At 43.2% G+C, this 288,358-nt stretch overlaps 1 protein-coding gene and 2 non-coding genes across 4 annotated transcripts; 2 read left to right on the forward strand and 1 right to left on the reverse strand.

Annotated features, from left to right (window-relative positions):
• Positions 1-39,610: 39,610 nt before the first annotated feature.
• LOC126458545 (G-protein coupled receptor Mth2-like) lies at positions 39,611-170,628 on the reverse strand. 2 transcript variants are annotated; one of them, XM_050095673.1, is made up of 7 exons: positions 170,314-170,628; positions 94,625-94,839; positions 86,598-86,783; positions 69,459-69,537; positions 60,061-60,251; positions 50,596-50,731; positions 39,611-41,203 (listed from the first exon to the last, which is right to left on the reverse strand). In XM_050095673.1, the coding sequence occupies exons 1-7, from the start codon at positions 170,616-170,618 to the stop codon at positions 40,936-40,938; spliced, it is 1,380 nt and encodes a 459-aa protein (XP_049951630.1). In that variant the 5' UTR covers positions 170,619-170,628; the 3' UTR covers positions 39,611-40,935. The 2 variants fall into 2 exon arrangements, with proteins under 2 accessions (XP_049951630.1, XP_049951622.1); XM_050095665.1 differs by having other exon boundaries at positions 94,613-94,839.
• Trnas-cga (transfer RNA serine (anticodon CGA)) lies at positions 59,506-59,580 on the forward strand. Its single transcript has one exon. It is a non-coding gene; the product is annotated as a tRNA-Ser (tRNA).
• A 114,123-nt stretch (positions 170,629-284,751) lies between the features above and the next one.
• Positions 284,752-284,825, forward strand: Trnat-ugu (transfer RNA threonine (anticodon UGU)). The gene has a single exon. It is a non-coding gene; the product is annotated as a tRNA-Thr (tRNA).
• Positions 284,826-288,358: the final 3,533 nt, after the last annotated feature.

A 288,358-nucleotide genomic window follows, 5' to 3' on the forward strand; every position in this document is an offset into this window, starting at 1 on the left:
GCTATTAACTTATATTTGCCTTTTTTTTCACTCTATCTTTTACGAAAAGTCAAAGGATAAGTACTGCCTCGTGTGTTCAGACATTTCACATTTTGTTCAATTTCGTTTGTGTAGCCCTTACACCCTTCCCCTCTACAATTCCGTCCACCTTCCACCCTTCTCTTCTTCATTTAGATTTTGCTAGCCGTCTGAGCTCTTGATAGTAACACGGCTGTTTCTTTTTGCTCTAAAGAAGTTTTTAGTTTTAATTTTCTGTATGTGGCACCCATCTTTTCCATGCATGGTTTTACAGCTTTGCATTTTTCCTCTAGCCATTCTCAGTTTACATTTTGCACCTTCTGTTAATCTCAATTTTTAGGCGTTTACTATTTCCTTTAGCTAATTCATTTGCTGCTTTTTTATGCTGATAATGATCAGCAAACTCTTGGTCTTAACTTATCTGGGTCTCATCTCATTAATTTGCTACCTTGTTGCTATCTGTTTAGCTGGAATCTGCTGTTCATAACCAATAAATTATCAGAATGAATCTTCCAGGAAGTTTTAATAAATTATCATCAGTCTGGATCTCCACCTGGAAATGTGTTACAATTTAAAATCTAGTTTCGAGAACTCTGTCTCACCATTGAATAATTAATCTAAATCCTAACATTGTCTCCAGGTCTATTTCACATGCGCAGCTTTCTTTCAAGCATTGATTAAATTATGTTCTGTGCAAAATTCTACCTGGTTGCTGTCTGTTTCTCACCAGGGAGCCCATGTTCTCCTACTATTTTCTCTCCTCTTTCTTTTGATAGCGCTGTATTCCAGTCCCTCATCACATTTAAATTATTATCTCCCCTAACTATCTGAAAAATTTCCTTAATGTCATCGTACTGTCTTTCAAACATGTGATTATCCTTGGTTAGGAGGCATGTAAACTTGTATCACTGTGGTGGCTCTTGGCTTGATGTTTATCTTGGCTATGAAAATAGTAATGGCACTTTAAAAGATGGATTTGAGTATTGTGGTATTACTTCACTTTGCTTTACTTTTGCTTACGCCATAGTCTCGCAGCGATCGCAGGGTCGGCGTAGTTAGAACGGATTTGGCAAGGTTAGTTTTAGGGGTGGTCAGATGCCCTTCCTGCCACCACCATACCCCCCAGGGATGGAATCAGTGTACCCCAGCTGTCTGCATCTAGCGTAAATCGTGAAACAGTTCGAACGTGTCTCAGTCTGCGACGTGAGTAACTGAGGCGGAACGTGGGGACCAGCCCGGTATTCACCTAGCGGGATGTGGAAAACCGCATAAAACCCAATTCCAGGCTGGCTGGCACACCGGCCCTCGTCGTTAATCCGCAGGGCGGATTCGATCCGGGGCCGGCGCGCCTACCCGAGTCCAAGAAGCAGCGCGTTAGCGCTCTCGGCTACCCTGGCGGGTCATTGTGGTACTAGTTCACTGACTGTGTTTAAAGCATGTGATCTTAATGTATCATATTCTGAAGATCTACTGTCAGGCATTTTCAGTTATAAATAAATGCCTACCACATAACAGACAGCGTACTATCATTATAGAAAATTGTAGTTAGGTACTGCAAATTTCAGTACTGAAGGCTGCTATGGGATCCATAGCAGGTTTTTGTTTTGGGGCGATCGGTTTTCTGAATATTGTTGATTACATAATGAAATAGTGAACAGTCGTGAATGGTAATTCACAGCTTTGTTTATGGTGAAATAAGGAAACATGAATAATGAAATATGTGGAAGATGGCTTTTATACTGATTAAAGGTATAATTAATTAAATGCGTCACATACTTCATGGGTCCCCACCCATACCTCAATGTCAACCCTCATTGGCTACCGCTAGCATCTGTCACTTGCAGGTGTGAACGCCAATCCTGCGAGCCGCCATGTCACCACAGAAAAGGCTTGCCACTGGCGTTACTGCATGCTTTGCTGCCACATTCTAGTGAGAAACGGCCGTAACCCTCCTTTAGGTTTATGTTGGATGCTGACTTTGTCATCTGGAGAACTTCCCTGGTGTTTCTTTTAGCGGTAAGCTGCTGCACACACTTGTTTAAATTGTGTGAACCACCAGACTTGTCAATATCTCTGATTTCATATGCTGAACATCCTGAGTATACCGCTTGTACTTCACAGTAAGTCTGTTGATACGGCGTTGCGAATGGTCAGTAAAGACCAGTCCACTATCACAGTTTAGTTCGTATACTATTGGCATGTGGAGCTTATCTACGACGTCTTTAAAGAAACCCGGATGGTTTCTCCTTTTTATTTTTTTGTTGCTATAATAAATTATATTGGTTTGAATCCTCATCGTTGGAGAAACGTATCTAGGCGATCACTAACGCCTCGTAAATATGGTAGAGGGGGGGGGGGGGGATTTTCTGTGGCTGTTCTTTATGGTCGCTCGACCTCGCCTATTGTTCCTATACCTTTCTTCATACCATTTGCCTTGCAAGTGGTTCACAACTTGCGAAGTTCGACCCCTCCGCTATCAGTATCATTGATCTGGTGCTACCTCAAGATAAATATATTAATCACTGACTTCTTCTGATTTAGGTAGTGATAAGACATTGCGTTCAGGTAACTGCCCCTACTTGTCGGCTTTCCGAATACACTACGTACAACCTCCCCACCATCAATCCTAAAAATTTCCATGTCCAGAAAAATACGCAATCTTTTGCGCTTTCCACCATGAAAAGTTTTTTGTGCTGGTGCTGGTTTAGGCGAAGATAAAAACGGTGAAATTCGTTTTCTGCATATGATAAAATGACGAATGTGTCGTCTACATACTGGAATCAGTATTTAGGGTATATCGGAGCGGACAGCAGCACCATCTCTTTAATAGTTTCCGTAAGAAACAAATATTCCTAGCAATAACACTTGATACTCCTGCCCCTTGACCTGTTGTCCTGTCAACGTCAGGATGCTCAGCCACTTTAACTGGAGGGATAGCAAAACAATAGTAAATATATAACAGCAACGATTACCAAGTAGCTACTCTGATAACAGCTACCTGCAATAAGAGCCGAAACATCTTAAGTTTTATCAAATCAAGACGCGACCACATAGCTAGAAGAATCTTACTGAAACTGACTCATGTATTCTGTACCTTTCAGTGGTTTGTCAACACACGCTAAGGTATACCACATAGCAGTTGTTGCGCCCCGTATGACAATGTCTGGAGCGTTCCCTGTATCTCGCTAACTGAGATACTTTATTGGTGGATTCAGCTTTAATCGATTTTAACATTGCCACTGATAAAGACACAGGACATGATCTCATAACTATACATAACTTGCCGCCTATTCCTCTTTTGAATAGCTTGTTATGTTACACCATTGGATGTGGGCTGTCCGCTAGTGTGCCAGCAGTTACGAATCAGTGCTTCACTGCCGAAGCCATCTAAAACCGTAGCTAAAGGAATGCGGTGTGACGTAGAACAAACATACCGCAGAGAACCCGATATCAGTGCAGCAAGTGTATAAGTCTGCAGATCACCATTTAATCTTATCAGTTCTTGATTCTAGGTGTAAGTTACTAACGCCGGGTCCTCTGAACCTATGTTTATCTTGTATCTTTCACCGAAACCACAACTTCTTTGAAGACCGCCACTTCACGTAACTTAAAATACGATCAAATTCCATTACTCTGACGTCATGAGTATCCAATGACGCCAATAAGGCAGGATGGACAGCAGAGCCATCTCTATAACAACAGTATACTGATACGGACAGACTTCTGGTTCACAGAATTCTCAGAATCTGCTGGTGACCTTGTCTGCTGAACATGATATATTACAAGATAAATAATTCCGTGAATGTAAACATATTAAAAATATATTCGGAAAGTAAGGAAAGTTCCTTTTACTCAGAAGTGGTGGGAGAATGTGACGGGGCGGAGGCGGAGAGGTTGACTTCCATTTATATCCATGTTGCTTTCTTCCCACATTACGGTAATATCACAAAATTCAGCGACTGTCTTCACGGAACCACGCTTTACATCTAAACTAATTAATTGAATCACATTCCTGCGAGAGTATTTAGAAAAACATATTTTGTGTTTAGTTCTCCTTGGGAAAGAGATAAAATTACATGCTCGCTTGTGTGTTTTGAAACTTCGCCCATCAGTGATCAAAGCCCTTAAATACAAACATAGCTATTATCAATGTCTTATTTAAGTCTGTGCTTTCTATTTTCTCACATTTTCTATAGCCGGCCGTGGTGGCCGAGCGGTTCTAGGCGCTTCAGTACGGAACCGCGCGACTGCTACGGTCGCAGGTTCGAATCCTGCTCGGGCATGGATGTGTGTGGTGTCCTTAGGTTAGTTAGGTTTAAGTAACTTCCTGGCAGATTAAAACTGTGTGCCCGACCGTGACTCGAACTCGGGACCTTTGCCTTTAGCGGGCAAGTGCTCTACCATCTGAGCTACCGAAGCACGACTCACGCCCGGTCCTCACAGCTTTACTTCTGCCAGTATCTCGTCTCCTACCTTCCAAACTTTACAGAAGCTCTCTGTAAAGTTTGGAAGGTACGAGACGAGATACTGGCAGAAGTAAAGCTGTGAAGACCGGGCGTGAGTCGTGCTTCGGAAGCTCAGATGGTAGAGCACTTGCCCGCGAAAGGCAAAAGTCCCGAGTTCGAGGCTCGGTCGGGCACACAGTTTTAATCTGCCAGGAAGTTTCATATCAGCGCACACTCCGCTTCAGAGTGAAAATCTCATTCTAGGTTTAAGTAGTTCTAAGTTCTAGGGGACTGACGACCTCAGATGTTAAGTCCCATAGTGCTAGAGCCATTTGAACCATCTGCTATATTCAACTGCTAATACAGTTACAAGAGCGCAGACGAATGTTGCAGTTCAACTGTTGTCGAAATATCTTGTCAGGTTGTTCCAACAGTCAAGATGCACAACCAGAGATGTACGCATGGTTGATGTGATCTCCACAAACAAGCTTTCAGTGGTTGTCATAGGACTTTTCTTAGTGATTTGGGTAATGGAAACCATGGCCTGCGAAGGATTATTCCCAAAGCAAGAAGAGTAAAAGATAAAATCCAGTCCTTCACTCACTGTTTTAGGTTTTCCGTGATTTCCCTAAATCGTTCCAGGCTAATGCCGGGATGGTTCCTTTGAAAGGGCACGGCCGAATTCCTTTCCTGTCCTTCCCCAATCCGCTGAGACTGATACCTCGCTGTTTGGTCTCCTCCAAACAATATGAATTGTGCGCCATGTTCAGAAGTATTCGATTATTTATAGAAAATACTAGGGTCAGTCAATAAATAAGTAGCAAACCGGGAGAGACACGTCAGAGCCGCTTGCACAAGGCTGAAATTTATTTTCCTTTTCAGCTCACTCCACTTGTTAACTTACCCATCGTCTGATAAGGCGTTAAAAGCCTATAGCATAGAATTCTTGTGACAGTGACCTCTTGGGATGTAAAAAGTTTGATTTCTGGAATTGTTGAAATTCACAGGACTGATGTGTTCTTGAGGGAGGAGGGTGAGTAGCGAAATATCCCTAGACGTGGAAACAATGTGCCATCACTGGGGAGGCCAGGACGGCCCATGTTTGTCACTTATTTGTCCCTTGCTGAATTAGTGTACCCAGTTGAATACAAACTTCCATGAAATACAGTTATAACCATATATTTGACGAATTTAGCTTCTGATGTGGTCCTGGACAGTCCCTCTGCTCACAAACATCGTGTTACTGTAGTCGGGTGAATCATCATAGCACACTTGTCACCTTGTCTGACTGTAGATTGTTAATTATTGGCCGTGGAATACTGTGCATCGGCTTCCTTCTGCGTGCTGCCACCTTCTGGATATGTATAGACGCGAAATTTAAAACAATATGTGGTATTCTGGCGTTTGCGACTTAGTTATTGACTCACCTTCGTACTTAAAGATGATGACAGTTTTGGTGTAACTTGGCGCTACTCTACATCTGTGTCAGCATGACTACTCTGCAAGTCATACTTAAGTGACTAGACAAGAGTGTATCGAACCACCTTTAGACTATTTATCTACCATTCTGTTCTAGAATAGCGTGCGGGAAAAACGAACACTTAAATATTTTCGTGCGACCTCTGTATTCTCTTACTTTAGTATTATGATCATTCCTCCCTATGAAGGTGGTCATGAACAAAATATTTTCGCATTCGAAGGAGAAAGTTGTTGATTGAAATTTCGTGAAAAGATCTCGCCCCAACTAGCGTATCATACCCAACGCACTCTCTCCCATACTTCACTACAATACAAAACGAGCTTTCCTCCTTTGAACTTTTTCGATGTCCTCCATAAATCCTACCTGGTTAGGACGCTTTGCTGTCCAACTCCAGAAGAGTATGGACAAGCGTAATGTAGGCAGTCGCTTTAGTGGGTCTGTTGCTCCTTCTAAGTGTTTTACCAATGAAACACTGTCTTTGGTTCGCTTTCCCCACAACATTTTCTATGTTATAGGTCGAATTTAAGTTGTTTTTAATTGTAATCCTATTTAATTTAATTGGCAGCCTTCAGATTTGTGTGGTTTATCGTGTAACCAAATGTAAGTACTCACATGGATGACCTTACATTTCCATTACTGACAGCCAGCTGTAACTTTTTGCACCATTGAGATATTTTGTCTAAAACATTTTGCAATTGGTTTTAATCTTCTAATGAGTTTATTAGGAAGTAATTGTCAGCGTCATGTTCAATCTGCATCTACTCTAATTTATAGGTTAAGCAGTAGTTGTCACGAGCTTAGTGCTATCTCTTGATGAAGGCAGAATGGTCCTAATTATTTCCGCATCCAAATAGTCTGTATTACGTATTCTGAAAAATACGTAAGTACACACACATACACATGCTAGCTTTCACATAGAATTACCCCATGTAAATAACTTTTTACATTTAGTTCTCTATGGTTGCTGTTCAAAGTAAAAGAACTATAACTCAAAATGTGTCCGCTACCAAATTCGTAAATACATTTTCCTAAAAACTGAAATTTTTATGTTACAGATAGTGAAGAGCAATTTTCTTGTTATTCAGTAGAAAGAAAATAAAATACCACTGGTGACGCTGTGACTTCAGTGAAACATTTCTGGGTAGAAAGAAGAAAAAGATACATCTGCTCAAGGCAGAATCTATCTGTAAACAAAAGTGTTCCCAGAACTAAATTGTTCTATAACTGTACAAAACACACGCGCTCGGCTAAACCAACAAGCTCAGTAGGCAGTTGGCATTTCATCCTACGTCTAAATGAGACTATGCTAAAAACCATACGCAACCAAGCACTATTTTACGGGAAATAAGATAACATCCAGTTTTTTATGTCAAGTGTCATAATGATATTCGCACATCTGACCTCACCCCCAGAACACGATTGTGGACTCTCAAAGTAAATCCCACAAAGATATTCCATGTCTAAAACGGTAATATTTACCAAAATATATGACGATAATCGCAAAAAATGGTTCAAATGGCTCTAAGCACTATGGGACTTAACATCTGAGGTCATCAGTCCCCTAGACTTAGATCTACTTAAACATCACATCACACACATCCATGCCCGAGGCAGGATTCGTTCCTGCGACCGTAGCAGCAGCGTGGTTGAGCACTGAAGCGAAGACAATGACACTGCAATCTTATGTCTGCATAAACCTATATTACTAGTGGCACAAAGATCAAATTTCATTAACTGATGATTTTAGAAGATTATCAGTAATGCTTCACCTGACAAGCCGGCCGCTGTGGCTGAGCGGTTCTAGGAGCTTCAGTCTGGAACCGCGCGACCGCTATGGTCGCAGGTTCGAATCCTGCCTCGGGCAGCATAGTCAGGTTTAAGTAGTTCTAAGTCTAGGGGACTGATGACCTCAGATGTTAGGTCCCATAGTGCTCAAAGCCATTTGAACCATTTCACCTCACATAGCACCATTTTATAGGGGAAGAAATTAGTGCAACGTGCTCTACACTGGAAAAATGTAATGGGTGTTTTTGAGTGGCTAATACAGTGTCTTTGCTACTTTTGATCTTGGAAATACCTGTGGTAGCATGTTTATCCTCCGAAATTACATTTTTCTGACAGCTTAGCACAACAAATTACACTAAAAGTGACGCGTTTTGACGTGATCGTTAATGCATTGTATCACTCAAGCTGCATATTTTCGTAATATGCGATTGTCAAGGACTGACTTATGCTTTTACACAGTGGAAACTACATGACACTTTGATGAAATGACGTAGTGAACAGTAGTGGGTTGCTATGTTTTGAACTACCCAAGTTGATTTAGTTTCCCAAGTCACCCAAATGTTATAGCGACTCCATGCGAGGGTTTTAACTTCATCTTGGAGTACAAAATGTTTGTCCTCTTCTACTGAGAATGTTAGCTTATGCAACAGCACAGAGAAGGCCACATGGCACTTCGCCCCACACAGTACCATTTTACAGCAGAATTGTAACAAATTTCCCCGTAAATCGACAGGTAACAATAACATTAAGCAAAACTGCACCATACTTCGCCAAGGTTCAGCGAAATTGTAACAGATTGTCCCAAACATAGATATGTTACATCAAAATTGTAACTAATTATCCCGTACATTGCTACAAAACAGAAAAATTGTAACGTAATCTCAAACATCACCATCGTTATGTAGAATTGTAGCAGATTACCCCATATGTCACCACGTTACAGCAGGGCAGTGATCGTAAGGTGATATGATGACTGTCGTTATGTCAGTGATGGTGACTACCACTACTAGTACATGTACCATAACCTGACAGCGAGTGTCAGCTACTAGGTCGAGGTAGTGCACTGACAATGTATACGTCATAACTTGGCCGTGAGTGTTAGCTACTGAACTTCCCATATTTGATATTTGGTTGCAGAAAGGCATCAAAGAAAACTGTAACAAGCTGGCACATATAACGTCACGTTACTGAAAATTTTAACTAACTGAACCTTATATCGTCAGTGGGTGGCAACTATTGGATCTCAAATAGTATACCAAGCATACAGAAAAATTTCAATACATCACCCTACATATCACCGCTGCTACACAATATTGTAACAAATATGCGCATTTGTCATCGACTAAACGAGTTGAGACTTGTCCTGGGAAGTTGTGTTCCGCTCCAAGAAGCAAAATGCTTAATTAGATTTGTGATGTCTTGAACAGGTCAGAACCCTACGCATGCATCACATTCCACACCCCTTTCACTACGACATCATCAAACTATCACACGTGAATGCTGACTTTGACCTCTAAGATTGTGGAATCCATGACGTCGCAATGGCATTAAACTAGACATTAAATCGAAACAGATGATCACTGCACTGTATTCAATCAGCCATTAAAATGGAAGAGCCACGCAGCATGTAGCCACCATCTTTGATTGTGACGTCATGTGGTTAACGTCTATGACCACACATCACGTTATGAAGACAGCATAGTAAAAGAGGCACATCTCGCGACGTCGTGTTACAATTCCATGTAACAGTGATGACGTATGAGGGAATTTGTTACAACTACGTTTGATGTTTGTGACGCTATTTGAGATCCAATAGCCGACACGCATTGACGGTGTATGGGGCAATTTGTAAAATTTTGTTTTCATGGCGCGGCCCTCTTCTCTGTAGCCTAGTGGTGTGCATATGTGTGGGTGAGGCACAGTTTTCATACCAGAGGACGTGTTTGGTGGTACGCAAACTGCAACTTCACCACTCCAAGGCTTGCTAAGTCGGCACTTCAGAGCGGATGCAGAATGCAGAATGGAAAAAACAGCATCATCTGGAGGCCAGCACCACGGCAAGTCTGTGGTGCTTTGCTGTAGTCCAGGCATTGATGCAACAACCGAAGTTCTCTCTATTACTTGTCTGACCCTGGGCGTGCTGGTCAGCCCCTCACAGTAGAATGGAGAAAGGGAGTTTGTTGAGAGTCAGCAAATGAGCAAGGACTAGAGATAGACTAGAACATGAGCAATATTGAACCAGGCAGCATGTTTGCACAATCGAAATGGTCGATGCGGAAGAGTAAATGCTACCTTTTGCGAGTGTCCAGAAGAAGATGACAGCCCACAACCAGGGATACGGAACGTTGGTGAGATTAGTTACTGAGGAATTATGCAGACCATTAAGTATTGTGTTAATGTGTCCACATGCATTCGTGGGGGTGGGGGAGTGGGTTAATGGGTTTTAGCATAGTGAGTTATCATGTGGCAGGTTCCGAAAATGGTGACTGAGCTGTGTAAGATGTTGCTTTATGTAGTTGTGTAGTTGTGCTCTTCGTAGTAGTTGTTGGGTAGTCGGTGGAGGTCGATGCTAGTAGAATGTGTAATCTTACCCTCCCACTCATCACTATCAAAATTCTCTGTCTCTGCACAGGTTTTGAAAGCTTCGTGAGGCGTAAGACGTACAAAACAAAAACTTTTTACATATCTTCATTACCTCTTGTCGTTGGCTCCAAGTCTGGCATCTAGGGGTACATTCTTGCGGCTGAAATTTTCATTTAGCGTTGTGGGTTCCTGATGACTAAATAACTGATGAAGATTTGCCTGTATACTCGTATTTTTTGAATTTTATTCTTTGTCATATTATTAAATATCACACCGCTCTTATAATTTTCACTTAATATTGCAAATTACATTGTTAGTGTCGATCATATAAATACGTCTGTGTCCATCAGAGGCATGCTCACTACTACTACTTTCTGCGGTACTCACAAAATTTCAAAGAGTTTACAAAGGAACTTAGTTTACAAACAATCTTGACAAAGGAAGAATCATCACCAAGTTATATCATTATTTTGTAAATGAATCGAGAAACAAATTTAACAACCAGCTCCAGATTGTGCAATTAATAATATATATTTTAAATAGCCACATATTTCATAATTTCAAATATCTCTAAAAGAAGAGTAATTTTAACTGTACGTACAGAGGACTAAGAAATTAATTTCTTTTTATACATTTTAGCCTGAAATTAATATATCATATACAAAATCAAATGAAATCCTTTCAGTGAAACAGCCGAGAATGTTCACCTATACCAAGATTCGGGATTAATCCGCTACTTCTATAAAAAAAGGTTATGTTGGAAAAGGGTGTCCCACTGCAAAAGTACTTCTTGTCTGTGGCAGTTTCTCATTTTGGTTATACAATGTTATTTCTAAAGTTAATACACGCTGATATTGTGATATCTTTTTCTTGGTTTGTGACCACTTGGTTGTCATTTGGGCAGAGTAAGATTATTGTTTAAAAATATTTAAATCTATGAAGGATTAGTTTATGCATTGTTATTATCTTGTTGTGCCAATTTTAAGCGTTCTTGCGCAGAAAATTATTTAGTTTAATGTTAAATTGTGGAGGACAATTTATTGATGTAATTTGAACTTGCATGTTGGAATATGTGGTTGATAATTAATTTCAAAAGAAGCCCACGGTCACACATCCACCAGACGAAACACCACTCTGCCCAAACCATGCACTACAAATTGTAGCAGAGCATAGTTGTGCGTTGTGCGTTTGTAGTGCCCATAGTATTACCATTAGCTCGTTTGAAAACTGTGACTTGCTTTGTTTTGACGTGTTGTAGATGTGGCCACTATGGATGTGCCAAGAGCCATGTGTTTGCACAAGCAAGATTTGACGTCTGAAGCGTCCATTTGAAAGCAAGTCCTGGATCGCAATGTGACAGAGTTGTCCCAACAACTTCGAAGGTGAAGGGCGAGCAGCGCAGTTAATACTTGGGGAGTAGGCAGACGTAAGTAAGGGCTTTCAAAACATCTAGTTGGCCTTCATGGCGGTACCATTGATCCTTACGTTTTTTGGAAGTGAGACATCCTCATATGTGCAGTTACACAGATTACAACACGAGTAAATTGATTGTTTGGAGTTAAGGAGGGAGAAGGTAGGGAGGCATTAAATAAATTACAGGACAGGGCAATTAGGTAGAAGTTCGTAGTAAATTATTGTCTGCATCATCCTTGCAGGGTAACAGGATGGATTTGAATGACGGACCAGAGGAGGAGACTAAGCAAGCACAAGCAGAGCAGGTAGAGGTGTCAGAACTCTAAGGTAGAATGCGAAAAATCCAATTCACTAGGTTACCTCAGCTGTAACAGGAATATTGAGTAATCGTATGTTTTCTGCAGTTTCCGTACCGGATACTGTAAAATGTTCATACTACGCAGTGTCGCTAAGCGCGCAGAGAGTTTTTTGGGTGTGGAATGTGGATTTTTTTGTGGTTTTCCTAGTTGACACGGGCAAGCTGTACTAAGTGTAGCGAATGCTTTAGATGGGAAGGTTACTGACACGAGATTTCTTGTGTTGTCGCTGTGTTTACCTGCTTACTTGTCAGATCCTGTTGTTTATGTTGTATGGGCGCGGGGCAGGGCTGTTTAAACGGTTACAGCCATAGACGACTTATCTTAGGGGAATGTTATTTCCACTGGTTTATATTAGTGACTCGGTGGCAGGGACAGTTTTAGTTCTTGTTGAGTTTTTGAATTTGTTTTATTATAATTGCAGTGAATCTTCGATAGTGCTCACTTCCTCTTGTGCAGAGGGGGGGGGGGGGGGGGGGGTGGCGGCGACGATTTTCCGGGAAGAGGGGGGAGCATGTGCTGTGAAAGCGGAAATTCGTGGCACAGCTCTCTTCTCACTAGCCCAAACACTATTCTAAGCGAACGATGATTCACTCCGTTGTCAGTGATCACTCTGTTGTAACCACAGGTATGCTGTGATTGGTGAAACAGGAAAGGGGCGAACTGAGAGATCGAGCGGTGCTGCTTGTGAGTTATACTTTGTCTTCGTGGGACTTATTAATCTGATGCAGAAGACGCCATTGAGCGCTCTTTTTCGTGCTTTGTTTATTTCTATTTTGTTGTATACATCAATGGAACTCACAGAAGAAAACGTTGTTAATTAGTACACAATCATTCTGTGTTGTTTAGAACTAATAATTCCCAGTGCATAAAACCAAAATGAAGCAAAAAATTTGGACTAAAATGTCAAAGAAACTTGATTTCTGTAATATTTCGTGCCATAGTCGGAATAAGAATACAACACAAAGTTCAAACCTACGTTCTTCCACAACGTATTCGCACAAGTAAGTGCATAACTTCGTAAAAATGCAGCACAAGGCATCCAACTAACATGCGTGGAGAACTGTGCCTTTTTTTCATTTTACGTAACAGTTGTAATACCCGTATTACTGATTTTACAGGTAACTGGTGCAAAAGTGGTGTTGGGTGTCAACTTATAGGTCAGTTACTTCTTACACGTTTTGACACTGTGTGAAATGACAAATGCTTGGTTATTTTGGAAGTCGTCCTGAGACATCGAATAGTAGTTAATTTGGTGATTTAGGAACGTAAATATGCGTGTGTGTGTGTGTGTGTGTGTGTGTGTGTGTGTGTGTGTATGAGAGAAAGAGAGAGAGAGAGAGAGAGAGATGAGGAGGAGAGTGGGGATGGAGAAGGAAGGAGTGGAGCGGAAAGAGTGGAATTTTAGAGGCTTAAAGACAGTATGGAAGTTGCATTAGTTACGCAGCGATGAAAACACTTGCACGGGACAGACTAGCGTAGTAGGAACGAAGGAAGATTTGGTTATAACGTTCCGTCGACAACAAAGTCATTAGAAAGGGAGCACAAGCTCGGACTAGTTACGGTTGTGAAAGGAAACCAGCCACGCTCTTCCATATGACCATCTAAGCATTTGCTTTAAGTGATTTAGGGAAATCATGAGAACTTAAATCTGAGTGGCAAGACGAGACTAGCGTATAGAGATGCATGAAACTTTCTTCGGGACCGAAGTGAGGTGGCGCAGTGGTTAGGTTTTCCGTGATTTCGCTAAACTGCTTCAGGCAAATGCCTGGATGGTTCCTCTGAAAGGGCACGGCCGACTTCCTTACCCATCCTTCCCTAATCCGATGGGACCGATGATCTCGCTGTTTGGTTTGTTGTTGTTGTTGTGGTCTTCAGTCCTGAGACTGGTTTGATGCAGCTCTCCATGCTACTCTATCCTGTGCAAGCTTTTTCATCTCCCAGTACCTACTGCAACCTACATCCTTCTGAATCTGCTTAGTGTATTCATCTCTTGGTCTCCCTCTACGATTTTTACCCTCCACGCTGCCCTCCAATACTAAATTGGTGATCCCTTGATGCCTCAGAACATGTCCTACCAACCGATCCCTTCTTCTGGTCAAGTTGTGCCACAAACTTCTCTTCTCCCCAATCCTATTCAATACTTCCTCATTAGTTATGTGATCTACCCATCTAATCTTCAGCATTCTTCTGTAGCACCACATTTCGAAAGCTTCTATTCTCTTCTTGTCCAAACTATTTATCGTCCATGTTTCACTTCCATACATGGCTACACTCCATACGAATACTTTCAGAAATGACTTCCTGACACTTAAATCAATACTGGATGTTAACAAATTTCTCTTCTTCAGAAACGCTTTCCTTGCCATTGTCAGCCTACATTTTATATCCTCTCTACTTCGACCATCATCAGTTATTTTGCTCCCCAAATAGCAAAACTCCTTTACTACTTTAAGTGCCTCATTTCCTAATCTAATTCCCTCAGCATCACCCGACTTAATTAGACTACATTCCATTATCCTTGTTTTGCTTTTGTTGATGTTCATCTTATATCCTCCTTTCAAGACACTGTCCATTCCATTCAACTGCTCTTCCAAGTCCTTTGCTGTCTCTGACAGAATTACAATGTCATCTGCAAACCTCAAAGTTTTTATTTCTTCTCCATGAATTTTAACACCTACTCCGAATTTTTCTTTTGTTTCCTTTACTGCTTGCTCAATATACAGATTGAACAACATCGGGGAGAGGCTACAACCCTGTCTTACTCCCTTCCCAACCACTGCTTCCCTTTCATGTCCCTCGACTCTTATAACTGCCATCTGGTTTCTGTACAAATTGTAAATAGCCTTTCGCTCCCTGTATTTTACCCCTGCCACCTTTAGAATTTTAAAGAGAGTATTCCAGTCAACATTGTCAAAAGCTTTCTCTAAGTCTACAAATGCTAGAAACGTAGGTTTGCCTTTCCTTAATCTTTCTTCTAAGATAAGTCGTAATGTCAGTATTGCCTCACGTGTTCCAGTGTTTCTACGGAATCCAAACTGATCTTCCCCGAGGTTGGCTTCTACTAGTTTTTCCATTCGTCTGTAAAGAATTCGTGTTAGTATTTTGCAGCTGTGACTTATTAAGCTGATAGTTCGGTAATTTTCACATCTGTCAACACCTGCTTTCTTTGGGATTGGAATTATTATATTCTTCTTGAAGTCTGAGGGTATTTCGCCTGTTTCATACATCTTGCTCACCAGATGGTAGAGTTTTGTCAGGACTGGCTCTCCCACAGCCGTCAGTAGTTCCAATGGAATATTGTCTACTCCGGAGGCCTTGTTTCGACTCAGGTCTTTCAGTGCTCTGTCAAACTCTTCACGCAGTATCATATCTCCCATTTCATCTTCATCTACATCCTCTTCCATTTCCATAATATTGTCCTCAAGTACATCGCCCTTGTATAGACCCTCTATATACTCCTTCCACCTTTCTGCTTTCCCTTCTTTGCTTAGAACTGGGTTTCCATCTGAGCTCTTGATATTCATACAAGTCGTTCTCTTATCTCCAAAGGTCTCTTTAATTTTCCTATAGGCGGTATCTATCTTACCCCTAGTGAGATAGGCCTCTACATCCTTACATTTGTCCTCTAGCCATCCCTGCTTAGCCATTTTGCACTTCCTGTCGATCTCATTTTTGAGACGTTTGTATTCCTTTTTGCCTGTTTCACTTACTGCATTTTTATATTTTCTCCTTTCATCAAGTAAATTCAATATTTCTTCTGTTACCCAAGGATTTCTACTAGCCCTCGTCTTTTTACCTACTTGATCCTCTGCTGCCTTCACTACTTCATCCCTCAAAGCTACCCATTCTTCTTCTACTGTATTTATTTCCCCCATCCCCGTCAATTGCTCCCTTATGCTCTCCCTGAATCTCTGTACAACCTCTGGTTCTTTTAGTTTATCCAGGTCCCATCTCCTTAAATTCCCACCTTTTTGCAGTTTCTTCAGTTTTAACCTACAGTTCATAACCAATAGATTGTGGTCAGAGTCCACATCTGCCCCTGGAAATGTCTTACAATTTAAAACCTGGTTCCTAAATCTCTGTCTTACCATTATATAATCTATCTGATACCTTTTAGTATCTCCAGGGTTCTTCCATGTATACAACCTTCTTTCATGATTCTTAAACCAAGTGTTAGTTATGATTATGTTATGCTCTGTGCAAAATTCGACCAGGCGGCTTCCTCTTTCATTTCTGTCCCCCAATCCATATTCACCTACTATGTTTCCTTCTCTCCCATTTCCTACACTCGAATTCCAGTCACCCATGACTATTAAATTTTCGTCTCCCTTCACAATCTGAATAATTTCTTTTATTTCATCATACATTTCTTCAATTTCTTCGTCATCTGCAGAGCTAGTTGGCATATAAACTTGTACTACTGTAGTAGGCGTGGGCTTCGTATCTATCTTGGCCACAATAATGCGTTCACTATGCTGTTTGTAGTAGCTTACCCGCATTCCTATTTTCCTATTCATTATTAAACCTACTCCTGCATTACCCCTATTTGATTTTGTTTGGTTCCCTCCCCCAAATTAGAAATCCAGTCTTCGGACAGGAGATAATACTAACAACACGACACGAGGAATACAGGAGATAATACTAACAACACGACGCGAGGAGGACAGGAGAAAAGAAAAAGAAAAACTGAAGCACAGTGCAGAATGTAATATCGAACAAATTTTGGCCGTGAAAGAATGAGATCAGCTGCGAATTTCGAGATTTCCCAGGTGATATGGACTGACGATAGTCTCGTTAGCAACCGCCGCTTGAGGTGAGAAACACGAGTAATGTCTGCAGAGTTACTCTCCTCTCATCTCATTTCTAGAGAGGTATTTCTGTAGGTAGGTGTCGTCCACATGTTACACGGAATGTCTCCTCCACACAACAGAGACCGCTTTATATCTGTTGCAGCTCATATCTGAACACTAAATCCCTTGCTATTGTTATCGACATTAATTAAATCAGTCCCCAAAGTCATATTTTTGGAGGTCACAGAACATATACAGTTTTTACTCATCACTTCCGGAATTATTTCCTTAGCCTGCTTTTAATGCGATGTTCAGCTAGTCCGTCTTCTTCAATTCTGGAAGTATGAATTAAAAAACGCTTTCAGTCACAACTTTTCGTGTTTTATTAAGTACGCGATGCATTTCGGACTCTGTGGGTCCATAATCAGGTGTAATTTGTCTTACTACATGCTTTATTGTTTCTCTTGAATGAGGTGACATGCATATTCGTATCACGAAAAGATTTGATGTTAGGTTATGAATTTCGTAAGTCAAATGCGGAAAATATGGGCGAAATAGTGGAAAAGGAGAACATTGTTAACTATCCACATAATCCAAGAAAAGCGTTGTTAACGTTTTAGCACCATCATACATTCTCTTCTCCATCCTGTTCGTACATATCACTTCACTCAAGAGGCATATTTGCATACACATGTTTGTAAACATTTCACAGATGTTTTTGCACATAGTTCGATCAAAGATGAATTTATTCGTAGCGCTAGAGATCTAATTATAGAGCAATTGACATACGCACGGAATAACTTTAGAATCGGTCTTTAAAATTACTGAAATAACTGTGGCTTGCGAAATAGATTAACGTAGATTTTGGTTTTTTGATTTTGTGGAGGTATATCTCCAGTTGTTATAACGGGTTTAGGGTCTTCTCATTGGCTTCATTATGTAGTACTACAGCATTGTTTTGTAGACCGTTGACATGTTTTGTTTCCAACATATGTTGTCCAATAACTGATTTTTCGAAGTGGTTGAGCTTGAAAGCATTTACATGTTCCTGAATACGGATTTTGAAGTTTCTGCCTGTTTTCCCTACATAGTAGGCAGGACAACTGGGGTACGATACTTCGTACACTCCACTGTTGTTGTATGTTCGTGTATTTGATTTATGCTATGGACGAGTAAGTTTCCTAACTTATTATTAGTTGAGAATGCAACTGTTACATTTGTTTTTTGAGAGGTTAGCGACTTTTTGTGATATGGGGCCCAGGTATGGGATATTGGCAAATATTTTCTCTTCTTCCACACTGTGGCCATTCGTTGTCTGTCTAAATTGACAATTGTTTTGGATGTGCAGCCATTGCTTATGGTAATGCTCTTTATTGTACCCATCTCATTCTTTAGGGTGTTTACTTCTAAATCGACAGAGTGTATTCTGTGTAGTATGGACCTAAATGACGCATGTTTCTAAGTGGCAGGATGCCATGATGAGTTATGTCTGTGTATGTGTACTTTCTGTGTATACTGAATTTACGTTTTTGTTCGTGTTGGTGATTTTAAGATCCAGGAAATTAATGCTTTTGTTGTCCTCATGTTCTATTTTGCATTATACGTTTTTGTGGAAATAATTCAATACTGTTAGTAGTTCTTCAATCTTCTCTTTTGTTCGATCAAATAGCGGCAAGGCCTCACCAACATATCTCCAGTAACATATCATTTTACTTTTGGGTCTATTGTTTTCATTAAAGAACTTACTTTCCAGATGATTGAGAAATATATCTGCCAGAAAACGTGATATGCTACCATCCAAGGCAGGACCTTCTTCCTGTTGATAAACTTTCCCATTAAATGTAAAGGAATTGTGAAAGAATATTAGCTGCAACATGTTCTTAAATTTTGATATTTCTGCAATTGACAATTTTTTATGTTTTACTAAATTTTCTAAGATTATATCTATTGTTTCTTCAGTTGATACGTTTACATCAAAAGAGGCAAACCTGGCACCAGCAGAAATAATTATATCTTTAATTTTAGTTGCTAATTCATTTGCGTTCTTAACTGAGTATGATTTATCAAACATATTGTCCTGCAGTTAAGTGCCTTTCTGTGTAAAGCATGATAAATGTTCGAATCTCACAGTCTTGTGCTACTGTAATCTTGTTTCATAGTAAAAAATTTAACTGTCTCATTTTGAGCACATCCTTACCTTACGATTTAATTTTCTGTACAGGCTCCTCTACGCTTCAAAGCCAACCGAGACTATCAATATGACATCTAAGCGATGTGCTCAAAGTAGTAGCTCCATTTTGCTGTTGGTATGTGCCATTAATTTAGTTCGCCTGCGCTGTGATCACCGTACAGGCTTAACGGATCTTCTACAGAAACTACTTAAACAGGTTGTAAGCTGTGTACTGTGTTATGATTGGTCTACTATCCATGAATAGTGAGAATAAGCTCTCACTGATAGAAGCTATGCTCTGTTATCTGAATATTCATGACCCACTATTCAACTCAACTCTGAAACACTATGTAACTTTGAATTAACCACAACAAGCTAACACAGTAGCACACACTTACAGGAAATATATGCGAAGGAAAATTGATATGAGTAGCGTGGATAACTGAACATCAAAATGTTTCTGAACACACTTAAAAACCTCCCAAAATTACGGAGTGTAATTTGGTTAACCTGTAGCTAAATGTGGTGCTATGGGAAGATATCTCTCTGCGAGGTGTCGGTTGAGCTGTTTAGCGTGGACGATGCTATGGTGACCTACAGGGAAAGTAAACTTCTCAAAGATCATGAAGTTGTATGAGGAACTGTCTCCTAGTGCGAGAATGTGAATTAGCTGAAGCCATGAGAACGAAGCGCCCGTATAGCAGCGTAATGCGAGACATCTTGTTCACAGGTAATGAATTTTCGAGACTATAAGCGCTGTTGCTTTATTATTTAGAAGTACAGAAGTATAGAAAAATAATACATGTACATGGAACGTTTATGTGATGGTCAGTTGCTAAACCCCATCACTGAAAGTGATGTACTGTTAAGGTGAGGAAAGAAATAGTAATTCAGGCAGCAGCAACCGGCCGAGACACAAGCAGCAACAAGGCGGTAACCGATTTTGTGACATCTTACGAGTTCCTAACCAGGAGGGTTCATTTGTGTGATTTGGTACACTATGTGGATCCGGACATCCCCCATATTTCATATTATGTCCATTTTGCTGCCACCTACTGGAAGGTACTCCATATCAGTGACCTCAGTCGTCATTAGACATCGTGAGAGAGCAGAATGGGATGCTCAGCGGAACTCACGGACTTCGCAAGTAGTCAGGTGATCGGGTTTCACTTGTGTCATGCGTCTGTACGCGAGATTTCCACACTCCTAAACATCCCTAGGTCCACTGTTTCCTATGTGATAGTGAAGTGGAAACATGAAGGGACATGTACAGCACAAAAGCGCATAGGCCGACCTCGTCTGTTGACTGGGAAAGACCGCCGACTGTTGAAGAGGGTCGTAATGTGTAATAGGCAGACATCTATCCAGACCATTACACAGGAATTACAAACTGCATCAGGATCCACTGTAAGCACTATGACAATGAACAGTAGAAAAACGTTGTGTGGAGTGACGAATCACGGTACACAATGCGGCGATCCGATGGCAGAATGTGGGTATGGCGAAAGCCCGGTGAACGTCATCTGCCAACGTGTGTAGTGCCAACAGTAAAATTCGGAGGCGGTAGTGTTATGGTGTGGTCGTGTTTTTCACGGAAGGAGCTTGCACCCCTAGTTGTTTTGTGTGGCACTATCTCGGCATAGGCCCACATTGATGTTTTAAGCACATTCTTGCTTCCAACTGTTGAAGAGCAATTCGGGGATGGCGACTGTATTTTTCATCACAACTGAGCACCTGTTCATAATGAATGGCCATTGGCGGAGTGGTTACACGACTATAACGTCCCTGTCTGAATCGTATAGAACACCTTCGGGATGTTTTGGAACGCCGACTTCGTGCCAGGCCTCACCGACCGACATCGATACATCTCCTCAGTGCAGCACTCCGTGAAGAATAGACTGCCATTCCCCAAGAAACCTTCCAGCACCTGACTGAAAGTAAGGCTGCGAGAGTGGAAGCTGTCGCCAAGGCTAAGGGTGGGCCAACACCATACTGAATTCCAGCACTATCGATGGAGGGCGCCATTAACTTTTAAGTCATTTTCAGCCAGGTGTCCGGAAACTTTTGTTCACATAGCGTAGTTTAGCTTCTTAAGTTTCTGCATGTTAATTTAATATTTAATAGACACAGTTCTCATGCTCTCGTTTGCGTCGGAAAGTAAACCGGTTTTGTGACACATTACAAGTTCCTAATCATCAGAGAATTGTTTGGTCTTACCTGAGTGCATTGATAGCTCAGTTTTTCAATCTCTGCTTGTTAAACTAATTTATTCGACACAGTTCTTGCGTTTTCCTCAGTGTCTACTGTAGAGTTCCGTAGCGCGTGTCGATTGTCCTTGTTTGTCTATGGAGTGTAGTTTTCTACGGTCCCTAGTGTGGGTAGGGATTGTGATTGCTGTATGCGGATGCGAGCCGACTTGGTGACACTTCGCTCACAGCTCCAGGCTGTGATTGGTTCGGTTATACAGCTTGAAGCTACAGTGTATGGGCATCACTGTTGTGGGCCGGCCGTGGTGATCCAAAGGACGTCCAGTCCGTCTGAGTCCACCGATCGATCCGCAGCTCAGTTCCTGCTCGCACTGAGGTTGACCACTCACCCGTGGTCGAGTGGGACGTCACTTTGGGGCGTAGCAGGCGGACGCAGGGTGGCCGTACGTAAGTCCTCCCCAGTTAGTCTGACAAACAGGTCCAGGTGCTTTATATGGCTGACACTGTCCCTCAGCCAGATGCAATCACTTTTCCGGTTTCAGAGGAAACCTCTCAACCTGTAAGATCTTGTCAATCGCAGACGATGGGATTATTGGTAGTTGGTAACTCCAATGTTAGGCGCGTTGTAGGGTCTCTTAGGAACGTGAGCTGCCAAGGAGGAGAAGAAAGCCAATGTGCACTTCGTTTGCATTCCTGGTGGAGTCACTCCGGACGTGGAACGAGTCCTTCCAGATGCCTTGAAGAGCACAGGCGCAGTCAATTGCAGGTGGTGGCATATGTCGGTATCGATGACGTGTGTCGTTTTGGATCGGACGAGATTCTCTCTGGTTTCGAGCGGCTAACAGAAGTGGTAAAGGCTGCCAGTCCTTCCTAGCGAGATGACTGTAGAACTCACCATCTGCAGCATAGTCGCCAGGACCGATTGTGGACCCCTGGTACAGCGCCGAGTGGAGGGTCTGAATCAGAGGTTCAGACGGTTCTGCGAGCGTGTAGGCTGCAGATTTCGCCACTTGTGCCATTGTGTGGTTGGGTTTCGGTTTCCGCTGAACAGGTCAGAGGTCCATTACACCCAGGAGGCGGCTATACGGGTAGCAGGGGCTGTGTGGCGTGGACTGGGTGGTTTTTGAGGTTAGGGGGTCTCGGGGAAACACAAAAAGGGCTTCAGTCTCAAAAGCTGCAGGTCGAACACAGTAAGAACGTAGTTCCAGGAACTATCGGTAGTAAGTTGTCGTAGCTGTGTTGCGAAAATACCAGAGTTCCAAGCACTAATAGAAAGCACTGATGGTCAAATCATTATAGGCACTGAAAGATGGCTAAAACCGGAGATAAGTTCAGCCGAAACTTTTGCAAAAAAACTAACGGTGTTCCGAAAGGATGGGCTAAACATAGTTGGTGGTGGCGTGTTTATTACTGTTAGAAGTAGTTTATCTTGTGAAACTAAAGTAGATAGTTCTTGTGAATTAGTATGGGCAGAGGTCATTCTTGGCAACCGGAATAAAAGGATAATTGGATCCTTTTATCGACCTCCCAACTCAGATGACACAATTGCTGAAATGTTCAAATAAAACTTGAGTGTAGTTTCAGACGTGTACCCGACTCATACAATTATAGTGCGTGGTGACTAACTTACCCCTGATATGTTGGCGAAAATACATGTTTGAATATGAAGGTTCTGTAACACCGAAAATGCAGTATGCATGGCACCTGTTACCAATATATAATTATTTAAAATTATATGTAAATATTTGTAATCTAAATGCTCATCTAACTATGGCTTACGAGTAGAATTGTTTGAAGAGGTAGGAGAAGGAGAAAATAAAGAACGCAGAACAGTCGCGTTCGCAAGCCGAAAGTTGACGAAATGTGAGCGAAGCTATACGATTTCTGAGAAAGAATGTCTCGCTTTCGTATGGGGTTTCAGAAAATTTAAAGGTTATTTGTGGGACCGAAAGGTGATAATTCACACGGCTCACAAGGCGCTCACTTATCTGAAGGATTGTCGTTTACTGCATGAAAGATTGACACGGTGGTCTCCTTTCTTGCAGCACTTTCATTATGAAGCCGATCATTGGCTTGTGGAGGACGAGTCTGAAGACGTACTGAAATTGTACTGCTTTCAAGATGTAGAACGTCGTTAAAGAGTAGAGAGCATCTGTAAGAACATGAAACGTCCCCTTAGAAAAATTAATGAATGACTGTCCTGATAAACCCCCTTACGTTATTTGATTTTCAAACAGCTGAGCAAAACTGAATGTACTCAGATATTTCTCTCTTTACTTATTCTGATCGTCAGTAAACTGACACACAATATTTTTAGCGCAACGCAATCTGACTTTCAATAATCCCTACAAAAGAATGACCCTGACTAACAATAACCTGTACCTTTCATGAATCACTTACCTCACAAAAATCTTCATTACTCGAACTGCTGCAATACAGCGAGCGCCACTACTGCCAGCTAAATAAAAGATTCTAACTACTGAAGGCACTAACTACTGATAGGCATAGTTAGCAAATGAAAAATTTTCATAGATAACAAACAATGTATTTACCCTAATAGTGTTCAAAATTCATTATATATATATATCAGTTCATGATATCCAGTATTACAAATTTACTGTCTCAAAACTCCACCATCTCCCTCCCCACATCCACCACTGCTGGCGGCTCACCTCCAACTGCGCAACGCTATGCGCTGTTCACATCCAACTGCCCAACACTACAATAGCGACTATTCCAACAATGACACCCAGCCACAGACTGCACACAGCACAGCCAGGGATTTTCATACACAGCGCTATGTGGCGTTACCGATATAAAAACCTAGACAGCCTACTTACATAGCCCCCATCCTCCTCACAAAAAATTTTACAAATTGTTTTGGGCAGTGGCCAATACAAATTTGAAGAAATTTTTCATAATTACAATAACAAAGAAATCAAATGCACACACTTATTTATACAATGTTGGTCAAAAGCTAAAATTTTCTCACAGTCCATAAAGACAGTCCTGATCATTCATCACAGTAAAATTGCAGTGTTTTTTTTCCTCAAAGTCTGAGCAGTAAAAGAAAACGCACACAGAAGTAGTGAATTTCCATGCAATCTTCAAGAAACAGTGTTGTCCTTCCAATGGAAAGACAATGCTGACTTTTGACATGCAGACAGGTAATGGCCACAACAGAGCAAACCCACAGTAGAGTCAGTCGAACTTTTGAAGAATATTGGTAGGTAGGTCATCACAGAGCAGACCCACTGTAGTCCTGGTAGAGATTATGGTAATGGTGGGCCATCAAAGATGCAGACCCACTGGAGTCCTTGTAGAAATAATGGTATTGGTGAGTCATCAAAGGTGTAGACCCACTTTAGTCCTTGTAGAGATGGCCAGCAGCCATCTGTTGCGACTGTGCGGGTGCACAGTCACCATTAAAGAGTCTTGCAGACAATATAGCAAGTCCATAAACCTCCACTTGTGCACTCACAAACTGTTTGTTATGTCCTTAGAACCAGCAGTGCTGTTCACCAGTCCCTTGCTGAATTATCAACACATGTGCAAACACTAACTGTCCTAACTTCTCATCTATTGTGCATATACTATGACCAACAGAAATGTGTGCAGTGAAATGTAAATTTATTTGAAGAACTGGTGTCTATACAATTATAAATTTACAACATAAGAATACAATTACAAAGGTACCAAATACGTCATTAAAGAACATAAGAATACAGATAACATTTGTAGTAATATGGGCTTTACAAAGGAATAGAAATAAACATATACATCAGTGTTACAGGAATTATGACATAAGTGAATACATAAAATAATGAGAATAGTTTTCGCAACATTAATTTCACACATGAGCATTGAAACAGAACAGAATTAATAATGTCTAAACAACTTTATAAAGTAAATAACACACTATTAGAAAAATTCTACGACATAAATCTTATCAGATAAACACATAACGACAGGAAAAACACAAATACATAAAGGTACACAAACACATAGCAGAATAACACAAAAGGAAAGGACAGGGTTCGTTTTCAATGTAACCTTTGGTACTGCAGTCCAACCCAAAACTTCATTCCATAGATCTTTCCTTTTATTTCAACATTTGCTCCTAAAAAAAAAAACCTATCTGACCCTGTTGTCCCTAAACCCTACTGTTTTGTTCATATCCTCTTTTAAAATAAATATTTCGCATTGTACAATACTCATTTTTGCCCAAATATTTTTCATATAATTTCTCAATGCATTCTTTCCCTATTCTTCATAGTTAGTTTCTTATATAGAATCCCCCCTCTTAAGCTAACTTAAATCTACTGAGCCCAGATACATAAACTAATGGACGAGGCAATTTAGCAACACATAACAAATTAACACGAATAGCAATGACAAAAAAATGCAAATTGGCAAAGCAAGGAGCAGTAAATCTAAATTAGCGAAGCAATTGCAACATTACAACTAATATGAGCCAATGTGCAGCAACAAGAAAAATAAATCAGTAGTAAAACTGGCTTAACAGAGTAATACAAAGTGAAATTCAGTAGCACTATGCCTGGCAAACAGCAGCAGCAAATGCAATAACTTATACCTAAATATATCATAGCTCAAGCAGAAAAAGTAGTACACTAAAGACAACAATGCAGATAAGGGAAACGTCTATTCACATCTTAGTGTCTATGTCATTAAAGTGGTGCACCACAACAACTTATTCTATCAAAAAATTACCAAGTAGTTGAAAAAAAAATTATGTATGCAGTTGCTGTTATCAGTCTCTTGTTATTGGTCTTTCCTTTCCAAGTGTTCCCTTTTTGAAGAATGTGGATCATAAAATTATTATTTAATAGATCTGTAGACAGAAAGTGTTCACATTAGCAAATGCATTTAATTTTTATTTTATAAAACTAATGCTGCAACACAGCTGGAGACCAGATATCAAATGAAATAAGCAACTATGTAAAACAAAGCATAAAAACATTCATTCAACAGCCATGTGGCATTTCATAAGTCAATAGAAATTCTCTCAACATTGTCATAACCAGGTGTGCAGATGTAAGAATATTTCCCATCAATTCATAAGCATTTCAGTAAGTAGCACAAAGTACGTGCTCCACAGTATAATCATATGTTTCCAAATAATAGCGTGTCATATTTGCGATGCTTTCTACAAAGGAATGTCAATAGTGAGGTTAATAGCCTCTTTTTTTTTCCACCTAATGGCTTTTTCTCCAGGTGACTGGCACAGCTGGGTGCCCACAATGCATTACGTCAAGGTCCAACTGCCCAACACTACAATAGCGACAATTCGAACAATGCCACCCAGCCACAGACTGCACACAGCACAGCCAGTGATTTTCATATAGAGCGCTAGGTGACGTTACCAATATAAAAACCTAAACAGCCTACTTACAAACATGCGTCGTCATTAAAACGAGGACGACTATCTTACAATTGTTAAGAAGAAGTATGACGAAGAGTAGAGAAGGGGAGAAACTGAGAAAGTATTACAAAATATATAACCATATCTTGTACATACGTAAAGTTGAAGATAGCAATAACTGGCGAGTGTGTTGGCCAGCCAATACGTCACAGAGGTAATTGACCACTATCATTTAGCTTATGGTCATTGTGGACCAAAGAAGTGTGCTGATAAGCTAGCGGAAGTTGCAGATTTTAATAATATGCAAAAAAGAGTTGCTGAAAGAATAAATACATGTGATAAGTGCCAGAGGGTGAAGGTAACGATTTGCACGAACCGTGGCCATATGCAGAGCATAAGACCTAACGATGTGCTGGATTTGGTTTGTACCGACCTTATGGTCCACTGCCCAAGACTTCAGGGAATCTCACGTACATATTAGTGGTGCTAGAAACATTTTCTAAGTTCATCAGTCCGCAGCTCGTGGTCGTGCGGTAGCGTTCTCGCTTCTCGCGCCCGGGTTACCGGGTTCGATTCCCGGCGGGGTCAGGGATTTTCTCTGCCTCGTGATGACTGGGTGTTGTGTGCTGTCCTTAGGTTAGTTAGGTTTAAGTAGTTCTAAGTTCTAGGGGACTGATGACCATAGATGTTAAGTCCCATAGTGCTCAGAGCCTTTTTTTTTTAAGTTCATCAAGTTATATCCGATAAGAAAGGCAACAGATAGAGCTGTGTATAACAGATTTGTTAACGATTTCTTTGTGCACGTCGGCAAACCAAAAGCGGTTTTATTCGATAACGGAGCGCAAAAACTTCCAAATTATGGAATGAAAAGTAATGGAATTGAGGTAATACACATTTCGGCCTATCGCCCAAGCGGGAATCCCGCGGAACGGCACATGCGTGAATTAGGTCGGCTTTGCCGCACCTATTGTCACCACAATCACAGATCGTGGGGCAATTACGTCGGTGATTTCCAGAAAATAATGAACGCCTTGACGTATGAATCCACGGACTACACTCCGGAAGAAATACTATTAGACCATAAGTCTAAAAGTTTAGTGGAAGAAATGATTGATTTCCCTCCGAGAGTTGATATCAACCTTGAAGTAAAGAAAGAACACCTACGAGAAATGGTGGAAAAGAAAGCTGAAGCGCGAATACGGCGTCATGACGCTAAAGCGCGGTTTGCCAAATTTGCTATTGGCAACCTTGTACTTGTTAAAGCACACGAAAGTCAAGCGAAATCGACCATGAAATTTCAAAATTTAAATTCATATTGAAATTATCAACGTACCTCACACTACCGCTTACTGTTTAACTTCTCCTAAATCAGGCAAGCTGTTAGCTGTGCGTAATATTGTCGATTTAAAATTGTACCAGTCAAGGACTAATTAGTCCGAAATGAGAAAAGAGAAACCAAGCCATTACGTGCTATTCTAGTATTAGTTAGTTTGTGAACTTTGTATGTCTATGTATTGTGTTAAAATTTTATTGTAATCTGTATGATGTGAGTTATTACCGATGTACTTAGACGAACTGTAAGTTTCAGGTCTGTGTACACGTGCGTATTAACGGACAGTGTTGAGTTAACCACAGTGATGGAGTTAAAAAGAGGACTCCTTGAGATTACTCGGGAGTGAGTAACAACAATTTGAGGCAGGTGGACGTTTTGGTATGTTCCGCTTGAACTGAGTCATTGCCGGCTCTTGTAGCGCTGTGTCGCTCTTTGTGAATGTGCGTGTGCAACGCGAATTGGTTTTCTTTCTGCGCCAGTTGTTAAAGGTTTTGATCTAAATGTTTATGTTTGGTATCGACGTTATTTAGAACACACTCACTCGCGCGATGCGAGAGTTGTTGTGGTCTTCAGTCCTGAGACTGGTTTGATGCAGCTCTTCATGCTACCCTATCCTGTGCAAGTTTCTTCATCTCCCAGTACCTGCTGCAGCCTACATCCTTCTGAATCTGCTTAGTGTAGTCATCTCTTGGTCTCCCTCAACGATTTTTACCCTCGACGCTACCCTCCAATACCAAATGGGTGATCCCTTGATGCCTCAGAACATGTCCTACCAACCGGTCCCTTCTTCTCGTCAAGTTGTGCCACAAACTCCTCTTCTCCCCAATTCTGTTCAATACCTCCTCATTAGTTATGTGATCTACCCATCTAATCTTCAGCATTCTTCTGTAGTACCACATTTCGAAAGCTTCTATTCTCTTCCAGTCCAAATTATTTATTGTCCATGTTTCACTTCCATACATGGCTACACTCCATACAAATACTTTCAGAAACGACTTCCTGACACTTAAATCTATACTCGATGTTAACAAATTTCTCTTCTTCAGAAACGCTTTCCTTGCCATTGCCAGTCTACATTTGATATCTTCTCTACTTCGACCATCATCAGTTATTTTGCTCCCCAGATAGCAAAACTCCTTTACTACTTTAAATGTCTCATTTCCTAATGTAATTCCCTCAGCATCACCAGACTTAATTCGACTACATTCCATTATCCTCGTTTTGCTTTTGTTGATGTTCATCTTATATCCTCCATTCAAGACACTATCCATTCCGTTCAACTGCTCTTCCAAGTCCTTTGCTGTCTCTGACAGAATTACAATGTCATTGGCGAACCTCAAAGTTTTTATTTCTTCTCCATGGAATTTAATACCTACTCCGAATTTTTCTTTTGTTTCCTTTACTGCTTGCTCAATATACGGATTGAATAACATTGGGGAGAGGCTACAACCCTTTCTCACTCCCTTCCCAACGACTGCTTCCCTTTCATGTCCCTCGACTCTCATAACTGCCATCTGGTTTCTGTACAAATTGTAAATAGCCTTTCGCTCCCTGTATTTTACCCCTGCCACCTTCAGAATTTGATAGAGAGTATTCCAGTCAACATTGTCAAAAGCTTTCTCTAAGTCTACAAATGCTAGAAATGTAGGTTTGTCTTTCCTTAATCTTTCTTCTAAGATAAGTTGTAAGGTCAGTATTGCCTGACGTGTTCCAATATTTCTACGGAATTCAAACTGATCTTCCCCGAGGTCGGCTTCTACCAGTTTTTCCATTCGTCTGTAAGGAATTCGCGTTAGTATTTTGCAGCTGTGACTTATTAAACTGATAGTTGGGTAATTTTCACGTCTGTCAACACCTGCTTTCTTTGGGATTGGAATTATTATATTTTTCTTGAAGTCTGAGGGTACTTCGCCTGCCTCATACATCTTGCTCACCAGATTGTAGAGTTGTGTCAGGACTGGCTCTCCCAAGGCCGTCAGTAGTTCTAATGGAATGTTGTCTACTCCCGGGGCCTTGTTTCGGCTCAGGTCTTTCAGTGCTCTGTCAAACTCTTCACGCAGTTTCGTATCTTCCATTTCATTTTCATCTACATTCTCTTCCATTTCCATAATATTGTCCTCAAGTACATCGCCCTTGTATAGACCCTCTATATACTCCTTCCACCTTCCTGCTTTCCCCTCTTTGGTTAGGACTGGGTTTCCTTCTGAGCTCTTGATATTCATACAAGTGGTTCTCTTTTCTCCAAAGGTCTCTTTAATTTTCCTGTAGGCAGTATCTATCTTACCCATAGTGAGATAAGCCTCTACATCCTTACATTTGTCCTCTAGCCATCCCTGCTTAGCCATTTTGCACTTCCTGTCGATCTCATTTTTGAGACGTTTGTATTCCTTTTTGCCTGCTTCATTTACTGCGGTTTTATGTTTCCTCCTTTCATCAATTAAATTCAGTATTTCTTCTGTTACCCAAGGATTTCTACTAGCCCTCGTCTTTTTACCTAGTTGATCCTCTGTTGCCTTCACTACTTCATCCCTCAGAGTTACCCATTCTTCTTCTACTGTACTTCTTTCCCCCACTGCTGTCAATTGTTCCCTTATGCTCTCCCTGAAACTCTGCACAACCTCTGGTTTAGTCAGTTTATACAGGTCCCATCTCCTTAAATTCCCACCTTTTTGTAGTTTCTTCAATTTTAATCTGCAGTTCATAACCAATAGATTGTGGTCAGAGTCCACATCTGCCCCTGAAAATGTCTTACAATTTAAAACCTGGTTCCTAAATCTCTGTCTTACCATTATATAATCTATCTGATACCTTTTAGTGTCTCCGGGATTCTTCCATGTATACAACCTTCTTTTAAAGGTTTTGATCTAAATGCTTATGTTTGGTATCGACGTTATTTAGAACACACTAACTCGCGCGATGCGAGACGACACTTGAAAAAAAATTATGTTCATTATACACATTTGTGTAATGAATATTGTAATTACTATTTCTTATGCTGTTCTGAAAGTTATTTTTACTGTTCTCTATGTACCTTTAAATGATGCTTGAATTTTTCTGTGCCTATATTGAGTATGTTTTTCATAATATTTCTAGTAATTTTAAAATTACTGATTTCTTGAAGGAAGTGTTTGTTTTTAAGATGTGTTGTCATACTATAAAGTTTTGAGTAATAATGACACAGGGTCGGCATGTAAATATCGTGCCCCCTACATAACTGCAATAATTATTTAAATTGATAACCCAGCGATTATTGGATTTTATGCAGACAAAATTGTTTAACTGTATGCACCTGCATTTCCGTTTGTTTAAATTTTAGGACACTCCCTGAATTTGTTTCCCTCCGGAAAAAAAGGTCATGAAATGTGGGGCACGTGTAACACCGAAAATGCAGCATGCATCGCCCCTGCTACCGATATATAACTTTTTAAATTGTATGTAAATATTTGTAATTTAAATGCTGTCTTTTAATAAGTAAGGACATTGCTTCACTGTATGTGTACGTTTAGGTAGAAGTCTTTTGACGTTTCATACTATTTATCTGTGTTTTACTGTGAAACTTATAAGCTCTGGGAAAAAGGCAAAGGAATTGTTATTTGCATGAACTAGCAACGATAATAGCAGTGCTTGTGCGTAGTAAAATATTTGGGTAGGGGGTTGTTGCGCGGAGAGAGCAGGAGACGGGTTCCAGCGCTTGTAGTGTGCGGAAGTGTGGTGTTAACGCTCTCGCAGTAGAGAGTACCATTTCGGCGGCATCATGTACACGCGCCGGCCAGATGACTAGTAGCAGGAGGGAGGACAGTGGACGGGTGGAAGAGGCTTATCAGTTACGACTGCCCGTTCCTGTAATTAGCCGTGGCCCCACAAGATGCTACCATCTTCAACAACAGCAGCAGTTCTAACAACACAGGTTCGTCGTCGGCTCCGAGTTTCGTCGCACGCACAGCACCGAAGTATGACTGTTCATTGGTAGGAAGTATTAACGGCTAACCCTGCAGCACAACTGAATGTGATTTGATTAATGAACTCTATTTAAATAATAATCATTTAAATTCAGGGCGATTGTGTCCTCATTGCCCCTAGACATTGTTACCAAGCAGGGTCCTTGTTCCTTTTTTCCTTATATGCAACCGAAGTTTGAGAATCTATCACTGGAAAAAAATCCAAATCTAAAGAAAATGCACAAATTAAGAGTGCGGAAGTTTTATTTATTTTACATATAGCTTGGAGCACATGGCTGTTTGGTTTGGTACGTATTCTAATATTTACTTCTGTTCACGTCAGTAAAAAAGGTTCAGTTGTTCAGACAATAATATGAAATCCAATTTGAAAATTAAGTAACTGCAAAGTAAAAAGTGCTTGCCTTTCTCTAAATTTCTTTGATGGCGTTATGTTGAGGTCTCTGAAAGTCATTGTTCACGTAACGAAGTTCAGTACTAACATACAGTTTAAGTGGATATTTTCAAATCATTACTCGATTGCCTTTTTCAAAATTTAATGACAAACTTAACGTAAAAGGGACTTCTCAGTTTTCTTTTTCATTACATACTCACTTAAAATTGGTATCAGTATTTAATAAGAAATGTTTTTCTTTCCCATCATCTTGTACAGGATTTTGGATGTAAATCGCCCTTATGGGCTGGCGACCGTAATTATTTCCTTTTCGTTCATTAGTGTAATTTTTGGATTCATGATCAGTGGTACCCCTTCTCTGTCCAGTGTTGAGTTAATGCACAAAATAACTTTCATTTTTCCAAATTGTAGCCCTGTGCAGTTTAATTATTTTTTTTTAGTAGACTTTTCTATCAGAAAGATCTGTTGTACACTTAACCCACCCTACTTATCGGTATTACTTCTTCGGGAAAGATAGCCTCATGCAATTAGAAAAATTCCATTAGGTATACACGCGATCCACGGTCATATTTTATATTCCAAGCATGATAGGCCGATTAGTAAGAGGGAGGTTACAATACACATAAAACGTCACCCGAAATTGTGCTAAATGCATTTTCTGACAATTATTTCGAGCAGTTAGATCGTGAGCCCACGCGAGAAGTAAAAGGTTGTGAAAACACACTTGACCTCTTAGAAACAAATAATCCCAAACTAATAACAAACATCAAAAGGTTTGAAGGGATTGGTGAACACATGGTTATAGTAGCCAGACTGAATACTGTAACCTCCAGAACCTCCAAAAACGAACAAAGAATGTATCTATTCAAAAAAGCAGATGTAAATATACTTCACGCCTTCCTGAGAGACAATCTTCACTCATTCCAGATCAACAATTTAAAAGTAGACCAGATGTGGCTTGAATTCAAAGTAGTAGTGTCGACAGCGATTGAGAGATTTATACCAAATAAATTAACAAACGACGGAGCTGATCCCCCTTGGTACACAAAACAGGTCAGAACACTGTTGCAGACACAACGAAAAAGTATGCCAAATTTAAACGAACGCAAAATCTCCAAGATTGACGATATTTTACAGAAACTCGAAATTTAGCACGGGCAACCTCGAAACGTGGCAGAAAATCCAATGAGATTATGGTCGTAAGTAAAGTACGCTAACGGCAAGACACAATCAATGCCTTCTCTGCGCGATAGCAATGGAAATACTACCGACGACAGCGCTGCCAAAGGAGAATTGGTAAACACAGCCTTCCAAAATTGCTTCACCAAAGAAGACGAAGTAAATATTCCAGAATTCGAATTACGAACAGCTACCACCATGAGTAAGTTAGAAGTAGATATCCTAGGAGTAGTAAAGCAACTTAAATCACGTAATAAAATCAAGTCTTACGGTCCAGACCGTATACCTGTTAGGTTCCGTTCAGAGTATGCTGATGCAATAGGTCCATACTTAATAATCATACGCAATCGCTCGCTCGACGAAAGATCCACACCCAAGGACTACAACGAGCATCAAAACGGATACAGGGACTAGTGAACACAAGGTTGTCGTAACGAGATTGAGTACTGTAACCTCAAAATCTTCCAAAAATGAACGAAAGTTGCACTGGTCACACCGGTATTCAAGAATCGTAGTAGAAGTAATCCACTAAATTACAGACCCATATCAATAACGCCGATATGCAGCAAAATTTTTTGTTGGAACATTATGAGTTACCTGAGAAGAGAACGGTGTACTGACACACGGTCAACAGGGATTTAAAAAACACCGTTCTTGTGAAACACACCTAGGTCTTTATTCACACTAAGGTATTTCAATTTTATTCGGCATTTGTAGATTTGCGGAAGGTTTTTGATACTGTACCACGGAAGTGGCTTGCAGTTATGGTTATGTGAATGGATTCGTGATTTCCTATCAGACAGGTCATAGTGCGTAATAACTGACGGGAAGCCGTCGAGCGAAATAGGACTGTTTTGTGGCGTTTCCCAAAGCAGTGTTATGGGCCTAATGCTTTTCCGTATCTACATAAACGATTTGGGAGACAGTCTGAGAAGCCGTCTTGCAGATCATGGTGTCGTTTATAGTGTAGTAAACTCATCAGATCAAAACAAATTGAAAAATGATTTACAAACCTTACAACCTACTTGTTTTCATCAGATTTCTCCCACATCTGTCAAATATAGTACAGTGACTTTTTGAGCTATTTTTATTTTTTACTGATACGTTGATAGTAAATTTTGCCGACTATGATTGTCCTTACGAACTGTTCGGTGTAACTGATTTTCGGCTCTTGAAGTAGTCATTCGCATTTGTTATATTTTATGTTTGCGACAATAATCATGGAAAGTTAAGTGTGTCAGTGAAATAATATCTGCTTGAAATTTGTTACGACAGCCGAACACAGTTTTACTAATTTGTGTTGAGCCTGTGACGTTTGACGAAATACATGTTCCTAACTTGCAACAGCTACTTGAGCATACAAAAAATGTTGCTGCTCTGCATCGTGACGATGATAAACTTGACATTAAGCGTAAAATGTATCAGTAGCTATATTTCGACTGATCCTCGTGTTTGGAATACTCAGCCTGCTTCAAATTAAGAGTTAACAGTAATTATAGTAACTTATTTATCAAGGCAACTGAACAACTTTAAGACACAAATAGGAGTGGATTAAACGGATCTCTCCTCTTTGTGCGGGACCTTTTAACAAAGCGTCCATAAATCCAGCGACCAGGTAACCATAAAATCGCCTACCATTGTTATTTTCGCAGTAACTACTGAAACCACGGTCACCGGCAGCATTTACGGCACCCTTCGTGACGTTCAAACTGCTGCAAGTGCGAGCAGATATCAGAAGAGCAAACGCTGTAGAGTGCCAGCAAAGCCCAGTCTGCGGGCTGTTTTGCAGGCTGTGTGCCACTACCGGCATTATTGCCTGAAGCGATACCGGGCATAAACGAGGTTAACCTCACAGGTATCAAATGTTTGGCGCTGTTTCTGTCAATGTAAAGTGCTAGCGTGACCGTTCTTCGCCCGGCCACAGCATCAATTATGAGGAAGAGTTATAGACGTGAGCGCTCGCACCGAAAGCCATGCGTGTATCTTTGTATCGAATTGTGCGAATTGCGGAAGCTCTTTGGTCAGTGTGAGATAGCCTGAAAATACATGGAGGATAGGGAAGCAAGGCATGTGTAGCGCCTGCAATTATTTCACAGTTCTCTTTCACTACCTTGTCATGCTTCACACTTGGGGTACTACAGATTCTTTGGGACGGGCTGCGGCTACAGCAGTGGTTCCCAACCATTCTATAGCCATTATCCCCGAGTGCATTCATCTACATCCATAATCCACAAGCTACCAAACGGTGTGTGGCGGAGGGTACTTTGAGTACCTCCATCTGTTCTCCCTTCTATTCCAGTCTCGTATTGTTCGTGGAAAGAAAGATTGTCGTATGCCTCTGTGTGGGCTCTAATCTCTCTGATTTTATCCTCATGGACTCTTCGCGAGATATACGTAGGAGGGAGCAATATACTGCTCGACTCCTCGGCGAAGGTATGCTCTCGAAACTTCAACAAAAGCCCGTACCGAGCAACTGAGCGTCTCTCCTGCAGAGTTCTCCACTGGAGTTTATCATCTCCGTAACACTTTCGCGATTACTAAATGATCCTGTGACGAAGCGCCCTGCTCTCCGTTGGATCTTCTCTATTTCTTCTATCAACTCTATCTGGTACGGATCTCACACCGGTGAGCAGTATTCAAGTAGTGGGCGACCAAGTGTACTGTAACCTATTTCCTTTGTTTTCGGATTGCACTTCCTTACGATTCTTCCAATGAGTCTCAGTCTGGCATCTGCTTTACCGACGATTAATTATATATGGTCATTCCATTTTAAATCACTCCTAATGCCTACTCTCAGGTAGTTTCTGGAATTAATTGCTTCTAGTTGCCGACCTGCTATATTGTAGCTAAATGATAAAGGATCTTTCTTCCTATGTATTCGCAGCACATTACACCTGTCTACATTGAGATTCAAATGCCATTCCCTGCACCAAGCGTCAATTCATTGCAGATCCTCCTGCATTTCAGTACAATTTTCCATTGTTACAACCTCTCGATATACTACAGCATCATCCGCAAAAAAGCCTCAGTGAACTTCCGATGTTATCCACAAGGTCATTTATGTATATTGTGAATAGCAACGGTCCGACGACACTCCCCTGCGGCACACCTGATATCACTTCGGAAGACTTCACTCCATTGAGAATGACATGCTGCGTTCTGTTATCTAGGAACTCTACAATCCAATCACACAATTGGTCTGATAGTCCATATGCTCTTACTTTGTTCATTTGAAACGTCCCCTTTTGAACAATTATACATGACTGTGCTTAAACTGACACACAATATTTTTGTTAGCGCAACGCAATCTGACTTTCAAAATTCCCTACAAAAGAATGGCCCTGACTAACATTAAACTATACCTTTCACAAATCACTTACCTCACAAAAATCTTCGCTGCTCAAGCTACTGCAATACAGCGAGCGCCACTACTGCCAGCTAAATAAAAGATTCAAACTATGGAAGGCACTAACTACTGATAGGGATAGTTAGCAAATGAAAGATATTAATAGAGAACAAACAATGTATTTACCTTGATATCATATATAAATATAGCAGTTCATGACAAATTTCAAAACTCCGCCATCTCTCTCCCCACATCCACCACTGCTGGCGGCTCACCTCCAACTGCGCAACGCTACGCGCTGTTCAGATCCAGCTGCCGCTGCCCAACACTACAATGGCAGACAACAATGCAAACTAGCCACAGATTGCACACAGCACAGCCAGTGATTTTCATACAGAGGTGGCGTTACCAATAAAAAAACCTAAACAGCCTACTTACATAGAGAAAACATAAACAGCCTACTTACACATTAAACGACTGTGGAGAACTATATCGAACGCCTTACGGAAGTCAAGAAACACGGCATCTACCTGGGAACACGTGTCTATGGCTATCTGAGTCACGTGGACGAATAGCGCGAGCTGGGTTTCACACGATCGTCTTTTTCGAAACCCATGCTGATTCCTACAGAGTAGATTTCTAGTCCCGAGGAAAGTCATTATCCTGGAACATAATACGTGTTCCAAAATTCTACAACTGATCGACGTTAGAGATATACGTCTATAGTTCTGCACATCTTTGGAAGTGTTTTGGAATATATTTTGTTTATAAAATGTACATTGTAACAAATTTGAGTTAACTGTATGAAATATTTACAAAAAGGAACTAACTCCAGCGGTAACAACTGTAGAGAATGTCGTAGCGAATAGGATTCCTTTTGGAGTTTTTTCAGTGCGTCATCACCCCCCTCAGCACCACCCTCATCATCCACCAACAATAGCGCCTAACTAAACTTTAGAATGAAAATTTTCTTTGAAGACTGTTTATAATGGAAAAAATATGAAAGTTATTTAGTTTTTGTATGTGTTTTATTAATCCACAAATTAAAGAGTCCATGACAACTGGTACTGCTTCTCTAACTTATTTATAGTATGATTAAGCAATTCTCAGTGCATTGCGAGTGTTACCTGCTACTCCCGAGGAAGGAAAGCTAACTACGAGTACCTAAAGTGAGGGACAAAAGTAGACCCTCTGCTGTTCCTAGCGATACTTGTTTCATCCACATTCTGCACGCCCATTTAAAATCAACGAAGTTAAAATGCATAACATATACTTCCTGTCTGTAAATCAATTTGTTGCTAGACTCCTTACCTATGAACTGGTAGAAATTTTAAGCCTTCAGCCTGATCCAAAATTTTCGTGCATTTCCAAATATAGAAGTCAGATAACGTTTCCACTTGAAAAATAGCCAATTTACACACTGTAGGAGAAGTTACACGACGCATGGGAAACCACGGAAGTCTTGTTGATACTCACATGAAATCTAACACACCATGGGGTAGAAGAGAATCTGCACTGTGAGAAAATGACAAGTTTTGACGACTGGAAACAGCTTACATAATTGGTGAATGACTTTCCTGATGGCTAATGGCACAAAACGAGAGGACTGATGTCCCAAAATGTTCGTAAGATAACAAACAAATGGGCTACACACGTAAGTGAAGAACTGTGATGATCATCGCTGATCCTGTGATTTGTTCATTTCACAGGAATCCGACATGGCTGCCTGCATCTTCGTCCACTGAGTCATTCGTTGGCAGACTCCTCTACAACGAGATGCCAAGCAGCCGACCACAACAATGAAACTATTTGCTGACGACAGGTGAGAGTGTCTAGCTTTTCCGGGGTACGGAGGAGGAGGAGGAGGGGGGGGGGGGGGGGGCGACATCTCACTCAGCTGCTCTACGAACATTTTTAATGTATCATACATTAAGTAACTAAATGTACGAGTGTAATCGGACGTACGTGAAACTGGTACATGTGTAGCTTAATAAAACGCTTATTTCCCTATTACCCACATTCTTTTGTTTAATGTTTCATGTTTCATGTTTCATAGCCTGTAAATCTTATTGTTAGTTTACCTTCAGCAGTCTGGCACTTAGCAGTAATTAAAATAGCTCTTAGGACATGGGGGGGGGGGGGTGATGACATAAATCGCATCCATTTCAATTTATGAATCTGAACGTCTTGTCTGTTTGCAAAAATTAACAATTTATTTCTTCGCTTCAGTCAGCTTTTGAGTATATTAAAATAGATGCTACTTATTTGACTTGAAGACAGACCCATTAACGTCTTATATTTGTATTTCGTACGCTTCGGAACCTGAACTGACTCTGCAGCATTCTTTCACCATTTTCAGCTATTTGCATGGAATGGGTTACGAAGTTTCTTAAGAAGTGGTATCCGGCGACTCATAAAATTTGAACCTCATTCTCCCCGCAAAAGTCTATTCTACGCTTATTACTTACCTCTAATGTCATGTTTGAGACTAATTAAATCTTATCGTCACGGCATAGCGCTGAGTTTGTTGATATGTTTTCCACATTTATTTCTTCTGCAGCTTGTGGATAATGTAACAGCTGTGCTCTTTTTTTTCCAGCGGACAAACGTAGGAACGACGTAGGAGAAATAACGTTGAGAGGATTCTTTTGGAAGTGTTTTGGAATATATCTTGTTTATAAAATGTACATTGTAACAAATTTGAGTTAACTGTATAAAATATTTACAAAAAGGAACTAACTCCTGCAGTAACATATGTAGATAGTGGCTTAGCAAATATGATTCAGTTTTGGAATTGTTTCACTAAATGTTTGTAAATTTTAGAAAGTAATATGATACGTACCACTAACTTGTAGACACATACAAACAAATAATTTACAAAAGTATTTTAACTTCATGAGAAGTCTGATTTGGCATTCTGCTTTATTTTCTATAAATTACATATGTATATACTCAGTCATGTGTGAGAATAGTGTCAAGATGTTATGGCTCACAAATCGTGGAAACCTGTTTTAGACACGTACATTACAAGTAACTTAAGTCTAGCGAAGCAACGTACAATGCTCTCTTCACTGGGGTGTGATTTGTATTGAAGAGAAAACCTAGCAATAATTGTATTTATGCTGTTGACACATAGTAACTGGTGCGCACATCATCATAGATTTCGTACCACCGGTGCATTTAAGGAAGGACTTCCTGAGACAAGACCAGTTTTATGCTACGTGCTTCTGGTATTTGTATTCTCACGGTTGCAGTAACGTGGAACGACAGGTACAGAGAAACAACCACCACACTGTTCTACACCAGACACGAGGCATGACCTTCGAACATTTATTGAAAAATAAATTAATAAATCCTAGACACACACACACACACACACACACACACACACACACACACACACACACACACACACACACACACACACACACACACACACGCGCGCGCGCGCGCGCGCGCAAACACACACTAACTACAATCTGAAAGTGTGTGTGTGTGTATTTTATAGCACAATATCATTTCAGAAATGCATTCTTGTTGTCACTAGCAAATATAGCTTCCAAATAATTGGAGACTTCTTTGGCAACGTAACCCTAGGTGAATAGCACTGTCTTGAAGACAGTAATCTGTTCTACGCACTTCAGGTTCTCGAACTTAAAGCCCACTACACATATTCCGAAGGAAGTGCAAAACCCTGTCAAAATTTGAAACATAAATGACTTGTTCCTGTGGCCGCTCTGTTTATATACGTACACTTCTAGAATAGTTAGAAAGTAGGTCTAACTTCCTACGCCTTGAAATGGAACTTCAAAATAACACGGAACAGAATGGAACACCAGTTTGTCGAAGTGAATATGATCTCCTTGAAACCGTCTCTTGAAGATAAATGTGACTACATGAGATGAATACTTTTGCAAGGTAACAGTTTGTAGATCGAGCTATCGATGTAGCTGTCCTAGCAGCGCAGATGAAACCACACGAAGCTCTTCCAGCTGGAAATGGGAACAGGTAGTCCACCAGCCAACCACGACGGTCGTCGTGTCGTGGAGAGGGGAGAGTAGAGTAGAATAGGCGGCTGCCCACGGGGATTCCCCTCAGACGGGCTGCAGCCGCGACGAGTCTAGCGAGCGAGGCACGAGCGGCCGGCCGTTGGAGACGTCGCCGCCGGCGCCGGCGCCAGCGAAGACGATCTGCTTGACGCTGGGCTCCAGCACGAAGATGACGAAGAGGATGACTCCCTGCAGGATGTTTATGAGGTCCGGCAGCGCCCACGCGTACACGGGGCCGCCCAGCGCCCACGACACCAGCTCCATCGTCCAGCTGATGCCCATCGACACGAACAGCGTCAAGATCATGCGCACCCTGCCACAGATACGTCCTCCAAAATTGAAGCAACAAAAGGAAATTTTGCAACGGTGCGCTTATTTTGCCACAAAACAGTATAAACAGGCGATAGTAAAGTGGAAAAAATGTGAAGGATATACAGGGTGAGAAGTATTTAAACCGACAAACTCTGGGAGGTTGTAGGGGACATCAAAACAAATATTTTTCCCTAATGTCATTTTTTCCTCTGAGGATTATTTAAACCGGTGGAGCCCGTATTACGCTCTTCAGTTGTAGGCAACTGCTGTCCACGAGTGTACTAGTGCATTCTCTCTCTTTACTAATGGAGCGATACACCTGGAGTGAGTACACTGATATGGTTGGTTCGTACTACGTAGCGCACCACAATGGACGAGCTGCACAGCGAGTTTATCAACAACAGTATCCTAATCGCCGTATCCCGCATCATACGACCTTTGTTGCTGTGTACTAACGTCTGCGTGGGACTGGGTCATTTAGCAGATTACCTGGACAGGAACGCCGTCACGCGGCAAGAAAGCTGCAATTTGAGGAAGCTATCTTGCAGCATGTGGAGCGGGATCCTTCAATCAGCATTCGTGCAATGGCACATAACATGGGGACAAATCAGACGAATGTAAGAACAGTCTTTCGAGAGCAATTGTTACGTCCATTTCACTTACAGTGTGTACACAACCTGGAACCAGTTAATTATCCACCCAGAGCACAGTTTTCACAGTGGCACCTGGAACAGTGTGAAATGCATCCTACATTTCCATCCTCTGTGTTTACCGATGAAGCAACGTTCGGGCGTGATGGAGTCTTCAACATGCACAATTCGCATGTTTGGAGTGAGGATAACCCATATGCCACAGTTACTAGCGCTCATCAAGTGCGGTTCTTCGTTAATGTGTGGGTCGGTGTTGTTGTGGACTATTTAATTGCGCCGTATCTGCTACCTAGGCCATTAAATGGCAGGCACTACTACAATTTTCTCGCCAGAGCATTGCCAGAATTGCTGGAAGATGTCCCACTCCCTACAAGACAACGTATGTGGTTGCAACATGACGGAGCACCGGCACATTTTAGTCGTCGTGTACGTTGATTGCTGGACCGACGCTTCCCAGAAACGTGGATTGTCAGAGGTGGTCCAGTACAATGGCCTGCTTGATCCCCAGAATCGTCCTCTACCGGTTTTAATACTCCTCACAGGAAAAAATGATACTTGGGAAAAATATTTGTTTTGATGTCCCCTACTACCTCCCAGAGTTTGTCGGTTTAAATACTTTTCACCCAGTAGAACGTAATCAACTGCCACATGCATAACACTAGACACTGTTTTTCCAACAACAGATTTTCACGCACATTCTGACAACTGGTTAATGTACTCAGTATTGAGTGTGAGCACCTCTGGCACCATTACAAGCCTGAGAACGACGGCACATGCTGTGAATGATGTCATCAATCTCACGTTGCGGCAATAACTCCCATTCCTCCTGCAGAGCTGCTCACAAGTCTTTGAGAGTTGTTGGTGGAGGCTAAGGTGATTCAACCTGTCTCCCTAGTGCATCCCAGACATGCTCTACGGGATTCAAATCGGGAGAGCGAGCAGGCCACGCCATGAGTGCAATATCTTCCGTTTCCAAAAAAACAACCACCTATACTCTATGAGGTCGAGCATTAGCTTCCATCAATAAGAAGTCTGGACTTGCAGCATCTCCCAACAACCGCGCATGAGATCGTAGGATCCCCTCATGGTACCTGACAACAGTTAAATCTTGCTGATTCACCCGTACAATTTCATGGAGACGTGCTCGAAGTGGTCAATATAATCCCTGTCCACACCATTAGGGATACTCCTCGATTCGGTCTCTTTCCACAACGTTTGGGTCCCGAAATCGTGTTCCACGTGCCCTCCAGATGCGAATCCGTCGAGAATCACTGTCCAGACTAAATCGGGACTCATCTATAAAAACAACATTTGCCCACCGTTCGACCGCCCAGGTGGCATGTTGACAGCTCCACGCTAGACGTCCCCTTCTGTGAATACACGCCAGAGGCAAACATACAGCAGGTTTCCAACAATAAAGGGCACTCTGTTGAATCATTCTGTACACCGTTTTCCCCGATGCAACACGTCCAGGAGATGCTGCGAGATCAGATGCCAATTGCAGTGCAGTACTAAGCCGGTACTGTCGTGCACTTACAACCAAATAACGGTGGTCGGCCGTGTCCTGGTCTCCGGAATACAGTTTCGGTCTCTCTAAACTGTCTCCTCACACGAGAAACAACAGGTCGATTCACATTAAGCCCTCGGTCGACATCAGTTTGGGACTCTCCTGCTTCCATTCTTTCTATGGCCCTCCACAGCAGAGTGTGTAGTGGTCTTCTCTGTGCCACACTGCACCGTCTGTGACTGTACACAGTGGATGTGGGACTACTCTGCAAACACTACCCCGCTTGATAGGTGCCCTGACGTCATTGCTGACGGCCGTCCGTTTATCGGAAAGCCGTCTTCCGTGCAGAACACGACCGTAACGGCACCACTTTACGGTTTGTGTGATTATATCGTGAATTAGACACAGGACGGGGAAATAGTTTGTTGCTTTAATTTTGGACACCAGTGTGGCTTTACACACATGCTGGCCTCCTGTTCAGTGTTACTTTATCTATGTCGCCATTATTCCCAATAGTAAGTCCACGAATAAATCCCTTGCATTTATAGTGAATCTCTCGACCAACGCAAACTCACAAGGGACTGGAAGAAAGAGCAGGGTAATATCAGTAACTTCTGTTTTTGCGGAATCCTTTAACAATTCTCATTCCGAATATAATAAATTTTCTTGAGGTCGAAAAGCTTATGTCCACGAATCGGGATGTTTTTAGAAAGCATCGCCTGTGTAAAACTCAGCTCGTACTTCTCTCACGTAATATACTGCGAACTATGACTGAAGGACAACGGGTAGATGCCATATTTCTAGATTTCGGGAAAGCATTTGACACTGCCCCATTGCAGGCTGTTTAAGAAGGTACGAACTATGGAATAGGTTAACAGATATCTGAGTGGCTCGAAGGTTAAGGAATAGAACCCAGTATGTTGTCCCCGACAGGGACTGTCCATCAAAGACAGGGATATCGTCAGCAGTGCCGTAGGGTAGTGTGACAGAACCGCTGTTTTTCTGTTCATACATAAATGATTTAGCGGACAGGGTGGGCAACAGTCTGCTGTTATTTGCTGATGATGCCGTGGTGTACGGTAAGGCGTGGCAAATGGTTCAAATGGCTCTGAGCACTATGGGACTTAACTGCTGTGGTCATCAATCCCCTAGAACTTAGAACTACTTAAACCTAACTAACCTAAGGACATCACACACATCCATGCCCGAGGCAGGATTCGAACCTGCGACCGTAGCGGTCACGCGGCTCCAGACTGTAGCGCCTAGAACCGCACGGCCACTCCGGCCGGCCGGTAAGGCGTCCAAGTTGAGTGACCGTAGGAAGATACAAGTCGACTTACTCACAACATTTCTAGTTCGTGTGATGAATGGCAGCTAGCTCTAAATATAGAAAAATGTGGGTTAATGCGGATGAATAGGAACAACAAACCCGTATTGTTCTGATACAGCGTTAGTAGCGCCCTGCTTGAACAGTCACGTCGTTTAAATGTCTGGGCATAGCGTTGCAAAGCTATAAGGAATAGAACGAGTATGTGAGAACTGTGGTAGAGAAGGCAATAGTCGACTTCAGTTTATTGAGAGAGTTCTAGGAAAGTGTTACTCATCTGTAAAGAATACCACAAATAGGATGATATTGTGATCTATTCTTGAGTACTGCTCGGGTGTTTCGGATCCGGGACAGGTCGGATTGGAGGAGGGCATCTACATTTATGTGATTACTCTGCTATCCACAATAAAGTGCCTGACAGAGGGTTCAATGAACCACCTTCAACATGTGTCTCTACCGTTCCACTCTCGAACGGCACGCGGGAAAAACGAGCACTTAAATTTTTCTGTGCGAGTCCTGACTTCTCTCATTTTATCGTGATGATCATTTCTCCCTGTGTAGGTGGGTGGAAACAGAATGTTTTCGCAATAGGAAGAGAAAACCGGTGATTGAAATTTCATGAGAAGATCCCGCCGCAACGAAAAACACCTTTGTTTTAATGATTGCCACTCCAATTCACGCATCATGTCTGTGGCACTGTCTCCCCTATTTCGCGATAATACAAAACGAGCTGCCCTTCTTTGTACTTTTCGATGTCATCCGTCAGTCCCACCTGATACGGATCCCACACCGCACAGCAGTACTCCAGAATAGGGCGGATAAGCGTGGTGTAAGCAGTCTTTAGTAGACCAGTTGCACCTTCTAAGTGTTCTGCCAATGAATCGCAGTCTTTGGTTCGCTCTTCCCACAATATTATCTATGTGATCGTTCCAATTTAGGTTATTTGTAATTGTAATCCCTAAGTATTTAGCTGAATGTACAGCCTTCAGATTTGTGACTTATCGCGTAATCGAAATTTAGCTGATTTCTTTTAGTACTCATGTGAATAACCTCACACTTTTCTTTATTCAAGGTCAATTGCCACTTTTCGCACCATATAGATATCTAAATAATTTTGCAAGTCGTTTTGATCATCTCATGACTTTGCAAGACGGTAAATGACAACATCATCTGCAAACAATCTAAGACGGCTACTCATATTGTCTCCTATGTCGTTAATATGGATCAGGAACAACAGAGGGCCTATAACACTTCCTTGGGGAACGCCGGATATTAATTTTATTTTACTCGATGACTTTCCGTCTATTACTACGAACTGTGACCATTCTGACAGGAAATCACGAATCCAGTCGCACAACTGAGGCGATACTCCGTAGGCACGCAGTTTGGTTAGAAGACGCTTGTGAGGAACGGTCTCGAAAGCCTTCTGGAAATCTAAAAAATTAGAGGCGGGCTGCTAGATTTTTTACTGGTAGGTCCGAACAACACGTAGGTGTTGCGGAAATGCTTCAGCAACTAAAATGGGAATCTTTGGAGCGAACGCGATGTTCCTTTCGAGGAACACTACTGAGAAAATTTTAGAAACTGGCTTTTTAAGCTGACTGTCGAGCGATTCTACAGCCGTCAAGATACACCACGCCTAAGAACCACGAAGATAAGATGTGAGAAATTAGGGCTCATACAGACGCATATACCGAGTTGTTTTTCAAAAATGGCTGTGAGCACTATGTGACTTAACTACTGAGGTCATGAGTCCCCTAGAACTTAGAACTACTTAAACCTAACTAACCTAAGGACATCACACACATCCATGCCCGAGGCAGGATTCGAATCTACGACCGTAGCGGTCGCGCGGTTCCAGACTGTAGCGCCTAGAACCGCTCGGCCACACCAGCCGGCAGTTGTTTTTTCCCTCGCTCTGTTTGTGAGTGGAACGGGAAAGGTACAGGGTATGCTCCGCCACGCGCCGCACTGTGGCTTGCGGAGTATGTAAGTAGATCTTGAATATGTCAATTAGAGAGTAATTTTGTCCCAGAGCTACCAAGTTATATGAAACTGACAAATGATATTCAGTTTCGCTTGATAGGTCAAAGTTACAGTACGAACTACTACGATTCATTTATTTCACTTCAAGTTACAATTAGCAGAACCGCATGGGGTAGCCGCACGGTCAAGGGCATCCTCTCACGGTTCGCGTTGCCCTCAAGTTTTCATTCAGCACGGCTCGGTTTTGTCTAGGGATTTGCTTCCCGGCAGTATTACCTGTGCGTTGGCGGTGACACACAGCACTACCTTGTATAGGTTTACTGATTATGCGTTGGCCGATATGTACCGCCTGTGTTGGTTCATTGAATGCTATGGAAGAGAGAGGACGATTATGTTGAGCTGTTGCCGCACTTAACGACAACCACGTCACAGTAATTTTGCATCTGCTGGACGGTTGTTGCATTACTGTGTGTCTGGTGTTACGTTCTGGTGATTGCGTATTACGGCCTTTTTCTCTGTTGTGAAGATATTTTCACAGAAACAAGGGTGATTGCGATAACAATCCGAATAAATCGTAATTATATTATTACTCTGCAACGATTCGTCGGAGAGTGGGGGACAGCTATACCAAAATACCCTCTGAAAGTTCCTGAGTTCTGGTAAAAAATGCGATTTTATAAACATACAGGGTGTTTCAAAAATGACCGGTATATTTGAAACGGCAATAAAAACTAAACGAGCAGCGATAGAAATACACCGTTTGTTGCAATATGCTTGGGACAACAGTACATTTTCAGGCAGACAAACTTTCGAAATTACAGTAGTTACAATTTTCAACAACAGATGGCGCTGCGGTCTGGGAAACTCTATAGTACGATATTTTCCACATATCCACCATGCGTAGCAATAATATGGCGTAGTCTCTGAATGAAATTACCCGAAACCTTTGACAACGTGTCTGGCGGAATGGCTTCACATGCAGATGAGATGTACTGCTTCAGCTGTTCAATTGTTTCTGGATTCTGGCGGTACAACTGGTCTTTCAAGTGTCCCCACAGAAAGAAGTCACAGGGGTTCATGTCTGGCGAATAGGGAGGCCAATCCACGCCGCCTCCTGTATGTTTCGGATAGCCCAAAGCAATCACACGATCATCGAAATATTCATTCAGGAAATTAAAGACGTCGGCCGTGCGATGTGGCCGGGCACCATCTTGCATAAACCACGAGGTATTCGCAGTGTCGTCTAAGGCAGTTTGTACAGCCACAAATTCACGAAGAATGTCCAGATAGCGTGATGCAGTAATCGTTTCGGATCTGAAAAATGGGCCAATGATTCCTTTGGAAGAAATGGCGGCCGAGACCAGTACTTTTTGAGGATGCAGGGACGATGGGACTGCAACATGGGGCTTTTCAGTTCCCCATATGCGCCAGTTCTGTTTATTGACGAAGCCGTCCAGGTAAAAATAAGCTTCGTCAGTAAACCAAATGCTGCCCACATGCATATCGCCGTCATCAATCCTGTGCACTATATCGTTAGCGAATGTCTCTCGTGCAGCAATGGTAGCGGCGCTGAGGGGTTGCCGCGTTTGAATTTTGTATGGATAGAGGTGTAAACTCTGGCGCATGAGACGATACGTGGACGTTGGCGTCATTTGGACCGCAGCTGCAACACGGCGAACGGAAACCCGAGGCCGCTGTTGGATCACCTGCTGCACTAGCTGCGCTTTGCCCTCTGTGGTTGCCGTACGCGGTCGCCCTACCTTTCCAGCACGTTCATCCGTCACGTTCCCAGTCCGTTGAAATTTTTCAAACAGATCCTTTATTGTATCGCTTTTCGGTCCTTTGGTTACATTAAACCTCCGTTGAAAACTTCGTCTTGTTGCAACAACACTGTGTTCTAGGCGGTGGAATTCCAACACCAGAAAAATCCTCTGTTCTAAGGAATAAATCATGTTGGCTACAGCACACTTGCACGTTGTGAACAGCACACGCTTACAGCAGAAAGACTACGTACAGAATGGCGCACCCACAGACTGCGTTGTCTTCTATATCTTCCACATCACTTGCAGCGCCATCTGTTGTTGAAAATTGTAACTACTGTAATTTCGAAAGTTTGTCCGCCTGAAAATGTACTGTTGTCCCAAGCTTATTGCAACAAACGGTGTATTTCTATCGCTGCTCGTTTAGTTTTTATTGCCGTTTCAAATATACCGGTCATTTTTGAAACACCCTGTATATTAGACCTACTGAAAAATTTATGTATTAATGAGCTATTTTTTTATATGGAATTCTGACAAAGTCAGTTTGTCGTGGTGACTGATTTAGTTCACAAATTGCAACACATTCTAAAATCTTCACTCTAATCAAGGCTTCTAAAGCACGGTTTTTGCGAATATACTTCTGACTAAAAAGCAATCCTGGTATCTGCAGTCCAAAGTTTTCGTTAATGACACCTTTTGCGTTACTGTGATGCTATTTCCGTAGATTCATACACTATGGATTTAACATTCTTTAAATGCTGCCGAATATTTACCTAAAGTTTTCATCCCGTATTTCATCCCCTTGGGAGCTCAATTTCCGAAACAGAGAAAAACTTTTTTTATTTGTAACAGATGCCAAATAAAAATTTTCGAATATTTAATTTTAAAAAAGTTTTCATGATGAATAATTTCATAAAACTTTTCATCCCCTGTTTAACTCCTTTAGGGGGTTGAATTTCCAAAAACTTAGACGCATTTTTTTTATTTATGACCGAGAAGTCAAATACTAATTTCCAATTTCCATAGATGTAGCTTTAAAAATGCCGTAGTAAGTCTTTAATAATTATTTGTTTCCAAAAACCTTTCCCGCACTATTTTACCCTCTTAGTAGGAGGGGGGAGGGAGAGCGAAATATTCTGTCTCCCCTCTGTGCAGAATACATTATGCGCCGTCTCCTTACTTGCAGATCACTGTTGTAATTGACATTTGAGCGAACAGGTCATGGGATCCGACTACAATTCTCCCGCCAGTGTGTCTAACTGAGTCTCAACCGCTAACAATATCCTTATGCTGATACCGAATGTATGGTTCATCCTGCAAGCCCACTAATGAAACGCTGTAGGAAGCAATGTTTCTGCTGGCTCGGTTTGTAGCCCGCTCTGCACCTTTTTCTTTAGCACCCTTATGTGCAAATATCAACTGTGCCATTCACTTCCTATGGAGCTTTCCTACACAATCTCTGTCACTATAGCATATCGCTGTGTGTACTTTTGACGTACAGCTCCATAGAAATCCCACTCTATACTGACGCTGTTTTTACGGTACTGAACTGGTGCACCATATTCCTTGTGCGAACATGCCAAGTGATATATTCAACTAAATGCTTCGCTCCTAAATTTATGAATTACTTTGTAATGAGGATCAATCTTAGGATATATTGTTTGTATTTCAAAACAGAGACTTTACGAATCCAGACCGCTAAATACGAGTAAAACCTGTTATTGAACCAGTGGTCGCGACTGTTGGCGACAAAGTCTGGAGTCCTGTTCTTGCACTTTTGTGTTCAGCAGAGGTGGTATGCCAAAGACACTCTGCTATTATGACACTCGACACAATAGCTGTACATAACTATGGTCATACAAGACAGTAGCGAATATTACAGATCTTATTCTTTGCATATTGAAATATTAATTTGATAGCAGTCATTACCATACAGAACGTTAACACAACTGACGCAGATGTCTGCGTTATTCTGTAATGCTTCCGCGTTAGCTGCATATAGATGTCATACTACAACAGAAAAAACCTCAAAGCCATACGATTAACTCATAGAAGCAAGATCCAAAAACGAGGTATATATACGAGGGAGTTCAAACTATGTATCCAGTCTAGCTGCATTCACGACAAATATTTAAAATGTGGATGCCTCTGAAAGATACTCACCTCTCTGTGGGCGACCTGTTTCTGAAGACTGGTGGGTACGTGCATATCCTGTATATGCTCAGCGCGAACATGCCGATGTTCATCATGAACAGGAAGCCGATTGGTCCGTAGAAATAGTTCAGCTCTGCGTCCTTACCTGGAACATTGAACAGAAATATCGTCTGAAACGTTGCCTATACGGGTTTTATGTAAGTATCCCATTTCCTCTTACTAGCATGGAAAAGTAAGCCCACTTTCGTAATAGCGCACGTCCTAGTCACGTTGGCACTGTGTACTGACGACGCTCTGATAGGTATTGGGGAGAAAAGAAATCTTGCAAGGAGCTTTTACGTGGAAGCTATATGTGCCTGAATTTGCTTTCACGTTGAAAATATTAACACGCATTGTCTGAGCCGAAGTTGTATCCTCAGGCATATGGTTGACGTATCATTTAGTCAGATTGATTTTGGCGTAATTCTGCGAGGTGGAACGGTTTCTTAAAATTCTGATCACTGCAGCAAATTACCAGAACTGGTGTCACTACAGCGGAGCTGAGAACCAAGAAGTATGAAACAACTGAATGGCCAGCTTGTCACTTGTGTATCTTTCGATACACGACGTGGAGTGACCTACATTTTCCACCAGTGTGTCTGTACATCACCGTTTTTCCTTTTTATTATGTTCTCCACTCTTCTGATTATTTTAGAAAGGAGAAGTTAGCTATGCAATATCTTCTCTAAAAAGCGGGTCTAAGTCCTGCTCAACCTATTTTTTTGTTTTGGCTACTGGTTAGGAAATGTCTTATTAAAAATAATGGACGTGTTTCTTTTACGTCACAAGATTACTAAACACATGAACACGCGGACATATCCACTTCATGATGCTCCTTTCAGAAACAGTATTGCATTTAACTTAATTATGCATTTGAACTAACTGACACTGAAATGGAAGAAAACGTAAAGAATTCTCAACAGATGAGAAGACTATGTGAAGGATTGTCACGGAACGGGAAGGATAAAGAGAGAAACCGGAAACGAATTGCGCGAGAGGGATGATAAAGCATGCATGCATTTGTGTTAGTCTGTTACAGTACTGAATGTTTCTTGTTTAATTTGTTTCGGCTCTGATTTGGGAAGAGACCTGAGTGGTCTTCAGTCCTGCTTTTCGTTGTGGTTATGATTGAAACGTCAGCGAGTGTTATCATCGTTGTTAAGGCAACAACATACTGCTAGTTAAAGCACCGACTTTGTTCCTACTGCACTGCTTGACACAGAAGTGAAGCACCCAGAACGGGAGGAGGAAACGAAATGAAACTTCACGGGTTGAGAGGGTGTGTGATATTTTAGCGAGTTCAAAATCGTATCAAATTTACAAAGAACTTGGCACTATGAGCCCACGTATCAGTATGTTGTCGCACCCGCTGTGGCCTGGATGCAGGCACTGAGGTGGCTGGGAAGGATGTCGAAGTCGTCGTATCCTCTCTGGAAACAAGCTAACCCATAAATGTTGTAACTGGTGTTTGATATCTCGGATACTGACACTGGAACGAGATTGACGGTAGAGCTGGTTCCAAACTTGTTCAGTTGGCGACAGTTCTGGGGATCTTGCTGTGAGTACCACATCATCATACACAGAGTTATTAGAGACACGTGGCATATGTGGACGAACACTGTTCTGTTGAAACATTACACCATGATACTGTTGCATGAGGGGTAACATGGGGACGCAGGATGTCCGTGATGCACTGTGAGCTGTCCGAATTCCTTCAGTCGCTACCAGCCGAGACCTGAAGTCATTCCCGATGACTCCCCCTCCCAGATGTGGCTCTCCAAAACAATTAAAGATCTCATCCAAAGCTACGGCCACACAGGATAGGGCAAATGAAAGTGTACCAGATGAGTGGATACGACTTGGGGCAGAATTAACGGAGGAGCAAACGACCTACAGTTACTTCCAACACGATGTAGCAAGTGCTCATACAGCTGACCGATCCTCACACAATCTTTCCGCCTGACAGAGTTGTCAGCAGAAGTCAGTCTGGTTGCAACCTAGCTGACCACCGGGTCTGTAGGTGTGCCATTACTTTGTGTGGGGATCCCTCAAGTCTAAGGAGCATCGCAACAAACTTCAGTCTTCAAGAACTGCAGCAGACCATTTCGGATGACACTGCAGCAATTCCAGCATTCCAGCTTCGATCTGCAATCAGCAACTTTCTGACTGGCGCCGAAAGTGCCAAGAGACGAATGGTGGTCACTTTCAACATCTGCTATAGTCAGGTTAGTACTGTATTTCTTTTCCTCTGCTGTGTTTCTTTTTACCCTGGAACACTGTTCTCCGGGCCACTTATTTTCGCCCCCCCCCCCCCACCACCATCACCACATGGGGTCGCCGACTGTGGACATCGGGGATAGTGCATATCCGCGTTTCATCGCCGAATGCAATACGACGCCATTAATCAACAGTCCATGCTTTCCGATCACAGAATCACTCTAAACACAGCCGTTTGTCTTGTGTCAACGCCTCCCTACACACACCCTTAGGCTCAGACCACTGGTACAGAGTGACACTGATTGAAGGCTCAGATGTACAAGGGTTACGACGTGCTTGGCGCAAAATGACACAAACCTCCCTTCTGATGATAGTCCAACGTGGTCGACCAGAACCTTGAAGACGAGTATGCCTTCCTTCAAGTTACCATGCGCGCCAGCGTCTCGTCAGAAAAAAATGGTTCAAATGGCTCACGTCTACTGTCATCAGTCCCCTAGAACTTAGAACTACTTAAACCTAACTAACCTAAGGACAGCACACAACACCCAGTCATCACGAGGCAGAGAAAATCCCTGACCCCGCCGGGAATCGAACCCGGGAACCCGGGCGTGTGAAGCGAGAACGCTACCGCACGACCACGAGCTGCGGACGTCTCGTCAGAGTAACAGCTCTACGCATCATGATATTGCAGTATGTGACTAGCTGACCAAATTGAGACCCACAAGAAGGCCTTTTCAAACTGGTATGTGCTAATAACGCTGTCTCACACTAGTATGCAGCACCTTTGTAGCCTTCAAAACTTAGCGCTGGTCACGTTCTTTTTACACTCTACCAGGACTTAACTACTTTAAACACCGTTAATGCCATCTGGCGGACGTTTTACGTGTCACGGAGAATTGCAGCTTATAATCATTTACATACGCGACGATGATATGTACTTGTACGACGTTACATTGACATCCGACAGTGTCCTCCGTGTTCTTCACTTTTTTTTTTTTAATCTTATGGGACTTAACTTCTAAGGTCATCAGTCCCTCAGCTTACACGCTACTTAACCTAAATTAACCTAAGGGCCAACACACACACCCATGCCCGAGGGAGGACTCGAACCTCCGCCGGGACCAGCCGTCACTTTTATTGTCAGGTAGTGGTTCAAATGGTTCTGAGCACTATGGGATTTAACATCTGAGGTCATCAGTCGCCTAGAACTTAGAACTACTTAAACCTAACCCAAGGACATCATCACACACATCCATGCCCGAGACGGGATTCGAACCTGCGACCGTAGCGGTCACGCGGTTCCAGACTGAAGCGCCTAGAACCGCCCGGCCACACTGGCCGGCTGTCAGATTGTCTTCTTGATGAATCTTTGTTTCTTAATTTAATATAAATACAATTATATACACTATTTCTGTTCATTAATTCTGACTCGAAGGCTTGATCTATGGAATAAAGATTTCTTTTGAAGCAGGATGTAGATTGAGTTCAAGTAATTTTTGAAAGAGACTTGTGATTACAGCAGCAGAAGGTTCCATCCGATAAAGAAGTTCCTTAACTGGTTACAGTTCAGATAGCTGGACGGCTATCTTTAATGATGGCGACTACGCATGAGAAGTTCTTTGCATGATTTGCTGGAAGCTCTTCGTTCAGCCTATCAAGCCGCGGGAGTTAGCAGCCCTTTCTGGAGCCGAGTTATCTCTACAAGGCTGAATACACAGCTGAAGTAGTGTTCAAACACCGATAACATGCAGGTAGGCCATCCATAGCGGTGTTATCACCGATGACAAAGTACAGAGGGGATTAGCGGTCGTAGGAAATCCGACCTGGCTGTGTTCTAGATATTACACTGCCCGACAAAAAATTAAGAGTGCGGAAGACATGGTTGCCTGCCGAAGTAAATCCGTACACGTACACACCATTGGCGGGTATGGAAATGACTGAAGTTGCAATTCATTACGACACGTAAAACGGCCACCAGTGTGTTTTAGGTTTGTTACCTGGCCCTTAGAGTAGACAAGGGGTCGTGAACAGCATGAGATGTCGAGTGATCACTGAGAGACACAGACGCCGCCTACTGGTATGAGACACCGCTATCAATACTGACAGTTTGAAGGGTACTTGATCGTGGGTCTCCATTTGGCTGGCCCGTCGAATCGTGTTGTATTCAGATAGGTGGAGCATTCGGATGTGACAATGGTTTAAGGTTTGACTGTATGGGAACGTGAAGGCAGGCACAGTCGTCGTCGTCGTCGGGGTCGGGGTCGGGGTCGTCAAGGGTTCCAGTCGACCACGTCTCAAGGGAGGATCTCCGTATTGTGCAAAAGAAGCACATTGTAACCCCTTCCCATCTGCGCTTGTCATCCCAGAACAAGTAATACACTACCGCCAGCGTTCTGTGTCATTCCTGACAATGAGTCTGAGGCTAACAGCAGCCGGACTAGTGTGTCAGTTGGTAGTTGGTTGCAGATGCAACATAACTGTTGAAAACCAGTTCATAGATGTTGACCACTGATGGGATCATGTATATGATTGGTGTTCACTCCCTCAGCGAAAGTTAAGGTCTGAAGATGGTGTACTGAATCACCGAAACTGGTAGCTATATACACTGAAGCGCCACAGAAACTGGTATAGACTTGCGTATTGAAATACAGAGATATGAAAACAGGCAGAATGCGGCGCTGCGGTCGGTAACACCTATATAAGACAACAAGAGTCTGGGACAGTCCTTAGATCGGTTACTGCTGCTACAATGGCAGGTTACCATCTCCGAAGTAGCGATGAAGTGGGGATTTCCCGTACGACCATTTCACGAGTGTACAGTGAGTATCAGGAATCCGGTAAAACATCAAGTCTCCGAAATCGCTGCGGCCAGAAAAAGATCCTGCAAGAGCGGAACCAACGACGACTTAAGAGAATCTTCCAATGTGACAGAAGTGCAACACTTCCGAAAATTGCTGGAGATTTCAATGCTGGGCCATCAACAAGTGTCAGCGTGCGAACCATTCAACGGAACATCGATAAGAGTTTTCGGAGCCGAAGGCCCACTCGTGTACCCTTGATTATTGCAAGACACAAAGCTTACTCCTCGCCTGGGCCTGTCTACACCGACATTGGACTGTTGATGACGAAACATGTTGTCTGGTCGGACGAATCTAGTTTCAAATTGTATCGAGTGGGTGGAAGTGTACGGGTATAGAGAGAACCCCATGAATCCATGGACCCTGAATATCAAGCAAGGCACTGTTCAAGCTGATGGAGGCTCTGTAATGGTGTGGAGTGTGCTGTTGGAGTGATATGGAATTCTTGATACATCTAGATTGACAGGTGACACGTACGTAAACATCCTGTCTGATCACCTGCATCCATTTATGTACACTGTACATGCCGACGGACTTTGGCAATTCCAGCACGACAATGTGACATCCCCTACGTCCAGAATTGTAGAGTGGCTCCAGGAACACACTTCTGAGTTTGAACACTTCCAATGGCCACCAGTCTCCCCAGACATGAACATTATTCAGCATATCTGGGATGCCTTGCAACGTGGTGTTCGGAAGAGATCTCCACTCCTCTTACTCTCTAAGGATTTGTAGGCAGCCCTGCAGGATTCTTTGTGTCATTTCCCTCCAGCACTACTTCAGACATTAGTCGAGTCCATGCCACGTGGTGCTTCGGAACTTCTGCATGCTCGCGGGGGCCCTACACGATATTAGGCAGGTGTACCAGATTCTTTGGCTCTTCACTGTAATAACACCGAATGGGTGAATGAAGGTTGTTCCATTTTCTTACATAAGTGAACAGCCGAAGTCCTTCAAACTTCAGTCAGAAGGATAAACGTACAGAAACTAGTGAATTAGCGTCCCACAGATGGGTTGCCAGTAACGCCAGAACAGAAAGGGCTACATTTGAAGTGGTTCCGTTATCGCGAAGCAGGGACTGTTGACGAATGGCGTCATACTGTGTTCAGCGATGAAGCGCAGTTCTGCACTGTCGTTGGTGACCATCTTCGGAGAATATGGCGGCGACCTGGTAAGAGGTCTCATACTTTATAATGTTTTGGAGAAGCATAGCTGTGTTACTGCTGGTGTCATGGCGTGGGGAACCATCAGGTATGACCTCAGATCAAGGTTGGTAGGGAATGGGGAAACTTCGAAGGCACAATGATGCGTCACGGACATCGTGCGTCCTCATGTGACAGGAAAGTTTTTGCCACTTTTTAACAGAACAATGGTGGTCCACACGTGGCACGTTTCTGTATCATGTGGTTTTCCTGTGGGCAGAAAGATCGCCAGATCTGCCTCCGATAGAACGTGGATGGGACCAGCTTGGATGTAAACCCTGTCGCAATGCCAGTGTCCAGTATATCAAGGAGCAATCAGAACAGTTGTGGGCTAGCCTGCCTCATGAGTGGAGGCAACGGCTTTGAAACCCCTTCCAACTGGGCAAGTGGGCTTCTACTGCCTAGTCGTTTGTAAAAGAGACTCGAGATTGCGATCACTGGAATATCACATACGCTCTCGACCCGGGAAGGTTTCTTTAGTTTCTTCCTCTGTATGCTTTAGATGTCTACCAGGCAGTGTATTTGGCCATGTTAGTTTAAATGGGATTGGACGATCTTTTGCTGTTTACTTCGTCTGTAAAGGATTTTGTCGTCATCACCTCTCCTCGTTAGTGTATCATTTGCAAGTCTTCATGAAACGATGCCTTTTTACCTTGTATTCAGCACGATATAACACACACACACACACACACACACACACACACACACACACACACACACACACTTTTGTAATTCTTCTATAATGGGAAAGCATAATACTAGTGTAACGTGATGTTTACTATTGAATTCCCTTTACAAGTGATAGTATATTGAGCAGTGTATTAGGTTATTTTGGATGAAATTATCCGCACTGGGTGTAAAGTATTTTTATTCAAAGTCACAACTGGTTTTGCTTTAGGTGAAGACAACCGTAAGTGATCTGTACAAAAATCAACGGGAAAAAAGTATTTTGCAAAGAATTATCAACAATGGACTGAAGAATAAAGGGGTACTGAAAAATAATATGGTATAGCAATACCCGAGAAATATTCACAGAGATTCTAATTAACAACTCATAGCGAAGAGGGAACTGCCTTACAGCCACTCCCCATCGTTCACGTCAAGTTGTAACCATAGCGCACCAAAGGCGGTAGTCCAGAATTAAAATGAAGGTGATCGCGTAGAGCCTAAAGAAATAAAACCTGGATACAGACCATGCAGACAAAAAAGCTATCGGCTAGTAACACGCCTAAACAAGATCAATTTCAACTATGGACGATCACTTATTGTGCTATGTTTTTGTAGCTTTACGTGAATGATTGGAGTGGCTCTAAGGCATTATCTTTCCGCATGAACTGTGGAATAGAACCTCTGACTACTTTTCGAGCATTACTATTTCGAAATATTCTTCAGACCACTGTCAATAAAGAAAAAAAATTTTACGAAAAATTCTTAAGTTTTTTACAGATCACCTGAGGATGTGTCTTCAACTGATGCGCAAATGGTCGTGACTTTGAATTAAAGCCTTATTGGCACTGCCTGTCATTTCATTCAAAATGTGAAAATTTAGCTGTGCTTGCCCACAGATCAAAATAACGTATCGCACGCCGGCAAAGAAAGTGACAAGAGTAGGAAATTGCAATTTTTACTTTTTGTCACTGAAAAATACGTTTCAAGTGCCCCAGTGTGAACAAAAAAGTCCCATCTCTATCTCCAAAATTGTCCACTTCAGCGCAGTTGTGTCAGTTTTGTCGCATCGTACATCACGCTTCGCCGCGGTAAAACAGCGTCACTTATTTTTGGCAGGTGTGCATGGAACACTCAATAAGAGCGACACATTCTAAGTTGTCAAACCTTTCATGTGTGGGATAAGTTGAATGTAATTTTTAATATAATTGATGACAATGTCAATGTTTATACAGTGTATCTTACATTGCAGCATCCAATGGCTCTGAGCACTATGGACCTAACTGCTGAGGTTATCAGTCCCCTAGAACTCAGAACTAGTACTTAAACCTAACTAACGTAAGGACAACACACACATCCATTCCCGAGGCAGGATTCGAACCTGCGACCGTAGCGGTCGCGTGGTTCCAAACTGTAGCGCCTAGAACCACTCGGCTACTCTGGCCGGCCATTGCAGCATCCTTCAGACATGTATGCGTAGTTGTCTGAAGGAACAGGCACCGTTTTGACGATTACAGCTGCTGTAAATATTACGAAATTTCGTAAGCTGCAACATACAAGAAAATAAATGGAAATTTCTGTTATAAAGGACGTTCACATTGAGTCCCTTTATCGACGAAAAACTTATTCCTACGTTATAGAAGCCCATTTATGATTCCGTTTTCGTAAACTGTGTCCCTTAAATTTTACCTAATTGATATTCCTTATTAAATTGTATAAATTTTTATATGTTACAATTTGGCCTTTCGTATTTTCTAATATAACAATTTCGCATTGGCAGATTAAAACTGTGTGCCGGACCGAGACTCGAACTCCTCGGGACCTTTGCCTTTCGCGGGCAAGTGCTCTACCAACTGAGCTACCCAAGCACGACTCACGCCCCGTCCTCAAAACTTTACTTCCGCCAGTAATGCTGTGCGGACGGGGGCGTGAGTCGTGCTTGGGTAGCTCAGTTGGTAGAGCACTTGCCCGCGAAAGGCAAAGGTCCCGAGTTCGAGTCTCGGTCCGGGACACAATTTTAATCTGCCAGGAAGTTTCATATCAGCGCACACTCCGCTGCAGAGTGAAAATCTCATTCTGGAAATTTCGTATTGGTTTTCATTGTTTGTAACTGAAGTACTTAGTTTTACGTGGAGGGGATTCGAATGTCATATTACAGTAAGTAAAAAAAAATTATTTAGTGTGAAAAAGTGGCAGAAGTGTTACACTAAAGATCGTAATAAACAAAATAGTTTAGAAAAATCAGGAACAGTAACAACTCAAAGAATTAATAATTACCTGGTAACATTCGACATTCTACGAGAGGAGAACTACATGTCCATTTTACTGTTTTATAGGTTACAAGGGAAACTGCTTACTTGAAATTCAAAGGACGCCTATACTTCTTCAATGTAAGTTTTGTGAAAATCTTTAGATTTTTGTCATGTATGGCATTTTTGAGTTGTCATTGTTATTGCCTGGGTGAGATAGGTTAGCGTATGTGGTATACTCACTGCTGAACCAGCAGCTGCTGGTGCCGAGGTTGGGCTTCAGGAAAGATGGCGGTACGCTGGGCCGGATGTTTGCGAGCAGTGTGATGACGAGGCACAGCAGTGGGAAGAACCACGCGAACACCGAGTAGCCGACGAAGACGCGCCGCTGGTCCGCGTCCTCTCGCGGGTACTGCCGGCTGTTCTTCACGCTCCTGCACAAGAAGGCAAGGCTGAAGGTTCACACAATCGCTCCAGCTCGCAGTTAAACTTCTCTGCGTACTCGCAACATGACACTGCTTCTTCTATAGTCTTCTTACAGAGTTCGATCCCAGTGATTGCATTCTTTCAGTGCTACAGCCAGAGACAAAGCCATTGTGCAGAGTGAGTGAAAGATGTCGTGGTCTCCTGACCTTCATTGTTTACATATTCCGCCCTCACAAACATATTCCGCACATCAAGACGCTTCATTCGAACCCGAACCCGATAAGATAAAGTCAATGTTGTCTGAATTCATGTAAACGATACGCAAATAAAAAGTGCGCACCGGGGTTGAAATACTCGAGGCTGGCGTACACACATACATTCCAGACACGACGGTCACAGGAGCTTTTAGTTCGAGAGAGGCAGACCACACACTGGGAGGCCGGTCCCTTGAGAGGACGAGTCAACCTCGGCCGCCTGTGGAGCAGACAGCGCGTGCCCGAGTGAAAGGGGGACTGACCCCATGTTCGGCTTAAAAGCAAATTCAGCTACATTGTGTGGGAGCGTCCAACCTATGCATTCTTTACACATAGCACACAGTTTCAGAGATTTTCACAGGGAGACAGCAAACGCCAATACTACAGATTTCCAGATTGGTCGCCTTAAACGAAACGTCATTCTCCCGTTTTAGAAGAGCAATGCTGATTGGCAGACGATATTTCTGACGCCTTGAGCTGAAGGAGTAATGGAAGAGACCAAAAGATATACCCCTTCACGTCTGGCGTGGAGAGGCGCCTTTCCGTTGTCGCTCTTGGAGCGAGGAACAAGTCTCTCCTCAGTACTTCACTGGGATTGTCTTCTTTCAGCGCTACAGCCAGAAACAAAGCCATTGTGCAGGGTGAGTACCCAGGAAGTTACGTTCAAGAGCTACTGCAGTTCTCCATACTAATCCTTCAGCTTTAGGGTACAAAATGCTGGTACTCACATAATGAAATCATATAGTTCTCTGAAGTTGAAGTTCATGCAACACTTCACTTCTTACAGGGGAAATTCCCATCGCAGCCCCCTCAGATTTAGTAGTAAAATGGCCAATTATATAGCCCGTCAATAAAGCAACACGGACCAAGCAAGGAAACAGGAAGGTGGTGTACTGAACTGTGTAAAACGAAGCAAAATAGAAACAGTGAACGGTCGAAGCTCAAAATGTGCAACACTGAGTATAGTTGAACTGCCATGGCGTCATGGTTGTGTTATAACAATGTTGGAGTGCAAAGCGAGAGATCCATGTTCAAACCTTCCTCGTACCGATACATATTAATTATTTTTACAAAAATTTATGAACTTTCCATCCAGTCATTGACGCATCTGTTCTGTAGTATTGGCAGTTGTCATATTATAAATTTCTTACAGAATATGGGTCATTCGGTAAGAAAATATTACCGTCGCAAGCAAATATGATAGTGAGAGCAGGTAACATGCTGCGTAGTCCTCTCACAGAAATGAAAACAAATAAGCGGGTCTGAACTATGTTACAACAAAGGAATTCTAGGGAGAATTTCCAAAACGGGACTCAAGAGTCATTAAATGTGGTACCTGTGTACAACAAGTAGGAGTTTCGTACGTCTGGAGGTCCCTTTCCTACACCTCGGTGTTGCAAACGGACGTTACACCACGACATAGACACAAACTTGAATATAGCGAACAGACACGTCAATGAGCGGAAGGAATTCGTTAAACATCGGTTACACGATAAATCAGTTTAATCAAAAAGCCATAAATTCAACTAAATACCTAGGTATTATGAACAACTTAAATTGGAAGGAGCACATACAAAACGTTGTGGGGAAGGCTAACAAAGACTGCGTTTTATTGGCAGGAGATTTAGAAAATGTTAACAGACCTACTAAGGAGACTGCCTACACTACGCTTGTCCGTCCTCTTTTAGAATACTGCTGCGCGGTGTGGGATCCTTACCAGATTGAACTGACGGAGTACATCGAAAAAGTTCAAAGAAGGGCAGCACGTTTTTTATTATTGCGAAATATGGGAGCGAGTGTCACAGAAATGATACAGGATTTAGGCTGGATATCATTAAAAGAAAGGCGTTTTTCGTTAAGACGGAATCTTCTCACGAAATTCCAATCACCGACTTTCTCCTCCAAATGCGAAAATATTTTGTTGACACCGACCTACATAGGGAGGAACGATGTCCAAGATAAAATAAGGGAAATCAGAGCTCGTACGGAAAGATATAGATGTTCGTTCTTTCCGCGCGCTATACGAGATTGGAATAATAGAGAATTGTGAAGGTGGTTAGATGAACCCTCTGCCAGGAACTTAAACGTGATTCTCAGAGTATCAGTGTAGATGTAGACAGCTCATAATTTCGTGAAACAAAAAACAAAAAATGGGGGACGAGAGAGATTTTACATGGATCTCCCTCCCGCCCATCAATCCGACACCGTGACCACATAACCATGTCGCCGAGGCTATTAAACTTCTGTCGATGTTGCACATCTTGAGCTTGGGCCGTTCACCGTTTCCATTTTGCTTATTTTTTCACAGTTCAGTTCACCACATGCCTGTTTTCATGCGTAAACTGAGTTCAGTTTTTAACGGGCTATCCACTGGCCCATCTTACCAATAAATCTGAAAGGGTTGCAATGGGGAGTTTCCCTTGTTAGAAGAGCACACTGGTCAGTCTGGAGCCCTTCAGATGATGCATAAATGGTACGAGGCGCTCACGTGCCCCACCAGCGCTGCTACAATTTACAGCGCGAGTGCTGATGCCAGTCGATTATATGAAATCGGTACAGTAAGGCGATCGACGTGGAAACTCGGTAGGAAAGAGCTACCGCATTTGGACGTATCTAGAAAGAATGGTGTGCCGTCCGCAGTGTAAGAACAGTAGGAGAGAAGTGTTGCACCCGCCTCTACATCAATTCTCTGCGAACCGATGCAGTGCATTGTACAGTGTACGTCGCACAGTACCAGTTATTACGGTCTTTTGCCCTTCCACTCACGTACGGAGAGTTAGTTTGAATACCCCTGTGTGTTGTAATTAATCTTATGCTCGCGATCCTATTGGAGCGATATGTAGGGTGTTTTTGTATATTCCTAGAGTCATCATTTAAAGCCGGTTCTTGGAACACTGTAAGTAGGACAGTTTCTGTCTATCTTCAGGAGTCTGACACTTCAGTTTCATCATCACCATCACCACCACCACAACCACAACACACACCCACGGGTCAAACAAACCTGTGACCCCACGATTTTAAACATGACTGACAGCAACAACCATAAATAAATTTTCAAAATATGAAGTTTATAGCCTACTGGTTGCTTAAGTTTAATATGAAAACCTTAACCAGATTCCTATACCATTAAGGGTAATTTCTTCAGAAGGAAGTCACTTATAGTAAAAAAATTGAATTTGTGGTTTCCGATGTTTTGCGAGTTATTTTGGTATAACCACCTAGATCCACGCATTGATGTTGCCGTGAACGTGAACCAGGACGTTATTTCAATCTCTCGGTGACATCATCTTTACGTATGTGATGTGTCGTGTTGGCCTCCCGTCTCGCGTGACAACAGCAGTGTCCACAGAGCCGCGCGCCCACTTTCCTGCTCTGACGATCACTCATGCACTTTATTGCACCTGGACTGACCCGCTGAATCGACCGATGTTAATCCAGTAGACATTGTCTGGGACGATGTGGAACTCCGGTTAAAAGCTAACAATCAGCATCCCCGCAATTTGGCATCTCTATGGGATCTAGTCATCAAAGATTGGCTTCAGCTGAATGTAGTGTATTTATACAAAGTTGTGGAATCTCTTCCTCGCCGAAATAAAGTCACTGCAATATTACACGATATTAGGGCGGTGTCTACTGGAGGTGATTAGTTTTTTGTCCGATGTAGTTATTCAGTAAGACTGCATCCCCATTTATAGGTCGGAAGTCCCAATACACGGTTACGTGTGCATACCACATACACACCACTGCCATTTAGCGGGCCAGTCCAGGTGGAATAGGTTGCAAGAATAGTCGTCAAAACGGGAAAGTAAGCGGGTGGCTTTGTGGACGCTCATGCACACCACGAAGGTGTAGGAAAAGGTCAGAACTTGATCAGGAGGTGGAGCAGATGATAAAAAAACAATGTGTGGGAACCTAAGGTAAAGAAGTGACGCTTTCATCGATTCGAAGATTGATTTCAACAGCACACTGCTGGGTAGTGGTGGTGGTGGTGGTGGGAGGGAGGGGGGGGGGGGGGGAAACACTCGGCATTTGCGGCATTTGTCGCATCAACCAACATTGCCAGAGGTGAAAGAACTCAAGTGACTGAGGAAAACAAGCGTGACGTGAAGTCGCGTCAGAGGTATGCGTCGATTTTTACGTAATTTGAAGGCTGTATGCGAGCTATTTCGCATTGTCTTATGGGTAAAATACATTACTCCATACCTATGTTGGCGTCATCTTAGACTTCAGAAATTTGATGATGTACCATCGAAACACAAAGAAAATCACCACACAACTCTGACTTCCATTATTGTTGTTGTGGTCTTCAGTCCTGAGACTGGTTTGATGCAGCTCTCCATGCTACTCTATCCTGTGCAAGTCTCTTCATCTCCCAGTACCTACTGCATCCTACATCCTTCTGAATCTGCTTAGTGTATTCATCTCTTGGTCTCCCTCTACGATTTTTACCCTCCATACTGCCCTCCAGTACTAAATTGGTGATACCTTGATGCCTCAGAACATGTCCTACCAACCGATCCTTTCTTCTAGTCAACTTGTGCCACAAACTCCTCTTCTCCCCAATTCTATTCAATACCTCCTCATTAGTTATGTGATCTACCCATCTAATCTTCAGCATTCTTCTGTAGCACCACATTTCGAAAGCTTCTATTCTCTTCTTGTCCAAACTATTTATCGTCCATCTTTCACTTCCATACTAATACTTTCAGTAACGACTTCTTGACACTTAAATCTATACTCGATGTTAACAGATTTCTCTTCTTCAGAAACGCTTTCCTTGCCTTCCTTTCATGTGCGTCGACTCGTATAACTGCCATCTGGTTTCTGCACAAATTGCAAATAGCCTTTCGCTCCCTGTATTTTACCCCTGCCACCTTCAGAATTTGATAGAGAGTATTCCAGTCAACATTGTCAAAAGCTTTCTCTTAGTCTAGAAATGCTAGAAACACAGGTTTGCCTTTCCTTAATCTTTCTTCTAAGATAAGTCGTAGTGTAAGTATTGCCTCATGTGTTCCAACATTTCTACGGAATCCAAACTGATCTTCCCCGAGGTCGGCTTCTACCAGTTTTCCATTCGTCTGTAAAGAATTCGCGTTAGTATTTTGCAGCTGTGACTTATTAAACTGATAGTTCGGTAATTTTCACGTCTGTCAACACCTCCTTTCTTTGGAATTGGAATTATTATATTCTTCTTGAAGTCTGAGGGAATTTCGCCTGTCTCATACATTTTGCTCACCAGATGGTAGAGTTTTGTCAGGACTGGCTCTCCCAAGACCGTCAGTAGTTCTAATGGAATGTTATCTACTCCCGGGGCCTTGTTTCGACTCAGGTCTTTCACTGCTCTGTCAAACTCTTCACGCAGTATCGTATCTCCCATTTCATCTTCATCTACCTCCTCTTCCATTTCCATAATATTGTCCTCAAGAACATCGCCCCTGTAAAGACCCTCTATATACTCCTTCCACCTTTCTGCTTTTCATTCTTTGCTTAGAACTGGGTTTCTGTCTGAGCTCTTGGTATTCATGCAAGTGGTTCTCTTTTCTCCAAAGGTCTCTTTAATCTTCCTGTAGGCATTATCTATCTTACCCCTCATGAGGTAATCAAAAGCATCTACATCCTTACATTTGTCCTCTAGCCATCCCTGCTTAGCCATTTTGCACTTCCTGTCGATCTCATTTTTGAGACGTTTGTATTTCTTTTTGCCTGCTTCACTTGCTGAATTTTTGTATTTTCTCCTTTCATCAATTAAATTCAGTATTTCTTCTGTTACCCAAGGATTTCTACTAGCCCTCGTCTTTTTACCTACTTGATCCTCTGCTGCCTTCACTATTTCATTCCTCAAAGCTACCCATTCTTCTTCTATTGTATTTCTTTCCCCCTGACTTCCATGAATTTTTTTATATCGCTCTTTATAGCACTGATACAACATTCAGATGACTGATGAAACCACTAGAGCTGTCAACAACATACACAGCTCATGATACCGATCATAAACTATAAAACAGCAAGGTAACTGGGAACAAAAACTATTTTAGATTAATGGAGAAAAAGAAAGAACAGCACACCTGTAAATAGATTAGGTACGAAACAAAATTGCTACTTAATCTTCTGATTGAAATATGGCTTCTATACGATAGAGAAATTAAACAGTAAGTGGATGCAGTGCTATCACCTGACAGACAGATCACCCGATGGTACGACAACCCTCAGAGGCAATGTCCTGTTCTAATAATTGTCACCTCAGAAAAATTAAGAGACGTAACAGATCTCCTTTATAGTTCTTGAGAACATTTCAGGTGAAGAACTGTGGTTAACTGAAATTATTTTAAAAATTAATTAAGAAACTGTTTCGACCGCGAAAAACCTTTATTTACAGCAGTTAACGGTTTCAGTCAGGTGTTGTTACTCTAAGAACGTAAACTGCAGCTGATTATGCGGAGTAATAACACCAGCTCCGTTCACCGCCACCGCTTACCATCGTGGTGCAAATAGTCTGAAGATGGTCACATTCAGACCGAAGCCGATAACCACTGTAAATGTTTTATTGTGATCGAGACCTCTCAAACCTTTATATTTTTTGTTGCAGGTCCACGTCTGTGTGAAACCCGGTGCTACAGTGCCCTGGCACGCCGCTAGACTAACCAAAAGAAAATGGCGCAGCCCACGGATAAAGTGAAGTATCGTGTTGTAGTTCGTTTCGGCAGCAACGAAAACTAAAATCCTGGTCACGCGTTCAGTATTTTTTTTAAAGTTATTAAGCATGCCGGTTACGTCCTACTCATTGCTTATTCCATAAATAAACGTAGCGCACTATACTGTACCTTAACCTGAAGCCTTTTACAGCTGTCTGTGGAAACAGCTGCCGGAAAGCAGAAAAAAGCGCTGACTGCTCACCTTTTTGTAGCTTGTTGTTTGCTACCTCTGTTGCTTTGTCACGCGTGTTAGTCTCCCAGAATTACAAAATAACCGCGTGCAAACAGCCTTGTAACGTCAGCGACTAGACTCCCAACGATGTAAGATTAGATGCGAATCAAACTGCTCAGTTTTCCCTCTAGACAGCACTACAGCTGCTACTCTCCAAGATGCTGCATCGCATTGTATGTAGACATACTTTCTTAATTATGTTACGACTGACGTAGAACAATTCTCCGTTCGTCTGCAGCGAATATTTCTTCTGAGAGAATTAGATAAAACCAAAATTATACCTAATTTCAATCGTAAATCAGAAGTGGTTTAGCGAGTGTGGGTAATTTAGTCAGCTCATTAACAGATGAAGCCTACAATTAAAAAACAAATTTCAAGGCAGAAGCCTAAAAAAAATTATTATAGTAATTACAGAAAGCTTGCTAAAGTTATTCTAAGAAAACGTGATGGAAAGCAAAAGCCATTTGTGCACGTAGCAAATAATTGTATGTCTCATTTGCCTATTTTAATAACGCGCCCCGATTTATGTTGACGTATAGAGCATATATTTTAAGAAGTTAATCTCCGTTATCTGAGAGTTTTGTCAACAGAATTTTTCATGTATTTTTAATTTATTTGTTTCGGCTACGCAATCACTCAGCCTGCACAACCTTTTTTTCGTATTTGATAATCAACTCATTTACAGTCAAGTGGCTACGTGGTACTGTTTGAGCAATTAAAGGCACATTTTAACGGCACATTCATTCAAGCTCGCTGACTGACCAGTACAAGACCCTCTTGGCAATAATTATTATTAATTCACTAATGTCACGGTGCCATATGTACTTCTTACAGGCGGGTTATCCTCTGTACTGTCGGACAATTTTAATTACACAAAATTTCTGGAAGTGCGCTGATCGTTATCACTCGCACCCTACTCGACACCTACAACTCTAGTGAATATTTTAAAAGCGTTAAAATCCTTTGTGATAAATGAAATGAAAATATTTCAAAAACTCAATTCGATATATTCCAGTATACTCTAGATCATTACAATCCTTTTGTAAATATCTGGACTCTTGGAAAACAAACAGAAGAGAACTGAAGCATTTGAGATGATGTGCTACAGAAGCACGTTGAAAATTAGATGTAATGATAATCGGAGAGGGGGATGGGACAGGATGATAGGACATTTGTTAAGACATATGGGAATAACTTCCGTGGTACTCGAGGGAGTTTTACAGGATAAAATCTGTAGAGGAATGCAGATTGTAATACATTCAGCAAACAACTCAGGATGTAGGTCGCAAGTGCACTTTGAGGTGAAAATGTTGGCAGAAGAGAGGAATTCGTAGCGGGCCGCATCAAACCAGTGACAAGCCTGATGAATCATAACAAATCTCTGATATGAAAAACTAAAGTTATATTAAAATTATATTATATCATAATTACTGAGCATGCCAAATGTATTAGACTTTTTTCTCTTAGCAAAATCCTGACTGATCTGTATTTTTCAGGCTTCATCTAAGCTGTCATTGATTCCTCTAGTGTATTACCTTTGAAAGACTGCTGACTGCCGGTGTAGCTACACATTTGCGGTGCTTCAATTGATCATGAAAATTAATGGAAGGGAGCAGAGGAAATCCGGCAGCGACACACATTCGACGGATACATCTGCTTCCAAAATGCTCCAGTGGCTGGTGATTAGGAAAACAAATCATCTCTCTTCCTCATTTGGATTAAATGCTGGTTGTGATTATTTTATTCCACCTACAGAACTCGAGCCGTTTGCCTCAGAGTTGAACGCCAATGGACTAAGGTGCTTTAACCACCTATCTAGGTTGCGGTCAAAGGAAAGACTTTCATTTGCAGAGACCAAAACCCAAAAGTGCTGGCAAAACAGACTGACACGAGAAAGGGGCTTTCCGTGGACAAACTGACGCCAGGCTCGTAAGGCTGGCTCAAGCTTTCACCATAAGTGAAACGTTTACTTCTAATAATTGTGGTTATGTACGAGATGCATGTGTGTATTATGTACTTTTTAGAGCAGATACTTACATCACGTGCCACGTGGTGTCTAAGGCGAGGATGGTGAGCCAACTGAAGCTGGCCAGAAACGAGAACTGGATCAGGAACGCTACAAAAATCAGAGAGGAAACAGAATTAGTAAGGTTGTCGTAACAATGAGGTACTTTTAATTTCAAAGGTAAATTGTAGTTAATGTATTATAGAGTTTCTTTTAGTCACAGGTAGGCCTTTGATTCATCAAATTCAGCCCATTAGCTCGTTTCAGTATCTTGTAACGCAGCTTCCCAAGTATTTTTGGAATGTGGAAATCAGTCCTCTCTAGTATTGATTTGCATAGTATGTTGTGCACTGAATAGGACACTTATGAAATATATTCGTTTAATTTATCCATCAAAGAGATTTTAAATGACACGTCCAACACACACACACACACACACACACACACACACACACACACACACGATTATCTTGCCGCAGATTATTACACCCATTTTTGTCTGACTGCGTCAACACACACGATCGTCAGCTCGTGGGAACAAAGGTCAGGAAACTGCTGCGTCGGCATCGCCAGCACCTGGCGCCCCGTCCTTTGATTTTTGTCTGTGAAGAACGTCTCGTACGTAATGTCAGTCAGATGACCTCATACAGGAATATATGCAACACAAATCTCCAATATTTGAAAGTGTTCGATAATTGTTGCTATCACTGTGTAACGAACACTCTGCACGCTTCGTACCAACTCTGTGAACTGCTCAGAACGGTACTTAGAGAATGAACACACAATTTTATTTTACCATCTTAGGCTACATTTTCATGTTGGATGGCACCAGAAAGTAAATATTGCTGACCGAAGTTACCTTTGCTCTGAAATTGCAAGAACAGAAACACTTTCAGAAACTGCTGGACAGGCGTGACTCTAATCTGGCACATTATAAGCCAAACTTTTTTAACAGAGCTTTTCGTAGGTGATTGTCTACCGTAGTTAAATAATATGGAAAAAGCATTTGTTACAGTCATCTTCGAAGAGGGAAACATTGTACATCAATGGATCAACCATACGTTTCCTCCATATATGAGACACACAAAAGTAGAACATATGCAGTTAACACAGCGCACATAAACAAGCTATGCCCTGGCACAGTTAATGAAGTGCACATCTGGTGATTACTCCATACTTAATAACTGATACACGTCATTGAAAATCGAAACCGGTAGAGAATAAACGTGAACTTGTGTAGCTGATGGCACAAATATGCTTTGTCCAAAATAAATTTCGCTACCCTTGATATAGTTACAAAAGGCCAACACGATACTTTAGAAGACACGGATCACTGTACTGAAGTCAAATGATCTGCAAGAAACCTATCATTTCTCGGTTTTTGTCGCTGGGGCCTCTAATAGTTGCAGAACCAGATTTTGTTGACTCCGTCCCATTTTTGTTTGTTTGTGTGTGACCTGCTGTAGTAGATTCTCTTTGCAGTTCTCTCACGCTATTCGCAGAAACGATTGGGGTTGGGGAGAGCGGGCGTGGATGCGCTTATCTTTGACTCTAGAGATAAGGGTCATCAGATGTTCATGTTCTCACAGTGGTAATCCTGGCCACGCTCCAACAGAGGGGCCAACGTGGATGGAAGAGGCTGTGTGTCACCAAACCTGTTCTCGGGGAGAGTATACAGGTGATATCATTGAAATGCCATTACACGCTGTCTGTATAAAATGAGGAGAAACAAATGTGGTAGTTCATTTAGCGAGGGCTTAATCGGATGGCGCGTTTTAATTCAGTAAATATAAGCCTTCGGTTGAAGGCCAATGGGGAAACCTGCTATAGAGATGGCAGCCGCACCTCCGCCGCAGGGACAATAGTATCTACCGTGCTATTGGTCGCCAAGGATAGAGCGAGTGTGACTTGTGTGTATCGTGGAGCGGTATTGTGAAACGGGAAGGCAGAATTACCCACGCGCTAATGTACGAGTACAACAGTCTAGGGAAAGCCACGCACAGCAAAGGTAAGCCATCCACGGTAATGTTAACGATGGATCCTATGCGATGCCTGGAGTAGTTACGGGGCCTTGACGGCTCCTGAAACTCAGGGTGTTTGTGAAGTGCTGAAAAACGCTCCTGTCTGAGCACAGAAAGGTGAATGTGTTTCTCTTTGTAGCACTGGCAGAGAAATGGGGAACCAGTTGCCTCAATCCTCATTTCGCCTTCCTCACCAAAGATTTTTGGCATGTGAACATATTCACTCTCTTAACACAGAACGTTCTAAACAGTTTTCCCCAGTCTAGTGAAGCTTGCATACTCAGCATATCCCTCTCCCTGCATTGTCTATAAGTGTTTCTACTGTCTCCTTTTTCTCCCATTGCATTTTCTCGTGTGTTTCTCCCGTTGTCTTTATCACTTTCTCTCGCTCTTCCTTACCAAAGTCTCTTCCTCTGCCACTTTCACTGTGTGTCTCAATGGCATTGTTTTATCTCTTTGTTTCTCTCTCCCATTCCACTGTCTATCTCGCTTACATTCTGCTGCCTCTCTCTTTAGCCTCTCCACACATGTCTTCGCGGATACTCTGCTAGTGTTTTTGACCTCTAGACCGGGAAACTTCAGCACATTGTCATAGGGATGGGGAAAGTGGGCAGATTTTTTCGTGCTAAAGTTCGCAAGTCTATGGGGCCCAGCGCCCCCCCCCCCCCCCCCCCTCACTCTCCTCATGCCAATGTACGTTCACTCGCATCTCATTCATTTCCACTGTCTCCTCTCTGTCTTGCTCCCACTGCTACTATCGCCATCTCTCCCCCCCCCCCCTCCGTCTCTCTCTCTCTCTCTCTCTCTCTCTCTCTCTCTCTCTCTCTCTCTCTCTCTCTCTCTCTGGTGGTGTGGGCGGCGAGTGGAGAGTGCGGCGAGACTCTATAGAGACACTGAGTAATCAGCACGAAGAGAAAGGCTGGGTGCTCTCCCTGGGGTAATGGAAAGCGAATTCTACGTAGCGGAAGGTGAGGTGTCAGTGGCATTCTCTGTAGTCATTTTGAGTGAAGGTGTAGAGCCGGATATTTTTTAAATTTATACTGGTGTGTCCCGTTTAATAATTGGTCTTTTCTGTTTATGTTATTCACTCATTTTGTGTAGTCGCAGTATTCTCGAGCGCGCGCCGTACGCTTTGTACCGAGTAGAATTAAAGTAACACTTTCCTGCCCACTTACATTTATACTAACTAGATTAGCACCCGCTGTTTCACTCTTAGACTGTATGGGCTGCGGTGATTTTTGTTTTTATTTAATGTAATTTTTATGTTGTTCACGAATTGGAACACCTAAGTGTTTCACGCTAACCCATGTAAGCAAGGACTTTTTCGAATGTGCTTCTGACCAAAAAGCGATTCTGGTAGCTGAAGTCCAAAGTTTTTGTTAATCATGCCTGTTGCGTTCTTGTGGAGTCATTTCCATAGCAACTTTCATCCCCTGGCAAATATCTCTTTATATCTAACTGAGGAGAGAAATCTAATCTTCCGAAATTTAGTTTTAAAGTTTTTTAATGTAACAATACTTTCTTAAAAATTTTCATACCCTATTGCACTCCCTTAGGGGCTGAATTTCCAGAAACATGTACTTTTTTAAAATTTCTAACCGAGAAGTCAAATACCAGTTGTCATAGATGTAGACTTAAAAATCATTTAGTAGATTTTAGTAATTATTTTCAAAAAAGCTTTCACCCACTATTTAGCCCCATAGGACTAAATTTTCAAAAATGCTTAGTCACTTATTTCTTTATTTCTGACCGATAAACAGAATACCAATTCGTAGGTCTAGCTTCAAAATTGCCTGAATAGCAACAGTTTTTCGAAACAATGCCTCATCCCCCATTTCACCCCCTTAGGGTTGGAATTTTGAAAAATTCCTTCTTAAAAGACGCCTACAGTGCTGGAGATTACTGTACCAACAGCACATTAATGCGCACTATCGACTGAACGGTCTTTTTCTCGAACGAAGACGTCTTGTCTAGAACCACAGTTTGTCTTAGATTCGTCTAGACACGTGGCAATGCAGTGGAAGTCAGCAGCACAGTGGAGTCTTCGAGTGGTCCTCTGTAACGTCTAGCAGGAGACACTTGCCGTCTGCCTCCTCTACTTCAAGTAGGTAACCGTTGTGAGCCCGTCATGAGTGTGTTGTTTGCTCAGCATAAGGGCGAGGAATGGAAGTGAACGGAAACTAGAATTTAATAGCTCCCGGTACACAGTCTATGCCCCTAAAATAGGACTACAGAAGAAGTCAGGCTTCCCTTTCCCGTCTGACCGATTACCACCCACCACCTATACTCAGCTCAATTTGCAGAACAGACAAAGAAACACAAGAAAAACAGCTGAAGTAATGCCTACCTCTACCCTAACTGAGGAATTAAAGTCTCATCGGAGCACACAGCAAGGTACTCGGGAACCATAGAAACCGCTTTTCATCCCGGCGCCCTCATGCAACTTATTACTAACAAGGAAAGGCCTAACATGAATCCAGTTAAGTTGGTAAGATCAGGATAAAAATTAGGCCAACACACGACAGCTATCTACCCTTACAACAGCACGTCACTATATGTGAGTGAAACACAGTACCCGGACCACTTCGAACTGAAACCACTACCACCCCCCCCCCCTCCGGCTACAAAAAAGGGAAAACTTCCCAACAATTGTGAGGCCAATATCGCTAAATAATAAGAAACGCACCATCAAATTTTCATCTGCAGCGGAGCCTAGGTCATTTATAGACGAGGGTTGGAACTTAAATAGTGGCAACTATTTATTCACCACCGATACAAAAGAGGTGCATGTTTGCATCTATTACTGTCCTTCAAAGTAGTCACCAGCGTTGTGTAGAACCTGATGCCAGCGATGTGGAAGGCGTAGTATACCGTTAGTAGAGCCTGTTCTGTTGCTGGTGCGAATCGAGCGGTCTAACGTTATGGTGATTCTCCTGCACGACTGTGATGGTGTTATCCTAACGCATTTCGTTCCTCCAAGGCAGACTGTCAATGCACAGTATTACTGTTCGTTTTTGGAGCATCACCTGCAACAGCTTTGCGAAAGAAGCGGCGACACTTTCTGCGCAACCCGCCCATCATTTTGCACGACAATGCGCGGGCGCATACAGCGCAAGCTGTGGCTGCTCTGTTCGGTCGATGTGTGTGATGTCCTTAGGTTAGTTAGGTTTAAGTAGTTCTAAGTTCTAGGGGACTGATGACCTCGGGTGTTAAGTCCCATAGTACTCAGAGCCATTTTTTTCGGTCGATGGGACTGGGAAGTACTGTATCATCCACCATACTCCCCGGACTTAAGTCCTTGCGACTTTGATTTGATTCTTAAGATGAAGGAACCACTTCGTGCCACTCGCTTCAGAACTATCCCAGAGATTCGACAGGAAGTAGACCGCTCCATTCGCACCATCAACAGAACAAACTCTGCTAACGGTATACTACGCCTACCACATCGCAGGCAACGGATTGTATACAACACTGGTGACTACTTTGAAGGACATTAACATATGCAACATTTAACTCTTTTGTATCAGTTGTGAATAAATAGTTGCCACTATTTAAGTTACAACCCTCTTACACTGTGAAAAGTAATGGTCGTGTAATATTCCCCACGCACACCCCCGACGTTGTTTTTGCGTCTGAATACTTTTCTCCGTTCAGAATGATTTTCTATGTTCTGCTTGCTAGAAACTCTTCAATCACAAAATGTGTTCCGATATTGGGTTCGCTCGCAATTTGTTCATTATGCGGCAGCGCGGAACGGTATCTAATGTCTCCCGGAGGACAAGGAACACAGCATCTATCTGGGTGCCAGTATGTGTTGCTTTCCAGACCACTCTGACGAAAAGAGCGGTTTGGGTTTCCACGAGCGTTGTTTTCGGAACCCCTGTGGGTTCCTAATGAGATTTTCGGCCTCCAGAGATGTCGTAATACATGAGTATAAAATATGTTACAGAATTATACATTAGACCGACATCAGATATTTAGGTCTATAGTTTTGTTCGACGACCCTTCTCGGAAACAGGGGTGAACTTCGCTTTTTTTCCAATCAGGAACACTTCGCTCCCTCAAGGACCTATGGTACAATGCTGCTAGAAGAGAGGCTAGTTCTTCCGCGTACTCTGCAGCACATAAGTGGTATCTCGTGAGGTCCACCCGCCTTCCATTTGTTGAGCGATTTCAGCTGCTTTCTTATCCTATGATCAACTATTTGGATGTCACTTGTTTTGTCATTGGTGCGACGATTTAAAGGAGGTACTTCAATGCAATCTGGTTCTGGAAAAATACGTTTACTGTTTTGGCCTTTTCTGTGTCGTCCTCCGTTTCACTGCCATTACGATCCGTGTCTGGATAGATGGCTTCGATCCGCTTATTGATTTAACGTAAGATGAAAACTTCTTTGCATTTTCTATCAAGTCAGTAGACAGAATTTTACCTTTAATTTATTTAACGCTTCACTCATGGCTCTCCCTACGCCAATTTTGAATTCGTTTAACTTCTGTTTGGTTATGAGGCTTTAGCTGTTTTCGAAAAAGTTTCCTAACATGGCTGTCTAACCACGGCGGCTTTTTCCAGCCCTCACAATTTTGGTCGGCAGATACCTATCTAAATCGTATTGTACAATGATCTTTAACTTTGTTCATTGATACTCAACGTTTGTAGTGCTGGAGATGAAATTTTCGCGCTGTCCGCTCATGTAATCTGGAATTGTTTCTTGTCGCTCTTGCTAAGCAGAAACATCTACCTGCCTTTCTTTGTGTTACTGTTTACAACCGTATTCAGTGATGCTGTAGCGGCCTTGTGATCGCTGATTCCCTGTCCAACGTCAACTGAGACGGAAGTTGGAGTTTGTCACTAGCAAGTTTAAGCTGTTGTCCTCACGAATCCATTCCGTAATTAAGTGCTGAAGATAATTTTCAGATAAAGCACTTAGAACAATATCTGCTGATTCTCTGTCCCTACCACTCTTCAATAGCTGATACGATAACATCTCCACCTAAAACTAACATTACAAGGAAATTTACGCGAAATGTTCTCCCAGTTTCCGCTAAACTGTTCCGCCACTACTGTTGCTGAGGCAGAGTGTCTATAACAGCCTCCGGTGAGATGTTTGATCCGTCTTGAACACTTTTTTTCACCCATTCGAAAGCTGTACCAATCTCACTAATATGCTATCTTATTTTTTATGCCTATAAACACGCCACCACCAGCATTCAACCTGTGTTTGCGATATATTTTCCAGTGGGAATTTAGAATTTCACTGCTACTGACATGTACTTTCAGCCAGCTTTCCGTCTCTAGTACTTACCGTTTGTAAGCGAGATTAGCTCCGGTACCTTTACACAGACGCTTCTGTAGTAAATTAATACTATGTTAATATTTTCTTCCTTCGATCTGCTGTGATGAATGCTACTGTGGACTCGGAGGGCATCTTTTCGGACCTGTGGAGGTATTTCTCTATCCGAAAAAACTCAGACGTGCACGCCTCACGTAATATGCTACTAGGATGTCTTCCTGCGTGTAGTGCACACCTGGCTTATTAATGGGAACCCTAAAATTTACGTCCGATACCGTCGCAGAATCGTCTGAGCGTCTAGTTTAGACTTGTCACTGCTCGAAACCAGATGACCACGGTCGGTTCTGGGAACGATGCTGCAAAACGATAGCTCTGCTTCCACCATGTGAGTGTAACTGCCTTCACCAAATCAGTCAGCCGCCTGTAGGGATCAGGAAGGGCCTCTGAACCCAGGCGGCAGGCGTCATTCGTGCCTACATGAGCCACGATTTGCAGCCAAGTGCACCTAGTGCACTCAATCGCTGCCGGCAGAGTCATCTCCACATCTCGGACGAGACCCCCTTGCAAGCAGAGTAGATACTGGGTTCCTTTACCGATCTTCCCGTGTTTTACTGAGAAGCTCCATTGTTCGCCTAACACTGAAGCTCCGAATGACAAGCTGTCCCACCCTCTGCGGTTGTCCGAACCTCTCTCACGAAGATCGGTCGCAGCCCCATCGGCTGAGGCGTCCTATAATGGCTCAGACATACTTTCAGCAGCGGGGAATACCTCTGACCTGTTTGTAAGACTTAAGGGGACAGGTGTGGGCCGGTACCTACTTTCGCCTTGAAATTCGCAATCTACCATAGTTCGTCAGTCACCATCGGGTAAGTGTCGGCTGGTCCGGATGTGTCAATCTGAAGACGCAACAGCATCGAGGAACCAAGGCGGCTCTATAAGCTCCTGGGGTGCCACTGCATTCGCCACGGCTGCCCCAACGCCACTGTAGCCCAGGTCGCCAGTCTGAAGCCAACACAGCTTCCAGCTGTTTACGGACGTTGGCCAATTTCCCCTACATCCGCACACAACGGACGCAGTCGCTCTTCACCTTTAATCAGTTACTGTTTGAACCACGGGAAATGTAACCCTACCCCAGGAAAATTAACTCACTTAGCGCAAATCAACGAAAAATACGTTAATTCTTAAAGCAAAAATAAATAGCACTATTAAAAAGAGCTAAATTATCAGATGCATTTACTTCTACTCGAATACCTCTAAACTAAACAATGTTCAAAATCGGAGTACAACGGATAAGCTGCCACTGGCTTCGATTTGCTAGGAGGCTGAATAGCCCAGCCTCATGTGTAAATAATTACATATGTATACATATGTTAATATCGAAGTCTGATATCTCAGGAAAGTCGAAGTTAGTCAGCTTTACAGCTCACTGTATAGTGAACGTAAATTAGCGTACTGCTATGTAACTTCAGCACATCATCGAATTCCCTTTCAAGGTAGGTAGGTTACGCTTCAGTTACGCTTGGGTGGCAGACTCATCGACATTAGACTCTGAAAGTTGTTGGTAGTGAGTATTCACTGATGTGAAGCGGAAACAGTATCTTTTGGTGCCATGGTCAGCCGAAACAAAAAGATTTAGATTAGATTTGAGAGGCATGACAATTGTCAGCAAAAGCGGGTCTATTGCGTAGCGCACATCTAGGTCGCTACACAACAATCCGTCACAAGACACTTCTCTCCTGCTACTGAAAGGAGTTTGTGACAGATAGTACGTGCTTTTATCTGTTGTTCGTGATGTCTCTAAGCGGCAAGGAGCGAAAAAAATATTCTCAAAGTTAACTGATATAAAAAAAAAACATCTGGAGTCCAGCACTCTCCGTCACGATTTTGGCTGCAATTCAACAAGAGAAGTAAGGAGACGCAGTAGTTAGTACTGTCAACCGGTATTGGACTGGAGTGGCGTTCAGATCTGTCCATTCTACGGAAACATCAGCAAAAACTAGGTAATGTAAATTACCCACTGGCAAATACCACGATTCCCCAAAGAAAGCATTGAACCAGCGCATCGTGTCTAATGAATGGTCTCTACGCCAAAGAAGAAAAGTGTAGACTTCTATCTTCTTTCTGGAAACTCTGCATTACTTCAGCTGAAGATCTTTCTGGGTTCCGATTAAAATGAGCAAAGACAGCACATGAATAATCGGGAGATCCTGCATTTTTGAACTGTCATTCAATATTGTTTATTAGGTTTAAAAAGAACGCTCATAACATAGTAACAGCAAACACTGTTTACCTAAAAATATCAATACGTAACAAGACAAACACTAAAAACAGCTATTAAGTAGTCCAGGATTTGATCGTCACGGAAGCAACACTGAAAGCAACGGATGAAATTTAGTTGACAATCTTCCTTAAACTTGTGGTTTTTCTTTAGGTGAACCAGGTCATTAGAACCAAAACACTAACAAATGGATAAAGGGAAGAAATGGACTGACGTCATTGGAAGACCGATTGACTGGTCTACGCTTTCTTAGAAAAATATTACTCGAGATTTCAGCGAAGGATGGAAAGCTATTGACTTTTCATACCGACACACTACAGTGTGGCTTTAAGGACAATGCAGAATCCCCAGCAACGTATGAACTTTGCCAAAAAGTAAGATGTTAGTGGATGTTATTTAGTGTTACGTCCATTGGATCCAAAGATCATGGGTTCCACAGCTATGAATGGTGGCTTGAACAGTGTAGCCTATTTTTATGGATGAGTGTAGAATGAGATGGAAAGGACAAATTCTGGGTAGATATGTGACTTTATTCTCTGTAACACAACTGAGGAGACAGTCGATCTTGAAACCGCCTACCCAATGTATTGCGACCAGTATCATCTGCAGTATCTCTTCTACACACTGAGAAGAGGTATTAAATTTAGCTCAGGACTTTGGCGAAAACTGATAACTATGAACTACTTCACTTTCTTGTTTTCATTTGCTGACAAAATTACTAATAAATTGTTACACCGCCACATTTCAGAAGAAAGGCAGGACACATAGAAGATGCAACAAGTCCACTAAAGAGACAGCGTACACTACACTCGTTCGTCCTCTGTTAGAATATTGCTGCGCAGTGTGGGATCCTTACCAGGTGGGATTGACGGAGGACATCGAAAGGGTGCAAGAAAGGGCAGCTCGTTTTGTATTATCACGTAATATGGGGGAGAGTGTGGCAGGTATGATACGCGAGTTGGAATGGAAGTCATTAAAGCAAAGACGTTTTTCGTCGCGGCGAGATCTATTTACGAAATTTCAGTCACCAACTTCCTCTTCCGAATGCGAAAATATTTTGTTGAGGCCAACCTACATAGGTAGGAATGATCATCAAAATAAAATAAGAGAAATCAGAGCTCGAACAGAAAGGTTTAGGTGTTTGTTTTTCCCGCGCACTGTTCGGGAGTGGAATGGTAGAGAGATAGTATGATTGTGGTTCGATGAACCCTCTGCCAAGCACTTAAATGTGAATTGCAGAGTAATCATGTAAGCGTAAGCACAAGCCACTTACCATGAGGCTCAGCTGACTCATTGCTTGAAAGATGCTATGAATTTTCCATATGCTTCTTGAATATAATAGAAATTCCTACTAGACCTAATAGAATCCAGTGTCGTTCAAAACATGTGCTGCAATCAAGATTTATTTTAAATTTCTTCATTCAGTGCAGGAACAGGTTTGTCCTCCAAGCCCTCTCCTTCCACTAAGGTTTAACTAAAATAAAATCATCACAGGGCTTCTTAACTCTGTGGTAATTGACAGTTTAAGATTTTTGGCTTCCATATCCTTATTCTGGTAAAAAATTTGTTCCGTCACTTTGCTGTTTTAAATCTTAGCCTACTTCTTTGAGACATCTACGTTTACCTCTGAGCTCCCTACGATATGATTACCTTTCTGTATCCAAATAACGAGAGATAATCATATTATTGGAACACAGATGTGTTTGGGAGTCGTTGGTCCCAAATCTAGGCGTAGCTACAGACGCGGATTAACCATGGTAGTAAGCTGGGTCAGAGATAACGGCACAGGTAGTTAACTTGTCCAACATGACCTTAAATGAGCTTCCCTGAGACGCCCACTTCTCACCTTGGCAAATTATTTTCTTTTTTTGTTAGACCATTCGACTGTTATTCTGGTTTGGGCAGAAGAGAGAGTGCTAACGTCTAACAGAAACGACCGCAAATAATGTATCAAGTATGTCCTCTGTCCAGTGCTGCTTTTAACCAAGGAATGGTGTAAAAATCTGGCAGAAAGGTAGCACACGTCTGAATGATGCCCATCATTCAGATTTAATGGAAAACAACAGTTTAAGAAGATGACAGTATGAGTAAGAAAGGAAATTTATAAGAGACTTCAAAGTAACAGGGTAGAATTTATGCAGTACTCTTTTCCCCTTGCATAAGAGCGGGAGCAGTATAGATATGACATACGCCGAGAGAACAATGGCAAATAAACTTAGACGTGACCTTCTGAAAAAAAGTCATAAAGTGTGTTTCATAAGCACCAACGTCTTTTAAGTGTTTAGACCGAGCGACTGTACTACTGTACTACTACTGTACTACTGTAAGCAGTAATTTCTTCACGATAAATTTAAGTCCAGAGCATTAAGGGATTGAAAGCAACTTTATCGATTTAATAGCGATCTATAGATCGAAGCCCTTCAAGGAAAACCAATACCGCGATTTCGAGTTCGTTATTTAATTATGACGAAATTTCGCCTCAGGTATACTTTTAATTTACATTTGTATGTGTTATATCCTTAACTGGTTCAAAAATAACCTTTCAGTTTACTCAGTTAAGATCACCATCACTGTCCAGCTAGCTAACGTGCTAAGTATGTCTTCGTTAGAGCCTAATAACCATGAGAGCGTAGCCTACTTGGAATACAAGAGTGGGAAAAAACGGAAAATCTGATCAGTTTCCGTTAGAGATTATGGGCTGGACTTATTTCCAACTGCCCCTATAAAATATTTTGTGGATACTACGTAAATCATTTGCCATTGACACCGCAAAAGGAAAGGTAGACAAAAGAAACTAAAGATTACGGTTTCACATCCTGTGAGGAATGAAGTCGACACTCGCTCGGATTGGGGAATGATGAGAAGAAAATCTGCAATGTCTTTCACACCTGAGGAAAAATTTAAATTGGGATGGCTACACCAGGACTGAACTGACGTCTTCTCAACTAACAGTCTAATGCCTTATCATTGCGCCACCTCACTTTGTTGACACTAAAGTTTGCCTTTCTGACACCCTCCTGCTACTTCTAGGATCTATTAGTTGGTACCCTACTTTTTACTATTTATTCGCAGTGTTAGGCTACTAAGTGTGATCTACCAGGGTAGCTGAGAGCGTTCACGCGCTGCTTCCTGGACTCGGGTAGGCGCGCCAGCCCCAGATCGAATCCTGGCGGATTAACGACGAGCGCCGGCATGCCGGCCAGCCTGGATGTGGTTTTAGGCGGTTTTCCACATCCCACTAAGTGAATACCAGACTGGTCCGCACGTTCCGTCTCAGTTACACAGCTCGCGGACATCTGAACATATTCGCACGATTCCATGGAATACACTAGATGCAGACAGTTGGGGTACACTAATTCCTTCCCAGGGGGTATGGGGTAGTGACAGAAAGGGCATCTGGCCACTCCTTAACATTACATGCCACATCCGATTAACCAGCAGACCCAAGTCGGGACTGGTGCTTGGAAAGAGAAATTAGTCTACTAAGTTTCCTCATTTTATTAAATAGAAGTTTTCACACAATATGAGGTCATCACATATGAAGTGAAGTGTCCGTGATGGACACTGTTCAGTTTATGTATTTATGTTCCAGATTATTGGGGAGACATTTTGTACTGGCGTCGTGGAAAGTAAATAATGAATAAAATGTTTTCGGTCTTCAATTCGGCCCAATTCGTAGATACATTACATGGTCTTAATTATCCAGGCACCTATTAGTGGACGCTAATGTAACGTGTGACTGACCGCTCTTCGCTTTTATGATGGCCGCGGCGGGACCATGGATTGGATTCATTGAAAAGCAATCGCCATACGCATTAAGACGTTTATCCCACTGAGAGACATGACAAATTCCTGTTCCGCAGAAAACGGTCGGCCATTGGCAGATCCACAACCGCTTCCACTCTTGCACCTCCTCGTCCGACTGAAACCGACGTCCGTGCCTGTTTTTCTTCAGGACGCCAAATTGCTGAAGTGTAGCTTTCGTCTGAGTGGCAGCATGGGGGAGTGGGTTATCGTGCAGCAGGACGATTCCGTCCGACAGCACCCCGACAGCCCAAGGGCAGAGGGCAAAGGGCAAAGCCAACGGTTAAAACTTATCACATTTCCCCCACCAAAGAAATCGAGAGCTGTTCGCAGAAGTTCCGGTAAGGTCATGATGAACTCCTTCGACTGCAGGGTCCTCTATTCGTCGAGTTCTTCGGCTGTGGAATGCGCAGCGCTATGAAGACACTTTGCAGTATCTGCGACTCTCCATAAAGTCAAAATGCCAAGGAATGCTGTTTGACGGAAACTTCCTCGTGCAGGAGTCTATTAGTGAAAACTCTATCAAAATCCGTACAGCAGTTCCTGAGATTGGCCTTCACATACATACAGGAAAGCGGCAGGGGCTTCTAACAAATCGTATGTATATACAAGGCTTGGATAAAAAGCAGTGGGAACACCGCCGTAATATGAAGGATGTACGTCACACAACACTCTTGCTGTCTGCGACGGCCGTATTTGAGTCAGCTGCTGTGTGTAGTGTCAAAGTGCGCAAACCAGTTCAAGCGCACTACCAGTATGTTTAAGATACACAACTTGCGTGGATGAAGTTTGAAGTGGCATGTGGTCAGAGCGCACAACAGTGTTTCTCTTTCGCACTACATCCCATCATCCTTCATGACAATGCACGATGCCACACGGCGAAACACGTGCAGGAATTCCTGCGTACGCGGGGATGAGAGATACCGGAACATCCACCGTATTCATCCGATATGAGTCCGTGCGATAAGGACCTGTTCGCCAAAATGGAGGCACCTCTTCGTGGCACCAGCTACAACACAAGAGAAGACGACTGTGCTACAGGGCAGTCCTTCCAAGACATCGACAGAGACGGATGCGCTGACGGTGTACGACACCTTTCATCTCTGTGGAGGGAGGTGATCGATATATAGGATGACTATTACGCTGAGGGCAAGTTATACAGTGAGCGTCTGTGAGTGACGTCTGGTATGAATTATAGCTTTGTTGCCAATACTTGTTATCCATCTCATGTATAATCGTCATATTTAACCGTTGTGTGCGTAGCGGCAATGCTGCGAGTCCTCTTTTACAATCGCAAACTCTTATACTATATAGATCTTCTGTTCCCGTTGATATACAGGGTGAAAAGTGTTTAAACCGACAAACTCTGGGAGGCTGTAGGGGACATCAAAACAAATATTTTTCCCTAATGTCATTTTTTCCTACGAGGAGTATTTAAACCGGTAGAGGAAGAGTTCTCTGGCGACAAATTAATTAAACCAACAAAAAAGTCCAGAGGGGACGTATCTGGGGATCGAGCAGGCCATGGTACAGGACCACCTCTGCCAGTCCACGTTTCTGGGAACTGTCGGTCCAGGAATCTAAGCACACGACGACTGAAATGTGCCGGCGCCCCGTCATGTTGGAACCACATGCGTTGTCTTGTAGGGAGCAGGACGTTTTCCAGCAATTCTGGCAATGCTCTGGCGAGAAAATTGTAATAGTGCCTGCCATTTAACGGCCTAGGTAGCAGATACGGCCCAATTAAACAGTCCCCAACAACACCGAACCACACATTAACGAAGAACCGCACTTTATGAGCGCTAGTAACTGTGGCATGTGGGTTATCCTCACTCCAAACATGCGAATTGTGGATGTTGAAGACTCCATCACGCCCGAACGTTGCTTCATCGGTAAACAACACAGAGGATGGAAATGTATGATGGATTTCACAGTGTCCCAGCTACCACTGCGAAAACTGTGCTCTGGATGGATAATCAACTGGTTCCAGGTTGTGGACACGCTGTAAGTGAAGTGGACGTAACAACTGCTCTCGAAGGACTGTTTTTACATTCGTCTGATTCGTCCCCATGTTACGTGCAGTTGCACGAGTGCTGATTGAAGGATCCCGCTCCACATGCTGCAAGACAGCTTCCCCAAATTGCAACGTTCTTACCGTGCGACAGCGTCCGTATCCAAGTAATCTGTTAAATGACTCTGTATCTCGCAGACGTTGGTACACAGCAGCAAAGGTCGCATGATGCGGGATATGGCGATTAAACCCGCTGTGCAGTTCGACCGTTGTGGTGCGCTACGTACAGTGTGTAAACTTTTAGATGGCAGACCTCTCCCTAGTCCTGAATCGGTGGAAGTCGGTAAACGTCGGGAGGCTTCGGAAGGCACGCAGTTTCGACTGCTGCCAACATTACGTAGCTGACTGTGTTATGCAAGGTAGCCATTGTCGTCTGCTTAGTTATTGTTTTGCGCTGTACTGTTCTGTGTGTTTTTATTGTGCAGTTGTGCTAAACATTATCAAAATGAGTGAAGAGGCAGTTGCTGGCCCATCTCGGGAGTCGCCAACAACCCCTACCGGTAGGCCTACGGTTAGAAGGAAACCAGTATTACGTAGCGATGCTCGCAAAATTATATTGCGTGTGATTGAATGCTGCGAAAGGGAAAGGGAGCAGAAAAAAATTGCTTCATCCCATTTACAAATCTTCAGTGAGAGATGCTACATACACAGGACAAAGCATGCGTAGCATTGGAAGATTCAAACAGTTTTCCAATAATCACCCTGGCGTATCACCACAAACGCCTGGCAAGAAAAGGTGAGTTTCCATTTCAGATATTTTGTTCGCGATCACTTTGAAGGAGCCCCCTATTTCGTCCGAATTACCTTATATTTAATTTTTCCTTGCAACCGTATTGCTTTGTATGGAAACACCACTGGTTACTGTATTATTTCGAAACATTCATATTACAGTACATTCCCAAATGGTTTGTGAGTGCATAGTAGACAAACATATATACATTGATTTTTATATATATAGATTTTAATGTACATGACGATTTCAGTTTCGTTTACGAACAACATTTGAAGTGAGTTTTACTTCCAAGCCTTTCGTCTGCTTTCGTGTAAGCATGACGCGCAATTTGTAGTGCTAGCACTGCAATTGGTAGGCGTGCCTTGTCTCTCCCCCCCCCCCCCCCCCCAACGGCTCCACACCCCTCGCCAGCCAATGCTTGCTTCCTCCTCTCCCTGCACTCCCCTCAACATGGCCGTCTTACAGTTAACACATTATAGTACGCACCAAACATGTCAGTATACTCACTCCAGGTGTATCGCTCCATTGGTAAACAGAGACCATGCACTACTACACTGGTGGACAGGAGTTGCCTACAACTGAAGAGCGTAATACGGCCTCCACCGGTTCAAATAATCCTCATAGGAAAAAATGACATTATGGAAAAATATTTGTTTTTATGTCCCGTACAACCTCCCAGAGTTTGTCGGTTTAAATACTTTTCACCCTGTATATCACTTGTACCCGACAACAGACGTAAGCAACGAGTTTTCCGTTCAATGGGCAGCGACAGAGACTGGCGAGTCGAGTACCTCCGAGACTATGGAGGTGGTGAGTTGAGAGATGAACTCACGGGACCGTCTGGCAAATTTAAAGCGACTCTACGGTGCTCATTTCTGATCTCTGGCGGCCAGAGATCAGTCTGGTTGTTAACGGCTGTTTGAAGAAGCTGCCTGGTCTCGGTACAAAGGCGCTGAGGCGAGCAGAGGACTCACCGAAAGCGATGCAGGCGCCGCTGACGATGCGGTCTCCGGCCAGCTGCGTGATGGACAGTGCGACGTAGGCGACGGCCAGGCAGAGCGCGTGGCTGGCCAGCGACTTGCCGTGCAGGTCGCGCAGCTCCGGGAACCACAGGTACACCCACGCCGTCGCCACCAGGAACGGCACCGACACCAGCAGGCCTGCGGCAGAAGGGACCACGTTCCTTCAGGAGCCGAGTCAGAATTCGAATCAAGAACAGCTGCCAAAAATGTCACGTACAAGTAGATATCCTCGAAGTAGTGAAGCAACTTAAATCACTCGACAAAAGCAAGTCTTCCGGTCCAAACTATATACCATTTAGGTTCCTTTCAGAGTGTTGATACAATAACTCCATACTTAATCATATACAACCGTTCGCTTGACGGAAGATGCGTACCCAAATACATGAAAGTTGCACACGTCACACCGATATTCAAGAAAGGTACTAGGAGTGATCCTCCATATTAAAAGCTCATATCATTAACTTCAATATGCACCAGGATTTTGGAACATATACTGCGCTAGAACATTATGAGCTACCGCGAACAAAACTGTCTATTGACACACACTCTACACAGATTTAGAAAACATCGTACATGTTAAACGCAGCTAGCTTTTCACTCACACGAAGTGTTGAGTGCTATTGACAAGGGATTTCAAATTGATTCCTTATTTCTAGACTTCCACAAGGCTTTCGACACTGTACCACACAGGCGGCTTGTAGTGAAATTGCGTGCTTATGGAATATAGCTTCAATTATGCGACTGGGTTCGCGATTTCCTGTCAGCGGGGTCACAGTTCATAGTAACTGACGGAAACTCATCGAGTAAGACTGAAGTGATTTCTGGTGTTCCTCAAGGTAGTGTTATAGGCCCTCCGCTGATCCTCACCTATATAAACGATTTAGAAGACAATGTGAGAAGCCGTATTAGGTTGTTTGCAGATGCGCTGTCGTTTATCGACTAGAAAACTCATCAGAAGATCAAAACAAATTGCGAAACTATTTAGAAAAGATATCTGTATAGTGCGAAAATTGGCAATTCACCATAAATAACGAAAAGTCTGACGTCATCCACATGAGTGCTAAAAGGAATCCATTAAACTTCGGTTACACGATAAGTCAACTCTAAAGGCCGCATATTCAACTAAATACTTAGGAATTATAGTTACGAACAACTTAAGTTGAAAGGAACACACAGTAAATGTTATGGGGAAGGCTAACCAAAGACGGCGATTTATTGGCAGGACATTTAGAAAATGTAACAGATCTACTAGAGAGACTACCTCACTACGTTTGTCCGTCCTCTTTCAGAATACAACTGCGCTGTGTGGGATCCTCACCAGATAGGATTGACGGAGTACATCGAGAAAGTTCAAAGGAGGTCAGCACGTTTCGTATTATCGCGAAATAGTGGGGAGAGTGTCACTGACATTATACAGGATTTGGGGTGGACATCATTAAAACAAAGGCGTTTTTCTTCGCGGCGGAATCTTCTCACTTAGTTTCTGTCACCAACTTTCTCCACAGAATGCGAAAATATTTTGTTGACGCCGACCTACATAGGGAGAAACGATCGCCGTAACAAAATAAGCGAAATCAGAGCTCGCACTGAAAGATATAGGTATTCGTTTTTTCTGCGCGCTGTAAGAGATTGGAATAGAGAATTATTGTGAAGGTGGTCCTGCTGGCCGAAGTGGCCGAGCGGTTCTGGGCGCTTCAGTCCGGAACCGGGCGACTGCTACGGTCGCAGGTTCGAATCCTGCCTCGGGCATGGATGTGTGTTATGTCCTTAGGTTAGTTAGTTTTAGGTAGTTCTAAGTTCTAGGGGACTGATGACCTCAGATGTTAAGTCCCATAGTGCTCAGAGCCATTTTTTTGAAGGTGGTCCGATGAACCCTCTGCGAGGCACTTAAATGTGATTTGCAGAGTATCCATGTAGATTTAGCCTTCTGAGATACCCACAACTACGGTCATTAACGGACAACTGCACAAAGAGTTTAGAAAAGAGCTCTGAGCTTCGACTGCTTTACCTCTTGCTAGTAGTTAGGAAGCAAGTATGGCCTTCCTTACCCCACTCTCCTATAGAGTATTTCAAAAAATCATCTTTACAGTGAATAACTTTGAAATTATAATATATATTAACAATTAGTATTCAACATTTGATGAGAAATGTTTTTCTTACGATCCAGGTCACGTAATTTTGACGCAAAATTTAAGTTGAAAATCTGATAAAATACGGAGGCCACAGGATGGTTCAAATGGCTCTGAGCACTATGGGACTTAACATCTGAGGTCATTAGTCCCCTAGAACTTAGAACTACTTAAACCTAACTAACCTAAGGACATCACACACATCCATGCCCGAGGCAGGATTCGAACCTGCGACCGTAGCGGTCACGAGGTTCCAGGCTGAAGAGCCTAGAACCGCACGGTCACACCAGCCGGCGGAGGCCACAGGAGAAAACTTCGGTCCACACAGCTATTCGGGCTTGGCATACGTCATTTATGGAAACAGGTAGTGTTCTCCATAAAGACGGTGCGGGTCGCTCATCTGTTTCGGACGCCAACGTGGATAAGGGGTGGCAAGCGTTTGCAACGAGTCCGACAAAATCTGTGCGCAGCGCGCCGAGAGAGTTAGAAATGAGACCGTCAACAGTGCACAGTTCCCTGCGTAAGACGCTACGGCTACATCCCTACAACGATCATCTGCTTAAGGCATTAAAGCTCTTTGACATACCTCAGCGCGAACTGTTAGCAGTGTATATGCTAGGCAAGATTGACGCAAACAATAACTTTTCGGAAAAGATTTATTTCACCGATGAGGCAACGTTTCATGAGTCCGGCAAACAATAGTCATGAAGTTCTTATATGGTGTTCGCAGCATTCTCAGTTCACACGTGAAATGGAAAGAGAGAGTCCCAAGGTCAATATTTGGTGCGCACTGATGCGCAATTGTGTCATTGATCCATTATTTTTCATCGAGACTACCGTCGACGGTGATGTTTACCTGGACATCTTACAAGAGTTTGCTGTGCCACAATTGGAACTCCTATCTCTAATCATATTGCAGTAAGATGGGGCACTACCCCCACAGGTCCCTAAATGTCCGTCAGTTTCTAGATGAAATGTTTCCGAACAGATGGATTGGACGAGACAGTCCAATTCGATGGCCGCCACAATCCCCTGACCTCACAGCACTAGACTTCTTCCTGTGGTGGTTTGCAAAGAATCTTGTGTACAGAACTAAGGTTAGAGACAGGGCTTCGGAAACGTACACATTCTCAATTTATTTGAACATGTCACCTTGGAGATCTTGAATAGTACGTGGAGAAAAATGGAATTCCGAGTAGACATTGTCCATACCACTGTAGGTGCATACACTGATGCGTATATGAGGAAACAAAACTGAGTTACACATGTTAAAAACCATTCGTTAATATCTAGTATAATTTCGAAAGTATAAAATCTGAAGTTATGAAGATAATTTATGGACGCATTGTACTATGTGGTCAGGAGTGTCCTGACACCTATTGTTAGACACTAATATCAGGATTTCCACCATTCGCTTTTTTATGACGAGAAACCTGCAGGGGACATTTTCAACGAGGTATGTCTGGAGGAACAGCAGCCCATACTTCAAGTGTCGATACCAGTGAAAGCAGTGATACTCAACGATGGGGTTTGGAGAAATGTTTACGTTGTAACGCAACCCAAAGGTTTTCAACTCGGTTCATGTCGGGACTCTGGGTATGCCAGTTTATTTCAGGATCCTCCACAAACCATTCCTTCACAGATGATACTTTATGACAGTGTACTGCCATGGCGATACATGCAAATCATCATCTCCGAACTACTACTTTGCTTTATGTAGTGCACAATGATGTAATGTGCTTTAATTTCCTCCTACATTTAGTGAATTCTCAAGCACAACAAGGGGAGCACCCTCTAATACGAGAGGAACCCCCATACCGCGAATAACCTGCTCCACACATACGTTAGCCAGACATTCTCCAAGACCAAACCTATAGGAACTCTTCTAAAATATCGTTGTGTATAGTACTGGGATCAGTGTTTTAACTAAGTGGGACAGTTTGAAATTCGTATTGACTGTTTTTTCTTAATGCCTTCTGTGTTAATTACCGTATAATAACGTACAATTTCGGCGAATGGTCTCAGTAAATAAGAGTAAAAAGAGTTACAAACTAAATACGTTTACTGGGCTTCGAAATAATCACTATTACCTACATCGTGGCCGCGCATTGTTGGGTATCCTCAACATGTGCGAACGTTCGTTAACAATAGTTCTTACACTGTTTATCTTCAACCTTCTGTTCTTTTAGAAGACAGATGCCAATCAACAGCTTTGTTTTCTATCTGCCACTGCAACAAATCTAAATCATCATCATATTATTTTACTTATTTATCATTTACTTCAATTTGTGAATCTACTTGACAAAATCTTTAGTCTGTTAAACATTTATATACTATTATTGCAGTAGAAGATATACCAATTATACCAGAGACAAATATTGATTTAGAACAAGTTTCAATGTAGAATGTAGACATGTTTACAGTACTTACAAATGAAATGAAATCACAATTGAAGAGATTAGTGTTAAATACTGTGGGTTAAACAGTTATTCATAACATAAATTTATTGATTACTATTTAATAACTTCTGTTATCCCTGAAAAATTACTATTTTCTGTTACAACTAATCAATTACTAAAATATGTTAGTACAAGCTGAGATTGGAACCTCTTTAAATACTGGAGGTAAGAGCTGTTTTACACAGTGTTCACCTTTCAATATTTACTTACTTAAACTTTGAATATTTCAAAGATAAAATATGTATAGAATTAGATTTATATTTTCATCATACCGGCGGCCGTTTTGTATCATATATTATAGAAGTGTGGTATTAAGAGGTTGCAACACGGAGCCCCTGCACTCTGTTTCAAAATTTTGGCTTTTGAAGACACCAGATGTAATTAAAGTGCAGCTTCTCACGGAGGTCCAGTGTTGGCTGTATGGCAGGGAACCTTCGTAGATATGGTAAAGCTTTAATGTGGAGACGATTTACACCGGAAAAAATAGTTCCAATTTTTGCCACCAGGTGCAAACCTGGCGCTGTACAGCATCTTGTCGATGTCTTCGGTGCTCATATTGGACAGACCCTGTGAGTGGCAGTTAATAATAAAACCAACATTACGCCTTTCTCACTTTGACCTTTTGTGCCTACGTCCTGTTCTTAAACCTCAACTCATCACAACGAGACTGCCACACCAGAAGAACAATGATGACCGCAGGATTTACGGAAACACTATGTAACATCAGTGTGACCTTATTGTAAAGTTGTTTTTGTAATGCCATTTAGCCTGAAGATGAGGTATTCCGTTTAAGCATGTCGCTAAATAAAGAAGTAGTACAATAGTTGACAAAGTTTGTCACTGGTAGCGATAATTTAAAAAAACCTTTACATAGGTTTAAGTAGTTCTAAGTCTAGGGGACTGATGACCTCAGTCCCACAGTGCTTAGAGCCATTTGAATTACATGTCTTTCTTGCATTCACAGCGTCCGGTTTGTACCTGGTGGCCAAAATTAGAACTAACTTTTTCCCGTGTAAATATGTTTCGCATTAACGCATTAGAGTATCTACGAAGTTTATTTGCTAACACTGGAATTCTAGGAGTAGCTGCACTTTAATTATAACCACCTGATACCTGTGATTTTCGAACTATGGTTGGGCACTTTAGGGGAAATAAATAACAATTATATTTATTGTATTTTGACGTTTTAGGTTAGGCTCGCAAGTTTATAGACACTCCTCAGGTTTGAGGGCCAAGATGTCGGTCGAACGGAAGGAAACAGTTTTTGACCAATGTATACTGCTAGTAATAGCTTATGGCTATGGACATTGACATTTAATGAGTTGACTCTCAGGAAACTAGTAGTAGCCTTCGACCATAAATATAATAGACTGGCCCTGACGTCATTTTCGAGACGCCAACATCTCTGGGATAAAGTCACGTGAATGTTGGCAAAACATGGTTGTTTCGTGTTGCGCTTATGCCTGTACTCAGCGTTTTGTCGGGGGAAATGGCATTACATTTCACATATAAGTGTTTCTATTATAGTGCAGATGCGTTTATTGAAATCTGCTGAAGTGACTTTTATATGTTTTTTACACTTGAAATAGAGTATGACGTAAATTAAAGTGTTGAAAGTGATGCCTGTAAACTCAGACTCATATTACATTTTGGAAAGTATCTGTGATAATTCGGTTACAGAAGTAAATATAACCGTTTCTCGTTCCTACTCATAGGCTCCCTAAGGATGAAAACCGAAGGTAGCTTTGGATACAGGCCCTGAAACGGAAAAACTTTAGGCCATCTGGACATATGCGCCTTTTTGTATATACAAGTGAGATTACAATAAGGTAAGGGCACCTATAGTCGACACATGAAGAGAATTTTTTCTACCTTCTAATACTATTAAATAAATGTAGGCTCCAAAATTATTTTCTGAAGCTTCAAAGTCTCACATTTCATCTAAAATATATTTTTTTTAAATTGATAGTTTAAACTTTTGTAAAAATAGTAGGAACTGAACCTTTGAAGCGCACCTAAAATTGATACTCTAAAATGGATCTGCTCCTAAAGTCTACAATTTTGGTACCTATAGTTGACATAATTCCCATATCCCATTTTCTTTTATAAGTGACTAGAGCTCAAAACGCGGCGAATCCAATGTTTAAAGTTTTGACACGAGCCCACTCTTACTGTTTAAAAGAATTTTAACGACATTTTACTTTAATTGATAGTTTATAGTAATTTCGTTCCGCTGCCCACCAGAGGGGCGTTCGATGTATTTGTTAGATTTTATAAATGGTATTGTGAACAAATCCAGGTCAAATGTAGTTCTGACAATTTTTCGCAAATAAAAAAGTAATTTTTGTAGAAAGCGTTTGGCAGTCAATTGAGAAATGTGGGTAAAATACGATACAAACATAGGATGGGAGACCGCTGATTTGAAATCCCGCCACGTTTTGCCAACAGTCACGTTGTTTATGTTTGAGCCACACCAGCCCTATAGCTTCTGCACAGCAAGGCCAGTCTACTAGTATGTATGGTCGAAGGTAGTAGCCCAAAGAGGATGGAAAGAACGGTGTTGGGCTGCGCAAAGAAAGAAAGAAAGAAAGAAAGGACAAAAAGAAAGTAGTCGATATCAGGCAGACAACGAAGGTCAGTGAATTTCATTATTAGAAAGAGTGAATACCTTGAAGTGGCAGTCGGCTGGCATAGCATGGTATGGTATGGCATGGCACTCTGAGAAGAGATAGGAGGTGATCAAAAAAACTACTTGACTGGAGACCAGTTTACCAAAAAAGACCAAGGAGAAGACTACCAGCCAGATTGGACACAGACTTAAAGAAGACAGCTGGACTGAACTGGCAACGGGAAGCTCAAGATCCGAAGAAATAGTAGAACTTGCAGGGACCATATGTTGCACGGAGACTGAATGAGGCCGTATCACCAAGTTGTCGAACTGGTTTAAGATTATGAATTTAACAGGATATTCTGAGAAAGTTAGACATTTTTTATTGATGATAGTAAGTATTTAGTAACGTTTATAAGTGTATTGTGAGTTCAGTTTTATGACATAGTAAATATTAGCAGTGAAGGAGAAAAAGTACAGTCACAAGCAGCTGAAAATATGAAAAATTGAAAAGTAAGGTGTTTAAAACTGATGTAAATTTTTGAAGTGGTTAAGATCTTTGACAAAGGAAAGAAAGACGTCGGAACAGAAGTGAAAGTGTTCGGAAAGAAGTGAGACAGCGAAATCCCCTAGAGAGACGGCGAAGTCTCGCCTCTACTCACCGACCAGCTAGTCTAGTCTAGCCACTAGGGCGCCGGCACTAGTCAGCAGCAGGAGAGACGCAGCCCTAGGAAGCGGCCGCCAGCCCGCGCCACAGTACCTGAGACCGACCTGCGCTCTTACCGATAGGGTACAGCACGTAGCGGACGGTGTGCTCGCCCGCGCTCACGTCGTCCTCGGAGCTGAAGCAGATGAGCGGCAGCGCCACGGCGAGCCCGCGCTCCGGCGACCAGTAGGCGTCCACGCAGAAGTCGTCCGGGCCCAGGCGCTCGCCGTTCCACAGCTGCAGGGTGCCGTTCGCGAACAGCCGGTAGTCCTCGTCCACGTCCAGCACGAACCTGCAACCGCCAGCGTCACGTCACTCAGTCGCTGAGCAGATCGACTCTAAGAAGCGAGCCAGTAGCTGTAAGTACACTACCGTTCATTAAAATTGTTACACGAAGAAGAAATGCAGATGGTAAACGGGAATTCATTGGACAAATATATTATAACTAGAACTGACATGTGATTACATTTTCACGCAATTGGGGTGCATAGGTCCTGAGAAATCAGTACCCACAACAACCACCTCTGGCCGTAATAACGGCCTTCATACGCCTGGGCATTGAGTCAAACAGACCTTGGATGGCGTGTACAGGTACATCTGCCCATGCAGCTCCAACACAATACCACAGTTCATCAAGAGTAGTGGCTCGCGTATTGTGACGAGCTAGTTGCTCGGCCACCATTGACGAGACGTTTTCAATTGGTGAGAGATCTGGAGAATGTGCCGGCCAGGGCAGCAGTCTAACATTTTCTGTATCCAGAAAGGCCCGTACAAGACCTGCAACATGTGGTCGTGCATTATCCTGCTGAAATGTAGGGTTTCGCAGGGTTCGAATGGAGGGTAGAGCCACAGGTCGTAACACACTTTAAATGTAACGTCCACTGTTACAAGTGACGTCAAGCGAACAAAAGGTGACCGAGACGTGAAACCAATGGTATTGTAGGGAAGCAGCCTACTCACGCTGTAGTAAATTCACATCAGTTTCCATTGTGTGCCAGCCAGTCTGCTGTAACTAGCTCTGACGTCATAAATGTTGCGCAATACCTTAAAAATCAAGCAAATGACCTAAAACTTTTCTAGCATCTCAAGAATAATACTAAATTAATGTGTGTTAAATATCAGTTCGATAACTTCAGCCATTTTCGAAATTTGGACGTTTTTCTGAAAAAAATCATTGGCGCAACAGAAAAGAGCTAGAGACTTCAAAATTTATATTTAGATTCATCTTTCATAATGATTTAATAAAAACAGTACTTTGGATTTCACAAATTAAGATTTTAGTGGAAATTCATGATTTTGTGGTTTTCGTCTCAAAACTGAAGGAAGCAAGATAGATTAAGTAGGCTAATAAATAAGGCTAGGATGTTTAGATTTAAATAGGTTGGAGGTCCGCTATGACTATGAAGATGTGAAAAGTTTCTTTTGAATACTTATAAAATTATAGCGATAGCGGATCTCAAAAGGGCCAGTTCAGAGCTCATCTACTGCGTGCAGTGTAATTTAATTAATTCTCTCGCCCAAAATATTTAACTTAGCCACGTCAAAATTTTATTATCAATACTTACCTGCGTGCTGAATGCACGTTTAAATTAAGAGCTTCATCGGCCATCAGCAAAAGAAGCTATAAATTATTATGTAACTTTAAGTGGGCGTTACTAGCCCAGCGGCTAGTCGGGAGAGCCGATTTGATCAGGCGTTCCCTTAGCCGTCCGCACCGCGGCTTTATATATAAGAACGTTGCGCGAGGAAGCAAGGCCCAGTTCTCTCCAGACGCTGAATGACACGCCATCTGTGTCGGGAGTCGAGTCGCATCGGTATCACTGCTACAAACAGCCTCGGGTGCCGTATTAAGTTACTAGAGATACGCGGAACCCTGAAAACATTTCAAGTGAAGTGTTAATTCTGGGATGATTTTCATTATCTAGCTTCAGTTTGCGTATTGTCGTATTTTCACGTGCCGTCGCGGAACAGACATTCTACCAATTATTTAGCGTGGCGTTTGATGAAATGATCTCATCAAATTATGGCGAGCATTCTTTTTAACATTTAATTCGGACATTTATAGTTGCATCAGCGCATTAGACTCTGAACTGCTCTGTTGGTTAGGTTGTGGGGATACTTGTGTTTTTTATCAGTGAATTTCAGAATATACTTAACTATTTTGGAAAACTGTTTTTGATTAGAAATCCCAGACAATCTCCTAATTCCTCAGAGCTATAAGCTGCAGCTCTAATGGTATTCTCAGATGAAGTGGGCACTAGGATCTCTAATTACTGGCTCCACGTTTTGTTAAATCACTTTCTGGGTGCTAAAAAGTAAATAGAGAGCCAGTGTTGAGAACGGCGAAAGACAGCATTAACAACATTCTAAAAGCCAGAAACTGATTCAACATGCAAGCATTTATACAGCAATTAATTATTATTACAAATTATTCGCCGCCCCACAGTATCCCATACCATCACGCCGGGTGACAAGCCAGTATGGCGATGACGAATACAAGCTTCCAATGTGCGTTCACCGGCATGTCGCCAAACACGGATGCGACCATCATGATGCTGTAAACAGAACCTGGATTCATCCGAAAAAATGACGTTTTGCCATTCGTGCACCCAGGTTCGTCGTTGAGTACACTATCGCAGGCGCTCCTGTGTGTGATGCAGCGTCTAGGGTAGCCGGAGCCACGGTCTTCGAGCTGATAGTCCATGATGCTGCAAACGTCGTCGAACTGTTCGTGCAGATGGTTGTTGTCTTGCAAACGTCCCCATCTGTTGACTCAGGGATCGAGACGTGGCTGCACGATCCGTTACAGCCATGCGGATAGGATGCCTGTCATCTCGACTGTTAGTGATACGAGGCCGTTGGGATCCAGCACGGCGTTCCCTATTACCCTACTGAACCCACCGATTCCATATTCTGCTAACAGTCATTGGATCTCGACCAATGCGAGCAGCAATGTCACGATACGATAAACCGCAATCGCGATAGGCTACAATCCGACCTTTATCAAAATCAGAAACGTGATGGTACGCATTTCTCCTCCTTACACGAGGCATCACAACAACGTTTCACCAGGCAACGCCGGTCAACTGATGTTTGTGTATGAGAAATCGGTTGGAAACTTTCCTCATGTCAGCACGTTGTAGGTGTCGCCACCGGCGCCAACCTTGTGTGAAGGCTCTGAAAAGCTAATCATTTGCAAATCACAGGATCTGCTTCCTGTCGGCTAAATTTCGCGTCTGTAGCACGTCATCGTCGTGGTGCAGCAATTTTAATGGCCAGTAGTGTACTTCAACATTCAACAGCCTAGATAGCATGGAATACTTGCTCATTTAAGACAACGTGTTTCGACTGATTTTGCTGCTATCTTCAGATCTGTAAGAAAGTGCACATACGTGGAATATGTCTTATTACATGAGTTAAGACGTAATATCTGAGATAAAAATTTTAGTTTGGCATTACAAAACCGGAAGTGGAACTGTGATGCCAAATTAAAACTTTTCTCGTCTACATCTACGTGATTACTCTGCTATTTACTATGAAGTGCCTGGCAGAGGGTTCAATGAACCACCTTCAACCTGTCTCTCTACCGTTTCACTCTCGAACGGCACGCGGGAAAAATGAGCAGTTAAATTTTTCTGTGCGAGCCTTGACTTCTTTCTTTTTATCGTGATGATCATTTCTCCCTATGTAGGTGGGTGGCAACAGAATGTTTTCGCAATAGGAAGAGAAAACCGGTGACTGAAATTTTATGGGAAGATCCTGCCGCAACGAAAAACGCCTTTGTTTTAATGATTGCCACTCCAATTCACGTATCTTGTCTGTGACACTATCTCGTCTATTTCGCGATAATACAAAAGGACCTGCCCTTCTTTGTAATTTTTCGATGTCATCCGTCAGTCCCACCTGATGTGGATTCCACACCACACAGCAATACTCCAGAATAGGGCGAACAAGCGTGGTGTAAGCAGTCTCTTTAGTAGACCTGTTGCACCTTCTAAGTGTTCTGCCAATGAATCACAGTCTTTGGTTTGCTCTACCCATAATATTATCTATGTGATCGTTCCAATTTAGTTTATTTGTAATTGTAATCCCTAAGTATTTAGCTGAATTTACAGCCTCCAGATTTGTTTGACTTATCGCGTAATCGAAATTTAGCTGATTTCTTGTAGTACTCATGTGAATAACTTCCCACTTTTCCTTACTCAGCGTCAATTACCACTTTTCGCACCATACAGATATCTTACCTAAATCATTTTTGCAAGTCGTTTTGATCATCTGATGACTTTACAAGATGGTAAATGACAGCATCATCTGCAAACAATCTAAGACGGCTTCTCAGATTGTCTACTACGTCATAATATAGACCAGGAACCGTAGAGGGCCTGTAACACTTCCTTGGGGAACGCCGGATATTACTTCTGTTTTACTCGATGACTTTCCGTCTATTACTACGAACCGTGACCTTTCTGACAGGAAATCATTAATTCAGTCGCACAACTGAGGCGATACTCTGTAGGTACGCAGTTTGGTTAGAAGACGCTTGTGAGGAACGGTTTCTGAAGGCTTCTGGAAATCTAAAAATATGGAATCAATTTGACATCTCCTGTAGACAGCACTTATTACTTCACGAGTATAAAGAGCTAGTTGTGTTTCACAAGAACGTACTGACTATGTGTCAATAAACCGTTTTCTTCGAGGTACTTCATAATGTTCGAATACAGTATGTGTTCCAAAACCCTACTGCAAATCCACGTTAGTGATATAGGCCTGTAATTTAGAGGATTGATCCTACTTCCCCTTTTGGGTATTGGTGTGACTTGAGCAATTTTCCAGTCTTTAGGTACGGATCTTTTTGTGAGCGAGTGGTTGTATGTAAGTGCTAAATATGGCGCTATTTTATCAGCGTACTCTTATAGGAACCTGACTGGTACACAATCTGGACCGGAGGCCTTGCCTGTATTAAGTGATTTAAGCTGCTTTGTTACACCGAGGATATCTACTTCTATGTTTCTCATCTTGGCAGTTGTTCTTGATTGGAATTCAGGAATATTTAGTTCGTCTTCTTTGTTGAAGGAGTTTCGGAAAACCGTGTTTAATAACTCTGTTTTAGTGGCACTGTTTTACTTCTTAACTCGTGTAATGGGGCACATTCAATGTGTATGTACTGCGTTACAGACCTGAAGATCGCAGTCAGTCTGTCGAAACCGGTTGTCTTAAAGAAATATTTCATGTGATCTAAGCTGTTGATCGTTTTTTAGCAAATAAAGCAGATCGCTCCTTCAGTACTCTCAAAATCAGAAATTTCATGCTGTAAATAGGGATGGGAAAAACCGACCGGCTAAAATCGATATCTGTATTTTAGTTCTGAATAAGTAAGCGATATTTTCTGTATTGGTTTGGTCTTTATTATATCAGGTGTTATTTATTTTTACTAATAACAGAGTAACACACCTAATCATCAGTTAGCTATAGCAGCAAGCTGAAATTGTTTTTTAAAAACTTTTTTTAAAAAAGCGTGATTTTTATCCGCAATATTTCCGGTCCTTCGAAATATTGCATTATTACAGAAAATTGGAAACGCTATCTGAGCTGTTTTAACAACAATACCGACAGAAACGAGCAAACACATGGCATAGCAATATATACAGCAGTGTTGAGACGATAAAGAACCTGTTTCCATGTGGCATGGTCTGTCGGATGGCGTGAGTGTACTTGCAGCGTGTGAAGCTTGCCGCCATCTGGCGTGTGTGATAGTTTTATGCTGCCGTCGTCCGGCGTTAGTTGTGTTACAGAATGGCACCATCCTTGATCTGGAAGTATCTTACGAAGTACGCTGCAAGTACAGTTGTCCATTTCCTTGTAAAGATTGAGAGTGGGAGGAGACAACAAAGCTGCGACGTCATATAAGAAGAAAACTTAACTTTTTCATTCATAGTTTACAGTAAAAACTGGAAGTAGCTGATCTATTGCCTGCGTCTACATAACATGCCTTTATCTGTTTATAGCCCTTGGAAACAGACGAATTAACAAGAAAAACAGTTCTTCAATTGCAGTTTTCATCTTTTAGCGTTCACTATTCCTAATGCCCAAATGGTGTATGATGCTCGGTTACCAGATGGTTTTTGAGAAGAGTTTCGAAAAATTGTAATCAACAGGAGAATACTGCTGACTTTTTGCAGTGTTCAACCACTTACTTCTTTCGTGAAAAGCAGCGAAAGGTGGAGGACTAAGTTGCCTTTTATTTGCCTATTTAATTTACTATTTAGATTTTATGTACGTTGAACGTGAGGGACTCAAAACTTTTCAATCTTTGTTCGATTTCTACGTCTATTACAGGAAATAATTGGAAGAAAGAACTGCAAATACGTTATTTCAGAAACCGTTTTTCTTAGCAGTTTTAGCACAGGTTAAAATGAAAAAACCGATATAAACTAAAACCTGTTGTTTCAGTGATAACCGCCAATTCTAGCAGAATATTGATAGGCCGGTTCCCAGTTGGAACGTCGCCCTGAACAACCCAAGGAAATGCAGGAAGACGTGACAACATTTCGGGTTTGTCCGCTGCATGGCAGTCCTATAAATGAGCCTAACTGAAGGTAGTCACTAACAGAGAGTGTTCAGATTAAAAGATTTGAAGTTACCATCGGAAGCATGTCAAGTCATTTAATTACAAGGTTATGGTGGTTGCAGACGGAGGAATGCGTCAAAGCTGTATCACAGTTTCAAACAATGGATGACGTGAGCGGTGCAGTTATTTTACTTCACTCTAGGGAGAGAGTCTGAAGAGTGCGTCCCCGACCTGAACTGAACAACCAACTGCAAATATTGCAATCCGGTGCACGTAGCATTGTGAGCAGAATTGGACGATATAGCACAGTGATACGACGCGCTTCACACACACACTTCAAATATAAACAATACAGTGAGGTGACAGAAGTCATGGGATACCTCCTAATATCGTGACGGACATCCGATTGCCCGGCGTAGTACAGCTCAACTCGACTTGGCAAGGACTCAGGTCGTTGGAAGTCCTCTGCAGGAATACTGACCCATGCTGCCGCTGCAGCCGTCCATAATTGCAAAAGTATTGCCGGTGCGCGATTTTTTGCTCGAACAGACTTCCAGATTATGTTCCACAAATGTTCGAGTGGATTCATGTCAGGCGATCTGGGTGGCCAAATTGTGAACTCTAATCGTCCAGAACGATCTTCAAACGCGAACAACTGTGGCCCAGTAACATGGCATCATTGTTTCGGAACATTGGGTGGCTGCAAATGGTCTCTAAGTAGGCGGAAATAACCATTTCCAGTCAATGATACGTTCAGTTGGACCAGGGAGCCAGTCCATTCTATGTAAAAGCGCCCATTCCATTATGGAGCCACCACAAACTAGCACAGTGCCTTGTTGACAACCTGGGTCCATGGCTTCGTTGGGTCTGTGCCACACTGGAACTCTACCATCAGCTCTTGCCAACTGAAATCTGGACTCCTCTGACCAGGTCACTGTTTTCCAGTCGTCTATGGGTCCAACCGACATGGTCACGAGATCAGGAGAGGAGCAGCATGCAGTGTCAGGCTGTTAGCAAAGGCAGTCGCGTCGGTCGTATGGTGCTATAGCCCATTAACGCCAGATTTCGCCGCAGTGTTCTAACGGATACGTTCGTCATACGTCCCACACAGATTTCTGCGGTTATTTCACGTTGCTTGTCTTTCAGCACTGACAACTCTACGCAAACGCAGCTGCTCTCCTTCGTTAAGGCTGTCGGCCACTGCGTTGTCCATGGTGAGAGGTTATGCCTGAAATTTGGTACTCTCAGCGCACTGAACACGCTGCAGATCTCGCAATATTGAATTTCCTAACGATTTACGAAGTGAAATGTCCTACGCGTCTAGATCCAACTTCCATTCCGCATTGAGAGTCTTTATTCCCGTCGTGAGGCCATAATCGCTTAGGAAACCGTTTCACATGAATCCCCTGAATTCAAATGACAGGTCCGTCACAGCACTGCCTTTTTCTACCTCGTGTGTACGTTACTGCCGCCATCTCTGTATGTGCATATAGTTATCCCACGACTTGTCACATCAGTGTATGAACAATTTTCATTATGTGCATTATTCGCTTATGAGGATACGGACGTCATTTGTGTCTGTACATGTGAGATCCATAATTCGACCTGCGACACAGCAGCATGCTATTCACATCCTGTAGCTTCATCCTTAAAGTTATTTACTGCCTTCTTATGTAACAATGAATTGTAGTCTAGGTCTATCATGGATGATCCTCATCACTGATACGAATTTTGGTTTGTATATGACCCACTAACCTTTATTATCGAATTTGTTGGTAAATGCTCTTCTAACGCTGTCAACCGTTTGATCGTTCTTACAGCGTCCACCTTACATCTATTACTAGTGTCGCACGTTATCTACAGAAATTTTGTTCCAGGTGTACCGGGACATGGGGATCAGGCATGTAGGCTGAAGAGTGGCATGGTGTGACACACTGCAGGACCCTTACATTGTATGTTTTGTTGGAAAGAGATCACACCTATTAGAAAACTATTGCATATTGCTCTTATTTCTTTGGACAATCCTATTTTTATCTTAGCTTCATGGAACGGAATACCTATATTGTGAGAATTTGAACAGTCAGTTTGAATTTGAAGCTGCAGTAGAAGTATCCAAGAGTGTCTTGTTACTTGATAGGCGTCTGCATTAATGGTTGAATGAACTGCAGTATTTTTTTAGTCATAATTTTTTCAGTACTGTAACTTGATGGTTCCTCGTGTAAACAACGAAGTAAACTCTTTGAATCAATAATACATTTGACCTCATCGCCTAAGCTTCACTTTTTTGATAATCTCAGTCTAAAAAAAATGAACTGGACCGCATTGGATTCAACACTGTTCTGTAGTTTCTTATAATTGGCTGCATGAGATTATTCTCAGGTCAGAGACACGCAAATGTAGAATAGGAACATTCCAAACAGAGCAATGTGGTGTTCGAAAATCAACCTTCGCATTGATGAGTGCTTCTCTTACCTCGTTGCTTTATCATTTACTCTTAGTTCGACGAAATCCGTGCTCAAGCGGCTAGAGGCGAGGCATGCTAAACGGGACAGTGTGATGCGCAAGGCAATCTAAATACAAGCCGACATGCGGTTACTTGTATCGTAGCTATCTACACACTTATTTCCGCGATGTTGCTCTTGTGGGTGTCAACAATAGTTCTTGTTCCTTTTCATATATCTATATATTTTAAAAGAATATTTGATACAATACCAAATATTTAAGTTTATAATGTAATCAATACGTTAGTTGAAATTATAATCATCTTGGGTGTTTTCAGGCGTGACTTCTTTAGAACCAACGTACGAGAAATAAATCGACACCTGAAAGCAAATATTATAAAAATGTTTAACTGCAAGAAGAAACGGTCTCCTTGAACGAACTTGTCATAGGTGAGTGCCGACAACCCTAAATGTTGGTAGTACTGCTTGGCACGGAAGTTTCGCAAGTATTATTGTGGATGTAAAGCCACAAACACTGCAAATCTTTCTCTTGGGCGTCGGATCGATATGTTTTGGAAATAGGCCCAATATTGCGCTTTGAGTGTAATAAGTGTTTCACTCAGTGAAGGTCTTCCACGTTTTTTGTAGTCCGGTAATTTGACATTTCTTAAAATCATCGTTGCTTTATTCGGTAATCAAAATGTTCCCTTTCTTTGACCGTGTATTGATGTATGAATGATGTACGTATTGGACGGAGCCGTATTCCACATACAATAAAATTTTTGGTATCTTTTGAGGAACTGATCATTGTTTCTCTGAACTGTGTGTTCAGCCATCTCTACACTAGTGTTTCGTTAATATCATACACACGCCACGAATGTCTCAGAACAAATAAGTGTAACTTTTCCAACATTCTCCTTTTTTTAAATTTATATTTGAATATTTTGCCAATTGCTCTGTACTGTCCAGATAACATTTGTGATTTGTTTGTGTAATTTAAAAGAGGTTGGGGAAAAGAGTATCACTTGTCAAGAAACGAAGTAAATCTAACATCAGTTTTGTCTTGGCCAGGATGTAATTGGAGCCAGTACAAAAACCGGAACTTACCTCTCATAATTTGTAAATTTTTAATCCGTATCTCGCTCTTTTCGATGGATTTAACTGTTTACATGCTAAACGTCCTTTGATTTCGTTAAGGATTGGCCAAGATCGCATTTTCATCGTGAGTGTAAATTTCTTTAAATTTCTCATTCCAAGTTGACAACACGTCTCATACTTCGAAGTCGGTCAGTACTGCCAGCAGTTTCATCATAGCAAAAAATGTAAAATCTCCAAATTTCTTTGAACCTTTTAGAAGGGATTACCTTTTTTAATACTGGAGTTTTTACTACTGGTCTTTTAGAATAATACATTTGGATATTTGGTTTTCTGACTTGAACCATCAAGACGCGCAGTAGGCCTTCATTTTGTCGAAAGTAACAAGGTACCAAGTGTCGTCCACTTTCCGATTTTTTGCATTCGTTGTCTTATCTGACGCTTGAATAGATTTGTTTCCGTAACAAGTATTTTCCAAACTTCGTCAACATAACAGAAAATAATTCTAATAATCCTAGATGTTCACTCAAATGATTTGAAAAAGTTGCTTTTATGCCACGAGTCACAGAATACTTCAAAATGACTTATGTTTTTTGCTTCCTGTCAGATCCTTGATGCTGGTGATTTAGGTATTTAATTTTCCTCTTCATTGACGTCTTGTATAATTAAAAGTTTTGCACCCTTGCTATTTTATACAATCACGTTGCTATCACAGGACTCTTCGTCACTACGTCCATGTAAATATTCCCTCCCTTAATATTATGTAAGGTTTTATTAAATTTTTCTTCACAAACCGAAGTACAAAACCACTCTAGCACACTTGCTTTGCAACGTAGATTTAACGAATTGCAAAGAATTCTCGCGGTCTAATGGGAAGAGCTAAACTGTGGTTTTATCTGAGAAGTGTCTCATGAGATGGACTCGCGATGTTTACGTTTGGCCCGACTTCCGTTCTCTCTAGTGTATTTCGCGATGCTGAAGTTTGACCTGCATTTGTTTGAACGGATCTGACTCGATATACTCGTTTCTGGTACAAAATTGTCGTAACGAGTCAGTCTCATCAAAGTAAGGTTAAAGTGTTAATAGGCGTTTGTGACATTCTTACCGGCTATGAATGCTTCGTGATTTAACAACTCGACAGCCACTCCTACTTAATGAGATTGATCTGCGGAGAGCCGTAGCTTACAAGGCAGGGAATTGAGTCATACCGGTATCGAACCCACGTATCGCATGAACATCCATTAGTGCAGTAGACTAGTCGGAATGAGCTTCGGCAGGTGTTTTTCCCAACTGTTTATGTAAGTACCAACCAGATTAGCAACAAATACGTAAACTCACAGAACAGAGTTTACGCAACTGGCAGAGACATACCGCGTGTAGCAGTATTTCCATCATATTAAGATTATAATGTGACGCTAGAAAGGAAATAGAGAACGCTGAGCAAGAACTGATTAGATGCCGATACTGTGAAGAGGTAAAGAAGTGTACAACCAACCCATGGGAGCATGTATCAGGTGGGCCGGGGATGGGCAGGGGGAAGTCTGGAATATTTGTTCTTGCTCGGAGTGACACTTCTATGGAGTCAGTGCTCCTGCCCTGATAATCGGCTTTTTGCACGTAGTCTAAGTTCGTGAAACCAACGAATGTGAAAGCAAAATACTTGGTTGTCGTGACAAACTGATCTGCAGCTTAGCCAGGGTTATGGGTTAGGCTGGAACGAGGCAATTCGTTTGTGAGCTGGCAAAGCCAACAACTATTAACGCAATTAACTACATGAAGTCCTCTTGGCTCCACATTAATGTCAACATATTTCACCTACGCACGATTCTCGCTCCACCCACCTGTTACAAACGCCAAGTTTATCATCATTCTATTGTATAAAAGCTCCAGCTGCGAATTCGCATAGACGCTGCAGAGGGACATGTAAGGAGCAATTCTCTGAATGACGCCGTTCCAAAGAAAGGAGGGATATTCCTTTTGCAAGGAAAGATCGGAGCGACAGTTGGCTGGTTTAGCAGGGTATTTTTGACCAGTTATCACATTAGCCTATAAGCATTCGAATGCTCTAATTAATGCCGCTGGAGCATAAGGCGTGAAGATGAATCACAAACAGGTTTTGCGGCTCCATGGTTTTTCCTCAATACAAAACTGAGAGGCGTGACGCAGCGAGGTTTATCTACGATTGCGCAGCGAGAGTAGTAAAGCCGCGATAAGAATGGAACCAGACGGCACGCCCTTCTGCGGCGTTTAGCCTGGAGCCGCAGGCGTGTTTATCGCGCCGGCGTACAAACAGCTGTTAAGTGTATGGACCCTGGCGGCTCAAATTAACGGCGAGCTGGCGTCCCGCCAAGGCCGGACCAGGACCACACCGCGCCGCGATTCGTCCAGCGCCCAGCCTCTGCACCAGAGGCACAGCGTGCCCTCGAGGGCGCACTGTACACTGCGATGATTTCAGCATCTTCAGATGGAAGACCAAATACAAAAACTATTTATTCCCTAAAATTTAGATTTATATGAACGTACTCAACCATAGCCCAAATACGAGGGTGAGTCAAATGAAAACCTTAAACCTGTAATAACAAATCGAAATTTCGCGCCGTTATCCTCTAAGTTGGTAAGCGTGCTACAAACAGCGTGCAGAATGGCCTGTAGGTGGCAGCAGAGTGCAGATGCACACGTACCTTCGCAGTATCACTATAAAGATGGCATCCCCACTTGCGACTTGCACCAGGGAAGAACAGAGTTCTGTTATTCGGCTTTGCGTAGTGAAGGTGTGAACCCTATTGAAATTCATCGACGAATGAAGGTTCAGTACGGTGATGCATGTTTGTCACAGCAACGAGTCTACGAATGGAGTAGGAAGTTCGCAAATGGTGTGACTTCAGTGGAAGATGCTCCTCGTCCAGGTCAGGCACAACGAATTGTGACTCCACAGAACATTGCAGCAGTTGAAGCCATAGTGAAGGAAAACCACCTTGCAGCATATTTACAGATTAGTCATGGATCAGCACACCACATTGTGCATGATGTGCTCCAGTTTCACGAAGTATCTGCAAGATGGGTGCCACGGCAGCTGACTCCTGAAATGAGAGAACGACGTGTTGATGCTTGTGAAGAACTTTTTCGGCGCTTTGAACGGGAAAGTGATGGCTTCCTTGCAAGAATCGTTACTGGGGACGAAATCTGGGTTAACTTCCACCAACCGGAAACAGAGAGCGAACAAGGAATGGCGCCATTCCTCATCACCAAAACCAAAGAATTTTCTAACAGAACCACCAGCAGGGAAGGTTATGCTGACACTCTTTTGGGACGGCCTGCAATCAAATCAAAGCAACGTGGATTGCTGTCAGCAGGTGTCCTTTTCCAACATGACAATGCAAGGCCCCACACTGCCCGTACAACAGTTGCAACAATCACGGACCTGCATTTTGAGTTCCTTCCTCATCCATCATATTCACCAGACCTTGCACCGAGTGATTTCCATATGTTTGGAGCACTCAAAGACGCTATGGGAGGAAAGAAGTTCCGTTCTGATGAAGAGGTACGCCACGCGGTGCGTGAGTGCTAGCGCGAACTATCAAAATAATTTTTTTCTAAAGGAATTTATATACTTTGTAAGCGCTGGAAGACTTGAGCGGGGGGGAGGGGGGGGGGGGAGATTATGTTGAAAAGTTATACAGCTTTGTACCACTTCTGCACAATAATATATAAAAAAAGTATTTAAGGTTTTCATTTGACTCACCCTCGTGAACGGCCAAAAATTCTAATCTTACCGTTATATTTCTTCCGTTGACGTTCAGTCACCAGTGGAATACAGGTATCACCGACAGTTGTCAGGGTTTTTTCTTAAACCTACTTAATGCAGCAATGTTTAATAATTCTTTGGTCCACACTCTTTACTACAGCAGTCATCTTAACAGCATACCGTGATGTTTAACCCTTTCGCTGCCGAATTCGCTCCGCGGTGCGCTTGCTCTGTGCGACGGGGACGACGCTTACGCCATTCCCGGCTATGCCCGCCAATTATTTCCTTTCACTCACTGAATATTTTCCACTGATTGGAGGGGAAAACACTATCTTCAGCCTCGCCTTGGACGCAGTTAAAAATGTCTCTCCTGGAAGGCGTATGAACTCACTGGCTACTTTCTGACAAGTGAAGCAACTGCGTGTTCACTGTGGCAACCTGTATAGATTGGGGAAGTGCACAACCTACAATAATTGTGGCTCGATTACATCGAAGGATCAGTTATGTGCTGCTGCCTTTTCACCCAAATAATTATGCGTCGATGTGGCTCAGTATACTGATCAGCGAAATTCGATAGAAGTGGGCAAAAAGTTTTCAAATGCATTACAGCAAAACTGTTGCAAATTAAGTGAGGTGTATTATCCCGAAGGATAATAAGATACGAACTTTTAACTTTACTTGCAAGTAAAGAATCGGAGGAAACAAGTGCAAAAAGGTGGCCATACGTTTCTAAGTACGGAACTGACAATGTCAGAGACTTTACTGGTCTCATGTATATAGACTGAAGCGGCGAGCTAAAATTTGTACCAAGGCCGGGGATCGAATCCGGGTCTCCTGGTTACTATGCAGGTACGTTAGCCACTAAGCCACCTTGGCACAGCTGCACGTATTACCCTGGCACGCCTTGGTACAAATTTTCACTCGCCACTTCTGTCTATATTCATAAAATTTGTAAGTAAACCTGCAGTGGATAAATAAATAAATGTATAGTCCAGAGCAAAGTAAGCAGAGCATCGAATGAAATTTCCGAACACTAACGAATGTCGGAGTTTGTACGACATGTAAAACTTTCAACATTTTGCAAGGTTTTCGAAGTTCCGCTGATACTCGTTTAAAAGGACTTCCGCTGTTCCAACGCTCGAGCAGGAGCCCATCTTCACTCCCCAAACCAACGACACCCCTTACTCCAAAACTAATGTCTATACTTTGCCCTTTAAATTTATAATTTTACTTCTGTTTCGAAAGAAAATCCCAGACGCTAGTGAAATACATATCCATATTCTACTCGTTGCTGTGGAAGTAGCAGACTCAAAGCTCATGTCTTAATTTTTTTCGAACATGACAAATCATATTCACATAATTATTACATCTTAAGCCCTACTGCAATGTCAACATGCTGACAATGTGTGTGTGGGCGCGCGCTCGTCGAATTCTATTTTATCACAGTTTGATCACAATTGTAAATGATTTATCGGTTTGTTTTTTTGCATATTGCACAGCAAGCTAGTTCATCATGTAATTGATGTTATGACACATTTGGTGGTGTATCGTTCGTGTTTACATGTCTGCGAATGGTTACATGCATCGTAAACATTTAAACTTTAATGATTCCTAAACAACACTATATATAAATACGTTAATAATTTGTTTGGAGCTTCTGATACTTCCAGGAACGTCCTTATATTTGCTGTAGTTCAACAGAGGGCAGTCTTGGCAGTTTTAGTAGATATACGATATTATTAATTTGACACTCAGTTGCCAGGCTATGTTGCTCGAAAGATCGCCCAAGTCGCTCGTTTTGTTTCAGACAATATTAGTTAAACATGTAGAAGGATTTTCTTGGTTCTCACCGGTTGAGACAACGGAGTTGACAGTACCTATAATGTCCTCAACCGACAGAATAGACATTAAATTTATCCCGCTATCACTACTCATATTTAACCATTCTACTTCGCATTTGCTAATCCGCACTTTCAAATCTTCGAAAAGCTTTGTAACATCCCCTACACTGTAAACCCTCCAATATGAACGAAAGACGACTAATAATGTTACTTCTGCCCTTCGTAAACAATATGACGTTAGCTTTTAGTACGAGTTACAACTAAATGAAGTCTTTTAGATCACGCTGTGTATTCACGTTGCTTCAGAACATCTGAACATGGAAGCGCTCCTGGCGCTGTTGACTCCTGCCGCATACATACGTCTTAGCCCAGACCGCGCCCAATTTTATATATGAGTATTAACATGTGTCTCAATATTCGCCTTTATGACGGCTAGAACAGTGCTGGGGGCATTTCAATGAGGGTCCTGTATCTCTGAAGGAATGACAGCCCATTCTTCCTCAAGAGCCGAAACCGAAAAGGTAGCTATGTTGGCTGCTGGTGTCTACGTTTTAACTAATTCTAAAGGTGCTCACTTGGGTTCAGGCCCGGACTGTGGACAGGCCCGTTCAGGACAGTTATTGTCCTGAAATAACTGCCTCACAGCTGCTGCATTATGATACGTTGCATTGTCCGGACACAGTCATCGTCTTCTAACTCTTCCTGTACTGTACTGTACTAGAACAGTACCGTAAAATTTATCTTTTAAGCTCATTAATGGCTACTCCCTGAGCACGAAAAACACTTCCGAAATTCCGGCCTCTGTGGCCGAGAGGTTCTAGACACTTCAGTCTGGAACCGCGCGACCGCTACGGTCGCGGGTTCGAATCCTGCCTCGGGCATGGGTGTGTGTGACGTCCTTAGGTTAGTTAGGTTTAAATAGTTCTAAGTTCTAGGACACTGATGACCTCAGATGTGAAGTCCCATAGTGCGCAGAGCCATTTGAACCTCCGTAATGTAACATTATAGTTCACTACTGGCGCTACACACGAAGGCAAGTAACGTTCTCGAGGCATCTACCAAACCACTCATCGGATTGTCATTGGGTGCAGTGTGATTTATCGCTCCAGTTCATTCGTTTACAGTCGCGCACTGTGCAATGGCTTCGCTCTTCACACCAACTGAAGCGTAGCTTAGCGTAGATTGCAGGAATATGTGGCTTAGGAGAAACTGGTCGACTATTGTACGTCATTGACGCCCCAGACAGTGTCTTTGGGCTATAGATTGTTGGAACTCTCAAATGATTCCTCCCGCTGATTTATTGTGATTTTTTACAACCAATGTCCGCAATGCTAGACATTCTCCACCAGTCAGTACGTAATCTGTTGTTTCTTCACGTTTCCACTTCACAGTAACAGTAACAGTCGACCTGGGCAGCCTTAGAAATGTTGATATGGCCCTAATGGACTTGTTACCCAGGAGACATCCACTGTGTAGTCCACGTTCGAAGTCAATGAGCACTCCTGACGGACCCCTTCTGTTTTTACTGCTTCTCCACTGACGACACAATAAGCTCTTTTTTATACTGGCGGGTCCACCTCTCTTGACATCTAGTGGTCAGTTCTGCATTACATATGGGTATCCGGATACTTGTGGTTAGACAGTGTACGTCGCAAGGGTTCAACGTTGATATAGGAGTTTTGCAAATCAACTACTGTTTCGCAACGGTGTTCCTCGAAGCAGATTTTTAGAGAACCTGACTGTGACTCAGTGGTACACACTATGACGCTGATGGCTGGCAGGAAGGAAGGAAATGAGGGCTGATACATTTCGCGTGCGTACACGATTAGTAAGCGAAGGCCTGTTAAGTCCGACACGATAGTATTGCCCGGAGTGCTACACTAATCCTCTCCACATCTATTTCTCCAATCGGCCAACCATACGTGCTTCTTCAGCAGCGTATTAGGAAACGCGTAACGCCCTGCTGTGTTCTTAAGCACCGCGTCTCCGCGCTTAATGACTCGGCACAGTTCTCAGACAGTAGCACCTGGCTCTTGGCCGGACGTTGGCAAACTGCCAGGAATTTTAATGGAGCTGTAACTCACCGTGGAAGGCAATCAACATCGTCCGTAACTGCAGGGGATCGTAAATAATTAGAAGAATGAGCAAAGTGCACCTGGTACGCAACTCAAATAGATCTTGATGAACAGAATTCTTTTAGAATTTGCGAATACACAGCCAAGAGCAGCCATCACTGACCAGTCAAACACACACACACACACACACACACACACACACACACACACACACACACAGAATAATCAACGAATGCAGGAATCAACATACATAATTATCGAAGAATTCCAGAGATCACTGCCGCTCGGGGTAGCCGTGCGGTGTGAGGTGCCTTGGAACGGTTCGCACGGCTCCCCCTCGTCGGAGTCCTCCCTCGGGCATGGGTGTATGTGTTGTCCTTAGCGTAAGTTAGTTTAATTAGTGTGTAAGCCCAGGGACCAATGATCTCAGCAGTTTGATCCCTTGGAACCTTGCCACAAATTTCCAATTTTCAGAGATCTCTGGAGTGCACGGGGGAATTAAATTCCCGTGATAATCCCAAAAAGTGACATATGGCTGAACCTATGACGTAGCGATAGAGGTGACGAAAGGGGGGTGGTTGCGGTAACAGCTGGCCACATGATGGAGGATGTCGTCTCGCAGATAAAGATAGATATATTCACGCTCGACGAATATAAACGGTGGCGCCTTTATGCGATCGCCATTCCTACCTCCTGTCCAAGGCAGTAGGGAGACAAACATTTATGACTCATCGTGATTAATGCCCTGAGTATATCGTGTGCTTGTTGGAGTAGTCTTGCTGCAACCGTTGATAAGACAGACTGACGGACAGACTGGGAAGCTGCACTCTGAAGTTTCATGGGATTCTGAAGGTCCGCACACGGGTGTGCTTCCGACTCCACAGAACAAGGCTAGTACCAAGAGCTGGGAGGGGCAGTGGTCAAGGGCTGCCTTCTGGGACTTAACAACAGACACTGTTTCATCCACCCAGCTGTCCCATCCTGCCTTCGCTCCAACCCTCTAAATACAGCCCTTCCTATAGCACTGTGCCGCCTCTAGGGGTAAGGGCCGTTTGAACTTGTGTACGAATTTAATTGTTCCCGCAGTCTTCAGCAAATAATCAAATCCTCTCAAAATGACCGCACCCGAATTCAGATTCCAGCACATCGTGCCTAAGTTTGACAAATGTATTAGTCTGTTGTCTCAATTTTTAATCGGGGTAAATTTGCACTTCAAGTTTCGGGAACTTCGAAATAAAGCTGACGACGTTTTAAGTTCATCAGAAGTCAGCCGTTGAAAATAGGTCCAGACTGTACAATAATGCAGGTTTGTTTTTAATTCTCAGGTTTTTATATACATCTCCAACTTTTGTAGTCCTGTCGTCCGCAGTTGCGTATAATATTACGGTATGTTGATAATTTTTACTTTTGCATCCTCTGATAACAACCACATGAAACAATTTTGGTGCCATACACGTTTCGCCTTTACTCTTTCCAAGCAATCTTCAGTGCCGGGTTACGTCGATGTTCTACATCTTCAGTTTTGAAAATCAGGTGTTTAGTTCATAGTGCTGTGAACTTTGAAAAAAAAAAGTTATAGAGATCGGTTATAAAAAGAGTAAGTGCGCTGGAATGGGACAAAAACAATATGTAGATTAACATGCACGAAACCTGTCGCTGAAGATGTCTTGCGAAGAATAAAGGTGAAACGCGCATGGCACCAAAATTGTGTTTCATCTGGCTGTAATTAGAAGTCCAAAAGTAAAAATTATCAATACACCGTAAGGGTTTGAGCAAGCAGTAATGGAAACAAATGAAAAATTTGGGATAGGAATTAAAATCCATGGAGAAGAAATAAAAACTGAGCTTCGCCGATAACATTCTAATTCTGTCAGAGACAGCAAAGGACCTGGAAGAGCAGCTGAACGGAATGGACAGTGTCTTGAAAGGAGGATATAAGATGATCAACAAAAGCAAAACGAGGATAATAGAATGTAGTCGAATTAAATCGAGTGATGCTGCGGGAATTAGATTAGGAAATGAGACCTTTAAAGTAGTAAATGAGTTTTGCTATTTGGGGAGCAAAATAAATGACGATGGTCGAAGTAGAGAGGATGTAAAATGAAGACTAGCAATGGCAAGGAAAACGTTTCTGAAGAAGAGAAATTTGTTAACATCGATATAGATTTAAGTGTCAGGAACTCGTTTCTGAAAGTATTTGTATGGAGTGTAGCCATGTATGGAAATGAAACGTGGACGATAAATGGTTTGGACAAGAAGAGAAGCTTTCGAAATGTGGTGCTACAGAAGAATACTTAAGATTAGATGGGTAGATCACATAACTAATGAGGAGGTATTTAATACAATTGGAGAGAAGAGAAATTTGTGGCGCAACTTGACTAGAAGAAGGGATCAGTTGGTAGGGCATATTCTGAGGCATCAAGGGATCATCAATTTAGTACTGGAGGGCAGTGTGGAGGGTAGAAATCTTAGTGTATTCATCTTTTGGTCAACCTCTAAGTAGATTCAGAAGGATGTAGGTTGCAGTAGGTACTGGTAGATGAAGCTCGTACAGGATAGAGTATCATGGAGAGCTGTATCAAACCAGTCTCTGGACTGAAGACCACAACAAACAACAACAACCGTAAGGTTTTTATTTCTCCGTTTATAGTCTGTCCGTGACACACACGTGCTCGTCCCGAGGCGTGACTAGCCTTCCCAGTGTTACGGCGTTACGAGCTGACTGTACGTCTACATCGATACTCCGCAAAACCGTACCGTGGTGGAGGGTACCCGGTGGCACTGCTAGTTTTTTTACTTTCCAGTTCCACTTCCAAAGAGCGAAGGTAAAGCGACTGTACGTCTGTCTCCGTATGAGTCCCTAATTTCTCGTAAGATCTTTGTGGTCCTCACGCGAAATGTACGTTGTGGCAGTAGAATCATTCTGCGGTCGGTTCTCAAAAGTTCCTTAGTTGTGTTCCCTCCATGGCTTTCCATACGAGTTCCCGAAGCACCTCCATAATAACTGGACGTTGTAAGAACCTGTTAATAACAAATCTAGCAGCCCACCTCTGAACTGCTTTGATGTCGTCCTTTAATGTGATCTGGTGCGGACCCCAAACACTCGGGCAGTACTTAGAATATGTTACACTAACGTCTTATATGCGGTCTCGTTTACGGATGAACCATACTTTCTTAAAATTATCCCAATTCGGCTTCCCTACCACAATCCTCACATACTCCATTTCAAATCGCTTTGCAATGTCACACCCAGATATTTAAGCGCCCTGACTACGTCAAGCAGGACACTACTAATACTGTATCCGAATATTACGGGTTTGTTTTTTTTACTCTTCTGCATTAACTTAACAGTTTTCCACACTTAGAGCTAGCTGCCATTCCTCACAACTAGAAATTTTCTGTAGGTCATCTTGTATCCTACAGTCATTCAACCTCGCCGCCGCATCAGCAGCAGACAATCAATGATTGTGGGCCATTCTGTCCGCCAGATAATTTACGTACATAGAAAATAATAGCGATCCTATCACACTGTAAATGATCTACGTGACAAGCATTAATAACAGATCACAAAATGTAGCAATTGTTTATTGTTGGAATTGTCCGTTGGCCTTGCCCGAACTCTTTTTAAGGACAATATCGCCATCATCAGTCAGGTTTCTTATTTATTCTTAAACATACAGAAAAGCATTGTTATAAACATTGTAAAACATTATTAAATGTGCTTTGGTTCCAAATATAGTGTTTTATTGATTAAGTAAAGTCCCGTACAAGACACAAATTTCTCCACACAAACCGCAAACGCGGCGTGAATAATTAAACTGAACATATTATCCAAATGTGTGCAGTTTCATTCCGGTAATATCGAAACAAGTGCCTAATCACTTTTGCATCTCTAGGTAACTCACAAACCATTGTCAGCAGGGCAAATATTATATTTTATTCAAAATGGTTCAGATGGCTCTAAGCACTATGGGACTCAACATCTGAAGTCGTCAGTCCCCTAGACTTAGAACTACTTAAACCTAACTAACCTAAGGACATCACACACATCCATGCCCGAGGCAGGATTCGAACCCGCCACTGTAGTGGTCGTGCGGTTCCAGACTATAGCGCCTAGAACCGCTCGGCCACTTCGGCCAGCGCGGCGTATTTACTGTAGCTGTGTTCGTTGTTCAGTATAGTGATTGGATCTATCTTTGTTGAGTGCTGTCATATTGCTACACAGCATTTATCATTAGTAATGGAGTAGTGATAAATTTGATCCTGTCACACGGGTCATTGCAGGATCACACGGGTCATTCCAGGACTGGCAGCCGTTATCAGGGAAGCTGTATAAATGTAGCAGTGCCGAGAATTATCTCGGATTCGTAGATAAACGTTTCCTAGCTAGTCCGTGGTGCCGTAGTCGCTTAATTCATAGCTAGCCAGAGTGGCCGAGCGGTTCTAGGCGCTTCAGTCTGGAACCGCGCGACCGCTACGGTCGCAGGTTCGAATCCTGCCTCGGGCATGTATATGTGTGATGTCCTTAGCTTAGTTAGGTTTAAGTAGTTCTAAGTTCTAGGGGACTGATGACCTCAGATGTTAAGCCCCGTAGTGCTCAGAGAGCTTAATTCATCTGGCGCGCCACTCAATGCCACGCGCGCTCGGATTTCGGCGGGTTTAAGCTGGATAATAAATAACCGTCGTCATGATTATTTTGAGCGTGCCAGCTCATAAGACTAGTTTAGTTAAACTTAGTGCAGTTATTCAACAAAGACGTAGACTATCGTTTCAAAGGGTTGTAAAAACCCAAAAACGTTTGTGACTCCGTATCATCTATTCGCCTTTCATCTCTGAGTTATTCGACACAAATGAGCTGTGGTGCATGGAAGCACTAGATGCAGTCAAGAAGAATACTTGAGATTTTCGACGTCAGAAAACGACGTTGACTGGGGTCGATTTCTCAGTTCTCTCTTTCCAAATGCGGCAGCATCCAGTGTGTCCAGCTGGAAATTTCTGGGTTAACGTGAGTGACAGAGGAATTCCCATGACTTCAGTAGATTTAAGGACGTTAAGATTTAGAAGATCTACCAGAGGGCAACTAACTGCAGTACGCATAACAGGCAGAACAAGTAGCAGTGTAACTACGAAGTTTTCTGCAAATCCTCTCGCCCCTGAGAAACTGCGCTTCGTAGTTCACGGTCCAGTTACAACATGACCATATGCAAAAAGCCTGAACAAACATCTTTCGCAGCTCCGGCACGCAGGACGAGTGCCAGTGAGTTTCTGGAAGGTACCGAGAGGGACGTGGACCCTTGCAGACTCCAGTGCTGTGGCCAGCAGCGCTAGGTTTCACAGTTGGGAGTCCATGGCGCAAACAGCCCGACTGATGTGGTCCCACAAATTCTCGACTGGGCTTAAATCTGGAAGGGTCTGGCGGCCAGAAGATGACGACTTGAGTTGAGGGGGCGTTCTACATCACGGTCATCAGCGCCCTGACGAAAAATCAGCAGGAAATCTCATGGGTGGGGACGAAGGCTGTCCCCATATGCAGAGCAGTTTATAACGCAGTAAAGTGAGCTGCCGGCCATAAGAGTTCAGTAAACTTATCTTGGTACTCTTCGAGCCATGGACGTACACTGAGCTGCGTGACACATTGCATTGTCCTGCTGGTAGATGCCAATATGCTGAGGAAAAATAACTGCTTGTAGGAGTGTGCATGGCCCCCAATGATAAATTCGTACTAGTATTATCCACTGTGCCTCCCAGAATGGCGAGACCACTCAGGGAATGCCTTGAAACCATTCCCCAGACCATAACACTGTAACACCCCACCCGTCACTTATCTGGTTTTGGCGTCTGTTCACCCCAGCTAATTGACTAACAGATCAACAGAGAGAGCAAAACTGCCGCAATATCGGATAACGCAAAGAAAGTAGTAAGGCCCTGTGACTCCTGATTGAACTGCGGTGGCAGTGTTGACATTAATTGATTCAAAATTTATCACTTTTAATTAAAAGGGGTGCACATTGATGTTATATTCAGCTATTGAACACCAGATGCAACTGTTGAACATAAAATTAATTAAGAAAATGACTTGGGATTTCAACTACTAGATTGAAAACAGATGCAGTCGATTAGCACAAATTTATTTTAACTCACGACCTTCAATCATCACATGACTCTCCTAACAGGGAGTGGTAATAAATTGCGTTTACGTGGAGTAAAGCGTGGTAAATCAAAATTGATTCCCATCGACTGACCCAAGTGTGATGTGAAGTGCGAGAAGAATTCCCCAATACACGGCCCATGAAACCCCCGTGGAAACTTTTCCGACGTGATCCATCAAATTAATCAGTTGTCTAATTCAAGCCGGAGCGGGCGCAGTATCACCAAATTCAGCATGGCGGGGGCGTCGTCATTATGAGGACGGCCGGCCTCATGGTGGTGCTGCAAGGCTGCGCTCGTCTATTCACTCCTAGCTATCTTGCTCAGTACATAGCGGAACCAAAACTTTCTATCTCCAAGCTCAATCGTTCCATTTGCTAAGTCCTAAACTGCAGAGATGCTCACACTCTCAGGCAAGCTGAGTAAAGAACGCCACGTCCGCACTCTAGGCAAGCTGGGAACGGAAGACACTACGAAGACTTCTCCCAGTCCGCTCTTTGCCTGTGTTTCCCCTCCAGCAAAATCACTTACGCCAATTGCAGCGCAAGTCGCGTTAATTATGCGTCACTTCCCAGTGCCGACCAATGCCTGCTCTGGGAAGTGAACAAATTCCCACGAAATTTCCCTTCCTCTCAGCTTCTGCTATTTAGCTCCTCCCAGGCCACCCATCAAGGTTAGCGTCTGCACGAAACACCAATTTTTCAGGAATTCTGACTCCCAGGAGAGTACTTCAAATTCTTTGGTCCTATGTTCCCATCAGAGGCCGGCGTAGTTCGTTCTGTTGCTCTTCACCTGATTTACTTCAGACCCTGCGGACCGTGAATTCAGCGTGAAGTTGCTATAGTCACGAACATGCATCTTTTGGCCTCTGTTGACCGCTCCACCGTAGCTTTGCGCGGCTTTCTCGCATGTTTCACTGAAAACGGGATGACGGACATTTATCAACAGGCGTACAAGTTCTCTGTCTGCTTCCCGGTACACCAGCATGGGGTCGGGGTCAACCACCCACTCCCTGTCACTCATCTTAAGGCAACTGTAGGCCGCGCCCCGTTACCGCTTTCTCAGAGCTTGAGCCGCCCTAAGCTGCCTATTGTCACTTCCGCTCGCCGCTCCCCAGCTGGCCACAGTCAACTCTGAATACTTCCCTGGGATAAACTAGCCTCCAGTAAATCGATGCATTTCCACAAAGTTTTCATATCGTGTGAATTACTTTAAAACCATCAATTGACATTACTTATTCCAATACGTCCATACTATACCCTCTACATGATGTATTGTGCCTTGTCAGTCATTTTTGTTCAGTCCTACTGTTCGCTGAATGTTAGGTGATCTTTAATGACTTCATGTAAGGGGCAGTTCTTGCCATCTTACAACGCTCTCTCCTCCGTTCTGGGTCCTTCTGACAATTGTTGCAGGGCTGTATACAACACCCATCTCTCCGATTGAGCGTAAAGCGTGATTCATCTGAAAAGGACACCTTATCGCCACTCAGTGGACGTCCATTTGCGGCACTGGCGTGCAAATTCGAGCCTTCGTAGCCGATGAACCACAATCAGCATTCGTGCATGGACCAGGCACCTGCCGCAGAGGCCTGTACACAGCAACGTTAGCTGGACGGTGTTTGAGGACACATTGTTGGTAGCCCCTTTGTTCATGTGGGTGGTAAGTTGCTCAGCACTTTCACATTTATTCGCCCGAACACGTCTCCGCAGCCATCCTTCATCACTATCACCTACGGTCCGTGGTTCTCCACAGTTGCCTCAGCTCCTGTTTTGGATAGCGCCATTGTGCCATGTACAGTACACTTTAACCTCGACGGCACGCGAATATATACCTCCACTCCTAGAGCTGCCACCTGCCATCTGCGAGTGGTTATTGCACGTTGACGCCTAAGCCTTGGTCACAATGTTACTGGACCGTGTAATAGGTGTGTAGATCTAAGAATGACCTGTACACGAGTGGAAACCGGTTATCGAAATAAAACGTATCAAGCGATCCTGACACTGCGTACCATCATCAGAATAATTAAGCGTTGTAAAATCACGAATAAATATAAAAAACATTAAACTTTAAGTTTGTACGTCGTAATTTACCTTACTCTAAATTTTCAAATAGTAATTAGAGTAAAGATCATCTCATGATATTCAACTGCCAAACCATGTCTGCCTGAAAGTTATCTGGATCGTGCAGATTTTGTAGAAACAAACATCAAATTTAGCACTACTGTTACAAAAACGGTTGTTAGATAACAACATAGACGAAAAGACGATGACACTCAGTACGGTAAATGTAAAACTAAGCATAAAGGCCTGTAGATAGATGAGAAATGAAACGCGTCTGCTTGTGAAAAGCTCTCGACTGTTGTAGCTGGAGCCAGTACAGAGGAAAGGAAACAGTAGCTGAATCTACAAAGACCTCAGCGAGCCGTTGGTTGACAGCTGCAAATCTAATATCAAGCGATGGAATATTCGCGATCCTGGTCTCATATTTGGGAGAAACTTTGTTCATATTCCCGGTCGACCGTCCAAATTAAGGTTTTCCGCGATCCTCGACACATCTGAATGCCACAATGGTTCCGTTTAACACTCAGCGGATGAATTGCTTCCCCGCCCTTGTTCAATATAAGCCTGTGTCTGTCTAATGATTACGCTGTCTACGAGACCAAACACTACACGGTTACCGTTTGTTCCAGATTTAAAGTTTGGGAGTTTATTAGCTTTTTGTTGATGTAAGAGACTATGGTACTTAGCGCAGTTTTCACATATCTTTTCTTGGAAATATCTACACTGTTCGGGATTTCAGAAGTCCAATCACCAACAAAAGAAAATTCATTTAGTCTGAATGTAGAAATGTGGTTAAAAGCTGTTTAGTTAAGAAATTGAGTATGTTTAAGACAATGTGATGGAATCGCACCTACAAGCTATATGCAAGTGTTACACAAATTAGCGTTCTGGCGGCGTATCTATCCAGTAACATCTTCCAGGAAGAATCTGTGGAAACAGCTGTAAATAGAGCAAAACGGCTGCTAACGACTACAGTTGTGTAGGTGTTATGTTCGTGATGTGACTACATCGTAGTCAAACGCGACAAATTTCTTGGCCGCTTGAATAACATTCATAGAAACATCCACACACGGTGGAATTTGAAAGGAACAACCCACTCCCGTTTCTGGATGTCCACGTGCAGAAGAATCCTGACGGAAGTCTGGGACGCGGGGTACACAGAAAACCCATTCATACGGTGCAGACTAACAGCGATCACCTGGGACAGCTACTTTCTTGTCTGACGTCGCTGGTACACAGGCCGAAGGCTACACGCAAAGAGGACAGCTTACCGGTAGAGCTGGATCGTTTGTGAGGAAAAAAAAAATCTTCCTGTGGCTACAGTACGGCATATATAAAGAAAGCGTTGAGTGCACCGAGACGTACAAACAATCGCAAACAAAGATCACAGAATCTAGTTTCCACCTTAAGAATCGGTCGAGCTCTGAACAAAGAAGCCCACCTCCATACTTCAGTGGCCAGAGTATCTTACTGCTCTGCTGAGGACCCGGATACGATTCCCCTCTCCTGGCAGGGACATTTCCCTGGTGGGGTTCACTGAACGGCGTGCACTCAGCCTCACGATGCCAAATGAGCAGCTATTTAAATGAGAAGTAGCGGCTGCAAAATCCGTGAAGATGACTAGTACGGGGAGACCACATGCCCCTCCCTAGTCGTGCGAATGACGCCATTGGCAGAGGATGACATGGTGGTCTGTCGGTGCTGACTGGTTTGACAGGACCCGTAGACAGACCTGTAAACAAAAAAGAAATCGCGCCTCTTCTGACATTTTACAAAAACAAAACTTCGAACATCTCGAGTTTATCTAACGTCTTGCGAATACGGCAAGTCATACGTTGGGCGGACAGAGTGCTCCGTCTTCATACGCCGCACCGAATATATACACAACAGTCTCAGCCACGAAGGAACATGTAGTGGCTGAGTACAGCTTAACTGACGGCCACTTGAGATTTTGAAAAGATGTCTCCTCCGCACAGCGAGTGGTTTCTGGAGAAGTATTAAAAGACAAACCCACTTAAGGGATCGACTTCACTACACCTGTCCGTCCTGTACTGGAGTATTGCTGGGCGGTATGGGATCCTTGCTAGGTAGGATCGACGGGGTATACACACTACTGGCCACTAAAATTGCTACACCAAGAAGAAATGCAAATGATAAACGGGTATTCATTGGGCAAATATATTACACTAGAACTAACATGTGATTACATTTTCTCGCAATTTGGCTGCAAAGAAATCAGTACCCAGAACAACCACCTCTGGCCGTAATAACGGCCTTCATACGCCTGGGCATTGAGTCAAACAGAGCTTCGATGGCGTGTACAGGTACAGCTGCCCATGCAGCTTCAACACGATATCACAGTTCATCAAGAGTATTGACTGGCGTATTGTGACGAGCCAGTTGCTCGGTCACCATTGACCAGACGTTTTCAATTGGTGAGAGATCTAGAGAATGTGCTGGCCAGGGCAGCAGTCGAACATTTTCTGTATCCAGAAAGGCCCGTACAGGACCTGTAACATGCGGTCGTGCATTATCCTGCTAAACTGTAGGGTTTCGCAGGGATCGAATGAAGGGTAGAGCCACGGGTCATAACACATCTGAAATGTAACGTCCATTGTTCAAAGTTTTGTCAATGCGAACAAGAGGTGACCGAGACGTGTAACCAATGGCACCCCATACCATCACGCCGGATGATACGCCAGTATGGCGATGACGAATACCCGCTTCCAATGTGTGTTCACCGCGATGTAGCCAAACACGGATGCGACCATCATGATGCTGTAAACAGAACCTGGATTCATCCGAAAAAATGACGTTTTGCCATTCGTGCACCCAGATTCGTCGTTGAGTACACCATCGCAGGCGCTCCTGTCTGTGATGCAGCGTCAAGGGTAACCGCAGCCATGGTCTCCGAGCTGATAGTCCATGCTGCTGCAAACGCCGTCGAACTGTTCGTGCAGATGGTTGTTGTCTCGCAAACGTCCCCGTCTGTTGCCTCAGGGATCGAGACGTGGCTGCACTATCCGTTACAGCCGTGCGGATAAGATGCCTGTCATCTCGACTGCTAGTGACACGAGGCCGTTGGGATCCAGCACGGCGTTCCCTATTACCCTCCTGAACCCACCCATTCCATATTCTGCTAACCGTCATTGGATCTCGACAAACGCGAGCAGCAATATCGCGATACGATAAACCGCACTCGCGATAGGCTACAATCCGACCTTTATCAAAGTCGAAATCGTGATGGTACGCATTTCTCCTCCTTACACGAGGCATCACAACAACGTTTCACCAGGCAACGCCGGTCAACTTATGCTTGTGTATGAGAAATCGGTTGGAAACTTTCCTCATGTCAGCACGTTGTAGGTGTCGCCACCGGCGCCAACCTTGTGTGAAGGCTCTGAAAAGCTAATCATTTGCAAATCACAGGATCCGCTTCCTGTCGGCTAAATTTTGCGTCTGTAGCACGTCATCGTCGTGGTGCAGCAATTTTAATGGCCAGTAGTGTAGGAGTTCAAAGTGCAGCAGCTCGTTTTGTATCTCCTGAAATAGGGGAGAGAATGCCGCGGATATTATGCGTGAAGTGGGGTGGCAATCATTGAAAGAAAGGTGTTTTTCGTTACCTCGAGACCTTTCTCGAAATTTCACTCAACGACTTTCTCCTCCGAATGCGAGAATATTTTGTTGACGACAATCTATACACAGAGAAATGATAATCTTAACAAAATAATAATATATATCGGAGCTCGCAACGAAAGATTTTAGTGTTCGTTTTTACCGCGCGCTGTCAGAGTGGAGCTGTAGAGAAATACTGTGAAAGCGGTTCGATGAACCCTCTGCTAGTCATGTAAGTGTTAATTATAGGGTATTCATGATGATGCAGCCATTAAGTAGAATTGTAACGTATCTCAGTCGGGTTGCAATTTTGTGCTTGGCAACCTTGACTGGAATAGCTGAGACGGAAGCGACAACATTCTTCTTTTCGTGAGGCTGCAGAGGACATGGAGTGCGAGCTACTAACCGCGAGAACTCGGGGCGGCGGCTGAATGATTACAGAGTGGCAGTTGCGGGGATTGAAATGTTCTCCGTCGCAGATGATTCCAGCACTTCGATAGAAGTTGGAAAGAGAGAACGTGCCTTCCTGACGTCGCCGACAATTTCCATACTGATGCGCCAGGAAGCCGAGAAGATTTTATTTAATATCCCAGTGCTTGCGTTGTACTGATTGCCCACATACATTTAAAACTAGCATTCACTCCTGAGAAATCACTCACGACGCCACCACACCCCTTTTACTTTCACGCGTGCAAGAGATTAGTACAGGGAATTCCATTTGCTAAGCAACGTTTCCAAAACTCATCGTGAAATGATTGTGAGAACAACAGCATTCTAAATCAATGACCCAGATGCTGTGAGACGAAGAGACCTTACGCCGCGGTCTGGTAATCACGGCTGTCAGTTTGCTTACAGTCTAACTGGCAGACAGCGTGAGCAATGCGGATTTTTCCCGCCCACACAGTGACCCACTTTCCAGTTTACACAATGTTTCACTTTCGTTCTCCAGGAACATCGTCTGGCGTTTTGCTTAGTTTCCAATATTATTTTCGCATCCACAACAGCAGACTTTTTTAAATGCTGGAACGAAGTAGAGTAGTAACTAATGACCTGCAAACTCAAGTCCTAAAGCAACTTCAGCGTACTGCTATATGCAGGAAAGGCATGGAACAGAGCGTAAAAATGGCTCTAGGCACTATGAGACTTAACATCTAAGGTCATCAGTCCCCTAGACTTGGAACTACTAAATCCTAACCAACCTAAGGACATCACGCACATCCATGCCCGAGACATGAGTCGAACCTGCGACCGTAGCAGCAGCACGATTCCGGACTAAGGCGTCTAGAACAGCTCAGCCACAGCGGCCGGCTCAGAGCGTGCACAGACGACCGTCTTGTTGTTCAAGAATAGCAGAACAAGCCTTTCGTACAAAAGCAAACATGGTGTACGGGGTGTGGCTATGAAGTAACGGGATTGATGCTATCACAGAGTAAGTACGCAGGCGCCGAAGATGAACGTGCAACAGCTGAAGCGTGAACCCTTTTCAGTTGAATGCGCCTTCTCTGGTGTCTGTAGACACATCGGTCTGGACGTGTCTCGTTTGTGTAAGAGCTGTTATTTTGTTTCACCTGAAAAAATGATAGGTGTAATAATAGGGGGTCGTTAAGTTTCACATTAAAACTTCGAAAAACTACCATTGAAATCTTTCACAAAAAAAAGAAAAAATGTGTGGCGAAGACTGTATCACGTACGCGAGGTTTTGGTTAAACCGTTTCCAGGGTGGTTAAGATGTTTATGACTCTCGCCCGGGACGCCTTTCAACATCAAAAACGGATGAAAATATGGAAAAAGTAGGTAACTGATTCGATCTGACTGTCAGTTAAGTATTATATCGATTGCTAAAACATTAAGAATTAACGAAGAATATATGGCAAATTTTATACGAGAGGATTGTGTGCCAAACTGATGCCGAAAATTCTCATGATCGAACAAAAAGGAGCTCCTGAAAATGTTTGTACTGACACTATAAATACCACTGAAAATAATCGTAATTTCATGGTAGGAGTGATAACATGTGACAATCTTTTTTCACTTACGATCCAGAAACTAAGAGCCGATCAATGCATTGGAAGGTACCAACTTCACTGAGAACTAAGGAAGCTCGAACGAACAAATCAAGATTTAAAGCGATGATAATTTTTTTCGATATTCATGGAATTGTGTATCTTCGCTGTGTTCCTGAAATTTTGGAAATTTGTCCTAAGGTCTCATGGGACCTAACTGCTGAGGACATCGGTCCCTAAGCCTACACACTACTTAATCTAGCTTTAACTTAAGCTATGGACAACGCACGCATACCCATGCCCGAGGGACCGAGGGAGGGATAACCTCCGACGGGGAAGCCGCATGGACCGTGAGAAGGCGCCTCAGAACGCACGGCTGTGTCCCTGGAGTCAGCATTACTCTCTTTAGACTCCTGCTCAACTCCATGAGAAAATAAGTTAAGAACAACCCAAAGTGTGGAAGAACAAGTCATGGGGGAGGGTGGGGGGGGGGGAGTTCTGGATGAAGACACGGCACTAGCTCATACCGTCTTGTCTGTTAAGAGGTCTCTAGCGATGTGCGGCGTCCTAATGCTCGACCACCCACCATATTCACCTGACATATCACCGCGTGACTGATCTATTCCCCGAGCGTAAATCTTCATTAAAAGGTCTGAAAGAAAAAGCAGCACATGTCATCAAAGGGCTCACAGAGCAAGATTTCCAGCACTTTTTCTATGATTGGAAAATTTGCATGGAACGTTATAGGGATAGAGGGGAGTATTTGACGATGACAACTAAATACAAATGTTTTTGAAATAAAATATTTTACAGCAATAGTCCCGTTAGTTTATAGCCACAAGTCGTATATCGTATTTATGACAACTCTGGAAATTTATGACTGTATACAAAGATAGGAGAGAACCCCTTTCAACCAGACATTATTTCCTCAAACCAGTGGTTTGATTTCCTGTCACCAGTGTGGGCTGCCCAGGTGGCAGCTTTCATTTCTTGTGGGAACTTTCCCTATAACGAAGTAGCTATTTTATAATACTGGCTCATTTATGGATTAAATTAACTAAAATGTCACAACACTCAAACCTACAGAAAATACGGTGTCTCAAAAAAGTATCTGAAGAATTTTAACTAGTGAAACATACCATGAATAGAGTGATTCCGTCTATATCCGTAATACGTTTAAAAAGTTAAAGTAATTCGCTGGGTAAATTCTGTGTCCTGTGAAAACGATCTCACACAGTAGTTTATCTCCGAGTTACAGTAAATAACATTCTCTCCATCTTCCGCAGCCTCTGCAAGGAGTGAAGCCTCGTTAAATGATTTTAGGTCTACTGTATTCTGTTTGTTGAGCAACTGGAATAGCTAGTGGTTCCTGCAACACTCTCATGCATAGTTTTGAATGGGGATTTTCGCCTAGTTTACCTTTTCTGGCAAGATTTAATGGGATTGCATATAATCACAGTTTTCTCATTATGAGGAACTTTCCCTGCACCTATGGCTTGTGAAGACTGCTGTACCATGCTATGAAGTGGAAATACAGCAAGAAGAAAGATCGAAGCGCACAGATCAGCAGGTGACAGTCAATTTAGGCGGCCGCGCATTCAGAATAATGAGATGGAATCACCAGCGTTCTGCACGGAAATGTGTTTCCCCTAGTATCAGTCTAGTGCGCGCGAGATCTGCGTCACACGAAGAAACTTTTAAATCAGTTACAGGCAGAAATTTGCCCTGTTCATAGCCTTTTCGTCCGAAAAATGCTTTCGTTTTAATAACGGGTGCCTGCAATACTGTCTGCCCGTCGCATTTCTTTTACAACGGAGGATATTAGTGTTTAATCTCTTCCTGTGTTGTGGTCAAGCTCGAACTAGAGGTCAGTAATTAGCTCTTTATGCTTACTTTTAACTCGCCATCTAGTCCTATAACATTTCCGAACTCTCAGTCTCCGTATACTCTGAGACCCGACTCGCCAGTCTCCGACACCGGCCATTTAACCATAAACTCGTCGTGTAAGTCTTGTCGAGAACGAGTAGGCTCTACCGAGTGTAAAAAAGCGAGCGAGTACATGAGTTTGCAAGTGGAACTGAGAACTCATGGCACTGCCATTACATTAGCAACCTTTGGACGCGATAGTTATTTTATATCAGTACATTGATCGGTTAGCGGTGAATATCGTACTGATTATATACAGGGTGTCCCATAAATGTTGCGACAAACGGCCGATGCGTTGTAGAGGGTGCCTTGAGGAGCAAATCGTGGATAGGAACCAGTGTTTGGAACAGTCATCCAAAATGCTACATAGCGTCGAAGTTTTAGGCATCGGGGCCTGCTACTAGGTCTCCCTCCGGTAGCGAACGTGACTCTGTACTCTGACGGACCGTAGGCAGAACGTCCCGCTATTTTATTTGTTACTCAGAGATCGCGACCGATTGCCAAGATCGCCAGTGGAGAAGATGCAGATAGCTGCGGCTTCGACAGGCCCTGTCTCCCATGAATGCGATGCTCTGTTGCCTTAGTGGATGACTGTTTTGGACACGGGTTCCTATCCTCTGTTTGTCCCTAAAGACACCATCTACAACACCTCTAAGTTTGCTGCAACAGTCCTGGGACACCCTACCTAGATATTTTCGAACATTGCACTAAACTTTAATATTTACTCTCTATTCGGAGAAGTCTAACAATTGCCAATTGCACTGACTGACACACACACACACACACACACACACACACACACACACACACACACACACACACTCACTCACTCACTCTCTACAGAGTCTGTAACGACAGTACAAAAAGGCAGGAATTAGGATGAAATATATTCTCTAAACGGCGATTAATTACTAAAATGAATTTTCATGAGTCTTCGAAAAAGCTACAGAAACGAATGTTAAGTTGCACAACTCGATAGTAGCTAAAATCCAAGGGACAGAACAATAACATTGATCCCTACACCCTTTATCCAACTGACGGAGCACATACGTTCTCTCATAGAGGTGGAATGAACAAGACTACAACCATTTTGTTTGCATTGCACGTATTTTGTATGTTGTTCGTCTGGAAAGCGGACTACAGCAACGAACCTTTTCTAGACATCAAGCTTCCTGCAATGGAGCGTATTTGCAGTTTTAAGCACTGCATCATTTAATTTTTGCCTTACACCCTCCTAGTATCACAAAACACAGCTTCGTTAGAGGCAATGTCATCCCGACAATCGGTCACTTTACCCCGCCAGTGTTGACTTGCAGTAACAACGTGCAGTCAGGTTCCGCACAAAGTCACGACTTGCCTTACGACACTGCACGCTTCGGTAAGGGAGAACGAGTCTACGAGTATGAAGCGATCGCAGCGTCACTCTCCTCAGACTCGTCATACGCCTGAACTACAGAAGGAAGAAAGAAAGCAATACAGCACTGATTTAACACCGGCGCCTTGATTTCTAAGGTATGCAACCCGCAACATTACTCTCGTACTCGCCCTGTTTCTCATCTACTGTCGACACACGAGCGATCGATGACGTAGCCGGCGCGCTGTGACAGGCAGCTGATTGCAGGTTACGGTAATGTAAGACTACAGCTGCCGCGCCAGCCATCCGAGTTGAGTAATGAATGAATGAGCGAGTGTGTGTGTGTGTGTGTGTGTGTGTGTGTGTGTGTGCGCGAGCGCGCCTTGCCACGCTGTCAAGGCCGCTGGTAGTGACCTCCGCTGCCCGGTCTGCGTGACGTAGCTGCACTCTCGCGGCGGCCAGCCAACAGTCGTGCCACGGAGCGGCGAGCACCATTCCGTTTCATTTCTCCGTACTCCGGGTTGCGTGTGGCGCGCCCGAATGTTTTCTCGTGCAGGTCGCTTTCACCTCCATCCCAGCTTGAGGGCACCATGTGCTCACGCGTCCGAGCAGCTATTTTACTGTTTTCGTGGGGATATGTGCGGAATATTTCGTGCAACGACTAAATCACGCGATATGCCAGCTGCAGAATGTTTTTGCGAGGTGAATATCACAAAATGACTGCCTCCTACGTTGGGAGGACCTGCTAGAATGCAAATCAGTGGCGCGCCAGTTGCGCAGCGTAGGGCAGGAGGTATCCCAAACTTTTAAGGTTAATGAGAAAAAAACACTGTAGAACAAAATTATATTTGTCTTCATCTTCATTTATACTCCGCAAGCCACCCAACGGTGTGTGGCGGAGGGCACTTTACGTACCACTGTCATTACCTCCCTTTCCTGTTTCAGTCGCGTATTGTTCGCGGGAAGAACGACTGCCGGAAAGCCTCCGTGCGCGCTCTAATCTCTCTAATTTTACATTCGTGATCTCCTTGGGAGGTATAAGTAGGGGGAATCAATATATTCGATACCTCATCCAGAAACGCACCCTCTCGAAACCTGGACAGCAAGCTACACCGCGATGCAGAGCGCCTCTCTTGCAGCGTCTGCCACTTGAGTTTACTGAACATCTCCGAAACGCTATCACGCGTACCAAATAACCCTGTGATGAAACGCGCCGCTCTTCTTTGGATCTTTATCTCCTCTGTCAACACGACCTGGTACGGATCCCACACTGATGAGCAATACTCAAGTATAGGTCGAACGAGTTTTGCAAGCCACCTCCATTGTTGATGGGCTACATTTTCTAAGGACTCTCCCAATGAATCTCACCCTGGTACTCGCCTTACCAACAATTAATTTTATATGATCACTCCACTTCAAATCGTTCCGCACGCATACCCCCAGATATTTTACAGAAGTAACTGCTACCAGTGTTTGTTCCGCTATCATATAATCATACAATAAAGGATCCTTCTTTCTATGTATTCGCAATACATTACATTTGTCTATGTTAAGGGTCAGTTGCCACTCCCTGCACCAAGTGCCTATCCGCTGCAGATCTTCCTGCATTTCGCTACAATTTTCTAATGCTGCAACTTCTCTGTATGCTACAGCATCATCCGCGAAAAGCCGCATGGAACTTCGGACACTATCTACTAGGTCATTTATATATATTGTGAAAAGCAATGGTCCCATAACACTCCCTGTGGCACGCCAGAGGTTACTTTAACGTCTGTAGACGTCTCTCCAATGAGAACAACATGCTGTGTTCTGTTTGCTAAAAAACTCTTCACTAGGGCACAACTAGGAGCTAATTTCATGAGGTTTTGAAGAACAGGTCTTGTAAGTGATATCTGTCATTGGTAAAGGACTGCTGCAGTCTGTTTCTCGAGTTCGGCGTAACTTTGCTAATAATCGGTTTCTGATGGTGGCCTACTTCAACGAGTATTGCATGCTCCAAGCCCACAGGGACCTGGGTCAATGTTTATACAAATCGCAGATCAATAGGCAGACCAATAGAAAGTAATCGCACGGAGTTAAACCCGGCGAGCGCGCGGGCTATAGAATGTCGCCGCACCGGGAGATTAAACACCCAGGAAAGATTTCCCTTCAAACAATAATGGAATTTCTAGCAGTTTGGGCCGTGGCTACATCCTGCTGAAACACTCTAGTCCCAGATACATTTGTTGAAGTTGTGGTTCAAAAAAGCTGTTTCATCATGTTTACATATTACTCAGAATTGATGGTTCTAACTTTCTATGATGCCTACACAACTGATTGCATACCAGCATGACAATTTTTCATCGTGCAGAGGCCTCTCGTGAATTATCAGAGGGTTATCACCATTCCAATAACGCATATTCTGCTTGTTAACACATCTGGATATCTAAGTGCGAGTTGTCACTCAACAAAACACGTGCTTCTTGAGGCAAATTTTGAATCGACGTTCCATATGGCTGCAATCGATTTTGCCAATTCCGTTGTGGCAGTTCTTGAACTGTGACCAGCTTGTATGGATAGGAGTCCAAGGTCGGTGGAGAATCTGACACACACTCAGGTTAGAATGCACTAGGGCGGACGCATGCTTTGGGACGAGAACACTCTGACTGCCAAATCGCCTTTCTTAACCGCTCGATATTTTCTGTGCTCTTGCTCACTTTTGCCCAACACTGCCCCACGCATGGAATTTCTCCACCCATGACAAAATCTATTTCCGGTCAGCAGTAACGTTACTAGGAGGTATACTATACGATGGTGTATCTCACACTGCACTGTAACGATGGACCCGTTTTAGGAAAATTACCTTTCGACGGCGAAAGCGCGTTGCTCGTTGGACCAAGCAATATTTACGACCGACAATGGCACTAACCGACACTTCCACTGCTACTGAGTAATTGGAGTCCACCCAACCCTTTCAGCGCCTCCACTCTCCATCCTGTATTATAGTTCCTTCCACGATTTTGCTTGCTGAAGTACTCTATGCGTGCACATTTATCCAGTTTCTTCCCAATGCAAAATTATGTTGGTCTGAACGTCAATACTGATCACGTGTCGATCGGCCGCAGTTGTGCAACTGTGGGACATCAAATGCCGGGCGATCTGACCGATGCCACTGACATCCGGCAGTTCACCAGGAATTTAATGGGACTGTCTATATTCCGCGAAATTTTTAATTTCACGTCTGTGGAACAGCTTGCTTCAAAGGGCATAAGAACTGTATGAACCCTTTTGTCGAGAGCACAAGCACATACACTCTGAAGTCTAGTGGTGTTAGAATGCACACAATTTACATTGTCTGTGTGGTCTGATTACACGCTCAGTCCATAGTTTGAGTTTATTTCCAATCCTTGAGGCATCTTACATGTTTGATTACGAGTGAACTGCCGAAGTTCACCACAATATTCAGCCATAGGCGAGAAATAACTTACCAAAGGTACTGCAACTAGTTTTTAGAAGCAACAAAATTGTGGCGCTACGTAGTCTGTATTGTAAATAGAAGAGTGGACCATATCTGTCTGTCTGTCATGACGCGATGTCTTGCCGCTTGATATGACGATTCTGATAGCGAGTTATGCAACGACGCTTCAGTGACGACCTTGGGCGTTAACCAACGATTCTGTTTCTGAGATTCACGTATGAACTTTTGAGTCCAAGCACGAAAGCTGTAAGAATTTGATCAGCTCTGTTATCGCCGTCGTCTTCCCTTCCGAGGAACTGTGCGGCGCGGTGGCGGTCCAGTTGGGAACAACACAGCGGCAGCGGCGCCGACTGCAGTGCCGGCAGAAGGTTGCCGGTCGGTCTGTTTCGTGGTGCCTCCAGATAATGCTGGGTCAGTGCCTGTGCGCTGTACTCTGGGATTTCTGCTTTAACCGCCAGGTGAAACACTGCTCTGCATTACTGAAGTTCAGTTTAGTTGTCTGATTGCGTCATCCTACAGTGCACATGGAATGTTATATACCTTAATGCACTTATTCCAGTATATAGGCAGTGTAATGTCGGTTTCCTGTTCATATTACTCAACACATTACTTCCATTTGTCTTTCTTTTTAAATATTTCTTTGCTTGAAATTTTACTTGAGCACACACCTTACTCTTACGGTTTTGTTCTTGTACACCGTGTGGAATCCTGTGCCTTCGCCTGTATGTGTATGTGACAATTATTGAACACCACACACCACACCTTCTCCCCCTCTGTGCCCACCTATTCCTCCCACTGTTCACATCATCCCACCTCTGTCTCCTCCTTCCATTATCTTTCTCTTCATCTCTTTCCCCCCCTCTTTGGTCATTACCTCCACCTCTTCCCTCTAATCGTATCTTCTTCCCCTCTCCACCTGACCATACCCTCCTCCTGTGCTACCTTTCCATCTCCACCTCCCCTCTTCCTTATCCACCTGCCCACTACCCCTCTACATCTCTAGATTTCCCACCAGTCTCCATTTCCCCCTCCTCCCCTGTCCATCCCCACCTATCTGTCTCAACCTATTCCCAGCTATGCTCAATGCTCATCAGCATGTGTGGCCCCTGCAGTACAGTTCAATAAAGCAGGCCAATACTACCACATCAATTCACCTGTCATGCAGGTCAGCCTACATGTTGGGACCCAGATAACCGTTTTCTGCCCCAGACATTCGGCTGCCCTGCAAAGCAATTTGACTGGGCAGGCCAATGCTGTTACCAGACAATATGCTTGTATGCAGGGCAGCCTATGTGTAAGGAACTGTCAAAAAAAATGTTTTGCACGTAACTCAGCTCCTATTGGAGTTAGATTATAAACCCTACAGTGCTGATGCTATTAATGCATCCAAGGATTTGGGAGTAGATGCTAAACATGCACCCCCCCCCCCCCCCCACACACACACACCCCTTTATATGTGTAACTGATTGTTTCTTAATACTAGGCATCTTTCATCTATCTTAATACTAGGTATTTGTTAATTATTGTCTGGTGTACTGAAATTGTTACCTACATATCTACATATATTTGACATCTATCCAGATAGCTGCATGCATCAATACTCCCATTTGTAGGATGTGTGGAAGCTCGTTGACCCCAGATCGAATCCGCCTAGTGAATTAACAGGGGCCAGTGTGCTGCCCAGCCTGGATGTGGTGTCTAGGCAGTCTCCCCATATCTGACTGGACGGATACCAGGCTTGTTCCCATGTCCTGCCTCAGTTACACAGTCCACAAACATTTACGAAACGTTTGCGCAATTTCACAAGAGATCACAGGATACACAAGTTCTGTCCAGGAGGTTTGGGTGGACAGGAGGCTACAGGAAAGACATCAAGTCACCTTATACCACTAACACTGCCAAATCCATTAAGTGACATGACGACCCCATGAAGATGCAGGATCAAGACCAGGAAAAAGGAATGTGTACACATTTTCAGACCCACGACTTCCAGCCTCTTCCACTACACAGCCTATGCTGCTGCTGTTCATTCCACATTGTCATAGCTCTCCATAGTGTTCTATCATTGCAAGCCTCTTCAACTCTGCGTAACTATTGCAACCTGCATCCATTTAAACTCTCTGTATTCAACCCTTTATCTCGCTCTTATTGTACGAACTTTGAAAAAACTGCTTGATTGATCAAAATCTTCACACTTCTCCTTTCGGTAACCATATAATACTGACATCTCTCCTGCAGTGATTTGAACGAATCTTGGAAAAGCCTGGAACGAGCAGCAGCATCCACCATCCATTGTTTTCGTGCACTTGAGTTTGTGGCATTAATTTTTTTCTAACGCTAATTTTCGTTACTAACGTCTTTATCAAATTGTTCTACCATTTTTGGTTGTTCTGCAATATTCCACAGTACAGCAAAAACTTGTGCAAATCACAGTGTGCACATCTCAGCTTCGTCAGTCGTTCTGGGAGTGTTGCTTAAAATATTTTAGATGGCTCATGGTCACACGACTTTTGACTGCCCATGGCACAATCCTTCCCGATTAAATATGTAAAATCGACGAAGCCTCCAAACTTCTGAGAACTTTCTCAATTTCTTTCCTAAATCCTTCTGTATCGTCTATTATTTTAGATGCGTTTGGTGTCTTACACGTCTGTGTTAAATGTGGAATATACAGTGCATGGGTTGGTTGCAAGTTTAGCATTACTCTGTGTGCAACACGTATTGGAATGAAGTTCTGCCTACATGTTAGCCAAGCAAGTAGCAACTTTTAGGCGATTTTACTCATCGCTGTTACATAGATAAGTCCCGCATTATCTGCCACAGGCATGTTTTAGAAGAACGAAATATCTGCACGATAAATTATAACATAAGTTACATCGGTCACCAACTTGTGATAACGGTCTACAGACAGTTTTAAAACCTTTTTATCACTCTTATTCAAATAAAATGAATTCTGATTAATGACCTACGGAAATTGATACATTTCACTGGAGGGGAAACTCACCATATAACTTGCAAGTTTCGTGTTACCGGGAAACGGGAAGTAAATTTGATGTTCGTCCACTAGTTGATCTGAAAGAATTTAAGCTACTGTATTTCGAAATAAATGACCAAAATTGTTCTATGTCCATGTCTCATTTCTCCGGCGAGAAAGTGAAACGGGAGGCGTTGAATCACACTGTCACTGTCGTTTGGTTGTTAGTCAACCCTAACATTTCTTTGACGCCGCCTGCACCATCGATGTGCCCTAGATACTCTTGACTAGGACCGCTGCTGCGATTTTTTCCTTCCACTGTGAGTGACGGCGGTCACGAAATACTAATGAAGGCACTGAGGCTGCTACAGTTTGTGAGGTTCGTCTTCTTTAACTTCTGAATCGACGTCTTGCCGAAATTCTGTGCACTGCAATCTTGGTTGAGTCCACAATTCGCCCGGAGGCACCGTGGGCTCTTCTGAGCTCACGCAACGACCGAATATGCAGATGTGACACACATCTCTTCCACACAATGGCTTCCCAATCGCCCGGATTACAGGAGTACGCCACCATTTCGGTTTGTCTCTCATGGTCTGCGCGTCGGTGGCATGTTTAACTCTCTTTCCTCCACATCGATCTTTATTTATGCAAGTAGCTTCTCGGTTTGGCTACACGATGCTTAATGGATGTCCTTCCCCAGATTGGCACCTCTGATCGAATCTGTTACTTGTATCCAAGACACTTGTCTTTAGACCATATTATTCTCTGAAGTAGACGTATGAAAATATTCCTTACTGTGTGCCACACAATCTGGGTGTTTAAAAAACCAGGAGAAAACACTGTAGGCTTCGTTAGAATTCATGGTAGATGAACAGCCACGAACCTCTTAGATTAATTATTAAAACTGTGTATATCCAGAACGTGAGTTTTCTATATCAGAAGATAACGAACTATGCATTATGGAAAGGGAGTACACATGCATGAGAGATGCAGTATGAGATACCATACACTGACACTTGCAAAGAGCTTCGAGTTTCTTTGTTTTAGTTGCTGAGAAGGGTTGCCAAGACTTTCTTCGCCGACAAGTGCCAGTTTATATGATATGAAGATGGTACCTGTTCTTTCTTGCAGCTCTCAAAGAATGACATTACGATGAAATCAGACCTTTAGCTGCTTAGAGGCGTTGATAAATATCAACGGGGACACTTGAAAATGTGTGCCCCAACCGGGACTCTAACTCGGGATCTCCTGCTTACTTGGCAGACGCTCTATCCGTCTGAGCCACGGAGGACACAGAAGGTAGTGCGACTGCAGTGACTTCTCCCCGTAAGACCCACATTCACAACTTACTGTCCACAAACTATATTTTTAGTGCCCCTGCCCCACTATACTCATTACTCGCGGCAGTCAATCTACCGAGTCCCGTAAGATGCACATCTCTGAAAGAGCAGATACCATTTTCATATAGATAAGGCCTACTGGCCAATGATCTTCAGTGCGGATGCACTCACACTGCTCGAACTCTTACGTGGCTTGGTAGATTGACTGCCGCGAGTAATGAGTACAGTGGGCGGGGGGACTACAAATATAGTGTGTAGACAGCATGTTGGGAAAGTGGGTATTACGGGGAGCGGGCCAGAAGTACGTCCCTGCAGTCGCACTATCCTCTGTGTCCTCGGTGGCTCAGACGGATAGAGCATATGCCATGTAAGCAGGAGATCCCGGGTTCGAGTCCCGGTCGGGGCACACATTTTCAACTGTCCCCGTTGATATTTGTCAACGCCTGTAAGCAGCTAAAGGTTTGATTTCATTGTAATTTCAGTTCCAGTTTAGCTTCGTGCTAGAAGTCAAGTTGCATATAAAGCGCCAAAAGAACTCTTACTCAGGTCTGCCTACTGCATATGCCAGGCGTAATGAAGCACTTTCCACCTCGTAGTTGAAGTAGTGTGGCAGTAAGTTGCCAACAGACGTCGAATTAGAATTTTGGAAATCAGCAGCCATTTATTTAAGTAATCTCTAACACGAATCTGAGGAATATGAAGCCGACCAACAAGAATGTGAGGTGCAGGATGCTCAGAGCGACATTTACCAATTTTGGTCAACACATTCTCACTAATGGGGAAACACTAGAGTGCTTTGTGGAATGTGGCAGACAAAATCTACTACAATTAGTTATAGCGTATACTAATGACATAAAATGAAAACAGGTTATTGTGTAGCATTCATTAATAGTAGAAATAATTATGGTGATCTGAAGCACTGTTAGGTGTAATAGTGATTTTTTTAATTAGTTGCCATTGTATACAGAAAAATGAGTTTTTTATAAATATAATTTGACTTGGGATGAATGTAAAATGTAAAGTACGGTTAACAGGCTACAATGTAATAAGATAAAGAACGTGAGGTGGAAGCAGATGCATCACACTTGTTTCATTATCAGTCGTTTGTGAAACAGGAAACCAAAGATGGTAGCAACGCAATTATGATCAACAGCGGTGAATTCTTTGACAGCTCAACAACAGGTATTTTTATTAAATGTATTCAGACAATTTTTTTTTCTAATGGGATGAGAATTTTACTTTGTGCCTAAATTTAGCAATTAAATGAGCAAGTTCGCCTGTCGGTCATAATTGTATGGAATGTATATCATGTTGAAGTTTTGACATCGTTTCTGGACTCCGTCTGTTTGATAATTTCGATGGTTATGGTGCACGCCAGAGAAAGGTTTTATGCAGTCTGGAAGTAATCAGCTGGGTCTTTCCCTACTCCCCTTGAATGAGTGGGGGTCTGAACACATGAGACCAGCTCCAGGTCGATGTATCTCCCCATGACTGCCGATACTTTGCAAGGTTGCAGAGAAACAGAGTGCTTGCAGGAGATAGTACTTTATAGAACTGTTGGAAGCAGCAGCAGCAGCAGCAGCAGCAGCAGCAGCAGCAGCAGCAGTAGTAGTAGTAGTAGTAGTAGCAGCAGCATGAGCAGGAAATGACCAATAATGTCTACATGCTCCTCCTGATTCGCTGGAAGGCCTGTATGCTGAAGTAACATTGTGGAGCGGTCAGAAGTTCGGGAAATGGAGGAATTGGCCGGAAGCCCTCGTAGGTTGAAGCAGCCTCTGAAGCGAAGTTTTTGTTTGTGTTTTAAAATGATGGTCATACTGGAGTTCTAAAGTTAATGATCCTTTGCGACCCACGAGATTATTTTTCTGGCAAGGAAAACCCACGAAGTAATCGAAAGTGCGTTACCATGCATGGGCCTCAAATTCTGCTTAGGTATTTCGCTGTTAGTCAGCACGAATTTCTTAGGTCAAAAGAAGCCTCAACAAAACGCGTGAAGTCATTACGAAGCTGGGGGTGGTGGCAAATCAGTGGTAGCCAAGACTTCGGCTCGTGAGCCATGGCCTGGCACGACTGCCATAGCGCTCAGCCTCGCTGCACACTTCCCCCACCACGGCACTCTGACCATGATCGCAAGCACGCCACGTTTAAATGGCAGTGCAGTCGTACAGTGTACGCCTGCTTCACATTCCTCATTTCGTAACTGCATAGATCACAAACAAAGCAAACTTTCAGTATCTTCTTATTTTTTGCATGCTGAAGACATAATTATTATCTGGTACAAACTGTCGACATATGGACGGAGGCTGACAGTTTCACAGGTTTTCGCACTCAGGTTACCATGTAATTATGACAGTTTCGTAATCGAAAGAAGATTTTTCATACAAATATGTCGATCGAAGCATTGTAGCACTTTTCCAATCTCATTATGGAGACATGGGAACACTACCTGAGCAAAGTAATGCAGATGTCTACATCTACATTTATACTCCGCAAGTCACACAACGGTGTGTGGTGGAGGGCACTTTACGTGCCACTGTCATTACCTCCTTTTCCTGTTCCAGTCGCGTATGGTTCGCGGGAAGAACGACTGCCGGAAAGCCTCCGTGCGCGCTCGAATCTCTCTAATTTTACATTCGTGATCTCCTCGGGAGGTATAAGTAGGGGGAAGCAATATATTCGATACCTCATCCAGAAACACACCCTCTCGAAACATGGACAGCAAGCTACACCGCGATGCAGAGCGCCTCTCTTGCAGAGTCTGCCACTTGATTTTACTGAACATCTCCGTAACGCTATCACGCTTACCAAATAACCCTGTGACGAAACGCGCCGCTGCTCTTTGGATCTTCTCTATCTCCTCCGTCAACCCGATCTGGTACGGATCCCACACTGATGAGCAATACTCAAGTATAGGTCGAACGAGTGTTTTGTAAGCCACCTCCTTTGTTGATGGACCACATTTTCTAAGGACTCTCCCAATGAATCTCAACCTAGCAACCGCCTTACCAACAATTAATAATTTTATATGATAGCTCCACTTCAAATCGTTCCGTACGCATTCTCCCAGATATTTCACAGAAGTAACTGCTACCAGTGTTTGTTCTGCTATTATAATCATACAATAAAGGATCTTTCTATTGTCCTGGACAATTTTAAAGTGGGAACATTTTCCCTTAAAACTGGAATTATCTTGCTGTTTAGTTTGTTCTGCACTTAGATGAGGGCACTTTCAACTTAAACGGCTAAAGGTCTCGAAAAAGATGTAAGAATGACATTGCCCTTAAAACGTGTAGGAAACTGCCTTTAAAAGTCTTAAGGCCACAGTGATATCTTCAGACTTCACATTTTCTTTGACGTCAATGAGCGTAGGGAACTGTTCTGTGTTTCAGAATGTCTTTTCCTTAATACGATTTTCTTTTTAAATGCATCAACATAAACTAAAAAAAAAGTTTGCTTCCCACCTTGCAGTGGCTTACTGTGGCCAGTGTGCAGTCAAACCCACTTGAAATGGGAGCTCTGCTATCAATTGCGGATGTTCTGAATGTCGTTCTACTTTTTCCTTCATAAATTCAACAGCGAGTGTTAAATCACAGTCGTTCCAGGCATGCTGCTTGTTCTAACGAATGTACTTTGTAGTAATACATAAAGTCTCAATACTCTTCATTCAATTTCATCGAAAACTGTTGCAACTGCCAGTGGAATAATGTGTGCGTATTTAGAAATTTTGCTGTTCATACCACCAATTTCTTCGCGTTGGCATGTCTGCAAATTTAGCCCAAAGTGCTTCTTGATGTACAGAATAACGAAACCTCTCTGTCGATCTTTGCGATTTTTTGCACTTTCGTTGTCAGTTACCTGTAAGTTCTTTTTGCATGATATTTTAATACCGTTTCCACAGTCAATTTGCAGTACCCGTCCCTTGTGTGACTGCAAAATGTATAACGAGAATTCTCATCCCTCCCTTCTGTCATTACGATTCGTTTTTAAAGGCTTGTGACGACAGATCGCTAGACTCCCTCTTTTTCATACAGCCACTTTACTTGTGGACGTCCACATACCACGAATGAAGGAACAGTGGAGGGTAAGCAGTGCTGACACCACGATTCTGCCGAACTGAAGAGATGTAGGCTATCTAAAAATGCCAAACCGCAATACTAAATGAAAATGCAGAGAGAGGCCGAGCCTTAGCCCGCACACCCGTTCCGCGTGAAGTTTGGTACTCTGTCGCTGTTAAATGAAAGTGCCGGCCTTGGTTAGGGTTAGTTCACGCCAATAAATTTCGTTTGTTCCAATGTATGTGATTTTTTCCCTATTATCTTTAAACAGTGTTCCTGTTTTTTTTTTTGTTATTGTGATTGCGAATGTGAATTACTGGAAGTCGATTGAAGGTGGTGTACTGAACCATTAGCGAAGGTCGCCTCTCAGAACCTCTCCTAAAAATCGTTAGATAGCTCCAGGGCTGTTTAATTTTTGGTTTTTGAGTTGTGACGCTTAAGGGGGGTTGGAAGTCAAACGGGCCGTCTTGGAGCAGAAGAGACACCACAGGACATTTTAAATTCCACTGTCTATACTTTTACGAATAAATTCATAAAACTTTGTCAGCATGACCAGGAAGGATTAAGGATTCACAATCGTAGCAGTCGAAGTTCAAAAAATAACAAATTTTTTTACATGTGAAATTTCATTTTTTCACTTCTATTGGCTGCGTTTTTTGCTATAGGTACACGTTTCTTCATAAGTAAGAGAGATTCTTCGATGAATTTTGTACAGCATACAAACCATACTTACAGGTGTATGAAACTCTAGAAATTAATTTATGGAAAAATGAATGTGCTGTTACATTTTAAACTTTATGTTTAGAAAAAACTCAAATTTTATAGGTAGTAATCTCAATATTTAGCACAGTTTTTAATAAATTTGGAATATTCTAGAGTTTCATACACCTGTACGTATGGTTTGTATGCCGTGCAAAATTCATCGAAGAATCTCCCTTACTTATGAAGAAAAGTGTACCTATAGCAACAAATGCAGCCAATGGCAAGTGAAAAAAAGGTGAAATACAAATGTAAAAAAATAAATTATTTTCTTATATTTTTGAATTTCCACCACTAAGTAAATCCTGAATCCTTTCTGGTCATTCTGACAAAGTTTTATGAATTTATTTTTAAAAGTATAGACAGTGGAAATTAAAAATTCCTGTTGTGTCTCTCCTGCTCCAAGTCGTCCCGTTTGACGTCCTACCCCCCTTAATCCGTCTTGCGAGTGAAAGTTAATCTGGCGCCTCTTATTTGTATGGATTTTGTGATCTAGCATTGCAGACAAACATTCTGCGTCCGCCAATAAACGTTCCCAATTACCAGGCAGTACATCCCAAAATTCGTCTTGCACGCCGCAAACCGTGGTTGTGACGTCACGCGGAGCTGCGGAAGCTCAGAAGATCCTGCGAATGGAACTTCTCCGAGTAAGTCTGATAAGAATGCACTTTAATCATTTAAGATGACACGCTGTCACGTTTCACATGACATCTGCTATGCATAGAAACCAGAGAAACGTTTCTGTCATCGCAATAGGGGCACGTGTCGCCGTTTGTGGGCCATTGAGTGTCAATCACTGTGCGCCGTGACGGGCGGTCCCGGGCGCCGGTGGATTACGACTGCCTGCCTGACTGCTGATCCTGGAGACGAGACAGGCGGCGGCCCTTGCGCAACGCGTCGCTAAGGAGTGCCGCGACAGATAACGGCCGTAGCTGCGTTCCGCGGAGAACTTATCGCCAATCGCAGCTTCCGTGGAACGGCAGCTTCTTCCTAAGAAGTGTGGGTGCTAAGCAGACAGCGGCTGCTGCCAGAACTGGGTTATCGCTCTCGATATTACAGGCGCGATACTGCGAACGTCTGCTACGGGTGTGTTACAGAAATACAACGACTTATCATAATTACGCAGAATATACACTGATCAGCCAGAACATTATGACCACCGACCTAGTATCGATATAAACTCGTCCAGGCGATAGCATCGTTACCTGACGACGGGGGCAATGGGACACACGGACCCTGCAACGAACTTGTGACGTCACAGTACTAGGCTTGTCCGCCACACTTCGCGAACGCTCGGCTCCGTGCAGGGTCCACAGAAAATCAATATTTAATTGAAAGGTACCCACTAAAGATCTCAATTTTGTCGAGAACTTACTTGCATTTAAACGCGCACTTAATAATCATTAAACTCGTCTGAAACAGTTACTCGTTCCCAGCCAGACACTGCTGCTGGCACTCTAAAGACCTGCTGTGTCACGTGCTGTGACGTACGCGCCATGGCCTGTCTTTCTCGTGGGCCTCTCCTGACGAGGAATGACTGCTAGCCAGACATATGCATGGCGCATGTAGTATCAGTGAACCTGCTATCGGCGTGCAGATGGCGGAAGGCACACGATCTGAGTTTGACCGAGCGCATATTGTGATGACCTGGAGTCTCGGCACGAGTATTTCGGAAACTGCACCACTTGTTGGGTGTTCGAGGAGTGCTGCGGTGAGAGTTTTCAACACATGGCGAAACCAAGGTGAAATAACATCCAGACTTCCTGTGGTTGGGTGGTCATTTGTCATTACAGACGTCTGACGACGTAGGCTGGGCAGAGAAGTAAAACAGACAGCGAACTGTGGCATAACTGACATCAGACTTTAAGGCTGGACTTAGTACAAGTGTATCTGAACACACAGTGCATTGAACACTCCTAATGATGGGCATCGCCAACTAGGGCATCGCCAACTAGGGCATCGCCAACTAGGGCATCGCCAACTAGGGCATCGCCAACTACGGCATCGCCAACTACGGCATCGCCAACTACGGCATCGCCAACTACGGCATCGCCAACTACGGCATCGCCAACTACGGCATCGCCAACTACGGCATCGCCAACTACGGCATCGCCAACTACGGCATCGCCAACTAGGGCATCGCCAACTACGGCATCGCCAACTACGGCATCGCCAACTACGGCATCGCCAACTACGGCATCGCCAACTACGGCATCGCCAACTACGGCATCGCCAACTACGGCATCGCCAACTACGGCATCGCCAACTACGGCATCGCCAACTACGGCATCGCCAACTACGGCAAATGGGCATGTGACAATCGGCATCAGACGTTGGCACGTTGACAGAGCATCGCATGATTTGATAAATGCCGTTACCTCCTCCTCCTTGCTGATGGGAGGGCACGAACCCGTCGCCTTCCACGGTAACAGCTCCTTCACACCTGTATGGCAGGATGGACACAAGCTGGCAGCAGTTCCATTATGCTCTGGGGAACATTCACGGGGGCATCCCTGGGTCCAGTGGAGCTGGTGCAAGGCACCAAGGAGTTGCAGACCGTGTACACCCCTTCACGAAAATCGTGTCTCCTGACAGCAGTGGCATTTTTCAACAAGATAATGCGCCTTGTAGTAAGACCAGGAGTGTGATGGAGTGGTTCAAAGAACACAGTGGCAAGTACTAAGATGTGCTGGGCCACCAACTCGTCAAATTTGAACCCGATCGAACACATTTCAGGTGGGATTGGAAGTGGCGTCAGAGCTCATCGCTCCCCTCCCAGGAATTTACGGGAATTAGGTAATTTGTGTGTGCAGATGTGGTGCCAACTCCCAGTAGTGACCTACCAAGGCCTCACTGCTTCCATTCCACGACACGTCGTCGCTATTATCCGCGCCAAAGGTGGATATACCGGCTATTATGTAGGTGGTCATAATTTTCTGGCTGATCAGAATATATTTTAAGGCCTACATTGTAATTCAGGAATGTCATTAACTAAAGTAAAGCAATTTCAGGAGCATCTCAACTGTTAAACACTAAGGTGACAATAATCATGGGATAACGATATGCTCATACACAGATGGCGGTAGGAATTGACGGAAAGTGATCAAGTAAAACGAAAGTAATAGCTGGTGTTTCTGAAGGAAGTGTTTTAGGCCCTCTGCTGTTCCTGCTCTATGTAAACGATTTAGGGGACAATCTGAGCCGCAGTCTGTTCTGAAATAACGGCGAGATTGTGTTATGAGAAGCAGTATTACGATAATATATGACGGTAGTATCTGTTCCCGAAAGAACAGTTACCGTGGATGACCATGCAGCTTTGCTAGAAATGAAATGATAATTAAATAGACACCCTAGCTGCAAGCAGGCGTTGATACACTTCATTGGGGGCACACATTTTCAACTTGTCCCCAATGAAGTGTATCAACGCCTGCTTGCAGCTAGGGTGTCTATTTAATTATCATTTCAGTATTACGATAAATAGAAGAGGGGACAAGGACTCAAATGAACTTAACACTGTTTGCCACCCACCGCCACGCAGCATCCGAACCAAATGCATCCTTTTATATCTTTTCTAACGCTATCTGCTCAGGGATGACACTTGTCTGTCTGCTTCTGAACGAAGTCTTTTGAGACACTGTGTAAATGTTGTGTTGACCGTCTATGGAGGGGGCAAACTCTTCGACGGCCAACAGTACCATCCGATTCTGGTCCTCTGTGTGAGAAATTGTCACCTCACAAATCATATAGATCGCACGTCAACGTCAGTTATGAGGGTTTTCTGTCTAAGTTTATTTGCACACTGTGGGGTGGAAATGGGATAATCGGGTAAGTCTGCAGTTCAATGTGATCATCTTCTACATGCTAAGATTTTCAGTTGGTAGTACACAAACACACACAAACACACACAAACACACACAAACACACACAAACACACACAAACACACACAAACACACACAAACACACACAAACACACACAAACACACACAAACACACACAAACACACACAAACACACACAAACACACACAAACACACACAAACACACACAAACACACACAAACACACACAAACACACACAAACACACACAAACACACACAAACACACACAAACACACACAAACACACACAAACACACACAAACACACACAAACACACACAAACACACACAAACACACACAAACACACACAAACACACACAAACACACACAAACACACACAAACACACACAAACACACACAAACACTTTCTACGGGTCTGTCACCCAATATCCCTTCTCCTTGGCCAAAACAGCAAGGCATGAGTTCCCAGCAAAATTACAGATACTCCCACATATTATCAGTTCACACACTTTTTGTGAAGTCCTTGACATTTAATTGCTCATTTCCTTAGTAAGACACTAAATATTTGACACTGGAGCAGACCCTTGCTAACAACTGCACGACAGCCTTGTTTGTTGCAAGACCCACCAGGCTTACATTCAGAGTGGCATTTACCACCTCTTACGATCTTTTAACATTTGTAAGGTTATCCGGTTTAGCAACCACTTGTTAATATGTTATGAGAACGGCGTAGAGCAGCTAATAAAACTTCTTGAGGCAAAAACTGTAGATGAACACATATGCTTATACAGCAGTAATTTTAACAATACTTTTAAAACATAATGCGGATAACAGTAAACCAAAGTGGATACGCAAATTTTTGCTTATCAAGCAAATTACCAAGTTTTGTTTCAAAAATTTTGGACTTGTTAGACTGCAAACTGTAGAAATAAATGAGTTTTAATGACTTCTTATGCTTACGTGCTCTGAACGTACTCCATCCTGAAGCACGACTTTGTAGTGTGTTAAGGTACTTACAGTAAGATCCATACAACTTTGTGTAATATCAATGCAGTACAGAACTATAAAATATTCGACTAGTACCGTTTGGCTAAAAAGATTTCTGCACCAACTAGCTATCGGTTTATCAAAGATTCGAGGCCTAAAGAGAAGCTGAAACAGCTCCAGTTCTTACAGTAAGTTTTTCTATCGCTAATGATAATTTCACTTTTTTGTGACAGAGTTCTTTAACATCTTTATAGGATCGGTAGAGAATGGTTAACTGTTGCTTTTTCCCCCTAAATTGCGATTTCTGGTGCATCTGCGAATCAGCAGCACCTTAACTGAAGTAGTGATTCGCGCAGGTAATGATAAAATGGGAACAATGGGATGACCTCTACAGCTAACTCCGTATAAGACCTCGTAGTGGAGACGAGTTCACACTTTAGAAATGATCACAGGAGAAGCAAGCATATGCTCGTCCACTAAAAACATGTGTCGAGAAAAGCGCGTCTGAGCACAGTTAGACCAGTGCCCAACACTTGTACGAGCGCTTCCACACTTCCAATAGTTTTAAGTGTTTTGAGATCTGTCTGCTAGATAGACTCCACGATTACTCACCTATTGAAGAATCCGTTACGCATTGTTAATCTGCTTTCGGGTCCAATAACGAATACGTTGTTGCAACATTTTATGTGAGCAGTTACAAAGCATTGTGGAAAATCCGTATTCAGCAAGCTATTTTTTGCAGCTTTTTTTCACTTGCTAAAATTGAACGATACGTTTATTGTTCTAAAAGACGCTAATTATTGCGAAATTGTTTCTCGCTGCTTTCATACGGAAGATAATGAATTTTCTGAACCTTCTCGATTCGCCCTTCAGCGAATGCGAGGTACTTGTGATCCTCTCCAAGATGCTGGATTTTTGTTTGTCTTTTTGACTGCTGTAATGAATTCACGGCAGGTATAACAGGCGTCACATCCCGTGGAACCGGTTTCTCGACACGGCGTGACCTCTGGGGAGTCTAACAGGACGTCTTTCACGGAGAGCAGACTGACTGCATTCTCTATGCATCCTAGTAATGAACCGACTGCTTTACCTACGATTGAACGTATGTGACCTTCCCATTATGTATCCCTGCAAACTGTTACCCAGGTATTTGTATGAGTTGAGTCATTGCAGTTCTCTCATTGACAGCCAAGGGTGTGTTTTTTTCGTTTTGTGAGGTGCACAATCACACATTTGTGAACATTTTAGGCACGTACCCAATTTGAATTGTATCAAGATCTTGCAGAAAATTTGTTCAGCTCCTTTCAGACAAGCGGAAAATTGCTCTCGGCGATGCACAAGGAAGGCGAATGTGCTCCTCTTTATTAGAAGACAGACAGGGACACCAGCTGGCTCATTTTATACTCCTCAACAACTTTAAAAATTTTCCCAATAATTTCGGTATGTGAACATATTTGTGTTCTTTAACAAGCAACTCACCTCTCACTCCCGCAGACACTCTTAACCTAACTCGCTCACACTACTAGTCCATGGCTCTAAGTCGCTCATACCCATCTACTCCCACTTGCGCATTCTCTCTCATTCATTCATTCATCCCTGCTAATTGTCATTATCTCTTTCTGTTTCAGTCGCTGTCCTCCGCCTCACAGCCACATTCTCCTTCGTTCTGTCTACTACTAGTTTCTCGTTTCACTATCTTCGGTTTTCGCTGTCTTGCTCCTACCTAATTCATTTCTTCTCACTGTCACTATCCCTCTCTTCCTCGTTGTCATTGTCACAGAATGTCTCTCAATAACTGGCTTTTACCAACTTCCACTTCCTCCCCCTCTTTATTCCTCTCCTATTGGAAGTGTCCTTTATTCACTCTTTCCCTGGCACTGTTTTGCCACTTAACTATGTTCCACGGCCACTGCCCCCCTTCCCCCATACTACAATTGACTCCTTTGCTCTTTCTATACCGCAACCACAGTCTACTATATTCCATTATTTGTTATTTTTCCAACTCTTCCCCACTGCAACTGTCTTCTCTTGCAGCATAAAAGGCGCAAATACGTTCGCATCCCAAAAATTTTGGGGAATTTTTAAAGATGCTGAGGAGGCACCTGGTACCTCACTTTTTACTGGGTGTCTTAATAAACAGGTGCATGTTCACCTTTTTTGTGCTCCCAGAGGAGCATTTTCCGCTAGTTTGCAAATTTTCCCTGTTACAACAGGGCATGTCACTCCTATGAAAAGAAATTCATCGGCTAGTGAAATTTTGATAATTTACTTAAGTAAAACTGAAGGAACGCTAAACTATCAAGTTTTTACATCTCAGACTGAATTTTAAGTGCACAAAATTTCTGTATGTTCATCAGGACTACTACAAAGGGGTTCCGAGAACCCTATTTGAACGTCCGTCCCTCCCTCCCCCCTCTCTCTCCCCCTCCCCCTTCTCACCCTCCCTGTAATAAAAAAAAACTGAGTTACTGCATCATCAATGAACTTTAACGGGTATCATGGGATACTGCGAACATATGCAACGAACAATATCGAACAACATGAGATTAAAAAAATAAAAAAGCAGAGCTGGTGGGATAGTGGCCAGCGTCGCTGCATCTCCGTTTTGCGTCCCGTGTTCGAAACCCGATAATGGTTTTAATTTTATTCTTGTCATTTACCTACCCATGCCCATATAAGGTTACTACACGAATGCTTTTTACCAAGGTATGTGGTACGAGGGCGTCATATCAACGATCAAATTACAACTGCGTTTGACAATAAGTGTCCTACATCGTATGTTTTATGGTATTTTCAGGGATTACAATCTCTTAATTCTCATCTTATATTTCATTCTAGTATCAGTTCCTGATTCTTAAAATGGCTCTGAGCACTATGGGACTTAACTACTGTGGTCATCAGTCCCCTAGAACTTAGAACTACTTAAACCTAACTAACCTAAGGACATCACACACATCCATGCCCGAGGCAGGATTCGAACCCGCGACCGTAGCAGTCGTGCGGTTCCGGACTGCGCGCCTAGAACCGCTAGACCACCGCGGCCGGCGTCCAGATTCTTATATTTTATTCTTATGTTTATTCTTCGGGAAGATTTGGTGCATTCTCTTGCGTGATACCGTTCGTAGAAACATTCGAAAATAAATATATATACATATATACATATATATACACATATATACACACACATACACATATATACACACACATACACATATATACACACACATACACATATATACACACACATACACATATATACATATACATATATACATATATATATATATATACATATATACACATACACATACATACACATACATACACATACACATACACACACATACACACACATACACACACATACACATACACACACATACACATACACACACATACACACACATACACACACATACACACACATACATATACATACATATACATATATACATACATATACATATATACATACATATACATACATATATACATATACATATACACACATATACATATACACACATATACATATACACACATATACATATACACACATATACATATATATATATATATATATATATATATATATATATATATATATATATATATATCTATCTCCGAACACCACGAGCATTGCGAGAAGGCTGGTTTTCCACAGTGGCATTTCTTTCTACGAAACTCACTCGGGAAAGGAACGTCGTTAACATTACTGAAGGTATCACGCGTTGGTAAGTGATCATGTTTCCGAAAACTGGCACTTGCAATTGATTATGAGCCAAAATACACAACAGGAATTTGACTGAAAAGAATTTAAAATAAATTTTCCGATCATTTATTTTGTTAAATTCACTCACCAGACATACAATTAGTAGGCGAATAAGGCCAACGGTATTTCAATATAAATTGTAAAACATTTGCGTAGTAGTAATCTTCCACCGATATGGGTAGATAAATGATAACCAAAAACTAAAACAGTAGAGCGTTTCGACCAAGAGACGCGGGAGTGTGACGCCGTGACGCCAGCAACCGTGCCACCGTTTCGGTTGAACTAGCCATTCGCTAAAAGGCACATGAAGTGCCTCAAAAACTGACCGTCGTTTTCTCAGAAAGGGACGAAAATCTACGGATAAGCCGCGACACGTGTTCGCTTATTTTGACCGCTCTTCCACTGACAAGTTTCTGGGAAGTCGGGTTATGGCACTTCCCGTGTTCTCCTCTTAAGCCACACCAACACATCACACAAAACATCACTCAGGCGGCTCGCCAGCGCTGCGGAGGACACTGTTGACTCCAGCGACCGCATAATTATCAGGGACTATTGTACCCCTGACGCCGTTATCACTGTGCCAGTACGACTCGGGACTATTCTCAACGAGAGTGACGCAGTCGCTAAATGCAGACGTAACGCCTCCTTGTGCAACGGCCGGATTCGAGCCAAAGAACACGGTCACTGCCACCTACTAGCTGCACTCTTCTTTATTCCTACTACAGACAGCTCTCTTTAACATACTCGTTCGGGAGGTAAGGTATGAAACTTTTGGCGCACTTCAGCCCATGATAGTCTATCTGCACTTACATTGCCACTTTAATTTGAAGATTATTTGCAGTTTCCTCTAACGTCTCAAATTTTTCTTAGTTCACACACGGTCACAGTGCTTCGGTGACTACAACCCAACATTGAAGATCGAGTGAGTCCTAAGCCACAAAATGTCCAGACACTCTGTGACCAAAATGGTACTGAAACAGAGGATGACAGACTAAAGGCCGAAATACTAAATGTCTTTTTCCAAAGCTGTTTCACAGAGGAAGACTTCATTGTAGTTCCTTCTCTAGATTGTCGCATAGATAACAAAATGGTAGATATCGAAATAGATGACAGTGATAGAAAAACAATTAAAATCTCTCAAAAGAGGAAAGACCGTTGAACCTGATGAGATACCAGTTGGATTTTACACAGAATACGAGAAGGAACTTGCCCCCTTCTTGCAGCGGTGTACCGTAGGTCTCTAGAAGAGCGCAGTGTTCCAAAGGATTGGAAAAGGGCACAGGTGATCCCCGTTTTCAAGAAGGGACGTCGAACAGATGTGCAGAACTATAGACCTGGAATAAAAGGGAGAACCGACAGAGTACTCGAGGTACCCTCCGCCACACACCGCCAGGTGGCTTGTGGAGTATGGATGTAGATGTAGGGATGGACGTGGAGGAGCCAGATTGTACTGGCCAGAAAATCGTGCTTATGCCCAGCAGCCGCGCTAAGTTCCACAAAAAGCTGTGAAAGTAGTTGTCTTGCTGGTACAAAGCGTTAATTTTCCCTTTTGAGAAAGATTTCTAAGGTTCGTCTAACTCTTAACAGTTTTTATGATTAGGCTTTCTTTCTGTTAATTCATCATAAACGAATACTTATTTTTTTATCTTTCCCACACGATTCATTGTTTTCTGTAGCTAGAGGACAGATCCAGAGTAATACATGTCTAACACGCACTAATACAGGAATTAGAACTAACCACCGACCTCCGCTATATCTGACAGCGTGGCTACTTGAGACCAAAGTGACCGGCTAGAATGGCTTCAGCAATATTCTACATGGGGTCATCGACGACAAGTTTTGTCTCTAGAAACAGAGGACTATACTTGTAGCATAACAGACCCAGACCCACAGCTGGGCCAGTATATCATCGCCGAATGGACTCTGGGAGAACGGTCTTTGTACAACTGTGTGCTACAGCCATTTCGTCCCAAGACGGTTTAACCTGAGGTGTACAGTTAGATCTCTGTAGCGGAAAGAATGTTGGTCGCCGTAATTGTACCGGTAAGTCGAAAAGAGCAAGTGACATTTAGGTGTGGTGGACACGGCACTAATGTGTTTGGATCCCAACTTCTCAATAGCGTATCCGCTGCAAGGCCCAGCTAATAAAGTTAAAATTTGGCTTGGAGAGATCACATTTATAAAATCGAAAATAACGGTGAGGCACAAACTCTCTGCTGTCACTAAATGCCAATGTTACTCATTTCTACTAGCTGCAGATCTCAATTTTTCAGTACACTGTTTCACGCATTTATTCATCTCGTCTGCTCCTTCCACTTATTCCTTAAGATTCAGCCTCGCCCATAACCCGTCTGGAGAGAAAGTATGTGTACAGTTGGGTGAAGAACTTCAGCTGTAGCTACAAATCAAATATTATAGAAGAATCCTGAATATCCTAGCAGTCAATTCCATGCAGGTTTACCATGAAACTATACGCTGCAAGAGAGCGATTTATTTAATTTTAAATACATGTGATACCAAGTGAATTATGGAGCCCAGTATCACACTTCTGTCAACACACTGGAGTGTCAGATAAAGTTCGACGAAATTATGTAAGCTAAGTTCTTCGCGAAATCACGAACAATGCAGAAGCAAACTTATAACAAGAAAATACGTTTATTTCACAGAACTCTACCGCATTTAGATAACATTCTTCTAGAGGAGGAGGATATCAAATTTGTAAGAAGCCATCTATCATATCTCCGCACTGAGGAATCAGAGGTCACCTATCTGCCGCCTTTCACAGCTGCTGGACTCTCCAGTTGTATCTTTTTCGTCGTCGTTTTTGGCGCAGATGACGTGACGGTGCAGTAGCGCGACATTGATAAACGAGCTGTTTGACTCATCACTATCAGGCCAGTCTTCACAGAACAGCTTCAGTTAATATACTGAAAGGTCACAGTCTCTTACGCTATATTGAACAGCAGAGGAGCGTGTTATGTCATCACATTAGAATGCGAACTGCAAGCTAGCTTATAGTCCAGAGCACACTAGTGCATCGCACAGATGCACTAGCATCAGTAACTGACAGTTTGTATACTCTTCAAGTGATGAGACCAAAGTGTGCCAGAAAATTACGTTGTCCCGAATGCGATAGCGTCGGCGCCATCTACGAGGGTCACTCCAAAAGAAATGCACACTATTTTTATTAATCTTTTATTCTACGTGTTTGAAAGTTTTACAGTGTGTAGATACATCCTTTAGGAACAATATTTTCATTACTCCACATAATTTCCATCCCTCTCAACTGCCTTACGCCATCTTTGAACCAGCGCCTGTATACCCACACAGTAAAATTCTGGACCAACCTGTTGGAGCCCTGTTTGGCAGCGTGTACAAGGGAGGCATCTTCAAACCTTGTACCACGAAGAGTCTTTCAGTTTCCCAAAGAGATGATAGTCACATGGAGCCAGGTCAGGACTGTAAGGCGGGTGGTTCAGTGTTGTGTATCCGAGTTTTGTGATCGCTTCCATGGTTTTTTTGACTGACATGTGGCCGTGCATTGTCATGCAACAGAAAAACATCCTGCTTTTGCCGATGTGGTCGAACACGACTCAGTCGAGCTAGAAGTTTCCTCCGTGTCGTCACCTATGCATCAGAATTTATAGTGGTTCCACCTGGCATGATGTCCACAAACAAGAGTCCTTCGGAATCGAAAAACACCGTAGCCATAACTTTTCCAGCAGAAGGTGTGGTTTTGAATTCTTTTTTCTTGGGTGAATTTGCATGATGCCACGCCATTGACTGCCTCTTCGTCTCTGGTGAGAAATGATGGAGCTATGTTTCATCACCTGTCACAATTCTTCCAAGAAATTTATCTCCACCATTCTGGTACTGTTCCAAAAGTGCGCTTCATACCGTTTTTCTTGTTTCTTTGTGAGCCACTGTCAACATCCTCGGAACCCACCTGGCACAAACCATTTTTAACGCCAACACTTTCAGTATTCTGCAAGCTCTTCCTTCCCTTATCCCAACGTAGCGCGACAATTCATTCACTGTGATGCGTTTGTCAGCAGTCACCAATTCGTCAACTTTCTGAACATTGTCTGGAGTGTGTGCAGTACGAGGCCTGCCGCTGCGAGGACAATCCTCAATATTGCCGTGCCCGCTTTCATCGCGTAACCTGCTTTTTTTTGTTATGGTTTTAGGGCGCAAAACTGCTATGGTCATTAGCGCCCGGTCTGTGATTTAGGAAAAGACGTAACCTGCTTGCCCACTGAGTAACTGTATTGCGATCGACAGCAGCATCTCCATACGCCTTTTTCAACCTCTTGTGGAGGTTGCCCCACTGTCTAGTTTTCACAGCACAGGACTTCTATGACAGCACGTTGCTTCTGACGAACGTCAAGTGTAGCAGCCATCTTTAAGACATGCTGTGACGGCGCCACTCACGGGAACAGGTTGAACTAAGTTTGAAAACAAGCGGGAAGGATGTATCTACACACTGTAAAACTTTCACACATGCAGAATGAAAACTATTTTTGCAAAGATAGTGTGCATTTCTTTTGGAGTGACCCTCGTATCTCCGCGGTGCCACCTGTCTCCTCAGTTTCAGCAGATATACGCACACCGACATTCGAACAATATGCTAACGAAGGTCCTCGCGGTGTGTCATTGGAATAAAATTTTCTCGAGTTTTTTGCCGCGTGAATCCGCAGTGTACCCGCGACGTTTCGGAAGGCATACATTAGCTTTTCTCATCTGCTGATGAAGACAGTCTTGCAGGCCGTCTCCGAACATTCGAATACCTTCGTGTCTTCGTGCAAGGACCTACGAAGAAGAACATGTGGACACCAGAAAATGGGAATATTAAACATAGATGTTATGTAACCGCGGCCGATTTGGTACCAGACGCCACATTAAACCTGTTACTGTAACATATTTTTAACAGATAGCGGAAGTTAGAATAAGTGTAATCATACTATAAAAACATCAAGAGACAATACGTAGCATCCACGCCGTAATCTTTCATCACAAAGTATACTGGCACACTGTAGAATGGATAACCTAGTGTGGCAGGTTATTGTACAAGGCACCACGGCAAACTTGTCAAACGCGAACCCTAGAATTAAGTAGGCTAGCACATCAACATGCCTTAGTAAGTAATCTTGGAAGGCACTGCACAGAGATGCCAGGTTGGAGGTTATATTCCGAAACCACCACCCTGGCAGCGAAGGTGAAGTGATCTCTACTACTCAGTCTATCTTATCCTCTTACCTCTTTTCTTATTTCAGAACTTCCTTATACGATTTCCTATTCCCAATATGACGTATTACACAAACAATTCTGTCTGAGGAATATCCGTAACTGAGCATTATACCAGAGGTTGAAAACACCGCTACAGTTGTAATGTTCTTTTATTTAAGACACGGCCGGTTTCTGGCTCTTACACGCCCATCTTCAGGTGTCGTAACTTGGTGCTGTGACCACGAGCGCCGCGATGGGTGAGTACAAGACGTGGTGTGCTACCGACGAGCGCTCAGCACCAAGTTTTGTGTATTACAGCCCTGTTGGTGAATTCCGGAAACGCGTTGTGGATGGTTGTCAGTGCATTCGGTACACACCTCTGATTGTTGAACGTGTACGGGCATCGATGAAGAGTCGTGCTGATACCTGCGTTCACGTAACCTGTGGACGCGTGGAACGCTTGTTGCAGCGTGGTTTTCCTGAAATGCATGCCTGCTGTTTGGATCTTCGGAGGGTCTGTTACAAGGTTTTCAGATGCTGAGCCGCAATACGCCGTACTGGGGAAACGACTAGTTTGAGATCTACGTTTAATAAGATTATTTTCTTCTTTCTTTGTTCTATAACTCGCCACTTTATTTTGTACCTACAACTCTCAACATCCATGTTTGGTTGAATTCTACGGAGAGTATATTAATAGCACAAGTCACGTCTTTATCAGCCCTTGCTGATAAACAGGAAAGAAGATGTGTATCGCATTCAATTGTGGTATTTGTTTTGCAGAAAACAAGAACCATTCTTATGCGAAAGTTGTTCTAAGGAAAGCAAGACTTCAGACCTACGAGTAGTGGAACCTCCCACTAACGCACTGTGAGGTATTCACGGCGGGAAATCCAACTGTATGCCCACAGAGTTCCTTATTGTTGCAAATACGACTGCTAGTCGACGAGAAGACCTCTGTTGGTTTGAAGGCTGTATTGTGAGATGAAAGCGTCAACCAGGACACCTGCACAAAGAATCCTCCGGTATTAGTGTACTTAACCGGGTTATAGCTTTGCACCTAGTCGAAACAAGTCTGCTACCATTTCGAAAACTCGTACGCTGAAAGAACGGCATTCGTTAACCTGTGGTCCAATTTATATGCTGCTGTTGGTCACTGAAAACACTCTCCCGTGGTTTGCAGTTAGCGATATAAGTGTGGTTGTTCGCCTCAGAGAAACTGCCGTCACGAAGCCTCCGGCATACAGCACTATGAACCACTCTCCCGATGGTCGTAGCAGGGGCACACCGTCGTGGGAATGTAAATGCTGTCTTGTTCCCAGTGCCTGACAAGACTATTTTGGCGTGAGTGTGTTTATATGAAGATAAAAATTTCATCAGAATACAATTCAGTCAGTTGCAAATATATATTATTGCGCCTTACCGGTTACGACGAATTAGTCACCTACAAAATTTAGAGATATTATAAATCTTTAGATCTTAGCTATACATTTATGCTATGTATAAGAAGTGTATTTCAGAAACTTAGTGTTACTTTAGCAGATGTCAGTATCTTCTTCATAGAAGCATAATGCCATCGCATGTCCAAAAATGTACATATTGTACGTGATTATCGTCCATAAAGGAAGTGAAAGGGTACAGTACCGCCCGACATTGAAAATAGGTACTACATACTTCATTATTTTTGTCAGAACAACACATTTTTTTCTAATAATAACTCAATTTCAATTAATACAGTGAAGCCGGATACCAGTGTGGGAAAGAATGACAATTTATTTATTTAATTGATCACATGTGCACTCCCACAAAATAAATCCCTACATCCAGTTTGGTGAGATCTGTGAAATGAATGAATGTATGGTCGTCTGCTAACCGCAGATAGTGAATGTGAATATATGATCATCTTTGAGGCGATCCTTTGACCACCTTTGGTGGGACCAAAGAGATGAAAGTTACCAGAGCTTTGAGCGTCTGAAATGTGGCTGACCAATACCATAGCAAGGTGCTTCCCCCACCTCGACACAGGTGCGAGAGGACCTAGAGAACGGCCATGTTTCGACACTCTGCCGCTGGATCTTGTGCTGTTAAGACCTGTTTTAGTTGAGCTCCGTAATGACGAAAGAGTGGAGACATGGTATGCATGTGGAATATTTAAGAGTAGTTTGAAATATTAATTTCTCTATTTCAGGAACTTTTGTGGGGAGAATTAAATGTCAGGCAGGTAATATTAATGGGGTTGTAGTAATCTTCGGAAGTGACCAACGGTCACAATGAAACCACGTGTAGCAATAACTTGAAATACTTCCGTGTGCTTAAGTTAAGCTGAATTACTAGCGTGTGTACAATAAGTTGAAATATTTAAGAAATAGCATGTGTACCATAAGTTGAAATATTTAAGGAATGGCGTGTGCAGGACTTGAAATTAGAGACGAGTACTTCCACGTGGTGAGTACTGTGTGAGTCTCAATCTGTGTATGAGACAAAAGATAAAGAGACGTACTCGTCCATGGTATCAGTTGAGGACTCGCGTGTGTGATGAATACGTTCTTAATATTACTTTGCGTGATATGTTTCCGTGTGACGCTAGATTCAAACTCAGAGAGAAGCAAGGTGAGTCGGCCGTCTATCCAGCAACGCCACTTGGCTTGCATTGCACAGGAAGACTTGCATATATCTCCAGAGTTCGTAGTAGGAAAGTAGAATTACGAAGTGGGGCAGTGTCGTGTGAAACTGGGATGAATATTAATTGAAGCGGGAAAGCTGAAAGTGATAATGTTGTGACTATTCCCTGTGTAGTATTTCATATTGTAGTGCGGTGAATGTCATGTAATTTGGGTATGTGTGGTTTGCATGGGAGAGTAGAGAGGTAGTTTCAAAAGATTAGTGGGTTATGCTTGTTCCTTCGGTACCGCTCGGTCTGGAGGAAAGTTTCGTGATGATGGGTGTGAGAGTCGAAGTGTGAGGTATAATAAAAGATCCACCATCGTATCCAGAAAGTGCACTGTAGCGTTAAATAATTACGAGACCATGAGGTAGAGAATCACCAATGTTAAGCCATGCCCACTGGGCGGAATTTCTCATGTGTTATTATTGTAGGTTATAGAATTTGTGTGTTTAGGTTATAGAATTTATCGGAATAAATAAGTTAGTGAAAAGAAAAAGATTGGTGGACTTTTCCTTCGAATTGTATGTTGTCATGATGGCTCTGAGCACTATGGGACTCAACTGCTGTGGTCATAAGTCCCCTAGAACTTAGAACTACTTAAACCTAACTAACCTAAGGACAGCACACAACACCCAGCCATCACGAGGCAGAGAAAATCCCTGACCCCGCCGGGAATCGAACCCGGGAACCCGGGCGTGGGAAGCGAGAACGCTACCGCACGACCACGAGATGCGGGCTATGTTGTCATGATGTCCCGAATTTATAATGTGTGCGCCATTGATATTCAGTGCGGTGACCACGTGTTGATAAAAGCCTTAAATAAAAGACAAAAATAAAATGTGGTATTGCCAGTGCGTAGTGAACAGTCAGTTCTGTAAATTACTGATAGTCAGATGCGTGTTTCCGTTGCGTATTATTCATACAGGAGGATAATTTGTAACTTAATTTTGAGTACGAGAGTTCATGTTACTCGATAAATAAGAATGAATCCACTCGCTTGGCAGACCACTCATCTTGCAGGCCTGACTGCTTGATGCCACAGTATGAGCAAGGCATGTGGGTGCCTCTCAGAAGTATTGACATCTGCTAAACCAATACTAAGTACGTTCCTGTAATACACTTGTTATACTTCACATAAATGTGGAGCCGAGGTTTAAAGAGTTATAACATCTCTATATTTTGTAGACTTCTGAAGGTGATTCGTTTTGTCGAAAACGGTAAGGCGCAATAAAAATACGCTGAAGCGCCAAAGAAACTGGCATAGGCATGCGTATTCAAATAGAGATATGTAAACAGGCAGAATACGGCCTGCGGACGGCAACGCCTATGTGAGACAATTGTCTGGCGCCGTTGTTACATCGGTTACTGCTCCTACAATGGCAGATTATCAAGATTTAAGTGCGTTCGAAAGTGGTGGTATAGTCGGCGCACTAGCGATGGGACACAGCATCTCCGAGGTAGCGATGAAGTGGGGATTTTACCGTATGACCATTTCACGAGTGTACAGTGAATATCACGAATCCGGTGCAACATTAAATCTCCGACATAACTGCGGCCGGAGAAAGGTCCTGCAAGAACGGGACCAACGACGACTGAAGAAAATCGTTCAACGTGACAGAAGTGCAACACTTCCGCAAATTGCTGCAGATTTCAATGCTGGGCCATCGACAAGTGTCAGCGTGCGAACCGTTCAACGAAACATCATCGATATGGGCTTTCGGAGCCGAAGGCCCACCCACTCATGTGCCCCTGATTACTGCACGACACAGGGCTTTACGCCCGCCTGGGCCCATTAACACCGACACTCGCCTGTCGATGAATGGAAACATGTTGTATGGTCCGACGAGTCTTTTCAAATTGTGTCGAGCAGATAGATTTGTAAGAGTATGGAGACAACCTCATGAATCCATGGATTCTGCGTATCAGCAGGGGACTGTTTAAGGTGGTGGAGGCTCTGTAATGGTGTGAGGTGCGTGCACTTGGATTGACGTAGGACCCCCGATACGTCTTGATACGACTCGACAGGTGACACGTACGTGATCATCCTGTGATCACCTGCAACCATTCATGCCTATTGTGCGTTCCGATGGAGTTCGGCAATTCCAACAGGGCAGTGCGACATTCCACACTTGCTGAATTGCTACAGAGTGGCTCCAGGAACATCGAGTAAGCACTTTCGCTGGTCATCAAAGTCTTCAGACATGAACATTATTGAGCATATCTGGGATGCCTTTCAACGCGCTGTTCAGAAGAGATCTCCAACCCCTCGCGCTCTCACGGATTTGTGGACAGCTCTGCACGATTCATGGTGTCAATTCCGTCCACCTCTAGTTCACACATTAGTAGAGTCCATCCCACGTCGTGTTGCGGCACTCTTGCGTGCTTGCGGGAGCCCTACACTAGGGTTGCTGAATTTGCATCTATGAAGAAAATTAAGATATTTGAAGTAGTCCTTCATTAAAAGATTGTGGTAGGGCTGTTTGGTACAGATCTACCACACAGTAAATTCATATTGAAATGAAAGAAAATGGCAGATTTGAAAGCTACTACATCCCCTCTGTTTTACCCTCAGAGTGTATACAAGAAGTCGCTTTTATGCTTATAAGCTGTTTCAGACGTTGAGATTACTGAATGTCAGTAATTTATCGATTGTTTTTGATATTGAAATGTCGGGGAAGTAACAGCATTTGTCGTCAGCAAAGAGTCCGTACCCAACTTTCCCGAATGTGAGGCAGCGGTTTGCCTGTATCACCGCCCTGTCCCCTGCCCACGGCTGACCTTTAAACAGTCGGCCCTTAAAAGCCGCGTAACCCGAGCCGAGAGCATCCAGAGGACGCGTGACACGTCACGGCGCTCACAGGTCCGGACGTCAGTGACGTCACAGGGCGCCGTTATCCGCTGCAGCGTGGGATCGCCGACAAGCTGCTCCGCCTCTGGGAACTCCCGGCTCTGTTTGCCTCCTCACTGCACTCGCGACGGACACACTATTTATCGGCAGCAACGAATATATGGATAAAATTTAAGAGAAAATCTCATGTTAGCAATGCACCGTGAAATAACTGACTGCAGTCGCTCAGCTTATCTCTGCGTCATTGGCTATTGGTTTGCTTCCACGTGTTCAGTCGAGTTGCTTCCATTTTGTGCACAAGATCTCGACGACTGGCTCAGCAGTCTTCTCCAGGTGCTGCGAGTTGCCCTACTGTGTGTACTCACTGCCTGGACTCCAACCAGATAACTATTGGTGGTTTCATGCAGCTATATAGGCCAGTATTTTAGTATCAAATTTCCTTTGGCAAGGAAATTTGGTCGAATATTCATCATATTTTCTTTAACAAAGGTATTTGACGTGGTGCAAATAGGGGTACCACATTGCACCAAATTTTCTTTAACGGAGGCTATGCGCTCTGCAATTACGTGCACAACAACTGCATTGTCTTTACATTCGGAAGAGGAGCAGAAGATAAGAAAAAGGGGACGTACTTGGTTGAAGCTGCGATGTTTGATGGCGAGATGCTAAAAGTGTGCAACAAAATCTGTTCCAGGAGCCGTAAGCCGAGGAAGTAAAGTCGCATGAAAGTTACTTGCGAATGGACAAGAGTAATACATTTCCGTACGTCCTCAAGAAAGTGGTTGCTTGTATTAAGAGGCACAACACTCACCTCAGGAATGCTATTTCGCAAAACACAGACTTACCGGAACTCTGCAATTTCTCGCAAACAGGAGGAAACTACTCTAGTTTACAGTATAGCACTAATAGCGCAGTGCACATTGTGTGAAATAGTTATCAGAAGCGTGTGATGCTATTTATGAAGCACTGAAGGAGGAGTATCTGACAGCAAATAACTCTTTAGTACATGCTATAGTCATTAATAAAAAAAAATTTATTTCTACAAGAGTTTTAGATTTTCTCCCCTATATCCTCGGGGATACACCCTTGCCGCACTTCACCGCTAATGCCCTCTGCAATTTTTTTTTATGGCTCCAGCTCTATTTTTGTATTCCGGATGAATGAAGTCGTACAGTAGTCCACTTGCCTCGTACGTTTCTATCAGTTTCGTTGTAGATGCGACGCATGTGAGTTTCGAAGCCATATTGATAGACATTAGATGTCAGACAGCTGCAGCGGTGCTAGCGCTCCATATATAATCGTATAATATACCACCACCACCACCACCACCACCACCACCAATCCTTTCCGTAGAAAGGTGACTCGTTGTAGTGATGCGAGCACCTGATAGAAGATTAGGAAAAAGATAAAAGTGGTAAGAATAACGCAATACGGGCGAAATTCTTGTCTGCCACCTTAGGCGTTGCGCTAAAGCCATTTCTGGATGGCTAGCACTCTCGTACGGCATTCCACAGGCTCGTAAAACTTTTAATCTCGCGAATTGACTTGAGAAGTGCATCGTATCAGAGCATCGTTTGTTACAGTAAAGTATGTGCCACAACTGTGCTGAAGATTAACAAACGATGACCTGTAGGTGGTATGCTCTCTTACGTCACATCAACATCGACCATCTAAGTGCTTGTGTAATATCAGAGTATGTGATGGCCCGAAAATTGTAGAAAATAAAGATCGCTATGCCTTTCTCAGATGGAAGACAACCAAATTACGTCCGACGTACCACAGGTAAGTTAATTTTCCTTTGTACATCACAATGTGGTCACAAACACGGAAATGTTACTGTACGTAGATAGATTCTAAGCACTATAAGGAATAATAATAAAGCAGCGAAAACTTCCTAGGATGGTTACGTCAATCTCCCTACGTGCCTGTAGCTGTTACGACACTGTCAAATATTTTCGACTGTAACCATTAGGTTTGTGTGAATTTTTTGGTTAAGGTTAAAGGTTCTTATTTAAGCTTCACAATTGAGGACTTTTTCATTAACTTGTTTCAGTGACCCGTGCACAATTAGAGTGAAGTATCAACTCAAGTCGCTTTGCGAATTTTGAGCCACAGCAGATTAGGTACGCTGTAAATTTAACTGATCCACGCATGCCAAATTAAAAAAAAAAACCGACAATGTTATTAGCATTGCACCCAGTAAGTCCTCACCGGTATCATGTTATTACATCACAGTTACTAGATAATACTTTTGTGTTGCCAGTTTATCCAGTTAACATTGCAAACTCCTCTACTCATGGCTTCCGTGGTACATTTTATTCGAATACCGGAGCGCTTTTTTCCATAGTAAATCAAGTTGCGTCTATGAATAAACACTGGATAATAAGATTTCGTTGTGAGAAGTCTGCCCCTTAATTCCTTCAGTAAATAGAATGGTAGCCATCGACTACAGACTAGCTAGAAACAAAGGTAACTAGCTGTATAGAATGGCTACACGGCGCGTGTGTTGCGAGATAGCTGTACGTACTTCGCGTGGCCCTGCGGTACTCGTCTGCCGCTATCTGATCCGTTTGTCGGACACACTGATAAAGGCCACGGCGGCCCGTGGTGGTCTGTTTGCGACCGGGGGCAGATGCTTCATCACGCGCCAGTCTCGCGTCAACTGTACACATCTTTAAGACCACGTATATTAAGTCCTTAACTCCGCCAGTTGATCGTACGTAAGTAGCTGAAGGAATGTTTTATTATTGCAGTCTTTACTAAGAAATTTAGTTTACAGTTTAATTTACCAACAGCAGCTACTCTCCAAATTCTTAAGAATTTTCCACAGCAATTAAAATTCTATCAAAACGGGATGAACACGTAATCTGTGGCAAAAAACCTTTCAATGGATACGGAAATATATTAAATATACTGTACGAAATTTGCCACGTACGTCATTGGTGAAAATGGACAATTCTATGAAAATGTAAAGGACGACACTAAACCCTTTATGCTCAATTACTGTGAAAAGGCCATTCAAGGACCAATATCAAAAACATGGATTACTGGGACAAACTGAACCATAGCCTATTAAAGGAAAAAAAAACCAGAGGGAGAGACGGGACCTGTGCTCGTATGCAGGCTATTTGCTCCGAGAAGATGAGACGTGTGGCAAGGTGAACATGCTCACATGATCGAAGCATCAGTGATGTTATACGTTCTAACTGTTTGAACCACTACTGAGGTCCTTGAGATATATATATATATGTGTGCGCGTGTACTCTTATGGGACTTAACTGCTAAGGTCATCAGTCCCTAAGCTCACACACTACTTAACCTAAATTATCCTAAGGACAAACACACACAATCATGCCCGAGGGAGGACTCTAACCTCCGCCCGTCTGTGATTTAATCCTAGATATGGGTACAAGGTTTCGATGATTGACTAAACGCCACTACATCTTCTCGTTACTTATTAATCATTGTAATTTTTAGGATTCCATACTTCTATCACTAAAAAGGAACCCTTATAGGACCACTCGGTTTGTCCATCTCTCTCTCTCTCTCTCTCTCTCTCTCTCTCTCTCGCGCGCGCGCTAGTGTCTGGTAGTCCCCTGGCGGTGTAAAAAATTTAAGGTTCACTCAAGGGCCGGCCATGTATGTCCTATTTTGATATTCGCAAACTCACTCATCAAAACCTATAGGGAACTTGCTGTTGGCCTGGACTCAAGAAATTTGGCAAGAAACAAGGTTGCACATTACAAGTAAAGGAGAAATCCTATAATTGTTAATTTGTAGTTATATCACACGAAAATAATATTTTTCTTTGCATTTGTTATCCGACTGTGTCCGCTCGATATCGATAGGGGACAAAAATCGTCGATGTTCTGGACTCCCAGGATGAATGAACTGTCTGCATACATAATAATGTTTGTTCTTAACCCTCCGAGCAAGAGTCCTATTCACACTTTTTTATTTATTTAACTAAACTCTTACGTCCTGGGTCTTGCACCATAGCACTAGCGACAATGACCAAAGAGTCATTTTGTAGTTAAAAAATAGGCTACCTTACGAAGAATCTATGGATTGTTGTCAACGACGGGTGCTGAACATCGTATCTGAGCTGGGACGTGCACATCAAGCTGTATAAGGAGTGACGCAGTGCAAGCGTAAGGGAACTAAAATAAGAAACTACTACACAAGGCAGCGGCATGCACTTAATGGGTTTGTCAGCGAGGTCTAAATAGAAACTTGTCGCCGACGTGTTGTCCACACTCAGCAGTATCCGGCAAATCCTTGGCAAGTACGTGGTCTGTTGACTGCAGGAGGGTCGTAAACTGCCGGTATGTCACACAGTCTGAGTTGGCAATCCGAAGGAGAGTCTCGCAAACAGCTTACGGTCTAGAAATGGGAGAAACTCCACTATTTCGTAGAGCTTCATTGTTAATTGTGAAAGAGTCTTCTGGGACAAGATAAGGTGATAACTTTGCAACGTTGGCGTTGTTAACTAGATAAGAATTTTTCTCAGCAGAGTTCTGCAGTTCATTCATAAAATGGGTTTTATGTTATCATTCGTACAGTCATTAGTCTTCAGCTTTTTACCTGCCAGCAATTCCGAACCGCCATTACTCTGTAAATTTCTCTTCTTCATCAGCATTTATTACGTTGATCACCAAAATCTTGAAAGATGGCATTTTTATCAGCCACTGTAATGCTATAGCTGCTTCACTTGTCAATAATACTTCGATAGCTCAACCTTTTACTCAGTTGTATTCTTGATGAGATGATATGTAATTCTCCACACTCAGTGTTAATTCATTATTAACTACGCGAGAACATCTTTATTCTTTTACACACTTAATGGTTTCTTATTTACGTTCTTTTACATGAAACTTCAACTATTTCTTGCACAAAAATCGAGTTAAAAGGTATCAACACATATCCCACCTAGAGATGCAAGGACAATGTCTTATCTTACTTTTTCATAGTGTTTCCACCTTTCTTTTTCTCATCAGTGGCATATTGTTTCTGGAAAATAAAATAACCTATACCGATAACAAGGCCAGATAAAGATATAATTATGTCTAATAACAATTGAGAATATTTGCCCAATTACAGAAGGCACTTTTTAACGAATTCCCTTCTCCGTGCCTTTTGTATGATATATGGATGATCACTACTTACCTACCGCAGTTCCAGCATTAGTTAAGATCTTCCAATCATTGTCGAGAGAGAAAAAAATACGAGAAACCGATTTTTACTTTCCACATAGTTATGAAACAGAATACCTAGCTAAGCTGCGAATAAATGACGGAATCAAAATTAAAGAACTTCCTGGAAGAAATCTTCACCGGGTAAATACACGGAAATTTGAAATCTTCGAAACTGGACACAATAGTGGATGTGTCAGTGCTGACAACCTCAATCTCATTGTCTGAAGTTACAGTGCAAATTTGCCAACGCGTATTTAGATGAAGCGTACCGAAATTTTCTACTTAGAAACACGGACAAACTGTGAAAGTCTTATTTCATTTCTCATGCTGTCAAATGCATCGGCGTCACTCAGGAAGCTGAGCGAGGAAGAACAAGTAGGAACAAGGTTTCAGCTTACTGTGCAGTCGATGCGGATAAATTACAGAGCTCTGTTGTAGGCGGATGAGAAAAGAACGGACTCGTGCTTACCAAAGGACCCGCCCCGGGAAAAATCACAGAAAAACCTGACTGAGTACATCGGCAGTGAGGAGTCGTGGTCAGTTTGATCAATAGCGAAGCTTTTCTGGGGTAATGTAGAAAAACGCAGCGACACTATCTGTATGTGAAGGCCCGGACTCCACCCAGCTTTGCTCGTGTGTATGTGGGTAATACATTCGCCGCTTTCTGTGTGATACAGAGCTAGGCAACCACAAACGGACAGCACGTGCCCGTAACAAAGAATACAAATAGTTGCTACGAAACGTCTCTTTGTGGCCTGCAGACTGAGTACAAAGCTGAGGGGCCTGAGACCGAGTGACATCCCAGCATGTGCCTGCAGTCCTCTGCAGTCGTGTACCGGCGCATGTTTACTGGGCTGAAGTTGTGGCACTCCATGCAACACTGAGGATACCGGGACCAAGTATTACATGGTACACACAACGGTGATGTACTCGCTCGTACCAACCTCTTATTAACTTTAAGATCGTGCGAATTGTGATTAATGTATTTTTTCCTCTATGTTTCCATTTAAAGTTTCTTGCCGGGACAAGAGTAATGATTTTCTAGGCTGTAGCTTTAAAAATACCTTAGTGCGTCACAGGGCGCACTTCTTATGGCACCATAAGTTGCTGTATTGAAAGTACGGTAATTTAGATATACTGTTACTAACATGAAGGAGGCTGAAGAATCGTCTCAGATTTCGCTCTAGAGATGATTTCTAAATTTTCTACGTACGTTTTCGCGTGATAATAGGCTTTCTTATTCCAGAATTAGGCAGTTGAGAATTTTTCGGCGTAGGGTATCTCAAACTTCGCGTCAGTTTAACAAGCCTGCATCCATTTGCACCACTCTTCTTTGTATACCCTTGATGCCTCCTGTAAATTCGACCCACGCACTTTTCGCCCAGTGCGTAACTTCACAGCTCTCTGCGGTAATAGCATCAAGCTCTTATTTCATCAAGAAGTGTAGGCTCTCGTCAATGTTTGTATGCTTGCGGATTCATTATGAAAGCCGACAAGGCAACTTATGTGGTTCTGCAATTGAGAATACGTAATACGTCACCTACATGACAACTGTCATGTTTCCACCTGTTCAGGTGGGAATAGGGAAAATGGTACCAATCCTGAGTCCCTGATTTACAGCAACCAATATCTCTCTTATTTAAGTCTGCAGGCTTTCGTGGCCGTTGTCACTGAAGTTAAAATCTTCTGGGTTTTTAGGCCACGTCATGTTTCTTCTAAAATGTTCGACGTTTCCACCCCTCTGGTGGGATCTTCCTCAGGATCTTTTGGTGTCCACCACTACAGTGTTCTAGCGGTAGTGGACACCAAAAGATCCTGAGGAAGCTCCCAGCAGAGGGGTCGAAACGTCGAACATTTTAGAAGAAACATGACGCGGCCTAATAACCCAGAAGATTTTAACTTCAATTTCTTTCTTGCACGTTGAAAACATCTAAATGACACAGGAGCATTGCATTAATTGTCCAGTTGTACAACATCTCTTGTCATCCATGACCAATGTGGATTAGTGCAACATACTTTGAAAACAATAGAGTATGAGAGAAAATGTTGACATTTACAGTAGGTGAGTCAGTACCTTTTAGATTATGTAAAGCAAAAAGAATTAAACTTCGAAAAATGTGCAGTGTCGCACTTCGACGCTTGTATTAAGATTGTATTCAGCTGTCTTTGTTAGGTAACAACCAAGCACCGGGTCGGTGATATAACACTAAGAGGAAAAAAAATCTGCCGTGCCACTTCAGTGGTGTATTCGATGTAGCGGAGTACGTTTAAGCAGGAGCCTACGAATATTATTTGCTGTATACAAACTGTTCAGACATGGTGAATGGTCGTCGGCTATAGTCGAGTAGCTCATGTAGTTCAGTCATCTCTTCATTACGAATTTTGATGACTTCTTGAGTGAATGTCATGTCTGTCCCTTGGTAATACTTCAAATCACATACCACAAAATGTAAAAGAACTTATGCACGCATCTCTATGCGACTGATGGAACAGACCTAAACCCGAATACAGGTTGTGGTAAAGACTGACCTGTAGCATAAGCTACTGTTTACGTTCGCGCCATATATAAATAAATTATGAAAAACTTTAAGGTAAGTTTGGAAACGTGTGTTAGATAAGGGACCATTCTCCGTGAATATTTTTATGCATATTATGTAGATATTTGCTATATGCAAGTGATGTCCTCTACGTAACTTTTACCCTAAACAGACCGTAGTGTTATCAATAAAACACTTCTTAATAGGTTTGTAAACTCAAAATTATCGAATGTAGAACAGTTCTTCACGAAAATAAGACATTAAAAAAAAAAGAAAAAAAAAAGCCTGACAACTTATTTAGGCTCAACAAACTTTATATTTCACAGCGTGGTAATAAACATACTCTAAACTGCTCGAGAAGAACAAAACATGAAATACCTGCTGTACTATTAAACAACACTATTTATTACATGAAGAAGGCCGTTAAATTTAAACAACATTCAACCTTTTCCAGTGGTGTTTCCTTTTAAATTTTATTTTCGTCCAAATACAAGGCGTATAGCTTTGCTTTTAATTGTCTAAGAACTTGCACTGCCTTTTTCTGCGGTCACTCCTGTTTACCCTTAGAAGTTGACATACTTCTAAGTAGTAGGATGCAATGGCATACTCTGACGGTACTTCACAAAAATTCTAAATGAGTCATCTAATGTCGAAGACATAGGAAAACTTCAATTTCAAATGGTTAACTAACAAGTAGTTCTCAAGCGCGAAAGTAATGGGACAAATAACAGACAAACTACAATATCTCGTATCGATATACAGTATACGTAGACTACGAACGCAACGTTTCTACAAACAATGACTCCACTGGCTGTAAATCTCTTGACAAAAATACAGCCAAGGATGTGCCTTTTATAGTCCAGTCCAGTTAGGTAGGCTACACTGAAATTCGTTAGAAAATGAAACTTGGTTATCAAACAGTCTAACATTTTCTAGCCTGACATATCAGAAAAAGCGCGGAAAAACCAGACATGTTCGCAAAAACCAGGACGGTTGTTAACACTACATCTTCAGCGATTTAAGAAAACAATGAGAAAACAAGATTTGATTGCCGTAGAGGATTTTTGTAACCCAGCTCCTCCAGAATTTGAGAACTCCCAAAGAAGTTCACAACAGTGTTTTAATGATAAGACATGAAAAAGACGCTGTCCAGTAACTTTCATGGTTGTATCTTGACTGCCAACTACCTCGAAATCTTAAATTATGCAAAATTAGAATTTCCATGAATGAAGTTTTGACTCACTTGTTCGGACAAGGTTCACCCACAATGAGGTTGCAGTTGAGACAGTTGGGGCCGACGTCGATTCCGCCGGCGAATATCGGGTCGAAAGGGAGGTTCGAGGGCTGACAGCCTTCCGAAGATTTGGCCAGCGAGTAGCCCATGTGGCAGCACTTGGGCACGCACGGCCACGTGTCGTTGAAGGGGCACACGGTGATGGGTTCGGTGAGCAGTCCCTCCGGCGGTTGCGTGTAGACGCTCTCGACGTCTTGCGCGACAGCGCTACACGCCAGCAGCGATATCAACAGCACTCTCCACCGCGCCTCCATCGCACTCCGTAGTCGCCGGCACACTGAACTACGTGGTCCCTCTGCAGAGAGTAAAAGGCGGCGAGCGGTCGCCATGGTAACGCCGCGACGCCCACTCTCGCCAGAGACACCTGGCGGACGGCTCGCTCATCATTGCCGCTTACGCCATGTGGCCCGTGGCGCACGTAATCTCGCGTCGAGCAGTCCGCTTCGTTAAGAAGTGGCCAGGAGCATTTTCGTGTAGGACATAAGCAATAGTGGACGTTTCTGCATGGAATCTGCAGACAAACTTCAGACGAAAGTGCCGTGGTCCTCGGAAACACCCCGCCTGTGAGCTATGTAGTGGGGGAGGGGGGGGCGACATTCAGAAGTTCTCTGGCGGACGTAAGTGCTTCATTTGGAATGTAACTGTAAGGATTTGTAATACATCATTGTTCAAATAACATAGGTAATTTTAACATAGCTTCAAAGATTTTGTTGTAATTAAGGAGAAGCGTGGCGTTCACACAGCTACGATCACTTACAGAGTCAGGAACTTGGAGCATGAAGTGGCGATTAAGCATAAACACTGCAGATGCTGAACATTCAACACTTATTTAAAGCTAACTATTTAAAAAAGAACTGCTGTCTAACAGTCGTAATATTAGTCTTCTAGTCAGTATGATGACTTCTCTTGAGAACCTGACATAGTGACTCAACTATATTATGAATGATTAAAAGGAAAGTTGAAGGAAATGGACAGATTTCTTCTTATGGGACAACCGCAAATGTACAAGTCCATTTTGAAAATTGTCCACAATAAAAGATTGTGGATTAAGTAACTGTCTCGCGGTTTCTTGATTTTTCAAAACTGAAACAGATGAGTTCAGTAACATGTCTGGCCGTCCTCGTTTAGGCAGTTGTCAATACTACAACGAAATTCTTTGATGTTTCCTTCGTCAAAATCAAAATCGGTAAGCGACATCCTCCCATAATCCTTGTAGACGTTCTGTATCTACTGAGGCGAAGCTTTTCAGTAAACCGGCACACAGTCGTTCAGCATTGTAGTACTGACAATATGACGTTTTTTATTCAAGCGCGCGTGCGTTTTAAAAACGTCAATAAGTCTTGTGAGTCGAACGGAGGCAGTGAGAGTTTTTAGGAAAAGCTTTACATGGTAATACAGTGAACGTAAAATGCAAGATTAACGTTGACGATGAATAGCACAGTGAATGCGCGATAAGTTGAAGAGTGCTCATTTATAGTACGAATGGATAGGTTGTGAAAGGTAATTAATAAACAAATAGCGATCTGGTTTAAAGTGACTCAAGTAGTTAAAGTTAACAAAATCGGCTCTGAACACTATGGGACTTAACTTCTGAGGTCATCAGTCCCCTAGAACTTAGAACTACTTAAACCTAACTAACCTAAGGACACCACAAACATCCATTCCCGAGGCAGGATTCGAACCTGCGACCGTAACGGTCGCGCGGTTCCAGACTGAAGCGCCTAGAACCGCTCAGTCACAAAGTTATCTAGTATGTGTGTGTGTTGCAAACAGTAATTGCGATATATAGTGTCTCATCTAAAGGGTCGTGGCTTTCATGGCGAACAACCCAGAATGACACAGACAATAGTGAAAATGAAATTTTAGAGATAGTGATGAGTACGAATGCGAGCCAGAGCTGTTAAAGTAGACATATTTGTGAAATAAACTGTTATTTTATTTAACTATTTTGTTCGTTCTGAACATGAGTATAAAATCTAGCACAAACTACAGAGGCATCCAGAAAAGTATAGACACTCCTTGAGAGTCTATATTAATGGAACAAAATGACATACCGTCACAATTCGAGCATGGAGGAGTATGTTATTTTATGCCTTCAAAGTGATCCCATCAGCAGCCAAACAAAGTAGATGGCGTGGAACTGTTGACCGAACTACGGCTGTCAATGTTGCCTCACGGGACGGCTCGATGGTTTCTCGTAGCCTGTTCAGTGTAGCTGGCTTCTGTTGATAAACATTTCTCAAGGTCCCCCGTAGAGGTGTAAGGTCTGGAGGCCGTGGTGGGTGCTCAACAGCTCTTCCACCTATCCATCGTCCAGGCAGATTTTCATCCAAGTAGGCTCTGACATCTGTAAAATAGTGAGGCGGAGCACCCTCTTGTAGGTAAAAATCTTTCATTTGCAACACCTCTCGGATTGCAGGTAAAATCGATGTTTTCAGCATCACCTCATCAGTTACGGTATCTTCGAAGAAGAATGAGCGAATCAAACCGCGCGATGTCAGACCTCACCACACCTTCACACAGGATACATTAACATGTTTGTCCGCGTGAACGTGGGGGATTTTCTGCAGTCCAGTATACGCAGTTCCCAGTACGTTCTGCTTGAATTGTGCCTCGTAAGAACAGATAACCATCCCAGCAAAGCGTCCATCCTCGCGAAGCACGCCTTCAAACCACTCGCAGTACTCCACCCTTCGATCGGAGCCGTCGTCGTTCACTGCGTTCATTGATATAACATTTGGTGGTTTCACACAGCACACCATAAAAACTGCCTGCACCATCGTCTTTCGCTCACAGACACCTACCTACAACTGTGCGCCAAGCGCTCTCATACTCCAACACTACAATCTCAGACCAGAAGCAGTATCTTTGGCTCTGGGGTCGTGCAGTCGGCGATCTGCATTATAAAGCCTGTCAGAGACATATATCGTTTATTACACTACTGGCTATTAAAATTCCTACACCAAGAAAAAATACAAAGGATAAGTGGGTATTCATTGGACAAATATATTATACTAGAACTGACATGTGATTACATTTTCACGAAATTTTGGTGCATAGATCCTGAGAAATCAGTACCCAGAACAACCACCTGTGGCCGTAATAACGGCCTTGATACACCTGGGCATTGAGTCAAACAGAGCTTGGATGGCGTGTACAGGTACAGATGTCCATGCAGCTTCAACACGATACCACTGTCCATCAAGATTAACGACTGGCGTATTGCGACGAGCCAGTTGCTCGGCAACCATTGACGAGACGTTTTCAGTTGGTGAGAGATCTGGAGAATGTGCTGGCCAGGGCAGCAGTCGATCATTTTCTGTATCCAGAAAGGCCCGTACAGGACCTGAAACATGCGGTCGTGCATTATCCTGCTGAAATGCAATGTTTCGCAGGGATTGAATGGAAGGTAGAGCCACGGGTTGTAACACATCTGAAATGTAACGTCCACTCTTCAAAGTGCCGTCAATGCGTACAAGAGGTAACCGAGACGTGTAACCAATGGCACCCCACACCAACCCGCTGGGTGATACGCCAGTATGGCGAAGACGAATACACGCTTCCAATGTGCGTTCACCGCGATGTCGCCAAACACGGATGCGACCATCATGATGCTGTAAACAGAACCTGGATTCATCCGAAAAAATGACGTTTTGCCATTCGTGCACCCAGGTTCGTCGTTGAGTACACCATCGCAGGCGCTCCTGTCTGTGATGCAGCGTCAAGAGTAACCGCAGCCATGGTCTCCGAGCTGATAGTCCATGCTGCTGTAAACGTCGTCGAACTGTTCGTGCAGATGGTTGTTGTCTTGCAAACGTCCCCATCTGTTGACTCAGGGATCGAGACGTGGCTGCACGATCCGTTACAGCCGTGCGGATAAGATGCCTGTCATCTCGACTGCTAGTGATACGAGGCCGTTGGGATCCAGCACGGCGTTCCGTATTACCCTCCTGAACCCACCGATTCCATATTCTGCTAACAGTCATTGGATCTCGACCAACTCGAGCAGCAATGTCGCGATACGAGGCATCACAACAACGTTTCACCAGGCAACGCATTTCTCCTCCTTACACGAGGCATGACAACAACGTTTCCCCAGGCAACACCGTTCAACTGCTCTTTGTGTATGAGAAATCGGTTGGAAACTTTCCTCATGGCAGCACGTTGTAGGTGTAACCACCGGCGCCAACCTTGTGTGAATGCTCTGAAAACCTAATCATTTGCATATCACTGCATCTTCTTCCTGTCGGTTAAATTCCGCGTCTGTAGCACGTCATCTTCGTGGTGTTGCAATTTTAATGGCCAGTAGTGTATATACTATTTTCATTTTAGTTTACATGAATATTATCATATTCGGATGCCACATACAAGCGTGTCCTAGAAGACTCCTTTCAATGTTCATAGAAATATAGTACGCAGTGCGGGTAGCTACTTACCCCTTTACCAAAAGATGCAGTGCATTGTACAAATACGCTGTCTGACAAAAAAAGTGAAACATCCAGAAGAATAGGAGACGAAATGAACCTTGACGGGCTGAGAGGGAGAGTGATGTTGTTTCATTGATTACAAAACCTAGTCAAATTGACGAAGAATTTGGCAGAATGAGCTCACTTATCAGTGGCCTGGATGCATGCACTGATTCGTTCGGTAACAGTATCACAAAGCTCCTGTATTCTCTCCTGAGGCAAGCTGGCCCACAACCTGTACCTGGTCTTTTATGTATTTAGTACTGCCGCTGGGCTGGAGCTGAGGTCCGAGCTGATCTCACGCGTGTGGGAGACCTGGGAAGCTCGCTGGTGACGGGAATAACTCAATATCATGCACACAGTTCGTAGATACACCTCCCGTGTGCCCTGGTCAAAAAGGGCACGACGGTACTGTCGCATGAGGGATAACACATGAGGACGCAGGGGGTCCATGAGGTACCATTGTGCCTTCAGACTTCCCTCAGACACTATGAGCGACGAGCTGAAGTCATACCCGATGGATCCCCGTACCATGACACCAGAAATAACGCCGCTGTGCCTCTCCAAAGCATTGGAGGAAGCGAACTCTCGCCAGGTCGCCGCTACATTCGCCGACTATGGTTATGTGGGGCAGTGGGGAATCGTGATTCATCGGGAGACACCATACAACGCCCTTCATCAGTAGTCCATACTTCCCGGTAACGGGACCACTCCAGACGCAGCTGTTTCTTTTGCTATGTTACGGCAGCCTACGCATGGGACAGTAATTCCCCATCCGAGATGCTGCTAGTCACAGACGAATTGTGCGGAATGACACAGGGTGTTGCGGGGTGCATAACTTGTTCTCTGATGGCAGGCGCAGATGTGAAGGGGATTACAAGCTGCGCAAATGGCAGTCTTCCCTAGCGGTAGTCAGCGTCGAACGGAGCCTCGCCGACGAATATGTCTTTAGGCTAGGCGCAAATTGAGACGCGTATAGGACGTGTGACGTGACACGGCACTACAGCGCGACACGCACGTGCCGCACGGGTCGCGCGGATCCAGCGCATATTGCGACGCGTACACCATACTTCGCACGCGCCGACTGGCAAAGCTCTGCGCTGACTGAACCGAAGCGCGCGCAACCTATTATCTTTCTCAAACGACTTTACAGAAACTATTCTATGAAAATATATGATTTTTGCCTTACTTGTAGCGTTATATGTCAGATTCGTGACGAAGTGCCCATCAACTCGCTAATGACCATTCTTATTGTGATGTACACATTTTAGTAAAACACTACGCAGCCGTGCGGTTAAAGGCGCTGCAGTCTGGAACCGCAAGACCGCTACGGTCGCAGGTTCGAATCCTGCCTCGGGCATGGATGTTTGTGATGTCCTTAGGTTAGTTAGGTTTAACTAGTTCTAAGTTCTAGGGGACTAATGACCACAGCAGTTGAGTCCCATAGTGCTCAGAGCCATTTGAACCATTTTAAAACACTACGCAAAACTCAAAAAGTTTGCAACGAAAATTAGAGGTCGCTATGGTTTTGCGTTTGGTGCGTATTACACCATATGTTGCTGCGTATGAAATTTAGCTAACATGCTGGATTTTTGATTAGGCTTGGGAGGAGATCTCTATCTGCCTCCGATCCCGAGAAAATGGATCCCATATAGCGCGCTCACTTCCGATCTCACGCCCGCGAGAATGAAATACTCGCAACATCTCTCTTATCTCCTAAACCGCTCGAGACATCGAAACGAAAGTTTGGCGAATGATAGCACACAAGGAGGAGAGTGTTTTGCCAATTATTAATCACACGGAACTTTCTTATCTATGGCGATATATCACTACTTATACTTCTTTTTTTATTTATTTCACTCCAGTGACTGTAATTTTTTTCAGAGTTATCAACAGCTAGCGAAACAAGAACTTTCTAGTATGAAAATAAACATGAAATTTCTTCTTTTATGTTACTGCAAACCGATACAATCAGGTTTTTCGTAAGCTATTGAGCTCTGTGATTGCCAATTACTTGTTTAATGAGGCCCTCCGTTTCGGAATTCTGTCTCAATAGCTGCTGTGAGATGAGTTTGGCAAATTACATTGTGACAAAGGAAGTACAATTAAACCAGTCACCAAGAGAAATGTGGCCTTTACTCATAAATGGTGATGCTTCTTCGAATGAGAAAAGGTTAACAACTGACACAAAAACAGATTGGCAATTCTGTTGGAATCTTGGTGGAATCCCCGTAACCCATCGTATTTTTAACACTGAGCGACTGGAATGGAAACTTAGCAAAGATTTTATTCCTTCTCTTGATCTGAGCAGTATCAAAATAATGACGAGCGTTCCTTCAGGCGGAATGATAGGCACATGCCAGATACTGTTTACTCACCTAGGGCTTGCCAAACTGACAATGCGTGATCGCGAATAAAATGGTTGTTATTGAGAAAAATAAACAATTGATCTGTCGCACAACACAATGGTCAGTGTATTGTCAGCAGCGAAGGATAATGCGCGCGACAGGAATGCACAAGCTAGCCATGTGTGCCTTGTGAGATGGAGTTCGAAAAACATTGTCATGAAAGTAGATCTCCCTTTGTCAGCAGCACATTTCAACAAATTAAATATATCTAATCATAACACTCTTTTAGGATATTCCTACTTTCGTAATAATACCGACCATTTTCTTCATTTATGTAGCCTGTTATTGTATAATTAGTTTATTAATGCTGATAATGTCCATGCAACAATTGAAATGCTTTTTCTCATCGCGGCGAACGAATCAAAACATTGTTATTTGTGACTGATTTTCGACTGTTTCTAGCTTGCAATGGAAATACGTTGTTCACATGCATGTAGTACAGTGTGTCTTATTACATTATTACATCCATATCAGAGTAATCACAGTGAAACTTCTATACTTCAGATCTTGGACGCTTTTTACCACAAGCACAAAGCGATCACACCTGTGGAGATTATCCTTTTCTAAATTTTTGTAACAGATACGCTAGCTTACTAGGCAGTGAGAATATAACCTTGCTTTACTTTCCTGCCTTGATTCTTGGTTCAAATGGTTCAAATGGCTCTGAGCGCTATGCGACTTAACTTCTGAGGTCATCAGTCGCCTAGAACTTAGAACTAATTAAACCTAACTAACCTAAGGACATCACACACATCCATGCCCGAGGCAGGATTCGAACCTGCGATCGTAGCGGTCACGCGGTTCCAGACTGAAGCGCCTTTAACCGCACGGCCACACCAGCCGGCTCCTTGATTCTTAATCACACGATTTTGTAATATTCCTTGCTTCCTTATTCACTATCCTCTGTCCCTTCTTGCGATCTGAAAACATCACGGAGGCATATGATGCAATTCCAGCGGCCAATGGCTCATCAGTTACTGAAGTATACATTTTTCTTGACAGAAGAAAAACAAAACAAAACTATGCAGATATAAATAACAGAAAAGTATAACGTGCTGACGAAGAAAGCTAGACCGTTTAAATGGCGACAAACGAAACACTACCCAAAGGCAATAAAAATCAGTACACAGTAAGGCAAAATTTATCGTATTGGCAATACTACCACTGCTGATATGCGCCGTTCCGATGTGAGCATATGTCCGGGCTACTTTTCCGCTCCGCGCCTCATATTTCCCACGGTGCTAGCGAGGCAAGAGCGACGCGCGGCGCGAGAAACTGTGCCTCAACCACAACGCCGCGCGACCTGGCGCAGGCGAGTGTCGCGTCCCAGTAGCGTCGCGTCGCAATTTGCGCGGCCCCATTTGAACCAAGGCTAGGCGCAAATTGAGACGCGTATAGCGCGTGTGGCGCGACGCAGCGCAGCGCGTGTTTTTGTAACATCACAGCTTCAAATGGGACCGCACAAATTGCGAAGCGACGCGACTGGGACGCGACACTCGCCTGCGCCAGGTCGCGCGGCGTTGTGGTTGAGGCACAGTTTCTCGCGCCGCGCGTCGCGCTTGCCTCGCTAGCACCGTGGGAAGTATGAGGCGCGGAGCGGAAAAGTAGCCCGGACATATGCTCACATCGGAACGGCGCATATCAGCAGTGGTAGTATTGCCAATACGATAAATTTTGCCTTACTGTGTACTGATTTTTATTGCCTTTGGGTAGTGTTTCGTTTGTCGCCATTTAAACGGTCTAGCTTTCTTCGTCAGCACGTTATACTTTTCTGTTATTTATATCTGCATAGTTTTGTTTTGTTTTTCTTCTGCCAAGAAAAATGTATACTTCAGTAACTGATGAGCCATTGGCCGCTGGAATTGCACCATATGACTCCGCGATGTTTTCAGATCGCAAGAAGGGACAGAGGGTAGTGAATAAGGAAGCAGGGCATATTATAAAATCATGTGATTAAGAATCAAAGCAGGAAAGTAAAGCAAGGTTATATTCTCGGTGCCTAGTAAGCTAGCGCATCTGTACGATCTGTTACAAAAATTTAGAACGGGATAATCTCCACAGGTGTGATCCTTTTGTGCTTGTGGTAAAAAGCGTCCAAGATCTGAAGTATAGAAGTTTCACTGTGATTACTTTGATATGGATATAATAATGTAATACGACACACTGTACTACATGCACGCACACAACATATTTTCACTGCAAGCTAAAAACAGTCGAAAGGCAGTCACAAATAACAATGTTTTAATTGGTTAGCCGTTACGAGAAAAAGCATTTCAATTGTTGCATGGACATTATCAGCATTAATAAACTAATTATACAATAACAGGCTGCACAAATGAAGAAAATGGTCGGTATTATTACGAAAGTAGGAATATCCTAAAAGAGTGTTATGATTAGATATATTTAATTTGTTGAAATGTGCTGCTGACAAAGGGAGATCTACTTTCATGACAATGTTTTTCGAATTCCATCTCACAAGGCACACATGGCTAGCTTGTGCATTCCTGTCGCGCGCATTATCCTTCGCTGCTGACAATGCACTGACCATTGCGTTGTGCGACAGATCAATTGTTTATTTTCTCAATAACAACTACTTTTTTCGCGATCACGCATTGTCAGTTTGGCAAGCCCTAGGTGAGTAAACAGTATCTGGCATGTGCCTATCATTCCGCCTGAAGGAACGCTCGTCATTATTTTAATACTGCTCAGATCAAGAGAAGGAATAAAATCTTTGCTAAGTTTCCATTCCAGTCGCTCAGTGTTAAAAATACGATGGGTTATGGGGATTCCAACAGAATTGTCAATCTGTTTTTGTGTGAGTTTTTAACCTTTTCTCATTCGAAGAAGCATCACCATTTATGAGTAAAGGCTACACTTCTCTTGGTGACTGGTTTAATTGTACTTTCTTTGTCACAATGTAATTTGCCAAACTCATCTCACAGCAGCTATTGAGACAGAATTCCGAAACGGAGGGCCTCATTAAACAAGTAATTGGCAATCACAGAGCTCAATAGCTTACGAAAAACCTGATTGTATCGGTTTGCAGTAACATAAAAGAAGAAATTTCATGTTTATTTTCATACTAGGAAGCTCTCGTTTCGCTAGCTGTTGATAACTCTTAAAAAAATTACAGTCACTGGAGTGAAATAAATAAAAAAAGAAGTATAAGTAGTGATATATCGCCATAGATAAGAAAGTTCCGTGTGATTAATAATTGGCAAAACACTCTCCTCCTTGTGTGCTATCATTCGCCAAACTTTCGTTTCGATGTCTCGAGCGGTTTAGGAGATAAGAGAGATGTTGCGAGTATTTCATTCTCGCGGGCGTGAGATCGGAAGTGAGCGCGCTACATGGGATCCATTTTCTCGAGATCGGAGGCAGATAGAGATTTTCTCCCAAGTCTAAACAAAAATTCAGCATGTTAGCTAAATTGCATACGCAGCAACATATGGTCTAATACGCACCAAACGCAAAATCATAGCGACCTCTAATTTTCGTTGCAAACTTTTTGAGTTTTGCGTAGTGTTTTACTAAAATGTGTACATCACAATAAGAATGGTCATTAGCGAGTTGATGGGCACTTCGTCACGAATCTGACATATAACGCTACAAGTAAGGCAAAAATCATATATTTTCATAGAATAGTTTCTGTAAAATCGTTTGAGAAAGATAATAGGTTGCGCGCGCTTCGGTTCAGTCAGCGCAGAGCTTTGCCAGTCGGCGCGTGCGAAGTATGGTGTACGCGTCGCAATATGCGCTGGACCCGCGCGACCCGTGCGGCACGTGCGTGTCGCGCTGTAGTGTCGTGTCACGTCACACGTCCTATACGCTTCTCAATTTGCGCCTACCCCTTTACCGTGCGGTCCAACAGCGAGCCACTGTCACGCTCGAATGCCCCACAAATCTACATGTCGCATGATTCGACCAGCCGGCCAGATGGAGACCCACAGTGATGCCTTTTTCTAGGCCTGTCAGTTGCTCATAACGCTGCCTCATACGATTACGCGACATCTCTCTGTCCTTCACAGTGATCACTCAACATCTGACGCTGTACACACCCCTTATGCATCCTAGCAGGCACGGTAGCAGCACTAAACACGAACAACGGTAATGACCGTTCTACTTGTCATACAGAACTGCAACTCTAATTACTGTCAGACTCCCCGATGGAGCGTACATGACATCCGACCTTGTCTTCTGCGTCCTTCACTTTTCTTGTGAGGCAGTGCACGTAACGACCTCCATGTTGACAGGTTATTAAACTTTAGTTTCCTTGTTTCTTAAAAAGTAAGAGTTGAATTATAAATAAGATCCGGCGATCGCCTTTATATTCAGCTGTTGTTTTGATAACCAGTATGTTAAGGCCCACTTTCATTACAGTGGCTTTATAATCCTAATCGTAAAATCTTAACTACATTTCCATGAGTGAAAATCCAGAATGGTCCCGATTTAGTTCTGAGTACAGCTGAACTGCATTTCCATAAGTGAAAATCCAGAAAGGTCTCGATTTAGTTCTGAGTACAGCTGAACTGCATTTCCATAAGTGAAAATCCAGAAAGGTCTCGATTTAGTTCTGAGTACAGCTGAACTGCATTTCCATAAGTGAAAATCCAGAAAGGTCTCGATTTAGTTCTGAGTACAGCTTGATGATGATATGTGGTCTGTGGGTCGTTCAACTGCGCGGTCATCAGCGCCCGTACAAAGTCCCAATTTTTACACAGTGCAATTTTTACACAGTCCGATCGAGCCACTGTCACGAATGATGATAATGATGATGATGGTGATGAAATGACGAGAACAACACAACACCCAGTCCCAGGGCAGAGAAAATCCCCAACCCGGCCGGGAATCGAACCCGGGACCCTGTGATCCAGACGCAGCAACGCTAGCCATTAGACCACGAGCTGCGGACTGACTACAGCTTGTTATTATTCATGTCAATTCAGCTAAATAATGCAGATGAGACCAGAAAAATGTAGACACTCTTTAATAGTTAATATGTTTGGAACAAAATGTCACATCGTTGCAATTCTGCGCGGTTGAGTAGTCCATCGTTTTCTCGACAGATCTTGGAGTGCGTTTTCAAGCGAATGACAGTGCAGCAATGACTGAAGTAAGATTGTCGTGTGGTTTGAAAAGTACGAAAGAAGCTGTTTGGGCGCGTCGTGAATCGTGTCTTGTCAGGTCGACGGTAAGGACAATTGGTACGAGGGGCTGGATTCCAGCCTTAAATTCACAAACTTTTTGACTTCGTTGTCAACACGTTAATTACACTCATGAGCAATTGAGTTAGAAACATCAGATATCCATCTGCGTTCAAAAAAAATGGTTCAAATGGCTCTGAGCACTATGGGACTTAACATCTATGGTCATCAGTCCCCTAGAACTTAGAACTACTTAAACCTAACTAACCTAAGGACATCACACAACACCCAGCCATCATGAGGCAGAGAAAATCCCTGACCCCGCCGGGAATCGAACCCGGGAACCCGGGCGTGGGGAAGCGAGAACGCTACCGCACGACCACGAGATGCGGGCTCCATCTGCGTGACAGTCGATCAAAAAATGTTCAGTACGCACAACACACGGCAAGTTGATAAAGAGAGAGTCAGAGAGAGAAGTGATATATACGTGCGTATGATAATTCCCTTCCCTCAAAAATATTTCTTTTCTCCATTCCTCCTCTGTGTTACCGCAGATGACGTGTCACTGATCTCATTTGTACTAAGATTGCAGTACACGCGAGGTGCCTATTTGCTTCTCGCGCCCTATGTGGAATGCATAGGTTCTTATAAATGCTCACCAATCTGCAGTCTTCTATAGTTCTATAGTTCAGCTGCGCAGAAAACAGCACGTAGGTCGTGAATCCGCAATCTTGAGGCTGTAACAAACTCTTTGCGAGGAACTGTTGTTTTAGAAATGATAAAATTCGCAATCAGTTTGTTTATACGGCATGCCACTCGCTTTTTATTGGCAGAATACAAAAAACTGCACAATTACATTCTTTTGTAGAGTCACAAATGATATCTATTCTTCAACAAATTAATGAAATGCGTACATCTGTAATTACTGTCACACTGTTCTCAACTATGTGTACCAAATAACCATATATTGCTAATAAAGTCTTAACTAACACCGGCCGCGGCAGACAACATGTCTGTCCTCCAACACTGCCGAACCAGCTCTCTTTTTACAAACCATGGATTACTAATGGCCGGCCGCTGGTGGCCGAGCGGTTCTGGCGCTACAGTCTGGGACCGCGCGACCGCTACGGTCGCAGGTTCGAATCCTGCCTCGGGCATGGATGTGTGTGTTGTCCTTAGGTTAGTTAGGTTTAAGTAGTTCTAAGTTCTAGGGGACTTATGACCTCAGCAGTTGAGTCCCATAGTGCTCAGAGCCATTTGAACCATTTTTGATTACTAATGAAACCTTAACTGATACCGCAGTGGACAATATGTCCGTTTTCCGAGACTGCCGAACCAGCACTCATCTTACAGTCGAACCACTTTGCCAGCCATCCAAGCTAGGCGCTATCCGAAGATCACCGAAGTGCTTCGTCTGCCTTTTCGTTTTGCAGTTGTTTATTATTCTGCTCGTTATAAGTACTTGTGAAACAATGGAATGATAGCACGCTATTCAGATATGTTTTTAAATATGGCATGCAAGTAAATATGCTGTTTAGTTTATCTTATATTGATAGTATAAGATTGTCAATTTGGCGCACAACTTCCGAATGCAGCAGCTAATCACGGAGACGGACCACAGTTTAGGCGGTGTTTCTAACAAACCATCTTTCATCGGTACCTCACACCACATTATGTCATTTGAAACTGCTGCCTTCTCAACTGTTCTAAAAACAGCTTCCTGTAGTCGAATATGATGGCTGCAAAGTCAGAAATATTACAAACTTCAGCATGTATTATCGAAAACATATTGTGGATGCCCAGTATGTGAGAAATTCCATCTCCAAGAATGTGCAGCCATTGGCCTTTTTATGTGTCACCGTGTCAAGGATGTTCCGTGCCTCATAATCCGAAATAACCATCGCTGCCACAGTCGACTGCTGTGGGCAATAATACATTGATGACAAGTGTCGCCACCAATTATCGCGGACTGTAACAGCACAAAGATGGACCATAGAGCAAAAATCACCAATCGGCTATGGATCGCTGGACGTACACAACTAGTGAACAGTGATCCTCCCAGTAGGCACTTTGCTGCTTTGGGGGTAGAGCAGTCACGGCCTGTCACATGTATCTCTGCTCGCCTCACGGTACACGACACAAGAGATTAGGAACACCTCCACTGGACGCTCGAAGTATGCGAAGAGATAGGCTGGACACGTGCACGTGACGGAGTATGAGCATCTAAAAAACAAAAAGAGGCGGTGCTCGGCTTGCCGGTTGAACACCATTTAGGCAGCTGGAGAGGAAATTTTTGTGTGCAGGACGTTTACACGAGATTAAAGGCGGCTGCTGCCACGTCTGTCATCGTTCCTCACTGGACAGTTATGTACATACATACAAAAACATTCGTTTATTCATTTACAGCGGGTCGCAGGCGACTTATACCTCCGGCTAATGCAATACTCCATCACACCTCGGACATGAGAGTGCTTGAGTAGCTCCCGAGTCACTGGACGTGATCCCTTCTGGAGAACACCGCTGAACGAGGCTTGTCCATCAAGTGCTCCATGCTTCTATCTAGGTTGGTGTCTCTGAACTCAATTGGTCATGACCGTAATAACAGAAAATGTAGGAAGAAAACGCGTACATGTAAAAGGTTGATCATTACAATTACATACCCTCCTATAGCAGACTGTGACCTCCAAAGTGGTTTAGTGGCCAGCGTGACTACGTGTATACATGGAGGACGCTGATTCAGTAGCCTCTACCACTAGCTCACTTGTTTTTTGATTCATGTGAAGAGTGAAATGGCGCTCCCATAGCCTAGGAGGGACAAATTGAAAGTTTTCCATGTGTTTTATTGTTTGTGTACCTGTTGTCGTCTGGTGCCAAAGACTCAGGCATGCATCTCTTTCCCCAAGCAGGGAAAGTCTTTAGCAACATGGGTTAGAACGCGGAAATGCATGAGGGTTGAGTTTCTGTCCTGAGGGAGGTGTGTTTTTTGGCGACCACGCTTGAGGAAATGTTAAAGTTTTCTGATTCGTTTTTTACAGTGTCATGTTTCAATCTTATACTGAATACTAAAGATATAGTATGGAGCAGATGCCCAGATGCCAGCGGCCTTGCCGCAGTGATAAAAGCGATTGCCACCAGGTCACTGAAGTTAAGCACTCTCAGGCATGGCCAGCACTTGGATGGCTGACAGTCCAGGTCTGTCGAGTAAGTTGGCAAGCTGGGTGAACTCAGCCGTTGTGATGCCAGATGGATTGAAAAATAGTGCTTTCAGTAACGAAAACCAGCAAAAGCCGAGAGAGCAGTGTGCAGACTACATTGGGTGAGGATGACACGGCGGTCGGTCGGCCCCGTCGGGCCTACCGAGGCCTATTCGGATGGGGTGAGAGAGAGAGAGAGAGAGAGAGAGAGATGCTTAACTAATAGCACTTCATGTGTAAATACCCAAGTTCCAGAATAGTTCTTTGAATTTCCTCCCGCCCCCCTCCTCCTCCTCCCTCCCCTCTCCACACACACACTTCACGGCTGATCCTTTGGTTTATTTTTATGTGTGTCAGTCAAATCGGGTCTTTGTAAGTATATTTATAGGCACCGACCACCATCGGCGGCGCCTCATCAGTTAAGACGCAAGAAGATAGCTTTTCTGCACAGTAGCAGATTGCTTAGAAAGTGAGATGACGCCCGAAGTGGTACCTGCAGCCAGTAGTAGTACCATCAGTTTCGAAAGCCAACATAAAAGGTCAGGAAAGAGGTTCACCGATGCCCACGTTCTACACGACTGTCATCAAATAACGCCAGGCAGAGAACGAACCAGCAGCTTATTAAGAAATGATTCACAAACTGCGGTACCGAGCGAGGTGGCGCAGTGGTTAGACACTGGACTCACATTCGGGAGGACGACGGTTCAATCCCGCGCCCGGTCATCCTGATTTAGGTTTTCCGATATTTCCCTAAATCGCTCCAGGCAAATGCCGGGATGGTTCCTTTCAAAGGGCACGGCAGACTTCCTTTCCCGTCCTTCCCTAATCCGATGAGACCGATGACCTCGCTGTCTGGTCTCCTTCCCCAAAACAACCAACCAACCACAAACTGCGATTATGTAACTGCATCAGCAGTAGAATATATCAGAATAAATGAAAATTCGTGCCGGAACGGGACTGAAACCCGGATTTCCCACTTGTCGCGTGCAATCGCCTTAACAACTTCGCTATCCGAGCACAATTCCAGGTGCACCCGCGTGCGTGGATGTCCATTACTGCGGACAATGTAGTACAAAACAGACAATGCGCTACAATACAGAACCAGTAGGCAGTCGGTGGACCAGTGTTCTACTTTAGTGCAAGTTTGAGAAGAAGTATGTATTAAGAAGTGCTATAAGTCAACAAGAAATTTACGACGTCTTACCTGTTGTGAGAAACGAGAAGAATTTAAAACTCTACAGAATTTTTTCCTCATCGCAGGTTTTCTAGACATTAATTCACAGAAAAAAGCCCTATCCGACGTTCGATCGCTCCCTAGAATGATTTCCAGTTAGCCTGGGTTGTAGTCTTCTTCAGAATGTTGAAAATAACGAGCAGTTCCCTTTGCTAAGTGTAAAACGTCAATGCAAGGCATAACATGCACTCTTCGCTTTACTGTTTCTAGACGCCACATACAAGAGTCCCATGATGCAATGATGGCAGATGCTACGTGTGCAGCACCGCTTTCAAAGCAACGTGTAACGATGGAAAGGAATGTGGTACTCAGGCAGCGAGCAAGAAACCGGTTTTGTTGAATGGGGAGACACCGGACAGCCAGCCAGCAGGTACAGTACACGCTGGCTGCGTTCCAGACTGGGATTGAAAAGCGCCAGGATGCGGCCGCCACCTGTGGAATTGCGATGCGCTCGGGGAACCCCCGGTCACAGCCGGAAACTGCGTGTTTTCTCTGTAAATTTAACTCTCCCTCCGACCTTTCGCGCTTGTTTTGAGTCAGGCGGATTGTGTTCATTTCTGGCAGCAGAAGAACGCTTCTTGCTGTTCTGTCTTCACCAAAGAAGACGAAGTAAATATTCCCGAATTCCAATCAAGAACATCTGCGAAGATGAGAAACATAGAAGTAGATATCCTCGATGTAGCAAAGCAGCTTAAATCAGTTAATAAACATAAGGCTTCCGGTCCAGATGGTACACCAGTCAGGTTCCTTTCTGAGTATGCAGATGCAATAACTCCATATTTAGCAATTACATACAACCGCTCGCTCACAGAAAGTTCCGTACTTAAATACTGGAAAGTTGCTCAAGTCACACCAATACCCAAAGAGGGAAATAGGAGTAATCCGCTGAATTACAGGGCCATACTACTAACGTCGATTAGCAGTAGGATTTTGCAACATATACTGTATTCAAACATTATGAAGTACTTCGAGAAAACGATTTACTGATACATAGTCAGCTCGGGTTCAGAAAGTATTGTTCTTGAGGAACACAACTAGCTCTTTACACTCAGGAAGTAATGGATGCTATCGACAGGGGATGTCAAATTGACTCCATATTTTTAGATTTTCAGAAGGCTTTCGACACCGTTCCTCGCAAGCGTCTTCTAACCAAACTGCGTGCCTACGGAGTATCGCCTCAGTTGTGCGACTGGATTCGTGAGTTCCTGTCAGAAAGGTCACAGTTCGTAGTAATAGACGGAAAGTCATCGAGTAAAACAGAAGTAATATCCGGCGTTGCCCCAGGAAGTGTTATAGGCCCTCTGTGGTTCCTGGTCTATATTAACGACATAGGAGACAATCTGAGAAGCCGTCTTAGATTGTTTGCAGATGATGCTGTCATTTACCGTCTTGTAAAGTCGTCAGATGACCAAAATGAATTGCAAAATGATTTAGGAAACACCTGTGTGGTGCGAAAAGTGGCAATTGACTCTGAATAAAGAAAATTATGAAGTTATTCACATGAGTACTAAAAGAAATCCGCCAAATTTCGATTACGTGATAAGTCACACAAATCGGAAATCTGTATTTTCAACTAAATACATAGGGATTACAATTACAAATAACCTAAATTGGGACGATAACATAGATAATGTTATGGGTAGAGCAAACCAAAGACTGCGATTCATTGGCAGAACACTTAGAAGGTGCAAAAGATCTACTAAAGAGACTGCTTACACTAAACTTGTCCGCCATATTCGTGAGTATTGCTGTACGGTGTGGGATCCGTATCAGGTGGGACTGACGGATGATATTGAAAAAGTTCAAAGAAGGGCTGCTCGTTTTGTATTATCGCGAAATGGGGTAGACAGTGCCATAGACATTACACCTGAATTGTAATGCCAATCATTAAAACAAAGGCGTTTTTCATTGCGACGGGGCCTTCTCATGAAATTTCAATCACCAGTTTTCTCCTCCGATTGCGAAAACATTCTGTTGACATCCACCTACATAGGGAGAAATGATCATCACGATAAAATAAGAGAAATCAGGGCTCGCACAGAAAATTTTAAGTGCTCTTTTTTCCCGCGTGCCGGCCGGCTTGTGTGGCCGAGCGGTTCTAGGCGCTTCAGTCTGGAACCACGTGGCCCCTACGGTCGCAGGTTCGAATCCTGCCTCGGGCATGGATGTGTGTGATGTCCTTAGGTTAGTTAGGTTTAAGTAGTTCTAAGTTCTAGGGGACTGATGACCCCATATGTTAAGTCCCATAGTGCTCAGAGCCATTTGAACCATTTTCCCACGCGCCGTCCAGGAATGGAACGGTAGAGACACAGCTTGGACGTGTTCATTGAACCCTCTGCCAGGCACGTAACTGTGAATAGCAGAGTAATCACGTACATGTAGATGTAGAATACTGAGCTATAGACCGATATGAACTGAGGTCTGTCTGTTGTGGGAACCTGGGCCTTGCTGCAACCTCAGACATCAGGAATTCGATGGAGGAAAACTACCTTCTCTCATACAGTCAACAATGATTCAGAATAAAAGCACTTGTGTGAAATATGGTGTAATGACCGAATCATGAAAAGCTTCCAGAAAATAATAATAATAAAAAAAAACATCTAACAAGGAGAGGCCCCGATGTTCGCATGACGGATTTACTTAAAATTTTACACCCTTTTAATAGTGCATTAGGACAACATTATGTGCAAGTATTAAGCCGTATTACTTAGGCGATTTTGAGAAAATCGGAGGAAATTTTACGCGTCGGTGATACAGCGGTGCGTTGCGACCACGAGCACGAGGTGGTGCCGATCGTGTGGTTAGCTTTCAAGCACCGTAACCGGTGGATCGCTGGATCGAGACCCGCTCTTTTTTTTAAATTTATTTTTCTTTCAGAATCAGTCATATTATTTCGTACGTATTTAATCTGGAAGATAATAAGATGAAAAGGCAGGTACAAGAACTTTTATTGAATTTCGAATGTTATTTGGTTGTTTACTAATTTTTGTTAGTATCACAAATATTGTGTGACTCTTCTTTCTATAGGCAAACTAAAACCTTTATCAAACGCCTTAACACTCATTCGTGTTTGATTAACAACGAATGAGGGATTTCTTGTCGTGAAGATGATACTAAAATACATTCAATCGTACATCGCCAATTTCCTGCATCGATATTTACAAAAATATTGCGTTACGCATGATTTGCATCCATATTGCCGGAGAGAAATTTCTTTCAGAATGACTACGAGCTTTGTCTTTCTAGCCCGCATCTCGTGGTCGTGCGGTAGCGTTCTCGCTTCCCACGCCCGGGTTCCCGGGTTCGATTCCCGGCGGGGTCAGGGATTTTCTCTGTCTCGTGATGGCTGGGTGTTGTGTGCTGTCCTTAGGTTAGTTAGGTTTAAGTAGTTCTAAGTTCTAGGGGACTGATGACCATAGATGTTAAGTCCCATAGTGCTCAGAGCCATTTATTTATTATTTTGTCTTTCTACAGACTCTGAAGATTCCTTGTGCGTGGGGGAAATCTACATTCATTCGATGTAGCAGATGCCGTTTTAATGTATGTTTTCCATGTCTGTATGAAAAATATAAACCTGTAGTTGTAATGTCGAAAGCACATCCGATGATTAATCGTACATTATACTGATATTCTGGCATATTGTAACTCATTGTACAACTGAATGAAGTGATTTACACCTTCGCGTGTCCATGTTTGGCTTGGGCTATTCAAGCCTGCCCCTCGTCCTTGAAACCTGTGTCTGCAGATCGAAGCCTCCAGGTGGAAAGCAGTTCTCGGCACCTTACCCGATTGCAGGTATAAGGGTTTTCGGAAATCAGGAAGGACATACATCTTGAGGAAAAACTTAATGCGTTTGGTCGTTTACTTGTCAACAACTATAAATACAATATTTGTTGTGTCAATAAAAATTAACAAAGAACCAAATAACATTGGAAATTCAATAAAAGTTCATGCAAATACACTTGTCATTTCATCATATTGCGTTTCAAATGTAATGTGTACGAAATAATGACTAGTGTTGAAAAAAAAATGAATTTAAAAAGAGCATGAGCGGGACTCGATCCAGCGATTCACAGATTACGAAATTTGAACGCTAACCACATGATTGTCGCCATCTCGTGCCCAGGGTTGCAACGTACCGGTGCATCACGGCTGCGTAAAATTCCTCTTGCTGTTTTCTCGAAATCGTCTAAATAGTACGTCGTACTACTTCCACATTATGTTATCCTAATGGACTACTAAAAGCGTTCAAAGTGTGAAGTAAATTCGTGATCCGAGCGTTGTGGTCCCCTCTTAGAAGTATGAGTATTAGCTGTAAGCCTTGTAACTTAGAGGCGCACTGTGCAAGCTACTTTCGTTAGACCACTAAGTGGCCATACGCACGGAGAAACCGCTCATTTAACGCTCACTGATTGCGAATTGGAGATAAAAAGCGACGCAATCACGTACGATCCGCAAGCAAACAGCCCCAAACGCCATATGTAGAACTTCTCAAACGCTAAGCGAAAGTTCCAGCGACAATAGTATCGGATGAACGAGCCTGCAGCAGATACTACGTGAGAGAGCGTTAAACTCTGTTGATCTTGCACACTAAGAAGGGCTTGCAAAAGCTTGCCTGTACATCCTTCTGGACAAGGGCTCTTGGTTTCCATCGTACATTTTGTAAGTAGGCTGTTTAGGTTTTTATGTTGGTAACACCACGTAGTGCTCTGTATGAAAATCGCTGACTGTGCTGCGTGCAGTCTGTGGCTGGTTGGACTCATTGTTGGAATATTCGCTTGAGTAGTGTCGGGCAGTTGGAGGTGAACAGCGCGTTGCGTTGGGCAGTTGGAGGTGAACCGCCAGCAGTGGTGGGTGTGGGGAGAGAGATGCCAGAGTTTTGAGAGCGGACGATCTGGACGGGTGTCCGTCAGAAAAAGGAAATTTGTAAGACTGGATGTTATGAACTGATATATATACATGACTTTTGAACACTATTAAGGTAAATACATTGTTTGTTCTCTATCAAAATCTTTCATTTGCTAACTATGCCTATCAGTAGTTAGTGCCTTCAATAGTTAGAATCTTTTCTTTAGCTTGCAGTATTGGCGCTCGCTGTATTGCAGTAGTTCGAGTAACGAAGATTTTTGTGAGGTAAGTGATTTGTGAAAGGTATAGGTTAATGTTAGTCAGGGCCATTCTTTTGTGGGGGTTATTGAAAGTCAGATTTCGTTGCGCTAAAATATTGTTTGTGAGTTTAGTGATGATCAGAATAAGTAAAGAGAAAACTGTCTGAGTACGTTGAGTTTTGCTCAGCTGTTTGAAAATCAAATAACGTAAGAAGTTTACCAGCACAGTCATTCTTAAAGTTTCAAAGGGGAAGTTTCAATTTGTCTACACGTTCCTATGTATGTATGTATCATAGTGACAATTACTTGGACCTAAGGGTTTGATTAAGTAATAGAATCAGAAACTTGCTTGGTTCGTGGTCTTTAGAACCATACATAATTGTTTATACCTAAAATTTAACAAAACTGTAAGCCAAGGTGGCTGTTTGCTCTGGTAAATCGATTAGAGAATTTAGTAAGCCTCATCTACGGGGGACGTTCAATAAGTAATGCAAAACATTTATTTTTCTGAAAGTAGGTTGGTCTTGTTCGGAATTCCAGTACATCATATTACTCCTCACTCTTTCGGCTACAAAACCCTGTTTTTCAACACAATCTCCGTTCAATGCGACTGCCTTATGCCACCTCACTTGGTGGGCCTGTATGCCCGCACGGTGCCACTTCACCGGTCAACGTCGGAGCGAACGTCTTGGTGCACCACTAACCTCTCAAGTATCCTCGTATTGTTGACCGCGGAGTGCATCCTTCACTAGGCCAAACATGTGGAAGTCGGACGGTGCGAGATACGGACTGTAGGGTGGATGAGTAAGAACAGTCCAACGGAGTCTTGTGAACTCCTCTCGGGTGCGCAAGCTTGTGTGAGGCCTTGCCTAATCATGGAGAAGGAGAAGTTAGTTTGCATTTTTGTGGTGATTGACATGGTGAAGTCATTTCTTCAGTTTCCTAAGGGTAGTACAGCTGTGCGCTTCCGACCGCTACGTGGGTGATCGGAGAGGTTTGTGCGACCTTGTTGTAATCATGACAGACGCCTCGCCTCCAATGACTCATCGTGCTTTTGCTCACGGTCAGATCTCCGCAGATATTCTGAAAGTGCTTATGCTTATGAGAATCTGCGATACTCCGGTTTTCCACAAAAAAAAAAAAAGAATGAGAGCTCTCTGCTTGGAACGCACCTCCATTACAGACGTCATTTTGAAGGCTACGTATAGCGCCGCCACCTATAGGAACTTCATGAGACTATACGTGCTGAAGCGGGAGTATTACAAGATGTCCCACAACAAATTCTTCATTTTTTTCAACAGAAACTGGTCGAGGAAAAAAGTGTTGCTTTACTTATTGAACGCCCCTCGTATGTTTTTATAAACCACTGTCTGTGTTCTTCTGCACGTTCATTGCAAACACCTGAAGAAGCAATAAAAAGGAGACCAGCAAGCCAACCCAGAGTCTCTTTTCCCTTATCATCTCCACATCTACCTCCCTAGCCTAACATCCAAGTCTTTCTGTACTGTCTCCAACCACAGAGACCTGAAAAATGTCAACTCGACCCCATGGCCGTTTCACTCCTATAAGCAGCCGCTCGCATATCAAGAAACGGACGACCAAAAATCCCTCTTCACCTCTGACCTGAGCGTGAGCTTATAAATATTTATTGACTCATGCTGGGTTATGACAATGGCTTGCTTTATTCATGCACGCCATTTTGCAAACAGCAGATGCAGGTGAAGAAGTACGATGCCGTCTTCCCAGATTTCCTGAAGGCGTTCAGCACTGTGCCACGTCGTGGACTACTGACCAAGATACGATCGTACTAAATATGTGGTTGGTTCGAGGAATATTTGACTAATAGGACCAGTACTTTGTACTGGAGGGCAAACGTTACACAGAAGTAATATCGGGTGTGCTCCAAGGAACCGCAATATGAGATCTAAAGTGTTCAGTAGACGTAAACGAGTTGTCAGGCAGCATCAGCAGCACTGTAAGATTTTTCGCCGACAATTTGGTGCGTACAGCAGAAGTATCGTCGATGGACGATCGTAAAGAACTGTAGAAGGACTTGGACAACATTTATTCTTGACAGAACAACTGCCAGCTCTCATTAAATATGTATGAACGTAAAATAACGCCTGTAACACGGAGAAATTGCCCGATGGTATCTGATTACAACGCCAGCGATGAACATCTTGAAAACGTCACAATGTACAAGTATTTACGGGTAATACACTCAAAAGAAAAAAAAAAACTGACGCACTACGAAGGAATTATCCGAATGGGGCGGAAATCAGTGGATTTGATGTACATGTACAGACAAAGAAATGATTACAGTTTCAGAAAAATAGGATGATTTATTCAAGAGAGAGAGCTTCACAAACTGAGCAATTTAGTAACGCGTTGACCCACCTCTGGCATCCGTGCAAGCAGTTATTCGGCTTGCCATCGATTCACAGAGGTGTTAGATGTCCTTATGAGAGATACCGTGGTAAATTCTGTCCAATTGGAGCGTTAGATCGTTAAAATCTCCAGCTGGTTGGAGGGTCGTGCCCATAATGTTCCAAACGTTCTCACCTACGGGGAGATTCGGAGACCATGCTGACCAAGGTAGGGCTCGGCAAGCACGAAGACAAGGAGCAGAAACTGTCGCTGTGTGTGGGCTGGCGTTCTCTTGCTGAAATGCAAGCCCTGGATGGCTTGTCATGAAGGGCAACAATACGGGACGTATAAGAATATCGTCGACGTACAGCTGTACTCTAAGGGTGCCACGGATGACAACCAAAGGGGTCCTGCTGTGAAAAGAAGTGACACCCCAGACCTTCACTCCTGGTTGTCAGGCCGTACGGCGGGCGACAGTCAGATGGAATCACACTGCTCTCTACGCTAGTCATAGGGGCTCAGTTCGAAGCGGGACTCATCACTGAACACTACTCAAGTCAATGAGATTCCTGGCCTAAGACATGTCTGGAAACGCCACAGACAGCAGTGAGATACTATCCTGAATGTCGCCCGCATAGTTCGACAGCCATGAGTAATGGTCTGAGATGCACTTTCTTTCCGTGGCAAGAACGCATTCGTTGTCATCCGCAGCACCACTACAACACGGTGGTACATCAATAATATTCTGCGCCCCGTTTCGTTGCCCTTCATGGCAGGTCATCCTGGGCTTACGTTTCCGCTAGGTAATGACCGTCCGCGTACGGCGAGGGTTTCTACTGCTTGTCTTTCGTGCTTGCCAAATCTTACCTTGGCCAGAAAGGTCGCTAGATCTCTCCCCATTTGAGAACGTTTGGAGCATTATGCGCAAGACCCTCGAGCCACCTCGGGATTTTGAAGATGTAACGCGCCAATTGGACAGAATTTTGCACGATATCGCTCAAGAGGACATCAAACAACTCTATCAATCAGTGCTAAGCCGAATAACTACTTGCATAAGGGACGTAAATGGACCAACGCATTACCGATTTTCTCTGTTTGCGAAGCTCCTTCTCCTGAATAATTCATCCAACTTTTCTGAAATTGTAATAATTTGTTTGACTGTACATGTGCATGACATCTATGTGCAGGACATCTACCGATTCCCGTCCCATTGGGATAATTCCTTTATGGTGCGTCGTTTTCTTTGGTCTTAGCGTGTATGAAGAAGCGATTTGAAATCTGTGCTACGGAATGGGAACGGAAGAATTAGATATGTTGGAAAGGTTCTGCGACGGTACAGTGCACGTGTGAAGGAAATCTCTTACCGGTAACTAGCGCGACCGAGTCTAGAGTGTTGTTCCAATCTATGTCGATCTTGTCAAATAGACACGACAACATACATCGAACAACTTTATAGACACGCTGCTGGGATCGTAACAGATCTGTTGTATGGCGCATACCAAAGGTAACACTAATGCTCGAGGAACTTCAATGGAAAATCCTGGAAGAAAAACGACGTAGTTTTCGCTAAATCCTTTTGGATAAATTTAGAGAACCTGCAATCAAAGAAGACTGCACCACTATTATGCTGACAACATTGGATATCTTGCGTAGAGTTCATGAGGGCAATCATATTTCCCTCGCTCAAAGCGCGAATCGAATAGGTAAGAAAACTTGAGAAAATAGGTACCATGCACCCACCGCCATGCACGGAACAGTGTCTTGCAGAGTACACTGCCTGCCCAAAAAGTGAAGCATCCAGAAGACATGGACGGATGTCAGCTTAACGTCGTAGAAGTACACACCATCGTAGGGTGTGTAAATTATTTGAGTTGCAGTTCCGTGTGACAGGTAGAACGGCCACCATAGTGCGTCAGTATAGTTCGTATTTAGTGTTCTTACCAGTCGTTCTTTTCAGTCAGCAGCCTTCTGAATGGTGTGATGTTACCAGCCACGAATTCCTCTCCTGTGCCAACCTTTTCATCTCAGAGTGGTACCTGCAACCTATTTCTTAGTTATACAGTTTTTACCCTCTACAGCTTCCTCTAGTACCATGGAGGTCATTCCCTGAATCCTTAACACATATCCTATCATACTGTCCCTTCTTCTTGTCAGTGTTTTCCATATATTTCTTTCCTCGCTGATTCTGCGGACAACTTCCGTATTCCTTACCTTATCAGACCACCTAATTTTCAACATTCTTCTGTAGCACCACATCTCAAATGCTCCGATTCTCTTCTGTTACAGTTTTCCCATAGTCCATTTTCACTACCGTGCAATGCTGCGCTCCAAACGTACATTTTCAGTAATTTATTCCTCAAATTAAAGCTTATACGAGGTGCGGCTAGAAAAAAACCGGACTGATGCTGGAAAAAACATTTATTTACAATTATTTACAATTTCATGTTATCTCCTTCAATGTACTCTCCTCCTCGGTCTCTACACCGATCTACGAATTTTCCACTGTTCATAGCAATGCTGCAGATCATTTTCGGTAAGTCCATACATTACTTCCGTTGCTTTTTCTTTTACTGCTTCAACAGTCTCAAATATAGTTCCTTTCAAAGCTGACTTGACTTTAGGGAAAAGAAAGAAGTCACAGGGGGCCAAATCAGGTGAGTAGGGTGGATGATCTAAGATGGGAATGTTGTGTTTTGCCAAAAACGTCTTCACTGACAACGCACTGTGAGCTGGGGCATTGTCTTGGTGAAGGATCCATGACTTTTTTCTCCACAAATCGTTCCGTTTTCTCCGTACTCGCTCACGTAGGGTAGCCAGGACGCTAATGTAGTAATGCTGATTCACTGTTTGTCCCTCTGGTACCCAATCAATGTGCACAATCCCTTTGATGTAAAAAAAAACAATCATCATTGCCTTGAATTTCGATTTTGACATTCGTGCTTTTTTTTGTCGTGGAGAACCAGGAGTTTTCCAATGCATCGATTGGCGTTTAGTTTCGGGATCGTAAGTAAAAAACCACGATTCATCGCAAGTAATAACATTTTGTAAGAAGGTGGGATCACTTTCAATGTTTTCCAGGATGTCAGAACAAATCATTCTTCGGCGTTCCTTCTGTTCAATTGTGAGACACTTTGGAACCATTTTTGAACACACTTTGTTCATGTTGAAACTTTCTTGAAGAATCTGCCTAACACTTTCCTTGTCAACTCCTGTTAACTCAGACACTGCTCTGATTGTTAAACGGCGATCTTGTCGAACAAGTTTACCGATTTTTTCAATGTTTGCATCAGTTTTTGCTGACAATGGTCTGCCAGTGCGAGTGTCATCACTGGTGTCTTCGCGGCCATCTTTAAATCGTTTAAACCACTCAAACACTTGTGTTCGCGATAAACAATCATCGCCGTACACTTGTTGCAACATTACAAACGTTTCACTTGCAGATTTTCCTAGTTTGAAACAAAATTTGATGTTAACACGCTGTTCTTTCTGTACACTCAACATTTTCCGACGCACAGACAAAACGTCAACTACTTAAAACAGACGCCACGGGCAGACTGAGTGCAGGAGGCAGATGAAACTCGAGCAGTAGGCGGAGCGAGAGTCACGTGACAGGCCACGCGACTTTCAGCCTTATTGCATTCGTTTTATTGTTTCACCAGTACTAGTCCGGTCTTTTTCTAGCCACACCTCGTATTTGATACTACAAGACTTCTCTTGCCCAGAAATGCCATTTTTGCCAGTGCTAGTCTGCTTTTTTTTGTCCTCCTTTCTCCAAGTCACGGATCAGTTTGTTGCCTAGGTAGTAGAATTCCTTAACTTAGCCTGATGTTAAGTTTTTTCGCTCTTCTCATTTCTTCTACTTTTATCACGTTCGTCTTTCTTCGATTTACTCACAGTTCTCTACTCATTAGACTGTTCATTCCACTCAACACATCCTGTAAGTCTTCTTCACATTCACTGAGTATAGCAATGTCATAAGCAAATCTTATCATTAAAATCCTTAATTTTAGTCCCATTCTTGAACCTTTCTTTAATTTCCTTCATTGCTTCTCCGCTGAACCGATTGAACGGAAGGGGCGAAAGGCTGAATCCCTGTCTTACAACCTTTGTAATCCGAGCACTTTGTTCATGATCTTCCACTCTTATTTTTCCCTCCTGTTTCTTGTACATGTTTTATATCACTCGTCTTTCCCTATAGCTTACCCCTATTCTAAGAATTTCGAACATCTTGCACAATTTTGTATTGTCAAACGCTTTTCCAGGTCGACAAACCTACGAACAAGTTTTGAATTTTCTTCAGTTTTGTTTCCATTATTAACGTAAAGTCAGAACTACGTCTCCGGTGTTTTGCCTTTCATGAAGCCAAACTGATCGTCGTCTAACACATCATCAATTTTTTTTACATTCTTCTGTATGTTATTCTTGTCAGCAACTTGAATGCATAAACTGTTAAACTTACTCTGCGATAATTCTCGTATATCGCTAGTCTGACATTCTACATACCAGCGTGAATAGTGTTTTGTTGCCATTTCCCCAAATGATTTTTCGATGGAATTTCATCTATTCCCTCTGCCTTATTTTATTTGAAGTCTTCCAAAACTTTTTTAAATTCTGAGCCAAGTATCTCTTCCCTATCGGCTCATGTTTCTTCTTCTGTCACGCCATCAGACAAGTCTTCCCCCTCATAAAGGCATTCAGTGCACTCTTTCCACCTATTCGCTCTCTCTTCTGCATTTAACAGTGGAATTCCCATCGCACTCTTAATGTTACCGCCCTTCCTTTTAAATTCATCGAAGATTCTTTTGACTTTTCTGTATGCTAAGACAGTCCTTCCGACGATCTTTTATTTTCAGGTTTCTTCACATTTTTCATGTAACAATTTTGCCTTAGCTTTCCTGAAATTACTATTTATTTCATTCCTAAGGGACTTGTATTTCTGAATTCCTGAATTTCCCAGACCGTTTCTGTACTTACTTCCTTCATTGACTTCCGGCCCGTGTGGCCGAGCGGTTCTAGGCGCATCAGACTGGAACCGGGCGACCGCTACGGTCGCAGGTTCGAATCCAGCCTCGGGCATGGATGTGTGTAATGTCCTTAGGTTAGTTAGGCTTAAGTAGTTCTAAGTTCTAGGGGACTGATGACCTCAGATGTTAAGTCCCATAGTGCTCCGAGCCATTTGAACCATTTGAACCTCCACTGACCAGCTGAAGTATTTCTTCTGTTACCCATGGTTTCTTTGCACTTACCTGCTTTGTACCTATGTTTTTCTTTCCAACCCCTGTGATGGCTCTTTTTGAATATGTCCTTTCATCTTCAACTGGTCGGCCTTCTGAGCTATTCCCTATCGTGGTATCTACAGGCTGAGAGAATTTCAAGCGTATCTCTTTATTCCTTTTACTTCCGTATCACACTTCTTTGCGGATTGATTCTTCCTCACTTGTCTCTTAAATTTCAGCCTACTTCTCCTTTACTACTAAAATGTGATTTGAGGCTATATCCTGGGTATGCCTTACAATCCAGTATCTGATTTCGTAATTTCTGCCTGACTATGACGTAATCTAACTGAAATCTTCCCGTATAACCCGGCCTTTTCCAAGTATATCGCCTTGTCTTTTGATTCTTGAACAGAGTATTCGCCATTACTAGCAGAAATTTATTACAGAGCTCAATTGGTCTTTCTGGTTTCTCATTCCTTATCCCAAGCCCATATTCTCCTGTAACCTTTTCCCCTAGTCCTTCTCCTACGACTGCATTCAAGTTCCCCATGACTAATAGATTTTCATCTTTCTTTACATATCGTATATTCTTTCAGTATCTTCATATACTTTCTCCATCTCTTCATATTCAGGTTACGATCTCGGCATGTGTACCTGAACTATTGTTGTCCGTGTTGATTTTCTGTCAATTGTGATAAGCATAACTCTGTCATTGAACTGTTCCCTAGCTTCCTATTCATAACGAATGCTACTCCCGTTATACCATTTTCTGCTGCTGTTGATATTACCATGTACTCATCTGATCAGAAATCCATGTCTTCTTGCAACGTAACACGCCTACCGATGGTACTGATAAGATTCTACCAGGTAGGATGTTTACAGTCGTTTATCGTGCCCTAATGCTTCTACAAGTCACCCTCTGTAATACTGGCTTACAAAACTCGTGTGCTCCGCGAAATTACAGGCCCCTTCGAGTTACTGCTGGGGAATTAATAGTTTTTAGCGGGTGGGTTTAACTGACCCGTAATAATTTGAAGGCAACGGATAACGCAGTCTTGATAACCACTACAGAAGGCACCTATGCAGGGATTAATAGGGAGCATAGAGCTTTAATTATTTTTATTTGTTGACAAAGCATGCGACTAGGGTAGGGACTAACTTGTTGTGGTTTGCTTGTCATCTCTAATGGATATTTTATCAATTCCTGATTTCCATTTTCTAGGGAGGTTTGTATACTTTAGGTTTTACCTATTCTTAAGTCATTAATGATAAAGGGAGGAAATAATCAGTAGAGGATCTCGATTAATTGATATTTATTGACTACCTGTAGCATTTGAACAGTTAGCCATGTATCTATTGGAAGTAGTTACTGCCCATTCTTATGCAACAGCAGGGACTCTCATATTATACATAATGAAAAATGGTCTCTCTAATAAACGGGTTTACTTTCACCATGTAATTATGGAAAGGGAGAGGGGAGCGCAGACCTGGCTCTAGTGGAATTTTATGCAGGCACACAATTATACCTAAACTCATGCCTTCCGTTGATATCAAATTTAATTACTATAGGTCACGCAATACAAGTTCGGCAAAAGAGACTACAAGTGAACTCGGTCAGGGCGGAAGAGTATCTGCCTAATTATTTCAGACTTCATTAAAACGTGCGCCAAACACGGGGAATGGCAATTTTGATTTAATCCTACGTTCCGAAACAACACCACATTACTGAACTGGGGGCGCAGCAACATGTGGCGGAAAAAATTTTGCAAGTCTCCATCCCAACTGAATATATGTCAATAAAATTGCAACTTTATGCGATACAATAGTTTCCCTGCCTATTTGGTAGCATACTTCATTGTATTTAAATCAAAGTAGTTATTGGGCACAAGAAACACTGACTGTCAAACGGCGGAAAAAATTATGCAAGTCGTCATTTTGTCAATAGTTATTAAAATCGGAACTTTTGACAGACACAGTTTAACCCGAATATTTTATGTAACACACTTCATTATAAGCAAATCAAATAGTTATAGGGGGGTGCAAGAAACATTTACTTATTATCACGTTGATACTAGTTCACACAGATGGCCAAGTTGGGATAGCCAACAGAAATGCAAAAATTCGGACACACGAGATTACTTCTGTCGTATTTTCCCCCCACGCACTACCGAATAGTTATTTACTCGTACCTTGTGTCAATTCGTCTGGCCCACCTTCTTGTTAACGACCGTTGTCACAGTTTCGCGCCAAAGTGAATAAGCGCCATTTCATGATTCAGAGTTCTAATTCTCCGCACAAGTTTACTATTTCGGAATTGAGCTACACGAAACCGTTGTGAAGCTGCTGTACATTTTTGGAAGGAAACTATACTTTATTAATGTGGCCATTGCTCCAACCGACCACATGGCGGGAAACCAAGTACACAAAGAAAATATCAGAAATTTGAAAAAAAAAATCCTCCAAAATATCACTATGAACTTTAAAAATGTGTATTTAATGAAAGAAACATAATATAACCTTCTGTTATACATCATTACAAAGAGTATTTAAAAAGGTTTTTTTTCACTCAAAAACATGTTCAGAAATGTTCAATATGGCCCCCTCCAGACACACGAGCAATATCAACCCGATACTCCAACTCGTTCCACACTCTCTGTAGCATATCAGGCGTAACAGTTTGGATAGCTGCTGTTATTTCTCGTTTCAAATCATCAATGGTGGCTGGGAGAGGTGGCCGAAACACCATATCCTTAACATACCCCCACAGGAAAAATCGCAGGGGGTAAGATCAGGGCTTCTTGGAGGCCAGTGATGAAGAGCTCTGTCACGGGCTGCCTGGCGGCCGATCCATCGCCTCGGGTAGTTGACGTTCAGGTAGTTATGGACAGATAAGTGCCAATGTGGTGGCGCTCCATCCTGCTGAAATATGAATTGTTGTGCTTCTTGTTCGAGCTGAGGGAACAGCCAATTCTCTAACATCTCCAGATACTGTAGTCCAGTTACAGTAGCACCTTCGAAGAAAAAGGGACCAAAAACTTTATTGGCTGAAATGGCACAGAAAACGTTCACCTTAGGCGAGTCACGTTCATACTGAGTTGTTTCCCGCGGATTCTCAGTGCCCCATATACAGACATTGTGACGGTTGACTTTCCCGTTAGTGTGGAAAGTTGCTTCATCACTAAACACAATCTTTGAAACGAAAGATTCATCTGTTTCCATTTGAGCAAGGATAAAATCACAGAAATCGATTCTTTTAATCTTATCAGCTGCAGACAGTGCTTGAACCAATTTCAGATGATAAGGTTTCATAACTAACCTTTTTCGTAGGACTCTCCATACAGTTGATTGTGGAATTTGCAGCTCTCTGCTAGCTGTGCGAGTCGATTTTCCTGGGCTGCGAACAAATGCTTGCTGGATACGTGCTACATTTTCATCACTCGTTCTCAGCAATCCAGAACTTTTCCCTTTGCACAAACACCCATTCTCTGTAAACTGTTTATACCAACGTTTAATACACCACCTATCAGGAGGTTTAACACCATACTTCGTTCGAAATGCACGCTGAACAACTGTCGTCGATTCACTTCTGCCGTACTCAATAACACAAAAAGCTTTCTGTTGAGCGGTCGCCATCTTAGCATCAACTGACGCTGACGCCTAGTCAACAGCGCCTCAAGCGAACAAATGTACAACTAAATGAAACTTTACAGCTCCCTTAATTCGCCGACAGATAGTGCTTAGCTCTGCCTTTTGTCGTTGCAGAGTTTTAAATTCCTAAAGTTGTGGTATTCTTTTTGAATCACGCTGTACATTAAACGAATTAACTTCTGTTACGCTCAGAGCAATAATAAGACCTTGAGCTTAAGGCCCATGGCGCGTGCCTGACCAAGGCTCAAACGCAAAGTTCTTACTGAAATTAAATCAAATTACGAAAATAAACTCCCTTGTGAGGGTTTCGCGGTAATCTCACACTTGATTTCAACACCTGGACCTTAGTAACGAACAGATTTGAAACATTCTAATACCTTTAATAATATTACCATAAAATCGAGAGCTAAGTCTTCAACGTCTGCACAGCGCCGCTGTCCAGGACTCAGTGTCCTGCAGGCCACATCGCCTAACCGTTACACGTTCAAGAGCGGTAGGTGGAGGGGGTGGTTCGCCAACCTGACAGAGCCAATACTTGTGCCTTCGCGGCCTCTCTGACCTGACTTGCACACTTTGTCTTTGCCAAATTTGTTCGCGCTTGGGGGTTGGTACTACCCTACCAAAGAACCACTCTAGTCATGCGATGCTACGACCTCTGACTAAAGCTTTCTGCTACTTCACATACTTTCTCACTCACACAGCTCAGGTCCCACAAGGGAAAGGATGCAGGGAAACGTGGCACACACTAAATAAAATAAATAAATAATTAAACAAACACGGTTTGATCCATTTTCTCCTGCTTGTTACCAACTGATTTATTTCTGCAGAGGTAAACCCTATCGCTGTTAATTCTCTTGTACCGGAAATTTAATGAGAAAAATATGGAACGGTACAAAGAGTTCCGTTTCATACTTTCCATTTAACTTCACTGACCCCCTACTATATCCAGATTGAGCCTTTGCGTTTCCCTTTTCAGATTTTCTAGTTTCCCTACCACGTTCAAGCTTCTGACATTCCACGCCCCGACTCGTAGAACTTTAGCCTTTCGTTGGTTATTTAATCTTTTTCTCATGGTCACTTCCCCATTGGCAGTCCCCTCCCGGAGATCAGAATGGAGGACTTGCCTGGCATCTTTTGAGAATGGAGAGATCATCATGACACTTTTTCAATTACAGGCTACTTGTCATGTGGGCACAAATCGCGTGTCTTTAATGCAGTGATTTCCATTGCCTTTGCGTCCTTATACCGTTGATCATTGCAGATTCTACCGTCTTTTAGGGGTAGTTTCCCACTCCAGGCGTAAAAAATTGCCCTGAACCCCTGCCCGCTCCTCAGCCTCTTTGACAAGGCCGTTGGCAGAATGAGTGTGGAATGAGATTTTCTCTCTGCAGCGGAGTGTGCGCTGATATGAAACTTCCTGGCAGATTAAAACTGTGTGCTGGACCGCCGAACACGGACTTTTGCCTTTCGCAGGCAAGTGCTCTACCATCTGAGCTACCGAGACTAGCTCCCGAGTTCGAGTCTTGGGCCGACACACAGTTTTAATCTGCCAGGAGGTTTCAGAATGAGTGTGACTTGTTATGACGGAAGTCTTCAGCCGTAATTACTGTTGATCCGCCTCTCAACATTTAAACAGTGGTGGAGTTCAAACCCGGGACCGAGGACGTTTTGATTACTACTCAGAGATACTACCCCTAGATTATGGGTGCCAACCCTACTAGGGTACGCAAGGGTCGTGAACAGTGGCCGATGTTAAGCGATTGTAGTGAAGAACACGGAAACGCCGCATACACATGTGAGATGGCGTTATCAGTACCTGACAGAGTATACACATGTGAGATGGCGTTATCAGTACCTGACAGAGTTTGAAAGGGGGCTGACTACGGGTCTCCGTTTGACCGTCTGGGGCATTCAGAGGTCACAGTGGCGCGATGCTGGATCGAATGAAAGCTTGAGGATAGGCATGCTCGTCGTCAACGTTATCGTCGACCACGTCAGACCACTACAAGGGACGATCGCCATATTGTGAATCAAGCACATCACAACCACTTCACACCTCCACCTACTATCCGAGGATACTTGATGGACTCCATGCAACAGTCTGTGTCAGTCTGCACCATTGCTGTGTCAAATTTTTTGAGCTCTCTGTAGATTAGTTCAGACGTTCTTTGCACAACAGTATTTAGCATGGATAGGGTCTGCGACTGCTGTGTTTGAATGCGGGATGAGTTGGCATCCCTTCGCTCCCAGCTTCAGGCAGTGTTGGCTTCGATCACACAGCTTGAGGCTGTTGCCAATGGGCATCACTGTGGGGATCCGGACGGGGGTTTGTCGGGGACGGCCAGATCGTCCCACGCATTCCCCGATCGGACTACGGCTGTGGCTGCCCGGGATATTGCCCACATTCATGCTGACCCCTCATCCGTGGTAGAGTGGGAGGTCGTCTCGAGGTGTGGCAAGGGGCGAAAGACATTCCGGAGGGCTGAACGGAAGGCCGCTCCAGTTTGTCTGATGAACCAGTTTCAGGCTCTGTCTCCGGCTGACACTGATCTTCGGCCGGACATGGCTGCATGTCCTGTTCCAGAGGCTGCCCCTCAGTCTGCAAGATCCGGGCAGTCGCAGAGGATGGGCTTACTGGTAGTTGGGAGCTCCAACATCAAGCGCGTAATGGGGCCCCTTAGGGCTATGGCTGCAAGGGAGGGGAAGAAAACCAATGTGCATTCCGTAAGCATACCGGAGGAACTCATTCCAGATGTGGAAAGGGTCCTTCCAGATGCCATGAAGGGTACAGGATGCACCCATCTGCAGGTGGTCGCTCATGTCAGCACCAATGATGTGTGTCGCTATGGATCGGAGTAAATCCTCTCTGGCTGCCGGCGGCTATCTGATTTGGTGAAGACTGCCAGTCTCGCTAGTGGGATGAAAGCAGAGCTCACCATCTGCACCATCGTCGACAGGACTGACTGCGGACCTTTGGTACAGGGCCGAGTGGAGGGTCTGAATCATAGGCTGAAACGGTTCTGCGACCGTGTAGGCTCCAGATTCCTCGACTTGCGCCATAGGATGGTGGGGTTTCGGGTTCCACTGGATAGGTCATGAGTCCACTACACACAGCAGGCGGCTACACGGCTAGCAGGGGTTGTGTGGCGTGGACTGGGTGATTTTTTAGGTTAGATGGCCTCGGACAAGTACAGAAAGGGAAACAGCCTCTAAGGGTGCGGGGCAAAGTCAGGACATGCAGGAGCCAAGCAGCAATCGGATTGTAATTGTACACTGTCGAAGCTGCGTTGGTAAAGTACCGGAACTTCAAGCGCTGAAGCCAGAGATAAATTCTGCCGAAATTTTTACAAAGGCACAGACGGTGTTTAGAAAGGATAGATTGATGCAACCGGTGGTGGCGTGTTTGTCGCTGTTAGTAGTAGTTTATCCTGCAGTGAAATAGAAATGGATAGTTCCTGTGAATTATTATGGGCGGAGGTTATACTCAACAACCGAGCTAAATAATTGGCTCCTTTTACCGACCTCCCGGCTTAGCAGCATTAGTGGCAGTACAACTGAGAGAAAATCTGGAATACATTTCACGTAAATTTCCTCAGCATGTTATAGTCTTAGGTGGAGATTTCAATTTACCACATATAGACTGGAACACTCAGATGTTTAGGACAGGTTGTAGGGACAGAGCGCCGGCCGAAGTGGCCGTGCGGTTAAAGGCGCTGCAGTCTGGAACCGCAAGACCGCTACGGTCGCAGGTTCGAATCCTGCCTCGGGCATGGATGTTTGTGATGTACTTAGGTTAGTTAGGTTTCACTAGTTCTAAGTTCTAGGGGACTAATGACCTTAGCAGTTGAGTCCCATAGTGCTCAGAGCCATTTGAACCATTTTTTTGTAGGGACAGAGCATCGAGTGACATTATACTGAGTGCACTATCCGAAAATTATATCGAGCAATTAAACAGAGAACCGACTCGTGGAGATAACATCTTGGACCTACTGATAACAAACAGACCCGAACTTTTCGACTCTGTAAGCGCAGAACAGGGAATCAGTGATCATAAGGCCGTTGCAGCATCCCTGAATATGGAAGTAAATAGGAATATAAAAAAAGGGAGGAAGGTTTACCTGTTTAGCAAGAGTAATATAAGGCAGATTTCAGACTACCTAACAGATCAAAACGAAAATTTCTGTTCCGACACTGACAATGTTGAGTGTTTATAGAAAAAGTTCAAGGCAATCGTAAAATGGGTTTTAGACAGGTACGCGCCGAGTAAAACTGCGAGGGACGGGAAAAACCCACCGTGGTTCAACAACAATGTTAGGAAACTACTGCGAAAGCAAAGAGAGCTTCACTGCAAATTTAAACGCAGCCAAAACCTCTCAGACAAACAGAAGCTAAACGATGTCAAAGGTAGCGTAAGGAGGGCTATGCGTGAAGCGTTCAGTGAATTCGAAAGTAATATTTTATGTACCGACTTGACAGAAAATCCTAGGAAGTTCTGGTCTTACGTTGAATCAGTAAGGGGATCGAAACAAAGCATATCCAGACACTCTGGGATGATAATGGCATAAAAACAGAGGATGACACGCGTAAAGCTGAAATACTAAACACCTTTTTCCAAAGCTGTTTCACAGAGGAAGACCGCACTGCAGTTCCTTCTCTAAATCCTCGCACAAACGAAAAAATGGCTGACATCGAAATAAATGTCCAAGGAATAGAAAAGCAACTGGAATCACTCAACAGAGGAAAGTCCACTGGACCTGACGGGATACCAATTCGATTCTACACAGAGTACGCGAAAGAACTTGCTCCCCTTCTAACAGCCGTGCACCGCAAGTCTCTTGAGGAACGGAAGGTTCCAAATGATTGGAAAAGAGCACAGGTAGTTCCAGTCTTCAAGAAGGATCGTGGAGCAGATGCGCAAAACTATAGACCTATATTTGTGACATCGATCTGTTGTATAATTTTAGAACATGTTCTTTGCTCGCGTATAATGTCATTTCTGGAAACCCAGAATCTACTCTGTAGGAATCAACATGGATTCCGGAAACAGCAATCGTGTGAGACCCAACTCGCTTTATTTGTTCATGGGACCCAGAAAATATTAGATACAGGCTCCCAGGTAGATGCAATTTTCCTTGACTTCCGGAAGGCGTTCGTAACAGTTCCGCACTGTCGCCTGATAGACAAAGTAAGAGGCTACGGAATATCAGACCAGCTATGTGGCCCGATTGAAGAGTTTTTAGCAAACAGAACACAGCATGTTGTTCTCAATGGAGTGACGTCCACAGACGTTAAAGTAACCTCTGGCGTGCCACAGTTGAGTGTTATGGGACCATTGCTTTTCACAATATCACAATATATATAAATGACCTAGTAGATAGTGTGATGATGCTATAGTATACAGATAAGTTGCAGCATTAGAAAACTGCAACGAAATGCAGGAAGATCTGCAGCGGATAGGCACTTGGTGCAGGGAGTGGCAAGTGACCCTTAACATAGACATATGTAATGTATTGCGAATACATAGAAAGAAGGATCCTTTATTGTATGATTATATGATAACGGAACAAACACTGGTAGTAGTTACTTCTGTAAAGTATGTGGGAGTATGCGTACGGAACGATTTGAAGTGGAATGATCATATAAAATTAATTGCTGGTAAGGCGGGTACGAGGTTGAGATTCATTGGGAGAGTCCTTAGAAAATGTAGTCCATCAACAAAGGAAGTGGCTTACAAAACACTCGTTCGACCTATATTTGAGTATTGCTCATCAGTGTGGGATCCGTGCCAGCCAGGTCGGGTTGACAGAGGAGATAGAGAAGATCCAAAGAAGAGCGGCGCGTTTCGTCACAGGTTTATTTGGTAAGCGTGATAGCATTACGGAGATGTTTAGCAAACTCAAGTGGCAGACTGTGCAAGAGAGGCGCTCTGCATCGCGGCGTAGCTTGCTGTCCAGGTTTCGAGAGGGTGCGTTTCTGGATGAGGTATCGAATATATTGCTTGCTCCTACTTATACCTCCCGAGGAGATCACGAATGTAAAATTAGAGAGAGTCGAGCGCGCACGGAGGCTTTCCGGCAGTCGTTCTTCCCGCGAACTATACGCGACTGGAACAGGACAGGGAGGTAACGACAGTGGCACGTAAAGTGCCCTCCGCCACACACCGTTGGGTGGCTTGCGGAGTATCAATGTAAGTGTAGACTAAGTCCCGTTCATCCAATGTTTCGAAGAGGAGCGGCGGGGTTACTGCTGGCGCAGTGATGTGGGAAGTCATCGGATATGACTTCAGGTCACAGCTCCTAGTGACAAGGGACCCTGACGGCACAACGGTACGTCACGGACACACTGTGTCCCCACGTGTACCTTCTCAAGCGAAGGTGTCATGGTGTCACATTTCAATAATAGAATCCTCTTCTACACATGGCGCCTGTCACTGTGATCTGTGTGCGTGGTGCTGAGATATTACCACGGCCAGCAAAATCTGTAGATCTGTTGTGGAAAGTGTAATGTATAGTTATGTGGCATTTCAAACGTTATTACAAAGGAGTTCTCTCACAAGTTAGCATGAAGTCGTGTTATCTATTGTCTCGCAGAGCATTTGTTGTGTGTCACCCCAAAGTGAAATTTTGCTTGCAAAGATATTTGAATATATTGAAATCGGATAATGATCTAGTTTCTCCTGAATTGTTGGCACTGTTGTTCTTTAGTATCATTGTCTATGTCGCTGGTGGTTAGCACTGTCATGTACCTCATAGTGTATAAGACGCTGTGAACTACATTCCTATTTATACGTTTCTTGATTGAGTTTTGTATGATAAGATCAAAATACTGTAATGTTTTTAGGGTATCATCTACAATACAAATCAGTGACATTGTTAATTTTTTGTAACTGTTGCGATACCGAAACCAGGCAAAAGAATGAGAGGACTAACTTGGTTGAAATTAACAGTTTAGAAAAATTATGTGAACCCAAACCATGCTGGTATAACTAACTTTCAACAAGAGTCTTCGCGAGCATGAGTCGAATATTCTACCACTGCACTGCATCTTTTGCGACTGTGGAACGTTGATAGTTAGATTTGAAACGCCCGCTAAGCCCGCTGACCAGAACAGGTGCTTAGGAATGTGGAAAGGGCCCAATAAGGTTGGGGTCAGTTTCACCTTAAAATTGGTGTTTCTTGTAATTTAATAACACATGTACAACCAACACGGCACATAGCTGAACCTTTACCAAATGCAACTCTTTCACGGCTGAAGGCCTCCAAACAAGAAATCTTAAAAATCAACAAGATGAAAAAGCAGTTAAAATACCAAATAAAATAATGAAAAAAACATATCACAGGTAGGTGGAAAGCCTCAACGCAAAGTAGATAGAACAAACATACGTAAGGTACAATACAAATGGTTGAAGCCCACAATTAAATTTTAAAATTTCAAAATATATTACCAAAATCTTTTAAAGGCAGAATGCCGCAATGTTTAAGCTTGAAATATAATTTTAAGAATAAAGTTGCAAGGCTGAAATCCCACAATTAATTTTCCAAAATTGAAAAAAAAATATAACTATGAGCCTTAAATTTTAAATAGCTGAAAACAGATAATTAAACGCCATTGGGAAAGACAGTAAAGACAGTGGCACCCAGAAGCCTACAGGGAGGTCGGTCTGCCCTTGTTCACTTAGGTGAGACAGGTGGTGAGCCCAACTACACTTGATTCGTCGGAACCCAACCAGGGGACAGCCATGGACCGACCGATCCAACGACTTGCTTGCCATCAATCAGTACTTGAAAACTCAAACAAAAAGGTTATGAACGTGATAATCCACAATGCTGTATGCATTAGCTGTCAAAATTACACACCATGTTGGAGAGCGACAACAGGTGAGGAAAGGGCGCTGCTGAAATTACGTTAGTGGCCAGGGCAGGTAACCAGAACACTAACGGCCACAAGGCAGAAAAGTCCGCTGGTGCACTCGTATTCTAGTCAACCAATATAGTTAATTGCACCGTATGGCGGCTAAATTTCAGCAATAGAAACACTAGGTGTTGCTCACAGGAAAGCCTCTCCAACAGCGAACCACCGAAACGAACCACCACAACATGATTGGCGTGGCTTGGGTAGTTGAAACCACTACTCCACTTTGACGTCCTGGGTCGGTGAACCACGAAGCTCGTAGCGGTCAGAGAGCTCCACACACGCTCCGACACTGCGCAGGGACCGGCAGTGGACCCAGCCGACTGCACCGCACGGGGATCCTCCCTGGTCCGCACCAACAGATCGACTAACCTCCGAATGCCGACAATATCTAAACTAGTCGTCAGTGGAAATAACACCAACTACACACACAACCTGACAAACACTTGCACAAAGACCTGAACGATACTCAACAGTAACTAAGCACGCACGAAGACAAATCGGGAGTCCATGCACACACACACACACACACACACACACACACACACACACACACACAGCCGACTCATGAACGATCGGCGAGCCAAAACGCGTCGTCTGTTAGGACGACCGACCGACGATCCACCAAGACCGTGGCCCGGCTCAACTGATGCGTGGTGGCAATGGTCGGGCGAGCCATGTCGACGCAGACCTCACTGCTGCTCCAACCCGACTGCTCTAGTGCCGCATTGCAACTCCCCGACTGGCAGGTCCGGAATGCGCTCCAGACGCGTTCCAGCCGACTGGCAGACCCCAACTCGCGACCCGAACTGCTTACGACAGACAACAACCGCGAAGTAATAGCAGTCAAGCAAAGATACTACGAGGGGATATATCGATACGCGCTGCTATCGCCGCTCTGGGTCAGGCAAAGCAGCAACTCAGTGACAATAGTAATTTAAATGAACGTAGTGAGGTGGAAATACATTAATAACAGAGTGTAAAATACATTATGGCGCGAACACGAGCCACGCACGGCTCAAGATTGTAAAGACAAACACGGATCGAATTTGTTGACTGCATTAAAGGTAGTTCTGGAACTAGCGATCGTAGAAGCCATTTTTCGGACGTTTTCTGTATACATGGATGATTTCTGGGCGAGTTTCAAAATTTATAGTTTATAATAAGTACGTGGAAGTGCTTACAAAAGGGCTTACCCAAATGATATGCACAGTATAGCGTATATTTACGTGATTCATCGCACGTATTGAAGCTGTGCGCCGCATTGGCCCCTAAAATGGGTACCTGGCTGATAGTGTTGTAAAATTCCCGGGAATTTAAAATCGAAGAAATATTCCCAGGGAATATTGCCGGAAATATTTCCAAAATTCGTATATTCCTGGGAATTTATAATTAGTAAGATAGCTCAAAAACTGTTAATTAATAGCTAAAAGCAGTAATTATATGGTTACATTAAATTCATATGGATCTGGACATAACCTCCTTGTTAGAAATAAACACATATTTTGGATTTCAATGTTTTAAATGTCAAAGAATTAGTCGTAGAACTGCCAAGCGTCGAAATTTATGACACTTATGTTTCCTAGAACTGCCAACGTAGAAATAACATTTAGAAAACCGAGTTTATAATATTGATATGCCAACTAGTGAGTAACTAAAGTTACTAAAATACACAGGGAAGTTTGTCTATTCAATTTGTTAAGTTTTCTGTCGATGTTGGAGATATTTTAGGCTGTAAACTTTATTTTAAACTCGTGCGAAATTTGTATACATTAGTAATTGAAAATGGCATTTCGGGGAAAAATAATGCGAATAAACCGTCCGAGATTTATCATTTACCTGAAAATACAAGTGATTTTATTGATATAGAACGTAGTAAAATATTAAGTAACGATTCTAAAAGTGAAAGTGATAGCGACATTTCGGAAAATAAATTTACACACATTAAAAAACTTTTTGCATCACACCGGTTCCCAGAATTCCTGAAGAAGATGTTGACTGTGGATGTTGTATCACAGACACAGTCCCTTTGACTGTTCAGAGATGTCACTAGACCCACCCAAAGATGTTAACCACCATGCATGAGCAGCGCCTATTACACGGAGGGGGTCCGGCAGCCGATCAGTTCCAGTCATTCTAGCAGGAAGGAGGTATACGGCTCATGTTGTCTGTAGTTCAACCATGCCTAGACGGTCAATACCGCGGTTCGATCGCGCCCGCATTGTTTCTTTTGCCAGGAAGAGATCTCAACAGGGGAACTGTCGAAGCGTCTCGGAGTGAAACAAAGCATGTAAAGCATGTTGTTCTGACATGGAGGAGATACAAGGAGACAGGAACTGTCGATGACATGCCTCGCTCAGGTCAGAAGGAGAGCTTCTGTTAAGTTTGGAAGGTAGGCGACGAGGTACTGGCAGAAGTAAAGCTGTGAGGACGGGGCGTGAGTCGTGCTTGGGTAGCTCAGTTAGTAGAGCACTCGCCCGCGAAAGGAAAAGGTCCCGAGTTCGAGTCTCGGTACAGCACACAGTTTTAATCTGCCAGGAAGTTTCATATCAGCGCACACTCCGCTGCAGAGTGAAAATTTCATTCTAGAAGTTCCATAGTACTTGCTCAGAGCATTTGAACCAAACCTGGTATTTTTACGTTTTGCAAACAGTCACCTTCATCCCCCCCTACCCTCCGTCTGAGATGCATATGATAATTCTCAGGATATGTAGCCATGCAACATGAAAGAAAAAAATCATTTTACTACTTATAATGATCACATTCCTGCACTGAATTTGTGCAGAAACCAGACTGTACGAACTACTCGCATTATTTTATGTTATTAGTGACTTACACACATCAGTCGGTTCTGTTAAGAAGTTCATCAAAGGATTAGAAGAATTGACCTTACACTTTAGGTTCCTCTTAAGCTGAAATTAATTAATAGTTAAACTTTTTATGCCAACTGGCATGTTAGTGAAGATTATTCTTATTTCTAGTACTGATTCCATGTAACGAGTTGTTTGTTTGAAAGGCGATATATTTTAATAACAAATTTCACTGAGGCATAAATATATTGTGAAGCAGTAGTTGGTATCCCTAGTTTCCTAAACAGGACCCTCAGCACGTTCTTCAGTTCACACCAAAGATAGCACTTATTGCACTTTTTTGGACTCGGAAAACTTTAGCTTGGTTTGATGACTTACCCCAGAAAGTAATCCCGCATTGCATTATGGAATGAAAAAAGTAAGCATAGTATGTCAGCTTTTTTATTTTTGTATCTTCTATTACTGACAACATTCGCATTGCAAATAGAGATTTTTTTGGGCGCTTCAGCAGGTCTGTGGTGAGCTCCTACCAGTTGAATTTATTGTCAGACTGTAATACCAAGAATTTCGCACTGTCAGCTCCTTCTAACTGCTTGTCGTCATATGCTAGGCATATAAAATGGCGTGAAACCTCTTATATAATGTGTTTTCTCGAAGTTTACGGACAAAGAATTGACTAGAAACCTTGTATTAAGTCATGAAAACGTCATTAACCGATGTTTCTAAGACTGCACTGGATTTACTATTCGTTGCAATGGTTGTATCATTCATAAACGAAACATTCTTGACAAGCGCTATTACTTTTTATAGAGGTCACTGATGTACACAAAAAAAGTGAGGACCCTCTGATGGAACCTATTGCCACCCTATGTTTCCTAGCGGAGAGATACATTGAACCACTTGACAGTATTTTCTGTGACACAGTAACATCTAATTCACTTGAAAGGGTGTTGTGATTTACAGTCAAATGCCACTGACAGATCACAAAATATACCAGCAGCCTGTAACTTATTCTGTAATGAATTTAGTACATGCTCGCTGTACTCGTAGGTGGGCTTCTCAGTATTGGAACCCTTTAGAAGTTCAAAGTGTAGCATTGAAAATATATTATTTCTAAAATTCTAGAGAATACCGACAAAAGTAGAACAGGATGGAAATTTGACGGTATTTATTTATCTTCTTTCTTAAACGAAGGCTGAACTTCAGCGTATTTCTACCACGCAGGAAATGTTCCACTGATAAATGACTGGTTACTGATATAACTTAATGTCTTACTAAACTCAAAAGCACACTCTTTAATTAACCTTGCTGATATTTTATCCATTAGAATTTTTTTTTTCATTGTAAAGACATTATGATGGAAATTAATTCTTCTGGCGTAGTAAGGATGATATTCCCATTACTGAAGTTATTTGTAATGACTGGTCTGACATATTCCGTAGCAGCATTTACTGAACCTCACAATCCCATCATTTCATTAACAGTTATTACATGATAGTTAAAAAGTCTTGTAACACTGCCAAAATCTCTTGCAACATATAATTTACTTTCAATGCTATCTACTCCTCTTCATCTCCGGTTCTACTAGTTTTCTCGTTTACTATAACCTGTATCGTCTTCATTTTCTCATGTGATGCGACTACCTCTTTTTAGTAATGCATTTTCTTCGACGTCCATATTACTATCGTTAAAATTTTGCAGTATGTCCTGTAATGAGCTATAGCATCAACATTAGAGCTGTTTCTGACTGAGAGGTATAGTTTTCTTTTTGTCTTACAAGATACCCTTATTTCTCGAGTAATCCACGGCTTCTTTGTAGACTAGGTCTAATCTGAGTTAGTTTCGGAGGAAGACAGTTTTCAGGTAAGGTAAGGACATTATTAAGAAATGTACTGTATTTATCATTCAAGCCACGAGTAGTGTACACATCACTCCCCACCACTGGGGACTCACTCTACCAGCCGTGAAAACGCATATTGATGGCGGATGAACTCGGGTCCCAGTGAGCCAGAACTCTTGCTGTGGGAATTATTTAAAACATCGGGTTTTGAAGAAAACGGTAGACTGCGCAGAGTGCTCTACTTTTGATAAGCAAACTAATCGTGCTCATTTTCTCAATTTCGGGCAGATTGCTCAGATAATATGGGGTGCTGATAAATCATTGTTTTTTACTCGTTACAACTGATGTGGATTAATTCTGAAGTATTGGTATTAAACCTTGTCCTTTACATTATTTGTGATAGTAACTACGTACCAGTAACATTGATTTTTATTTTTCTGTGCACGTTGGAAGTGAACTTGGTGCCAGAAAATAGAGAATTCACAGTGAAAGAGAGTCGTACTGTGATTAAGTATCTTTTTAAAATAGAAACACAGACGAACAAATGTATGGTGGTATGTCTGGTACAGGGAGTGGTAGATGCTCTTTGTAACGGGATATCCTCCTCTAGCATTACATTTCTTCAACAGTTGTTGTTGATACCAATACCAATTTTCGAATTTTGGACAGGTCAGTATTATCTCAGTTGCTTTTCTGAAAGCTTTCATACAGTTTTATACGCAGTATGTTATATTTCAAGCTAAAATTAATGAAAATAAATTATTTTATAAAATATTTTAGATTAGATACAATAATCGATAAGTACTATTTCTGAATGTACAGCTAAAATTATTTCTTTAGAAACGTTTGAAATTACGAATTATTGGCACACTTAAAATCTCTATTATTAACTACGCAATCCTATACAATTTACCATGTTTATTTCTGGACTCAGTTGTGAAATAATAATCGCCATTAATAATGTAACAAAAACTAGTAGGAACTAATTTGTTAAGAGAAATGGTAAATCCTTTGGAATATTGTGATTTCCGCAGAGTGTGGGAGTCGTAACCATGCCTCTGATGTGCTCGGACGTATTTTTGTGGGAACAATGTTATTTCGGCTTCGCTAATGTGAAAAATCAAAATACTGTATGATATACTAAAATGTGAGAAAATACGTTTACATAAAAAAGTGCTGCAACAACGATATTACATTTATTTAGTTCAAACCAACCGTGAGGACCTGATGTGACAATTTCAGCTTCAAGAATCAGACCCATAGACAAGAAGACCTGGAGCCATCTCAAGATGACAACCTAAGTAAACTAGAAAGTTTATTGTAATCTTCGCTCCTCTCAAATCTTCATAAAAGACTTTAATGCGAACAATAGACGGGATTAGGAAGGAGGGGGAAGATTACACCTTTCTGCTCCAGTATCAGGATTGGGCTGGTGCCTTTAAAACAGGGCATTTCAGCCCTGAAGATGAAGAACGTTCTGGAAGGCCAACTTAAGTCACAGTTCCAGAAACCGTAGATGCTGTTCATTCCCCGACCCTGGATATCGGGGATCGTCGTTAAAAGGCAACAAGACTCTGGGTGTATCCCGAGAGCGTGTAGGTCATATAATTAATGAGATTTTGGAAATGATAAAGCTCTCAGCGAACTGGGTTACCAAACGTCTGAATGCAGACCAAAAGCATGAACCAGTTGCTGCTTCACAGTGAATTTTGGTCCAATTTGGCGTGGATCATATGGGAATTTTGGATCGTCTCTTCACCATGGATGGAACATGGCTATACACTTATCATTCAGGGACTTAAAAACAGTTCAAAGAATGGAGACACAGTGGTTCTTCACGTGTAAAGAAGTCCAAGACTCAAAGATGAAAAGACAAGTCGTTTGAATTCGTATTTTGGGATAAAGATGGAATCCTTCGTACTTATTGCTTACAACATGGTAAAATCATCACAGCAAAGTACTATGCTGAACTTATCGACAATGGTCTCCAAAAATGGAGGAAATCTGGGAAAAGAGATCTTGTTTCTGCAACACTATGGCGCCCCTCACAAGGCGGCCATTACGCAACGAAAACCGACAGACATTCACTATGAAATAGTCAAACATCCACCCTATTCACCCAGTTTGGCCCCATCGGACTGCACCAGAACTTCAAGAGACATCTCCAGGGAAGACGATTTCTGAACAGTGAGGAAGCCAGAAAGGCTGCTAATGATTAGTTTGCAGCACAATCGAAGTATGTTTCTTAGATTGGTTAAAGAAACTGGAGCAAAGATGCCATACATGTGTTGATCTCTAGAGGAGATAAACTTTTTCAAACCCATAACAGCATTTTTTTCTTTATAAAGCTAAGGACTTATTAGCGTCTTCCCCCGCCCCCTTCCCGTACGTTAGGTTCCTAGACATTGCCGCTTCTCTAGCGTATTCATTCCACCAGCACAATGGACTCACTTATACCGGAAAACTATTTTTGCCAAAATTGCAAACTTCGAAATTAATTCCAATTACCTCCAGCACAAAAAATGGCTCTGAGCACTATGGGACTCAACTGCTGAGGTCATTAGTCCCCTAGAACTTAGAACTAGTTAAACCTAACTAACCTAAGGACATCACAAACATCCACGCCCGAGGCAGGATTCGAACCTGCGACCGTAGCGGTCTTGCGGTTCCAGACTGCAGCGCCTTTAACCGCACGGCCACTTCGGCCGGCTACCTCCAGCACAAATTTTGGACAGTGCATCTATGCCGGGCCGTCATTATCGTTTATTTGGTATCCCTCCTTAGCCATCGTACTAGTGGAATATTGGAACTTAATTAGTTATTTCATTAAATTTAGACTGTCTTAAAGAAATAAGTGAACCTTGATGTGTGGCTTGTGTAGTAGAAGTTTCTAGGAAGAAAGTACGTGTCTGTTGTTCCCAGCCACTATTCGTAGTGTCGTGTCAGAGAGTGTTCTCAGAGTTGTCGACTTGACAGTACGCTTTCTAAACGGGGTTCAGCTGCAATAGCAATTGTTGAGAGTGGCAAGTTGCGTATGATGCAACGTTTGTCGGTGTCAGGCGACGTGATCTGTACTCATGAGAGTGTCCCAGATAGTGATGTCTTACTTATACGGAATGCCGCGATCTCGTTTCCGAAGACAGAACCGGTGTGCAGAAGTGCTATCATTAATTCTTAGCACATCGCTGTTCTACGAGACGGTTACGTGCGTGCGGTGCACTGAAAGGAGAAGAAAGCTCCTCGCTGGAACAGTGTGGCTAATGCACGCAACTGTTTCTCAGAACAGCGCAAACGTGTCATGAGTAGAAATCTGTTTAAAATCTTCACTATGTAGTCGTACATCTGCGATTCGTCAAAGGGTCGTCATTAAACCTCATTATACAGAGCGAATAAAAATTCGTGCACTCGGACTTCGCAGCGCGATTCCTCACATACTGGCAATACAAAAATGTCTCTCACAAAATTTCGTCCTTCTTTCATTCTGACAAACAGTACTGTAGTATACAATTTTTCATAAGCCATATGTATCCGACAGTTCCATAGTTCATTCGAAACGAAATGTAATGGACCTGGACGTGGAAAGAATAATAATTGTTACTAATCGATGGGACCATTGGAGGATGGTACACAGAATACAGGTCTGGAATCTAGTAGATGCAGCGGTGAGAAACAATTCGCGTCCACGACGTGTAAGAGGTTTCTGTACCTCCATTTCTGTGTCTTAGTACGTAAATGCAAATGTTTTGTAGGAGACCCACCGTAATCTCTGGATGACGATTAAGGCGCCAGATACCGTGCCACGCAGACAACATGTAGCAAACAAATTGGCCTCGGTCCAGAATCGAACCCTCGACCTCCCGCATGCTAACTCAAAACGCTGTCCACTGCACTACCTGCACGGAACTACTCCTATTTACCGACAAAGGTAGTTACCGTACAGGTGATTACAGTGCTGCCAGACTGCAAACCTTTGACGTCCATTTACTGCCGGAAATATGCGCGAGACGTAATTTTCTGAGAGACATTATTGCATTGTTAGTATATGCGGAATCGCGTTGTGAAGACCGAGTGCGCGGATTTTGCTTCGCCTGCGGAGCTGTGTACGGGCGAACAGACGTGCAGTGTTGAGTAACTGACAGCCCAGACGAACCAAAGAGCTTCCAACAGTATTCCTCAACGACCGTTCGGAGAACGTTGCTGCCCATGGATCTTCGCAACAGGAGCCTTTTTCATGCATCCGTGCTGACTGCTGTTTATAGGCGACGAAGGCTGGAATTTGCACGCCAATACCGTAACTGGACGTTCGCCGAGTGGAGCAAGTAGTCTCTTCAGATGAATCACTTTTTACGCTCTATCAGGCATGAAAATTCTGAAAGCAAATACCCTGTAGGGTCGCCGGAAGGTCCAGGGCGGAGGTGTGTTATGGTATGGGGAATGTTTTCGTAGCATTCCTGGGTGATCACGTCATTCTGGAAAGCACAGTGGATCAACACAAGTATGCATCTATCCTTGTGACGATATCCACCCATACATGCAGTTTTTTTTCTCTCTCCTCGGCACGATGTCATCTACCGGCAGGACAATGGAGCGTGACACACAGCACGCAGTGAGCGTCCGTGGTTTGAAGAGCACCAACAAGAGTTTACGTACCCCTCTGGCCACCTAACTCCCCGGATTTAACCCCAATCGAGAATCTGTGGGACCACCTTGATAGAGCTGTTTGCACCACGGATTCTCAACTGAGGAACCTGGCTCAGCTGGCCGCGACACTTTAGTCGGCCTGGCTCCACATACCTGTCGCTACCTTCCAGAACCTCGTTCACTCTCTTCCTGCACGTCTCCCGCTGCGGAATGTGGTTATTCAGGCTTTTTACAGGTGGTCACATTAATGTGAATGGACAGTGTGCAAGTTAAAAGTATTACATATTAGTGTAAATGTGCATGTGTTCCATGTCACTCAAGATACTTTAAATATCGGGTGATCAAAAAGTCAGTGTAAATTTGAAAACTGAATAAATCACGGAATAATGTAGATAGAGAGGTACAAATTGACACACATGCTTGGAATGACTTGGGGTTTTATTAGAACCAAAAAAATACAAACGTTCACAAAATGTCCGACAGATGGCGCTTCATCTGATCAGAACAGCAATAATTCGCATAATAAAGTGAGACAAAGCAAAGATGATGTTCTTTACAGGAAATGCTCAATATGTCCACCATCATTCCTCAACAATAGCTGTGGTCGAGGAATAATGTTGTGAACAGCACTGTAAAGCATGTCCGGAGTTATGGTGAGGCATTGGCGTCGGATGTTGTCTTTCAGCATCCCTAGAGATGTCGGTCGATCACGATACACTTGCGACTTCACGTAACCCCAAAGCCAATAATCGCACGGACTGAGGTCTGGGGACCTGGGAGTCCAAGGATGACGAAAGTGGCGGCTGAGAACACGATCATCACCAAACGACGCGCACAAGACATCTTTCACGCGTCTAGCAATTTTTTTTGGTTCTAATAAAACCCCATATCATTCCAAGCATGTGTGTCAATTTTTACCTCACTATCTACATTATTCCGTGATTTATTAAGGTTTCAAATTTATACTGACTTTTTGATCACCCGGTAAATTGAGGCAAAATGCGCACTGCAAAATATGTAATGCATGTATTCAATTTTGTAGAGACGTAACACGAAGATCATTAATATGAACGCAATTTTGGTACGGAAGATATTTGACTCGTGGTTTAGCTTTTTGATGACTTGGTACCAAGCTGTAATTTTGAGCAGAAACAGATTAGTAATATTTAAACGAATGGAGGAACTTCCACAATTTCGTTCTCGATCACGTAAACAGCGTTTGATGCATTATTAGATGATGAGGTCCAATCGACGTGTGCGGAAAGGGTATATATAAAAGGAAATAGCCGTACATACCAGAAATTTTTGTTGTCTTTGTACATCCACAGGCATATGAAAAAAAGAAGATACTGCAAGTGACGTGTTCTGCTGGAGGGAGATACAGTAATTAAAAGGACTGGGAGGAGTTGTGATAGCTTCTTTATCTGGAAGTGAGAGTGTGAAAGTTACCTGAAGTTGTTAGCTATCGAATTCAAGGAAGCATTTGACGAAGAGAATGGAAATGCAGGAGAACGAATGGAATGATTGAAGAATTTAATTAGTGACGTTGGAAGAAAGTGGAAGAATATGAAATATGTTGGGATGAGGCTGGAGGAAGGCAAAAAGAGAAGAGCATAGTTTCTAATCCACTATTGAACCAATGGAGATCGTTCACTGCCTTCTTACTTTGCAACAGTGTATTTATTCTCACCGATTTTTTCATCTCTTATAGCATATAGTAATGAATTCACTAATCCTTGACATATACCACATTTCAGCTCCATAGTTTCCGTGGATAAGAATTTCTACTATCTCACATTACTGTCCTTGTATACACAAATAAGCAAGTTAAATTCGTTCGTGATGGCCCAAATGTTGAGAAATATTTTCCCTTTGTCAGATCGAACAAGTTACCAGATTTCCCCTCCTATGAACGGAATTGAGCGAATTATATCACAGATGAGTGCTCATCATCGCAGGAAATCTTTGCCCTAAGTTACTGCGGATGGGTCAGTCTGTAGGCTCTTTCTTCAGACGCTTCTTGTTAATTCTGTATCTACGTGTCAGTTTTTTAGCTGTTCTTGGTCGTGTGGAACTGCAAAAAAAGTAGTCAGACGTTTAACTTGCTCTTAAAGAGATTAACCCAGTATCAGGCGAGGTGATTTCTCTCTAACTCCAGTATCTTTCAGGACGCATTGTTCATGCTATCGGTCACACAGCCTTGACTATTCTCATGGTAGGAGGAACTGTCACAACTTTTAGGCTGGTCAGTGTATCTCGTTGGCATCAGCTTACTGTTTATTTTTATAGGTCGGAAGCAAACAAACACCGGGCGTACCTCGGTGAAGTGTGACAGGACGGCTGCTGTTCACTACTTACATAAATCACAAAACGGCAGTGTCATCGGATATCTAATATAATTTGAAGATCACTTTGACCTGTGGGTGACAGACTGTTTCCTTTGAAAACAATAATACCTTTCGTCCGCTTAGGATGGAGACCATAGTGATATAAGGACTCTTCAAATGAAAGGGCAAGGAACACTGTGACAACCAAACTGATTCAAATTTTCATACCCCATCACTTCGAGCCAGAGACAAAGCGGGACAGCATGCGATGGAAGCATGCGTCGTCACATCCCCTTCAAAAATTCTGAGCTTCGCCCTTAGCAGGCAAGGTGATGCACAGTCTTTTTCGAGGTCCGATACGCATCGAATCGAATTCCTGGAGCACGGAAAAACTATGAACAGTGAGGCGAACTGTGTGAGATCCGTAGCATATGTAACGCCATCAAGAGAAAACGACCTGGGCCGCTCACGGAGGGAGTAATTGTGCTTCACAATAACGCGCATGCATACGTCTCCGAGTACACAAAAAGCGTAACGGCAAACTTCAAGTGGGAGCAGCTTCAGCATCCGCCCTACAGCCCGAACCTGTCGCCCTGCGACATCTGTGTGTTTGGTCCGCTAAAAAACATCCCAAAGAGAAGCGCTTCACCTCGGACGACGAGCTGAAGGACACAGTGGGGGTCTGGCTCCTGTTACAGCCACAGCAATTCTGGGAACAGGAAATACTTCGGCCCATGAAACAGTGGGATAGTTTTGCCCAAGCATCTGATGGTTACTTTTATAAAAAGACTTCAATTAGATCAGCAGTGTTCATTCGTAACTTTTATTTTGAAAATCTCTCATACATTTTGAGAGATAAGGGCATATAGAGGAATAAAATACAGAAATGAAGGGAATACTCGAGAAGCAGATGGTATTCGGACACAAGTTAAAAAATTGTTACTCTGTTCTCTTTATACACTACTGGCCATTAAAATTGCTACACCACGAATATGACGTGCTACAGACGCGAAATTTAACCGACAGAAAGAAAATGCTGTGATATGCAAATGATTAGCTTTTCAGAGCGTTCACACAAGGTTGGCGCCGGTGGCGACACCTACAACGTGCTGACATGAGGAAAGTTTCCAACCGATTTCTCATACACAAACAGCAGTTGACCGGCGTTGCCTAGTGAAACGTTGTTGTGATGCTTCGTGTAAGGAGGAGAAATGCGTACCATCACGTTTCCGACTTTGATAAAGGTCGGATTGTAGCCTATCGCGATTGCGGTTTATCGTATCGCGACATTGCTGCTCGCGTTGGTCGATATCCAATGACTGTTAGCAGAATATGGAATCGATGGAACGCCGTGCTGGATCCCAACGGCCTCGTATCATTAGCAGTCGAGATGACAGGCATCTTATCCACATTTCTGTAATGGATCGTGCAGCCACGTCTCGATCCCTGAGACAACAGATGGGGACGTTTGCAAGACAACAACCATCTGCACGAACAGTTCGACGACGTTTGCAGCAGCATGGACTATCAGCTCGGAGACCCCATGGCTGCGGTTATCCTTGACGCTGCATCACAGACAGGAGCGCCTGCGATGGTGTACTCAACGACGAACCTGGATGCACGAATGGCAAAACGTCATTTTTTCGGATGAATCCAGGTTCTGTTTACAGCATCATGATGGTCACATCCGTGTTTGGCGACATCGCGCTGAACGCACATTTGGAAGCGTGTATTCGTCATCGCCATACTGGCGTATCACCCGGCGTGATGGTATGGGGTGCCATTGGTTACACGTCTCGGTCACCTCTTGTTCGCATTGACGGCACTTTGGACAGTGGCCGTTACATTTCAGATGTGTTACGACCTGTGGCTCTACCCTTCATTCGATCCTTGCGAAACCCTACATTTCAGCAGGATAATGCACGACCGCATGTTACAGGTCCTGTGCGGGCTTTTCTGGATACAGAAAATGTTCGACTGCTGCCCTGGCCAGCACATTCTCCACATCTCTCACCAATTGAAAACGTCTGGACAATGGTGGCCGAGCAACTGGCTCGTCACAGTAGGCCAGTCACTACTCTTAATGAACTGTGGTATCGTGTTGAAGGTGCATGGGCAGCTGTACCTGTACACGCCATCCAAGCTCTGTTTGACTTAATGACCAGGCGTATCAAGGCCGTTATTATGGCCAGAGGTGGTTGTTCCGGGTACTGATTTCTCAGGATCTGTGCACCCAAATTGCGTGAAAATGTAATCATGTGTCAGTTGTAGTATAATATATTTGCCCAATGAATACTCGTTTATCATCTGCATTTCTTCTTGGTGTAGCAATTTTAATGGCCAGTAGTAACAATTTCAAAAAAACTGGATGCTTTATTCGAGAGGAAGAGCTAGACAAATTGAGGAAGTTAGTAATGCGTTGGTCCACCTCTGGCTCCTATGCAGGCAGTTATTCGGCTCGGCATTCACGCATAGAAATGTTGGGTGTCACCGGTATGGATATCGTGTCAAATTCTGTCCAACAGGCGCGTTAGATCGCCAAAATCCCGAGATAGTTGGCAGGCCCTACCCATAATGCTCCAGACGTTCTCTGTTGGGGAGAGATCCGGCGACCTTACTAGGCGAGGTAGGATTTGGCAGGCATGAAGACGAAGCAGTAGAAACTCTCGGCGTGTGTAGGGAACACTATATTGTTGAAATGTAAGCCAGGATGACTTTCCATGCAGGGCAACATAATAGGGACGTATAATACCGTCGACGTACGCGATGCTGTAAAGGTGCCACCGCGGATGACAACCAATGGGGTCCTGCTACGGAAAGAAATGACACCCCAGATCTTCACTCCTAGTTGGCGGGCCGTATGGCAGCCGACACTCAGGTTGCACACAGCTGACCGGCGTATCTCCAGACACTTTTTCTGTCTGGAATCTCACTGACTGCAGTAAAATTAACTTCTGCGATAAAGTTCCACTTCGGTCTGGAGACGCACCGGACAGTGGAGGAATACCAACCTGGCTGCAGTCTACCAGACGGCCGAACAACCAGGAGTGGTGGTCTGGTATGCCGTTTCTTTTCATAGCAGGAACCCTTTGGTTGTCATCCGCAGCACCTTTATGGCACAGCGTTAGACCGACGATATTCTGCGACCCGTTTTGTTGTCCTTCATTGCATTTCAGCAATATAACGTCCTCCCGCACACGGCAACACTTTCTGCTGCTTCTCTTCGTGTTTGCCAAGTCCTAACTTGGCCAACAAGGTCGCCGAATGTGTCTATAATTGAGAACGTTTCGAGCATTATGGGCAGGGTCCTGGAACTAACTCGGGATTCTGACGCCAGTTGGGCTGAACATGTCGCTATATCCCACAGGAGGACATACAACAACTCTATCAATCAGTGCGAAGCCGAATAACTGTTTGCAAATGACCTAGAGGTGGATCAATGCGTTATTAACTAGCTCAGTTGTGAACCTGTTTCTCTTGAATACATGATTGAGATTTTCTGAAACTGTAATCATTTTTTCGTCTGTACACGTACATCCCATCTACGGAGTCCCGTCCCATTCGGATACTTCCTTCGTATTGAGTCGTTTATTTGTCTTAGAGTGTATATCAGAGCGTGGTTTCAAAATCTGGATTTAGAATTTATGTTATTGAAATTTGTGAACGTTTTTTGTTATTATCTTTCCGTATTAACCGGAACTTGTAATCAGAGTGTTATCGATATCTTGTGCAATTTGAATAATGCGCTTGAAATGTTTTGTAATGTGTTAATTGATTGTGAAAGTCATCCGAACATGCCCGGACAAAATGTTAATACCTTACGTACCATGCAAAATACATTCCTCTTTGTACTACACGTGGATTTTTAGGTTCAGTATCCAGTCCAGTGGACTTACTAGACAGACAAGATACATTAGACATGGCTACATCCGCGTTCGACGTGACCCCGTGTATGTGTACTGTTAGCGAGGCACAACACGTGTCCTCCCGCCCGACCCCAGCACGGCGAGCCACCCCGGGCCGCTCACACGCAAGTAAACAAGTTTCCAATCAGGCACCTACTCAGAAACTGAAATCATGTCCGAACTGCTTTCGTGCCCACCCACGGGACAGTTGCCCATCCCGTCAAGCACACTGTTGTTTATGTAATAGGACAGGACATCTCTTGCCCAACGTAAAGTCCCGAGCGACTGGAAAAAAGCGCAGGTGACGCCTGTATATAAGAAGGGTAGAAGGACGGATCCACAAAATTACAGACGAATATCCTTCACATCTCCCGCGCCAGGGTTCCCGGGTTGGATTCCCGGCGAGGTCAGGGATTTTCTCTGCCTCGTGATGACTGGGTGTTGTGTGATGTCCTTAGGTTAGTTAGGTTTAAGTAGTTCTAAGTTCTAGGGGACTGATGACCATAGATGTTAACTCCCATAGTGCTCAGAGCCATTTGAACCATTTTTTATCCTTAACATCGGTTATCGGATTCTCGAACATATTCTCAGTTCGAATATAATGAATTTCTTGAGACAGAGAAGTTGCTGTCCATGCATCAGCACGGCTTTAGAAAGCATCGCTCCTGCGAAACGCAACTCGCCCTTTTTTCACATGATATCTTGCGAACCATGGATGAAGGGTATCAGACGGATGCCATATTCCTTGACTTCCGGAAAGCGTTTGACTCGGTGCCCCACTGCAAACTAAGGTACGAGCATATGAGATTGGTTCCCAAGTATGTGAGTGGCTCGAAGACTTCTTAAGTAATAGAACCCAGTAAGTTGTACTCGATGGTGAGTGTTCATCGGAGGTGAGGGTATCATCTGGAGTACCCCAGGGAAGTGTGGTAGGTCCGCTGTTGTTTTCTGTCTACATAAATGATCTTTTGGATAGGGTGGATAGCAATGTGCGGCTGTTTGCTGATGATGCTGTGGTGTACGGGAAGGTGTCGTCGTTGAGTGACTGTAGGAGGATACAAGATGACTTGGTCAGGATTTGTGATTGGTGTAAAGAATGACAGCTAACTCTAAATGTAGATAAATGTAAATTAATGCAGATGAATAGGAAAAAGAATCCCGTAATGTTTGAATACTCCATTAGTAGGGTAGCGCTTGACACAGTCACGTCGATTAAATATTTGGGCGTAACATTGCAGAGCGATATGAAGTGGGACAAGCATGTAATGGCAGTTTTGGGGAAGGCGGATAGTCGTCTTCTGTTCATTGGTAGAATTTTGGGAAGATGTGGTTCATCTGTAAAGGAGACCGCTTATAAAACACTAATACGACCTATTCTTGAGTATTGCTCTAGCTTTTGGGATCCCTATAAGGTCGGATTGAGGGAGGACATAGAAGCAATTCAGAGGCGGGCTGCTAGATTTGTTACTGGTAGGTTTGATCATCACGCGAGTGTTACGGAAATGCTTCAGGAACTCGGGTGGGAGTCTCTGGAGGAAAGGAGGCGTTCTTTTCGTGAATCGCTGCTGAGGAAATTTAGAGAACCAGAATTTCAGGCTGAATGCAGTACAATTTTACTTCCGCCAACTTATATTTCGCGGAAAGGCCACAAAGATAAGATAAGAGAGATTAGGGCTCGTACAGAGGCATATAGGCAGTCGTTTTTCCCTCGTTCTGTTTGGGAGTGGAACAGAGAGAGAAGATGCTAGTACGAGGTACCCTCCGCCACGCACCGTATGGTGGATTGCGGAGTATGTATGTAGATGTAGATGTAGATGTAGATGTAGATATGTGCAAGCTGCGTGTAGCAAGAGAAACTCTAATTCACAACATGTCTCCCGTTCACGTGACTCGCGTGGGCATCACCGCAACGGAAACTCCTGTGATCAGGAACCACATCAGCCTATGGACGTTAATGCACTTAATTCAAAGCCTTCTGCTCCGTGTGCTTCTACAGCTCGTCGTGTGAATCAAGTTTTGCCAGACACTTACTCTCACATTCAGAGCAATGCAGGGAATCTTTTTGTGACTTTGAACATTTGTGGACGTTCTGTTCGCATGCAGCTGGACACTGGTGCGTTAGTTTCTTTACTGAACAGATCGACGTATGACTTGCTTGGTTCGCCCCCACTTCGTCGTTCACATTCCACACTGACTGCATTTACTGGACAGGAAATCTCAGTGCTCGGCATGTGTAGTTTGCAAGCCACGTCTGGTGCAACAAGCCGCTCTAGTGATGCTATGAACATTTTGGGCATGGACGCATTTGAACTTTTTGGCCTCGTGATTCAGGACAATGTACTTTGCATCACCGCTAGTGACCATGCAGACAGTGTCGCCGCACTCTACGATGATTTTGCTGCACTCTTTTCTGATGGCCTTGGTTCTGCCACAAACTTTGCAGCGAAGTTTGTAGTTAAAGACAATGCCTTGCCTGTTTTCCGGTGCACACGCCGGTACTGCACGCACTGCGCGACACTGTAGCTGCTGAACTTACGCATTTGCAAGACAGTGGTGTGAATGAACCTGTTTCTGCTTCGCCATGGGCTTCGCCTATAGTGCGTGTGAAAAAACCAAACGGTCTTCTTCGTATTTGTGCTGACTTTAAGTCTACAGTAAATCCCTAGACAGTGGTCGCTACGTTTCCCTTACCGCGTCCCGAAGACGTTTTTGATAAGCTTGGTGCGGGAAAATTCTTTTCCACGATTGACTTGCGGGATGCATACTTTCAAATTCTGCTCGACGAACAGGTGCAGCGCTATTTTGTGATCAACATTCACCTTCGCTTGTTCAAGTTTCGCCGCCTTCCGTTCGGTTGTGCTTCGGCTCCTGCTATTTTTCAGTCTTACTTGCAGTAGTTGTGTGCCGCTGTCCCTGGTTGCTCAAATTATCTGGATGATATAGTTGTGTCGGGTTAAACCCCTGGTGAACATTTGCAGAAGATGCGTGACTTATTTATTGTACTTTTGCAGGCAGGACCTAAGTGTAACAGAGACAAGTGCAAATTTTTTCAAACTGAGATACAGTATTTAGGACATACGATTAACGGACAGGGTATCCACCCCTTACTGTCACATCTCAGTGCGATTAGAGACTTGCCAGCACCCAGGAACTTGAAAGAACTTCAGTCTGTGTTGGGCAAAATTACATATTATATTCGGTTTATACCAAATGCAGTGCAGATTGCAGCGCCTTTGCATCGCCTTTGGCCCAAGAACGTTCATTTTGTATGGTCTTTGGAATGTGACGCTGCTTTCCACAAGCTCAAATCTGCTTTGTTGAATGATCGCTGTTTGATTCCTTTCGATCCCTCCAAACCAGTTGTTTTGGCTGTCGATGCATCGGAATGTTTCTCTGGCACCGCATTAATTCTGTCGATAGCCCGATCGCTTTTGCGTCTAAGTTGCTCAATTCTGCCCAGCAAAACTATTCTCAAATCAAGAAAGAAGCTTTAGCTGGAGTGACAGAGTTTCATGATTTTTTGTACGGTCGAAAGTTCTATTTGGTCACCGACCATAAGCCTTTGACGTCGTTGTTTCAACCGTCAAAGCCAGTTCGAACGCGTACTGCACAAAAGTTGCAACGGTGGTCTTTGTTTTTGTCTAACTACAGTAACGAAATTTTGTTTCTGCCCACAGCCCAGCATGGCAATACCAATGCTTTTGTTTCATTCTTCCAAATTGTCATGCATGTTTATTGATTCGCAAATTGAGGATTAGGTGATGGTTTTCCGGTGGATTTTCGTCCCATTGCTTCCGCGAAAATCGCCGATGCTTCTTTGCAGATACTTTTGCATTATATTCGTACTCAATGGCCTCCATCTGCCGCGCAGATTCGTGATCCACTTGTTCGACATTACTTTGCGCAACGTCACAACTTGTCTGTACACTACGGTGTTATCTTGTTATGAATTGACAATGATCAGTCTCGTGTGGTTGTACCTCGTTTGTTGCAGTCAGAAATCCTCTGATTGCTGCACGCTGGTCATTGGGATATTGTGTGGACGAAGCAATTATCCTGGTGAAGGTTCGAGTCCTCCCTCGGGCATGTGTGTGTGTGTGTTTGTCCTTAGGATAATTTAAGTAGTGTGTAAGCTTAGGGACTGATGACCTTAGCAGTTAAGTCCCATAAAATTTCACACACATTTGAACATTTGAACGAAGCAATTAGCGCGTCGTTACTGCACTTGGGTCGACACTGATAAACAAATTGAGAATTTGCTTGCTAATTGTCGCTCTTGCGCTGAGCATCAATCTGCTCCCTGCCTTCGCTTCTTTGTGTGGCCGACTCCTACTGCGCCTTGGCAGCCCATTTATATTGATGTTGCCAGTCCTTTCTTGGACACCTGCTAGTAGATAGTTATTGATGCATACAGCAACTTTCCGTTTGTTGTGCCTATGTCTTCTACTACATCTGCCAGTACTATTCGGGCTTTGACGTCTATTTTCTTATTGAGGGCCTTCCTGAAGTTATTGTCTCCAACAATGGCCCCCAATTAGTGTCCTCCGAGTTTGAAGCGTTCTGTGCTGCTAATGGCATTCGCCATCTGACCTCAGCCCTGTTCCACCCCCAGTCGAACGGCGAGGCTGAACGCTTTGTGCATACATTTAAATCGCAGATGAACAAGCTGACGATCACGCTGCCGCTTTACGGATACCCAGTTACGGCCGTGCTTCATGTAGCAAACTACTGTGATAGTGTATTTAATAATATTTTTTTACGTGATCCAGGATCGTCTTCAGAGTTTCGACGCGTTGTATTTGCGCTTATTTATTTTTTCGAGTATATTTCTGTTCCATGTGTACCTAGGTAGACAGTGCAGTGTTTCGTGTGCGAATATATTTCAAACAAATTGTTTAAAGCAACATTTGCACTTGTATTGAGGCGCTAAACACTTTTCCTAATTCGTTTATGCATGCATGTATTCCAGAGTGGAGGAGGAAGACTGAGAGTCTGTGTTCAAGTGTGGCAATATACACTGCAAAAATGAAGCAAACTACCGAACAGCGATCTTTTTGGAGGTGTATTTAGAGACATACTCAATTGGATTTAGCAACTCCTGAAGCAGCTCATGTTCAAAGACAAGGACATTTCTCACAAAAGCGCGCGAAGTGTCTCAGGGATGATTTCACAAGTGTGTAGTGATGTTTTTTTAGAGTCTGTGTTCAAGTTTAGTGGTGGTATTCCTCGGAATAAAACGTGTAATTACGTCGCAAATTGTTTAAAAATTCTTGCGTCATCTGTAGTGCTCTCTCTTTGTCCATTGAACACAGTAAACGGTTATGTCTGGCCTCCCAGTCTAGCAGCGAGACACAGACTGAGTCCTATTCCCGCCATTTTTTCTCCAGATCGCCATCTTGGATTACGACATGGGAGGGGAGAGGGGGGACGGCCGACAGCGCCCTCTGGTGGTGGTGTTGTGAACAAGGCCAATTGGAATCCAGTCCTCAAGGGGAACACAGTGGATGGAGCTACTGTCTACGACAACTCAAATAGTGTAAATACACAATGCATACAAAATAAAGACTTACGTCTATCCTACGCAGCAGCCCAGCACAGACTGAGACCTTTTCCCACCAATTTCCAGATGGGGGAGGGGAGGAGAGGGGAGCAATGCATACAAAATATCCTATCTGGCAGCGTGGCACAGACTGAGTCCTTTTACTGGCAGCTTCCAGATGAGTGAGAGGAGGGGAGTGGAGAGGGCAGCAGAGGGGTTAGGTTAGTGGAGGTAGCCCAATTGACCTATTTTGCAACCAAACATTGAACTTCCCGCCATGGCGTCACTGCAACATTGCCACATCTATGGTCACCATCTTGGACCTGCCATCTTGAATAAATTTGGCAACAATGCAGAGTGGGGCCATACGAAGTTTGTCCTACTACTTCCATGGAATACCAAGATGTACTGCCCAAATCATCGCAGAACCCCCGCAACGTTTCATTTTTGGGACGTAAACTCGGGCAGAAGTTGGAAACAGTGTTCAGCCAGACTCATCCGACCAAATGATTCTCTTCCAGTGCCCCATAGTCCACATTTTACGGCTTCAGCACTACGTTATCCCGTTACGGGCATTTGCGTAACGGATGTGTGGTTCCGGATTCCAGCATTCCTTACGATACTCGGCTTATGGAGCTGCCTTCTTGTTGTTTTGGTGCTGACAGGGTTCGCGAGGGTGACATTCACTTGTACAGTGAATGTCGCAGCTGTCGTCCTTTTATTTTTCATCACAATCCTCTTGAATGACCGCCGTCACGACCACTCAATACACACTTTCGTAAGTGTTCTGACTTAGCGGATGATGTGTCCCTGCTTTCCCTGTATGCAGTATAAATCTTCAGTGCAGGACCTCCTGAGTCAAACACTTCCGCTACCTTGGTTACGGAAGCACCCGCCGTATGAGCGCAAACCATTTGCCAACGTTCGAATCACTTATTTCCGTCATAATGTGCTCACAACTACACAGAACACTATCCTGACTACCACTGACACTGCAACGTATTAAGGATATTGCACAAGCGCCGTTCTTGGTCAAATACAACAGCGTGGCATGCAGGCGTGGCTAGCGTCTACATTTAAGTTCAGGCGTGCATTTCTCGTGCTGTTTCCATATTTTTGTTTAATCCCTGTACGTACATCGATGTCGGCCATTTTCTAAACTTCTACAGCGCTACCATCTGTTGAAGTTAAGACGCTGTTACTGGGTGGGCTGTAGAAGAAGGTTTACGGAAGCGCGCCACAGTTATGATTATCTCATTAACTTAATGAAGAACAAAAAAGGAGTCATTACTCTCTGAATGGCCATCGCACGTTGCAGATTACAAATGAAAGTCCTTATCTTCTCGTGTTATTGTCAGATTGCACTTTGGGCTTCTTGTTCGGTTTCTCGACATTGAAGATTTTTAGCATTGTTGGTGGAAAGACATACAGCTAAATCAAGAAGTGGTTGTCCTGAAAACTTGTCGCTAGCTCTTAGTTGGCAGATGGCCTGGCATACTTCTGTAAACTCTTAAGCACTGGATCCTGTGATCAGAAGCACTTTGAAATGAAACACGAAAATTGCAGTCGTATAGTGATTCTGTGGGAATTTATTTGGTTAATGCACAAAATGCCACCAAAGAGACACGGTGCAAGCAACGAGTTTGTAACGTCGTATTTCATTTGCTGGAGGACGTACAATGGAGGAAGCAGAAGAAGAAGAACAACAGCAGAAGTACACTTGGAGGGTTCAGATCGTTTGGGGCCTTGGGGGAGAACACTCGTCTATACAAGTCTTGGAGGTGTCAAGAGGACTCGCTAGCCCCCGCTGCTTGGACATGGCAGCCGTGCCGAAGGCTGTCTTTGTTGGTGACGACTTCTTCCGAACTAGCTGTCCCGATCGCTGGAGCTGAGCTGGTAGTAGTGCACATCGCCACTGCCTGTTCTGTTCTGAGAGCTGCCCTCTGCTTTCGAGGAACCTGTAAGCCGGTATAATATGTGTCTTTGGCCAATGCTCGTAAAACGCTCTAGGGATTCGTACAACGTGTGCAGCAGGTGAATTTTGGTTTCTGCCGTCAGTAATTCAAACGTAAATATTTTAACCTGTTGCTTATGCTTATTTGCAACTTTCAGTACACTCGGTTAGCAACCTTCATGTTTCAGTGCATGAGAGCCAAATTTCAGTGTCACATTCTTATCATCGCTCTTTCAGGATTATATCCACCCTGTAGCAAGTGTCAAACTACTTTTAGTGACCAACCTGGTGCCAATCTCAATAAGTAAATTGAACTCTTTAAGTATGAAATAATGACGTACACATTAAATATTCCAAAAATTAAAGTCTCAATATGTATTTCATCAAATAACAATTGTTGACATAGTATTTTGTCTCTCAAAACAACAAACACTACTCCTCACCTTGCACTTATAACACAATTCGTCTTCATACGCTAACGTGAAACTGCAGCTAGAAGGACCAGATACGCGATTTGAAGGGTAGGGATCTATTAATTGTCAGCAGTTCAAAAGTGCGGCTAATGATGGTACCCTTTAGGGAAACGGTAGCAATGCACAGGAAAGAACACTAGGTGCACTCAGTGTGTATGGATGGGGGCCTCATTCAACATGTTGAAGAGGCTATTCCGGCAGCCACTGAGAGGACCAACTGCAGATTGTGGCGCACGCTGGTACAAATATGACTGTCGTCTGGGCTCCGATGTCATTCTTGGGTCATTCCAGCGACTGGCATAGACGGTTGAGAAGGCCAGCCTTGTACGTGCAATTTCAACGGAGCACACAGTTTGCAGCATTGTCACCAGATCTGATTCTGGGTCGAGTGGAAGGACTGAACCAGATACTTCGAAGGTTCTGTGACAAGCTACGCTTCGACTTCCTGGACTTGCGCCAAAGGATTGAGGACTTTAATGGTCCCTTAAATAGGTCAGGTGTGCACAACATATGAGAGGCTGCTACTCAGATAGCTGACTGTGTGTGAGGTGCACACAAGGGTTTTTTAGATTAGGCGGCTCTCCATCCAATCCAGATAACGATAGTTGTAGGAAACCCGGAAGTATCAATGTAAGATCGAAGTAAATGCCTCCCACAGGTGAGAGTATTGAAATTCTTTTGGTAAACTGCTGAAGCATTCGCAATAAAGTGTCAAAGTTTGAAGCGCTCATGAAAAGCAGTGAAGCTCAAATAGTACTAGGAACAGAAGGCTGGTTGAAGCCTGAAGTTGATAGTAGTGAGATCTTTGGGGAAAATTTAAGTGTTTGTCGAAAGGATAGAAAAATTGGAAATGGAGGTGGTGTATTTGTCACAGTAGACAAGAAACTCAAATCCATCTAGACAGGAATTGAAGCTGCATGTCAGACTGTTTGGGGAAGACTCATTATCAGGGGTGGCTATAAAATGATAATTGGATTCTTCTACCGCCCATCAGACTCATCTCCTGGTGTAAACGAAATCTTTAGAGAAAACCTTAGTTCACTTCTACTTAAGTGCCCCAGTCATTCTCTAACCATCGGTGGACACTTTAATTATCCAACAATTAACTGGAAAAATTACAGTTTTATTAGTGCTGGGCGTGATATGACATCCTGTGAAACTTCACTAAATGCCTTCTCAGAAAGCTGTCTAGAACAGATAGTTAGGAGCCCCGCTCATGATGGAAATACGCTGGATCTAATGGCAACAAATAGACCTGACCTCTTTGAGGATGTCCACATTGTAATTGGTATCAGTGACCATCACACGGTTGTGGCAGCAATAATTACCAAAGTAAAAAGGACAATTAAAAGGAGCAGAAACATATACAGGTTCACTAAACTAGGTATAAAAGTCAGTAGCATCATATTTCATAGATAAACTTGAATCTTTTAGCACAGGGCAGGAGCATGTAGAGAAACTCTGGCTCAAGTTTAAAAGAATAGTTGACCATGCACTGGGTGGATGTATACCCAGTAGAACAGTTCGCAGTGGAAGGGAACCTGCGTGATATATAGCCACTGTAAAGAAACAGAGATTACTGCGTACAGCTATAGATAAAGATATGCTCAATGAAACTTGTTTGGCGGTCAAGAGCGTAATGCATGATGCCTTCAATGTCTACCGTAGCAGAATATTCTCAAGTGATCTTTCACAGAAGCCAAAGAAATCTGATAGTATCTAAAGACTGTTAGTGGCACCAAAGTTAATGTCCAGTCCCTAGCGAAAAGGCAAGAACTACAATTGAGGGTAGCAAAGAAAAAGATGAAATACTTAACTCCGTATTCAAATGTTCCTTTAAGGAGGAAAATGCAGGAGAATTGCTCCTATTTAATCCTCGTATCACTGAAAAGATGGATGAAATGAGTTTTAATGTCAGTGGTGTTGAGAAACAACTGGAATCATTAAAATTGAACAAAATTCCATACCCCAATGGGATCCCTGTCAGATTCCATACTGAATTTCCGGCTGAGTTAGCTCCCCTTTTCTAGCTATAATCTATCGTAGATCCGTCGAACAAAAAAGCGTGCCCAGTTCCTGGAAAAAGGCACAGGTCATACCCGTCTACAAGAAGGGGAATATGTAATATATTGATTATTCCTTGCTACTGTAGTGTTATCTTGAAGCTGTGAGAAAGGAGGACAGGCGTTCCAAGGCGCGGAAGCAGAGACGATGCTGAGGGCAGACGGAAGTAGGAGAGATATTGTTACGTGAAGTAAACCGTAAGGGGAGAGCCTTGCGAAAATTCAGACGCCCCCAGAAGCGGTCCCAGGGCGTTAGTTACTCTTCAAGGAATTAACATGTAACTACATATGTCGTCTAGACCCTGTAGTAGGTTGTCACCGCAGAACTTTGTAACACACAGGCACGTACTAGTGTATAAAGCCAGCTTGATACCAGCCCTGAGAACAGCAACGTCAGTAGATTCACAAGGGTTAGAAAGAGAGCGAAAACCCCAAAAATTGTTGACCTAGCAGTCCCTACTACGGGGAGCCCGAGGGGCGGGGCTAAATGACGTATAACAATAATGTTGGAAGCCTTATTTGGCAGAGCAGGTACTTTTAGCTTTCAACTGAACGATGTTGATACCAAATACGGACTCAGTTAGTGCAACTGCATTAACATCCCCACCTTAGGAGCAGTAGAGGGGACCTAACTAAACCGTGATTGGCAGGCACCTGCAAGAGACCTACGGGATTGGCTGGGTGGCTTTAAGTGAGGAAAACAGTGCCCCCACGCGACTCTTTAAAACCCCTAGATTCCGCATTTTGGCAGAGTTCTCAGTCAGACGTTCTGGGCGCCGAGTCCGCGTCCGTCGATTCCAGCCTCGGTCCAGCTCCGCGTAAGTCTGCTCTCTCTCTCTCTCTCTCTCTCTTGGAGTGCCTCAGTGAACGGTGTCACATTCAGTATGTTTTGTTTTGGAATTACGTTGTTGCCTTAAGATGCTGCTAGTGTTTGGTGCTGTGGTTAGCATCCACTCCTGGGACTTCTGCACTGGCTTCTGTTGTAACAGTGTTATTTATGCTTCTTCTAACCCTAGAACTAGCCTCCAGTGTATTAGTTAGTCCTGTCTGGAATAAACAACTATTTGAAAACCCTGTTCGTCCAAGAGTCTCCACAACGAGTTCCCTACCGAGTCTCACCAACTACATTTCCAGTAAATGCCTGTACCAATGTTGGCTCAGATAGAAGAAAACAATCAAATGCCTTCACTGTGAATTGTCATTCTGCCTTCTGCTCTACCTTCTGCTCTATACCGCTTGGGAGCGCAGACTGACCAGTAACCCCTTTTTCCCTCTCCCACCTATGTCAGGACATGACAACTAGAATTGATTCACAAAACTACCGTCCGATATCCTTGACATCGATTTGTTGTAGAATCTTGGAGCATGTTCTGAGCTCAAACTTCAAAAATGGGTTCAAATGGCTCTGAGCACTATGGGACTTAACATCTCTGGTTATCAGTCCTCTAGAACTTAGAACTACTTAAACCTAACTAACCTAAGGACATCACACACATCCATGCCCGAGGCAGGATTCGAACCTGCGACCGTAGCAGTCCGGACTGAGCGCCTAGAACCGCGAGACCACCGCGGCCGGCAGCTCAAACTTAATGTGGTATCTTGAACAGAATGACATCCTCAGTGGCAACCAGCATGGATTTCGAAAATATCAATCATGTGAAACCCAATTCGCACTTTTTTCATGTGACATACTGAAAGCTTTGGGTCAAGGCAACTAGATAGATGTAGTATTTCTTGATTTCCGAAAAGCCTTTGCCTCAGTGCGGCAACTACGTTTATTGTCAAAAGTACGATCATATGGGGAGTCAAGTGAAATTTGTGACTGGACTGACGACCTTTTGGTAGGGAGGACACAGCATGTTATCTTGGAAGGAGAGTCATCGTCAGACGTAGAAGCAACTTCCGGCGTGCCCCACGGAAGTGTGTTGGGACCCTTGCTGCTCATCTTGCATGTTAATTACCTTGCAGTAATGGTAAAATCAGACTTTTTGAAGATGAAGCAGTTATCTATAATGAAACATCATACGGAAGAAGTTGAATAAATATTCAGTCAGATCTTGATATGATTTCAAAGTGGTGGAATGATGGGAAACTTGATTTAAATGTTGAGAAATGTAAAATTGTGCACTTCACAAAACGAAAAAACGTACTATCCTATAATTATAATATCAATGAGTCACTGTTGACATCGGCCAACTCATACAAATACTTGGGAATAACACTTTGTAGGGATATGAAATGGACTTATCACTTAAGTTCAGCCGAGGGTAAAGCAGGTCGTAGACTTCAGTTTGTTGGTAGAATACTGGGGAAGTGCAATCAGTCTACAAAGGAGATGGCTAATAAATCAGTGCGACCGATTCTAGAATATTGCTCAAGTGTGTGGTACCCGTACCAGATGGGACTAACAGGAAATATTGAGCGTATACCGAAATGGCATCAGAAATGGTGACAGATTTGTTCGGCCCGTGGGAGAGTGTGACAGAGATACTGAAGGAATTGAACTGGAAGATTTTTGAAGATAGATGTAAACTATCCCGAGAAAGTATCAAAGTCTCAAGAACCGGCTTTAAATGATTAATCTAGAAATATACTACAACCCCCTACGTATCGCTCAAACAGCGATCGTGAGGATAAGATTATAATAATTACTGCAAGCACACAGGTTCAAACAAACATTCTCCCTGCGCTCCATACGTGAATGGAATAGGAAGAAGCTCTAATAACTGGTACAATGGAACGTACCCTCTGCCATGCACCTCAAGGTGATTTGCGGAGTATAGATGTAGATATAGAACAGGGACAGAACGTAAATGAATTCGGGGGAGAATTGATTATTTGAGGACAGTAGCTCCCCTTTTAGCGGATCATGAGATGCAGTAGTTCGTTGGTCCTGTGTTTAACTTCATGTAAACAAGCGACACGGTAATAGCCCCGCAGCCGACGTGTTTAGCAGCTATCGTGCGCTCTCCAAAAATAAACCCATCGATGTATAAGCCTCGCAAACTGGAATGCCTTTTCGTTTTATTCTATGCTAGTATTTCACCATGTGCAACGCATTAGCATTTTCTGAATGTGTGATGGACTGCCTTTTTCCACTCAACGACGCAGTACATAAACTTCTGTTTTATGGATTGGATAATTCAAAACGGAGGCAAACTGGATACATGTTTTTTTGTATAAATGACGGAAATGTTTCGCTGCTTTTAGAAATTTTGTGTTATTGTAGGCGGAGTACAGAAGGTGATAACGGTACATTACTTATTCGAAGCAGCTCCTCTTGGAAAATAGTTAACTGAGTCACCTGCATACGATGAAGGCGGTTATTTTATGTAGAAGTTTTTATTGAATAACCAACTTGGCGTGATTAGAACTGAAAAGAAATAGTACTTACCAACTCGCGTGAAAGTAAGTAGCAACATTCACGGTCTTGTAGAAAATGCGCAGTGGATTTCGGAAAAGAGGACACGACACTGCTAGTTTACACACGTTATAGCCGACAAAGCCGGAACTAGATTAACGTGCTCATGCGCTTCGTGAACATATTATTTCTCCATCTCATCTAGCCTCTGTGGAAAAAGAGTCTTTTTCCAATTATGTAGAAGTTCGGAAGAAACACATTCAGTAATGAAAACGTCCCATAAAAGGTGTCAGCGAGATGTGCTGGATGGTGTAATAATATTGGGTGCAAGGAGACATTATCAGACTTCATGAAGTGGGGCATCCAAGCTTAAGCTTCTAGAGTAAAATAACGACGAGTAAACTACATTTAATCATAGGTTTACCGCTTTATGAAGTTCTTCGTAATTATTTCTGAATGACGTGAACAGTTTACAAGTAACCGCATCCGCTAATTTTTCATGCGTTACGGTTGAAAGGTGTGTGTGAAAATTTCCATAGGCATTTTTCTTGTTTTGGATGTCTGGAGTCGCGGTCGTAATGTTTTAATTGCTCAGTCAGCCTCGAGAGAGAAGATGCAATGCACAGAGATGAGTTATAGATGATCTCTGCTCTGCGAAGATGTGCGCCAGATTTATCTGTTGACCGTGAGGAAAGGAGAGGAGACAGACAGAATGTTGAGCTTTGATGGCAGATGTGAACAATCAAGTTTTGATTTATTAGCTGTAAGCAGCGAACGATGGAGATGTTTCAGAAGTATATTATGGATTAATGGAAACTTTATTGTGGATAAAAAAAGAACTGAGTTTTACATTGCTACGCCTACACTTTTTGAAAGGAATGGATTACAGGTAATGAGTGAGTTTCTTTTATTTGCGGCAGCGTTTCTATAATGCAGCGTTCTCCGTCAGACAACCTGATCAGGAATCTTTTTGGTTTTAATTTTTTTGTTAGTATTTATCGATCGCTGTGAGAGAAATGGATTTAAGATATAGATTTTGAAATTTTGTTTAAGGTAAGATAATACACGTAAATTTTAATTTTTGTAATTCTTAGGTTATAGTTTGATGTTTGCGGAGAAAGGTTAACTATTGTTAAAGTGTCATTCAATGTTATCAAGTCAAATAATATGAGACTGCTATAGAGTTCATTTCATCCAGAGTCATTGTCCACATCCCAACAGTCAATTAATTTTCAATTTATTTCATACCATTACCAAAAATTACGAACCAAGAATGATTGTAATGTTTTTAGAGAACGCACTGCACCTTTGCTTATCTCAGTGGTTAGACTTCGCAGCTCTGTTATAGCTGTAGCTGTAGCTACGAGAGCAGTTTGCACAGCGTTACTCAGTGTGACTCAGGTAAGCCAGATAGTGTAGGAAACAAATTCTCTCTTTAATTAAATTTCACAGGGACCAACTTTATTTTTCAAAGTAATCAGTTTTTCTTGAAAGGCCATAGTCAAATTTTGCGATAACCATAAGTTTCAGCCAGAGCTGGACTATCGTAGAATTCTCGCAGTTAAATTTCTCTATGCATTCTGGCGTCTCAATCTTGTCACCAACAGTTGGCGTCCGTAAGCTATCAGCTTTAAGGTCTGGTATGCGCACCATTCAAAACAGGAAGCCCAAAGCTTAGCACGTAACAGACAATTTAACATTAAAAACAGAGTCAACATTACAGATCCATTTTCATCAAAACAACGTTAAACAGCGAACTTTCACTGTGTTCATCTACAAGTATTCTTCTGGGGCGACATGGTGTCACTCCAAAGTCTGGTGTTGTCGTTGGGTGTGTAGCACTGTCAACGCACCTCACTTCGCTGCCCCCTCGATGGTGGGCGAACGATGCTCGCCGTCCGGACGAACCTCAGCACTCCAGTACTGTGGGCGTAACCAGCAACACCGTGTTAAGCACCAGCTGATGGCAGGGCCTCATTACAACGCTAAATTCTTGTTTCACGAAGTCTCCTAGGCGAGTCACCTGGATCCCCTTTTGAAACACAGGTAAGTTTTTAATTTTGGGTCATTCATCTTATAACTGGTTTGACGTGGCCCGCCATGAATTCCTCTCCTGTGCCAACCATATCATTTCAGAGTAGCACCTGCAATCTACGTCCTCATTTATTTCCCGAATGTATTTAAATCTCTGTTTCCCTCTACAGTTATTACCCTCTACAGTTCGCTCTAGGGCCATGGAGGTTTGTTCCTTTTTCTTGTCAGTGTATATTGCTCTCCTCTCCGATTCTGCGGTCAACCTCCGTATTCCTTACCTTATCAGGTCATCAAATTTTCAACGATCTTCTGTAGCACCACATCTCAAATGCTTTGATTCTCTTCTGTTCAAGTTTTCCCACAGTCCATGTTTCACTGCTATGTAATGCTGTTCTCCAAACGTACATACTCAAAAATGTCTTCCTCAAATTAAGGCATATGCTAGTACTAGTAGATTTCTCTTGGTCAGGAGTGCCCTTTTTGCCAGTACTAGTCTGCTTTTTATGTCCTCCTTGTTCTGTCCGTCATGGGGTATTTTGGTGCCTATGTAGCAGAATTCCTTGACTTCGTCTACTTCCTGGTCACGTTTTGACGCTTAAATTTCTCACTATTCTCATTTCTACTGTTTCTCGTTACTTTCATCTTTTTCGATTTCCTCTCAAGTCATATAATTTGCTCATTGGACAGTTCATTCCATTCAACAGATCCTGTAATTCTTATTCACTTTCACTGAAGACAGCAATTACATCAACGAATTATATCATTGATACTCTTTCACCCTGAATTTTAACGTAACTCTTGAACCTACCTTTTATTTCCATCATTGCTTCTTCGATATTTAGTTTGAACAGCAGGATCGAAAGACTACATCCCTGCCTTACATCATTTTTAATCATAGCACTTCGTTCATGGTCTCCCACTCTTACTATACCTTCTCAATTCTTGTACACAATATACAGGGTGATCAAAAAATCAATATAAATATGAAAACTGAATAAGTCACGGAATAATGTAGATAGAGAGGTACAAATTAACACACATCCTTGGAATGACATGGGGTTTTATTAGAGCCAAAAAAAATACAAACGTTCAAAAATGTCCGACAGATGGCGCTTCATCTGATCAGAATAGCAATAATTAGCACAACAAGGTAAGACAAAGCAAAGATGATGTTCTTTACAGGAAATGCTCAATATGTCCACCATCATTCCTCAATAATAGCTGTAGTGGAGGAATAATGTTGTGAACAGCACTGTAAAGCATGTCCGGAGTTATGGTGAGGCATTGGCGTCGGATGTTGTCTTTCAGCATCCCTAGAGATGTCGGTCGATCACGATACACTTGCGACTTCACGTAACCCCAAAGCCAATAATCGCACGGACTGAGGCCTGGGGACCTGGGAGACCAAGTATGACGAAAGTGGCGGCTGTTCACACGATCATCACCAAACGACGCGCGCAAGAGATCTTTCACGGGTCTAGCAATACTTTTTTTTTGTTCTAATAAAACCCCATGTCATTCCAAGCATGTGTGTCAATTTTTACCTCTCTATCTACATTATTCCGTGGTTTATTAAGCTTTCAAATTTATACTGACTTTTTGATCACTCGGTATATTAACCATCTTTCCCTATAGCTTACTGCTACTTTTTTAAGAATTTCGAACATCTTGCACCATTTTACATTGTCGAGCGCTTTTTCAAGGCAGAAGAATCCTATGAACGTGTCTTCAGTCTTGGTTCCATTATCAACTGCAACGTCAGAACTGCCTCTCTTGTACCTTTGCCTTTTCTAAAGCCAAGCTGATCGTCGTCCACATATCCTAAGTTTCTTTCTCAAGTTTTTGTATATTATTCTTGTTAGCAAATTGGAGCATGAGCTGTTAAGGTGAATGTGTGATAACTCTCGCACTTGTCGACTCTTGCTATCTTCAGAATTGTGTGGACGATGCCTTACCGAAAGTCTGATGGTATATCGCCAGTCTCATGAAAAGTCGTTGGGCTGCTGTTTTCCCAACAACTTTAGAAATTATGATGGGATGTTATTCATCCCTTCTACCTTACTTAATATTAAACCTTCCAAAGCTCTTTTAAATTATGATTCTAGCTCTAGATACCCTATCTCTTCCCTAATGACTTCTGTCTCTTCTTCTACCACGTCCGCAGACAAGTCCATACCCCTCATACAGGCCCTCAGTGTCTCTTTCCACCTGTCCGCTCTTTCTTTTGTATTTAACAGTGGAATTCCCACCGCACTGTAAAGTTGCCGCCCTCACATTTAATTTCATCGAAGGTTGTTTTGATCTTTGTATATGCTGGGTCAGTCTTTCTGACAATCATTTCTTTTTCGATGTCTTCACATTATCCTGCAGCCATTTTGCCTTAGCTCAAAGAAGTGAAATGTGGAAGTACTGAGTAATAAAGAGATGCTGTTGAAGTTATCTGAGAGTATGGATACTGCGATAATGAATATCTCAGTACTTCAGTTGAAGAGATATGTACATCTCTAAAAAGAGCAATCACAGATGCTGGAAGGAAAAACATTGACGCATGGAAGGTAATTGAGAATAAACCGTGTGTAAATGGAGAAGTGATTCAGTTGATCGACGAAAGGCGTAAGTACAAAAATGTTCAAGGAAATTCATGAATACAGAGGAACTTATAGCTGTGGTATACCAGAGTATGCTTAATTAGATGTATAGAATATGGTACCAATCTGGACTATAGAAGATTTTCTGGGCGTCCTGAGAGTCCTGGAAGTATGGTGGATGGTACAGTACTTCTCAGTCCCTTCGACTGAACAGAGCAGCCACAGCTTGTGCTGTATGCGCCCTCGCATTGTCGTGCAAAATGATGGATGGTTTGCGCAGAAAGTGTCACCGCTTCTTTCGCAAAGCTGGTCGCTTTGTGATTTGATTTCGAAGATGAAGGAACCACTTCGTGGCATTAGCTTCAGAACTGTTCCAGGGATTCGACAGGCAGTAGACCGCTCCATTCGCACCATCAACAGAACAGGCTCTGCTAACGGTATACTACGCCTTCCACATTGCTGGCAACGGGTTCTGCACAACGCTGATGACTACTATGAAGGACAGTAACAGGTGCAAACATGTAACTCTTTTGTATCGGTTGTGAATAAATAGTTGCCACTATTTAAGTTCCAACCCTCGTAATTACACAATAGATAATGAATTTCTGCCTTATAACCATATGACAAAATAATATCCTCTTTGTGTGCTACCATTTTGCAAAATCTCATTTGCATATCTCAAACAGTTTATGAAATTTGAAGAATATTGTGGGCATTTCACCTTGGCTGCATCATTGGTAACAGACAGAGACCTCTAGCCAAGTCTAAAGAAAAATTCGATATGTTAAATAAATTTCATATGCAGTAACATTTTGTGTAATATGCACCAATCGCAAAATCAAGAGCCCTATTTTTCATTGCAAACTTCTTCGAATTTCACGCAGTGTGTTACTTCCTTGTGAATATCACAATAATTATGACCGTTAACGAAATGATGGGTTCATCATCATGAAGCTGACAAATAAAGCTACAAGTAATGCAAAATGAAAGTTTTTTACATAATAGTTTCTGTAAAATCGTTTGAGAAAGATTTGCCAGGTATGCACCTCGGTTCTGTCATCGCCGACCGGCCTAAATGTGGCAAACACTGTTGGCCTCTCCTACCGAACAAACGAATGCAGTCGTCCAACGTTCTGGACGAAAACTGGTCACTCTGCATCGCCACCATATCCTGCACGGACACTTAACATCGAAGGTGTTTCTGCTGTTTGGAGAAATGTTGCGCCGAGAAGTAATGAACAACGCACTGACCCGTGAGACAAAGAAGTACGTATACTTTATGCGAAGGGGGGCCCGAGGAGAAACAAGGGGCTCCGCTACAGTCCCTCACACATGACGACTTCTCCTGAAATTTTACTTGCTCCTTCAGAGATGGAAAACTGCTGCTAGACCTCCTGATTCTCCTGGTGGTCTACGGAGCAGAGGGAAAAACTGATGCCACTAGTCAAATAAATCAGGTGATGCTGAGGGAATTAGATTAGAAAAAGAGACCCTTTAAGTAGTAAATGAGTTTTGCTCTTTGGGGAGCAAAATAACTCATGATGGTCGAAGTAGAGAGCAGATAAAATGTGGACTGGCCACGGCAAGGAAAGCGTTTCTGAAGAAGAGAAATTTGTTGACATCGAGTATAGATTTAAGTCTCAGGAAGTCTTTTCTGAAAGTATTTGTATGGAGTGTTGCAGTGTATAGACGTGAAAGGTGGACGATAAATAGTTTAGACAATAAGAGAATAGAAGCTTTCGAAATGTGGTGCTACGGAGGAATGCTGAAGATTAGATGGGTAGATCACGTAACTAATGAGGAGGTATTGAATTGAATTGGGGAGAAGAAGAATTTGTGGCACAACTTGACCATAAGAAGGGATCGGTTGGTAGGACATGTTCTGAGGCATCAAGGGATCACTAATTTAGTATTGGAGGGCAGCGTGGAACGTAAAAATCGTAGAAGAAGACGAAGAGCTGAAGACACTAAGCAGATTCAGATGGAAGCAGGTTGCAGTAGGTACTTGGAGATGATGAAGCTTGAACAGAATAGAGTAGCATGGAGAGCTGCATCAAACCAGTCACTGGACTGAAGACCACAACAACAACAACAGCAACAGAGCTCACTTGACGATCTGCAGACACAGAAAATAGGAATGGATGAAAAACGCAAAAGACGATCGGTTGGTGCTCTAACAAGGAAAAAAATCACCAACTGAACCTCATATTTTAAGGAAAAAGAAAAGCACACTTGTAAGATATCAGCCCCAGAAATCGACCCCGCGCGACACTTTGGGCCACGGTTCTGGTAGCACCCTTTTATGATTTTCTGGAAGTGCAGCTTTTAGACTTTCGCTCGCCTCGCTTGTTTGTCACTTATTCTGCCCCAATGCAGCCACTTAAAGCTGTAGTGCGAAGCACTGTATAACGAGGTAACAATCAGAGCCCTCCTGTCTGCGGGATGTTGATGGTGAGGGAAAAGGCGGGGGAGGTGGACACATATACCCAATTTTTTTTTTGCATTCTTGTTGGAGAAAACGTGTTACTCTTCGTGAAAAATAGTCAGTAATATGAGCGTACTATATGACAAACCTCATACACGTGTATTTTCAATAGTATTTTAACAATTTTCTCGGCTGTATCCTGCAGCTAAATATACGTCTCAAAATTAAAATGCAGCTGAAGAATTATTTGAAGTGTAGCTAATGATTTTCAGTCCTGCAAATGTACTTCACTTTAACCATGTCAGCTTTCAGATCCAAAGAAAATAACGCACAAAAATGATCTTAATAATTAAATAAAGTTACGGTGCTTATCTAATGACGTACTCATTCGTTTCATTCTTTTATACTGTATTTGAGAATAGCAGCATAAAAATTTTCACGGCAAACACATCTCTGGCGGCAGCTACATGTTGAAACTGCGCACTTTCTCACAATGAACAAATCACGTTACCAATATCAAAATAATATTTCACAATCCTCTTATTCACTCCATGCACAGCACTTCACGCTCCGGCATTAAGCTGGTGCAGTGGGATGGAGCGGGTGACAAATGGTGCATGTGAATGTTTAAAACTTGTACTTCCAGAGGGTGCGTACTAAAACTAAAATTAAAGTTCTCCCGAACATGCCATGAAGGCCCAACGGTAGCGATAGGCCGCCGTGTCGTGCTCAGCTCCCAGGTGTCAGTGGATATGGATATGGAGGGGCATGTGGTCAGCACACCCCCCCTCCCGACTGTATGTGAGTTTACGAGACCGAAACCGCTACTTCTCGAATACTACTAGAATGAAATCCCAAATTTTCGATCGGCATTGATTGTTACTCTTGATATCTTGCAAGTGTGATTTTTTTCTGCTTGAAACATGAGGTCGAGTAGATGATGTTTCCTTGTAAGACAATAACGAAACAAGTTTTCTCCACTGTCTGTGGGGCGCCTCGAATGGTATCAGCCTGCCCGAGTGGTCCCAGGATTAGGGGCACAAATATTGTTAGGATGTGACTGACTAGTGGAGGCAGGTGTGATTATTAGTTGCGAGACAAAGCTATATCAGCGAAATCCGCTAATGGCAGGGTGACACTCGCCTTTTCTGATGAGTATAGTCAGGGGCAAATGGACACACTGGCGAGGCATAGGTTGCTTTATGCTCGCTCCCTAGGGGTGTGAAACAGTAGGGAAGCAGTGTTCCTACCTTTCCATTCCTAGGAAATCGCCTACGAGGAAAGGGCCCTGCAGAGGACACTGAGCGAACACAGAACATGAGAAAGGTGTTGAGAGGTGGCATGAGCCCACTCTCATATTTCTGTCTTACTCTGAGTAATTCGATTTGGGGAAGTACAGCCGAGTATGTTCATTACAAGGCTAGTACTGAGAACTCAGAAGATATGAATATTTTCCTCTCTTATTGAATGCGGTGAAAACTTGTTATTCCTTCATACGGCGACTTCCACTCAGCGTCTCTCGTCGCCCGGGTGGTCCGGTGACAGGTGGGTTATGCTGATCTTGAAAGGGTTATGCTGACGGGTGTGAGGGAGTCGAGTGGTTGGTGTCCGGACGCCGACATTGTCATAAGAGCGGGGAGCGACACGCCCACAGGGGCCTGAAGGAGCGGCTGGGGCTAGGGATTCCGTTACCCTGCAGAAACTTAGTGAAAACACTTTCTGACGGGCTAGCAGCGACGTGTGGGATTGACTTGTGGTCCCAGGCAGTCCTGGCAGGCAAATTCCTGAGTTTTCTGCAAAATCATAACTGTGATTGGCTTGCTCAGGGGATAGCTCCGTGACGTAGCAAAATCGGCGTAGAAATTGGCTCCAAGTATCTCCATTGGTCGAATAGTAGTGCTTCGGCAATAGAGTGAAATTTTCCGCCGGTTTTCGATTTGCTGATTGGCACGCTCAACCATGGCCACTATTGTGGGGGCGGGAATGTTCTGTGTTCAGCTTGTACGGGTGCTCTTGAGTGGATTTTGCTCTCGACTTTCGGTCGGAGTAGGTTACAAGACTGAGCTCTCGCTGCTCTGGACAGCCTGCCTTCCGTTGGCTGTCTAATATACTTTCATTTAATTTTAACTGTTTGACGAAGTTGCTGAAGTTTCGACTTCAACGTAACTTTCCGAGTACAGTTGGCAATTGAGCGTTGTGCGTACAAGCGGCCTATGTTGTCTGTCTTGAGCAGTTTTGGCTAAAGTTGTCTGTATCGGAATTACTGTGTGACTTCGCTTGTTAAAATCAATCACTGTACTGTCAGTGATTGTGTAGCGAGCCTTCTTCGTCTCCCTAAAAAAAATGGTTCAAATGGCTCTAAGCACTATGGGACTCAACATCTGAGGTCATCAGTCTCCTAGACTTACAAACTACTTAAACCTAACTAACCTAAGGACATCACACACATCCATGCCCGAGGCAGGATTCGAACCTGCGACCGTAGCAGGTACGTGGTTCCGGACTGAAGCGCATAGAACCGCTCGGCCACCACGGCCGGCCGTCTCCCTCAGAGGCACATTTGTGTTGCTAGGAAGTCTTTAGTCTGGAACAACCAGATCAGGATAATTTGTTTCGAGCTATACTCGCGACATTACCGTCACCACGACGGGACATCGAAGCAACCATCCTTCGCCTCCGGTATGCCAGATCGTGTCCTTGCAGTTAAGAAGACAGCTTGGTAAGGTATGTCCACAGCACCGGCAGATTAGGGCATTTTGCTATGTGACAATCAGAGCTGAGCAGAGCGCGCCTGTTCCCATCTTTTCTAACGTGGTTCTGTCTTGGGTGTTCATTGACTGAGTTCTCACTACTGTAGCAGCAATTAATGTTGGGTTGGCTGGGTGTTTCTCTTAAGATTTGAGTTGCAAGGAATTGGCTCCACATACCACTTATTCATAAATGTCACGATCTAGTTTATGGACAAATTCACATTCACAGCATTTATTTGAGTATCCAATTTGATGTATATGTTTCATTTGTTGTGTTTATTATTTTGAGTTTAGTCATAATAAATAAATTTGTTATTTTGGACAGAACTTTCATTCTGTTGATCGGTAGAGCAACCCTTTCATTTCTCACTGCGTTAATGAAACTTTCCTTAATCAAATTAATTTCTATCAAATTAAATTACTGCAGGTACCAAACTCTTTTCTACTCCATTTGCAGGGTCGATTACAGTCAGTTCGCGTTTCTTCTTAATCCATGTGCAACAGCAAAAGCGGAGTTAGAAGAGGGGAGGCGTAGAGCATCATTTCCATATGAAGATTCTAGAAGAATTTAATGTTAAATACACTGCTAGCCCCGGCACCTCGCAGTGTTTGAGCGCGGAACAGGAGATATAGATGGACGAAACTGTAAGCTGCTTTGTGGGGCATTACAAGATAAACCTGGCTGACTGTCTTCATATTTTTATCATTGGAAGGTGAAAGCAGAGGAATATTTCGTTATTAGACCCTACTGTATCCGCACCGCCAAATGAGAAGCTGTAGAGGTGGCAGTTCCGGTGATTGTAGGATGGGGGGGGGGGGGGAGGGGGGAGACAATCACTAGATCCTCGAGCATGTATAACAGAGCTGTATTGAGTGTAAACAAACTAGGAGGCGGAATACATCTCGTGTCAGACGCTTGCCTCCTGAACAAAATTTTATTGACTAAAAGAGATGACGCACTCAGTGAAGTAGTTGTTAGAGTAAAGGACAAGGACAGTGTTCTGCTCATGGGTGATTTTAATGCCAGGATTGTAAATCGAACAGAAGGGTATGAAAAGGTTATGGGTAAATTTGGAGAGGATATGGAGGCCAACAGGAACGGGAAACAACTCTTGGATTTCTGTGCCAGTATGGGCTTAGTAATCACAAACTCCTTTTTTAAACATAAGAACATTCACCGGTATACTTGGGAAGGCAGGGGAACCAGATCTGTCATTGACTATATAATAACAGATCAGGAATTCAGTAATGGCTGCGAGGGACACACGTATATTCAGGGGATTCTTTGATGACACTGATCACTATTTAATCTGCAGTGAAATTGGTATTATGAGGCCGAAAGTGCAGCAGGTCAGGTCCATATGTAGGAGGATAAGAGTGGAGAAACTTCAGGATAAGGAAATCAGGCACAAGTACATAACAGCGATCTCAGAAAGGTACCGGTTAGTTGAATGTAGTCAATTACAGTCATTGGAAAAGGAATGGACAAGGTACAGGGACACAGTACTAGAAGTGGCTAAAGAATGTCTTGGAACAGTAGTGTGTAAAAGTAGGATGAAGCAAACAGCTTGGTGGAATGACACAGTCAAGGCAGCCTGTAAAAGGAAAAAGATGGCGTATCAAAAATGGCTACATACTAGAACTCAGGTAGACAGGGAGAGTTATGTTGAAGAAAGAAACAAAGCCAAACAGATAATTGCAGCATCCAAGAAGAAATCTTGGGAAGACTTAGGAAACAGGTTGGAGACTTTGGGTCAAGCAGCTGGAAAACCATTCTGGAGTGTAATTAGTAATCTTCGAAAGGGAGGTAAGAAGGAACTGAAAAGTATTTTGGACAGGTCAGGAAAACTGCTGGTGAATCCTGTTGATGCCTTGGGCAGATGGAGGGAATATTTTGAAGAGTTGCTCAATGTAGGTGAAAATACGATCAGTAATGTTTCAGATTTCGATGTACAATGGGATAGGAATGATGATGGAAATAGGATCACATTTGAGGAAGTGGAGAAAATGGTCAATATATTGGAGTGAAATAAAGCGGCTGGGGTGGATGAAATTAAGTCGGAACTCATCAAATACAGTGGAATGTCAGGTCTTAAATGGCTACACAGGATAATTGAAATGGCGTGGGAGTCGGGACAGGTTCCATCAGACTGGACGAAAGCAGTAATCACACCAATCTTTAAACATGGAAACAGAAAAGATTGTAACAACTACAGAGGTATCTCATTAATCAGCGTTGTGGATAAAATCTTCTGAGGTATTGTTGAAAGGAAAGTGCGAGTATTAGTTGAGGACAAATTGCATGAAAATCAGTGTGGGTTTAGGCCTCTTAGAGGTTGTCAGGACCAGATCTTTAGCGTAGGGCAAAAAATGGAGAAGTGTTACGAGTGAAACAGGGAATTGTATCTATGCTTTATAGATCTAGAAAAGGCATATGATCGGGTTCCTAGAAGGAAGTTATTGTTTGTTCTACGAGATTATGGAATAGGAGGCAAACTTTTGCAAGCAATTAATGGCCTTTACATAGATAGTCAGGCAGCAGTTAGAGTTGACGGTAAACTGAGTTCATGGTTCAGAGTAGTTTCAGGGGTAAGACAAGGCTGCAACCTGTCTCCACTGTTGTTCATATTATTTATGGATCATATGTTGAAAACAATACATCTTTCGACCAACTTTGTTGTATGGGAGCGAAAGCTGGGTGGATTCAGGTTACCTTATCAATAAGGTTGAGGTTACGGATACGAAAGTAGCTAGGATGATTACAGGTACTAGTAGATGGGAACAATGGCAGGAGGGTGTCCACAATGAGGAAATCAAAGAAAAACTGGGAATGAACTCTATACTCGTAGATGTAGCAGTCAGGGCGAACTGGCTTGATGGTGGGGGCATGTTACACGCAAGGGAGAAGCAAGGTTGTAACGCCGGAAATGCATCTCCTCCTATTTCCATCTATTGTGCTATAATTTTTTTTCCTTGTTTTGTTACCTCAAGATATGACATTTCTGTGTCTTTATATATTGTAATTGTTTTACTGTTTGTATATATATATTTATGCATTTATGTTGGTTTGTTTTGTGAATATTATTTGTATTTATACGCTGGGTCTGGCCTAGGGAAAACTATGCTATCGAACGAATACATCGATAGGTCGTGTGGAGAACCAAAGTGTTTAGGATCTTTGGTAGTGATTAACTCTGTCGCGTGGAGCGCGGGCAGAAGGAGAGTCTGGCTGGGGTGGTGCAGTGGAGCAGGTGTGTTGTGTGACGCTCCCGCGAGTTACCGCACTTTGGGGGTTGGGCAGCAAGTAATTGCGCTCGACTTGCTATGATAGCTTCTGACACGGTGTCGCGGACGGGAAGCATTAGCTGGCGCACATCAAGAGCCCGTTTCGCCTGGTGACCGTGTCGAGAAGAAGGGGCGCCAACATCCAGCTTCTGCAACAGCGACGGCCGACAATGAGTGACTGTCGCCACCTCCTCGATCGACGGCTTCAAACCTTCAATCAACCAACAAGGAAGACTGGAAGCACGTAAAGTTTTAGAACTGTATGGCAGACCTCAGCTTTTCAAACTGTTCAAATCACAAAATTACAGCAACGTAGCATGAACGTTTGTTGCTCATTGTCCCAATTGCATTACCAAGTAGGGTCCCTTCCTTTTCCGGAATGAACCCGAGTGTCGTTGAAATTCAAACGCCAGCATCATTCGATTTCACTGCTTTAATTTCAAAGTTCCGTTAAGGTATTCATAGCTGGCTACAATATTTAGATTACACAAGCACAAATTAAGAGTGCGAGTTTTGTTACCGTATTTTAGCTTACCTGTGACTGCAGCTCAGCTTGGTACGTACTAAATTTTACTATTGTTAATTGTTCAGAATCATTTAATTCAAGTTCAAAGTTAAATCTCTTATTTCTAAATTGCGTAGGTTCAAGTAGCTTTTGAAATGATTGTTGAGGCAGTCCAGACTAACCGTATTTTACTGAATTTCGATGGGCTTCAGAAAGAAAGCTCACTATTAACTTCAGTCACTAAATTAACTTTCGATTTACCGGTTTTATTAATTCTTTTGCTAAATTAAGTCAGAGTGTAGCGAAATTTATTACTTCTGACAAACTTTCAGTTTTCACACTACACGTGTCAACCTTCAGTTACCACGCTTCTAGTGCTAATTATAGTGTAATAACCCTTCTTTTTCAGTTACTATAGTAATTGTCCTTACGACTGGCGACCGTAATTTCCCCCAAATCTCAAATATCTAATTACCGCTAGTTAATTGTTAACGTAACGGCCGCACATTTACTTTCTTTATTAACTTTACCCCTTTTCAAAATTAATTTCCACCAGTTTCATTTGCATTTTTCCTTTCATTTAGATGTAACCCTTTCCTCCCTCTTTACCGACAAATTAACTTCGGTGACGATCGCTTTTCCCAAATTTCCACTAGGTACACGCGGTTTAATTTTTCACTGTCATTAAGGTCGATAAGTGAGGCGGAGGTTACAAGGTTACCCAACAGACTCATGGGTTCAGCAGTAGAGGGTAGGAGGTGTCGGGGTAGACCAAAGAGAAGGTACCTGGATACGGTTAAGAATGATTTTGAAGTAATAGGCTTAACATCAGAAGAGGCATCAATTAACATTGATAGGGGATCATGGAGGAATTTTATAAGGGGGACTATGCTCCAGACTGAACGCTGAAAGGCATAATCAGTCTTAAATGATGATGATGATGATGATGAAAGAGATCGACCCGAAGTTGTAGAGGCCCTGCTGGCACAATATAAAGAGGAGAAATGCTTTACGACGCTGGACATGACGGAGTCATATTGGAAGATTCCACTCTTGGAGAAGTTCAGGAAGTATATGGCTGTTTTGATTCAACGGGAGTCGTTTGTGTATGTTCTCCCTTTTGGCCGCAGTTTAAGTGTAGCTGTTTTCATACTTGCGTTAGGTCGGTCTTCGGCCCAAACCATGCCAGTCGTCTGACCCTTTTCGATGAAGGCGTAGTAGCAGCCTCAAAAAATTCCGAGGAGCGCCGTGAAACTGTTCCAGAGGTGTTGCGAGCCGTGTCGCAGGCAAGAATGACCTAGAGGTTAGGATTTCCTTGCTGGCAGATGCACTTCCTAGGCCACATACTCAGTGCTACTGGAGTCAGAGCAGAGAAAGATAAGGTGGCAACTATGAAAAACTTTCCTTCACCCAGCAGTCAAACGCAGTTAAGAGCAGTTTTAGGACTAACCGGATATTTCCGTAAATGCGTTAGAAACTGTATAGAAAACGGGTCACCACTTCCACGCAAGCTAATGTTAGTGACCTATCACAAGGAATTGATCTTCCTAAATAGGTCTCAGTACCTAAACGCTCAGCTGCTAATAATGGGCTTTGGTTCTCCAGGTATTCGACTATTCAGTGGAATAAGTCCCAAGCAAGGAAAAATGTCTTACCAGGTGCTGTCTCCCAGCTGCTAGCTGATATGCCTAATGAAGATGTGGAACACCCTGAGAGCAGGTAGTTAGATATTAGAGTGATTAAAAACGTGTCTGGCTATGCAGAGATTAAAAACTGAAAAACGTTAAAAAAACTAAAAAAAATTCTCTAATATTCTAATTAGAATCCAAATACAAGATCGATTAACTGATGTAGTTCCCTCATGCTACGAGGTGGAAAACAACATGTTGTTCACCAGGGACTAAAACAATAGCGACAACTGGAAGTTGTGCATTCCAGAACAAGAGCAGATCATTTCGACTCACTTCCTTCTTGGTTACTTTGAAGAGGCTTCAAGAATATAGAACGAGCAACGACGAGGCGACAGAGTAATGCGTATTATGTCAGAAGATGAAACCCCATGAAACAGACCCTATATGGGAACATGTAGCGTGTCTCTGCCTCTAAATTGAGTGTGTTGGTTTTACTGGATGTAGGCTCATTAGGGAAAAAGCCAGCTTCCGGCCTGGGGGTCCTGCACAGGGCAGATAATGAATCTTACCCAGCATATCGAAGTGGGCTTGAGAGAGGTTTTGCCTTTGCTGATCTGAGTGCGGCCTACGACACGGTAAGCACCAGAAAATGTCCCCCAAAGATGTACAACAGATCCAAAGGTTGCAGATTTATGAAGATCCCAGTAGAGCTGCACAACAAAAGAGGATTCTATGCTAGTTTTCAAAACATCAGAACTCGATGGCGCAAAATAAAAAAAGGTCTTCCCCAAGGAAGTGTTCTTGCTCTCACACTATTTAACTTGTACACCAACGACGGACAACGTAACAAGTCTTGCACCTCATTTATTTAAGCCGACGTTCTGGCGCTCCCTACGCAGCATAAGACATTTGAAGGCGTTGAAAGATAACTTCCGTATGATCTTGGCGCCATGGGAAAGTATTACGAGGCCAACGACCTGAAGCCAAACAAAATAGTAGTCAGCGCTTTCCATCTTCGTAACATATATGCTAATACAGGTTAAAAGACTCATGGCTGGGAGTTCCTCTCAGTCACAACTCTACCGCGAAACATCTCGTGGTTATTCTTGATAGGAGCCTGACATTCAAGCAATATTGTGAGTGTGTCAGAATGAAGGTCGCAGCACGAAACAAAATGTTAAAAAACTCAAAGGTGCAAGTTGGGGAGCGAGCTCACATGCACTTCGGACGTCGGCTCTAGCCTTGTGCTACTCGACATGAGAATGTGCTCCTCCTCTGTCATACCAGTCCTGCCACTGGAAACAGGTTGATATCGCTCTTCACAGGACTCACCACCAGGTTACAGGATGCTTGACACTAACACCAGTCGAGAAGGTCCAGGTCCTGGCTGGAACAGCTCCATCCGATATCAGGCGGATAGTAACAGCGAAATCCGAAAGGAGCAAAGTCAACACTGGTGACAGACACCTACTTCCTGGGCGTGAACCTGGTGCTCGACGTCTTCGCAGCAGAAAAAGCTTCTTCTCAAGTACCTCCCTTTTAATGAAGTCAAAGGCGGAAGAGAGACTTCAACGTTAGCAGGAAAGAGCTAGAAGTGACTGGATACCAACAAAAGAGGAGCTACCCCCAGGAAACAGCCTATTATGGTCAAAATGAAGATCACTAATCGTCTTCGTGTGGGCACGCTGAAGTAAAACGCCCATGTTGAAATGGGGACTCTGCAATAATCAAGATGTGTCTTGTGCCTGTGGTGTTGAGCCGACGATGATCCATTTCCTTTGCTGCCCTGTTCACGCCATCTCCTCAGGTATCGTGACGCAAGAGGATCCGGCATCAAGAAGTTCAAAATCATTGCAACTTGCTGAGGTACTATGCTTCATTTAAATGGTTATTGTCGACACGCTAAGAAGAAGAAGAAGAAGAAGAAGAAGAAGATTGGATGTAACGGGCCGTGCACCGACTGGTCGCGGCAGGATGGAATACACCTTTGCCGCTCTTGATATATTTACCGAGCGAATACGGGTTTATCCATTGAGAACCGCCTCTACCGTCGTCCTTGTCCGATACAGGAAGCGCTATATAGATGAGCTAGGGTGTCTGGGGGCGGGCTGTCAGACAACGGGGCACAACGAAGTTGTGTATAACCATACACAATATCAGTTATTCAAACGGTGCAAATGGCTCTGAGCACTCTTGGACTTAACGTTTGAGGTCATCAGTCCCCTAGACTTAGAACTACTGAAACCTAACTAACCTAAGGGCATCACACACATCCAAGCCCGAGGCAGGATTCGAACCTGCGACCGTAACAGCAGCGTGGTTCCGGACTGAAGCGCCTAGAACCGTTCGGCCATCATTGAGCTGGGAATCTCATGTAATCGTGTGGAACCGTGTGGAACAGCGTTTTTTATTTTTTTTTTTTATTTTTTTTTTTTTTATTTAGGTGGGGAGACTCGCCAGAATGCACTGCTTCCATTAACATACGAACAAGGCCGAATTCCTCCCACAGTTCGAAGAGATCTTGAATGCCAAACAGGTAATGGCAACCTAACGTATCTGCAGGGTTCCCTTAGAGCTCGCTGGTAAGACAGACATAGCTTTTTGTGGGAATGGCTGTTTAGGATGCAACAGAAAATATTGCCCGCCCTGACAGTCTGCTTATTTTCTCGCTGGGCCCAACTTTTAAGTAGGACCCAACAGGGTCTCTGACCCCTTCTTTTGTCGGTGTCCTGGAGCGTCAACACATAGAGTCCGTGTCCATCACAGAGGACCATGTCGATAACCGCTAGTTGCCGTCTGCACAACACGGCGAGACGACCCGCACCCTATTGTTCCCCCTTAAATGCTTTATGTGACGTTACACACTACTGAATCCAAGACAGTTAAATAATGACCACCGTTCAAATTTAAAGCTACACTAGAAAACAGTATAAATTATTGTTGCCATCATACTTTCTTTCTTTCACTTGTGCCATAGTCCCACAGCGATCGCAGGGTCGGCGTGGTTACAACGGATTTGTCAGTGTTAGTTTTAGGGATGGCCAGATGCCCTTCCCGCCGCCACCGCGTACCCCCCACGACGGAATCAGTGCACCCCAACTGTCTTCGTCTAGTGTAAATCGTGAAATAGTGCGGACGTGTTTCAAATGTCTGCGACGTGTGTAACTGAGGCGGAACGTGGGGACCAGCCCGGTATTCACTTAGCGGGATGTGGAAAACTGCCTAAAAACCACATCCAGGCTGGCCGGCGCGCCGTCCCCGGATCGAATCCGCCCGGCGGATGAACGACGAGGGCCGGTGTGCCGGCCAGCCTGGATGTGGTTTTTAGGCAGTTTTCCACATCCTGCTAGGTGAATACCGGGCTGGTCCCCACGTTCCGCCTCAGTTACACAGTTCGATCCGGGGCCGGCGCGCCTACCCTAGACCAGGAAGCAGCGCGTTAGCGCGCTCGGCTAACCTGGCGGGTTCTATTGTTGCCATCATACTGCGGAGGGTTTATTAGTAAGCCCTACTTGAACATCTGGATATCAACTTTTAATATACTTGTTTGTAATTCTTTACAGAGATGTATGACTTGAAAAGTACCTTATTGTGGTGTTTACTGATGTCGTCAGCTTTAATTTTGTACTTCATATGTTAATATTGCTCCAGTGGTTCAGTTGTTATAAATTTTATAATCTATCGTAATTGCTGGAATGTTATCTTTCTTAATATTTACACTAGAGTTATGCTTGAAGTTGGAATGAGCTCGTCTCATCACCATGATCTTTTAGGTGTACTTGGTTTTTCTGAATAATATTTGTAATGTCTGTAGCGAAGTTTCCTTGAAATTAATAATCACCTCCCCCTTCAACCACCTACACAACCATTGAGTCGTCCCCAGCCCTTCAGCTAGACACTCACGCTTCAGCTTCGGGAAAACCGCGTGCCTTCTGGCGTCCAGCTACTAGCTTACCCGCGTCCTCGCTAGTTTGACCAAATTGCCGCGAGATGTGAAAACACTCAACGCTGACTCTCGCTTCTAGAGCTGGCGTCTCGTAGTGCCACATAATCCTGTCGAGTCAAGTTATACGATAAGTTATCCAAGTAGTTTATATGAGAATAGTTTGTGGGGATCAGAATAAACAGAGGACTGCGATCTACGTGCGTGCGCGAGAGCGCGTGGGCGCGCGCGCGTGCTCGTGTGTGTGTGTGTGTGTGTGTGTGTGTGTGTGTACGTGTGTGTGAGTGCTTGTGCACGTGGAAGAAACGGACTGACTGTTGCTATGGAATGCGGGCCGTGTTTATTTTGACTGGAGTGCATGCGTTGCTCAGCCCGGCTCTGAGACGCCATTTATTTTCGCCCTAAGGAAACATTGGCAGCCGAACCGTTTTGCCGGCGGTATAAATGGACTTCCTGAGCGCAGACTTTTACCTCGCACTCAAGGATCACCCGTAAATAGCATGCCGATCGGACCACAAAAAAGTGGAAACTAAGTGCTCTGTTACATTCATCGTTCATCACGATTCTTCTCCTGTGCAAAAAAATTGTATAGACCTTCAGCTTACTTTCTGCAAATTTTCGGGAAAGTGCTTAGCTTTGGCAAGATATTATTTCAACCTGTAAAAGATGTACTTCTACCATAAAAGCGGATTAGTTTAGTCTTTTTTTACAATTGGCGTGGTATCGCGGTTTTCAGTGCGCCTTGCCGCAAAAACACATTTCCTCAACAGAAAACGGATTGTAGAAAAATTTCCGCCACCAGTCACAATAAAAGATTATTTATGCGTCATACAGAAACATGTAGGTTATGGTCAAACAACTTAGCCATCTTGGTTTGGCAACAGAGCGCAATTTTTTCTGCACCCTATAAAGGAACAGTCGCAGAGTTCAACAGCACGCACTCTGAATAAAATTCACAGAAAACAAGTTTCTTCCCATTCTCTATTTACATTTTACAATAATCCTTGCAGTGGTAGTTCAGTCGTTCCAGATTTCTTGGAAATGTTTCCCATTATTCCATCTCCTATCTTTCGATACTTCTTTAAAATTGTTTTCCTTCCTTTCCAATCGTCCAGTCACTTCGTATTTTCGAGTGCCATGCAAATCATAATGACTTTATTTTTGTTAGGTCAAATACAAGTTTGTATTCATTTTATTATTACTCGTCTACAGAAAAGTCAACATTATAGACGCGAAAGTTCATCTTCATGAGCCGAGCGGTCTAAGGCGCTGCAGTCATGGACTGTGTGGCTGATCCCGGCGGAGATTCGAGTCCTCCCTCGGGCATGGGTGTGTGTGTTTGTCCTTAGGATAATTTAGGTTAAGTAGTGTGTAAGCTTAGGGACTGATGACTTTAGCAGTTAAGTCCCATAAGATTTCACACACATTTGAACATTTCTTTTTTCATCTTCATGTTCAGTGTAGAAATCTTGAATACTAGTTTGATGCAGCTCTTTATTCTACTCTATCCTCTAAAAGCCTTATCTCCGAATAACTGCTGCAACCTACATCCTTCCGAATCAGCTTACTGTATTCATCTCTCGGTCTCTGTCTACCTCAGAAATAAGCAGAGCCGTCGATAATAGTCCGTCCTTTCATTTTAACCACTGTAGTTTTAATTCTTCGTGATTTCCCTGTAATACCGTTGACGAACCCTGAAAATTTACCCATGCTAGAGCTGTGAACACCCTCTTGTGATTTTCAGTTTGATTAAAATGGAAAGCTCCGACCCCACGACCGACGTAAGTGCTAACCTTGAACCGTTCGACAAGGCCAATAGACCTCGCGTAGCCCCATGCCCCACTCTGCCCTAAGTTGTTAACGCCTCAGCCATTTCACGAATTGAGGAGGTCAGAGACGTCTTGTGTGGCACAGGCTGTGTCTATAGTTGACGTCATTCTCCACTCCGTACCGGCACTGAAATATACTCTCTTTTCCCGTACTAAAAGTAACACTTTGCGTTTCTGTTTGTTTGATTACGAGATGCTATCGTGAACCTGGCCGTACCTCTCCAGATAAGGAAACCAGTAGCCATTAGTCCATCTTTCCCGTGTCCCTATAGACAACAGAGAAATCCTCAGTCGGATTCTGTGAGACTGAAGTAGCTACAGAAAATGAGAAAACAGTAGACTCTTCTGATCTTCTCTTTCTAGTTCTTAGTACTGTGGGGTCTGCAGACTGGTGGCACTGATATTGTGAATTTTCTTGCTCGACCTTCAGTTTTCTAACAATAACTGACTGTGGCGGTTCGGCATTTGGAATAGCGGGAATCGTGTCCCCGTCCCTCCATCCTGATTTTGCTTCCTGTGCTTTAAATAGATTACTCCAAACGAATGCTGGAATGGTTTCTTAAACAAAGTTTGGCATAAGTCTCTTGTCGTCAGTCGTTAGCAACACGCTCCGCACTTCAGCAGTTCAGACGATCTTTCACCTCTCATCGAGCACTGTTGAATTTCTTCAAGTGGGCTATAGATGAGAAATGTCACGTCTACGTAATTACAATGATGGAATGCGTTCATTGGTTCAGTGATCGTCATTAATGAATAAGCGGAAGATCGCTTTTGGTGTTTTTTATTTCGAAAATATTGTCAGCCATTGTTCATTTTACAGATAAGAAGCTTTAATCTCTTACTATTCTCAGAGTCTCCGATTTTTTTTAAGATTGCCGCACTTTTCACGAATAAGAGGTTCGTATTTACCTTTTTCTTTTTTTTTTTTAAAAAAAAAAAGAATGAGTCGCTTGCTTGACACAAAGTGTTATTTCTCCAAGGCTGACTACAGTACCGTAGCTCAAAAGTGTTAATTAGCGCTTAGCAGTTTTTCGAGCTATTGTCTCTAATATCAATAAGCCTATCCTTCCCATCAACCAGACGGAGAACCCTGAGACGGTGCGGAGAATATTCCGGAAGTTTCCTGTCTGTTGATCAAGAACTGTTAACATACACACAATTGCACACACATGCAATAGCCATAACTGATACTTTTACCTATACTACAATACAAAGACAATTTGCAGTTTACCGTTATTACCAAATATTTCGAAAAATTATTGACTGTTTTTCTTCAGGTTTTTACGCGATACTCTAATAAGCGTTCGGACGCACATAGGCTACACTTTTTTTTACGGGAAAGGCTTTTTGCAAAAATCTCGGGAAGTTCTTGACCGATTTAATTCAGATTTCTACGTGGTACTCTTATATACTTTCAGGCAGACATAAGTGACACGTACTCCATATCAACGATCTCAGTAGTCATCAAACATCGTGAGAGAGCAGAATGGGGCACTCCGTGGAACTCACGGACTTCAACGTGGTCAAGTGATTGGGTGTCACTTGTGTAATACGTCTGTACGCGAGATTTCCACACTCCTAAACATCCCTAGGTCCACTGTTTCCGATGTGATAGTCAAGTGGAAACGTGAAGGGACACCTACAGCACAAAAGCGTACAGGCCGACCTCGTCTGTTGACTGACAGAGACCGCCGACAGTTGAGGAGGGTTGTAATGTGTAATAGGCAGACATCTATCCAGAACATCACACAGGAATTCCAAATTGCATCAGGATCCACTGTAAGCACTATCACAGCGAACAGTGGAGAAACGTTGTGTGGAATGACGAATTACGGTACACAATGTGGCGATCCGATATCACGGTGTGGGTATGGAGAAAGCGCACTGAACATCATCTGCCAGCGTGAGTAGTGTCAACAGTAAAATTTGGAGGCGGTGGTATTATGGTGTGGTCGTGTTTTCCATGGAGGGGGCTTGCACGCCTTGTTGTTTTGCATGACACTATCACAGCACAGGGCTGTATTGATGTTTTAAGCATCTTCCAGCTTCCCACTCTTGAAGAGTAATTCGGGGATGGAGATTGCACCTTTCAACACGATCGACTACCTGTTCATAATGCACAGCCTGTGACGGAGTGGTTGCACGACCGTAACATCCTCGTAATGGACTGGCTTCCACAGAGTCCTGACCTGAATGCTATACAAACACCTTTCGGGTGTTTTGGAACGCCGTCTTCGTGTCAGGCCTCACCGACCGACATCGATACCTCTTCTCAGTGCAGCACTCCGTGAAGAATGGGTGCCGGACTGGGTGGCCGAGCGGTTCTAGGCGCTACAGTCTGGAACCGCGCGACCGCTGCAGTCGCAAGTTCGAATCCTGCCTCGGGCATGGACGTGTGTGATGTCCTTAGGTTAGTTAGGCTTAAGTAGTTCTAAGTTCTAGGGAACTGATGACCTCAGAAGTTAAGTCGCATAGTGCTCAGAGCCATCTGAACCATTTTTGAAGAATGGGTGCAGTTCCCCATGAAACTTTCCAGTCCCTGATTTTTGCCTACGAGAGTGGAAGCTGTCATCAAGGCTAAGAGTGGGCCAACACCATACTGAATTCCAGCATTACCGATGGAGGGCACGACCAGCTTGTAAGTAATTTTCAGCCAGGTGACCGGATACTTTTGATCATATAATGTATTTAGCAATTGCCAAGCATTACCGGGTTCGATAGCATATCTATAAAGTATTAATGCGTGTACAAGATCCAGTAACTTCAGAAAGACCAGAAATGAGAGCTCCCTCCAACTGTCAGTGGTGTGCTGCTGTCGTTTCTGGTCTTGTACAAACATCACGACTTTATGCACAAACTGTTGGAAATGTGCACTGAGGTAACAAAAGTCAGGGATACATCTTAATATCGTGTCGGACCTCTTTCTGCCCGGCGTAGTGCAGTGGCGTGAGCTCAAATCGCAGGAAGTTCCCCGCAGAAATGTTTAGCTATCTTGCCTCGATAGCCATCCATGATTGCAAAGGTATTGCCAGTGTGCAGGATTTGTCCAGGAAATGACCTCTCGATTATGTCCCATAACTGTTCGAAGGGATTCCTGTTGGGCCATCTGGGTAGCCAAAGGTAGCCAAATCGTTCGCTCAAACTGTCCAGAATGTTCTTCAAACCAATCGCGAACAGTTGTGGCCCTGTGACATGGCGCATTGTCATCCGTGAAAATTCCACAGTTGTTTGGGAACACGAAGTCCATGAGTGAATGTAAATGGGCTCCAAGCAGCCCAACACAGCAACTTCCAGTCAATGATCGGTTCAGTACCTAGCTCATTCAATGTAAACACAGACCCCACCACTATGCAGCCAACACCCGATTGCACATTGCCTTGTTGACAACTTGGGTCCACGGCATCGTGGGGTGTGCGATACACTCGAACCTTACCCGCAGTTCTTACGAAATGCAACTGGGACTCTTCTGACCAGACCACGGATTTTACAAACGTGTAGGATTCAACCGGTATGGCCACGAATCCAGAAGAGGTGCTGCAGGCGATGTAGTGCTGTCAGCGAAACCACTCGCGTCAGTCGTCTGCTGCCACAGCCCATTGACGACAAATTTCTTTTAGCACTGGTTACTCGAGCCAAACGCCGCTGTTCTCGATCGTTAAGTGACGACCGTCGGCCACTGCGTTGTCCGTGCTGAGAGATAATGCTTGAAATTTGGTATTCTTAGCACACTCTTGACTATGTGAATCTCGGAATGTTGAATTCCGTAACGATTTTCGAAATGAAATGTTTCATGTCTCTAGCTCCAGCTACTATTCCGCGTTCAAAGTCTGTTAACTTCCGGTCGTGCGGTAGCGTTCTCGCTTCCCACGCCCGGGTTCACGGGTTCGATTCCCGGCGGGGTCAGGGATTTTCTCTGCCTCGTGATGACTGGGTGTTGTGTGCTGTCCTTAGGTTAGTTAGGTTTAAGTAGTTCTAAGTTCTAGGGGACTGATGACCAAAGATGTTAAGTCCCATAGTGCTCAGAGCCATTTGTTAACTTCCTTCGTGCGGTCATAATGACGCCGTAAACCTTTTCACAGGAATTACCTGAGTACAAATGACAACCCCGCCAATGCACTGCCTTTTTATACCTTGTGTATGCGATACACAAGGGATTTGTACGTGTGCATATCGCTATCCCATAACTTCAGCTCAATGTATGTTAATACGCAATGTAGTCCGAAACTAGCCACCATAAAGAATAATTTTTCAGTGCAGTTGTGACAGAAAGTGAAAAAACGATTTAATATTATTTTGCTTCTAACGGAGGAGTGCTAGTTTTTAGAACGCACTCTTTAATTGAAATAAACATATATAGACCACATACTATAAAGTACAAACGTCTGTAACAGAAATTTCGAATTAGCCATTAACAGTCTGAGACTTTCGCCAGTTTCGTTCAAATAAACTGCTTCCCCATTTTTCCCCGTATATTTATACCTAAAAAAGACATACAGTTTTCCTCATTTCTTTCCTCTGTGTAGTTTCAAAATCTCTTAAGTAAACGAAGTTGCAACCATGAAACTTAGTGAATCTCCTTGTCCTTCCCCCTACATCTGCATCTACATCGACACACACATTGTGCAAGCCCCACATGGTGCGTGGGGTTGGGTACCTAGCACCACTGCTAGTCATTTCCTTTCCTGTTACGCTCGCTAATAGAATGAGGGAAAAACGACTGTCTATACGCCTCCGTACAAGCCCTGATTTCTCTTCTCTTATTTTAATGATCCTTATGCAAAATGTGCGTTGGAGGAAGTAGAATCGTTCTGCAGGCAGTTTCAAATGCTGATTCTCTAAATATAATCAACAGCGTTTCGTGAAAAGAATGTCGCCTTCTCTCCAGAGATCCCCATTTCAGTTCCCGCAGTATGTGCTTAATATTTGCGTATTGTTCGAACCAACCGGTAGCAAACCTAGCAATCCGCCTCTGAATTGCTTCGAAGACTTCCTTTAATCCGACCTAGTGGGGATCCCAAACACTCGAACATTACTCAAGAATGAGTCGCACTAGTCTGCTATACGCGGTCTCCCATACACTTTTCCAAAATTCTCCCAATAAATCGAAATCGACCATTCATCTTCCCTACTACAACTAGATTTTCATCGTTCAATGCGAGTCGTTTTACGCAACGATGGATTACTTGGCGGAGATCTAGATTGTAGAAGACTGCATTTTGGCTGTTCAGGAAATTTTTCGCCTCGAAAATTGCTTCGTAGTTTTGGAAATGTCTGCCATACCATGGTTTCTTGATCCGAAGACAGAAGGAGAAGGTACTAGGTGCAACGTCAGAAGAAAACGACGGGGAGGAGGGGCTCTTCGCTTTTTTCGGAGCTGGTAAATCGACATGTTTCCTCTACTTGCTTGCTCCTTCATCTCGGAGTCATAGTGAAACCCAGCAGTTTTCCATTATAATTAGGCGATTAAGACAGTTATTTGCATTAGCGTAACAGAGCTGGAGCGTTTGGGCAGCACTTTCGGTTCAAAAATGGCTCTGAGCACTATGGGACTTATCTTCTGAGGTCATCAGTCCCCTAGAACTCATCACACACATCCATTCCCGAGGCAGGATTCGAACCTGCGACCGTAGCGGTCGCGCGGTTCCAGACTGTAGCGCCTAGAACCGCTCGGCCACCCTGGCCGGCACTTTCGGTTCGCTAGGCTTTTTGAATAGGTGCAAGCAATAGTGGAACCCACTGAGAGTCGACCATTATCATTTTCACGTGTCGCGCAGTTTGCTAAAAACCGTTCCACGACTGATTTTAACTTTTTCCACGACAGCCTTGTTTGTGATACGCCGTCTTCGAGCACTAGCGACAACAGTTCTCTTGCGATTCCCGGTCCTTCACAAAAAGATGGCCTGTCACTTCGTTCTCGTAATTTCAGTATTTGATCACATCGGGAGCTTCTGTGCCACCTAATGAGTGTGAGATAAGATGGAGCGTTGTTTGCATATAGTTTCACCGACTCGGCCTGGATTATTGCAGCGTTTTTCTCTTTAAAATGCAGGAAACGATTCACTGGACGATATTCCACTTTGTCAATGGTCTGCACCGTTTAGTTTTGGCTCCTCTACCGCCGCACTACGGTGCTGTGTTGCGGGAATTTCATTGTGCACCATGACTCTAAACATGTTCCTGCAAACAATCAAAAAATACGCTGCCTGACAGAAAAAAGTGAAGTAGCCATACGGTGAGGAGGAAACGAAGTGAAACTTCGCCGTTTGACAGAGTACGTGATGCTACGTCAGTGACTACACTCTCGAGGCAAACTTCGAAAGAACTTGACAATGTGAGCCCACGTATGAGTGTGACATCACACCCCCTTTGGCCTGGATGCATGCACTGATTCCACTGGGAATGGTGTCCTGGGCCGTTCTATCCGTTCCTGAGGCAAGCTGGCACACAACTGTTATAACTGATCCTTCATATTCTGATTACTGACACAGGGGCAGCATAGATGTCCGAGCTAATCCCTCAAAAGCTCCAACTTGCTGGCTATTGGAATAACTGAACATAAAGCGGACAGTTGAGACAGACATTTTCCATGTGTGGACAGGCATTATCTTGTTGAGAACGGCAACTCTATAGGGTGGCTTGACCGGTAACAGCTGAGGATGCAGTCCGTCCGTGACGTACCGTTGTGCAGTCATAATTCCCTCATTCACCCATGACGGCTATCTACACCTCCATACCGGGAGTAATACAACTGTGTCTCTCTCAAACACTGCAAGATTAGGACCTGTCCCTGGGTCTCCGCCATACTCGCCGACCATGGTCATCCCGCACGGTGCAGAACCGCAATTCATCGCTGAACGCAGTGCGACGGTATTCATCAGCAGTCGATCCTCGCCCCCCTCCTCCCGCCCCCCCCCCCCCCCCCGGCCACGGCGATATTCCAAACTTCAACATTTTGTCTTGTGATGTTACCTGTTACCTGTAACCTACGTATGAGGGAAATCCCCTAGTCCGGCAGCTGCTAGTCTCCGGCCAATCAAGCAGTATAACATAGAACGTTGCAGGATGTACATTACTTGTTCTCGGAGGGCAGACGGACATGTGAAACGGCTACCATATGGTTGGTGCACAATATGGCGATCCTCCCTTGCGATGATCGGACGTGGTCGACCGAAACCTAGACGACGAGTATGCCTGCCCCCACGTTCCTGAGCCGTGGCGGCTCGGGTTTGATCTATCGAACGTACCGCGTATAATACAGGGTGATTCAAAAAGAATACCACAACTTTAGGAATTTAAAACTCTGCAACGACAAAAGGCAGAGCTAAGCACTATCTGTCGGCGAATTAAGGGAGCTATAAAGTTTCATTTAGTTGTACATTTGTTCGCCATTTCAGCCAATAAAGTTATTGGTCCCTTTTTCCTCGAAGGTGCTACTGTAACTGGACTACAGTATCTGGAGATGTTAGAGAATTGGCTGTTCCCTCAGCTCGAACAAGAAGCACAACAATTAATATTTCAGCAGGATGGAGCGCCACCGCATTGGCACTTATCTGTCCGTAACTACCTGAACGTCAACTACTCGAGGCGATGGATCGGCCGCCAGGCAGCCCGTGACAGAGCACGTCATCACTGGCCTCCAAGAAGCCCTGATCTTACCCCCTGCGATTTTTTCTTATGGGGGTATGTTAAGGATATGGTGTTTCGGCCACCTCTCCCAGCCACCATTGATGATTTGAAACGAGAAATAACAGCAGCTATCCAAACTGTTACGCCTGATATGCTACAGAGAGTGTGGAACGAGTTGGAGTATCGGGTTGATATTGCTCGTGTGTCTGGAGGGGGCCATATTGAACATCTCTGAACTTGTTTTTGAGTGAAAAAAACCTTTTTAAATACTCTTTGTAATGATGTATAACAGAAGGTTATATTATGTTTCTTTCTTTAAATACACATTTTTAAAGTTGTGGTATTCATTTTGAATCACCCTGTATTATCGCTGTATCGCGGAGGAAAGAGAGAAGTGGCGCCCCCTCGTGGGGGAAGTTGGTGAGGCACCTGTGACAGTCGAGTAGTTGTATTTCGGAGGGCGAGCAGAAACTGTGAGATAGGCACTAGTGCGCGGAGCGTGAAGCCGTGTCTGCCGACGCCGTGTGTGGTGGCAAGAGGAAAGTTTGCCACGTTACCTGATTGTGTTTGGACGTTTGCGGCGGACTTGGTGGGTAGAGGCGCCGATGCTGTCGGGATCATGCTGCTTCCTTGTTTATGATGGATTTACCGTATGCTTCTAGTGACTACATTCTCGTCTCTATGGCTCCGTGACTGATGTGATGCCATTGCGAGCACAGTTGGTTTGGATATAAGCAGCATTTTGTTCTCAGCGTCCATCGTTCTGGCGATTACTGAGTGTGCTTGCCGTTGTGGTGTATTTATTGAGCAGTGTGCTTTGCACGCTTGACCTTACTATTAGGAGTCCATTGCGTAAGGCCGCGTTTATCCTGTGAGGACTTGTGTTCTGCATTTAAAAACTTAGTTGTTGTCAGTCACTGAATTGCTAAAATGCATTCATACTTCTCTGCTTAAGTGTTATTGTTTTACGCCCCTCTGAATGGGAAAATGACCTTCTTGTGTGCCACTGACTTGGTTGTGTTTTTCAGCCACGTAATTTGTGCGTTTTTTGTAACGAACCGATGTCTGTTTCTGAATAATGTTTCCCTGTGACATTGAGTGTTAATCTTGTAACGAACACTGTTTTAGGTATTTTAATCAGTGTGTTGCAGGACATATCCTATTTGTACTTCGCAAGTGTGTTAACTTAATACTCCTTATTTTAAGCGTAGTGCGCTCATGCAGGAAGTTATGTGGTTTTGCGCAGATTGCGCGGTATGTTTAGATGACTCTGAATTCAGTGCGTTAAGTTAGTACTCCTTATCTTAAGGTTAGTGTGCTCATGCACAGGAAGTTTATGTGGTTTTGCGCAGATTGCGCGGTATGTTTATATGACTCTGAATTCACTGTGTTAAGTGATGTCCTCTGAGTTGCTGGAAGTAGTGGATAGACAGCTGTTTTGGACACATTGTATATGCAAATAATGTATGTCCTTATTACGTTGGTGAGTTGCTTGCCCTTTGTGTCACAGGTGGTGCTAATTTCATTAATTTCGCCACCGGTCTTCGCAGAGGCTGCAGGAGGAACCGACCCACTGTGGCAAGCAGTTACGTAGTCGCGCCCGCCCACCGGAGCGGGCATTGTTTACTAGCCCTACGCCTTCCTGTACTTGGTGGCGGGAGCGTGTTGACTGGTTTCTTACGGCTTGCAGTCTGGGAAACCGTGCCTATGCTGTACACGTGGAAGACTTATGTTTTGCTTCCAGTACCTCGGAGTGGCTCTATTTGGGTAATGAGAACGACTTATGTTGTTGGTTGCTCAGGCCGAAAGTGGTTCATTTGATAAACAGAAGGTGTATATGCATTTCTTTCCCATAATTCTGTAAACATGTTTAGGTGGTTGTGTTTTTTTTTAAGTCAGTTGAATTGTTGTTCAGAGGTACTATGCATGGCCATTAACTTACGCAGACATTTAATAGCAAGGAACTGTATTCAATTCTGGTTTCAAGTTGTGTTGATTATGTGGGGAAATTGCTTTGAACAGACGTTTAATTAATTAGTAAACAACTGAATGCTATTTGTGAGTTGAAGTTTATTGTGTTCCTAAACATATTAACGATTAATTTTAGTAGTTCACTTATGCAGTTAGGCGATTTACCAGGCCTGTTGTGTTGTTACCTTTTAAAAGTATTATCAATGTTATTAATAAAGAAGTGTGTTGTAAAAAAATAAACAATGAATGAAGTGCCTCAAATCCCTTTGGTCCACACCTTCCGTCATTCAGCCTTGGGTGGTATTAACAAACCGTGAAAGCCCATTTCAGTTCCCATGCAGTTCAATATCAGGCCGTTGTCACATCGAATGCCCCAGTGAATCTGAATACTCCACGATTCCATCAGTCGTCATATTGTGACCTACAATGAGGCCACTTTCAAACCTGTCAGGTGCAGACAATACTGTGTCGCACGAATATGCGCCATTTCCCTGTCCTTTACAGCGATCACTCAACTCTTGCGCTGTTCACACCACTTATGTACCGCACCGGGCATGGTAACAATCATGAACAAGAAAAACACTGATCTCCTGCCTGTTAAGGGGAATTGCAACTGAAGCGACTTAAACCAGCTCATGTATGTGTCTGTACGAAGTTCCTTGACATCCGATTATGTCTCCTGGTTGCTTTGCTTTTTTATCGGGCAGCGTAATAACGTAAGTATTTCTCGAGGTTGTGTTGTTCTTGTTGTTGTGGTCCTCAGTCCAGAGACTGGTTTGATGCGGCTCTTCATGCTACTCTATCCTGTGCAAGCCTCTTCATCTCCGAATAACTACAGCAGCCTACATCCTTCTGAATCTGCATGGTGTATTTATCTCTTGGTCTCTCCCTACGACTTTTACCCTCCATACTGCCCTCCAGTACTCAACTGGTGAGCCCTTGATACCTCAGAACATGTCCTACCGACCGATCCCTTCTTCTAGTCAAGTTGTGTCACAAATTCCTCTTCTCCACAATTCTGTTCAGTACCTCCTCATTAGTTACGTGATCTACCCATCTAACATTCAGCATTCTTTTGTAGCACCACATTTCGAAAACTTCTATTCTCTTCGTGTCTAAACTATTTATCGTCCATGTTTCACTTCCAAACATGGCTACAGTCCATACAAATACTTTCAGAAAAGACTTCCTCACATTTATATCTGTACTTAATGTTAACAAAGCTCTATTCTCCAGAAACGCTTTCCTTGCCATTGCCAGTCTACATTTTATATCCTCTCTACACTACCATCATCAGTTATTTTTCTCCCCAAATAGCAAAACTCATCTACTACTTTAAGAGCCTCGTTTCCTAATCTAATTCCCTGAGCATGACCTGAATTCATTCGACTACATCTCATTATCCTCGTTTTGCTTTTATTGATGTTCATCTTATATCATCCTTTCAACACACTGTCCATTCCAGGTCCTTTGCTGTCTGTGACAGAATTACAATGTCATCGGCAAACCTCTAAGTTATTATTTCTTCTGCATGGATATTAATTTGTACTCAAAATTTTTCTTTTGTTTCCTTTACTGGTTGCTCAATATACAGATTGAATAACATGGGGAAAAGCTACAACCCTATCTCACTCCCTTCTCAACCACTGCTCCCTCTCGTGCCCCTCGACTCTTATAACTCCCATCTGGTTTATGTACGAATTGTAAGTAGCTTTTCTCTCCCTGTATTTTATACCTGCCACCTCCAGAATTCGAAAGAGAGTATTCCAGTCAACATTTTCAAAAGCTTTCTCTAAGTCAACAAATGCTAAAAACTAGGTTTTCCTTTCCTTAATCTACGATCTAAGATAAGTCGTAGGGTCAGTATTGCCTCACGTGTTCCAGCATTTCTACGGAATCCGAACTGATCTTCCCCGAGATCGACTTCTACCAGTTTTTCCATTCGTCTGTAAAGAATTCATGTTGTATTTTGCAGCTGTGACTTATTAAACTGATACCTTGGTAATTTTCACACCTGTCAACACCTGCTTTCTTTGGGATTGGAATTATTATATTCTTCTTGAAGTCTGAGAGTATTTCGCCTGTCTCATACATCTTGCTCGCCAGATGCTAGAGTTTTGTCAGGGCTGGCTCTCCCAAATCAATCAGTAGTTCTAATGGATTGTTTCGTCTTAGGTCTTTCAGTGCTCTGTCAAATTCTTCACGCAGTATCATATCTCTCATTTCATCGTCATCTACGTCCTGTTCCATTTCCATAATATTGTTCTCAAGTACATCGCCCTTGTATAGACCCTTGTATATTCTCCTTCCACCTTTCTGCTTTCCCATCTTTGCTTAGAGCTGGTTTTCGATCTGAGCTATTGATATTCATAGAAGTGGTTCTCTTTTCTCCAAATGTCTCTTTAATTTTCCTGTAGGCCGTATCTATCTTACCCCTAGTAATATATTTCCTTCATCCTTGCATTTGTCCTCTATCCATTCCTGTTTAGCCATTTTGCACTTCCTGTCGATGTCATTTTTGAGACGTTTGTATTCCTTTTTGCCTGCTTCATTTACTGCATTTTTATATTTTCTGCATTTTTATGTTTTCTCGAGGCTATAACTGAAAATTTATGACTACCTTTAGTATGAGCATGTCAGCGATAAAACAGTCAAGATGATGTCACGTGGAACTGCTAATTGGCCCAGCGAGTAGACACCGTGTGAGACGGAGCAGTGCTAAGAGACTGTACTCGCATTGGTGAAGGAAGGTTTCAATCTCCTGTCCGGTCTTCCAGATTTAGGTTTTCTTCTGGTTTTTCTAAATAGGGTAACACAAGTAGACGATAAAAAGGGCAAGGCCGATTTCGTTTCGAGTTCTCAGTCGGAGCAAGTGGTCGTACTTGTAATGACATTATCGTCGAAACGACATTTTTTGCAAGGGGACACTCACCCAGAAACGCGAGGCATCCTGCACAACGATGAAGACAAACAATTCGTGTTGTAGACTAGGCGGCTCCCTCTGCTCTTGCAGCCGTCATGATTTTCGTTTTCTGTGTTGCCCATATATCTCTTCATGCAAATCCCGAGATAATTTCTTCAAGAAAACTATGTGCGTTTGGCTCCTCTGCCACTACCCAAAGAAACTAACACTCCGTCTGTACCGACCTCGACGTGACGGTACGTTAGATCTCGATCTCCGTGATCTTCGTTCCACGCCCGCTGCGTCGGCACGCCGACTGCCAAGCAGCCTGCGACGCAGCCGGGGAACGGCACCTCCTGTCAGCAGCTGGACGTGCCAGCCTGGATTAGTCTACACTGCGAGCGTGACTGGCGCGGCAATTGTGCGCTTCGCAGCCTGGCGTGGCGTGGCGTGGCTGTTCTACGAACCGAGGGCCAACTCCTGTACGTGGAATACACGGGGACTAATTCTCCTTATGATGTCACAGAGCGGAAATGTGACGACACCAGTTCCGTCCTTCGGTGTCTGTAGGCTTAAAATAGACGCTCCATAAATGGACGTAACATGTTACTGGCAGTATGCCAAGGCACCGCCCTCACTCCTCCTGCTAAGGAATACAGCTGGACGATTATGAGCACGAGTCGATTAATTGGCCTTTCCGATTATTTAATTCGGTTAATAGTATCCCAATAATCTATTACTCGACTAATTGAAATGTTACGTCTTCATTCTTAAATTTTTGAAGTATTTCCCTAAAATCATTGTTTATGTTAAAAGGGTCTGTTCTGCAAAAAATAAAGAGATAGTATCACACCATATTTACCATTTTAAGTAATTACACTACTTGTTGTTGTTGTTGTGGTCTTCAGTCCAGAGACTGGTTTGATGCAGCTCTCCATGCTACTCTATCCTGTGCAAGCTTCTTCATCTCCCAGTACCTACTGCAACCTACATCCTTCTGAATCTGCTTAGTGTATTTATCTCTTGGTCTCCCTCTACGATTTTTACCCTCCACGCTGCCGTCCAATACTAAATTGGTGATCCCTTGATGCCTCAGAACATGTCCTACCAACCGATCCCTTCTTCTGGTCAAGTTGTGCCACAAACTTCTCTTCTCCCTAATTCTATTCAATACCTCCTCATTAGTTATGTCATCTACCCATCCAATCTTCAGCATTCTTCTGTAGCACCTGCCGGCCGGTGTGGCCGAGCGTTTCTAGGCGCGTCAGTCTGGAACCGCGCGACCGCTACGGTCGCAGGTTCGACTCCTGCCTCGGGCATGGATGTGTGTGATGTCCTTAGGTTAGTTAGGTTTAAGTAGTTCTAAGTTTTAGGCGACTGATGACCTCAGATGTTAAGTCCCATAGTGCTCAGAGCCATTTGAACCATTTTTTTGTAGCACATCATTTCGAAAGCTTCTATTCTCTTCTTGTCCAAACTATTTATTATCCACGTTTCACTTCCATACATGGCCGTACAAATACTTTCAGAAACGACTTCCTGATACTTAAATCTATACTCGATGTTAACAAATTTCTCTTCTTCAGAAACGCTTTACTTGCCATTGCCAGTCTACATTTTATATCCTCTCTACTTCGACCATCATCAGTTATTTTGCTCCCGAAGTAGCAAAACTCCTTTACTACTTTAAGTGTCTGATTTCCTAATCTAATTCCCTCAGCATCACCCGACTTAATTCGACTACATTCCATTATCCTCGTTTTGCTTTTGTTGATGTTCATCTTATACCCTCCTTTCAAGACACTGTCCATTCCATTCAACTGCTCTTCCAAGTCCTTTGCTGTCTCTGACAGAATTACAATGTCATCGGCGAACCTCAAAGTTTTTATTTCTTCTCCATGGATTTTAATACCTACTCCGAATTTTTCTTTTGTTTCCTTTACTGCTTGCTCAATATACAGATTGAACAACATCGGGGAGAGGCTACAACCCTGTCTTACTCCCTTCCCAACCACTGCTTCCTTTTCATGTCCCTCGACTCTTATAACTGCTATCTGGTTTCTGTACAAATTGTAAATAGCCTTTCGCTCCCTGTATTTTACCCCTGCCACCTTTAGAATTTGAAAGAGAGTATTCCAGTCAACATTGTCAAAAGCTTTCTCTAAGTCTACAAATGCTAGAAACTTAGGTTTGCCTTTCCTTAATCTTTCTTCTAAGATAAGTCGTAAGGTCAGTATTGCCTCACGTGTTCCAACATTTCTACGGAATCCAAACTGATCTTCTCCGAGGTTGGCTTCTACCAGTTTTTCCATTCGTCTGTAAAGAATTCGTGTTAGTATTTTGCAGCTGTGACTTATTAAACTGATAGTTCGGTAATTTTCACATCTGTCAACACCTGCTTTCTTTGGGATTGGAATTATTATATTCTTCTTGAAGTCTGAGGGTATTTCGCCTGTTTCACACATCTTCCTCTCCAGATGGTAGAGTTTTGTCAGGACTGGCTCTCGCAAGGCCGACAGTAGTTCTAATGGAATGTTGCCTATTCCCGGGGCCTTGTTTAGGCTCAGGTCTTTCAGTGCTCTGTCAAAATCTTCACGCAGTATCGTATCTCCCATTTCATCTTCATCTACATCCTCTTCCATTTCCATAATATTGTCCTCAAGTACATCGCCCTTGTATAGACCCTCTATATACTCCTTCCACCCTGCTTTCCCTTCTTTGCTTAGAACTGGGTTTCCATCAAAGCTCTTGATATTCATACAAGTCGTTCTCTTATCTCCAAAGGTCTCTTTAATTTTCCTGTAGGCATTATCTGTCTTACCCCTAGTGAGATAAGCCTCTACATCCTTACATTTGTCCTCTAGCCATCCCTGCTTAGCCATATTGCACTTCCTGTTGATCTCATTTTTGAGACGTTTGTATTCCTTTTTGCCTGCTTCATTTACCGCATTTTTATATTTTCTCCTTTCATCATTTAAATTCAATATTTCTTCTGTTACCCAAGGATTTCTACTAGCCCTCGTCTTTTTACCTACTTGATCCTCTGCTGCCTTCACTACTTCATCCCTCAGAGCTACCCATTCTTCTTCTACTGTATTTCTTTCCCCCATTCCTGTCAATTGTTCCCTTATGCTCTCCCTGAAACTCTGTACAATCTCTGGTTCTTTCAGTTTATCCGGGTCCCATCTCCTTAAATTCCCACCTTTTTGCAGTTTCTTCAGTTTTAATCTACAGGTCGTAACCAATAGATTGTGGTCAGAGTCCACATCTGCCCCTGGAAATGTCTTACAATTTAAAACCTGGTTCCTAAATCTCTGTCTTACCATTATATAATCTGTCTGATACCTTTTAGTATCTCCAGGGTTCTTCCATGTGTACAATCTTCTTTCATCATTCTTAAACCAAATGTTAGCTATGATTATGTTATGCTCTGTGCAAACTTCTACCAGACGGCTTCCTCTTTCATTTCTTAGCCCCAATCCATATTCACCTACTACGTTTCCTTCTCTCCCTTTTCCTACACTCGAATTCCAGTCACCCATGACTATTAAATTTTCGTCTCCCTTCACTATCTGAATAATTTCTTTTATCTCATCATACATTTCTTCAATTTCTTCGTCATCTGCAGAGTTAGTTGGCATATAAACTTGTACTACTGTAGTAGGTGTGGTCTTCGTATCTATCTTGGCCACGATAATGGGTTCACTATGCTGTTTGTAGTAGCTTACCCGCATTCCTATTTTCCTATTCATTATTAAACCTACTCCTGCTTTACCCCTATTTGATTTTGTGTTTATAACCCTGTAGTCACCTGACCAGAAGTCTTGTTCCTCCTGCCACCGAACTTCACTAATTCCCACTGTATCCAACTTTAACCTATCCATTTCCCTTTTTAACTTTACTAACCTACCTGGCCGATTAAGGGATCTGACATTCCACGCTCCGATCCGTAGAACGCCAGTTTTCTTTCTCCTGATAACGACATCCTCTTGAGTAGTCCCCGCCCGGAGATCCGAATGGGGGACTATTTTACCTCCGGAATATTTGACCCAAGAGGACGCCATCATCATTTAATAATGCAGTAAAGCTGGATGCCCCCGGGAAAAATTACGGCCGTAGTTTCCCCTTGCTTTCAGCCTTTCGCAGTACCAGCACAGCAAGGCCGTTTTGGTTATTGTTACAAAGCCAGATAAGTCAATCATCCAGACTGTTGCCCTTGCAACTACTGGAAAGGCTGCTGCCCCTCTTCAGGAACCACACGTTTGTCTGGCCTCTCAACAGGCACCCCTCCGTTGTGGTTGCACCTACGGTACGGCTATCAGATCCTGAGAAATCAGTACCCAGAACATCCACCTCTGGCCGTAATAATTGCCTTGATACGCCTGGGCATTGAGTCAAACAGCTTGGATGGCGTGTACAGGTACAGTTGCCCATGCACCTTCAACACGATACCACAGATCATCAGAAGTAGTGACCGGCGTATTGTGACGAGCCAGTCGCTCGGCTACCATTGACCAAACGTTTTCAATTGGTGAGAGATCTAGAGAATGTGCTGGCCAAGGCCGCAGTCGAACATTTTCTGTATCCAGAAAGGCCCGTACAGGACCTGCAACATGCGGTCGTGCATTATCCTGCTGAAATGTAGGGTTTCGCAGGGATCGAATGAAGGGTAGAGCCACGGGTCGTAACACATCTGAAATGTACGTCCACTGTTCAAAGCGCCGTCAGTGCGAACAAGAGGTGACCGAGACGTGTAACCAATGACACCCCATACCATCACGCCGGGTAATAAGCCAGTATGGCAAAGACGAATACACGCTTCCAATGTGCGTTCACCGCGATGTCACCAAACACGGATGCGACCATCATGATGCTGTAAACAGAACCTGGATTCATCAGAAAAAATGACGTTTTGCCATTCGCGCACCCAAGTTCGTCGTTGAGTACACCATCGCAGGCGCTCCTGTCTGTGATGCAGCGTCAAGGGTAACCGCAGCCATGGTCTCCGAGCTGATAGTCCATGCTGCTGTAAACGTCGTCGAACTGTTCGTGCAGATGGTTGTTGTCTTGCAAACGTCCCCATCTGTTGACTCAGGGATCCAGACGTGGCTGCACGATCCGTTACAGCCATGCGGATAAGATGCCTGTCATCTCGACTGCTAGTGATACGAGGCCGTTGGGATCCAGCACGGCATTCCGTATTACCCTCCTGAACGCACCGATTCCATATTCTGCTAACAGTCATTGGTTCTCTACCAATGTGAGCAGCAATGTCGCGATACCATAAACCGCAATCGGGATAGGCTACAATCCGACATTCGTCAAAGTCGGAAACGTGGTGGCACGCATTTCTCCTCCTTACACGAGGCATCACAACAACGTTTCACCGGCGCCAAACTTGTGTGAATGTTCTGAAAAACTAATCATTTGCATATCACAGCATTTCGTGTCTGTAGCACGTCATCTTCGTGGTGTAGCAATTTCAACGGCCAGTAGTGTATTTTACATGTAAATTGTTTTTAGAACTTTACAATGTAATGGGAAATAGGCTACCAGAGTACCTACGTAACCTTTTTTTTTTTTTTTGGGACGCACGGTTAATTTGCAAGTGGTTTGTCACTTGAATGGTCTTGAAACACGGCTTACGTTTACATAAAGCTTTGTCACCGTTCACAAAAATTTTTTTGTTGGCTTATTTGGTGTCACGAATTTTAACATAGCGAGTATCTGCAGACGATAATTTGGAAGACGACACGACAATTAGGGTTCGTTACGGATGGAAATCCGACTGGTTCATTGGCGGGCGAGGCGCTTGGGGAGATTTGCATTGCCGCCCTGTGGTTAAAGGAGGAATGTTTGTTTACTTCCGTCCAGTGGTGACGACCCGCGGATTCACGTGCCTCGTACCGATCAGCAGATGTGATATAAATTACGACAGAAGTAACAAGTTTTGATAAAAGCTTATCATAGGGATGTTCATGTGCAAGGACACTTGTTATATTACTCACTTCTGAACTGAGATACGCAACACAAGACTTCGCCGAGCTGTCGAAGAGCCACTATTGTTAGATCGCTGAGATTGACAGGAAACGTAAACAGAACACAATCGACAGGAAACGTTCCGACTTGTGCCGACGTTACACGTTAGTACTATCAGACAGTCGGACTTCTTTCTGCAACAAACTGTAGAGAACAAGTAACACTGAACAGACTTTAAAACAAAAATAGAAATTAATAGTTTGCATAACTGACCGTAGAGATAATAGATTATATACGATTAATTGACATGAAAGAAATATCGGTAAATCTATAATCGATTACAAGAATAGTTACGATTAATCGATTAATTAAAATTAATTGCTCATTACTAATAACGAAGAGTTGTCGCGAGATCTAGTTACCAGTTGTTATTTTTGAACATGACGTTCGGTTGATCAATCAGAATCCTATGTTGGTTATAGGATCTGGTGAAATTACAAACTAATGTTGCTTATTTAGCTTCGGCAGGGTCCACGGCCGTGATATACTTCTTGAAATATAATAAATTCTCTGAAACGAATGTTATTTGCGTTTTATTTTTATCTTGTATACTCTGACGTTTCACCTGTGTAACCACTTTCCAGCAAAATGTTTAAGCCGTTTGCTGCATACGTTTTGCATGAAGTCATATAATTTCATGAGTTTTCCGTGGTTGGCCGAGCGTGAGAGCTGTTCCTGTGATGTTGGTTTGTCAAGCGAGGCCAACCACGGACGACTCGTGGAGTTATATGACTGTAGCCCAAAACGTATGTAGCAAACGGGCTAAACATTTTGCTTGAAAATGGCTTTGCAGCCCAGATGGCGCAGTACACAAAACAAAAGTAAAATGTAAATGAACAAGAGTCAACGCTGGAAACGTGTTGAGCCGTGGTCGGCTCACGTTAATGCCGTTTTCCCTTTTGGGCATTTTGTCACCATCGAGTGGCGTGTTATTCCTCCCTCAGTTACTATCTGAACGAGTTGCTCGCTTGCCTCCGTCAGTGATAGCAGCAGCAGCGTTTATCGATACTAGTACTGCTGTAACTTCTTTGGTGTGGCAGCTATATTTCCGTGTCGTGGTATGTGCGTGGCAGTTGGTCGGTCGCGGCGGAGCAGCGAGGAAGTCTGCGGCTTGGGATCAGTCTGGGGCCGCTGGCGGCGTGCACGTACGGGCGGAGTTGTGTGGCAGTAGCTGCGAGAACTGCTAAAAAGTTCGTTGCCCACCGATATACTGGAGTCGAGTAAGCAGTGAACCTGTCATGAAAACTCAACCGTTGTGACATCTCTTCGTAGATCGCTGGTTATTGCATCCTGGGCTGTCCCCGCAAGCAGCAAAGTGATGGTATGTTGGAGTCGGCAAATTTTGCAGCCGTTTCCCTGTATGGTGTTTAACCTTTGAAATGATTACAATTTATTACTGAAGCGCACCAGCGGTATCTTCTGCCTTGTGGCCGTTAACGTTCCGGTGACCTGCCTTGGTCGTTAGCGTAGTTTTGCGGCAGTGTGTTTTCCTCGCCGTGTTGATGCTGTCCGGCACGGCGTATAGTTCGACAGCTTGGTGCTGTTCTCTTTTCTCTTTGACTTTTTATTGTGCCTTGACTGTGTTTATACGCCAGTTATTATTACGACATAATCCTGCTGCGATCCTCGTCTTCGCTGATACTTTTGGTTGTCGTGCTGCTGGTCGCGTGGAAGGGAATTGATTAGGCGGTTGGTTGGTTTGTCAGCCGTCCGTAGGTTGTGCTGCAACCCGATTTTAAGCTTGGCTGCCTGTCTCACGTAAACTGTGATTAGAGTTTCCTCCCCAAGCAGAACCTTGAAACACTTCTAAGCACCACTGTTTGTTGTTTGTGATTATTTTATTTGGTCCCAGGTACTGTGCCAGGCCTTCAGCCATGTAATATTATTGTCTGTTTTGTATTTAGTATATGGCCTTCAGCCGAACTTCATAACAACTTAAGATTAGGCCTTCAGCCGTGTTTAATTGAAAATTCTTGTTGCTCTGTATTTAGGCCTTCAGCCGCGTGTGTTTCAGAATCTGTGGTTTTAATATGTAAATCCTTGTCTGAATGGTTTCTCTTTAATTATCTTGAATTCTTGAAACGGCCTTCAGCCGTGTTCTGTAAATGTTTATCTTAAGGTTGTCTTTACTTATTCTTGAGTAATTGTTTGGGCCTTCAAGATAGTGCAAGTTATCTTAAGATGTTTTTCTGTTGTACTGTGTAAAAGCTTATCTTTAAAGCCTCTCTTTTATTATATGAAGAAAATTTTTTTAGTTGGGCTTTCAGCCGAAGATTTAACTTGAATTGTCCTTAATATGGCCTTTAGCCGGAATTTGTAAATGCTTGGCTTTTAAAGAATTTCCTTAGCTGATCTGAAATATTATTTCGGCCTTTAGCCGAGAAGATATTGTAATTTTACTTAAGTAAGGCCTCAAGCTGTCACTATAAATCCTGGTGTTTTAAAAGCAATCATTTAAACTTATTCTGCAAAAGTTACCTGGGCCCTCAGCCGTGAATTGATGTTTGTTGTTTTAAAGAGAAAACTGTGCATTGGTTTGAGGAATAAAGTTGTATGTGTTCTTGTATAACTAACAGTAATTGATCTTGGCCCCTTTCCACAACCTGATCCCCTCTGTCCTGCGAAACCAGATTTCACTTATTTAATTTACTAATATTGCTAACTCATCTGGAAGATGCTGTGATGTACTTGTGTCTTTACTTGTAAGTTGGGCAATGAAAATAAGTACATGAAATGTATTCGCAGTTGCAAATACGGACACCCATCAGCTCTATGAGGGAATGACGACAGCGAAAATTTTTGTTGTACCGAGACTCGAACCCGGATTTCCCCCTTTAAGCGAGCGGTCGCCTTAACCGCTTTCACTATCCGTGCATGACTAACCGTCAGACCTGAACTTCCACATGTCCTTATTCCTCCAACACAACCTGTACTCCTATACACGTTCTGTAATTCCTATACAGGGGAGGACATTTTAAATGAAAGTCGCTGCCTGTTAGCGGCGAATAAATACCATATGGTAGTGCCTGTGTTTTAATAAGAACGATGCAATGTCCCTTCGGACATGCATGCGTGTCTTGAAGAACGTTGCATTCTTCTGAACAACACAAGCACTGCGATATTGCATAATTAAATCAAGAGTAGAAGGTGGTAGAAACTGAAGTTGTTTTCATCTACATCTACATCTACATTTATACTCCGCAAGCCACCCAACGGTGTGTGGCGGGGGGACTTTAGGCACCACTGTCATTACCTCCCTTTCCCGTTCCAGTCGCGTATGTTTCGCGGGAAGAACGACTGCCGGAAAGCCTCCGTGCGCTCTCGAATCTCTCTAATTTTACATTCGTGATCTCCTCGGGAGGTATAAGTAGGGGGAAGCAATATATTCGATACCTCATCCAGAAACGCACCCTCTCGAAACCTGGACAGCAAGCTACACCGCGATGCAGAGCGCCTCTCTTGCAGAGTCTACCACTTGAGTTTGTTAAACATCTCCGTAACGCTATCACGCTTACCAAATAACCCTGTGACGAAACGCACCGCTTTTCTTTCGATCTTCTCTATCTCCTCTGTCAACCCTACCTGGTACAGATCCCACACTGATGAGCAATACTCAAGTGTAGGTCGAACGAGTGTTTTGTAAGCCACCTCCTTTGTTGACGGACTACATTTTCTAAGGACTCTCCCAATGAACCTCAACCTGGCACCCGCCTTACCAACAATTAATTTTATATGATCATTCCACTTCAAATCGTTCCGTACGCATACTCCCAGATATTTTACAGAAGTAACTGCTACCAGTGTTTGTTCCGCTATCATATAATCATACAATAAAGGATCCTTCTTTCTATGTATTCGCACTACATTACATTTGTCCATGTTAAGGGTCAGTTGCCACTCCCTGTACCAAGTGCCTATCCGCTGCAGATCTTCCTGCATTGCACTACAATTTTCTAATACTGCAACTTCTGTGTATACTATAGCATCATCTGCGAAAAGCCGCATGGAACTTCCGACACTATCTACTACTCTCCTGTGGCACGCCAGAGGTTACTTTAACTTCTGTAGATGTCTCTCCATTGAGAACAACATGCTGTGTTCTGTTTGCTAAAAATTCTTGAATCCAGCCACACAGCTGGTCTGATATTCCGTAGGCTCTTACTTAGTTCATCAGGCGACAGTGCGGAACTGTATCGAACGCCTTCCGGAAGTCAAGGAAAATGGCATCTACCTGGGTGCCTGCATCTAATATTTTCCGGGTCTCATGAAACGAGTTGGGTCTCACACGATCGCTGTTTCCGGAATCCATGTTGATTCCTACAGAGTAGGATTTCCAGAAATGACATGATACGCGAGCAAAAAACATGTTCTAAAATTCTACAACAGATCGATGTCAGAGATAGTTTTGCGCATCTGCTCGACGACCCTTCTTGAAGACTGGGACTACCTGCGCTCTTTTCCAATCATTTGGAACCTTCCGTTCCTCTAGAGACTTGCGGTACACGGCTGTTACAAGGGGGGCGAGTTTTTGCGCGTTTTCTGTGTAGAATTTAATTACTTTCTAGAGTATTTTACTGAAAATGTATTCGTTTATGTTGCTGCATAGTACAGTCATCTTTGGAAGTCTCTTACATAACACTTGGTTCAGTGTCTGATTATTTAGCAGCTACAACGACGTTGTTATATGGATTAACGCCATCTTGGATGTCACATAGCGCAAATATCGCTTTTATGTAATGTGACGGTGAAACGTGTCTTGGGACGAAGATGACGGAATGTGGTCTCACACCAGTTTGAGACAAGCATACCGAAAATACGTGGAATGTAGAAAATGTTTTTACAGAATTATTCAAACACTTCTAGTGCGAGAAAGAAACACAATAATATTTCTTCTTTGTACTGACAATCAACAGCCGTAGTGACAGCCAAAGGAGCGCAACTTCGACAGATGTTTATATATGAAGATGGTATCTGTCCTTTCGGACATGTCCGGAAGAACAGATACCACCTATATATATATATTCCCTGCAGTTGCACTGTTTGTGCATCCGCACAGAAGAAGAAGGTCAAATGGCAGGTGAGCCAAAAGAAACAGTGCCCAAACTCTTACGGGAATCGGCAAAAATCCCGCGAGTAATGAGTATAATGGGCAGGGGCACTATGAATATAGTGCGGGACAAAAAGTTGGGAACGTGGGTCTCGCGGGAGACGTGCCAGAGATAATTCCCTACAGGTGCACTATCGTCTGTGTCCTCGGTGGCTCAGACGGATAGAGCGTCTGCCATGTAAGCAGGTGATCCCGGGTTCGAGTCCCGGTCGGGGCACACATTTTCAACTGTCCCCGTTGACTTATATCAACGGCTGTATGCAGCTAGGTGTATTCACTTCCTTATTTCATTCGACAGATGTTGCCACAAAAAGGATGACCGTCTCCCAACTCATAGTAATGGAATTGGTGACTTGCAAGGTCGGTGGGTAACATCATCATTTATTAAGATTCGAACAAGCGAAAAACCGAAAGATCTGTTTCCGATTTGCACCTAACAAATTGGCTAACAAGTCGAATGCATTACGGATGGGAAATACTACTGATTTTTTTTGACACGTGTGAATGAGATCTGTCTTTAGTGCAACCCACCCCAAAAAATAGTCACTCCCAAAAGCACAGAGTAAAAATAATGTTGATCACCTTATTCGACAGCAGTGGCAACATATAGCGGAAATTCGGTAACTGTAGGCCACACTAACAATACTGAAATCTACGAAGCAGTTCTGAAACGTTTTCTGTCGAGTATTCAGTGTCTTCAGTCAGAATTTCACAGGACAAAAAGTGAAATCAGTTGCGAGACAACGCTTATCCACTCGTTACGACCCTCGAGCGCAACTCCAAGTCCAAAAGCCATGTAATTACTCGTGCTCACCGAATCTAATGCCACACACCTCGTTCCTTCACTTACAAGAAATCCTAAAAGCAACATTTTCTTTTTCAAATGATTCAATTAAAGCCTTGAGAATCCATCACTAACGGTTTTAAAGACTTCAGAAACGTTGCCGAAAGTTTATTATGGTCAATAGACATGACTTTCAGGGACAGCAACGGTATTTTGCAAGTGTCTTTCATTTCCTCTGTTTCGTGACCGTATTTACCGGACGTTTTAGACATATAACATAGTCTAATTTGTTTGCGATCTCGCGGACAGTATCTGAATTTGATGTACAGGGTTTCAGAAGGATGCTGAATCGATTCGCCGTTACGAGGACGGGAAGTAAGAAACCACTCGTTTCACAAGGGAGGCAAAAGAAAAAAAAAAGGTTCGCACACAGATCACATGTGTCTCGCCCTGGCAGGAAGGGTAATAGACGAAAGCAGCATCACTTGTACACGGAGCGTTGTTACAGTGAAGTGCTCGGTAAACTCGAGTGATGTGCTATTTAAATGGCCTGTAACAATTCTGCGGACTTATTTGGGCTCTTGTTATAGATATTACCTATGGTATCCGTCAATGGACGAGGACATAACACAGCTACTCTTAGTGCAGTGTCTGCCTTCGGTTGTGGTGACACGATGTGACTTGGGCTTTGTGTACCTCTGTTCGTAGGCGCACTGTATGTGCAGGCTGTATAAATGGCTACATTTAGGTTATGCCTTAATGGTAACAGTGCATAAAACATCAAGCGTATGCCCTGAATTAAATTAGTAGAGTGTGTCTGTGAAACAAAGAGTTGTAATGTCAAACAGATCATGCAAATTAACTGAAATTTCCAACACAGTAATTATCTATTGTGTAGCACTCAAATATCTCGACAGTACCGCGTAAAATAACAATATTTTATTTGTTATTTATTACTTATTTCTCAAGTTAAGACCTGTTGCCTTTTATTATATAGCAGGTCGTACATTGTGTGATTTTACATGTTCTGTCATATAAATTCAGTTTTATTACTAGTACATTTTTTGTTGAAAATTTAAAAAAAAGGATAAATTATATATATATATATATATATATATATATATATATATATTCTAATTTTTTAAAATTTATCCTTTTCTAAAATTTTCAACAAAAATTGTTTATGTGTGTTTGTACTTTATATATACGAGAGTGAGTCAAATGAAAACCTTAAATTTGTAATAACAAATCGAAATTTCGCGCCGTTATCCTGTAGGTTGGTAAGCCTGCTACAAACAGCGTGAAGAATGGCCTGTAGGTGGCAGTATGGTCCAGATGCACACATACCGTCGCAGTATCAGTATAAAGATGGCAGCCCCACTTGCGACTTGCACCACGGATGAACAGCGTTCTGTTATTCGGTTTTTGCGTAGTGAAGGTGTGAACCCTACTGAAATTCATCGACGAATGAAGGTTCACTACGGTGATGCATGTCTGTCAGAGCAGCAAGTCTACGAATAGAGTAGGAAGTTCGTAAATGGTGTGACTTCAGTGGAACATCCTCCTCGTCCATGTCAGGCACAACGAGTTGTCACTCCACAGAACATTGCAGCAGGTGAAGCCATAGTGAAGGAAAACCGCAGAGTGACACTGAATGACACTGCAGCATGTTTACAGATTAGTCATGAGTCAGCACACCACATTGTGCATGATGTGCTCCAGTTTCACAAAGTGTCTGCAAGATGGGTACCACGGCAGCTGCCTCCTGAAATGAGAGAACAACCTGTTGATGCTTGTGAAGAACTTCTTCGGTGCTTTGAACGAGAGGGTGATGGCTTCCTTGCAAGAATCGTTACTGGAGACGAAGCCTGGCTTCACTTCCACCAACCGGAAACGAAGTGAGTGAGCAAGGAATGGCGCCATTCCTCATCACCAAAACCAAAGAAGTTTCGAACTGAACCATCAGCAGGGAAGGTTATGCTGACTCTCTTTCGGGACGAAAAAGGCGTCTTTTGGAGCATTAGATACCTAGAGGGACCACTGTCACTAGTGCATCGTACACAGATCTCCTAAAAAATCATCCACGGCCTACAATCAAATCAAAGCGACGTGGATTGCCGTCTGCAGGTGTCCTTTTGCAACATGACAATGGAAGACCCCACACTGCCCGTACAACGGCTGCAACGATTACAGATCTGCATTTTGAGTGTCTTCCTCATCCACCATATCACCGGATCTTGCCCCAAGTGATTTCCATACGTTTGGACCACTCAAAGACGCAATGGAAGGAAAGAAGTTCCGTTCTGGTGAGGAGGTACGCCACGCGGTGCATGAGTGTTTGTGCGGACTACCAAAAGAATTTTTTTCTAAAGGAATTTATGCACTTTGTAAGCGCTGGAGGACTTGCATTGAGCGTGGGGGAGATTATGTTGAAAAATGATAAATCTTTGTATCACTTCTGCACAATAAATAATATTTAAAAAAATATTTAAGGTTTTCATTTGACTCACCCTCGTATATACAGTCGCTAACTTAATAATGATAATGAATAAGACACATAATTATGGATGTATTTTAATTTAAAATTAAAAGTGTGTTTAATGGAAGAAACAAGAGCTGGAAATTAAACTTAGACATGATGTGACATTTCTTTTATTTATTCTTTCAATGTGTATTGTTACGTCTGTTAAAAATGTGTTGTCTTGACAGTAGTAATACTTAATTTAATGTGTTGATTAGTTACATAATATCAATAAGGTAACTACCGGTGTTACATACATCCATAGTTAGAAGTAAATGGAATGTATTGTTACGTCTGTTAAAAATGTGTTGTCTTGACAGTGGTAATACTTAATTTAATGTGTTGATTAGTTACATAATATCAATAACGTAACTACCGGTGTTACATACATTCATAGTTAGAAGTAAATGGAAATCCAGATTTATGAGTATGATGACAAAAAACA

The sequence above is a fragment of the Schistocerca serialis genome, chromosome 1, assembly GCF_023864345.2.
Source record: "Schistocerca serialis cubense isolate TAMUIC-IGC-003099 chromosome 1, iqSchSeri2.2, whole genome shotgun sequence".
Classification (NCBI taxonomy): domain Eukaryota; kingdom Metazoa; phylum Arthropoda; class Insecta; order Orthoptera; family Acrididae; genus Schistocerca; species Schistocerca serialis.

Excerpts from the sequence above, each read along its gene's own strand:
- LOC126458545 (XM_050095665.1), bottom strand. The coding sequence starts at position 170,618 with ATGGAGGCGCGGTGGAGAGTGCTGTTGATATCGCTGCTGGCGTGTAGC. Across the intron at positions 86,784-94,612 it reads CCCTATCGGTAAGAGCGCAG|GCCTGCTGGTGTCGGTGCCG; the intron begins GTCGGTCTCAGG and ends CTTCTGCCGCAG. Across the intron at positions 50,732-60,060 it reads CAGCAGCTGCTGGTTCAGCA|GTAAGGACGCAGAGCTGAAC; the intron begins GTGAGTATACCA and ends TCAATGTTCCAG.